The sequence below is a fragment of the Lynx canadensis genome, chromosome B1 (genome assembly GCF_007474595.2).
Source record: "Lynx canadensis isolate LIC74 chromosome B1, mLynCan4.pri.v2, whole genome shotgun sequence".
NCBI lineage: Eukaryota > Metazoa > Chordata > Mammalia > Carnivora > Felidae > Lynx > Lynx canadensis.
Window position 1 is genome coordinate 125,115,067 of NC_044306.2, and position 288,358 is coordinate 125,403,424.

Consider the following 288,358-nt stretch of genomic DNA (forward strand, 5'->3'; position numbering starts at 1 on the left):
ATTATATTCACTACTATAAATTGGTATTAAGAATTTTTTTCCTATATTTTCTCAAAGATGAGGAAATTGATACCAGTATGTCAACTTTGCTATATCCTATGAGGTTGATTTATATGAGAAAATTCAATAAAATATGCCAACATAACTGGTTGGATGAGTCTCAGTTCCTGTAGTCAAGATTATGGCCACGACTCATATTGTTTCAATATGGAATTAATGATTTGAGTGTTTTTACTCACTGGCACCTTAGGTACCAGGATCTGACATAAATCAAAGCCAGTTTAAGAAGAGGGATTTACTAGTGGTAACGAGGAAAGTTTCCCAGTTAATTCAATTCAGTGCAACATTTCTTTCCTGTTATTCTGACAGCAATAATGCCTTGGGCTGTTATGTGACAAATAAATCCAGTGACTCAATATTGATGAGATGGGACTGATAGAGCCATTATTTTTCTCCAATACATTGCTAGGAGCAAGCATCTCAGATCCTCTGGATGATTTTCTAAATACCCATGGGACTCTTGGAACTTTCACTACAAGGTGGTGACACCAAGATGCCCCTAATGGCAATCATCTGAGGAAAGAGAAGGCAAGCCTTAAGAGGGATTTCACACTGCTTTCCTGGGAGAATAGGGAGAGGAGCAAATCTGTGTGCTACTGAGTTGGGAAACAAAGTTAAGACACAAAGTAATGCTAATGATACACTTAAGTTTAAAGACCCAATCTGCACCTTTTCAGTTAAATTCTGAAAATGGAGTAAAAGGAAAGAAGTCCCCAAAGGTGAAGTGAAGAGGACAAAAGTGCTCCAGCTTCATAAAAAGAAGTCTACAGAAACTTGAGTTGTGCATTTAGAAAAAAAAAGAAAAAAAACAAAAATGACACACACTTGATACAACTTTGTCAAACCTTAGAGCATTTTAAATTTGTTTTTTTAAATTTTTATTTGTTTTACAACATCATGTAATTGCACTTGAAATTTTACTTAAACATTTAGGAAAGATGTAGAGTATACCAAGCACTAGGATAAGGAAGGAGATGTAAATATCCTTTCCTTCATTAATTTACTGAACAGAAATTTATTAAACACTTACTATGTTTCAGACTCTGGAGATTCAGAAGTAAGCAAAGCAGATGGGGTTCCTAGTTTCACCAAACTTACATTTTCATGAGAAAAACAGAAAATAAACAGATTTAATAAAATCATAAATATTATGGCAAATGATGAGAGAAACCAAGATACATGACAGAGTCTGTGTGCTCGTTTTCTGGGCCAGCCTGGAAGGGATGGGGAAGATTGATCTGGAGAGAGACTGTTGCATCATATACTTTGATTTGGGAGATTAAATTCCCGAAGCCAGAATCAGTAGTAGTAGCTGCCAGGAAGGAAGGAAAGTGGGTAAATATCTTAGACTTGCTAGTAATGAAGACACTTGAAATACTACGTGCTTAGAAAGCTGTTTGATGAAGCATTGGAAAGCCTGAGCGGTTTCACACTGTAAAGCTGTATTGTTTGATAGGCACAACCAGGAGAGCTCTGTCTGGGGAACTGAGGGGCGCTGGGGCACCAACATGTGGGTGCTATCAGAGAGATGTCTAGGAAACTAGAGTACCAAGATAGATCATTTGATAGTATTGGCATTAAGCAAAACTTCTGTTTGAATTATTCGCACATCACTTCCACCCCATACTATGTTCAAATAAATGCTCTTTACGGGCATGGATTTGAATGAAAGAAGGGAAAAATTCAGTGGTAAGATATCAAGCAATGGCAAATATCTAATTTTCCTTTGTAAAAACCACTTTCCTAATATACGGTTTTATTTTTCCTGTGTTTGACATTTGAAATTAAAGAAAAACTTAAAACTTGTGGATAAGGAGAAAATAAAGGTAGTTGGCAGAAGTTTCATGAAACAAACTGCATAAGGCCAGTTTTTCTTACTTTTATTTAATCTTTTGCCAGAACAAATTGAGTGGAAGTAGAAATGATTGTGCTCTGTATATGTTGTGACATACATGTAAGACTTGGCTTTCTCCTCTACTGTTAGTATGGAATGGGTTCCCTGTCCTTGACTTCCCCCTTTCTTGCAAAATCTTATTTTAGCTTTTCCTTGAACTAAGACACCCCCGCTTTGGTTTTACCTACCTATGTTTTTTTTTCCATACCACTTAATACTCTAGAATCATTTATTCTATGTTTATAGTCTGTCTGCCTTAAATGGGGCTGCGAGATTCATGAAGGTAAGACCTGTATCTGACCAACATCATGCTTCATTAAGCTAGCAGAGGGCCTTTCATACCCTTTGGTTATTCAGTGTCTGACCAAAATGTTACAGGCAAGTGATCTTTTTTCTCTTTCTTTTTTTTTATTTTTTAATTGCTCAAATTTACTAACTGACCAAAGTCATACTATAAGCACTTCCTATAATTATGCTTTTTTTTTTGGAAACAGTATCGTCAGTAAAAGGAAACAAAAGCCACACTTTTGCAAACAAAAGTTGCAAAGCACAGGAGACTTAGTATTTAAGACAATGAATTATGCAATATTTCAATACGTCACTAAATCTTAATCCAAAGACTGCACAGCAGATAACTTTCTTTTGCTACATACTGACGAGTTGGTCTTTTTTTTGCTTGTTGGTCTTTTTTTTTCTTTGAGTTTTATTTTCCTTGGGGTATAGGAAAAAGAAATGTTTCTATTTTCCTTTTTTCTTAATTCTCAACAAATCCCGTGATTCAGAAGAAGGAAACTTGCCTGCACCCAATTTTTATTATCCCTTAGATGAAGCATGGCAGAATCTTCACTAGCACATCTCTCACCTGTCGTTTTGTTCATCATGAAAAGGCACACAGGCCTATTCAGAAAGGGCAGACCATAGAAGGAAATATGTCATTTTATCTCTGAAGGTTGAAAAGAGTGTACATTAACTTTCTTTATAGTATTTCCATCTCCTTTTTAAGTATAAAAAATATATAGAAATAAGCCTTCTGAGGCATCACATAATGAGCTATCTTCTCTTATGCTCTCTGGGAGACAAGGAGTGGGAAACTGTGAGATTTAAGAAACCCAAAATGTTTAGATTCCTAGAGGTCCAGACAGTAAGAACATATTCCATGAGAAACATTTCCCAAACTCATTCTTGAAAGATGCTCTTCAGAAAAGAAAAGGAAAAAAAAAATCATGGACAAGGTTTTTGGAAAACACTACATAATATATCTGCTGTTTAGATTCATGATACCAAAGGCAGAGATTAAATACACTGTGAAGTGCTACAGGAAACAAACGTGTTTAATTTTTATGACAGAATAACTTATGGAGGTTTTATCTAATTTTTACTCTTGCAGTGTCCTCTTCTCCTCTTTCAGGGAAGTTGCCAGATGCATTCTGATTTCTTGTTTCTTGTTCGAAAGCAGAAGATTCTCTTCTCTTTCTCTCTTTGTGAAAGCCTAAAGTTATTAAAGAAAGGTTGATTGTGTCCTAAAGAAGAAAAGAGAGTTTCAAACAGAGATGTAAGTGAGAAAATTTCCCAGGCTGGGAAACATTCCTGAAATCCACAGGCTCTGGGAAAAACAGGGATGCCTTCTTACTCCATGACATCCCCTTTAACCCATTAAAAACTGATAGTCAGACTACATGGTTGGACCCTAAATCCCAGGGCCTTAAATTAGAAAAGTAAAAAGTCATGTGGCCCAAGCTTGGCATAAAAGTCTTGGAGTTGTAGCCTAACACAGGAGATCACATGATCTAGGACAATGAGGATGTGGGTAGTTACTGCGCTGGATAGAGCATAAGCAATAATCCCCCACTTTTAGCTGGAACCTTTTAAACTGCCTGTATTCTTGGGCAACCTGGGATTACAGGTGAGCAATCAAGACTATGGTAATGGCTAATGTCGGTTTTCCCGCCAAACTGGCAGATGGGTAGCTCAGTAATTGAGTTCAACATGTTTTTTAAAACAGGTACATATAATATTTGTACACTTTGTTTATAAAATATGATTCAAACCAACGGAATGGGAAAAGATATTTGCAAATGACATATCGGACAAAGGGCTAGTATCTAAAATCTATAAAGAGCTCACCAAACTCCACACCCGAAAAACAAATAACCCAGTGAAGAAATGGGCAGAAAACATGAATAGACACTTCTCTAAAGAAGACATCCAGATGGCCAACAGGCACATGAAAAGATGTTCAGCGTCGCTCCTTATCAGGGAAATACAAATCAAAACCACACTCAGGTATCACCTCACGCCAGTCAGAGTGGCCAAAATGAACAAATCAGGAGACTATAGATGCTGGAGAGGATGTGGAGAAACGGGAACCCTCTTGCACTGTTGGTGGGAATGCAAATTGGTGCAGCCGCTCTGGAAAGCAGTGTGGAGGTTCCTCAGAAAATTAAAAATAGACCTACCCTATGACCCAGCAATAGCACTGCTAGGAATTTACCCAAGGGATACAGGAGTACTGATGCATAGGGGCACTTGTACCCCAATGTTCATAGCAGCACTCTCAACAATAGCCAAATTATGGAAAGAGCCTAAATGTCCATCAACGGATGAATGGATAAAGAAATTGTGGTTTATATACACAATGGAATACTACGTGGCAATGAGAAAAAATGAAATATGGCCTTTTGTAGCAACGTGGATGGAACTGGAGAGTGTGATGCTAAGTGAAATAAGCCATACAGAGAAAGACAGATACCATATGGTTTCACTCTTATGTGGATCCTGAGAAACTTATCAGGAACCCATGGGGGAGGGGAAGGAAAAAAAAAAAAAGAGGTTAGAGTGGGAGAGAGCCAAAGCATAAGAGACTGTTAAAAACTGAGAACAAACTGAGGGTTGATGGGGGGTGGGAGGGAGGGGAGGGTGGGTGATGGGTATTGAGGAGGGCACCTTTTGGGATGAGCACTGGGTGTTGTATGGAAACCAATTTGTCAATAAATTTCATATATAAAAAAAAATAAACATTCCAAAATAAAAAAAAATAAAATAAAATATGATTCACATCACTGCATTATTTTATCTGAATCCTCTTCTTAAATAACAACGTAATCACTGAACACATTTAAAGGATTCAAATATAGTAAATGAGAAAAAAAGCTGTGCAACTACTATTTCATGAAACATATTTGGTGGTTGAAACTCTGAGGCACCCCTTTAAAAGAATTTCTTATGTTAGAAATCCATGTCGCCATAGTCAAACAGTCCTCTTTACTACAGTTCAAAGGGCAGATGTACATATTCCAATCAGATAACCTAAGGAGAGACCCAGCAGAGTGTCGCAACTATGGCCCCACTTATTTTGCTAATAACTCTAGTGTCTGAGAAAACTGTTGTCCCTACTGACAACCTGATTATGAGCATCTTCATGGGCTCAGCAAAGGAGGTGCTTTCCTTTGATGTGCCCTTAAGGCAGAGAAATTTTAGTAGGGAGCTTAGGGGTAAGTCTTAAATATGTCCCTATTTATAGTGAGCCAAACAAACTCTGGAGCTAGACTACTGGATTCAAATATTAGCTTTACTGCTTAATTGGTATGATCATGTTATTTCAGTTTTTTTTTTCATCTATAAAATGGAAATAATAATAATAACTACCTCATAGGACTATTATGAGGATTAACATACTTATGTGAAATGCTTAGAAAAGTAACCAGCACATGTTAATCACTGTGTGCATTTTAGTTATCATGTGTGTCTAATTAGCAAGTAAAAATTAAATTACATAATTTCAAAGCATTATGTCTTCTTTCTATGCTTCTCTTTTTGTTTCAGACTGCTCTAGGGTAAAATGAAAATGCCTGATGATCTCCTCTATTATAATCATATAAACCAATTCTAAATTTACATGTTTTTATAATCAATATATTCAGTACTCTAGATAAAAGCCATACTCTAGATAAAAGCAGAAAATCAAAAGAAATATTCATTTATAAATGCAGATGCATAGATGGGTCTTTCTTTGAGTAACATTTAAAATTAAATTAGTTGATATTAAATCAAAGTCTGGAAATCTTCTGAAATACAGTGCAAGACTCCATCAGTGGAAATCACATTTTGAGGAAGGAATGAGAGACCCTGAAAGCTACTTAACACTTTACAGTACAGGACATCATCACAAACACATGTGGTCCAAGTGCCGCATTATGTGTGATATGTGGGGAAAGCTCCCAGCTTACTGGTCTTCATATGTGAGTTTGTATATGTGAATTGATTCATGTCCATTATGCTGTGCGGTGAAAGAATGAATGTTCTAGACTGAGCTTACATTTGTTCTTTGTTGACTGTATCCATTCGTTAGCTTTTTGAATTTTCTTTTAAAAGTTTTTTTTTCTAAATCTGAACATATACTACATGTCAGAAAAATAGGGCAAACTATTCTTTTTATTATTTGTTCCTTCATTATGTATTATTCTTTCATAACCTAGTGATGAAGTTAGAAACCACATATATGTGGTCTGCATAAATACAGATGACCCACATTTTCATTCCCCTTGGTACTCCGATCTTTATTTTCCTTGGTCCTTATTATTTATGTCTTTCAGCTTTTAGTTCTGACAGCACTCAATGCAATTCAGAGAAAGGCAGTATTCTTTTTTTTTTTTTTTTTTAATGGCGGCTTACCATTTTAGCCATTTTTAAATGCACAGTTCTGTGACATCCAGTATATCACATTGTGAAAACATCACTACTATCTCTAGACCTTTCTCGTCTTCCCTAACTGAAACTCTGTATCCATTAAACACTAACTCTACACCTCCCTCCACCAACTCCCTCATGCCTTGGCAACCACCATTCTACTTTCTGTCTCTATGTATTTGACTACTCTATGTACCTTATATAAGTGGAATCATATAATATCTGTCCTTTGGGGATTGATTTATTTCACTTTGCATAATGTCTTTAAGGTTCATCCATTTTATAGTATGTGTCAGAATTTCCTTCATTTTGAAGGCTGACTAATATTTCACTATATGTGTATATATATGTACATATATACACACACACTACATTTGTTCATCCTTTCAATGGACACTCAGGTTGTTCCCACTTTCTGGATGTTGAGATTAATTCTAGTACAAACGAAGGTGTTCAGTATCTATTTGAGTTTGTATTTGCAATTGTTTTGAGTATGGAACCATAAATAGAATTGCTGGATTATATAGTAATTCTGTTTAAATTCCTGTGGAGCTGCCATATTTTTATCCACAATGTCTGCACCATTTTACATCCTGCCAGCAATGCACAAAGGTCCCAGATTTCCCCATCCTCACCAACAAGTGTTACCTTCCGCTGCTGCTGCTGCTGCTGCTGCTGCTGCTGCTATTGTTGTTATATTATAATGGTCATCCTAATGGGTGTGAAGTGGTATCTCATTGAGGTTAAAAACAATATTCTTTTTTTAATTTAAGTTCATTTATTTATTTTGAGAGAGAAAGAGTGAGAGATAGAGAAAGCAGGGGAGGGGGAGAGAGAGAGAGGGAGAGAGAGAGAGAATCCTAAGCAGGCTTTGTGCTGTGAGCACAGAGCCTGACACTGGACTCGAACTCACAGTGAGATTATGACCTGAGCAGAAACCAAGAGTTGGATGCGTAACTGACTGAGCCACCCACGTGCCCCGAAAACAATATTCTTCATGGTTAAGAATGTAGACTCTGGAATTAGACTGCCTAATTGGAACTCCAGCCCTTATTTGTACCTCTTTTGTTCCTCATTTTTTCATGTATCGTATGAGGAGAGTATCTTCTTCCTAGCATTATTGTATGAACAGATATCTTAGCACCCACAAATTACTCAGAATAAACCTTGCCAAGCGGCCAATGTAGCTGTTTCTGCTAGGATTGTGCCCACCTCACCCCTGACTTGCCGGTGGGTAATGTGCTCACCTGTCCCTAAAGCTCCACTGCTTCTCTCAAACAGAAGAAACTGCCACCGGGAAACCCTCATGGCCCTGCTCTGAGAGCCCTGCCTGTGTTCTATGGCGTGTTACCTATTTCTGAGCATGCTTAGTCCTACTATAAAAAATTGAGCTCCTCTTTTGGGATGTGAATGTCTGTTTAGTTTTTATGCCCTTCCTACCCCTGTATGAACTGACAGAAGAAAAAAAAAAAAACTGAAGAAAAAGAAGATTATGTGATAGACAGCAAGACATATCTAACATTCTTCCTACTATACATATTGCCTTTCATTTGCCTTCAAGATGATTAAAAAAAATCCCATAATTTATACAGTTACACCTCAGAGATATTGTGGGTTTGGTTGCAAACCACCACAATAAAGCAAATGTTGCAATCAAGCAAGTCAAATGACTTGTTTTTTGATTCCCAGTACATGCAAAAGTTATGTTTGCAGTGTACTGTAGTCTAGTAAGTGTGCAAGAGCATTACGTCTGAAAAAGCAATGTATAGACCTTAGTTAAAAAATACTGCTAAAAAAACGCTAACCGTCATCTGAGCTGTCAGCGAGTCCTAATATTTTTGCTGGTGGAAGATCTTGTCTCAATGTTGATGGCTGCTGACTGATCAGATGTTTACTTAAGGTTGGAATGGCTGAGGCAATTTCTTAAAAGAAGACAGCGCTGATATTTGTCTTAGCAATTGCTTCTTCCTTTCATGAATGGTTTCTCTGTAGCATGCGACAATGCTGGATAGCATTTTACCCCCAGTAGAACTTTTTTTAAAAATTGGAGTCAATCCTCTGAAACCCTGCTGCTGCTCTATCAGCTAACTTTGTGTAATATTTTAAGTCGTTTGTTGTCATTTCCACAGTCTTCACAACATCTTCACCAGGAGTAGGTACTATCTCAAGAAACCACTTTCTTTGCTCATCCCCTTGTCCATTAGAGTTTCATTATGAGTTGCAGCAATTCAGTCACATCTTCAGGGGCCACTTCTGATTCTGGTTCTCTTGTCATTTCCACCACATCTGTAGTTATGCCTCCACTGAAGTCTTGAAATTCTAATCTGTAAAAAGCATAATACCTCTGAAGTGCAATAAAGCAAAGATCAATAAAATGAGGTATGCCTGTATATTTAAATTGTGAATATAGAGGATAACAGAGTTATGGGAATTTCATAGTTGCAGCATACATGAGAACTTTTTAATAAATGCATATCAAAAGAGAGAGGGTTCTACTTCATCGTTTGCTATTAATAATTTGCTAGACTTATTTGTAATGCACAACTAAGGTATAATGTTCCTAATTTTGAATAAATTCAAAGTAAAGCATTTGCACCGTATTTTGTTTTAGATTCTTCTGTAAATAATGGCAACATTTTAAACACTAGATAGTTTTTTTTTTCTTACGTGAATGTAGGAAGTTCAGAGTTGGAATGGCTACTCTGTGATCATCATGGGCCCACGCTCACCCTGCTTTAGAAATCCTTCATCTCAAACATGTGGCTTTTATCTTATTGTCTAATATGATTTATTTGCTTCTGTCAAGATGTCTGCATTCCATTCAGCAGAAAAGAAGATAGGGTAATAGGAGGTTATAACCTATCTCTTGAAGGACATTTCCTGAGATTGTGCACACTATTTCCATTTCTGTCACGTTGCTTAGAACTTACTTATATGACAGCATCTGTCTATACAGGAGGTCTTCTGTCTAGCCCCAAACTGGGGCTCTTCTTGTGGTAGGAGAAGAAGAAGAAGAAGAGGAAGAAGAGAAAAGAGAAGAAGGAGAAGGAAGAAGAGAAGGTGGAGGAGGATAAAGAGGAGGAGGAAAAGAAGGACAAGGGGACAGAGAAGAGAGAGGACAAGGGGAGGTGGAGAAGGTAGGAGGTAGAATAGACTGTGAGAGAGTCAGCTGTCTCTGTACGTAGTGAATAGATAGAGCCAAGACTAAGATCATTTTGGTACCTATATCATCAGTATTTTTAGACTTAACAAAATTATTTAATTGGATGTTGAAATTTATAAGTAATGTATTATTCCAAATCAGCAGTCCCCAAAGGTCTATACATGGATTCATATTGGACAAGTCAAAATGAGAAAAATAAGAACAACACGGTAAGATTTTTAAATTCAGAATTATGCCTTTACTTGGTTTTTAAATGTCTTACCTAGAGTGCCATTGTAGGGAGAGAGGAACATATTTATTGTTGTTTTTTAAAAAGTTAAATACCTTACATTGGATAGTATACTACATTTTAGGATTGTCTTTTTTCACTGAGTGTAATTCCCTGGAGATTCATCCAAAGTGTTGTGTATTTCAATGATTCACTTGTTTTTATTGCTAAGTAGTATTCCATGGCATGGATATGACATAGTTTGTTTACCCTTTTGCTTATTGAAGAGCACCGGGTCATTTCTAGCTTATGAATATCACAAATACAACTGCTATGAACATTTGTGTACAGGTTTTTGCGTGAACATTAATTTTACTTTCCACCCCCGCCCCAGGAAGAAATGCTCAAGAGCCAAGTTGCTTCCTCGTATAATACTTTCATGTCTAGTTTTATAAGAAACAGCCAATCTATTTCCAAGAGTAGCTATGCCATTTGACATTATCACCAGCAGTGTGTAAGTGATACAGTTTCTTTACAATCTTCCTGGAATTTGGTGTCAGCCATTCTTGATGAGTATGGAGAAAAAACTTTTTTGAACAAACAGCTAGCTGATCATATGGGCATTTGGAAGAAAGGAAGTGAGTTCTGAGAAGGTTTTCTGTCTTTGTTTTTCCCCTTTTTTTTTCAAGTGTAAATACATTTGAGCTTATTATTGGGAAATATTCCTTATTCTCAGGATCACATGAGGTAACTAGTTTCATAGAGATGATATGCAAATTGTTGTAGAAAGTTAAGCTGAAAGTGGAATTTTTGAATTCTAAGGACCAAATCTTGTATTTAATCACTTTTAACTCACTCACTCCTAAGTATTTACTGAAAGGATCTTTCTACTTAAATATCATATACAATATCAAGTAACAGATTTAGTGGTATTTATTGCCATAAAAAGGACAGATCTTGCAGTTGGGAGAAATCCTGGCCCAATAAATAAGCAAGCTGCAAATCCAAGTAAAAACTAAGATAGTAAGTAAGAAATCCTCAAGTCTTTTGAATAATTATTTCCAATGACTGTGAAACATGAAGGAAAAGTCAAATAGCCAAAAAGGATCATTAGTTAGGGATGTTCAGTATGCCAAATTTCAATAAATACTACAAGATCTAGATAGGTTCCTGAACTGATATGATAGAATCAGTGTTTTAAGGCAAAACAAGCATTTTTAGCATGACTCTACTTTAATTGCTTATTTTTAAAAAATGAAAACAATGTAGAAATTATCTCAACAAAAGAATTGAGAATATACCTTCAAATATTACCTTCAAATTTTAGGAACATTTTCTAGATTAAATGACTGTACTTAGTAGTCATGTATTTAACACAGTTACCCCTCTGCTCCAGGAAGATTTATTCTGAGGTATGGGCAATATTAAGATTATTTCCTGAATTTTTTTTTTAAAAATTAAGTACTGAGGGGCGCCTGGGTGGCTCATTCAGTTGAGTGTCCAACTTCCACTCAGATCATAATCTCGCAGTCCCTGAGTTTGAGCCCCGCATCAGGCTCTGTGCTGACAGCTCCGAGCCTGGAGCCTGCTTTGATTCTGTGTCTCCCTCTCTCTCTGCCCCACCACTCGCACTCTGTCTCTGTCCCTCTCTCTCAAAAATAAATAAACATTAAAAAATTCAAAAAAAAAAATAAGTACCGATGCAAAGAATATTGGTATGATGAGGCTGTCAGAACTGGTAAATAACAACATAGTTTTACTGCACCTGTTAGCAGTATTCAGTGTTGGTCCTATCCGTCTTCTAAGGTCTAGTTTCAGAGACGTGTTCTTGGATTTTCTCCTATGTCTCTGGTCACATCTGAATCTTCTTCAGAATTTCTTCTATTCTACCTTGCATGGTAGAATGAATCAAAACTCTCAGGTACTTTTCCCTTCCCTTTGTACACATTTTCCTAGGTTGTCATTCGTTCCTATGGAATAAGCCGGGTTTCTCAACTTTCTATCACCTAGACCTCTCCTCTAAACCATAGATTTACATAGGAAAATGTTAATTGGTATTTATACAGGGACATTTCCCATACATCTCAAACTGAATATGTCAAAATATGAATTACTGATTTTACTTCCCAAGTCCATCCCAATCCCCTCAGTTCTTCCCACTTAATTAAATAACAACTACGCATCTGGTTACTCAAGGAAGAAATCTTGGTATTTATCTCTCTTTCTCTTACTACCTTACCCTAGCTGGGCCTCATCAGTTTTTATCACACGAACGTATATGAGGCAGTCCACTTGTCTCCATCTCTAGCATCAGCACCCAAGCCCAAGCCACAACTTGCATCACCTACAGAACTGAAACAGGTTTCCATTGGTGTCTTCACGTCCATACTTGTCAATCCCAATCTACGTTTTTAAGTTGAAGTATAATTGATATGTAACATTATATTAGTTTCAGGTATATAATGATCCTGTATTTGTATCCAATTTATTTTTTATTTTTTATTTAATTTTTTTTAATGTTCATTTATTTCTGAGACAGAGAGAGACAGAGCATGAGTGGGGAGGGGCAGAGAGAGCGGGGGGAGGGGTGTGGGGGGGGTGGGGCAGGGGACACAGAATCGGAAGTAGGCTCCAGGCTCCAAGCTGTCAGCACAGAGCCCGACACGGGGCTTGAACTCACAGACCACAAGATGATGACCTGAGCCAAAGCCCGAGGCTCAACCGACTGAGCCACCCAGGCACCCCCCAATTTATTTTTAATGAAGCAGCTAGGCAAATCTTAAAACCTAAATCAGGTTTTGTCAACATTCTGATTAAAACAAATATAATCTGACTTTTTTTTAACCATGGCATATACTTGATCTGGTTTCCCTTTACCTTTCTAACATCTAATTCTACTTACCCCCACACCACACCAGCCTCCTTTCAGTTCCTTAAACATTCTGAGTTCATTCCTACCCAAGTATCCTTGTGCACACAGATACTTATTTTGCAACATTCTTTCTTTTGCTCCCTACATGTATTGTGGGATGGATATATATATATATATATATATATATATATACATATATATATATACATATATATATATGTATATATATATATATAAATCCATATATATATATATTTTTTGCTTCAGTTTAAATTCTACTTCCTCAGAAAGGCCTTTCCTACCCGCACTATTAAATTGATACTCATTTAACTCACAGTTTTCCCTATAAGGGAAGTTGTTTTAATAGCACTTGTACTTATTTCCAAGTTTCTCATTTTCTTTGTTCTGTTTTGCTCCCTCACTAGACTATTAGTTCCACAAGGGAACACATGTTGTCTCATTTCCCATTGTATCGTCAACACCTACCTCATTTTTTGGAATATAAATAATAAAAATTTGTAAAACTTAAGCAACTATTAGAAATAAGCAACACTGGAAGGGCTAGGTATCCAGGAATTTGAAAGATCCATTTGGTTGTTGAAGTAAGTCTAAGAGGACTGAACTGTAAATGATAAGAAGAAATACAGGCAAGAGGACTCATGGAAGTCAGAAAGCTAGAGTTAAGCAGTGACCCAGAAAGATGTTCTAGTGGAATTAGAAGGATATGGCATTATATAGGAACAACAGACCTGGGAAATAAAGGATAGAAATAATACTGCATTATATGTAGTTCTAGAAAGTTCCAGACAAGGTGCTGTGTTCTGGAAATGAGATCCAAATTCACATTATGAAAACATTATGCAGAATTATTATTATTATTGTTGTTGTTGTTATTATTATTATTATTATTATTAGTGCTGAGTTGTAAGGAACCAGAAGATAACCCTGGCATTAGAACTATGACAAGCAGGGAGAGTGGCCTAATGTGAGTCATTGGATATTTTATTTAGAGATTCCCAAATTCTATTTGGCTCTGAAGAGGAATTTTCCTAGTACTTGAAAGATGACATCTGAGCACTAAATATGCAGGCATGGTTTTAATGAAGTTGAGCCAGCATAGCCTATTTAACACACAGGCTTTGGGATCAAATTGACTGAGTTGTGATTTAAAGTCAGATGTTTAGAATCTAGTAGGGCTTGGAAAGCGGTTTATGAGACTTCTTATACTCATTTTATTAATCATAAAGTTCAGATAAAATATTAGCTTCTTAGGATTGTTGTGGAGAATAAATTCTTAGCATATATCAAAGGCTTACCATGATACATACCATATTGTAATCATTCAGTAAATGCTGGCTACTATATTTCATGTTTTAGGTACTGGCAGAGATGAATAAGAATAAGGTGATTAGCAGGGATCTATCCTTACCCTTTTGCTGCTATCTGCTATCTCCACATTCTCCCACAGCAGGTTCATTGGCTTTGCATAGCAGGTGCATCATGGCAACATGTATGTATGAGAAAGAAGACGTATTCTTGTCTATTCTAAAGAGGTGCTCCTTAGTCTTTCTGAAGATATTTACATGGAACGTTCAGTGTTTCACTCTAGGAAATTAAATAGTGTTCTGTGACAAAACTAATAATGATCGAAAAATCATGCAATGCATGGAATACTGTATATTACACTAAATTGCAGTAAAGAAGATTAATTGTTGATCATTTACTATTTCTTCATTAAAAAAGAGTAAATGAGCTTTTAACAAAGGTTTTGTGAATTGTTTAAAGTCTTAATAAAAGTCAATCTCGGGGCGCCTGGGTGGCTCAGTCGGTTAGGCGGCCGACTTCGGCTCAGGTCATGATCTCACGGTCCGTGAGTTCGAGCCCCGCGTCGGGCTCTGTGCTGACAGCTCAGAGCCTGGAGCCTGTTACAGATTCTGTGTCTCCCTCTCTCTGACTCTCCCCCGTTCATGCTCTGTCTCTCTCTGTCTCAAAAATAAACAAACGTTAAAAAAAAATTAAAAAAAAAGTCAATCGCGAAGGTAGAAATGAAACCAAGGATGAGTGAATCTCAGTACGGATGGAATTATTAAGCACACAGCTATTGTTCTTTGGCATTCCACACTAGTCAGCATTTAGATTTTATGGTTTATATTCATGCAAAAAGAAAAGAAACATTTGTTTAGCTCTCAAGCTGCATACAATAGAACAGAACACAAGTAGGTAAATTCAGAAACAAATTATCAGATAGCATCAGATGCAGGTGATACAGATTTGGGGAGTTCTTTAATCACAAATAAAATTTTGGAGGAGATGAAAACTTTCGAGGCATGAAGGTCATTTCCGAACATTCATGAGCAAGCATAAATACCACTTACAATGCTGCCAGTGGAAATGGTACTGGCTTGTCAGCAATAGAGCAAATAAAATTGCCATAAGATCAGGAAAAAGAATCAAAGAAATTTTCATGCACACAGGCAGATAATAAAGATGTTTTTCTCCCTGGGCATGAATCCCAGAGTGCCATCATCATTGAACATCCATCTTGATTACTACTCATCAAATAGAGCGAAAAAAGAGAAGGGAGGGAAGAAAAAAAAGAAGGGAGAGTGGGAGGGAGGGAAGAGAGATGGAAAAGGAAGGAAGAGATGCATGTTCTTAGATGCAGTTGAGAGGAAAGACTAGAATGTTTTAGCAGTGGTCACTAATTTACCTTCTCCTCCACCTCTGTACTGTATCTCTCTCCACTAACAAAAGTACTCATGTGATTCATTGATTGTGTCAAACTACATCAGCCTAAAAAATACCATTAAATTCTAAGTTTTGATATTTGGTCATTTTCAAAAGGGAAGAAAATTGAATAATTTTAGATCATATCCATTGATGTATTTGAGAAGCCTAAATTTTATAATGTGGAAAACAATTATGTTTATCATAACTGTATCATATTACAGTAAATATCCAGAATTTTGGATTGTGAGAGAAAAGATGGAAATTAAGTTTTGATATATTTTTGTATAGAAATATTGGAAGAAGGTATGCACTTATGGTGGGTATAAAGTGTTCCTGAATGTAAAATTATGTATTTTTGAAATGTTGTAGAATATCTCTGCTAAGATGATAACCCACTAAAGGTTTAGGAGATCAGACAGTACAATTTTAGTGCTCCAGGAAATGAAGGCAGAAATCCATGTGAAAATTTGTTAGTGCCCTATTCTACTACATAGTAAATCATTAGTACTACATTTGGAAAACTAGAATACATTGATTTTGCTTCCATTATATGGCATTTTTTGCATCAATTATTTATGGATTCATTATACAGGTACACAGATAAAAGTTTGTATCTGTATGTGGCATTATTTACAGAAAGATGGAAGGATAGCATATCAATGGTAGTTTTCTATGTTGGTAAAAATAAGCACAAAAGGTCCTACATAAAATAAATGAAAATGAAGAGGTGATTTTACATAGAATAAGTAGAATTTTTGCCTGAAAAATGAGTGTGACAGAGTGGAAGCTCTGGTGGATCGGATGGGAGACCAGAGTGACTTCAGTTTGAATTTTGGAAGGCTCAATTATCCTCTTTGAACCTCAGTTTCTCAAATTGTAAATAGGGTTAATAACACTTACCTTTCCAAGTTTTTTTTTTTTTTTAATTTTTTTTTCCAACGTTTATTTATTTTTGGGACAGAGAGAGACAGAGCATGAACGGGGGAGGGGCAGAGAGAGAGGGAGACACAGAATCGGAAACAGGCTCCAGGCTCCGAGCCATCAGCCCAGAGCCTGACGCGGGGCTCGAACTCACGGACCGCGAGATCGTGACCTGGCTGAAGTCGGACGCTTAACCGACTGCGCCACCCAGGCGCCCCTACCTTTCCAAGTTTTTATGAGGATTACAAACAATGTGTATAAAACACCTATACTGGATATAGGAAAGTATATCGTTTCCTGCTCTGTGCATTGTAGATTTCCTAACATTCCTGATCCCTGCCCAGTGCGAGAAGAATCATCTATTGATTATTGTGACAAAAATTCTTATTCCCCAAAACATTCAAAAAACATTTTTCTAAAAGAAGATAATATTCTATTTAGAATCAATGCTCTGGTTGACACATCAGTCTCCTTCTGTATTCGCTAACTTCTTCCATTTTAGATCAAGTAGTAATCAAGATCGTTTGGATTCTGAGATATAGCTCTAAAAGGAATGGAATAAGCCCAAAGGGGAAGGCAAACCAATAAGCAAGCAAAGGTGTGCATTTGTTCAGTCACAGCATCGAGAGGTCAATCACAAAGGATTCTGGTTTAGTTGAGAAATCTTTTATATTCATACATGCCCTTTTTACTCAAATAGTTATTGTATTCAGTAACATGGGGATTAAGAACTTTCAGAGAAAGTTATGAGGGCACTGTTGTCAGTGACTGGACCCGGGCTTCCATGCCGAAACATTGCACTTTATTGCATTCAAAGCCCCTGCCCTAGCATTGGTGTGTTTCCTGACATTTCAGTAATTTCCAGAAAGGTAAACTCAAAGCATTTTGATTTAGTTAAAAATCTTCATCTGAAATGAGTTTAATTTCAGTTGAAACAACAGATAAGACATTGAGAGATGCCATGTGGATAAGACTAGACAAACTCTGAGTGTGAAGTATTGAGGGATAGCTCTTGGCAATAATATTTATATAGAGAAAAACTATACACTGTTGTCTAAGTGCCCACAAAATAAATATTTTTTTCTCTGTCTTATTGAAACCTTTTGGGTACATGAAATATATCCTCAAAGATTCACTAAATAAATAGGGATTTTGAAGTTGCTTTATATTTTCTTGGAAGAAAACTAAACTCTGGCTATCTTAAAAGAATACAAGAATATTAACCACATTTTATGGATATCTACATCAATCATTATAGCCTGATGTATCAAGTAAAGGTAAATATCAAGAAAGTTGTGTGTGTGTGTGTGTGTGCATGTGTGTTTATGTGTGTGTGTGTGTGTGTGTGTGTGTGTGTGTGTGTGTGTGTGAAAACAGCTTGGGAAGGAATGCCTTACAACACAGAAACTGAAACACATTCAAATGTGCAGAAATTCTAGGCTCCAGTCATCATTATCTTTTTTTACAGTTGAAAAGTTAAGAAGGAGGTTAACAGTGCCTATTTGTTTTAGATTCTGTAAGTGATGATGAAATATAGCAGAGGTATCAGCACATAGCAAACATGACTATAAATCTTTTAAGCTCAGTGGTTCATTGTTTCAGGGCACTCCACAGCAAGAGTCACTTTTAGGATTTAAAAAGTTAGAAATCCTATATAATTTAAACAGTGTTTTGAACAGTTTATTGCAAGAATCATTTTTGAGTCTTAGAAACAAGAGGGGACTATTTTAATCCTTGAAATTTTTCAAAAGGAAGAAAAATAGGGTGGCTCAGTCAGTTAAGCGTTGGACTCCAGCTCAGGTCATGACCCCACGGTTTGTGGGTTCGAGACCCACATAGAGTTCTGTGCTGACAGCTTGGAGCCTAGAGCCTGCTTTGAATTCTGTGTCTCCCTCTCTCTCTGCTCTCCCCTGGTCATGCTTCCTCTCTCTGTCTCTCGTTCTCTCTCTCAAAAATAAATAAAACACTAAAAAATAAAAAATAAATAAAATTTGTAGCTGGGATATTTTCTATCTATTATATAAATGAGGAGGCTATATTCCCTGACCTCCCACTCTCTCCAATTATAAGCAATAGATCGTTTCCCTGAAGTTAAAACTTCATCTAATCCTAGAGCCACTGTGTATAACAATTGTTAGAAGTCACATCTACAACAGCATGGTTAGGTCTAGAATTAGCCTGTCTGGACTTACCAGATATTTTGCATGAATGGAGTTGATCATCTGTGTAGCATACAAACAGCAACTTATTTTGTGAATCTGAAATATTATCTCAATTCTTATAAATAGCCTTCTATAACAGTGGAATAATGGTCCTCCAAGATGTCAACTTCCTAATCCCTAGAACCTGTGAATGTCTTGTGTTATATGACAAAAAAGGAATTAAGTTGACAGATGGAATTAAGGTTGCTGATCAGCTACCTTAAAATAAGGAGTTTATTTTGGATTATTCAGACTGGCTTAATGTAATCACATGTGCTTTTAAAGGGAAGAGGAAAGCAGACGAGTCAGAATGAGATGCTATCTTGATAAAGACTTGGCCTGCCACTGCTGGCTTTGAAGATCTAACTATTTGGATGTCATCTCCTTCTTAGAAATATGGGCAATATAATCAGATCAGATCCAAATCTGAGATGCAAAGGAAGCCAGGGAGAGAGCCAGGAATGGAGCTCAATCATTTGAGATATGGCATGAGCTTAAAGATCCACATTATCTGTGTGCATCCAACATTCATGCTACACAAGATAATTTAGTTGACTGGGACAGATTGTCACCCACCAGTTGGATGAAGTTCTCATATTCAGTTGTAACTGTATCTTCTTCAGACACTTCATTTTGATGTAATTAATCGTGGCATGGTAGCATAAATGGATTCCACTTTACACACATGGCTCAAACAACAGCCACATTATTCATATATAACGTTTTGGAACAGGGTGTATGCTTTTCTCTTATACCTCGAGGTGTGTTGCTGGAAAGTGTCTTCATGGATAAATAGAAGTGGGGAGAAGGAATTTTGGTAATGTAGATCCAATCTTTCCTACTACTGTTGGTTTGAGAGCAGTCAACTGATGAGGACATGCTATGTGGCTATATGAAGTTCCCATACTCCTGAAAATTAGTACTGCTACCCATCTGGTATGTCTTTGAGGCATTCAGACAAAATGTTCTGGGTCTCTGCCCTGTGCTAGGTCCACTCCTTTAGCCCTGTGGTTCCTGATCTTTTGGATCCATCATCTTTTTCCTTCCTCCTCTCAGATTAGCCCTTTATTAAAATGTAATTAGGGCACCAGGGTGGCTCAGTCAGTTAAGCATCAGACTTCGGCTCAGGTCATGATCTCACGGTTCATGAGTTCAAGCCCTGCGTCAGGCTCTGTGCTGACAGCTCAGAGCCTGGAGCCTGCTTCAGATTCTGTGTCTCCCTCTCTCTCTGACCCTCCCCCACTCACACTCTGTCTCTGTCTGTCTCTCTCTCAAGAATAAATACACATTAAAAATCTGTTAAAAATAAAATAAAACAGTCTAGTTACCTGATAGCTATTTGATAACAACATTTTGTGAATTGGCCTAGGTTACGGTAAAAGAGGAATATGAATAAAATTAAGGCATACCATAACATTTGTATGTTTGTGGGAGAGCAGTGTTTTATATTTCAAGTATAGTAACAGCTACTTGTTATCAACCCAAACAGTAAAACATTAAAAAAACTTTAAAAACTGGCACAATACATTAATAATATACTTTAAGTTTTCCAGCAGAAAGATCATGCTAAATATTTACATAGTGCCAGGATTCACTTTTATGATACAGCTTGATACAATTGTCTTTTCTATACAATTTACAGAGACATTGAAGCTAGCATCCAATCTTTTCTTTATTCTGAGATATGTCATATTAAAATGGAAGACCATTCTCTGTTTCTGAGCAAACAAGTAATGTGTCAGAATCATTATCTTTAAGCCTAATAAAATTTTATCTAGAACTAAATTTTCCTTCTTAATATATAAATAGTATTATGTCACTATCAATCAAATTTAACCTAATAAAAATTAGTTAAATGCCAAAATTAACAAGCAGAAAATATAACAACCTTTAAAAAATGTATTTGGAAAGGTTTACTTTCATTTTTATATTGAAGTGAGTGGTTAAATAAATGTGTTGCTATTTAAGCAAACCTACTCCCCTGTAAAGTGTCAATGTTATTCTAAAGTAAAAAAGACAGGAAAGTCATGTATTTGCCTGGCTTTATCCATGGCTACTGGGAGATTCTATCTATAATTAAATTAGATTAAATTAAACTGAACAAATATTGGATGAGTACTTATTTAGAAAACATTGTAGACACAGAAGGCAACATAAATATGACAAACCTGATCATGTAGTAATAAAACAGCATCCATCCTTACTGACTTGGTTCTTTAAAAAAATATACAAAGGCCCCTAAGGTGCAAATGCTCAAGAAAGTTGTGTTCGTGGACATTTCCTGAACCAACCTTTGCACCAATTTGTATATGCCGAAGCTCTCTATGCTTTATGTCCTTATTCAGTTGGTCAACCTCATCCTTCCTTTTTTATCTCCTTGGATTTTAGCAAGTGTTCTTCATGCAGACTCCACATCTCCATAGACCTAATGACAGGTTTTCCCCTTGGCACTACCTAGAACTTTCCATAGCTGGTTGTTGCTCTTGGCACTTTTTGTGACTCAGCAGCACAGGCCCCCTTGAGAGACATATTTTTAGAACTATCAGTTAGACATGGATTTCAGGATGCCTGCTTTTTGGTTTTATAACTAAACAATAATAATAAAAAGAAACCTTTTCTTATCTCTTATTTTTTTATAATCTTTTCATTTTACATATGACTATAATAAAGATCTTTAATTTTAAAATAATTTATTGTATAGTCTAATTGTCAACGGAAAACACAAAAAGACCATCAATGAACTTAATTTTAGCCAATAGTTTAATATGTCATCTCTCTCCATCTCCTCCATTCAATCTCTTTAGAACTGAAAAATTAAGCAGTAAGTAGCAGAAGACAAAAACTTAATGAATGAAACAGATAAACAAAAAATGAAATTAATCTACCCATGAAATTGTCCTTCCCCTGATAGTTGAAATGACCATTTGGATTTTGATTTTCAGATATAATCTACTGTGCAGAGATTCTGAAATTTAAAAATGGATGCTTTCCCTCTTATTGAGGTCATTCAATTAACTGAAAATGGCAAAAGTACTGTATAAATCCTCTGAGGCCCTTTCTTTCATTCTTTATTTCTCTTGTGTTTAAATGCATTTCTTAAAGGAACAGAAAACTAGTGCATGTTATTTATACATCTACTCCAGAGCAGTTAAAAGGTACTGAAATTCTGAATCTTTTTTTTTTTTTTTAACCTAGGTAGCAGCCTAGGTCAATTTTCCTAAAAGAGCTTCGGAGAAGTTCTAGTTGATAAATTACTGAAAGTTTTGTCCTTGCATCTTTTCATTATAGGTTAATGAGGAGAGATGTTGCTCTTTTCAGAGCCACAGCTTTTATATTTGCAAATGATGTTTTTACACGTTAATGTAAACAAATAATTCTCATGCAGTTTTGTTTTAACTCATCTTTTTGCCCTTAATTTCTTCCAATGCCATTGTTAATTCTTTGAGAATTATTTTTTCTCTTGTATAAGGGATCGAAATGATGGATAGAAAATGTTTTTCTCTAATTTTATCAGGAATTATATTTTAGGAGAAAAGATATAGATTTTAATGAGAAATAAAATTGTGGTATCCTAATATTTAAAGCTCCATACTCCCACCAAAAGACCATTCAAAAGTCACATTTCAATTGGAATTATTTTGGTGAGAGATTTAAATAATCAATACAAATGGATAGCTTAAAATATCTGAAGTATGAATGTGCTGTATGAGTGCCAAATAAAAGCAAGCAAATGGAATCCATTTATAAACATTTATGGAATACTGTTTATGTGATAGGCACTGAGGTAGTCACTGAGATGTCATCATGAACAAGACAAAGATGATCATGTTCATATAAAGATCACAATCTGGGATGGAGCCATATGCAAAACTTATAATACTAGCTGCTTAATATGACAGACTCTTGGTCTTCTGATTTCTCAATACACTGTGATTCACAAAATATTGACATAAAAACATAGACATATCCAACATTTCCAGAGTATTTCCAATTATACTCTGAAAGACCAACCACAATAACAAAATGTAAAAAATAGTAACAAAAAATAGTAAAAAAAATAGCAACTTCTTGTAGAAGTAAGAGAAGTTGATAAAAATGCCCAAAGGACAGAGAAAAATCAGATAAGAAGTCTATGAGCTAGAGATTTAAGAGCAAAAATAGATGAAAATGACAAAAACTTAGCAAGTAGGGAACCAAATAAGAGTGTCTTAGTGAGTTAAATCTTGATCTTGATATAACAAAATAACTTGGTGGGTACTCTTCCATGGTAATGATTTCAAATCCTAATAAAAATAATAAATCAGGGGAAGGTGACCTGTTTTGTTTATCTGTAGCTCCATGGAAATGCTTTCAAGCAGGTCATGGATCAATTCTGATGAAGGGGAAAAAGGACAGTCTGAGTGCTTGTTCATAATGAAGAAACAAATCAGCCACTACGAATGAGAAATACCTATGGACAATAACTCATGAAGCAAGTGGTTAGGCTAGAGCATTTTAATAGGACTTCTTACAAGAGGGAAAATTTAATTCCAGACATATATACAATTTGTGTCTGTGTTACTAAAACATCCTACATAATATCTTTAAAGCAACAAATGAGATGTATAGGTTCAGAAGGAACAAGATTTGTTTTGGACAAAATATGTAGAATTGGAGATAGTAATCTTCTGTCCAGTAATACATTTCACATTTGTCTTGATTATAAACAAGAAATAGTATCTAAATCATACTGAATAATTATACAGATTATAATACATATTATATTATATACATGTATGTGGGACAACAAAACACTTGCATGATAGAAGCAAGGCCAACACTAATCATCACTTTATTCCACATTTTTATAATGCCCCTTTGATTACATTTAATTTCAGTATGAGTAATTGACCCCAATTTACATTGTTTAAACAATTTAAATTTTGAGAAAGGCATATAATTATGCAATGTATACATATATAATAAGAGAACTACTTTGAGAAGAAAGGAAACAATGACATTTTTCTTCCTCTGATCTGGTGGTTTTCTACTAAACTATTGTTGAGATCATTGTGATCTGTTAAACTGAAGTGTTAATTCAAAACATTTCATTAATGTCAGTAAATGCTTGCTAACTTGGGTTCTTCTTCTTATCTTTATTTATAATTTAGGGTAACTTAAAAATTACTCTCATTTGACAATTCTCCATTTACTAAAAGTTATAGGTGACAAGGTAATATTGAAATCTTATAATAAAAGAAAAACTGATTCATTCATTCCCTTCAAGCAAATATTTACTGACAGCCTATTACATATCAGGCAGTATGTCAAAAAAAAAAAAAAAAAAAGAAAAAGAAAAGAAAAGAAAACAAAAAAAAAAACAAAAGCAGATAAAATCCATGCCCGCTAAGGGCTTATCTGTTAGTATGCCAGGGGCATATAGTGAATATCTTATGTATGGTGATAAATAATTACTTAGAATGAAGCAGGAAAAGAAGAGAGAATGTGTGGAGAAGTGTTACTATGTTACTGTGTTAGGGAGGTCAGGAAGACCTCATTAGAAAGTCAGAGACCAGACAGTCAGAGACCTGTTGTAAATAAGGAGGTAAATCATGAGATTATGCAAAGGCCCTGAAGTGAACACAAACTTGGCTGTTGGAGGAATGTCCAGGAGGCCAGTGTGAACAAAGGTGAATGCAGTAGAAGGTCAAGTCAAGAGGTAATAGAGGCCCAATGGCATAAGCCAGGGAAGGTCTTCAGCTTTGTTTCTGAATGTGAGGCTAGGACTTTGGGGTGTTTTGAGTGAAGATTGATGTGTTTGTCCTTTATTTTTTAAGCTACAAACAAACCTTTATAATGGCTTAAAACATTTTTGGAAATGCTTCACTCTGAATTTTAAGTGAACTATACTGAAGAATAAAATATATACAGAAATGTCTATGAATCATAAATTTCCAACTTAGTTTTTGCAAAATCCATTTAATCATGTCACCATTACCAAACTAAGAGATGAAACATTTTGGTAATGCAGAATAACCTCTTATCCACCTCTCAGTTACTTTCTTCCTCCATAGAGGTTACCAGTGTCTTGATTTCTTTCATTATAGATTAATCACCCCTATATTTGATTTTGATAGTAAATGAAACCATGTAGTGTATACTTTTTCATATCTGGCAATTTGGTCAGCAATATGTTTATAAGATTTATCCATGCTTCCTTTTTTTTTTTTGTATGTAATGGTCATCTGTTTTGTCTAATTACTCCAAAAGCCATACATAGTAAAAAACATCACAATCTATTTATCCTTTCTGCTGATGGTGAATATTTGGGTTGTTTCTCATTTGTGCTGTTAAGATTCACTCTGTTATTTTTTTTTCTTCTACATCTTCTTTTTTAAAATCTTTTTATTGAAATTCCAGTTAGTTAACATACAGTGTAATATTAGTTTTAGGTATAGAATTTAGTAATTCATTATTTACATATAACACCAATGCTCATCTCAACAAGTGTTCTCCTTAATTCTCATCACCCATTTAACCCATCCCCTTCCCACCTCCCTTCCAGCAACCCTCAGTTTGTTCTCTATAGTTAAGAGTCTATTTTACGGTTTGCCTCTTTTTCCCCTATATTCATCTGTTTATTAAATTCCACATATGAGTGTAGTCATTTGGTATTTGTTCTTCTCTAACTTATTTTGCTTAGCATAATACTCTGTAGCTCCATTCACATCATTGCAAATGGCAAGATTTCATTCCTTTTTATAGCTGGGTAATAATCCATTGAATATATATCACATTTTCTTTATCCATTCATTGGTCAATGGACATTTGGGCTCTTTCCATAATTTAGCTATTGTTGATAATGCTACTATAAACATCAAGGTGCAAGTGTCCCTTTGAATCAGTATTTTTGTATTCTCTGGGTAAATACTTAGTAGTGCAATGACTGGATTATAGGGACTCACTCTGTTATGAATACTATCATACATGTCCTTTGTAAACATATTTACATTTCAGGAGTGAAAGAGTTAGATCATAATATATGCTTTATACTTTAGTAGATAATACCAAAAGTGTTCTAGAGTGGTTGTGCCAATTTACACTCCTATCAACTGTGTGAAGGTGTAGTTTTTTGCACAACTTTGCCGACAGTTGGTTTTGTCATTATATTAGTTTTCCAGGCCTATCATAGCAAAATACAACAGACTGCGTGGCTTATACAATAGAATTAATTTTCTCAAAGGATTGGAGTCTGGAAGTCTGAGATCATGGTGTTTAAAGTTTTGGTTTCTTCTCCTTGGTTTATACATGGCCATCTTCTCCTGAGTCTTCACATGGTCTCTCTGTCTGTGTGTGTCTATGTCCTAATCTCCTCTTCTTATAAAGACACCAGTCACACTGGATTAGGGCTCACCCTAATCACCTCATTTTAACTTAAATACCTACCTTTTTAAATATCCTATCTCCAAATAGTCATATTCTGAGGTACTGGGGATTAAGACTTCAACATACGAATTTTGGAGAACATAATTCAGCTCACAATACTAGTTTCAAGTTTTAGCCATCTTGTTGAAAGTTATTCCACTGTGGTTCCAATTTATATTTACCTGATAACCAATGAAACTGAGTACTTTTGTACCTGGCTAGCAATCCTTTAGATAACCTTGTGTGTGTGTGTGTGTGTGTGTGTGTGTGTGTGTGTGAACTGTAGAATTCATTACTTTGCCTATTCTTCTATGGTTTTTTTTTTCTCATTGATTTTAGGTGTTCTTTATATGTTCTGGATGTGAATCCTTCATCAAATATAACTTGTAAATATTTTCATCAACTCTGTGGCTTACTTATTCCTCTCTGAATAGAATATTTTGACAAATGGAAATTCTTAATTTTAATGTGGTCCAAATGATCAATCTTCTCCTTTAAGGTTAATATTTATTTTGTCATGTGCAAAGAAATCTCTGACTACTTCCAAAGTCATGAAAATATTAGTCTTTTTTCCATAAGAAGCATAACTGCTTTACATTTCACATTTGGGTCCATAATCCAATTGTGCCTGATTTTAGTTTATACTTGTAGATATGGGGTCCAGTCACATTTTTTACATATTATATGTAATTTTTTGGTACCATTATTAAGAAGACCATCCTTTCTTCACTATATTACAGTAATTATTTGACAAATTCAGTTGTTGTATATGTGTGGGTCTTTTTCTGCAGTCTTTTCTGTTCCAATGGTCAATTCTTCTATCCCTGAGCCAATGCCATTCTATCTTAAATTTTACAATTTTACTTTAAAATTCTTTGAATAAATTTGCCTTGTATTCATTTTATCTAGAAATGTGAAGACAACTTTCACACATTCACCCATTATTTGATGTTACGAGTTCAACAATGTATCATAAAACTAGCAACGTATTTTGCAAGTTACTGGTGAATTTGAAAATATTCTTATATATGTTATCTAGAACTTTATAGTTTTGAGGTTACTTATAACTATGCATATTGAGTTTATCATTACACTGTTCCCACAAGGTAATTAGGTATTATTTGTTCCATTTCATAATCAAGAAAACCAAAGCTAATTGCCTCACCTAATGTGAGATGAATCATTACTTAAAATTAGAATTCGGAGTCCTTGTCTTCTCATTTTGTTGTTTAGCCAGTGAGGCAGGATGCCATTTTAAGCCTTTAGTCTTCCTTAACAAAAGTGAAACCTGTGTTCCTGGGATCAAATGTTGTTTACAGATCCCACTAACTCTTAATTTATAGTTAACAAAAATCTGAATTTCTTTACTAACTGGCATGTGCTTGGATGAGTCATACCTCATGATATAACTTATTCAGTTATATCAGTAATTTAAGTTAACTGAGTCAAATAACAACATGTCACAGGATCTGAATGTAGATTTCAGATTCTGCCTTTACTGTCTCTTTTCAATGATCAAATCACTCTAATGACCTTTACCATCCAAATTGACATCTATAGCTTCTAGATTATTTATCTTACTCCCAGGATTTAGTCCAATGGTTCCATTTGCATTTTATCCACATCTCAGAAGTAGTCATATTCCCTGTTTTGATCCCTCTGGATGTAAAATATGTCACTCTCTAACTCTGCCATATGCCATCATCTGCCTTATTTCAAGTTGTTTCTTCTCAATACTAATCACATAATTCTTGCATTTATTGGTTTTTGTGCATTTATCATTGTTAATTAAATAACAACTTAGACATTCTAACCAGTGCATATATTTATTGGATCTTATAAGCAGAGAAATAATTTGGTCCAAGATACCACATTCGCTGGTAACTTTTTGCCTAACAGACCTACAATCAAATATATTTGGAAGATTTGTATATAAGGTGTGGAATTTGTATACACATACACACACGCACACACACATATATAATAATTTCCATATTCTTGAGACTCTTGTTGATTATGTCATCTGTTATTCAACTATTTTATTTTTTCAATATATTTTCATTTTGCACTTAATTTTCTTTTTTCTCAGCCCTAACATTATTTTCCTTTTTTCTGGATTTTTAAAAAAAAATTGATCAAAATGAGGGAAAGACTTAAATCTTGCAATATCATTTTGATATAGCCACCATCATTTATTACCTTTTATTTGTTAATTGATTTTATGCTTCTTCATTATCTGCATCTCCAAACTTATTTTTGCTATAAAAACAGTCACTCACAACACTTTTAAGAAATAACAAAGACTCTGGGAAATTCTATTAATAAGAATTCAAAATTTTTTTCATAGTAAAAGTATGATGTGTAGTTCATCCTTGTTTACCTTAGCCTTTAAATTCTTAGATTCAAAATTCTGTTCAAATTTGTGTTTAATGGTGTTGAATAGTTTATAACTGTTGATTCCAAGAGATACCTGTAAAAGGTCACCAATCTAGTTGTAATAATTTTTTTTTAAATATTCTATGTACAACATCTGGCAAAGCATAATGGTTAGTAGGGTGAATAAATACTATTATTATGTTTCCACTGAGTTGAAAAAATATATATATTTTGACTTTATATAATTATTTAATAATTATATTTTGATAATATAAATTAACATGATATGGAATATGGTATTTCTATAAAGGAGAACACAAGACTGATTTGATGATATGTTTTTCAGCAGTTGGAATCATACCAACCACATGCAAATACACACATACACACATCATACAGACTACCCATTTAAAGATTTTCAATTCATTTGTTTATAAATAAATAAGAAATTATTTTTAAAATGTAATAATGTATATCCACCATGAGCTATATAAACCTCTCTTTTCCTTGGGGCACCGGGGTGGCTCAGTTGGTTAAGCATCCAGCTTCGGCACAGGTCATGATCTCATGGTCTGTGAGTTCAAGCCCCGCGTTGGATTCTGTGCTGACAGCTCAGAGCCTGGAGCCTGTTTCAGATTCTGTGTCTCCCTCTCTCTGACCCTCCCCTGTTCATGCTCTGTCTCTCCCTGTCTCAAAGATAAATAAAATGTTTAAAAAAATTAAAAAAAAACTCTCTTTTTCCATGTGGAATCAGGCTTTTTCATGGTATTTCAGTCCGAAACTGTGACCTTTCAATAGTTATTGCTGATTAGAAAAATCTCATTGCTACCTTTAAGACTCAGTCAAGTCATTCTAAATGTTCTACCTCATATTATATTTAAGCCTCATACCTCACCACACATGATTGTACTGCCACATTTTCTCTTTCCTTTTTTCAGAAAATATCATTAGCATATACCTTAGAAAGGGATAAAGAGACACATTTCATACCTACTAAACTGCCCAAGAGGGGGTTGCTGTCCTGTCCCCAATTAGCTGTTAACTGCTTGTCAAACAGGTTGGGTTTCTAGAAAGTAGAATTAGGTGAGTTTACCTACAGATGTTTATCCAGAAACAAGTGGAGCAGAGGAAATAATACTGATGTGCACCACTAATTGTTTCATCTCAAGCTTTATGAGCAATTCCTGTGGAGTGACCCTTCCTTCTCTTCATGAATACTCCACTGTTTTTACTCTTTCTCTTGTATGTTCTTCTCTAATATTATCTGTGAGTATAGACAGGAATATTGGCTCTGCGGAAATGACAACCTTCAGTAAGCCCATGCAAGGATGTGTCTGGATCTCTCTGAACTTAAAATATAATGTATTAAGAAAGATTTTCTCTCAAATAACAAATATAGTTTTGTTACACATTTTAATTTCCGTGGATTACTCAGCATGTTGACTATATATTATTACTGCTAATTTAGCAAAGCCATCTTTCTATGATGATGTTTTTATTCATTATTGACTTTAGTTATATCATATGAAAGTCTACAAACTGTTTCACTCTCAGCACTTCTGATATCAATTGTGTGGGCTTTTTCCGCATCAACAACCAATAGTCCAACTGTCCAGACACCAACTGGGTGTCATATAATTCAATTTAATTCTGTAGTAACTACCTGGAGTTAGCACAGAGTCTACAGATTAAGAGCTCAGTCCCACAAAACTGCCCTCCACTTCAGATGTCAGTTGCAAGTCCCAGGTTGTCTTCTGTCTACTAACCAACCAGTTATAAATTGGAGGTTCCCACAACCCACTCTTCAATTTGATAATTTGCTATAATTATTTATGAAACTCAGGGAAACATTTTACTTATGTTTACTGGTTTATTATAAAAAATATTATAAAGGATACAAGTGAACAGCCAGATGAAGACTATATAAGGTGAGGTCCAGAAGGGTCCCAAGTACAAGAGTTTATGACCCTATCTGCAATGTTGCATCTCTCTGTCGTGTGGTGTGGTTGCATTCACCAACGCAGAAGCTTTCCAAACTGCGTAGTTTAGGAGTTTTATGGAGATTTCCTTATTTAGTCATGGTTGATTAAATTGTTGGCCATTGGTGATTAACTCAATCTCCAGCCTCTCTCCTCTTCCTGGAGGAGGTGAGGGGTTGGCAGCTAAAAGTTCCAATCCTCTAATTGAATTTTAGTTTTTCTGGAAACCAGCCCTACCAGGAAGCTGACTATGGACCCCAGGCACAGTCATTTAATTAGCATACAAAAGACTCTTTTACCACTTTCACTCTGGAGATACTAAGGGTTTTTAGAAGCTCTTAATGTGGAAACCCAGGACTAAGACCAACAAGTGTTATGAAGCATGACAGAAACAGGGAACTACTGCTTTTAATAAAAATAAAAAATTTCATTTAAAATTCACCCACAATTGACACAGATGAGAAAAAAAAAAAGAAAAAAAAAACAAGGACATTAAAACAGCTATCATAAGTATCTTCCAAATGTCCAAAAAGCTAGATGAAATATTAGATAAATAAACTAAATAGAGACATGAAAGAAAGAAATCCAAAACTGATCACTTAGAAATAAAAACTACAATGTCTAAGATGAATAGTACACTTAATGAGATTAATAGCAAATTAGATGTGTAGAAGAAAAGATTAGCAAACTTGTAGCAATAGAAACCAGCCCAAAGTTAAACACTCAGGGGAGAAAAAAGATTATCAAAATGAATAGAGCATCAGTACTTCAAATAGCCAGATATTCATGCATGTAGTGTCTTGAAGGAAAGAGGGGGAGACAGAAAAAAATTTGTAGAAAAATTCCAAAATTTTACAAATGTGGGGAAAATAGTAAATGTACAGACACAAAAAGCTCACAGAACCCAAGCACAAGAAACATGAAGAAAACTACATCAACTCACACTGTCATAGAATTGCTTAAACTCAGTGAAAAGGTGAATGTCTTTAAGCAGTGAGAGGGAAAAAAAGAGGTAATAAATATGAGGAAAAAATATAAGGATGTTGGCAGCTTGTCCTATACCGAGGGAAAACAAAATGTTAGATTTCTCATCAAAAACAATTCAAGCCATAGGTAACACAGTAACATTTTAAATTACTGAAGGAATTGATGAGGGAGCACAAGACAAGTTGAGGGCCAAGTACAAGCTAGCATACACACACACACACACACACACACACACACACAACCTCCCCCAAGGTGGGATATATGTGATATTCCTCAGGAACTCCAGGCTGCCCAAGAACAAAGGTAAGGAAAGGAAACAAATAGTTAACTGATAGAGATCGCAGGTATACAAGACCTGAGTCTCCATCAGTTTACAAATATCTTAGTAAATTACAAGAAAAAGGCAATCTTATCAATAGCATATTCTCCAGAAACCTGTAGATTCAGTTTCCTGGAGGCCCAACATCACCCTTCCATAGTGGTATGGAGAACAAAGGCAAGCAGGAAATGGCAGGTAAAATTAAATTTCCTTATAACCTGCAGCCCATTGACAAATACTTGAAGCTGGCAGAATAGAACATTTCTCCACAAACTCCCTACTGTCTTAGTGTTAATGCTTTGCTAGAGGTAAAAACAACCTTATCTTGACAATACCTAGACCTGTGAATCTTCTTTCGCATATGCAAATCTCTTTGAAAACTTCCCCTTGCCTTTACCACCCCCAACTCCATAGTATATACCCAGTGACTCTTCACAACCCCAGTGCATGTCTTTCTGCCCTCAGGTCTTGTCCCCATGCTTTGATAAAATTACCTTTTAGCACCAAAGAAGTCTTCAAGAATTATTGGCTGTGAGCCCTGAGCCCCCCAACCAGTCCAAAACCTCATCAGGAATGAAAAACTCAATAGACATTTTTACCAAGAAAACATAGTTTTAAAAAAAAGATTAAAATTTTGCATACACAAAATCTTAAAAAATTCACCACTTATGGGGCACCTAGGTGGCGCAGTCGGTTAAGCATCCGACTTCAGCCAGGTCACGATCTCGCGGTCCATGAGTTCGAGCCCCAAGTCAGGCTCTGGGCTGATGGCTCAGAGCCTGAAGCCTGTTTCCGATTCTGTGTCTCCCTCTCTCTCTGCCCCTCCCCCGTTCATGCTCTGTCTCTCTCTGTCCCAAAAATAAATAAACGTTGAAAAAAAAATTAAATAAAAAAATTAAAAAAAAAATTCACCACTTGTGGATTATAAATTTTAAAATAAGTTATTCAAGTAGAAGAAAAATATTACCAGATGAAAATTTATACTCAAAAGAAGGTCATTGGAATTGTTAACTATATGAATATATATATAAATATTTTATATTATTTAAATATCCTTAAAAGATATTTGGGTATTTAAAAACGAAAGTAATAACAATATACTTATATGTGGTTTTTAATTTTACATATATACATACGTATTATGTGTGTTTGTGTAGAACTGTATGGCATCAATATCACAATGATTAGGAGAGAAATTAAACTATACTATTGTATATTTCTTATAATATGTGGGAAAGAGTACAATTTGTAGTTACTTCAGTATATTTAAAGGTTGACTGTGATAAGTTGTACATGTATACTATAAATTCTTAAGCTATCACTAAAATAATGAAACATGGAATTATATCTAGTAACTCAACAAAAAAATTAGAATTAGAACATATTAGAACATAATTTCTAACAAAATTTCAATTCAACATAATTAGAAAATTAGAACATATTTCAAAATTTGTGAGATGCAAATAAATTTGTAGGGAAATGTATAGCATTAAATGCCTGTATTACAACAAAAGAAAATTACAAATTAATAACTTCATTTTCTACCTTAGGTTTTTTGTGAAAGAACATTAAACTGAAAGTAGGTAGGAAAAGGAAGTAATAAAGATTAGAATGGAAATCAATGAAGAATAAACCAAAAATAGGAAAGGAAATAAATAATGAAACTAAAAGTTGATTCTTTGTGAAGATTAAGGTAATTTATAAATGAGTAAAAAATATTAAGGAAAAAGAGAAAGGAAAACTGAGAGAGAAGATGCAAATTTTCATATTAGGAATACGAATGATGACATCACTACAGATTTTCTAGATAAGAGTAATATAAGAATATTATTAACAACTTTATAACAACAATTTAGAGGAATGATTAAATCCTTAAGGAACACAAACTTTCAAAGTTTATTAAAGAAAAAATGCATTACGTAAATATCCCCATATCTTTGCAACGAATTTAATTATTTGTTTAAAAATACTTTCCCAAAAAATCTCCAGACCAAAATGGTTTTACTGAGAAATTCTAACAAATATTTAAGTAAGAAAAATAGGTAACATTTCTCTCAAAATTGAAAAGGATAAATTGTATTTCATGATATTCTATATATAGTTTGTTTCGATTTTTTATTTAAATTCCAGTTAGTGAACATATAGTGTAATATTAGTTTCAGGAGTAGAATTTAGTGATTCATCAGTTACACACAACACCCAGTGCTCATCACAAGTGCCCTCCTTAATCCCCATCACCCATTTAACCCATCCCCCTGCCCCCCTGCCCCCTCCCCTCCAACAGCCTCCAGTTTGTTCTCTGTATTTAAGAGTCTGTTTAATGGTTTGCCTCTCTTTTTTCCCCTTTATGTTCATCTATTTGTTTCTTAAATTCCATCTATGAGTGAAATCATATGGCATTTGTGTGACCAACTTATTTCACTTAGCCTAATACACTCTTACTCCATTTACATCATTGTAAATGGCAGGATTTCATTCTTTATATGGCTGAATAATATTCCATTGTGTGTGTGTGTGTATACCAAAACTTCTTTACCTATTCATCAGTTGATGGACATTTGGACTCTTTCCATAATTTGACCATTGTTTATAATGCTGCTATAAATATTGGGGTGCATGTGTCCCTTCAAATCAGTATTTAAGCCCTACATTACTCTGAAGCAAAATTCAGATAAAAAACATAAAAAGTGTGGATGGTAATTTCTAATGAACATGAGCCCAGAAATTCTTAACAAATTCTTAATACATCAAATCTGACAATATGTAAAAAGGGTAGGGGCTTCTGGGAAGCTCAGTTGGTTGAGCGTCTGACTCAGTTGTCAGCCCAGGTCATGATCTTACAGTTCAGGAAATCAAGCCCCATGTCGGGCTCTGCACCAACTGTGTGGAGCCATCTTGGGATTCTCTCTCTCCCCCTTTTCTCTACCCTTCCCCCAATTGTGCACACACAGACTCTCTCTCTCTCTCAAAAATAAATAAATAACCATTAAAAAAGGATAACATGATCATGTAGGGTTTATTCAATCAGTGCAAGTTTGGTTTAATGTTTCAAAATCATTCATTGTAATTTATCTTATTAACAGATTAAAAGCAGAAAAAAAGGTCATGTGATCATTTCAGCAGATACAGAAAAATCACTAGACACAATATGATGGACATGTCTGATAAAAACTCTTAGCAAATCAGAAATAGAAAGGAACTTTCATTACCTGATCAAGGTCAACTGCAAAAGAGCTATAGCTAACTTACTTAATGGTGAGATATTGAATGCATTCCTCTTATGATCAAAAAAAATGAGGCAAGAATGCCATTTTCACCACTTCAATTAAACTTTTGTTTTTTTCTCCACCCTTTCCTCACCCTTGGAAATTCTAGCTAGTGAAGTAAGTTAAGAAAATAAAATAAAGGAATCTAGACTAGAAATGAACAAGTTAAATGGTCTTTATTTGCAGACAACATAAATGTCTACATAGAAAATATAGTAGAATATACAAAAAAGCAGCTAGAACCAATAAGTGAGTTTAGCAAGATTGTAGGGCATAGATCAATATAAAATTTAAGTTTATTTCTATATACCAGCAATAAAGAAATTGAAAATAATAAATACCATATATAATAACATAATAATACATATTATTTTTTGGATGAACAAATAATATGTGAATGTTCTAAATTCTTAAAACTGATAGCATTGCTAAGAGAGCTTAAAAAGTAAATAAACAAAAAGATCAATCATTTTCTTGGATCAGAAGACTAAAAAGTTTTAATTTTTTTAAATGTTTATTTTTGAGAGAGAGAGAGAGAGACAGAGTGTGAGCGGGGGAGGTGCAGAGAGAGAGGGAGACACAGAATCTGAAGCAGGTTCCATGCTCCGAGCTGTCAGCACAGAGCCTGACGCAAGGCTTGAACTCACGGACCGTGAGATCATCACCTGAGCTGAACTTGGACGCTCAACCGACTGAGCCACTCAGGAGCCCCTAAAAAGTTTTAAATGTCAGTTTTCCCCAGGTGGATCCATGGAGTCAACATAATACCAGTCACAATTCCAGAAGGGTTTTTTGTTAAAGAAGTTTATCCCAGATAATTCCAGTAAACATATGGAAATACAACAAAGTTGTAGAACTTGTACTACCTGACTTCAAGGCATTAAAGTGACATTAAATAAGACATAACAATATTGGCATTAAATAGATAAATATATCAATTAAACATAATAGAAAGTCAAGAAATTGAGGCACAAATACATAATCAACTGATTTTACCCCATGTTACAATGTAATTCAGTACAGAAAAGACAGACTTTTCCAAAAATGTTGCTGGAACAATTGGATACCCATATGAGTAAACAAACAAACCTCCCCTTGAGCCATACTTTGTACCATATACAAAAGTTAGCTCAAATTGATTTATAGGCCTAAAGGTACTTTAAAACTATCATAAAACTTCCAGAAGAGAAAAAAACTATAAAAATAAAATTTGTTGCCTTGGGCTAGTTCAAAATTTTTTGAAAATGACACCAAAAGCACAATCCATTTAAGAAAAAACTTTTCATGACTGTGTGTGTGTGTGTGTGTGTGTGTGTGTGCATGTGCGTGCGTGCGTGTGTGTGTGTGTCTGAGTGTGTGTGTGTGTGTGTAAATTGTTTAAATATTTTTCCGTTTATTCACTGGGTTATTTCATTTTATTATTGCTTTCTTTCTCCTCCTTCACTCTGTAATCTCTGTTTCTGTTCTAATTGGATGACAGAAGTGGTGAGTGGAGAGGAATCAGGTGTTTCTGACTTGAGTGGGTGTCTTCATAAACTCTAGAGCTGGAATATGGTTAACTTTGACTTTACTGCTTACTTTCTTATTTCTTCCGGAGTATTCTTGAGGCAATCCCACTGGCAAGAACTTTTTACCTCTTGGCCATGTTTTCTATTCCTCAGACTCACAAGATCAACCTCAGCGGCTGGCTCACTTGTTCATCTTCACCCCACTTTAGGATGCTGGATTCCCTTCAGATTCTTTGATGCTCCATTTGTAAAGAAGTTTAAGTAGTCCTAGATTCACTTGCTCTTTTGCATGGGGCAACAATCGTGCCTAGGATACACACATACATCATTTGACCCAAGAGAATTAGGGAGTTCAGGCTGGTCTTAACACAATCACCTCTTGCCTATTGCTTTAAGACACACTGTGGCTTCCCCCCCCCCCCTTCCTTTTCTCATGCTTGGATCTGTTCTCACTTTTCTTGGCCTCTTATCTGCAAAGGAATGCATTCAAAGTCTCTGAGTGGCTCTCTCAAAGCCCCGACACTAAGTTTAAGGTAAAGGAAATACTGACAACTCTCTTCCCTCAGGAAATGTACAGCATGGCAACAAATCTCCAAATAAATACCCTCACAAGTTCAACTTTTTTTTTTTTCTGCACACCATCACAATTGTTTCATATTTCAAAATGCATAATGGAGTTTAGGAGTCATGAAATTGACTCTCAAACATTCCTTTTTTAAATACTGTCTATAGGGATGTGGATTTTGATTTTCTTTTTTGTCTTTTTTTGGGGGTATCTTGTTATTTTTCAAAACTTTAATTTTTATGATTCCCTTTTATATAAAATTAATTTTGTAATGTTTATTTATTTTTGAGAGAAAGAGACAGAACATGAGTGGGAGAGGGGCAGAGAGAGAGGGAGTGACAAAATTGGAAGCAGGCTCCAGGCTCTGAGCTGTCAGCACAGAGCTTGACGCGGGGCTCAAACTGACGAGTGGTGAGATCATGACCTGAGCTGAAGTAAGATGATAAACTGACTGAGCCAGCCAGGTGCCCCATCTTTTATATAAAATTTAGATTCTGAAACTGATTCCTCATGTTAAAAATAGCTGTTCTAAAAAGGTACAGTATTTCAAAGGTTACAGTGCAGTGTCACAGCACTTTGACGGTATGAATCTCTATTATTAATTTTTGCTCAACGACCAGATGGGTGAGTTGGATTGCATACTTAGCTCAAATTATCTTTTTATAATATGAGGTGATGTCATGAGATGATATTCAAAATCCCTTCCAGCTCTAATATTTTTTTTACTTCTACAAAAATAGTAATATTATTTTTATCATAAGGGTAAGTGCTATGATGAGAAAAAAGAAAGGTTAAAAAGAATAATGCTACTGAAAAATATAAAGGTAGTGAAAATTTTACACCACTTACTCTTACAACTACTAACAAGATTAAGTTATAGTGAGAACAAAATATATATATATATATATATATATATATATATATATAGCTAATATATGTATCTTAGTTAATGCCTGATTATATCTCTTATTTTAACCATTTGTGAATTTATATTTCTTGGTAATTTCTTCATATCTTTTGTAAGAGTGTCAATACATTCAAAAGTCTCCCCAGCCCAGTTAATTCTAGGCATTCCCAAGGTATGTTTTAGATGTGAACAGAAATTATCTATCATTCAGCTTTATCTATCTTCAATGCATTGGCAACCTCCAGTAATAGCTGCTCCTTCCTTAAGTGCCCATATTTGAGACCATTCTAGTGGCTTCTGTCCCTCCTACTATGCTATTTGTTGTCAGGCATTACTGTCATTTCCTCCCCCTGGGTATCACCATTGCTACTTTCAACATCCAGTGTTGTTTGTACTTTCTAAAGGCCTTAGTTTGATAAAGTCAACTTGTGAACCTCATAGAAGCTGGCAGTTTTCCTCTCTCTGCTTGAGTGTTGTTTTTATCCTCAGGGGTACCAAAAGCTTCAGTGCTTATACTGCAGTATCTTACAAAAGCGTTTGTGAAATAGGTTTCTTTTGGATTTTATTTGTAGCTGTGGTCACTTTCATTCACCACAAACACATTCCATTTCTCCAATCCTTTGTTAAGAATCATAGGAATGGGTGAAATGAGAATGAACAGAAATTAATCATCATGAATAATTTGTGCTTGGATTCCAAGTTAATTGTGAGGGAAGAGAAACAAGAGCAGGCATAAGCACATAAAGAACAAGAATTCATGAGTGTATATATGTGTGCATATACTGCTATGTTTGAAATATGTTGTCGAATCATAGTGCACTATGCTTAAGGGATATGTTATCCAAAAACTAAATGAAGAGAGAGTTGTTTTAGAGCAATGTGGTCTGTATTCATCAGAGGCAGATGACTGGGAGATATAGTTTATTTAATCCATTAATTATTTAATACAATTTTTTGACAATCTACTGGATGAAAGGTAAAAAGATCGCATCAGAGTTATATATGATACAAAGTTTTATATACAGCAATATAGAGCTGTAAAAGAAATTGTACTACCTTTATTTATATCAGGAGAAACTGAAAAATATTGGCATTGTCGATGTTTGGGTTTTAAAATACACTAGCTCTACTAGCTTGGACTGGTGCCTTAAGATTTTGAAGGAATCACCCATCCCCCATTAAGAAGTGCATCTGAAGATAAATTTGAGTTACAAACATGATGCTAAACTCTCCTTGTCCCCTATCTTTGATGATTAAACTTTTATTACTAGATCAAACGTGTTTGTTTCACTGTCTTCTCTGGGTGTGAGTACACTCTTGAGAGGCTTCTAAGTTACTCTTGCAAACAGACTTTGACTCAGCCTGACCGAAATTTGACAAATTTTCCAAGGTATGCACAAATACTAGTATTGGACATAGTTGACCTACAAATTGGGTTGTACCCATCCACTGACTTGTACCTAGATAAATTAATTCAATCTTTTTGTGCCTCTTCTCTTTCACTTATAAAACAAAGGGAGGTGTTATGATATATATTTTAATTTTTTTAATATTTATTTTTGACAGAGACAGACAGACAGACAGCATGGTGGAGGAGGGACAGAGAGAGAGAGAGAGAGACACAGAATCTGAAGCATGGTCCAGGCTTGGATTACAGAGCCCAACGCGGGGCTCAAACTCTGGATGAGATCATGACCTGAGCTGAAGTCAGATGCTTACCCAACTGAGCCACCCAGGTGCCCCTATATTTTAATTTTTTTGAGAGAGAACGAGCGATCAGGGGAGAGTGGTAGAGGCAGAGGTGAAGAATCTCAAGCAGGCTCCATGCCCAGCATGGAGTCTGACATGGGGCTCGATCCCATGACCCTGGGATCATGACCTGAGCGGAAATCGAGTCGGGCACTCAACCAACAGAGCCAGCCAGGTGCCCCTATATTTTGAAACTTTAACCCACTTCATATTACAAAAAGTGTTAACTATGTTAAAATAAATCTACATGCCAATTTAGATTGAGAAATAGAAATATTGAGAATTGGCTTTATAAATAGAAGTAAAATATTAAAATGAAATATTTTAAAGGGATAAATAATCAATTCATTTTTTCAAAGCTTATTTATTTTGAGACAGAGAGAGAGAGAGAGAGAGACCAAGAGGAGGGAGAGAGAGAAGAAGGGAAAGAATCCCAAGCAGGTTCCATGCTCAGCTTTGAGCCCCAAGTGGGGCTCATACTATGACTGTGAGATCGCAACCTGAGGCAATATCAAGAGTCGGTCACTCAACTTACTGAGCCACCCAGGAGCCCCCAAGATTCATTTTTGTTATAAGCTTTTATGATCTTAGTTAAATTGAGAGGCACAGTCTTTTATAGAGTTTGCGATATCAAAAATGTTTGAGTCCTGCTTCTACTTAGAAAGCCACAAGAGAAGGATGTTGCTCCCACACCAAAACCAAAAGCCATATAAATTACACAATTATAACATTTTGAACTGTTTGGACATTTTGTAAGGCTGAGATTGTAAGGCAGCCATGTTAACTTAATTCAAAGGATAACAAGTACTTTGAGGAGATACAGAACATATTGGATGTTGCACTATTGGCAGATGGTGGGAAGAAAAAGTGGTAGACATGAACACAGATACAAAGTAAACTGTGCATGCAGGCATGCAGGTGATAATTGACTGATGCTAGAGGACAAGACTAAATTATACTCATGTACTGGAATCTTCTCTCATGCCAAGCAAAAGTCCTCTTCTCCTTGGGGGGAAAAGAAGAAAAATTTTTACTCTGTGGTCCCAGAACAACATTGAGGGAAAGAAAAAAGGAAAAACCCTCTGGAACTAATGAAAAAGCTATGAACTCCCCCATGTTTCTTACCCAAAGCTCCATAGAAGATCCTCCTTTTCCCATCCTTCTCACATTGATACAAGAGATAGGGCAAGAAACCTGATAATGTTGAGGATAATTTGTTGATTCCAAGCAAAGATTGTTTGCTTCTGGGGTAGGGACAGGTTACATGCTCATATTCAGGACTCTTTACCAGTACAAGGAAGAATGTACTTTTATAAATATAAGTAAAATATTACTTTTTTTTACTTCTAAAAGGGCAGAGAGTTAGAATCTCAGGTAAACAGGGTCTGATTGAAACTGACTAGAATGGGATAACCAAGAAAACTCCTATCCCACTGAGGGCTCTGGGCCCACTAAAAAGCAGTGGCCATTAACTTCTGGAAGAGGAGAGTGATCAGGCATGTGGTGTAGTTTTATTATACTCCCGAAAGCTGAGAGTGGAGCAGGGACACTGAGAAAACCCCCAGCATTATAGACCACACATTAAATTGCACAATGAACACAGATCCTCCCCATATGGAGTCATCCGAAGTCTGTGGTGCACTGAGATAACTCCTATGCTAATAGCCAGACAGAAGGAGAGATATATCTTTTGCTAGACATAAATTATATTTATCTAAGTTCTAATATTCTTCTATATACAGATGTTGTCATTTAATCAAAAACTAGAGCTTAGACAAAAAATAAGAAAAAATAATTATTAAGCAATGAATCAATCAATAAAACTAGACCAGAGATCAGTGGTCCATAAATTGGAACCATGCAACTGAGGATTTGAAATCATTATAGTTATTTATCTGTATTAACAGATACAGAGGAAAAGAGTAAAACATGAATTAAAAGAGTAAGAATTTCATGAGAAAAATGGAAAGGACTTAAAAAACAAGTTACATAATAATGCTTGAAATTAAAACAAACTAATCCGAAAAGAAAACAGAAAAAGAAGTACTTATCAGAGTTTGTGTAATCCAGATTCTCTGGAGAGAAAACACCAAGATAGTATTAATCACCTACAAATGTATCAATGGGAAGCCCTGTGAGAGAAGATGGAGTGAGTCAGGGGATGCTAGCAGAACCATCAGACCACAGCTGGAATGTGATCCTAAATGAAGGAGAAAGGAAAGGAAAGGAAGGAAAGTTAGGTGGAAGCTTCTTCCACGTATGGGATATAAATAAACTTTCCAAGGGTGCAAAGGTAACATATAAGTAAGAAAGTTCAGAACATTTCTGATTGTTGTAGCCAAGAACTGTAAGCAACGTAGGTGTCCTTTGCTATGAAAAATGATAAATTAAATGTGGTATATGCATATAATGGAAGACAGCGCATGTCTCTCTCTTTCACATACATACATTTCAAAGAGCACTCTATATAGTTTCAAGGATACATTTACATCTAAATAAGAAAATTGGCAATGGAAAGGACTGTAGAGTCATGCATTCAATATACTAAAAATAGGAATGGAAGGCGAGAGGAATGGGACTGGAGAAAAAGAGGATAAAGAAAAAATAAAATATGATTAAAGTAAATTAGAGGACGATTTGGATGTAATGATGCTGATATTATGCCATTAACTTAAATCTGTGTATGTGAGTTTCTAAAATTAGAAAGAGAAAGAGAGAAAAAGAGAGAGAGAAAGAAAGAGAGAAAGAAAAAAACATTGAGTTGAGAGGGAGAAAGAGAGAGAGAGAAAATCTGACATATGCTCTTTACTCATCCATTAATATTATCCAGTACTCAGTTATTTTATCTATTATGTAGAATTTAGTCCAATATTCTTGACAGCATTCTTAATACTGTTTTTTTCAACTTCACATAGACAAAAATGAGAAAAAAAAGAAAATACATGAAAAAATACTAGAGAAAACAAAAATAAATACCATAAAAAGACATTGAACCCATTTCAATTTATTTCTGAATTCACACTTAGTAATTAAATCTGATTAGGGGATAATTTATTCTAGTCCTGTGAAATAACTTGTATAATTAATAATTAAGAAAAATGACCACATGTATTCTACAATTACCATTCAATACACTATAGGCTAAAAATTTACATGTTTCATCTCATTTATTTTTCACATTTCTAGGGGTAGGGTTTAATCATTATTCCCATTGAATAGATAGAATGAGACTTAGGTCATATAATTTTTCCAAGGGCATACAGCTTGAAAGGTAAAATGCTTCTTGTTGTCATGTTCTGAGGTATTAAAGATGTGGGGGACACTTGTTAATGTAAATGCTTATCAGTTAGGATTCTAGGTGACTATATATAATAGTTTACTAAGGCTGCCATAACAAAATACTACAGAGTTGGTGATCCACACAACAAAAATTTATTTTCTCCAGTTCTGGAAACTAGAAGTCTGAGATCAAGGGATGAGAAGGTTCAGTTTCTTCTGAGGCCTCTCTCCTTGTCTTGCAGATGGCCACCTTCTTTGTATGTCCTCATATGATTATCTTCCAGGCTGTGTTGTCTGTGTACTAATCTTTTCTTCTTGTAAGGACGTGAGTCCTGTTGGATTAGGACCTACCTATATAAATTCATTTTAACTTAATCTCCTTAAAGGTCTTCCCTACCTCCAAATATAATCATAAGGACTTTAGAATTTATCGGAAACCCAATTTCAGCCCATAACACCAAATATTGACGGGCAGCTAGAGGATAGCTGGATAAAATGTCATTAAATTAGTTTTAACCACCAAAGTATACCAACTTTTTAAACTTTTATTAATCAAAGTTATTATTACTCAAAAGAATTATTTTATTTAACTGCATATTTGATCTTATAATGCTGAAAAATGAAAAAAAAATGTTTCCTAAATTCAAACATTGAGTTCATCTTTAAAAAAAATCATTATTTTACACTGAAAAGGGGCCATAATTAAATTTAATGTTAATAGAATGCACAGATAAAAAAGTACACAGTATTCCTTTTATTCTGGAAAGAGTCTCAGATCTCTAGCTTTATATCTAGACTTTTAAAAAATATATATATCCACTTAAAGTGTTTTAATCCACTTGACTCTCAAACAACCCACAATCAATCTGTAGTGGTTTTTACTTTATGTGTTTATATATCTGTATTTCTTGACTGACTAATGAAAATCCTGTATTTTTTTTCTGGTTTGCACTTGAACTTTTATTTATTTCCAATTAGACTGTGTTAAGTAAAAAAATACATATTTTATGTAGTAATTCTCAGCACTGAGTGGGTATTACTTATCCTAAGAACTAATGGATTATAATTAAGAAGTATAAATTAAAAAGTAACATTTCTAGGATTTATTATGTGCTAGTATTTAATAAATATGTTTCATTAATGGAGAAATTAAGTATTTTGTTAATGATTACATAACTGTCAGAATTCCAATGATTACTTCATTACAAGTCACATAATATATACACAACAATCACATCTTTTCTTACTATTTTGTAACACTTTTAATTTTATATCTTGATTACTTTTTTATTGTATTTATGTAATGAAACTGTAGGGGAGGAAAAATTTTTCTTCCTCACTGCTAGGTTCTATGGGTCTATGAAATAAACTGACAACAGGCCAAGTAACAGAAGAAAAGATGTACAGGGGACATCATAGGAAAACAAAAGTGAAATCTGCAAAAGAGATTTGGGGTCTTGTCTATCATCTGAATAGGGGAAAAGGAAGAGGGGATTAGGGAACTAAGGGGAATGTGAATGATCTTTTAGGGAAGATGAGTGAGCCCTTAGCAGAAAAATGGGAGCTATGATAGTTTGTGACAAAGTTTGTCTGAGTGTGGTGTGGACTTATAGTCTCCTGTCTTGTGATAGGAGTCAACCTTTCCTCGTTGATGAAACTCCCCAGAACCACACTGCTGACATTTGAATTTGTTTTGGAGAATCTGTCTTTAGACAGATACCAGGAGTTCATAGAAAGCCTGTACCTGAATTTGCTGTTTTCCTGTCTGCAAGCTAAAAATAATATACCAATGCAATGTATTTAGGGTGGCATTTTCTAAACTCCTTTAAGACAAATAGCATTGTCTTTTTCTTATCTAGCATATATATAGAATGGAATGTTCTCATAATTCAAAGTCATTTTTGAAGAGGTTTGAATTTTTATAGGTATACACACAAATGCACTTAATAGTATTCCCAAATAATATGCTGCTGATATAAAGGAACTGTAATGTAGGAGTTTTAAAAATATTTTTTAAGTTTGTAAAAACTTAATTGCTTATTTCAAATCAATGCCAAAATAACATAAAAAGCAAAATATTGCAAAAAGAATTACACAGGTTCACCAATCAATAAAATTCTGTTGTTTGCTTTTTGATTCTATGTGCATATTATTAGTATTTTTGGAAACATTTGAGAATAAGTTGCATATATTATGCCCCTTTATAACATTTGATTTTCATATATTTTTCTATCATCTTTGAAATTGATACAATTTTAATATATATGAATAATGTAGTGCTATTATCATAAGAGTCACTGATCTATTTATTATTTACTCAAAATGTATTTGGTGAGTACCCAATATGTGGTTACAGTCATGAACAAATTAATTAAAATCCCTGTCCTTGTGGGTTTTACAGAGAAGAATATGTACAATGAAAGGAAGATGAGGGTTAGGGTAATGATGCACAAAGCAAGAACATTTAATACACTTTCATGTATCTCAGAAATCTGGAGAAAAGTACATTTAAGCAAGGGCTGAAGAATTATTAGGAGAAGTGGGAAGAGAGTATCTTCATATGGAGAGAACTGTGTGCAGAGCCTAAGAATATTCACCTGCCCAGGCCCTGATATGATTCCATTAAATAGATATAATAAAATATGGTAATTACTTTATAATATTTCTTTATATACATATAGAAATCATGGACAAACTTTGTCGCTGGTGATCTCAAGCAACAGAAGCAAGAATACCTATGCTCTTTTGTTTGTGAATGTCAGAGTAGAGACAGATGGACTTTTCTGAAAAGTAGTACAGCTCTCCTCTTGTTTTGATTTAAACACATAAGGGAAGACCTTTAGACAGCAGGCATTTCCAGGAGAGTTTGGAAGAATGACTATTGCAGTGAGTCAGTTTATGAGATTTTTCCAGAAAAGGAGATACTCCTGTGACACATATGAGTTAATGTTCCCCATGAGCACTCTGACCTGGAGAAGAGAGATGAGTGCCTATCCTCAGGGCAAGAAGCGATGCCCCCATTCACTGAGCCACCTTTATGGAAGGCAGCCAAGGAGAGAAGACATCAGTCAGATGGACTGACCAGAGGCTCTGCGCTTACACAACCAGGCACAACCAGAGATGCCTCAGGATAACCTCAGGCCAATCTTTTTATGGTATGACTTGAGATTGTGGAATCATGTAAAATGGCATGGCTACTGCAAGCTATATGTCTTAGCATTCTGTGAGAGGGCTGGAGACAGATATATGATAGTCTTACTCTGAGTCTTTCCTGGACAAAAGTAAGCTCTGTATTTTGTGCTGCAGGCCCCTCTTTGTAAGATGGGACCATCAAGAAACCTTTGGAAGGATTTTGAATGCTTGCATTGAAATGTAAGATGTGTGAAATTCAGGCATATTTGTGAAAATTCTAACACTCATAAATAAACAAATAAATAAATAAATAAATAAATAAATAAATAGTATCATAAAGCAAATCTCTGAGGAGGATTAGAGCTAGAAGAGCTCTATAATTACTATTATATAAAAATACATATGTACTTATTTTTCTGTTATGGTCCTTAATGCAGTGTTGTAATTATTGCCTGTTTTCCTATCTCTTCAATTTACAATGTTAATTTAAAACGTTTATTTTTGAGAGAGAGGGAGGATGAGTGGGGGAGGTACAGAGAGAGAGGGGGACAGAGGATCTGAAGTGGGCTCCACCTGACAGCAGAGAGCCCAGTGCAGGGCTCAAATTCATGAATAATAAGATCATGACCTGAGCCAAAGTCGGATGTTCAACTGACTGAGCCACCCAGGCAGCACCCCCCCCACCACATCTCCTCAGTTTAAAGGTGGGCACTGCCCAGGATAGCAAAGGAGCACTCACTAATGTGAGAATGAATAAATCCATTCAATTTTCCCAAAGTCATGTTTTGATTGGCATTGATTGAATTGAAATGTTGGAATTACCATACATACTAATCATAACAAGATTAGCATCTGGATAGGAGATATTAGATTTTATAACATCTGCCAGTACTTAAAATAAGACATTTGTATTTTAGCCATTAACATTTCAGTAAACTAAATTTGTAACTGAAAATAATAGTTTAAGGATCCATTCCCTCTCAATTCTACCTGCATTTTAGAGTTAGAGGAACATTTTGAGAAACCTTTCAGGAAGGGGATACAATGAATTTAGATTTAGCTTCTAGAAACAGCTTATTGAGAGTTAAATGAGCTTCCAACTGAAAAACAACTGGAAGTTTCCTGCCTCTCCTGGTCTGTCCCACAATGTTAAAGCTTCTCAATTGATGGATCATATTTCAGTTAACCATACACAGTTCTCCAGTCAGTTAGCTAATCAGATTTTGCTTCCCAAGTGTAATGAGAATAAAGAAAGAGCAGTTATGTCTTACCAGACTGGGTCATTCAATACCCTGCCCATGCTGGAACTTGAAGAAGAGATGAAATGTTCAGCAAATTCCAACTCATTATCTCTGCAAGCCAAGGTCTAAAGGGCAAGATTATTAGCAGCGACTTCCAAAACAACTTAATGTATGTCTTATGGAAATGGTCAAAAAGATCTTTTTAGTGAAGGGGAAGTGACATCATTTACTTTCAGGGACTCAGTTGCAAAAAGGCCAGAATGATAATGTAGGGCAAATGATTGTTTTAGCCTGCTGATTTTCAGGAAGTTGATTAGCATTGCTAGGAATTCTTTGTATTAAATTATTATTTTATTATGTATAAGATGATTAAGTTTTTTAAGTTAGTTTTCTTGTAGGAATGTTTTAAACTTAAAACCTTTCCTCATTTTATTCTGCTCAAGCAAGCGTCACAAAGGTAACTTGGGGGAAGAATTCTGCAAATCTGTCTAGAAAATATGAATTACTGGGCAGATGCTGGGAAGTAAGAGAATTTACTATTTTCATTTTAAAGCTTCTTATCTTCCAAGAAAGCTCCACAGATTAATGAGCACTACATTAGGGTAGTAAGTTGAGTCATATGCAAAGGTGTTAGGCCTTCATGCAAAAGAAATCTGATGTTCAACCATCTCTCTCTATGTGTTTGTGTGAGCAAAATACAGAGATGGTGTCAGTCAAAATTATCTGCTTGACTTTTTTGGCAAGGCCATTTTAGTAAGTATAGTTTAATATATATGGATGTAAGTAAATAACAGACTAAATGAAGTGACTTGTAAGAACATCATCCAAAATACTATTTTCATTAACGTTCTTTAACAGGTGCTGGTTGGATGTAACATTCATAATGGTGCACAAGCATCTGTCTGAGTCCATCCCTCCCCAAGCTTGTCTGAATTTAAAAGTAATCAATAATGAACTGATTTCTTTCATCTCTATGGGCACTGACAATGAAAAATGAACAAACAAGTTGAAGTGAATACAAATATTAGATGCCCAAATATTGCTTTTCATCATGGTACAAGGGCCAGGCATTGTGCTCATCTGGGTATATTCCTACAATATTTTAAAACCCATCACAGTTTCTTTCAAAATGGCAAATAGGTCAAGGAGCTCAACCACGAGTAACTCAAAAAAGATCTAGCTTTCCATACAAAAGAAAGGGACCTTCATAAGATAAAAGGAGTCAAAGCTACTAAGTTTATTGTTCATTTTTTTTCTTTTTTTTTCCCCTGGTAGCTTATGAAGAGACATGTATCTGTCTACTGTAGGGCTTTTGAGAATGAAACAAAATGTAGGCAAGTTAATGTTTTAAAATAATATCAACATATAATAGTGCATTCTTTGTTTCTTTTTTTTTTCAACGTTTATTTATTTTTGGGACATAGAGAGACAGAGCATGAACGGGGGAGGGGCAGAGAGAGAGGGAGACACAGAATCAGAAACAGGATCCAGGCTCTGAGCCATCAGCCCAGAGCCCGACACGGGGCTCGAACTCCTGGACCGCGAGATCGTGACCTGGCTGAAGTCGGACGCTTAACCGACTGCGCCACCCAGGTGCCCCGCATTCTTTGTTTCATTCTGACTTCTAAGACTACTTGTTTATTCACAAACCTTCACTGGCTCTTCATGACCAGCAAATTCGGTACAAAATCCTCAGACTTGGCATTTGAAGTCTCTGCAGTGTGAATCCCCCCAGCCCCGCCCCTGCTCCATGAGTATCTTACACAGCTCATTTTCAATCTAGCCAACACAAAGTACCTGAGCCATTCTTCAAAACTCCTGCTTGCCCTCATTTCTGTTCCTCTGTTCACATCACATGATGATAAATTTACTCTTACAGTATTCAATTTTTCCCTCTTGAGTAAACCTTACTTACCCACTTCTCTCAAGTTCCTTAAGCATCTAGAATTTTTTCTTTATTTTGCTTTGAGCAATATCTGGATGTATCAGGAGCTCGGCCAATAATTGTTAATTGAATGAATTGCTCATTTATTTATTTTTGTAGCCCTTTTTGTCACTCCTAACTTTGTACATAGTAAGTAGACATTCAATAAATACCCACTGAACTGTGTTTTTCTTTTTCCTTCCTTCCTTCCTTCCTTCCTTCCTTCCTTCCTTCCTTCCTTCCTTCCTTCCTTCCTTCTTTTCCTTTTCTTTCCTTTTCTTTTCTCTTTTCTTTTCTTTTCTTTTCTTTTCTTTTCTTTTCTTTCTTTTTTCCTTCTTTCTTGCTAAGGTTTAGTTTTCAAATGTAATAGTTGTATCTTCTTTGGAGTCAAGAATATTTTGGAAGCAGTTCTATCAAGGAGGGGCATTAGGATTTGGACTGTTCTCATGACAGAAGGGCTCTCCACAAGCCTTTTGTTTTAGGATAGACCCATTCTGTAAGAGTGATCCCTTGTTTAAGGATTGGTAGAAAATAGCCTTCACCACAGCCTGCTTCTTTCCTTTTTTTTTTTTTTCATTCTGGTTAAATGAAAGTTATATTCTTTTGAGATGTATATTCTTCCACTTTATGAGTTTTCCACTTGTGCTCTGTGAATTTTTATGGTTTTCAGAGATACTTGGAGTTACACAAATACTTTAATCAAATATAGATATATAGAATATTTTTAAAACTTCAAGTAAAGTCATAAAGTATTTAAAATTTTTTTAAGTCTTTATTTAAATTCCAGTTAGTAAGGCGCCTGGCTAGCTCAGTCGGTAGAGCATGAGACTCCTAAATTCCAGTTAGTTAATATACAGTGTAATATAAGTTTCAGGTGTACAATATAGTGATTCAAAATTTCCATACAACACCCAGTGCTCATCACAACAACTGCACTCCTTAAATTGTAGCACATTTTCACATGGAGACAACACATCAATAAATCCATGCTTTCCCTTTAACTAAATCTCATACTGTTCTTCTATCATAATTACTGATGTGTTTAGAAAGTTTACAAAAAGCATTATGGGTAAGGCTGTGAGTAAGAATGCACTTCTTTTATTTTGTTATCTTGAAAAAATGCAAGTTGTATAGTTTTGCACAAGTTCACAAATATACAGTGCTTCAAGATGTATGTGTGTTGGCAATTAATATCAATGCAAGCTTATATACAGTTCAGGGCATATTCTCCTCATTAATTCAGCCAATAAATATATCAAATAGTATTTCTTAAGTGTCTACTTCTTGTTGGTAGAACTCTAGGCCCTGGGGATATAGAAGTAAACAAAATGGACAGTCTCCGTTCTAAAGGAAATTGAATGTTAATGGAAGTCAAGATGGAAAATAAACAAATAGGAACTGCATATATAATATGCTAGGTCATGATAAGAGTGGACAAAAAAAATAAGGATGGTAAATGGTCTAGAGGAGCCTCTCTGATAAGATGATATTTGAGCAGAAATCTGAGAGGAGGACAGAAGTCCTTAGGGTTTCTTAGTGTTCTGGGAAGTGCAAGTGTGAAAGCCCTAAAAGAGAGGCCTGCTAAACAAGGAATAGTGAACAGACCTGGGTGATCAGAGCCAAGTGAGCAAGTAAAAAATCAAAAGGAAATAAGCTCAGAGAGTTCAGTAGGGAAACCAGTATGGAATTGGAGAATATTCTGGAAACCAGAATGGAATTGAAGTTTTAAGAACTGTGAAAATGAAGCAACAGCTATTTTTCTGTGGGAAACCATAATATTCTCAGTATGAAGCCCCTAAATAGGAGTGGGTTCCAAGGCTAATAGAGGGTTAGAAGATCCACTAATAACCTAAAATCGAACTGTGGCTTTCCTCAAAAGAATCAAGATTTTCAAGACACCTGGGTGGCTCAGTCTGCTGAGCTTCTGACTTCGGTTCAGGTCACAATCTCATGGTTCATGATTTTGAGTTCCACCTGGGGGGTCCCTGCTATCAGCCTGTCAGCACAGAGCCCACTTTGGATCCTCTGTCTCCCTCTCTCTGCTCCTCCCCTGCTTGTGCTCTCTCAAAAACAAACAAATAAACAAACAGAAAAGAATCAAGATTTTCACTGATTTACTTTATAAGACTATTTGTTTCAAACCAAAAGTGAATGCATATGTATCAAATATCACTTTTATCTCCTTTTTGTATTTCAGTGCCCAATATTTGGTAAAATATAATTCTGAGCTTAAAATGGTGTAAAATATACCTACAATCACTGATGGAATCATTTTGAACTTGGATACCTTAAATGGGAATGTTGTAACTGTTCACATAATAATAATTTACAAGAAGACAGAAATTAACTTCATGTACCATAAAAGTAAATCATTTGAGCCACTTATTTTACTTCACTTGATAGTACTTTTATTTTCCTCCTTAGGATAATATAGGCAATTATTATAATGAAAGAGAATACAACTAAAAAGATATGGTAGAATACAGTGAACTGCTCTGATTTACAAGTGAGATTGATTATTACTGGTTTCCATAATGCAATACGATATGGTAAGGTCAATTTAATTAAATATCTCATGATTCTATAAGCCTTAATATTTGTCTACAAGGCTGATAGCATTGATAGAATTTGTATTCAATATTTGATTTCTATGTACAAAATAGGGATTTTCAGTTTTTGAAAAATATTGACAAGATTTTCAACAAAGTGGATCCATTAACAAAGAAAACCTCATGTTATAATTATCTGTCCTTGAAAATATATTCATTTATGTCTGAGTCTAAATATCATAATATACAAGGGAAACAAACACATGAAAGTGATTTGATACATAAATGGTATGGTTAATTTATGTAGATTATTTAGAATAATAACAATAATGCAATATTAATACAATAACCTACTTAGTTCTTTGAGTAATAATTTAAACTATATTGTAATAGAGTATAAGGATAATAATTTAAGACTAGCTTTTAAAATGAGTGTAATATTCAAAACTATAAAGAAATAAGGTCACTGCTTTGTATCAAATAATAAGCTACATGAGAGAATGTATTTGGAGAGTTAAACACTTCTCTCATTAAATGATAGAACACATAGAAAATCTGTGATGGTATAGAAGAACTGAACAACATAATCAAATTGATCTAATTGGCTCTCTACTCAAGAATAATAGAATACACATTTCCTCAAGTGTATATGAAACATTCAACTAGACCATATTCTGAGCCATTAAACAAACCATAATGAGCTGAAAATATATAATTATACAAAATTCACAATACAATAAAATTTAAAATTAGGGCACCTGAGTGTATCAGTCCGTTAATCATTTGGTTAATCATCCTACTTTTGATTTTGGCTCACGTCACGATGTCACAGTTTGTGGGATTGGGCCCTGCATCAGGCTCTGTACTGACAGCACAGAACCTGTTTGGATTCTATCTCTTCTCTCTGCCCCTCTCCGACGTGCACATGAACTCTTCCTCTTTCCCTTTCTCAAAATAAATAAAATCAACAACAGAAACATATCTAAAAACCCAATCATGAAAAGTAAATAAAACATTTATAAATAACTCAATGGTCAAATGGGAAGTTTTGAGGAAAATTACCAAATATTTTGAACTGACTGAAATAAAAATACAAAATTTCAAAATGTATGAGATGTAACTAAAACTGTGATGGAAGGACATTTAAAGTATTAGATACTTATACTAGAAAAGAAGAAGAAAAGATTGTTCTCAAATCAATATCATAAATATCCTCCTTAATAAACAAGTAAAATATGAGAAATTAAACTCAAAACAAGAGAAAGGTATTATATAAGAAAGAAGGATAGAATTCATAAAATTGAAAACAAAAGTAATAGAGAATATCAACTAAAAATTATGGAAATTATTGAAAATAATTTATAAAGCTGTAACTACATTGGCCAAGAAAAAAGAGAGTGTACATATATCAACTTTAGAAATGAAGTTGTATTCAACACTGTGTAGTATAGATACCAAAACCATAAGAAAGAAACCCTACAAATAATTCTTTGTCCATCAATTTGACAACCTGGATGAAATGTGTCAATTTCTTAAAAGAACAAACTCCCAAATCTTACTCAAAAGGAAACAATATTATTAGACCTATGTCCATTGAAGAGATTTAATATGTAATAAAAAATCCTTCAATAAAAAACAAGCCTTAGATGTGTTCACAGTGAATTCAATCACACATTTATGAAAGAAATAAACCAAATTCTGCAAATCCCTTTCAGAAAATAGAAAAGATGAAAACAATACCCATTCATGTTATGACTCCTAAGTTACCCTAATGCTGCTAGAAGTAGAGAAAGACATTACAAGGAAAAAAAAAAAAACACTACAGACCAGTGTACCCCATGACTATAGACATAAAAATTCTCAATAAAATATTAACATGTTGAAATTGGTAAAATATAAAAGCAATAATGTTTCACAAACAAGTTAGGTTTACCTCAAGAATACAAGCCTGATCCAAACTCACAAACAAATCAATACAATTCACCATATTAACAAACTAAAAATAAAAGCCATATTATCTTAAAATATGCAGAAAAATTATATGACAGGTTCAACATCCATTTGTAATAAAAAGACTCAGCAATCTCAGAACACATTTTCTTAACAGACACATGACATCTTTAAAACAAACAAAAAATAAAAACCGCTAGAGCTAATTTGCTTGACAATGTAAATCTGAATTTTCTGCCTATAAGTTCAAAAACAAAGCATGTTATATCTTCATCACCACTGTCATTCAAATAGTTCTGGAAATCACAACCAGTGCAATATGGTAAGAAGAAATAAATCTTGAACATTTATGCTATACCTTGAAATCAGAGTGTGTGAGTCTTTTATGTTTGTTCTTTTTTACTTAATTGTTTTAGCTATTCTGGGTCATTAGTTTTCCATATAAATTTAACAATCAGCTTATCAATTTTTACTAAACATCCCACTACATTTTCATTGGGATTGTATAAAATCTATAAATCATTTTAGGGAGAATTGTTATCTTATCACTATTGAGTCTTCCTGTCTATGAACAATATGATATATCACTCAATTTTGCGGGTCTCCTTTAATTTCTTTCTACAGTGTTTTTGGTTTTTTTTATACATATGTTGCTAAATTTATATCTATATATTTAATATGTTGATATTATTTTAAGCATTTTGATTTAATTTTGAATTCCAGTTATTGATTGTTAATATATAAATATACACAATTGATTTTTTTTCTTTTGTCTTTGAACAGTATGACCTTGCTTAATTCATGAATTAGTTCTTGTAGATTTCTTAGGATACTCATGAAGTTTTAATATAAAGTGAAACATTTCTTTTCAAAATGTATGCATTTTATTTTATTTTATTATTCTTAATGCATTGGTTATATCTTCTAGCACAATCTTGATAGACATGATATAAGCAGGTATCTTGACTTGTTCCCAATCTTAGGGGGAAGAATTCAGCCTTTCACCATGAAGTATAATCATAGCTTCAGGTTTTTGATAGATGCTTCACTGATGTTCTTTTATATTTCTGAATTGCTAAGAGTTTTTATCATGCACTTTGTCAAATGGTGTTTCTGAAAATGGCCTTGTTTCTTTTTTTCCCAATTATTTTGTTAATATGGTGACTTTATTCACAAGATAAACCACAGACAGTGCAAACTATCTTATCCTATTTATACATTTCTAGGTTTCTTTGCCAAAAATGTAAAAAGATTTTTCAAGTAAGAGATATTTGTCTATAATTTTTCTGTGAAAGTTTTGCCTACTTTTGATATTAAGGTAATTATGACCCCTTTTTCTTTTAATTTCTGGATGTGTTCATATAGATTTCATGCTATTTCTTTCTTAGATATTTAGTAATATTTGCCAATGAAAGCCTCTGGGTCTGGAGTTTCCTTTAGTGAGAAATTTTTTAATTACCAATCAAAATACCCTGAAAGATCTAGGGTTATGGAAATTTTCTAGTTTTCAAGTCTATTTAAATTATTTGTGTGTTTCTAGAATACATTTATTTCACCTAAAATGTTATTTTTATTGGCAAAAAGTTGTTTATAGCATTTCCTTATTAACCTGTAGCCTCTAGATTATGTTTCTTCTTTCATTCCTAATATTAGTAATATATCTTCATCCTGTTCTCTCTTTATTAGTAGAGCTAGAAGTTCATCAACTTTATTGATTTTTTTTTGCAAATTACCAGCCTTTGGTTTCATTGCTTTTCCTATCCTATTTGTCTGTCATCAATGCCATTGAATGCTGTTTGTATGTTTATTATTTTATTCCTTCCATTTACTTTGGGTTTAATTTGTTTCTTTTGTCTAGCTTCCTAAGGTCAAAGCTTAGATCAGGAGTTCACAAACTATGGACTGCAGGCCAAATTCAGCTTACCATCTATTTCTGTAGAGCCTGAAAGCTGGGTAAATTTTACACTTTTTAATATTTTAATAAATAAAAATGATATTTTATTCATGTGAGTATTTTATGGAATTCAATTGACAATTTCTATAAGTAATGGTTTTTTTTTTTTTTCGTTTTTTTAAGACTAGAGCCATGCTCATTTATTTATGCATTGTCTATGGTTGCTTTCACACTGCAGTGGCAGACCTGGTAGGAACAACAGTAGACTATAAAGCCTAAATTATTTCCCATATCGTTGTTTATAGAAAAATTTGTGAACTCTTGATTTAGATAATTGATTTTAATTTTTTGTAGTTTTTTCTGATATAAACAGTTTAACCCATAATTTCCCTTTGAACAGATTTTTAATGCTGATTTTCATTTTTATTTAATTCAGATTACGTTCTGATTTGCCTCTTGATTTCTGCTGGACCCATGGGGTATTTAAAATGCTTTATTTAACTCACAAATGTTTGGATATTTTCATATCTTTCTGTTATTGATTTCTAATTCATTTTTGCTATTGTCAGAGAACATAGTCTATGACTTCAATTCTTTTAAGTTTGATGAAACTTATTTTATGACACATGATATGGTCTATTTTGTTAAATATTCCACCTATACTTGAAAATTATGTGATGTTAGGTTACAGTATTCCATAAATGCCAGTTAGGTCCATTTGGTTGATACTGTTAAAATTTTTTCTGTTTCTTATAAATTATATGGTTGTTGCTATTGTTTAATAAGTTACTGAGAAGGGCATGGGAAACTCCAGTCATCGGTCTGAATTTGTCTATTTCTCTTCTCATTAGTACTAGTTTTTGCCTTATGTATTTTGCAGTTCTGTAATTGTGTATGCAGGTATGAAGGACTGTTAATGCTTCTTAGTTAATTCACTTCTTTGTCATTATGAAATGCCCCTCTTTGTCTCTAGTAATATTGTTTCTTTTGTAATATTTTTTCTCCTGTTTTTACTATAGCCTTTCTGGCTTTTTTACATTCAATGTTTGCAGAGTTTATATTTTTTTATTCTCTTATTTATGTTATATCTCTTACTGTGTTTTTTAAAGTGTCGTTTTTATAGTCACTCTTATGTTTCTTTTATCTCTGCCTTTTTACTGAGCATGTTTAGATCATTTACATTTAATGTAAACATCACTGTTTTCAGGCTACCATCTTGTAATTTGTTTTATATTTGTTGCATCTGTTTATTATTTTTTTGTTTTTCTGCTTTTATAAATATATTTTAATGTCAACATTATTTATTAATTAGCTATAACTCTTCTGGTTTTAATGGTTGCTTTAATGTTTAAAATCCACATATTCACCTTATTGCAATCTACCTTGGAATAATATACTCTTCACGTATCATGTACAAGATACATTCTTAAAAAAGAATGCTTAAAAAAGAATTCCTCTTCATACTTTATAGTATTATTTTTAAACAATTAATTTCTGCATGCATCATAAACCTTACAATGCATTATTTTTATTTTTAGTTTAAATTATAATTATCTTTTTAAAAATTAAAAATTAGAAGTAATATTTTATGTTTATTCACATATTTATAGTTTCTGGTACTTTTTATTCTCCGGGGAAGATCAGATTCATGTGGTATAGTTTTTATTCCTGAAGAATTTCTTTTAATATTCTTTTAGTTCTGATCAACTTCTAATGAATTCTCTACCTTCCCTTTTTCTGTAAATGTTTCTATTCCACTGTTATTTTTTAAAGAATATTGCTGGATATAGCATTCTAAATTGACAAAGTTTTCTTCTTTTATTATTTGAAAATAGTTACCATTGTCTTTTGGCTTTTATTATTCATTATGAGAAGACTCAATTGCTCTTTTTTTTTTTCTCTGTATATAATGTGTCTTGTTTTTCACAGTGCTGGTTTTTGGAAATGTAGTTATATATTCCTCGATGCAGTATATGTGTTTCCAGTTTGTAGTTCTTTGAGCTTCTATAATTGGTAGGTTTATAGTTGTTTTTTCCTTAATCAAATTTGCATCTTATTAACCATTACTTCTTAAACTATCTTTATTTTATTTTATGCTAAGACTATAATTATATCATTTCACCCTGTTTCAATTTATTCCACAGGTCTAGAGGTTCACAATCATTTTTTTTTCTTACCTTTTTTCTCTTTTCTTCATTTTGGATAGGTTGTATTGCTCTTCTTCCAAGATCATTAATCCTTCCTCTTTTTTTTTTTTCTACAATGTCTAATCTACTTTTGGTCTCATTCGATAAAAATTTAATTTTAAATAATCAAGTTTTTACATTTAAGTTTTTTCTTTGGGTCTTTTAAAAATGTTTGATTTTTATCCTATTATGTTCCTATTTTATGTTAAATATATATTTATAGTTACAATATATTTTTTAGAATTTTTGTTTTGTAATTCCATAATTTATAAATTTTGGGGTCTATTTTTGTTAAGTGAATTTTATTCTAACTATGTGTTGCCATTTCTGGCTGTTTGACTTGTGTAGAATTTTGATTAGATACTGAGCATTGTAATTTTTGCTTTCCTTTAAAAAGTGTGATTCTTTTGGTAGGTTTTTTTTTTTTTGGCCTAAAATTATTATTATTTTTTGTATTAATTTTATCCCTGCTTGTTTTTAAGCTTTGCTAGGGCAGGAATACTCAACCTCAATTTATAGAACACTCAACCACACTCCTTAGGCATTATCTCTCTTGGATCTCCATGGAATGCTATGTGTTATTACTAAAGAGTCTACAGTGGGGAGTTGGAACTTAAGCATCTACTTATCCTCTTTAAGCCCCTGGAATTGTTATGCATGTACATCCTTTGTCATCCTTTGCCCTGCTTTTTAGCATTTTTATCCAGTCATGCACAGCCTAGTACTCAGTAAAGACTCAAGAATACCTAAACAGATTTCCAATACTTTTTCAACATAGCTTCCCCCTCTTCAGAACTCTGGCCTACCCTTCTAGCTGACACAGTTCTGAAAAATCTGATTGCTGTGTCCTCGATTTAATCATGTAAAGATGCGAAGGCCATTTCCATCTTTCCTCTTATATTAATGGTCTAGAAACTGTCTCCAGGCAATGAAATGAGGAATTGTATGTCCCACACTGTTGTCCAATGTATAGGAATAGTATCATGTATTTTGTGCAGTTTCTAGTTGTTTCTGATGGGAAGTTCTGTCTTTGTTTTTCCTTTATGGATAGAAACAGAAATTTGTTATGTAAAATTGATACAAGAATCAATCTTAAATTTTATTTTTTTTATTTTATTTATTTTTTTTAAATTTTTTTTTAACGTTTTATTTATTTTTGAGACAGAGAGAGACAGAGCATGAACGGGGGAGGGACAGAGAGAGAGGGAGACACAGAATTGGAAGCAGGCTCCAGGCTCCGAGCCATCAGCCCAGAGCCCGACGCAGGGCTCGAACTCGCGGACCGCGAGATGGTGACCTGAGCTGAAGTTGGACGCTCAACCGACTGAGCCACCCAGGCGCCCCTCAATCTTAAATTTTAAATTAAAGGCCTGTATTAGTGGGAAGGTCTATATGATCTTAGTTCAGCAATGAAGATGAGGCTTGAGATAACAGAAAAACATGGGCCATATGGTGTCATACAACTGTATTTGCATGTTAGTTGTGTTACAATAGGTAAGTTACTTAACCTTTTCACTTTCAATTTCTTAAACTATAAAATGTTGTTATAAAACCTACCTCATGCTATTGTTAGGATTTAGTGAAGTTTTGTGTACATTTTAGCTTGTCATTACCTTTAGATCTAATGCATGAAATCAAATCAAATAAAATGTGATCCAAAAATATTTGTTTACATTTGTTTTTGTCACAATTTGAAGAATTTAATTATTTAAATGTAAAAAAAAAACAATTATCAAATATAAATGAAAAGAAAATAGTTTGATGTTTGCCATAAGTCTAATTTTATTTATCATGTCCTCTACAAGATTCAATAGTAAATCAAGCACAAATCCCCAAGCAGATGACTTGTAAACTACAAAGCAGAATGCTTTTAGTTCCATTAGTTACATGTGTATCTAAGCTTAATTTTTACATTACACATTGTCTAAGTAGAAAGCTATTTTTAATACAGTATGTTGTAATTTGCCTTCAGAAGAGATTGTCTCATTTTTACAATTACAGTATTTTTTGTTTGCTTCATTTTTCTGTTACAGACTCTATAGACCTTAAACCATGAGTAATGACAAAGGTGGTCACTAAAAACCTGTAATAGAAAAAATAGAGTGCAATTTTTTTTTAACGTTTATTTATTTTTGAGACAGAGAGAGACAGAGCATGAACAGGGGAGGGGCAGAGAGAGAGGGAGACACAGAATCTGAAACAGGCTCCAGGCTCTGAGCTGTCAGCACAGAGCCCGACGCGGGGCTCGAACTCATGGACTGTGAGATCATGACCTGAGCCGAAGTCAGACACTCAACCGACCAAGCCACCCAGGCGCCCCAAGAGTGCAATCTTAAAATCCCCTTCAATTTGGTTGCAAATGTTGCCACCTTTACTACCCTCTCCTTTCCCCCCATCTTGAAGTGAAGAGTTGGAGGAAATGACAGTGTCAGAGATCATAGTAAGATATTTGTCACAAAAGAAAATCAGAGAACCTTTGGGAGCTAAGGATAAACTCATTATTTAAGAAAACCTTTCACTGTCTGCTCTGTGCCAGAAATGTAATAGGTTCTAGGGATACACTAGTGGGAAAAAAAAAAAAAAAAAGAAACTTTGTCAGTATGAAGATTAAAGCTAACACTTACATAGTGTTTGCTTTGTGCCAAGTACTTTGAAAAATATAAACCCATTAAAACCGCAGAAGAACTATATGAGGTAGGCAACCTTATTACTCCCACAGACACTGAGGCACAGAAAGGTTATTAATTTTTCCCAAATTCCACAGTTAGTAACAGGCAGAACTGTGACTAAAACTTAATGTGTTAGACCCTAAAGATCATATTCTTACATGTGCTAGTGGATAGAGAAAGAGAGAAGTGATATTAAATATAAAGGAATAAAATGTATAGTACATTAGATAGTTGTTCATGTTATGGAGTACAATAGAGCAAGGAAAGAACATAAGGGAAATATGTATGGGAGACTGTTGTTTTAAAGAGAATTATCAAGAAAGGCTTCACTCAGAAAGTGGCATTTAAGTACAGGTGTTGGGGGGTGCCTGGGGGTGCAGTCGGTTAAGCCTCCGACTTCAGCTCAGGTCACGATCTCGTGGTCCGTGAGTTCGAGCCCCGCGTCGGGCTCTGGGCTGATGGCTCAGAGCCTGGAGCCTGTTTCCGATTCTGTGTCTCCCTCTCTCTCTGCCCCTCCCCTGTTCATGCTCTGTCTCTCTCTGTCTCAAAAATAAATAAACGTTAAAAAAAATTAAAAAAAAAATAAGTACAGGTGTTGAATATATATATATATATATTAGAATACATATATGAGAATATATATATGAGTACATATATATGTATATATGTGTGTATATATGTATATACATATATATATATGTATAACCACTTTGGTTAAATTGATGAAAAAGGCTAGAGGTTACAAGTCAGTGCAAAGATTAGTATAGGACATTTTTCAATTTGCAAATATAACATGCTTAGGTGTGCCTGGATGGCTCAGTCAGTTAAGCATCTGACACTTGATACTGGCTCAGGTCATGATCTCACAGTTTGTGAGATCGGTCAGGCCTTGCACTGTGCTGTTGGCAAAGAGCCTGCTTGGGATTCTCTCTCTCCGTCTCTCCCCAGCCCTTCCCCACTTATTCTCATTCTCACTTCCTCTCTCTCTCAAAATAAAAAAATAAACTTAAGAAAAATAGCATGTTTAAATATAACTACTTCTGTCAATCAACATTAATTCAAAGTAAAAAAAAATGTCTAAAATATTCAGATACAAACTCATAATGAAAAATACTAGTGACTTCAAAAGGGAGCTAATGGCTTATTTTCTTAAGTTTCTGGATGATTACTAATGCATTGTATTGTGATCAACGCTGGTCATAAAATTGAATGTGATTGATCACTCTAAAGTATACACTAATGATGATTAATTGTACTGATTAAACACAACTGCTAAATCCTGCAGCTATTCAGGTTGTTGTTGATGGGAAAAAAGTCTACTTCACATATAATAATAAACTGATGCAACTTATTTTACCTAAACATAATATTTTTTTCTGGGTTTGAATTGCATTAAGTACACTTGCATAGTTCCCTAACTAATAATGTCTGATATTTAATATTGTCTTTTTATAAATATGTCTTAATAAAGACCAAAAACCTCATGATTCAGTTTATAGTAAATAATGTGCTTTGTAAGAAAAGAGTTCTATTAACAGGAATTAGATGGACGAATTAAAAACAAATGAATTAAAAAAGCCAAGTATCATTATAATTTCTACAATAATAGTCTTCTAAAGTAGAAATATTGAAATTTCCTTGAAACTTGAATTATAAATGCTTTTTAACAAATTCAAGAATAAAAATATAAAGTGAGAAATTGATAGCTAATACAAATGGCTTAGACTTTTTATAGAAGCAGGTAAATGGGTGCCATTCAGAATACACAAAAACGAAAAACAAAAAAACCACTGTACCACATCACATTGTTCATCAGTGGATGCTGGTGAAAGTGTGTCACTCCTGATTGGATTTGCCTGACAGATCCAAGGAAGAGGAGAGCATGGACAAGAGTACCTCTCAAAAGGTTGCAAAGCCCTAAGGACTGGGACAAGTGCCAGGAAGAAATGAAAACCTGAGCTGAGTGGAAAAAAAAAAAAAAAGGCTTCTCTACAAAGAATATGCTAAATCTGCCAAATCAACAGAATAAAATAGAGACATCTGCCAGATTCTGTTAACCAGGGAATTAGATTGATGAATTAAAAAAAATGAAATAAAAGCCAAGTATCATTAGAATTTTTATAATAATAGGCTTTTAAAGTAAAAATATTAGACAAAGAGATCTCATCATTCAGTCGGAAGATACTCTTGAACATGTATATGTTGTGTTTGATGCGGCCAAAACTTTTATCATGATGGCAGTTTTCTCAATATGACAATCACTCCTTTGATTACAGGCAGCTGCCAACCTAAAAACTTTTTATTAAAAAAATTATCTTGTAACACAATTGCAAAATAAATCTTCTCATTGATACAATGCATGTTTATGCTAATGAGTTTCTGAAGTGAAATATCAACTAGCAGTTAACAGGAATGAATATGAATTACACTTCAAATCAAATCAAATGAAAACAAATAAAAAACCTTACCACCAGATAAATATTATCCAATTCTAGAGCAGCAAGGTACAGGATTTCTGAACAAGTCACCATTAGAATAGGTTGACAGATCAAAATAGAAACAAATGGAGCAGAAGAAAGATACTAGTGTTCAAAATGTTTAATTCATACTAAGGTCAGCAATGTAGATCAAGAAGAAAAGAATGGATTGATCATCAATATTGTTTAAAAAGTTGACTGCTGGTGTTAGTTTTACTTTGCAAATTTCTGTAAAAATCACCATAAATTGGAGCGCCTGGGTGGCTTAGTCGGTTAAGTGTCCAACTTCGCTCAGGTCATCATCTCACTGCTGGGCTGGTGAGTTCGAGTCCCGCGTTGGGCTCTGTGCTGACAGCTAAGAGCCTGGAGCCTGCTTCAGATTCTGTGTCTCCCTCTCTCTATGCTCCTCCCCTACTCCCCACTTATGCTCTGTTTGTCTCTCAAAAATAAATGAACATTAAAAAAATTTTTTAAATCACCACAAATTTAGCAGCTTAAAATAATCATGTTTACTCTCTAGGTTTCCATGGGACAAGGTTACACTGCCACGCAGGTGTTGGCCAAGACTGTGTTCTCATCAGAGGCTTGATTGAAGGAAGATTCATCTCTGAATTCTCTCAGACTGTTGTCAGCCTAGTCTTCTTACAGTTTGAGAACTGAGTCCCCACTTTTTTGGTGGTCTTTGACCAGGAACTACACAGTTGCTTGCTTTTCCTTGATGCAGTGCTCTCTCCATAGATCCCTCACAAGATGGAAGCTTATGGTGCCTGGAAGTGGGAGAAGTCTTCCTGGCAAGCTCGCATACAAATGTATGCTTGCATATTTCTACAGAGAAGCACATGCTTGCATGAAAATGTAGATGCATATACATGCATGTATGTATGTATATATTTATGACACAGAGATAGATATATAGATACAGATACAAATATAAACAGATATATGGATAGATAGGTACATAGATAGATATAAATGTAATCTTGAGAGTGCCCATGTTTTATTAGTTACAAACAAATCACAGATCCAGTCTATAACCAAGGCTCAGGGATTCTACAGAGTATAAAAATAGGAGATATCCTAGGTTATGTCTGTCACAACTACTTTGAAAAGCATCAGCCCAGAATAACCTGGGCCAGTACACAACTTTTGTCTTGGTAGGCTTAAAACTTCCAGTGAAAAAGTAAACAAATAAAACACACACAAAAAAACCCATAAAATTAGAAGAACATATCCATTTTAAATGAAAAAAATAGATTTTACCTCTCTATAGGATAACATTTTGTTAAGTATAACATTAGTGTCTGCTTCAGAATAAACTTTTTCACTGGGATTCATACATTTTTGTCAGTTCTGGCAAGTGACAATGTGACATTTCTAGGTCTCTGCATGAGAGAAAAGCAATCCTTGGAAAGTTGTTTTGCAAAAACTTCTCTTCCATCTCCCTTTAACTAACATAGCCTGTATGACAGTTGCAAATGTCATTAAATTTAAGAATCAGTGGCAAAATCATCTGTAAATGATGATTTACAGAGACCATCATTACTTTATGATCTCTGAAAAAAGGAAAATCAGATAAACTGTTAAGGTACATTATTCTCAATTTGTCAAAAATTCTACTTACTAATAGAACTCTTTTAGACTTAGTTTAACTACATGTAGTTAAAAAGAAAGCATTAAAAAGAAAGCATAGGTAAAAATATTGTTTAAGATGGCCCTGGTATTTATTTATTTTCAGAGTCCACCTCTTTTATATCACCTGGCAACTTAAAGTTAATGGTAACTTCTTGACCAAACACTATAGTAAACTATAGTGTATCAAGATAAATGGAAATGCAGCTTATATTAAAAGAATATTTCATTCTTGTCTCAAAGCCAATGATACCCACATCAAATCAGTTAATTAGTTTCATCTTGGGAAAATAAGAATCTCTGTGTTTAAGTGTTTCTGTTAAGTGAGGTTATATTGCTTTCCTAAAGGTGCCATAACAAGTTATCATAAACCTGATGGATTGAAGCAAAGAAAATTTATTCTTTCACAGTTCTAGAAGCTACACATCTGAAATGAAAATATAGGCAGGGATGGCACCTTTTGAAGGATCTAAGGAATAATCTTACCTTGCCTCCTAGCTTCTGGTGGCTGCAGGCAATTCTTGACGTTTCTTGGCTTATAGATGTATCACTCCTTCTCTGCCTCTGTCTTCACATGGCCTTCCTCTTTGTATCTCTGTGTGTCTCAAACATCCCTTCTGTAAGGACACCAGTCATTGAATTCAAGGCCCACTCTAAATCCGGAAGATCTCATCTCAGAATCCTTAATTATGTAAACATATACCATATTTCCAAATAAGGTCACATTCACAGGTACCAAGTGTTAAGACATAGACATACCTCTTTGAGGGATATTATCCAACCCATTATAAGAGCCAATAATACCCATATTGAATGGTTGTTATGTATAAATAAAAGCAAAATATAAATATAAAGAGCTATAAAATATTTTTGTATTTTTAAATCATGTCTTTATGGTATTAGTTTTAACTTTTATTATTTGATTATATAGTCTTATTTCTAATACAAAATTTATATTTTATCACAAAATTTCATGGATGCAAATAAGGAATTGGAAGACCTGGGGATACATGCTAATATTTTGAATGCACAAACAGGAAAATAGCACTTAGTTATGTATTTGAGAATTAGAAACAAAACATCAGGTTTCTTAGGGATATGAATGACAGATAACATTATCTTTTGAATTTGACCACTCTTCCATTTCAATGAAAACATGTAAAAAGTTGATGGATTGTATTGGTTCCTGACAAAGAAGAACATTTAAAACTAATCTCCTTCCTCAGTTGATATTTACATTTCTTTTCCTCAAAATGAGCCATATTACTGCCTAATGTTTTATAGTAAGTGGAGATACATATTAATTTTTTGGTGGGTTCAAAACGTGATTTCAACATCTTGGCTATTAGTTTTCTAGGTATTTTAGCTAAATACTCCAAGATTGACTATTAGTTTCACTTCTTTAAGGACAACTGATGTCACATATATTCTTAATTTTTAATTCTTACCATCAGAGAAAAGCACACAGTGGAACCGGTAGCAGCATTTAAAAAATTGCTGAGGGAAATTCCGCTTAAGTAGAAACCAATAATAAATTTATTAGTTCCTATAAATATGTTTTTTCAGATCCACACTTCTGTTTAGGAAGGTCTGTGTTTGTTTGCATAAACAGCTTCAAATATGTATTTGTGCACATACACAACTTTCGATGTTGAGAATATACATCTCAATTCATTGCAAAGTTTGTTGGTACTACCAAGCTGCTTGTTCAGGAAGTGCTGCATTAAAGTGACCACCATTAATATTTTCATATAAAAATGTGATATTAATATTGAACCAGGATATTTATGATTACATATATAAAGTGGACTTCTTTGTAAATATCTTACTGTCTTCTTGACAAGTCACTATACTAAGCCAAGTTATGAATTGTAACAATTAGACACTTTATATTGAATTCTTTGGTGGATTTAGGGATTAAAGCAAAGATTATGCTATTTAGCATTAGTCCAGTTGGTTTTAGAAACACAAAGTTATTCTTCACTATAGAAACCATTTCATTTTGGTATCATTTGAACTATTTTGTGTATTCAGAGATTTTTTTATAATAAAATATTGTTATTTTTGAAATATTTATTAAGTGCTGACTATATTCCATGCACCAAATAGGAGGCAGCCTTTTAAGAAGGCTCACCTCCCAGTGTTCACACTGTTGTGTAATCCCCTCCACTTGAGTGTGGGTTGGGTCTAGTGACCCATGTCTGATAAATAGAATAGGGCAAAATGACTGGCTTGTCATTTCTGAGGTTAGGTTACCAAAGGATTGTGACTCCTGTCTTGTTCATCCTCTCCTGCCCTCTCACACTCTTGCTTAGATGAAGCTGCTTCCAAGTGTAAGCTGCCTTATGGAGAGACTCACATGTAAAAAAAAAAAAGAAAAAAAGAAAAAAAGAAAAAGAAAGAAACAGATGGATGCCTCTGGCAATCAACTGGCAAGGAACTGAAGTCCTTTGTCCATCAACTTGTGAGGAACTGGTTCCTGCCAAAAACAGGTGAGTGAGCCTAGGAGAGGATGCTTCCTCCCTAGAGCCTTGAGATAACTATAGCCTCAGCAGATACCTTGGTTGCCTCATTAGAAGAGAACCTGAGCAGGAGTACCAGCTAAACTGACACATAAGAACTGTGAGAAAATAAACATGTATTGTTTTCAGCTGCTAAGTTTTTGATAGTTTTGTTATGGCAATAGATATTTAGCACACTACTTGTGAATACAATAGGTATTTAGCACACTAGTTGTGAATACTAGTGAGAAAATCAAAAGTAGTGTATGTAAGGAATACAGGAAGCAGGTAAAGTCCAATATCTCCACTAAAGTTGGGGCCATTGAGAGTATTTTGATATAGGGGTGTGTGTTCATGTGTGTGCACACTCATGTGTTTTTACACTTGATGTCAAATATATGACTATTTTCTTGAAACATACAATATTTGCCTCATAACTTGATAGGCATAAAGAATGATAACATTCTGAGTAAGCTCTTGTTAACTAAGAGATTATAACACATAATAAAATTTCTATAGTCTGTCTGACCTGAAGTAGTTAGTTCTTAATTTCAAATACACTCCAGTATTATGTCTTCTCTCCTTGCAATGTATTCTTTCAATTTTCAAAAGTGGATTGCAGATGTGACAATTACAGAAACTACAAATGAAGCAAAAGAAAGATTGTAGCTGGGTAAGCAATTTAAGAAACAACCTGCTGTGTAACTTATTTGGACTCTGACATTGACTTGAATAAAAGCAATTATTTGGGGAAAATATTTGATGTAAATTATTTCTCATGCCTCGTCCTATTTTTGCAAATAGAGATAGCATTTATGGTTCCACATTCATCAAGCATACACCGGTTTTAGAAACATGAATCAGTATCAATCAAGTGTTACATTTGTTATAGAAATTGACAGTTTAAAACATGCAGTTGTAATGAATTTAAAAGATGGGGAAAGTAGAAGTCAGAGTGATCAGCTTCCTTGAGAATGTTTTAGAATAACTCCAGGCAGAAAAACCACCTTCAGTTTGTGCATTACTGAGAGGTGAAGCTTGGGGGAAGCTATATGTTTAGATTTTTTTTAGCCGAGGCTGATAAATACTTTCTTCCTTTACAATAATATAACTTGGAATACATTCACATCCATACATATTTTGTTGTTATTTTGTATGGGAAAACATATCTTACAACAATGACACTTCATTTTTCTAGATCAAATATGACCTCTTGTGGGAAATTGCCTCCAGCAGGCAGAGTTAGACATTTCTTTGTTTATATTTATAACATGTATTATATTTTCTTTGTTTTGTTTCTTCTCCAAAAGAGAAAATAGAGGACTGGAAATACTTCATTCTGTATCAAAATACACACAATAATCTCAAGACAAAGAGAGTTAATTATATTTTTCTGGAACAAATATTTCATTTCACTTACTTTATTTTTGGTAGTGTATTAGTAGAAACACATTAAAGATTTGCTCTAGTAATAGAGCAATTATCTTCTTTTCAAGGAAGAAATGCTACAAAAATACAAGAAAATGTTTTCTTTATTTTTTACGTATTTCGTGTAGTGGGGGATTTGAGGAGGTGTATGTACTATAAAATGTATACTCTTTCTTGTTCTGATGTAGGATCTGTATCTAGTTAAAGGAAAGGGACATGGTATACTTATCGGAATGTTTGACTCCATGTTTTATTGACTATTGTGTTGAGAATCCTCTCTCTTCCAAATAAAAGCAAACAAACTTTTCATGACAGAAAAAAGTTAGTTTACTTGAAAAGTTCACATATTCTTACCTTTTCTTTAATAACGTGACATATCGCTTTAATTAAATTATTGAAAACCCATAGGGATTTTTAAAAATGGACTTCCATATGCTTTAAGAGTTATTGAATTCATTTTCTATTTCTAGTTACTTATATTTTTCTTGTGAGCACTAGGTACTAAGTGGAAGGAAAACGAGAACAGAGAAAAAAACTATGTGGATCTCCCACGTATTTGGGGGTCAATCTATTTGACCTCCATGGGACCTCCCATGTATTTGGGGGCCAATCTATTTGAATATCTTAATGCATGATGTTTCCTTCACTAAAGCAATGCAGAGAGTATAAGACCTATGAGGTATTACCTTATTATTTCTTTAGAAAATTTAGTTTATTCAAGTTGTTGCCCAGCAAGTTGAGCCACAAATATGCTCAATAGGAAACTGAATCTTAAATTGCTGTCTCAAGTAGTATACCAAAGATCCTTTCAAAAGTCAAATCTTTTTTAATTAAAAAAATTTTTTAAGTTTATTTTTTATTTTGAGAGAGAGAGCAAGTGAGGTAGGGGCAGAGAGCGAAAAGGAGAGAGAGAATCCCAGCAGGCTCCACAACTTCAGCACAGAGTCCCATGTGGGGCTTGAAACCATGAACCATGAGATCCTGACCGGAGCCAAAATCCAGAGTTGGCCACCCAACCAACTGAGCCGCCCAGGCGTCCCCAAATCATTTTTAAAAGATGAATATTAGAACACCATCTGTGATTTTTTATTGATAATATATATTATCTGTAAAGATAATTCTAAATGAAGTCCTGTAAATATTTTTAAATAATTTTAACATTTTAATTTTATCGACTTCCAAGTTGACTCTATTGAAATGAATATTTAATTTATAAATTGCAGTGTATTTCTTAAAAATAATTTACTTATTACATATACAATCCTACCACTTTCAGTGTTGTGGACTCATACTGCTTACATCGGACATGATCTTCATTTTGGTGTAATTTCTGGGATCCCTTGAGACTATGTTCTTTTAATTTGTATTTGAATGTCACTGTGATTGAAGTAATTCTCACTGCCCTTAACTAAATTTATGCTTCCAGACGGAATAGTTTTTGTTAATAGATAAAATGAATTAGTAGAAATGTCATCAAAATAAAAATTAGTTTTTATCATAAAAATTGCCCAAAAAGCTGTGAAATTACATTAAGAAATAACCTTTACTTCACCAACTGATTAGATTAACTGCATAAGAATCTATATATTTAAACTTTCTGGGAAATTTACCAGGCCAAACATATTTGCATAATCAACATTTAAATAATTTTAATAATTGATATTAGCTGATAGAACTGATAAAAATATGATGACCCTTGCTATGCAGATATTTTCTGTATGTAAAGAAAAGACATAATTGGTATTGATTAACATTGTTTATATGGATTGACTGTAATTATGCTATCTATCCCAAGCTAATACCTGTGATTGATACAAATTGAAACAGGTAACAATCAATATTACATTGAGAGTATAAGTATATATTCAAAACAAGAAAAACAACAACGCAACAACATGACTGCTGATGGAATTTAACGTTCCTAGTAACTTCTCATTTATTCCTATTGAACTCTATCCCTTTAAATAATAAATTGCTCTTTCTTGCTATTGCTGTCAAAAACTTTTATTGGGGGATGGAAATTTTGTTTTACTTTATAAAATTCAATAAAAGAGGGGCTAAATAGATTATTTAGGATTTACGTGATTTCAATAACTGCTTCTCAAATGTTAATATATATAAAAATCACATGAGAGGGGCGCCTGGGTGGCGCAGTCGGTTAAGCATCCGACTTCAGCCAGGTCACGATCTCGCGGTCCGTGAGTTCGAGCCCCGCGTCGGGCTCTGGGCTGATGGCTCAGAGCCTGGAGCCTGTTTCAGATTCTGTGTCTCCCTCTCTCTCTGCCCCTCCCCCGTTCATGCTCTGTCTCTCTCTGTCCCAAAAATAAATAAACGTTGAAAAAAAAAATTAAAAAAAAAAAAAAATCACATGAGAAACTCATCAAAAAATACAATTCTGTTTCAGTACTTTTGGATGGGATCTGTATTTCAGCACTTTTAACAAACTCATTATTGTAAGTATTGCTGCTTGAAAAGCAAATTTTTAAAGAACATACTCTACCTCCTCTTTTGGGATTTACTAGTGTAGATATGTATATATTGCACTATGGCTGGTAAGTTTAGATAATCATAATGAAACTATATATTCTTCAAAAGCAGTAGCAAAATACTTATTTATAGTTCTTATTTTCTCACATAGAAACATTTATTTTTTTTAATTCCATTTACTAATGAGAATTCTTCCCTGTGAATCTGAAGATGGAAAAGGAACCTTTCAAACACTTTCTCACATTATAGTACTATCACCTTAATCCATTATTTGCATGCTTTCCTTATTTGTCTTCGTAGCCTTAGCCTAGTTCTTCTAAAAGAACCTGTTAGAACCTAGTTTTCACTTTTGTTTCCCTTAGATTTGGAAAAAGGACGTATGTGTATTTGGATATGGAATAACTCAGTGGTGATTGCAGATCATCATGCTGGATATTACATTTTACATTTGGGAAACAGAGGAATGTGTTCACTATCCAAGAAAAACATAATGAGATTTCTTTGTTCCATCCCAAGTTGCCTGTCCATCTCCACCCTAAGACTTCCATGGTAGTAATGAGCTCTGTGCCAAGGGGCAGCTGTAAAGTTTCCTTCAAAGGGCTACAATAGGGAATGTGTAGAAGGTGTCACCTCAAGAACCAACTGCTTTTCCCCACTACCTTAACCTGACTATGAATAAATCAATCAAAAACAAATAAAATTGTTACAGGAATGGTATAGGTATAGGTAAATGGTATAGGTATAGGTCTTTACTGTGGAGTCTGACTTGAATTTAACATTGTAATTTAGCATTGTAATCTCCTTGTGGACAACATCTAGCTATTTCAGGAACTAAGAAACTTTGGGCAATATATATGTCTGAAGAGTGGGAGCGTTTTCCAACTTGAATAAGCCTAGATCTTGAAAATATATTTGAAGAAAGCAGCTCCATAGAATTCTATTTGAGAAGTTCTCGCTAAAGAACCTAAAACTTTAATTTGTGAATATGAATCCCAATTGGGCATTGCCATTGACTTAAATATCTAAAGACCTATGCTATGATTATGAAGTTCAGATGCTCATCGGAAGATCGAATTTGAATATAGAGGCTTACCAATCTAATGCTGGCAATATTTCCTAATGCTTGTATAGCCAATTCCAAATACAGCATGCTTGAAAATCATTTAAAATCTAATACTGTCACTTAGGCTGAATTTTGTTGTCTATAAACTGGAATCTGAACACAAGCAATAAGACCACATGGCAATATTCAGTTATAAGGAGTTTACACAGATGATACAGAAAGATTTATTATTTTCAGATAATGAAATAAAAGCATAAATTAAATTAAATCTTAAAGAAGACCCAGAAACCCATATATTCTATCCCAGTTTGCAGATACTGTTATAGACTGGGGCTCAGTCTATAGTCATTTTTAGGTTGTAGGAAATACAGAAAGAGGTGGAAGACTAGAATTAGCCCGTGGATGGAATTTACTGACCCTTGGTGCAGACAGTGCATTAGGGAATCAATATTTGAATGATTGATGATCAATATATGCTGAATATAGTGCTGGATTTCAAAGGTTAGATGGGTTTTGGAAATGGAGAGGCTTTGAGGGAGGTGTTTTGAATAGTAGGAATACATATATCTGGACATACAGGGAAAAGGAGTTAGACAAAAAAAAAAAAAAGAGGGAGAGAGAAAGAGATTTGTGTATGGCCAAGGACACTGTCATGATTTGAATGTTATCTAGAAGCCTTTTAGTTTGTTTTGATCAAGGATAAGTCCCTGTTGAGAACACTGCAGGGGGAGATCACTCTGATGGTGATGCTCAATGAGACAGTTTTAGTAAAGCCTGGAAACCTTGTTAGAAGACTAGTTCAATTATCCAAGCAGGAGAAATTGTCTAGAAGAGCAGTAATAAAAATATAGAGAAATAAAAAATATAGAGGAAGAGATAGTAGCAGTGTTACCAGTATGAAAATAATATTTGGAGTCTGAACTAATGATATATCTTAAATTAAGGAGTGAGCAAAGAAATTCAAACACATTTCCAAGGTTTTGAATTTGTGTAACAAGAAAAAATATAGTACAGTTGATACTGACCGTGAAATCTGGAAAGATGAGCCATTTGAAAGATTGTGGTTTTAGTGGGACTTACTTTAGTTAATGAGCCTGGCTTTATTTTTTTTCTTTCTAATGTTTTTTATTTATTTTTTGAGAGAGAGAGAGAGAGAACTAGTGGGGGAGGGGAAGAGAGAGAGGGAGACACAGAATCTGAGGCAGGCTCCAGGTTCTGAGCTGTCAGCACAGAGCCCGACCCGGGGCTTGAACCCGTGAACCGAGAGATCATGACCTGAGCCGAAGTCAGTTGCTTAACCAACTGAGCCACCCAGGGGCCCCACGAGCCTAAGACTTCCAAGTGAAAATGCCCACCTGCCGCTTAAATATAACAAATCCAATATTTATCAAGTGGGAAAAGCAAAAAGAAAAACTTTTGAGAGAGACTGGAGAAGTTCATGAGGCCTGGAAAAATACTAAAACATGGTGGTGTCTCCAAGATTGGGGAGGAGTTTGTAAGAGTCAGAGGAGGTCCGTTGTGTCAAATTTATATTTTACAAAGCTTTGTTTTTGGCCTCAGGCTTACAATTCCATTTTGAAGGTGCAAATAGCCATATTCTCACCCTTTGGGAATGTTCAATTTCTATTCAAACATAAGCACTTGCTGTGTGAGTGACTGCATCTGGCTGTTTGCTAGTGTGAGGCAAAGTTGCAACAGAAGGTTAACAAAAGATTTTTCTGGTAGGTGTATTTTCCTGTTAGAAGAAATAGCCACTTCATAAGCTGAGAATTATAATCTCAAGAAGGATTTTGCTTCAGGCTCATCTCTTCTCCCATGGGCTGTGGAGATGTGTGCATGAGCCAATTTGCACCCCTTCACAACACTTTCATTCATCTAAAATTACAATACTATCCTTATGTGAATTATATACACCCAGAGGAATTAAGCTCATCATTACTATTATGACAGAAAAGCTCTCTTCAGAAGTTGCTATGTTGGAACTTTTCCCAAATGATTCATTCAGATTTTCATGCCCTGCCTCCAAGCATATAGTTCCCCATTTCCATTTTTAAGATACTTAACTGGTATTGAAGCTGGTATTTTAAAAATATTGATTTAAGAGTATTTTGGTAAGACTCACATATGTTATAGGAAACAGACTATACTATATTTTGGCTAACAAATTTTCTGTGTTCAAAAATTATGCAGGTGAAGGCAGGAGTTTAGAATTATACAGTTAGCCCCAATGAGAATATGTTAAGGGCTTTTATTTCCTGATTAATGCAAGCTAAATGTCTGCTGAACACCTCTTCTAATCAGAATTCATCTATCTTTCACATATTTCATCTTAAACACAGATCACTGAAACACCTACATTTAATCATCCAGAACAATTCAGGACGCAGGATCTGTGTTAATGCATTTGGGAGTTATTTGTACACAGAGTAGACATCCCTTTCAGATCGTTTAAATTGCTTTGTGTTTAAAGAAATAGGCATGAAAATTTCAGAGATTTTTTTATTAAAATGATAGTTACATTTCTATAAGATAAACTAAGTAAAACAGATAATAAACTGCTTTCATTTGACAGTTTATTATCTCAATTATCTTTATCACCTGGGAACAAATTATTCCTGTAGCTGTGTTTAGAAATAGTAGTGAACAAGGGAGGTCTGTATCCTATGCTTCCCCACCCAGAGGAAGGGGTGAATATAAAAATATAATAGATTTTAAAGCATGATAAAGCATGATATGTACTTGAAATGAAACACACATACACATATACATATATATATGTGTGTGTGTGTAATATATATATGTATGTATATGTGTGCACAAATACATGTTAATGCTTATTTTTTCCTAAAACACTGAAACAGTAACATTTTTATTCTATAAATTAAAACCAAGGGAATATTGCATGCTCCATTTTGTGAAACTACCCACCATTAGTTTGTAATCTTATACCACATCCTCATTGTATCCAAATGATAACTGTGAGAAATGCTAGCTTTAGAAAAGAAAGTTTCTGAGGAGGTAGTATGTTCATAAGAAATCACATTATTAATAATATACTTAGCTATAAATGTCATTACCTTACATATTATATTATTTTCTCAATACACAGGCAAAATAGAAATTATTTACATTTTACATTCAAGGCCAGAGCAGAAAGTTTTGCTTTGTAATACGCATCTCACTAGAGGAAAGGTAATTAAAAGGGATGTGTCCTGACCCCTGCAAATGAGGAACCCAACTTTAGTTCACAGTCTAAGCAGAAAGAATTTTCTCTGCTACCTGGCATCTCTGTATCTGAGCAGGAATGTTCAAAGCAAGAAAATACTGGTCACTATGCAGACAGCTCAGACATGCCCATTTGGCTCTGAGAAACAATGTGGAAGCATTGTCTGTCCCTGGATGAAAAAGAAAAAATTTGAGAATTCATTGGTAAGGTGTCTGGACTATAGCTAAGGTACTCCATGATATTGCTAGGCATTCATTTTGTTTGGGCAAGTGGCCTTCGGGGACCTTAAAAGGACACTAGCCCTTCATGCAAATGCATACCTTCAACAGCAGCCACCCAAGTCACAAGAAAATATAAGTTCCTAATATGACTTCCCCAAATCCCTTGTGATAAATTGTCTCCCCTGCCTCCCAGGGCCTTTAACCTGGTAAATTTCTTAGTTTAAAACCTCTGGAGAGTTTACCAAAACCCCATACTTTTTGGTTTGAGTTGACCAATTTCAATCTAGTGTTTCCCAGAAAACCTCAAAGTACTCGACTCACAGATCCTAAAAACCACAGGTGCCCCCGGTCCTACCTTTTCTTTGCTTGCATCCCACCTTGATCTCCCCCTTCAGCCCCTCAATGTATGCTATACATCAACTCCAGGCCCAGTGAGTAATATATTTCTCTATCTCAATTCCTTTGTGGTCTTTTGTTGAACCTGTCTCACTATGCAACACAGCAGGAGTTTACTTAATAAATGCCAATTTAACAAAATCACATGATAAGGACTGTGAACAGTAGATACCCTTTAGTGTATTTGGCTAGTTGAGCATCATGTCAATTGCTTTAGTAAGAAGAAACCTGATAAAGAATATCACTAATGCTTTATATTATTGTTCATTGCACATAAGTATAAACATCAGTAACTACGTTGTTTTCATGATCAAATGTAGGTTCTGATATTTTTGAAAAATCCCCTTTTTTTTTTTTTTTACAGTCTTGAGTTAAGTAAATCTGGTTACATAATATTGTATTTAGATTGCTGGACTGAATAGATCAAAATTTGTTATCACATTCAAGAATGTCATTCATTTTTGGTGGGAATTCAAATCATTATAAAAAGCATCATACTATTAGTATATAAATAAAAAAAGATTCTGGAGAGAATGGACACTAAAAATAAATAAGTAACAGCAATTATTTTCACTGAGTGAGGTTAAAATAACTTACTATTTTATTTGTATGCTTTTGTATAGTTTTCAACTGTTTTATTATGAACAGAAGTAAGATACTTAAGAACTCAATTGTGTCTTACACTGCCAAAATTTGATTACTAATTCTTCCTTTTACTAACTCTTGTGCTCAAGTTAATTTTTTTAGTTTAAGATTTCTCATTTGAAATGGATTGCTTGTTGCAAAGCTAAGATTTAATTACACTTAGGCATGGAGAATTGATAATATTAGTATTAATTTATTATCAAAGAAAATAGAGGGATTTCTTTTTAATTTTAAAGTATTGGAGGGACACGTGGGTGGCTCAGTTGGTTTAGTGTCTAATTCTTGTTTTGTGCTCAGGTCATGATCTCACAGCTTTGTGCATGCATTTGAGCCCCACATCAGGCTCTGTGCTGGCAATACAGAGTTTGCTTGGTATTCTCTCTGCCCCCCCGCCCCTCTCTGCATCTCCTCTGCTCACTCTGTCCCTATGTCAAATAAATAAATAAACTTAAAAAAAGTGTTGGAAATCCTGATAACTAAGAAATACATCACAAAATCTTTATTTTTTCCCTTTCTTTCTCTCCTTTTTAAGCTTAAGGTGTACAACACGTTAATTTGATACACTTATATATTGTAAAATGATTACCACCATAGCATTAGCTAAACCTCTATCACATCACATAATTACCATTTATTTTCTTATCTATCCATTAGATACTCAGAAATTACTCATCTTTAAGTGTCAGTTTGTACACTTTGACCAATATTTCCTGATTTCCTTCACTCCCAGACCTTGGTAGCCATCATTCTTCTATTTCTTTGAGTCTGACTTTAGTATGTTTTTAACCAGACTTATTTCATCAGATGATTTCAAGATTTATTATTAACTACAGTAATCAAAACAGTGTAGTACTGGCTCAAACAGACAAATCAATAATTGGAGTCGAGCAGAGAATCCAGAAGTAGGCTGATACATATTTGGACAACTAATTTTGAAAGGCTGAAAGGCTTTTAGAGTTAACATCTTGGGATTGACTTTAAAATTAAGATGCAGCTTCTTCAATATGAACGGAAGCTACTTTTCCTAAATTTATTTTAACCAAATATATACATATTTAAACTCCTCTCTGACAATGAACACCTGTGTTTGACTATTACATGCAATGTATATGATGTAAGCTATAAATCATGTGCTATTAACTCCAACACTTTATTAAAAAAAACTACATAGAAAAAATAGGAAATAAAAGTATAGCTAACTCTCAGAAGTTAGAAGCAGTGACCACCCATGTAGTAAAAAATCTGTTTATAATGTATGAATCCCCAAAACCTTAACTACTGATAGCCTATGTTGACTGGAAGCCTTACCAATAACATAACATAACTTCTTGTGATTAACACATGTGATTAATCATATATGTGATGAACACATAATTTATATATGTATTATATATTGTATTTTTCTAATAAAGTAAGCTTCAGAAAATGCTATTAAAGAATCCTAAGAGAAAATACATGTACAGTGCTGTACTATATATATCAAAAAATATCTGCATGTAAATAGAGCCATACAGTTCAAACACATGTTATTTAAGGGCCAAGGGTATGGTGAAATGGAGAGAGGATTACTTTGCCAAATATGTGACCATAAAGAAGTTATTTAATCTTCCTGAGCCTACAGTTGTCTGTAAAGTTGAGATATGAAAGGCTACCCATAAAGAATTCTGATTTAGGTGAAATCAGAATACACAGTATCAAACTAACATGATCACAGATAATTATTAACTCTAGAATATATATACACACAGATATACACATGCATGCTTGTGTTATTTTAAGGCAAGGGAGAGAGACAAAAGCAGGAAGAATTGATGGGGATTTGACACAAAAGCGTATAGAAGCTAGTTCAGAGTATCTCTTGCTGAGGTCTACATTGATACTAGCTTTTTACATACAATGCCTACAACTCAAGAAGAAACCTATGATCTTTATCAGTTTCATCAAAGGTTATAGTTTAGGACTACCAGAGAAGCTGAAAAATTAAACATGGGAGAATACCAGAACTGATAGAGAATCTCAGGATATCCAGAAAAGTTTCTTCAAATCTTTGGCTACAGAATTGTGCAAGTGTTGGGGAGATCTCAAGGAGCAAGTGGAAAGGAATCAATAGAATGCTGAAAACCTCAAGCAGAAGTTTCAGCAGCTGTTAAATGGGAGACATTGTACTGAGATCTATCAAGGTGTGGGCACTAGTAAATACCTAGGGCTTTTCGCTGAAAGCCCTTAAATTAGGCACAAACAGTAGATCTGTGAACTAAGGGATTCACTCTAGGAATAAGGGAACATTGAAAATAACCTACCTTAATGAAGCACAAAAAATAATTTTCCATTTTCACAAGATATTAAACCAGCAACTTAATTGAGTGGTAAACAAAAATTAATATTTCTCTGAAGAAAATAACAGAAGCCAGAATCTCTGCAATGTATTATACATAATTATAGTAATTCTTGTCCATGTGAAGAAACAGGAAAATCTATTCCATGATGTTGGAATTAGTGTAAGTGGAATTTAAAGCTACTATCAGAGAATTAGAGAAGTACTTCTCAACTGGGGCAACTCCTGACTCCCAAGGTGGATATTTGGCAATATGTTGTGGTATTTTTGATTGTCACAACTGGCGGGGCTGCTGTTGGCATCTAATAACTAGAGGCCAAGGATGTTTCTATACATCCAACAATGTACAAGATGTCCTTCCCAGAAAAATCATGATCTGGTTCAAAGTGGTAATACTGTGTTGGGTGGGGGAATTGGCTAAATGAGTCATGGGCATTGAGGAGGGAACTTGTTGCGATGAGCACTGGGTGTTATCTGTAAGTGATGAATCACTAAATTCTACTCCTGAAACCATTATTACACTATATGTAAACGGACTTGGATTTAAATAAGTTTTTTTTAAAGATGGTAAAAAAAAGTCATAAAAATAGCTAGAAGCTTCTTATTAATTTTCCATCAGTAAATAAATTATAATGATTCAGTGAAAAGAAAACAATATAGCAATACTGCTCAGAAACTCTGACTTAGAAGAATATAATGTCATACTAAACGAATGTCTGGAGATTCTCAATAGAGAATTAATCTTTGTAATTAAGGAAATGAAATTTAAAACCACACTAAGATACTATTTCACAACCACTAGAATGGCTATAATTTTAAAAAGGCAGAAAATTGCAAGTGTTGCTAAGGCTCTGAAGAACTATAACTTTCATGTATTAGGGATTAGAATATAAAATGGCATAGTAACTTTGGAAAACAGTTTGTTATTGTCATAAAAAAGTAAAACGTAAACTCAGTGCATTACACAGAAATATAATTCCTATGAATATACACATAGTAAGTGAAACTTATGTACAAAGACTTTTACATTTAGTTCCAGAACAACATTATGCATAAGAAGAAAAATTTGAAACAGTCCAAATGTTCATCACTGGTGAATGAAAAAAATATGAATAAGGAACAAAATGTTATATGTTGCAATATGAGTAATTTCATAAACATTATCTTTAGTGAATAATCAGATGCAAAGGACTACATATTGTATGTTGCCATTCATAAGAAATGTACATAAAAGGGAAGTCTTTAAGGATAGGAAGCAGATTTCTTGCTGCCTGGATTTGGAGGTAAAAAGTCGGGTAAATTGAAATCAGATCAATGGAGATAATCTAGTCTGAAGAACAAATTAAAAAATTCAACAAACACTGAGGGTACTTATGGAACTATGTTAAGCAGTCTGACCTATATGTAAATGGAATCCTAGATGGAGAAAGATGGGAACAAAAATATTTCTGAAGGTATATTATGTGGAAATCCTCCAATTTTATAAAAGAAATGTATTTACAAATTGAAAAAAATTCGAGCAATCCCAAATAGAATAATTGCAAGGAAAACCACATCTAGTCACATTATAGTCAAAATACAGGAAACAAAAGTTACAAAGAAAACTAAAAAGTAGCAGAGAAAAAAATACACAAAAGGCAAATAGCAATATATGACTACTAATAATCTTATATGAATAAATGGACAAAATAATGAAATAACATCTCTGAAGTTCTAAAAGAAAATATCAACACAGAATTATATAGTAAAGATATTCTTCTAAAATGAAGACAAACACATTTTCAAGTAGATGAAATATGAGGAAATGTATCACCACCAAACTGCTCTAAAGGAAATATTAAAGGAAGTTATTCAGGATGAAGGCATGATACCAGACAGAAACTTGTATCTAAACAAAGAGGAATAGAACACTGGAAATGATATATTTGGGATTAAATATAAAACATTGTTTTCTTAATCTTATCAAAAGATAAACCATAAACTAATAGCTATGTTTTGTGGAATTGATAACATATGTGGTTGTAAATGTATGAAAAGATTAGCAAAAAATCAGGAGGGTGAGAATAGTCCTAGACCGTATATGAAATGGTAGGTATTATGTTAATTCAATTAGACAGTGTTAAGTATACATATTATAATCACTAAACACTATAAAAGTAACATAAAAATAAGTACCCTAAAATGAAAAAAAGCGGATGCAATAAAATAAAAAAACTGGTGAGTTAATAAAAAAAGCATCAAGAAAAAAGAAAGAAAGAAAGAATAGGTCTAAGAAAAACAAATAAATATGTGACAGATTAAATCCAACTGCATAAATAATTACATAAATTTTAAGTGGACTAAACACTTTGATTTAAAGGCAGTGACTACCAGACTGGGATTAAAAAAAAGAACAAAGTACTCTTTTTTTTTAAATTTTTTAACGTTTATTTATTTTTGAGAAACAGAGAGACAGAATGAGCAGGGGAGGAACAGAGAGAGAGGGAGACACAGAATCTGAAACAGGCTCCAGGCTCTGAGCTATCAGCACAGAGCCTGATGCACGTCTCAAAACCATGAACTGAGATCATGACCTGAGCAAAGTCAGTTGCTCAACTGACTAAGCCACCTAGGCGCCCCCCAAAGTACTCTTTATTAGAGGCAAATATTAAAAATAAAGGTACAGCCAGGTTGAAAGTAGAACATTATCCATAATGTTCTAGAGTGTTCTAGAATGTTCTAGCTGTTCTAGAGCTAATGTGGCTCTATTAATATCAGACAGGTTGTATTTGTCTGTATTTTCAGGAATATTTTCTGAAGAAAAGAGAAATTTCATAATAATAATGATGTATATTGATCAATTATAAACGCTTGCTTACAAACAATTTAAAAATTCATAAAGCAAAAAATGACAAGGAGTTATTTTGGCAGATCTCGCTCAGTAATTTATAAGAGTAACAGACACAATCTGTAAGGACTTAGAAATTTAAATAACAATATAAACCACTTTACCCAACTGATATTTATAGAAGATCACAGTCAATAACTGTGGCCTACACACTGTTTTGTTTTTTTTTCTAATTTTATCCTTTATTTAGTATTGAAAGACAGAACATGAGCAGGGGAGAGGGGCAGAGAGAGGGGGAGACACAGAATCCGAAGCAGGATCCAGGCTCTGAGCTGTCAGCACAGAGCCCCACACGGGACTCGAACTCACAAAACCGCGAGATCATGACCTGAGCCGAAGTCAGATGCTTAACCGACTGAGCCACCCAGGCATCCCTACACATTTTTTTTTCAAGTACATGTGTGTAACATGCAGCAAATATGGCACCTTGAGACAAGTTTCTGTAAATTTCAAGTGTCAAAATAATACAGAATGTATTCTCAGATGAAAACAGAGTTGGAATAGAAAATAATAGCCATATATATAACATATATATAATAACCATATTAAGTATGTAATCACAATCATCGACACGTAGTGATTTTGGAGAAAAATGACTGATAAAGTTTATATGAGAATGAAAATGACTGAAAATAGTCAAAACAACTTAAAAAGGGAACAAATGATGGTTGATTTCTACCACTGGCTTTAAAAAGTACTTCAAAGGACAAAAATTGATAAGGATATATAAATAGGTTAATAGAACTGAACATAAAGTCTAGACATAAGCTCACATAACTGTGGAAAATTGATTTTTAACAAAGGTGGCAAAGCAATTCAAAGAGAAATCAAAGTCCTTTCAAATAATGGTGAAGGAACAGTTGAATGTTGAAAATGAGAAAAATGAAACTTCTTCCATACATAAAAAATAATCAAAGATATGTCATAGTCCTAAATATAAAAGTAACACTGAAAAGATTATAGAAGAAACCAAATGAATGTATCAGTACAACCCTGGGATAGGCAAAATTTTCTTAGGATGCAAAAGCACTGACAATATATTTAAAAATGTAATGAATTGTTTCATTAAAATAGAAAACTTTTCTCATTAATAGGTACTATTAAATAAATAAAAAAGCAAGACACCAACCAGAAAAAAAATAGTTTGTAAAATCTTCTGGCAAAGAACTTCTATCCTGATTATATAATCAGCTCCTTAAGACACCAACTACTCAATTAAAAGACTTGAACAAATACTTCACAAAAGAAAATAAGCATGTGAAAGGAGCTCATCATGGTTCATTAAGGAAAGTCAGATTAAAACAAGAGATGGGAATGAAAAAGAATGAAATCTTGCCACTTGCAACAATGTGGATGGAACTGGAGGGTATTATGCTAAGCAAAATTCATCAGAGAAAGATATATGATTTCACTCCTATGTGGAATTTGAAAAGCTTAACAGATGAACATAGGAGAAAAGAAGGAAAAATCAGATAAAAACAGAGGGAGATAAGCCATAAGAGACTCTTAAATAAGGAAAACAAACTGAGGATTGCTGGGGGTGGCCACTTAATGAGTGATGGACATTAAGGAGGGCACTTTTTAGGATGAGCACTGGGTGTCATATGTAAAAGATGAATCACTAGGTTCTACTCCTGAAGCCAAGACTACACTGTATGTTAACTAACCTGAGAATAAAGCAAACATACAGACAAACAAACAAATGACTAAGAGATATCACTGCACTCTTGCTATAACTAAATTTTAAAAATGATTAAAAAACTAAGCATTTTGACGATGTGGAGCAACTGGCAATTCTTATGCTATATGCATTGTTAGTGGAAGTATAAAATGGAAAACCATTTGATATTCTCTTATATATGTAAATATGCACCTGCCCTATAACCTGTCACTTCCACTTCTTGATATATAATGACAATAAGTGAATGTATACATGTCCCCAACCAAAAATATATGTAGAAGTTTTTACAATCTTTATTTATAATAGCTCCAAACTGGAGTAGGAAGAATTGCCTATCCACAGGACAATGAATACACAAATTTTGATATGTTTATGCAGTGGTATAAACTAAGCAAGAAAAAGAGATTACTAATACACGCAACAATATAGATTATTGTTACAGCTATTATATTATATGAAAATATCAAGAAAAATGCAATATATGCCCTATACTTTCATTTATACAAAAATTCTAGAAGAGTCAAAAATAATCTATTGTGATAAGGATCAAAACAGTGCCTGCCTCTGTGGGAAGAGATTAACTCAACAATGAGAACATTTTCTGGGATGTAGAAACATTCTATTGAGTGTTGTATACACAGGTGTATAGATTTTTTCAAACCCATCAAGTGGATGCTGCAGATATCTTCACTTAATGACTATACATTAAGCCTGAATAAAATGTATTTAAAAATTCTGACTTGATGCATTGGATATGTTTACTTCTCAATGTTCCTGGAACAGAATCATAATTTGTCCATATGGCTCAAATAGTGTAGTCTCTTGAGAACTAATCCATGATAATCATATTTTTAAAAGATTTAGCTGTAACCAGAGTCATAAGATATTAATTTGTAATGAACAGTAGAACTGTGATATTCATGGTGACTAGAGAGGACATCCATTCTCTGTAGGAAAATCTTGTTCGAGAAGCCAACTTTTAAACAGGAGTTAGTTTGATGGGTACAGAATCAGTACAAGGATAATTAGTTTTATAATTGCAGTGGTTGGTGTCATCAAACTGGGTTAGCCTGAGGCAGCTGTCTCCTTTTTGGGCCATGTGGACCTTTTCCCAGACTAGATAGATGTTAAGTCACATGGTCATAGTCCAGCCTTTTGAATACACTTTCTCTGACTCCCTTTAAACATCCTTTCTGTTAACACAGTCTTTCTGTAAAGAATGGTGAAATCAATGACAATTAAGCTTTAAGTTAAGTCACCTTCTCATTTTGCTCTACTGAGACTTCCACTAGGTCATCTTACCTAAACATTGGTATTTCTATATATAGTTACTGATTTAGATATATTACTTACAGAGAAATCTTTATGTTTATATTTTATTGGAAAATAAATTCTTAGCGTGTTTCTTATTAGAAAGCTCTTTATGTTTATGATGACTGGATATGAAGTATCATTGATTGTACAACAAAATTATATTGCAATGGTTTGTGCATACCACATCATAATATTTAAAGGCTATTTTTATACCAAAAAATAGAGTTCTACAAAAACTTATTCTGAACTTCATCCTATCCCTGATCCCCTCCCTGGTCTTCACTCTATCCCTGATTCATTCCTAAGATTTTCTCCATTTTAACCCCATCTATGATTCTGAACTCTCATATTTTGTTTGACTAATTATTTAGTTTCATTTCATCCTAAACACATCTAGATGTAGTGATAGGGTAATATTCACATGTAGGCTGAGAACATATGTATCTTATTTTACTTGGCAATAAAAATTCAGAAAGCTTAGTTTTCTTAATTTACTTCATCAAGGTCGGAATGGTCATAACGATCACATTAAAAAGTTAGGTGAACTGAATTTTGGCATTAAAATTTCCAGTGGAAATAAGTGTTACAAGAGTTTTTTCTAACTGTTGTAAACCCATTTTTTTTTCCTCATAGAGTTCTTGGGGAGAAGATAAAGTGAATAATTTTTATACAGTCTCATATTTTGTAGGTGAAGGTGATCTGATTGAAAAATCTTTTCTGTTCTTGATTACCAATGTAGACTCAATGTGTATACTCTTCTTTCCTTACTCTTTCATTCATATCCTGCCTGAAGCTGTGATTTGAGTAAATGGATTAACTGTCCTAAGTCACATATTTTTAATATGGAACTGGTATTACAGACAAAATTTTGGTGATTCCTAACAATCAATTTCTTTTTGGTAACAGTAACATCTATAAATATACAAGAGTCTTGCTGCTAGCTTATCTTCATCAGTATTTTATGGAATGATTAAATTAATGTTCATTTGTTCTTGGTTTCTATTTTCCTTGTATTTTAGGTATTAAGTGTTTATATTATATTTAAGCTTGAGAAAGTAGTATTTGACTGTTAATTTAAAGTAATGAACTTGTCCCTGGAGTTAGAATCATTGTTTTCTTTACAGAGGAGACAAAAGATAGGTCAATTCTGTCACAGTAAAGGATTGCTTATGTGAGATCTGTTGTGTCTGAATTCTTGAGAGAACATGACAGCTAATTTATAACAAATTACAGCCATAGACAAGCCATGGAACAAGCCAGTGTCCAAATCCTGGTTACTGAGAAGATCCAGTCTGGAAGACATTCTCAAGTGAGATGGGCAATTTCTGGTCATGATTCAGGCAAATGTCAGTAAAAGTACTGAAGAAGGAGCAAAGCATAGTAGTGATTTGTCTTAAAAAAAATGGGTAGAGAACTCTCACAGAATAACAAGAAGCTGGTACTCAGAAATCTGGCTATGAATTTGTATGAAAGCTTATAGGAGTTAAAGCAAGGACAGTTTGTTGATCCAGATGGTGGATGGGATACAGATTCTAGGGACAGATCCCGATCAGTCAGGATCTTTTCATTACTCATTAAGAAACTAGCCAGGCTACTGGCACAGAGACTTGACCTGGGATGTGAATGAAAGTATCAGACTAGAAAGATAAGGGAGGTCATTCTTTGTGATTTGGCATGCAGTTCCAGAGTTCCTGTTGAGCACAGGGGTGTATTTCCTCATTCAGTCTAAGAAGGAGAGGCATATTGTAGCTGCTTAGTAAATATACTTTGAATAAAAGTTAGTGAGCTACTAAAAGGCCATCAGAAGAAAGTCTCTAGCAATATCAGGTTTTCTAGGGATGGATGGGATATGAGAGCATATACAAGGCAGAACTGACTGAAGTGTTTAGTCAATATAGCATACTTTATTTGATTCAATAGCAAATGAATGCAAATATTATGTTATTCCATTTTTACCAATGCAAGTAGAAAATGGAGAAGATAGGTGCTCAAGTGAACATGAGTACACATGCATATAAATAGTTTAATTCTAATTAATGGGCTTGTTTTATTTATTCCATGATTAATTGGAAGAATATTCTGAAAATCCATAATTGTATTATGCTTTCACCAAAAATATTAACTTGTTCTCAAGTTGTGACGAAAATAGTTGTTATAGGTTTTTGAGTCAGTGGTAAAGTAAATTAAAAACTTTAAGACACCTTCAAAATTAAGCCAGATTTTATGATTAAAAATCTATATAATTCTCCATATTCACGGTTGAATATGATCACCAAATAATGATGCACTATTTTAATAATTGTTTCTAATTTACCAAACTTTTATTTCTAAAACCAATGAAAAATAAATTACTTGATTATATAATTATTCAGTCAATTCATCTTCAACTAAGGGGCAAATATAGTCATACAAAAGATAACTTGAAATTATACAGAATATTTGTGTATTTCCATTTAAAAATTAATAGTTTAATATGGCTACATTTGTATACCCAATTAAGACCACTCTATGAAAATAATGTATGACTTTTATATGTTCAGATTACAGTCTCAAGTAGTTTTATAATAATTTGTCTAAATAAGTCTTTAGAAACAAAGCCCAAACATATTAAGAACATTAAAAAGTCCATATATGTGAATAATACATTTGTGCTTTTAATGTCAAGTCTTATGTTTAACATGTTTTATTGAACTGATAAAAAACATGTTCATAAATTCAACCAAAAATTATACATAATACCTCCCACACCATCGCTGTTCTTATTGAATAATACATGTGTGGTTATAGCATGGTTCATGTGAAGAAGATATATATTAGATTTTTGCTTTTGACTATGGCAGATCCCGTTATATCATACCAGCTCTCCTGCTGACAAAAGCTAAGCAAGTGATTAAAACACCATTTTAAAAATCCATTTAAAAATAGCAATAAACTATCAAGTTATCCAAAAATATCTTAGAGAAATCAAAGCTTAGAGAGACAAGAAGCAAAAAGAAAGAAGCTTGGTATTGGAAATTGGTCTTACTTCACAGTTATTTGCCTAATTACAAGTTGCAACCAGATCTGAAACTTCAACCAGCACTACTTCTGATTCCATCATGATGATATGTCCTTAGTCTTAACAGCAGAAGAAAGACTGGAAGCTGAGAAAAGCATTTAGCAGACTTATGGGGATATTGGAAAGGTGGTGAGCTATGGGATACACCCTGGGATTTCAGTTGGGATCCCTGAAGAAATGTGCTCAAAGACAATCGCTGAATAGAAAGTAGAATTACTTTCTTTAAGACCAAAACCTAGCCTCAAAACATAGGATTAAAGTAATCCTCCCTTAATCTCTTAGGAGCAAATGAACAGAGAAATAACATATTTAGACCCACAAATAACCTCTACATTTTTTCACATGCAATGTCTGGCATTAAAAAAAAAAAGAACCAACACCACAAACACCTAGTAATGTAATTGCTGAGACATATGGTAGTTCTATTTTTAACTTTTTGAGGAATCATCAAACTCTTTTCTAGAGAGGCTGTACCAGTTTGCATTCCCACCAATAGTGCAAGAGGATATTTACTCAAAGAATAAAAAAAACAGTAATTCAAAGTGATACATGAACCCCAATGTTAATAGCAGCATTATCCATAATAGCCAAATTATAGAAACATCTCAATGACTTATGGATGGATAAAGAAAATGTATATATATATATATATATATATATATATATATACACACACACACACACACACACACACACACACACACACACAATGGAATATTACTCAGAATGAAATCTTGCCATTTGCAATGACATGGATAAAGCTGGAGAGTATTATGATAAGCGAAATAAGTCAGTGAAAGACAAATACCATATGATTTCACTCATATGTGGAATTTAAGAAATGAAACAAATGACCAAAGGGAAAAAAGAGAGAGAAGTTATCCAAGAAACAGATTCTTACCTATAAAGAACAAACCGGTGGTTACCAGAGGGGAGGTGGGTGGGGGAATGGGTAAAATAGGTGAAGGGGATTAAGGAGTGCACTTGCTGTGACGAGTTCTGGGTGTTGTAGGGAAGTGTTGAATCACCGTACTGTGTATCTGAAACTAATATTACACTGTATATTAACTAACTGGAATTTAAATACAAAGTTAAAAACAAAGCAACCAACCAACCCCAAGAATACCAGGATACAAGAAAAACTGACTGAAAATTAATTGAAAAATCAGAAAATAGGAACTACAGAAAAAAATATTAGAGATATCAAACATGGGTTTTAAAATAACTGTAATTAATATACGTGTATATAAAAAATATATCAAAACATAGAGAATTTCAGCAGGAATTCAGAATTCATAGAAAATAGTTCAAAAGTAACTCTAGCACTAGAAAACCATACTTTATTTGGGTACCTAGGTGGCTCATTTGGTCAAGCATATGACTCTTGATCTCAACGCACATCATGATCTCACAATTTGTTAGCTTGAGCCCCAAGTCGGGCTCTGCACTGACAGCACGGATCCTGGTTGGGATTCTCTCTCTCTTTCTACCCCTCTCTGTTCACGCTCTCTCTGTCTCTCTCAAAATAAATAAATAAACCTAAAATAAGAAAAACATACTATCTAGAATTAAGAGCTTGGTAAATTGGTTTGAGTGTACTATAAACAGCCCAAATAAGGACTTAAGATCTGAAAGATAGATCAATGAAAAAAAGCAGACTGAAGCACAGAGAGATCAACATTTTGAAAATACAGAAAAAGATAAAGACACATATGGGGGGTAAAAAAAATGTAATTACTATAACAAAGGGAAGAAAGAAAGACAATGGGACAAGAAAATATTTGCAGAAAAATACTGAATTTCCAAAAATGATGCAAGATATCAAACAACAGATAGTACTACAAACTTGAAGCTGGTGTTATAATGACTTTGTTTGGTTTTTGGCAGTTATTTACCAAACAAAAACATATGAATTCTTCAAACTAAACAATTTCACTCGTAAGTACAAAAACAAGGGATATATCTATACTTGCGTACCAGAAAATATGTTCAAAAAATTTCCCTAGCAACATTCTGTGAAATGATCCCAATTTGGTAACATAATTTTTCACAAGAATATGATGAATAGACAAACTGTGTAGTATTTATATAATAGATATAGAAATTAAAAAGGAAAAAAAGGCACCTGCAACACTAGGTATTTTTATATCAAAATCATAATTTTGAAGTCCAATATAAAAGGACACATGCTGTAAGAGTCCACTTGAAATAATGTTTAGTAACAACCTAATTTCCAGGAAAGTGGTTACCTCAAAAAAAGAAGGGTTGCTATATGGGGCGGGCCTGAGGGGAGCTTCTGAAATGTGGTTAGTGTCCTATTTTTTGTCTTCTGTTTGGTTCTTGGGTGTGTCAACTTCATGAAAATTAATAAACCTGTAAACTCACTATTAGTTCACACTTTTTAATGTAAATTGTATTTTAATAAACATATTTAAAAATAATAATAAATATAATGTTTGAAAAAAGATTATGTAATATGATGGATTTACCAAAAACAAACATTGTGAGACAATTCTGGCACATTTTCAAATATGTGGGGCTAGTGTAGAATGTTTTTACTGAAAAAAATGGGAAAATCCCTACTTTTATTTCAAGGAAATCATTTGCTATTAGCCAAAAGTTCTCTTTTAAAGTTTTAAAGTCTCTTTCTGTTGGAATTTGTGTCATATATATGTGCGCATATATATATATATATGACATATACAATATAATAACATAATATATAAATGCTAATTGTTTAATTGCATATCTATCTATCTATACATTTGCAAAAGTTTGGTCATAGACTGATCACTCAGAAGAAAAAAAGGTGCCTTTTCTCAATTCATCAGATAAACTATACTGAAAAGTTCTTGTCACATCTTGCCAATGTATGTAATTTGTGTCCCTGCCCTTTTGCACAATTTCACTGAGTGTCATTCACCTTATTTTGTACATGAAAGTTGCCTTCAGGAAGTGGTGATGATGTTAAATCAAAAGTATTTATGTGACTGTATAAATTGTAAGTTGCCATGTAAAGACCAAGCCTACTGCGGGTTTTATGGCTGTTGGTGGACTCTGTCCAGTAATCCTATGGCAATGAAATCTAATTGTCAGTGTAAATCAGTGATAGAATCTTCCACTACAGTGAACGCAGAGTTTGCATGCATTTAATATATATTATCTAAATAATAATAGTTTCAACTCTTTTGAGTTATTCACTGAAAATAAGTTTATAATATGTAAAGTGTAATTGTGATCAGAGAGGATTATTTGCAAGTGTGACATGTATCTTATTTTTTTATGCTCATATACATATATTTATATCTCGATGTATTTCTTTCTCTCTGCTTTTTACAGCATCAGTATATGGGCACAGTTTGAAATTTAGATTTCAAATATGTATTCAACATCATGAGGCAGAGGAGATAATTTCTTCAAGTAACAGTCATTTATTTGAGATGGAACTTGTTTAGGATATAAGTATCTTTATTTGGCCTTCTTCCAGGTGAACAGCAAAGAGATATATGATGGCTAGTGATTATTCAGAGCTATAGCATGCTAGAATGATCAGCTAAAGTACACAAATTATCTGATCTATAATTCTTCTTTCTTTTTTTTTACCTTTCAACATCAGCTCCCTTTGCTATTTAGGGTAAGCAGAGAAGGTTTGGTTTTAAGTCTTTTGATTTGTGCACTTGGAAGTTATCTCAGCACTGTGAGCTCTTTTTCTACTGTATCTAGTTTTGCTATGGGCCATTGCCCATTTTACAACCGGCATGCTGTCCCCTAAAGTGAACTTTCCCAAGAGTCTCTAAAAAGAGAATCTAAGGAATTAGAGCCCTTCATCAAAAGGTTTCCACATGAGCACACATTCAATTTTTCAACTGTTCTGATAAGGTACAGCCTTTCTTTTCACAAGTCTAAACTGTGTTACGCTCTTACAATAATTGCTACAACATTTATGGAAATGCAAATCATACTCTATTTCTTTAGCAGTACATTTTTTCCCAAATTTGAGACATTTGGTATTAAGCCAGTCCCTGAGCTTTTAGAAAAATAACCAATGATACCCTAAATTCCCAAGTCCCATGTGTAGGGGAAGAAGAGTGCTCTTTTGGCCATTGGGCTTCTATATGTCAGGGTCTCTTTTACCAGATTCCTGCTTAACGCTTCACGGGAAGCCATTTGCAATTCAGAAACTAGTATAGGCAGTGAATCATACAGTAGCTCTGTCCCCCACATTGTTTCCTTTGTTGTACTCATTGGCATTGTCTAATAGAAGGGGAAAAAAGATTCTTTGCAAAAATGAGTTTTGGGTGACATGAGTTTTTCAAAACATTCATTCAAAAGCCAAGGATCATAATTAAAAGATAGCAAAGCCTAATTTTCAGTTCAGCACATTCACAGTAGGAAAGAAAATTAACATATTTCTGGCTATAATATAGCTTTGGGAATGTAAGCAAGTTAAAGCAATATTCCCTTTCTCAAAATGTGTTTAAATAACACTGTTCATTGACCAACGTCCAATAGAGGTAATGTGTGTGTGCATGTGTGCGCATGCATGCACACGTTTCAAAAGATGCAATAATTAAAATAGGTAAGTCTGCAGTTCATGTTAGCAGGAATCTTGCTCTATAACAGAAATGAAGAGATAGCATGTTTCTAGTGTGATTTCAGCAGCCTACAAGTGGCATTGGGCTAGCCCAGGGAGGTGGCAGGGAATCAGCATTAACTATTTTCTCATCATTCTGGCATGATATTTCAAAGGAAAGGATGGGTCTAATAGAGCTTTCCAACCCCCAAGTGTGCATAAGAGAACATCATATTTTTACATATGCTGAATAACGTTTATGGAATGAATAATAAATGGGAACGTATCTTCGTCCCATTTTATATTGTTTACTGCTTGCAAAAGAAATGATATTCAACATTTAAGATATAAAATTCTCCCCTAGAAACATTTCTTCAAACTGTATCAAAATAATGAAAATAAAATCACATTTGTATAAGTGGAACACAAAATGATAGTTGAGAATGTGATGAGATTAATGTATGCAAGTATCATTTAAATAATACAGTTATATAGTGTAAGTTACAAAATGGGTTGGAGAGAAGAAAATGGTAGCTCGGAAAGAAAACATGTGCTCTCTAATCAAACATTCAGAAACATGCAATTCTCTATCTTCTCTGTAAGTTAACTTTACTGAATCTTGTTTCATTCGACAAAGATTTTCTAGTTATACAACTGACATTTTTTTTTGTTATTTTCTGTTTGTGTAGATTGGTAATTTGTTTGCATGTAACCTCTAGCTGAGTCTATCATTATCAGAAATTCCTTCATTACTCAGAAAGTTTTTGGTCTTTTTGTAAAATATTTTACATTTTAAACAGAAAACCATGAAGCTTGCAAATACAATATGTTGACATATGTTTGCAATACATATATTGCAAATACAATGTGTGTGTGTGTGTGTGTGTGTGTGCATGTGTGCGTATGATATATACAAGTGATAAAAGTCATCTGCAAGTTAAGTGATCAAAGTGTTTTCATTTCCCACTTCTCCACCTCTCAAAAACATTTCACAGAGATTTCTTTGGACATGAATTTAACATAACACTTTTCTTTCAATTCACTATCAAAGGTCAGCTTGTAATTTCTAAGGAAAAAGGAGGACTTTGTAGCCTGCAATTCCTGATTATATGCATTATTGGAATGTATAGGAGAGCATCTTCTGAGATCCCTATTAGCTGAAAAAAGAGAAAAATTTTAAGCCATCTGAGACTGAATCAATATTTCATTAAAGGTTATTAATATGAGAATTATTTTATAATTTTAAACTGGTTAGTTTTCTTTGAGTAAAATTAACTGAAATAAAGGAAACACACCAGACATCATGTCCCTCAAAGTCACCATTTCAGAGTTTCCCTGAATTTATTCCAATGTAGGAAGTTGCTTAAATGATATACTCATTTGTTCAAATCAACATATTTACTTTGAGCTCATCAGTGGAGTTTATAAATCCATGAGAGGTTTGTACCTAGACCTATGAATATGTCACTTTAGCATTTAATTTTTGTCCTTTTATGGTAAGAAATTATAAAAGAGCAATTTTCTTAACACGTATAAAAGATAAAAAGCCAATTACAGAATATGAAGTATAATTGAATGCATAATTTATTCAGAATTAAAAAGGTATGTGGTTTAAAAGCAAAATGTGATGATGAATTATGTTTCTACAGTTATGTTACACACACACTCATACATACACCCCATGCCTTGAGTTCCAGCCAAAAAAAATGTGAAGGCTATGTAAAGGAAAGTAACAGCACACTAAAACATTGACATGGTAAGAAATGGAAGTGAAACCATTTGCATTTTACTTAATACTAGGTATGAAATGTAATTTTAAACTAATTGAAATCTGCCTTTCTTCCAAACACATATATGATTGGTGAGGGAGAGACTGGGTCTATGTTAGACTTGCTTTAAAAAAAAAAATTCCTCTTGTACTCACAGATGTCCCTTTTCTCCTTTTATCCAAAGTCAGTTGCAAGCGAGAAACACTGACTACAGGACTCAGCTGATTTATACATTGTCCCCATAGTTTGGTCCAGACTAAAATATATCATTTTGATTGCTTTCCGGTGAAATAGGCTCATGGAAAAAAAACTATCCCTGAGAAATTATTAGGACAAAAATTTGGAGCAGATTGAGTTAAGTGCCACATTAGAAAGCTATAATACTTAAAAAGATCTAAATTTTCCAAGGGTCTAAAATATAATTTTAATTATATCTACATTGCACTCCAAAACTAACACAGGTTAGTTTGCACTCCAAAACTAACACAGGTTCTTTGTCATTTCTTGCCCACCACCCCTCCTCTCCCAACAATGGGATTTAGCTCAGATCTGCATCTAGGACTAAGTCACTCAAAGCAATGAGCTCAACTTTTAACTTCAATTTACTGTTGGTCTATCCTTGAGAAATGGAGGCTGTAGGGAGACTGAAGGGAGATTGCTGACCTGCAGCATAGCAGCTTCTTATCTTCCCAACAGTGATTTCATTACATTGGAATTACATGGGCCATACAAAACACTTGTAGGTAGAAACATCTAACTCTGAGAGATGTCATGTGTTTACATTAGATTCTACCTATGCAGTGCCTTAGGGCTATTTGATTCCCCATGCAAGGCTCTACAAAAATTTTGCTTTTGGGTTAATGTTACTAGTAACTAAAATTTGTTAACCACTTACTATGAATCAGGGGCTTATCTAAGTTTTGATATCACTGATTATTTAATTCTCACAAATACAGTATGTAGTCTTATTTTTACCACTTTTCAAAGCTGAATGTCAGGCAAAGACAAGGTAGGTAAGCAAAGGGATTGAATAGCCCATTATGGATCCATGCTATACTTATCTACTAATCAGTAGAAGACTGTTGATTTGAGTTCAAATAATCAAGCACCAAAGTCCATGGCATCAACTACACTACTGTTTATCAAATGTGACTGCTCAGGTATGTGATGTCACTGGAGACAGCACTAGTTCTGAAACATTCTAAAAAGTTTTATTTTGAGCTAATACAGTACTATAGCACTGGAGTTGTCTGACACCTCACTTTGAATAAGATCCTCTTTAGGGTCTCTTCACTTTGTTTTTACCTGTAAGATGGATTTTTTCTAATTTGGTAAGATACTTTGACTAATTGCCTAATTGTTACTAATCTTTCCTGCTTGATTTCTAGACAGACTGGTTAAATCTGTCATTTTGTTTTAAGAAGTGGAAAGATGCTGGTATGAATTTTATCTTAGCATAATTTAAGCTTTTATAGACTCTGCTGTTATATATCTCTAATAGCATATTTTCTTTTTTTGTTTGTTTATTTATTTTTGAGAGACAGAGAGACAGAGCACAAGTGGGGAAGGAGCGGAGAGAGAGGGAGACACAGAATCCCAAGCAGGCTCCAGGCTCTGAGCTGTCAGCACAGAGCCTGACTCGGTACTCAAACTCCCCAACCAAACCATGAGATCATTACCTGAGCCAAAGTTGGAGCTTAACTGACTGAGTCACCCAGGCGCCCCTATAATAGCATATTTTGTAGTGGGCTGAGATGTGTATCATTCATACAGTTTTATTAATACTGTTGTACCATCTCATTTAAATCTTACAAGGTCTCTGTAAAATAAGTTTTATCAATATTACACAGATGGAAAAAATGCATACCAGAAAGTTAAGAAAGTTCATCCAAGGTCACACATAGCCACTAACAAGAACATAGTTAATATATGAGCACAAGTAATGGAATAACCCAAGCAGAAATGTCAAGGATGAGCTTTCAAGACAGAAGGATCAGGAAAGCAAAAATGAGACAATGTTGTGCCACATCTAGGAACAACAATAATGTAAAGTGATATTTAATGAGCAAATGAAAAAGTAAGAGATGAAAAATTCAGAGATAATATAAACGTCATCTTGTAGCCTACTGGAGTGTCATGTATTTTTTTTTTCACATTTGAGCAACATGGGATGCCATTGACAGTTTAAAAGTAGAAGAGTTACATGATCAGCCTTGAGTTATAAAAAGATAATTCTTGTTCTTGTGATAAAACATTGCTGATATATCAAGTGTGGAGAGTTAAAGAAACAGGAGTTAGATGAATCCCAACATTTTTTTTAAATTTCAGCAATGATAAAATGGATTTTCCATTTATTGAGTTTAGGAAACTTCAGGGGGAGCCTACCTGGGGAAAGATCAGATATGTTTTGAGTGTGTTAAGTTTGGGATGTTTAAAGTATAAAGTTGGATATGACTATGGAGTACAGGTAGATATGCTGGATGAAAATCTCAATTTCAGAGTCATAGGCATATAGATGGTATTTCAAACTATGAGACTGAATGAGATCTCTAAGGGGATCCATTTAGAGAGGAAAGATTGGAAGATTAAGCGGTAGGATGTTTAAAATGATTAGAAATCAGTGGAATGTGGATAAACCAACAAAATCAGAATAAGTCAGAATTGGTCAGTGATGTGGGGTGAAGATCATGAGAGAATGGTACACTGGAGTCCAGGAAACAAATATTCAAAATGAAGGGTCTGAGAATCCATGACAGATGCCACTAATAGATCAACCAAGAATAGAATTGGGGATTGATCATTGGATTTTAGCAACAGGGAGCAACTTAAAAGCATAGGGACATTTTGGTGAAGTGGTGGAAATAATTCCTGATTAGCAGTGAAAACAAGAAGAGACAAATTAGAGATAAATATAGACCTTTGAATCTTAACCAAGGATTGTTCTGGGTTTTTATACCCTACTATATCATTATGACTGGCTTTTTCATTTTATGGGTAAAATTTTGAATTATGTTGTATATATAGTGCATTGAAATAAAATGGATAGAGGTTTTCTAAATATTTTTCTGAGTACTCTAAATATAGAGGTTTTCTAAATACTTTATTTGGGTGTTAGCAAGTACAATGATTGTGCTTGTGATATTCCAAGTTTATGTCCTAGAAATCACTGTCATTATAAATGAGATGCTATGTCAATTTTTTCTAATATTGGGACTCAGTTCAGAGATAAATTAATTGAACTGAAATTTTATATCCTGGGACTAAAAGGAATGAGTTGTTTTCTGTTAAACTTTTATTTAATTTTCTTTTGTTCAGATACTCCTCCATCAAAAAAAATCTTATTGCTCATATTCTTTAAATTATATCTGAAATATTTTCTACACATTCACTTATTACATAGCCAGTAAAGTAAAATAGCCTGTGTTTAGATACTTCATAGACAGTTTCGAGGAACCTCTGAGTTATTTTAAAAATGCTAGTCACACATGTCAGAGTATCCAAAAGCATGAAAATCAGCTTTATTTAAGAAAAATAAAGGATAAATATTTCCAATCTGAAGATTCTTTTATATGAAAAAAAATAACTGTGCTTTATTTCCTATTTATAGATAAATCACATGTGGATAAATTGTGGATCACATTTATCTTTGAAACTTAAAGATGTAAGAAAAAATCAAAGTGACATTTGAATACACTTTGAAGTTCTTTCACAATCCAACACTTAACAACTTTTATCTTTTGCATCAATTGCTTCCGAATTATATTTCTCTATAAATAGCATTTTTGTTTAAAACCATTTCCCTTTCTTCTTACTTTATTTCCTCCTCTATTGTATTTTTCTCTGCTACTTTTGCTCTTCACAAGGACCAAATATTTTCTGTCAAAGGTAACAAAACACCATTCTCATAAATCCCTGGCCTTTTAAAAGAGTGATAATAAACTTTGATCACTGTATTTGTATAATTAAGGTGCAGGCCTTTGCTTTAAAGGAGTCCATCTCTTGCTTTGAATCTGGGAGGGCATGATGTATTTACGGAGATGAGCACTCTGTTGGAAAGTCCCTGGTCTCCTTTGGTGTCACATATATCTATGTCCCCAGACTGCTCATCCAATGTTCCAATGACAGTGATTAGCGGGACCCCCTACGAACTGCAGATGGAATGAGGCAGAGCGATAAGGCACGCTGCCTTTCACATCAGCAGAGAGAAAGGCCTTCTTCACAGGAAACCCAAGAGGAAGCCGTTTAAACAAGCGTGCAGAAAATATTGGGGTAATTACCAAGCACCAGGAGGGGGTCTCAGCATTGAGAATGGATTCAAAAATTCATTCAGCAGATTAATTGATGTTTTCCCTGCAGCTTGTCTTTGGAAATAATTCCCATGAAAATTCACAACTGAGAGTGGGAAAGTACATTATAAAAAGATATTTTCATTACAGCATACATATTTACTAATGTTTGAACCACATTTATTTCTGCCAGAAAAATTCTGGTGCTTTGATCACTAAGCTTTGCAGTTTTGCTCTCTAAAATAAGACTCTTATGTCTACAAAGGCCAGAAAGCCTTGATGTGTGCAGATATAAGAAGCTTCTTAAAGTACTCTGTTGGAAATATCTAGGCAAGTTTTTGTGACTTAAGTTCTTTTCTGACATAAAGCTTGAATGCCACTCTGATGTCCAGTTCATCTAGAAGAAAATCTGTTATGTGTGTATTTGAGCAGGAAGTACCCTATGGGAGGAGGACTGGCATCCCCAGTCCTACAGGTTACTGTAGTGGAACAGCAGTGTTAGGACAGATTTGTTCCTGGGGAAAAGCAAATCAACCTTTGCCTCTTTCTTTCCTACCAGCTGGCAAATAAAGAACTTTGACAATAAAAATACAGATAGCCACTTATCAAAGGTACCGCTTTGAAAAGGATGTCAAGAAGTAAAAATATTTGTGTGTCTGGTGTGCACATTGTATATGGCACAGTGTTTATGGAACACTGGGGCATAAGGAGGGCACATCCTTCTTTTGGAAATATTGATCTATCATTTTGAAAAATGGGAAGAAAAAACTGTTAAAATTATGTTGCTACATTATATTCATTTGCACCCCTGGGAAAATCTGTTTACTATGTCCAGCTTAATTGTAAATTGACTTGGAATACATTAATCAGAGTATCCCCACTGCAGATGTCTGCTCATGCACATAACGATTCTAGGACCATTTAAGAATTTGAGAGTATGGATATCCATTCCTCTGAAATGGGATGACTCACCTTTCCCATGAAGAATGCATGTGCCATTCCCTTCACCTTGAATGCACTTTCTGTCTTTGAGTACCTGGCATGCAACCAGAACTGTTATTATGATTTCCATGGGCCCCTTCCTCTATAGAAAAATGCTAAAATTTATGATCCACAATTACATTGGTATAAAGACAAATATGTTGATATTACATATTAAAACATTTTCAAGTGCCTGGGTGCCTCTGTCGGTTAAGTGACCAACTCTTGATTTCCACTCAGGTTATGATCTCGTGGATTGTGAGACTGAGCCTCACATCAGGCTCTGGGATGATAGCAAGGAGCCTGCTTGGGGTTCCCTCTCTCCCTCTCTCTCTGTCTCTCTTTCTCTGTTTCTCTAAGTAAATAAACACACATTAAAAAACATTTTCTTATACATAGAAATTTATTTTTTCTTCTTATTTGAAAGAAAACTTTTCTTGGCCCCAAAGATATGGTGGATCTCTGGCACTATAGCCATTATGCCTAATAAATTAGTAGGTCTTACATGTATGAAGGCAAAATGTTGACAGTTATGTGTACGTTTTCTATGGCAGATCCTGCTGAAGGCCACATAACAACACTTCCTTTCTCTTGCTGGCTAACAGATACTGTATTCTGTCTAGATTTTAGGCAGTGAAAGACTCAAGGAATAGACTATTCCCTAATACAAAGAAATAGGTCATGACTGGCCCAATGCCAGTCAATGCTTTTTGTCAATGCTTTTGTCAATGAGGGATTTTAGGTGTGGGCCATCTTTTGACTACAAAGGGAGACATGGTTGAGCAAGCAGACCGATGGAAGGAACATAAGTACAAGTAACATTGTTGAACCACCAGGGATTCTTTTTAAATTATGTGATAAATGTTCTGATGTTTATGCCATGTTTAGTTTAATATTCTGTTACTGCCAGCTTAACTAAATACACTTTCTTTGCAGTTTCTAGGAGATGTAGGCATGTTTCTTTTTTAACCTTATGTATACACTGCACATCCTGTCATCATAGTATTCACCTTAATGTCTAATTGATGTTTGGACATAATAATGTCCCCACTAAATGGTAAACTCCACAAGTTCCTGGGATATCTTGCTCAATAATATCTAAATATTTGTTCAGTTAGTGAAGTTGAAGTTATTGATCTATATATTTTTCGAATATAGTTTCCTTCCCTTAATTATAAGTTAGAATGGTATTGTTTTGATACCTTTCTCATTTTTAAATTGCTAGCAAGTTCTGGGTTGTAATTTGCCTGAGCCCCCAGACTTTAACTTTGTTAATCCCTTCTTCATCCACTCTTCATATATTAAAAAAAAAAATAACATGTATTCATTTTTGAGAGACAGAGACAGAGTGTGAGTGGGGGAGGGGCAGAGAGAGAGGGAGACACAGAATCTGAAGGCGGTTCCAGGCTCTGAGCTGTCACTACAGAGCCGGACATGGGGCTGGAACTCATGGACTGTGAGATCATGACCTGGGCTGCAGTCAGCTTAACCCACTAAGCCACCCAGGTGCCCACTGTTCATATATTTAGGCCTCTGTTTGCTATACCCTTTTGTAACTGAAAACTGGTATCTTTATTAACAAAGATGTAAAGAATTATATTTGGAAAGTATGTATTCTCTTTACCATAGGTTTTATCCTTTACTATATAATCAACACCTAAAGCATGGCTAAATGACTGGCAGATATTAGACAATTTGAAAATAGATTGTGGTTGATTGAATTATAAACTTCTTATTATCATCTATCCCTAGCAATAGTTCTATTGAATCTTTGCTACCCCAGTTTCAAAATGACCAAATCTTCATACCTTTTCTTTTTTCCATAGCTTCAAGCTTCACACTTTTGACAAGCTCTTAGTAGAACACTACTCTGAAATTTTAAAGCTATATATCCATATTTCCCTCTTATGCATTTTTTAAAAATAACTTTTGGTCTGGAAATTTGGGGCAAGATTGGCTATGGCTATTGAGGAGAATCAGGTGGTTTGGAAAAAGAGCTATATTTCTTGCCATTGTAGAAAAGGCTAAATGCAGTTAAGATACAGGTTGGCATGTTACATAATAAGGTAAAGGCCTCACATTGTTCTCACTTCATTTTGTACATTTCCCTGAGGAAAACATTGCATAGTTCACACAAAACGTTAGAGTCAAAACTAATCTATAGGGTGTGTGCCAAATACTCTGAATTAATAAAGCTTTCTAGCAGTAAAATGCTATTGGATTTGTATCAGACTGGCTCAACTAGGTGTATTCTCCAGGATGGGTTCTCCTGCTTTATTTATATTTGTGCTTCCCATCTAGTTTCTAAAAATGTCCTATTTCCCAGCTTCTGTTGACTGGGAACTGAAACCCGTATTCTCCCCCATGTCCCCGTTGCCTGACATGACTTTTCTTAGTGATAGTCTCTGAGAATGCTCTTTGTATAACTGGCTCATCCAAACAGGCAACTCACATTTAGGTGGCCTGACCCAGAAAATCATCTTTTATCTCGTTTACTGTCAAAATGCCATAGTATCAAATAGAAAAATTTGGTCTGCTAGCCTTAAGGAGATTAGCTATATTAAAAGTTGTGGCTTTGGGGCGCCTGGGTGGCGCAGTCGGTTAAGCGTCCGACTTCAGCCAGGTCACGATCTCACGTTCCGTGAGTTCGAGCCCCGCGTCAGGCTCTGGGCTGATGGCTCAGAGCCTGGAGCCTGTTTCCGATTCTGTGTCTCCCTCTCTCTCTGCCCCTCGCCCGTTCATGCTCTGTCTCTCTCTGTCCCAAAAATAAATAAAAACGTTGAAAAAAAAATTAAAAAAAAAATAAAAAAAAAAAAGTTGTGGCTTTTATGGGAACAAGTCTGGTAGCACACTGAATATCTGGTCAACCCCCTGTAGTAAGGTCAATAGTTGCACGTTTTACATATAATAGAATCCCTGGAGAGTCTGAAGACAAATTAGAGAGTTGGGGTGGGTGGGGTGGATCAAGTTAATCCTTGTAATGTGGTTGGGTTGGGATTTTAACTTAAGTCTATAGCTAAGTCTATTTGTACAACTAATCACTGAAAAAAAAATTAATTACAGCCAACATTTGTGCAGTACTGAGTGAGGAATCCCTGATAATTTACAATTCTTAAATAGTGTGCGATATATGATTTTGCTTAATAATCTAATCGTTGACTATCCAAAGTGGACAATCACGACTTGCTTTTAAACAACAGTGACATTTTAGCCATAAAGGTGATTCCAAAGTTCAATTATCCTTTTGTTTCACATTTACATTTAAAAAATTATCTCGAAAAATAAGATTTAATGGAGTTCAATAGCATTCTGACTCATCCAATTCCCTTTTTCTTTTTCCTGTCAGAATATCAATACCTAAGGAAACACTAACAGAAATGAATATTGGCAGGTACTAATTTGTTTAATGCATGAAGTAAACACAGGCACGCACAATGGAACAAAGCAACCAGAACAAAGGCATAAATACAGTGGATAAAATTTCTAAAGACTACTGTAATGTTTCTTAAGTGTGAATTACTAGAAATAAAATATCTTTGGAGAATCTTTAGCCAAAGAAGTAAAATGTCTGAAAATATTCAAAAGAGTTTGAAGAGATGAAAGTAAAAAATGCCCGTATAAGAAAAAAATCAGAAAATATGGTAGATTTGATACATTTGTATTAAAATGCAAAAATAAGTAAAAAAAACACTTTTAGATTTATAGATTAAATAATTCCTAAAATTCTACAAGAGTGTTTGTCAATAATTAAAAATAATACAGTATCAACAAAACAGCAGGTCTCAAAATAGCTCCAAAATGAAAGGGAGTAAACGGAGGCTGAAGCTAACTGACTATTTGGCAGGTCAATCTTTAGGCAAATGCTTCTGGAAAATGTGGGTTTACATCCTAGTTTTTTGAAAATTGCTTAGTCAAATATGAGTTGGACTTTCTGAATATTTTAAGAGTAAATGCCTACAGAATACCTGTTTTTCATAGACTCTGCTTCTCCATAGGGAAGGGTTTAGGGTATCTGAGTGGGGAAAGCAAACCTGGCAAGGAGAGTTGGCAGCCATTTTAGGGTCTGTTACCTTCAGGGATTATCTTTCCTCTGACCATGATTCAAATTTCTCTGCAATTTGTCTTAAGTCCTAAATTTTCCCAATGAAGGTACATAAAATCCCCTTTTTTCTTTTTATTTGTTTTAATATTCCAAAGATAAGAATTTATAAGCAGCCAGTTTGGTTTTCACAGACTTCTTTCTCATCTCTCCCTTAGTAGAATTTCAAGTTATAAGAATTTAATTATGTAGTGCTTCTATTATAACTGTATATCCATTTTATCTTTGAGAATATTCCTACTATAGAGGCTATATATATTATTTTTAGTTTTTCATATGATTTAATATGATGTAGGCCAATGGATATTTTTCTAGAAGGGAAAGTTTAAAGTTCCAATTAATTCAGCAGTTCTTTATGTTCAGATTTAGAATTAGAAGAACCATTCTCTTTATCTTTTTCATAGAGAATCAAGTATTTGTAAGTCTAGTCAAGAATTTATCAGTGTTCTGAGTAATGACTATAAATCTCCACATAACATCTCAGATCAAAAAAAGGGGAACAAGGGAAAGGACAATAAAATAGCCTTCAGTTTTAAATTTAAAAATCAGCACATTATGGGAAATAGCATGCTTGTTTAAAGTGTGAGGAGACATTACAGAAACAAAGGTACACCATGCTCTGATTTAAGATCTGATTCTATCTCTCCCTCTGTCTCTTTCTCTCTTTCTATAAATAAATAAATAAATAAATAAATAAATAAATAAATACACATTAAAAACATTTTATTATACCAAAAAATTTATTTTTTTCTTCTTATTTGAAGGAAATCTGAAAACTTTTCTTGGCCCCACAGATATGGTGGGTCTCTGGCACTATACCCATTACGCCTAATAGATTAGTAGGTCTTGCATGTATGAAGGCAAAATGTTGACAGTTATGTGTAAGTTTTCTATGGCAGATCCTGCTGAAGGCCACATAACAACACTACCTCCATCCTGAGGAGAGGCATATTTCAGGCAGTTTCATTGCCTGAAATTTCAATATTTAATACCATTAAATATTAAGTCTCTAATTCTTCCTTTCTCAACAGACAACAAACCTATTGATGATAATGTGATTTTACATTAACATAGGAAAAATGAAGTGGCTGGTGAATATAGTCATTGGCTTATATCTCCAAAGTTCTCATTTACACTAGCCAATTGGATGTTTTCTTTCCTAATTCTTTCTTTTTATTAACTTAAGTAAGCATGGAGAAATGGATATGATCTTGGTGAGCTGACAATGGCAGTTTCTACATCCACAAAACTGAAGCACAAAGTCTGAAATAAAATAAATGAAAGCAATGCCATACCATTAGATTTCTTGGGATCAACACATCTGGTCTTTATGAAAATCTCTCTCCATCATTGTGCATCATGGGCTTCTTCTATTTGTAATTTGTACAGGTCATTGGTATTTATTTAACATTAAAGGTATGGGTCAAAATCACTTTTTGTCAGTGCATGAATTTCTGATTTTAGGAAAGCATATCTATTGTTATATTAATGGACCTTAGTACTTTCCATCTGTTTTGCTCTTTGTCATTCTGAAGTCTTCCTGCCAGGTTTCCGGCTTTTTATGGCTCTGTGGACCTCTCAGGTACATAGTGCTTTCAACTACCCTTTCTAAAAATCACAAAACATATTCAATTAAGCCTTTGTGATATCTATGTATTGCAAGTAATTAAGAAGGTCAATTTATTCATTGCCTGTTTCAGTTTATTTGGTCATGAATCTTAAATATATCTCAGTCTATTTATTATCAGGTTATGATTTCAACTCTTACCATAAGTCTGACCTGGACTATTTTAGTTTCACATCAAATTTATTGGGGAAACACTATTTTATCTTTGTTACATTACTATGCATAGGTGGCAATTTCATTCTCCAAGCAGAAGCGGTTATGAGATAATATTTCTAGGCATGCTGGGGTGCCTGGGTGGCTCAGCTGGTTAAGCATCTGACTCTATTTTGGCTCAGGTCATGATCTCACAGTTCGTGGGATCAAGACCCACACAGTCAATTCAGAGCCTGCTTGAAATTCTTCTCTCTGCCCATCTCCTGCTCATGTTCTCTCTCTCTCTCTCTCTCTCTCTCTCTCTCTCTCTCTCTCTCTCAAAATAAATAAATAAAAACACTTGGAAAAAAAAGAAAAACATATTTCTAGGAATCCTGTGTGTTTTCCATGCTTATTTCACCTTAAGAGAGAAAAACATGACATTCACTGACCATCCTACTGTGGAATTAATGCATTAAAGGAAAGTACTCATTCAGAGGCCAACTTCTTCATGTCTTCCCTCTCTCTCTCTCTCTCTCTCTTATTTTGTCTCCTTAGTTCTCCCACTTTCAACAGTTGCTCTACCTGCAGTTTAATAGTTAAGTACATAAAGCTCACAGGGTAGACTTGTAGACATGCATTTTATTTATTTATTTATTTATTTGTTTGTTTGTTTATTTATTTATTTATAACTTATTGTCAAGTTAGCTAACATATAGCGTAGTATTGGTTTCAGAAGTAGATTGCCGTGATTCATCACTTACATACAATACCCAGTGCTCATCGTCACAAGTACCATCCTCAATGCCCATCACTCACCTCCCACACCCCTTCAACCCCCCACCCCCATCAACCCTCAGTTTTTTTCTCTGTATTTAAGAGTGTCCTATATTTTGCCACGTGTGTGTGTGTGTGTGTGTGTGTGTGTGTGTGTACACACAAACATACCACGCTTCTTTATCCATTCATCAGTTTATGGACATTCAGGCTCTCTCCATAGTTTGGCTATTGTTGATAGTACTACTATAAATATCGGGGTTCATGTGCCACTATGAATCATTACTCCTGTGTCCCTTGGATAAATTCCCAGTAGTGCTATTTTGAGGTCATAGGATAATTCTACTTCTAATTTTTTGCAGAACCTCTACATTGTTTTCCAGAGTGGCTGCACCAGTTTGCATTCCCACCAACAGTGTAAGAGGGTTCTCCTTTCTCCATATCCTCACCAACATCTGTTGTTTCCTGACAACAGGAATTCCTGGTTAATTTTAGCCATTCTGACAGGTGTGAGGCAGTATCTCATTGTAGTTTTGATTTGTATTTCCTTGATGATCAGTGATGTTGGGCATCTTTGCATATGTCTGGTAGCCATCTGGATGTCTTCTTTGGAAAAGTGTCTATTTGTATCTTCTGCCCATTTCTTCACTGGATTATTTGTTTTTCAGGTGTTGAGTTTCATAAGTTCTTTATAAATTTTGGACACTAACCCTTTATCTGATGTGTCATTTGCAAATATCTTCTCCCATTCCATCAGTTGCTTTTTAGTTTTGTTGATTGCTTCCTTTGCTGTGAAGAAGCTTTTTATCTTGATGAGGTCCCAATAGTTCATTTTTGCTTTTATTTCCTTTGCCTTCAGAGACATAGAAATTCATTTTACACCTTAGCCCAAGCTGCTTTTTAAATTCAGGTTTAACAGCAATAAAAATGATATATAATTCATATTTTCACTTCATTACTGTATCTACTTCTCAATTGGTTTAAAACATGAAAGAAGTGTGAGTAAGTAGTTATTCTCAAAGCCTCCAACATTTCAAAAAAAACATCTTAATTGTAATATATTGGCATCACAATTTTTATACTAAAATGTATACTTATAAAATGTGTACATGATGAAAAATTAACTTTATTACAGCAAACATCTTACTAACTTACAAAAATCTCAACCTGCAAATTTATTAATTAGACTGTATTTTAAGAAAAAGAACTAACAGATATATATCTTATAAAACTCCCTACCTCATTTCTGTTGCCGGAAATGTAGCTTCCTCAAAGCTAAAGACAGAAATATATCTTTTTTTTTTTTTTTGGCAAGAATCCATTCTAATACCAAATAGTGCTTACAGATGTGGATTTCTTGACATTTGTGGCTATAGGCATATTGTAGCCTCAATTTTGACTTAATTTATTGTCACCTGACAGTTGCCACCACACCCTTAGAAAAGGAGTGGTTAAATCCTAATGTGAAATGTTGGAGATAGTGGAAAGATCGCAAATTTTGGTTCTTTTCTAGTCCTATAGACTCAAAACATATTACTCTCTATAAATCATATTAGATTGCACATCTCTCAAACTTATGTGATTTTTCAGTTTCCTCATTTGAAAAGTGACGATATGATAACAGTAATAAAAATAAAATAATAACAAGAAAAATAAAATTACTGTGAAGATTACATTAGACTATCCATCTGCTTGTGTCTGCATGTATGTATATATCTGCCTATTTATCTATCAATCACCTAAAACAATGCATGGATGCCTAGTAGACACACTCAATAAATAATAATAGACTTTATTCATTTTTTAAATACAGTAATTGCTATTCCTTTGAGATAATAGCTGGTTAAAAATAATTCAAATTCCATATGGCTGTCCAGAAAAACACAACAAAAATCAAAAGCCAGTATTCAACAGGAATAGCCCCTTTGACATTAAGTAATAAATATAGGTTATTGATCTATTTTAGGAATGGACCAGTAGTTCCCCTATTTCTTAGAGCAAATTATTGCACTGTCCATTATTTATTATAGAGAAATCTTGGAAAACTTATGTTTACCTTTTGTAATGTAAGATGGAATTTAAAAAGCTACTAATACTTATGCCTACTGATCTCCAAGAATCTGTGGGTTTAAATAAAAGAGATTGGCATCCTTGATTGGTAGTTAAAATGTGTTCAGTTTCAGAATGTTATGAGAAACATGTTCAAAACCATGTTGAGCTGATAAATATGATAGGACCAAAAGTCAGGAGGACACAATAGACCAGCCAAAGGCAAGTAGTAAAAAAGGTGGAAGGAAAACCCAAGTTAGTTGTTTAAGTGAAGAATATATGTGAATGAAATTTGTAAACTAATTCCAAATATGTAGACCATCCCAAGGATAATAAAATATACTACTGAACATAACATTTAATTTTATACAAATTATTAAAGAGCTACATTTTATTCTCATAATACTTATGAGAAATTATTTCTTTTTATACTCATGATAACTATAAGTACTTATTATGCTGTTATTTATCAAAACCATGTCATGAGAGCATGTTCTAAGTGGCAATTCAAAAGTGAGAGTAGACATATTTTGCTGAGTTCAGACAGATGTATTGTCAGAAGTAGGCATGGCCACCAGCAGTGTATTAGGGATGGACAAAAGAAGATGGGGTGCTTGGGTGGCTTAGGTGGTTAAGCGTCAGACTTCAGCTCAGGTCATCATCTCATGGTTCCTGAGTTCGAGCCCTGCATCAGGCTGTGTGCTGATAGCTTGGAGCCTGGAGCCTGCTTCGGATTCTGTGTCTCCCTCTCTCTCTCTGCCCCTCCCCCACTTGAGCTCTGTCTCTCTGCCTCTCTCTCTTTCAAAAATAAATGTTAAAAAAAGAGAAAAAAAGAAAACATATTCACCAGAGAAATAAAAGTCATAGAAAGTCAATATAGCAAAGGCAGCAAGTGCATGAAAATTACCTACCAGTTGCCTGTAACCAAGACAGTACATTTCTCCTGTGGCAGGTCTGAACCTATACAAGGCAATTGATTTGGTTAACTCTCAAGAGTTTGAGAACCACAAGGGCATAGCATCCAAGAGCTATTATAAAAAATTGTTTGAATCACATTGTCTTTAGGATTTTATCAATGTTCTGGGTGCCAGACAAGGACCTTAGATTGTCTATAGTATTTAAGTGGCTACCTGGGCAGTTGCGTTCTCTCCTCCAGACACAAGCGCCTCCAGGTAATGAAATTAAAATTAGAATTTTCTTCTGGATTGGTTCCATTTTCATTCTGAACCATAAACTGATTCTGTTATGCCATTAAACAGTGCCTTTTCCTATGAGTAGTAGTCCCACGAACACTTCCCTTGATATGCACCTAAGAAAAGTATAAAGAAACTAATATTGTTCACTATGTAAGTAATGTATATAACTTTATAAAGTCCACCTTATTTATAACTTAGGTCTATAAGTCAAGAGATAGGATATGGAAAAATGAGAGAGAACCAAAATCCATGAATGTGCAGAAAAATTTTATTAAATTACTATCCAGAAAATAAAACATTTTGCTATTTCTTCATTTTTTGTATGTTACCAGAACAATCTTGTGATATAACTCATTATATGATGACCCTAAAGTCATTTAGAATAAAAGCCTCTGATCATTAGAAAGAATACATACAGCCTGTTGAAATAGATGTATCTCTGAAGTCCATTTCTTTTAGCATACCAGAATTTTTGACTGTGCAAACAGACACTCAGACTTCCTTATGTAAGCATGTTAGTTTTTAAAACTGAGTATTATTATGATTTAATTTTTTGATATCAATGGGAAAAACATCTCTGCATATTAGACTGTGATGTATTCAATTTATCTGTTTCTGAGACATCTTGTAAGAATTCGAAAGTGACTTTCATGGAGCTTAGATGTCCTTTACTGAGGGATTCATTTTCTGTCTTTAGATGCAAACACAAATGTATTTTATTTAAGTTCTAAAATGATTTTGGATGTGGCCAGAAAAAAATTAGACTTCAGTTTGATACTCCTTATATGCTTTAAAATGTATTAAACTGTAAAACCTCCAGTGCGGTTTGATAACAATTGACATGAATATTTATGTCCATTTACAAGGATTCACTGACAAAGTCCAGGAAAAGTTAATGCAATAACATGCATAACATGCATCTAAGATATAGTTTGGCTAAAATTGCATAATATTTTTATTTTCTTTCTTTCCTTCCTTCCTTCCTTCCTTCCTTCCTTCCTTCCTTCCTTTCTCTCTCTCTCTTGCTTTCTTTTATTTTTTTATACTTGCTTTTAGATGCAATTTGGGCTAAAACATCTAGGTACTACTTTTGATCTGACCTAACAAATTTCTAAAATAGGCTCTGTATGATACCCTCAAAAGGGTCAAATCAGATTTCTAATAATCTGTCACAGACAGATTTGATTAAAAGGTTTAAATTCACTTTTGAGGAGATCTTTAGAAAATAATAAGCCTTAATCACATGAGTTTTACACTCTTAAACTTTTACAATAAATAGTAGTAATTGCTCTGTATTGCCTGCAACATAAAATTATGTTTCTGTCATCAACTAATGGCTTTAGTGAACTCTGTTAAATTCAACCATAACAGAGCAAGTATTTAATGTTTTATCTGTAATTTAAACTAATCTTTTTTCCTTTAATATTTCTCTAAACAGAGAAGCATGGAGAAGGTCCTATAATACTTCAATGAATGTATGTCTATCTGCCTATTTATAACTTCTAAATGTGCCAGCCAATACTAACAAGTATGTGCAGAAAAATTAAAAAAAAAAAAACCTGTTTGTCATATACTCAAATTCTGATCTGAAGCAGGTGTCACTTCTCTATTTCTTGTTAGTTCATTTTCCAGGATTTCTTTTGAGGATCCATCATAGAATTCTAAGTGTTGTGTCCACTGGGATTTACACCACTTGTTCAATCTATTTATACCGAGTTAATTAAGTGATAATCCCAAAGTATCAGAGGACATAGGAAGTAATAAATGCCTGCTTCTCTCACAGACATGCCAAGACCACATGGTGAGGAGTCACAGGATGAAAGACTGTTTTATTACCTAATGTCATATTCTTCCGTATAAGGAATATTGCTATTAAACAATCTGTTCTCTTATTTTTAGAGGTTTTATGTCTTTCATTTGATAAATATTCTTTTGACAACTGATGTGTGCTTCTGAAAGAGATTCAAACCAAACACACGCATCCCTAAAATTTTACAATTTAAGTAAGGCATTGGTCCCTATAAACAAACTTGGTCAATTCCATTGCCAAAATAAATGAAAATATAGCTTAATTTTCTAGTTGTTAAATGATTTCCATGAATAGACAGAGAAAAACCTCCAAGATATTATTACCTTTAACACCACATTGATCCCACATGTACATGCAAACACACACACACACACACACACACACACACACACACACACAGAAACAGAAATTATCTATTTGCTAGTTTAAGATACCTGCTTGCCTGTTTATTTATTTATTTTTATTTTTTTTATATATTTTTTTTATATATATGAAATTTATTGACAAATTGGTTTCCATACAACACCCAGTGCTCATCCCAAAAGGTGCCCTCCTCAATACCCATCACCCACCCTCCCCTCCCTCCCACCCCCCATCAACCCTCAGTTTGTTCTCAGTTTTTAACAGTCTCTTATGCTTTGGCTCTCTCCCACTCTAACCTCTTTTTTTTTTTTTTTCCTTCCCCTCCCCCATGGGTTCCTGTTAAGTTTCTCAGGATCCACATAAGAGTGAAACCATATGGTATCTGTCTTTCTCTGTATGGCTTATTTCACTTAGCATTACACTCTCCAGTTCCATCCACGTTGCTACAAAAGGCCATATTTCATTTTTTCTCATTGCCACGTAGTATTCCATTGTGTATATATACCACAATTTCTTTATCCATTCATCAGTTGATGGACATTTAGGCTCTTTCCATAATTTGGCTATTGTTGAGAGTGCTGCTATGAACATTGGGGTACAAGTGCCCCTATGCATCAGTACTCCTGTATCCCTTGGATAAATTCCTAGCAGTGCTATTGCTGGGTCATAGGGTAGGTCTATTTTTAATTTTCCGAGGAACCTCCACACTGCTTTCCAGAGCAGCTGCACCAATTTGCATTCCCACCAACAGTGCAAGAGGGTTCCCGTTTCTCCACATCCTCTCCAGCATCTATAGTCTCCTGATTTGTTCATTTTGGCCACTCTGACTGGCGTGAGGTGATACCTGAGTGTGGTTTTGATTTTTATTTCCCTGATAAGGAGCGACGCTGAACATCTTTTCATGTGCCTGTTGGCCATCCGGATGTCTTCTTTAGAGAAGTGTCTATTCATGTTTTCTGCCCATTTCTTCACTGGGTTATTTGTTTTTCGGGTGTGGAGTTTGGTGAGCTCTTTATAGATTTTAGATACTAGCCCTTTGTCCGATATGTCATTTGCAAATATCTTTTCCCATTCCGTTGGTTGCCTTTTAGTTTTGTTGGTTGTTTCCTTTGCTGTGCAGAAGCTTTTTATCTTCATAAGGTCCCAGTAATTCACTTTTGCTTTTAATTCCCTTGCCTTTGGGAATGTGTCGAGTAAGAGATTGCTACGGCTGAGGTCAGAGAGGTCTTTTCCTGCTTTCTCCTCTAAGGTTCTGATGGTTTCCTGTCTCACATTTAGGTCTTTTATCCATTTTGAGTTTATTTTTGTAAATGGTGTGAGAAAGTGGTCTAGTTTCAACCTTCTGCATGTTGCTGTCCAGTTCTCCCAGCACCATTTGTTAAAGAGGCTGTCTTTTTTCCATTGGATGTTCTTTCCTGCTTTGTCAAAGATGAGTTGGCCATACGTTTGTGGGTCTAGTTCTGGGGTTTCTATTCTATTCCATTGGTCTGTGTGTCTGTTTTTGTGCCAATACCATGCTGTCTTGATGATGACAGCTTTGTAGTAGAGGCTAAAGTCTGGGATTGTGATGCCTCCTGCTTTGGTCTTCTTCTTCAAAATTGCTTTGGCTATTCGGGGCCTTTTGTGGTTCCATATGAATTTTAGGATTGCTTGTTCTAATTTCGAGAAGAATGCTGGTGCAATTTTGATTGGGATTGCATTGAATGTGTAGATAGCTTTGGGTAGTATTGACATTTTGACAATATTTATTTTTCCAGTCCATGAGCAGGGAATGTCTTTCCATTTCTTTAAATCTTCTTCAATTACCTTCATAAGCTTTCTATAGTTTTCAGCATACAGATCCTTTACATCTTTGGTTAGATTTATTCCTAGGTATTTTATGCTTCTTGGTGCAATTGTGAATGGGATCAGTTTCTTTATTTGTCTTTCTGTGGCTTCATTGTTAGTGTATAAGAATGCAACTGATTTCTGTACATTGATTTTGTATCCTGCAACTTTGCTGAATTCATGTATCAGTTCTAGCAGACTTTTGGTGGAGTCTATCGGATTTTCCATGTATAATATCATGTCATCTGCAAAAAGCGAAAGCTTGACTTCATCTTTGCCAATTTTGATGCCTTTGATTTCCTTTTGTTGTCTGATTGCTGATGCTAGAACTTCCAGCACTATGTTAAACAACAGCGGTGAGAGTGGGCATCCCTGTCGTGTTCCTGATCTCAGGGAAAAAGCTCTCAGTTTTTCCCCGTTGAGGATGATGTTAGCTGTGGGCTTTTCATAAATGGCTTTTATGATCTTTAGGTATGTTCCTTCTATCCCGACTTTCTCAAGGGTTTTTATTAAGAAAGGGTGCTGGATTTTGTCAAAGGCCTTTTCTGCATCGATTGACAGGATCATATGGTTCTTCTCTTTTTTTTTGTTAATGTGATGTATCACGTTGATTGATTTGCGAATGTTGAACCAGCCCTGCATCCCAGGAATGAATCCCACTTGATCATGGTGAATAATTCTTTTTATATGCTGTTGAATTCGATTTGCTAGTATCTTATTGAGAATTTTTACATCCATATTCATCAGGGATATTGGCCTGTAGTTCTCTTTTTTTACTGGGTCTCTGTCTGGTTTAGGAATCAAAGTAATACTGGCTTCATAGAAGGAGTCTGGAAGTTTTCCTTCCCTTTCTATTTCTTGGAATAGCTTGAGAAGGATAGGTATTATCTCTGCTTTAAACGTCTGGTAGAACTCCCCTGGGAAGCCATCTGGTCCTGGACTCTTATTTGTTGGGAGATTTTTGATAACTGATTCAATTTCTTCACTGGTTATGGGTCTGTTCAAGCTTTCTCTTTCCTCCTGATTGAGTTTTGGAAGAGTGTGGGTGTTCAAGAATTTGTCCATTTCTTCCAGGTTGTCCAATTTGTTGGCATATAATTTTTCATAGTATTCCCTGATAATTGTTTGTATCTCTGAGGGATTGGTTGTAATAATTCCATTTTCATTCATGATTGTATCTATTTGGGTCATCTCCCTTTTCTTTTTGAGAAGCCTGGCTAGAGGTTTGTCAATTTTGTTTATTTTTTCAAAAAACCAATTCTTGGTTTCGTTGATCTGCTCTACAGTTTTTTTAGATTCTATATTGTTTATTTCTGCTCTGATCTTTATTATTTCTCTTCTTCTGCTAGGTTTAGGCTGCCTTTGCTGTTCTGCTTCTATTTCCTTTAGGTGTGCTGTTAGATTTTGTATTTGGGATTTTTCTTGTTTCTTGAGATAGGCCTGGATTGCAATGTATTTTCCTCTCAGGACTGCCTTCGCTGCGTCCCAAAGCGTTTGGATTGTTGTATTTTCATTTTCGTTTGTTTCCATATATTTTTTGATTTCTTCTCTAATTGCCTGGTTGACCCACTCATTCGTTAGTAGGGTGTTCTTTAACCTCCATGCTTTTGGAGGCTTTCCAGACTTTTTCCTGTGGTTGATTTCAAGCTTCATAGCATTGTGGTCTGAAAGTATGCATGGTATAATTTCAATTCTTGTAAACTTATGAAGGGCTGTTTTGTGACCCAGTATATGATCTATCTTGGAGAATGTTCCATGTGCACTCGAGAAGAAAGTATATTCTGTTGCTTTGGGATGCAGAGTTCTAAATATATCTGTCAAGTCCATCTGATCCAATGTCTCATTCAGGGCCCTTGTTTCTTTATTGACCGTGTGTCTAGATGATCTATCCATTTCTGTAAGTGGGGTGTTAAAGTCCCCTGCAATTACCACATTCTTATCAATAAGGTTGCTTCTGTTTATGAGTAATTGTTTTATATATTTGGGGGCTCCGGTATTCGGCGCATAGACATTTATAATTGTTAGCTCTTCCTGATGGATAGACCCTGTAACTATTATATAATGTCCTTCTTCATCTCTTGTTACAGCCTTTAATTTAAAGTCTAGTTTGTCCGATATAAGTATGGCTACTCCAGCTTTCTTTTGGCTTCCAGTAGCATGATAAATAGTTCTCCATCCCCTCACTCTGAATCTAAAGGTGTCCTCAGGTCTAAAATGAGTCTCTTGTAGACAGCATATAGATGGGTCTTGTTTTTTTATCCATTCTGATACCCTATGTCTTTTGGTTGGCGCATTTAATCCATTTACATTCAGTGTTATTATAGAAAGATACGGGTTTAGAGTCATTGTGATGTCTGTATGTTTTATGCTTGTAGTGATGTCTCTGGTACTTTGTCTCACAGGGTCCCCCTTAGGATCTCTTGTAGGGCTGGTTTAGTGGTGACAAATTCCTTCAGTTTTTGTTTGTTTGGGAAGACCTTTATCTCTCCTTCTATTCTAAATGACAGACTTGCTGGATAAAGGATTCTCGGCTGCATATTTTTTCTGTCTAGCACACTGAAAATCTCGTGCCAGTTCTTTCTGGCCTGCCAAGTTTCAGTAGAGAGATGGGTCACGAGTCTTATAGGTCTCCCTTTATATGTGAGGGCACGTTTACCCCTTGCTGCTTTCAGAATTTTCTCTTTATCCTTGTATTTTGCCAGTTTCACTATGATATGTCGTGCAGAAGATCGATTCAAGTTACGTCTGAAGGGAGTTCTCTGTGCCTCTTGGATTTCAATGCCTTTTTCCTTCCCCATTTCAGGGAAGTTCTCAGCTATGATTTCTTCAAGTACCCCTTCAGCACCTTTCCCTCTCTCTTCCTCCTCTGGGATACCAATTATGCGTATATTATTTCTTTTTAGTGTATCACTTAGTTCTCTAATTTTCCCCTCATACTCCTGGATTTTTTTATCTCTCTTTTTCTCAGCTTCCTCTTTTTCCATAACTTTATCTTCTAGTTCACCTATTCTCTCCTCTGCCTCTTCCATCCGAGCCGTGGTGGTTTGCATTTTGTTTTGCATTTCCTTTAAAGCGTTTTTCAGCTCCTCGTGACTGTTCCTTAGTCCCTTGATCTCTGTAGCAAGAGATTCTCTGCTGTCCTGTATGCTGTTTTCCAGCCCAGCGATTAATTTTATGACTATTATTCTAAATTCACTTTCTGTTATATTATTTAAATCCTTTTTGATCAGCTCATTAGCTGTTGTTATTTCCTGGAGATTCTTCTGAGGGGAATTCTTCCGCTTCGTCATTTTGGATAGTCCCTGGTGTGGTGAGGACCTGCAGGGCACTTCCCCTGTGCTGTGGTGTATAACTGGAGTTGGTGGGCGGGGCCGCAGTCAGTCCTGATGTCTGCCCCCAGCCCACCGCTGGGGCCACAGTCAGACTGGTGTGTGCCTTCTCTTCCCCTCTCCTAGGGGCGGGATTCCCTGTGGGGTGGCGTGGCCCGTCTGGGCTACTTGCACACTGCCAGGCTTGTGGTGCTGGGGATCTGGGGTATTAGCTGGGGTGGGTAGGCAAGGTGCACGGCGGCAGGGGGGGGCAGGCTTAGCTCGCTTCTCCTTAGGTGATCCACTTCAGGAGGGGCCCTGTGGCAGCCGGAGGGAGTCAGATCCGCTGCCGGAGGTTTGGCTTCGCAGAAGCACAGAGTTGGGTGTTTGCGCGGAGCGAGCAATTTCCCTGGCCGGAACCGGTTCCCTTTGGGATTTTGGCTGGGAGATGGGCGGGGGAGATGGCGCTGGCGAGCGCCTTTGTTCCCCGCCAAACTGAGCTCTGTCGTCCGGGGGCTCCGCAGCTCACCCTCCCTTTGTCCTCCAGCCTTCCCGCTTTCCGAGCAGAGCTGTTAACTTATGACCTCCCAAACGCTAAGTCGCGCTTGCTGTCGGAACAGAGTCCGTCAGGCCCCTCCGCTTTTGCAAGCCGGACTCGGGGGCTCTGCTTGGCTGGCGAGCCGCCCCTCCGCCCCGGCTCCCTCCCGCCAGTCCGTGGAGCGCGCACCGCCTCGCCGCCCTTCCTACCCTCTTCCGTGGGCCTCTCGTCTGCACTTGGGTCCGGTGACTCCGTTCTGCTAATCCTCTGGCGGTTTTCTGGGTTATTTAAGCAGGTGTAGGTGGAATCTAAGTGATCAGCAGGACGCGCGGTGAGCCCAGCGTCCTCCTATGCTGCCATCTTCCTGTCTCCCTCTCCCTGCTTGCCTGTTTAAATGTTTATTAATTTTATCTTTTTGTTGAATAACCAAGAAGTAAATTTCATTGTTGTATTAGCACTAAAGGTAATTGTGAGAGATAAGAATATCTGAATGTATTTATGCCTTAGAAATCCCATGAGTGCTTTTCAGCTATAAACTAGATATAAAACTATTTCCAACAATTTTTTTTTGTAATGTAAAAGATCAGCCAACCTAGAAAGCTCACTATTACCTTGAGAGTCTTCTAGTCTCCTGATGAAATAATGAATTAGGATAAAGTCCATTAAAAGGTAACCACAAAGTAATCCTTTTTTAAAGATGAAGAACTCTCTTTGCACCAATGTAAAATGTTGATAATAAAAAAACAAAAGAGCTTAAATGAAACCTACAAGTTTATAAGTGTGCGAAATTGGGAAACTTGGGAATGATTTAAGTTCTGGTTCTGTTATGACCAATTAGCTTCAAAAATAAACATTTAACTACTTCGGGCATAATTTTTTTGCTTTATTAAATGTGCATGGGGCAGGATTGAGTTAGATTAGCTCTTAGATCTTTTTGTTCTAAAATTACATTGTCTGAAGTTTGGAATTCTGAAAAAAAATCAATATCAGGGTTATGATTACCTGAGAAAAATATGCCTTAAGAGATGGCTATTAAAATAAAGCTCTGATTATGTATGCAAAAAGAAAACTAGAAATCACCCAATGAAACCATGAATATTAGGTTATTTGGTTCTAGATGACTAACTGGTTGTGTCCATTTTGATTCATATAAACTGACCAGAAGCCTCTGGAGCAACATTATGTAATGAGAATTTTAGGAATGGAATGTAAGCACAATGTGTTAATATCATGTCCCTGTTATTATTGTTAGTCTTAGGTGGTAAACTTCAGTAAAACAAAGCCATTTTTACCACAAATAATAAAATACTACACTAAAATATTACCAAATAAATGCTTCTGTTAATTATAAAATAATGCTTAAATATGTTTTCTTGAATTAGGCAATTTGCTGATTTCATTACAGGCTTTAATCTCACGTCAATAGTGTTTGGAAGATGAGTAATTGATATAGAAATGTATTGAGTATAAATGCACACTGTTAAAAGAGAAACAACAAACCCCAAATGGAGTCATTTGCCCATGCAATAGCAAACCAAGACTTAATTATAGTTTCAACCTATCCCAGGAAGGTGACTTTTTAACAGTCAACCTGAAATGTCCTGATCAACACCAGTGAGGTAATCTGTTAGGAAAAAACCCTGCTGTTCTCCTCCTCATAAAAGAAACTGTCCTGGCCTGAAGCAATCCTTTCTTCTTTTTTTGTTAATAACCTCACCCCCCCCCCACCTTCTTATAAAAACCTTCCATTTTGTATAGCTCCTTGGAAAGTCTCTACTTGCTAGATGGGATGCTGTCCAATTCATGAATTGTGTAATAAAGCCAATTAGATCTTCAAATTTAAACTCAGTTAAATTTTGTTTTTTAACAACACTAATTTCATTGTTAAAGTGTCTTTGGGTTTCTCCTCATCAGAATGCAAACTCCATGAAAGGATAGTTTCTGTTTTTATTTTTTTTCTATATTGGTCTTGCTGTATTGCATGTATACTAAGTATGTTCTACATTGCCTGCTACAGAGCAGATTCCTACTTAATATTTAATGGATAAAGTATTCTCCTTAAGAATATTGCAGATTGTTAAAAAAAAAGAATATTGCTGTTTGTTTTTCTATACTTAAACTTTTTAGAGTATGCAGTTAGAGGAAATGAAATGACTAGAAGACATTTTTTCAGAAAAAAAAATAAAAATTAAATTGATTCCATGATTCAAAGATATCATAGCATATTGTATGATTGGATATTGTATAAAATATATGTATCCAAAGATTATGAAGACAATTTTTGTTGTCATTTTAATTAATATTACTTATTTGCTCAATAGTTATAATGATAGAAATAATGAATTCCATTATACTATTATTATACAATGCTTTCATGTACCATAAATAGTTTGATTTTATTTTTACCACATCTCTCTGAACCAGGCTGGATGTGTGCCTACACTTCAGCATGAAAAAATATGAGTGATGCTGTTAATGTCTAGTAAGTAAAGAGACAGCTGGAATTGGGGTCTTCTGAATTCAATTTTGGCATTATTTACATATTAAATAAACTACATGACCATAGAATTGCATTGCATTAATGAAATCTCTCCTCCCTGTCTCCAGACTAAACTAATAGCTCCAGCATGGGGTTGTATGACATTTTCTGAATGATGACGTAACAGATATATTGGGCTGAAAACAATGGATGAATTTCTGGCTTCTGAATCTCAAAACAGATTTTGGAAACCTATGGCCAAAAGTGTACCATGACAAGAAATAATTAGTGTTCCAAGAGCTATGTCTTGAAAAGACTAACTGATCTAGAAAAAAAGGTGATCAGGAGAAAAGCAGAATTGAGAACTGGTGCCTATATTAATTGTCATATATTATTCTCTGTATAACTATAAAAAATAGATTATAAAACATTTTTTAGAATAAGACCACATTTGCATTTTCAATAATAAATGAATAGGCTTCCATTATCCACTCCAGGATGTAGAGAAGAAGAAGGAGAACACTTTTTCTTCTTACAATAAGAGATCTGCAGGTTAAAATTTGTGTCATTATTCCAAATTTACATGTAAGGAAATGACAGTTTAGATAGTGTGAGGCTTGTTCAAGGTAGTCCAAATGTCACATAGAAAATCATTTAATAAATATTTATTTTAACATTCTACTTCTGATTCAGAAATAATAATAATGAATTAGTAATGGTAAATATATGAACTTTGTAGTTCCTATAAGCTCTCAAATTCAAGAATGCCCAATCTTAACTTTGTACACTGTGGTTCACACATCTAAAAATAATCCATTTATGTTTGAATTTTCTTTTTTATTCTTGCTCTTTTTTGAGAGGGGTGGGGCAGAGATCGTGAGCTAGGGAAGAGCAGAAGGAGAGGGAGAGAGAGAATCCCAAGCAGGCTCTGCACAGTGCAGAACCCAACACCAGGCTTGGTCTCACCACCTTGAGATCATGACCTGAGTTGAAATCAAGAGTCGGTCACTTAACCAACTGAGTCACCCAGGCGCCCCTCTTTTTGAATTATCAATTAATTTGCTAAGATTAAAACACACTGTAAGTAAGCATCATGATTTCTTGCAACAAATAAAGAAAATGGTAAATAGAAATATACTAGTGACTTAAATCCAGAATCAACAAGCATTGTAGATTTCTCTGTCCATATGTTTATTTGCCTAAGAATTTTCTATTTATATAAGCACGGTTCTTTTTACTCCTGCAAGTTTCCCTTTCCCTTGCACTATTGAAAACAACAGTATTCACATGATAACTTAATAAAAGAAAAGCATCGACAGCTCTTCTAAAGTTATTTTCTACTAATTACAACACCTGGATCATTCTGTAGTTGATATTTTTTTCCTGCTCTTTATTTTGTCTATGGGGTGACCTTTCCTATTTCTTCACATTTAATATTTTCTTTTTCTTTAATTTTATGCTGGACATAGTGGATTGTATTGTGGGTATTTGGGTTATGTTTCCCTCTTTAAAGGGCGTTGCATTTGTTTTGTCAGGCATTTAAATTACTTGCCTATACTTCAGTTCTGTTAAGTTGGATCTTAGTTTGTGTTAGGGAGATTGTATTTCTGTTTTGTACTTAGTATTAGGGTTTGCCACTTAACCCCCTGGTGTGGTCTTTACTTCTAAGTCAGGGCATTATCTATCCAGTGAATGTTCACTGTGCTTGGGGCAGTAGGGAGAGTGTGATTGTTCCATTCTGACTGGTCTGGGATTCAAATGTCTATCTGAAATGAACTACTGAGCCCTCATCTAAGGACTCATGATGATTCCCAATAGAGCCTTATGAGCTCCCCTCTGACAGCTCTCTCTTGTCAGATACCCAAGGCTATACATGTTCGCTGCTCTAGAAGCCCAGAAATCAGATATCTTCCTCCTCAACTCAGCCATATTACCTATCATTTGCCTTCCTATTTTGCAGCACAGAAATGTCTCCAGGCAGAAAGTTGGGGTCACCATGGCACAATCATCTGGCTCAACTTGTGCATTATCCTTCTTTCTACAATCACAGTCCTCCTTTGCATCTTGTCCCATACCTGGAATCTTATGTCTCATACATTTTACCCTGTCTTATAGTAGTGTTCAGGAAAAGATCAAGTCTGGTATCACTTATTATATCATGACTGGAAACAGGGGGTCCCATCACAGTAACATGTAACAAACACAAATTAGGTTGTATCTTTTTCTTGATTAAATATTTCATTGAGTGTCTGTTGTACTTAGATTAAATCCGTAGTGTACCAATGGCTATTAGGCTCTGCATAGTTTACCTTCTTCCTCCTTTATAATATCATCCAGTGAAAATCTTCTTGCTTACTTTACTCCAGAAGCACTGATTTCTTTCAGGCCTTGAACACACTCATCTGCTCGCTGTTTCAACACCTTCATAAGGGTTGTTCCATCTGCTTTAGATGATTTTCCCTGACTCTTTGTCTACTAAATATACCTTCAATTTTTAATTAAAATGCCATTTCCCTTTAGGAGCCTTTCCTGACCACCTATATAAGTATATTTCTTTCTCTCATAAGGAATTTCTATTCCTTTGTAATCCTCACTGCTATGTTGTCCAAAAATTTACCTGGGTGTTTATCAGTAGGTAATATCCACTTAGAGTATTAGTCAGGGTTCTTTGGAGAAAGAGGACCAATAACGTGTGTGTGTGTGTGTGTGTGTGTGTGTGTGTCTGTCCATGTGAGGGTATGTGTGTTATAAGGAGTGTTATAAGGAAGTGGATTACATGATTAGGGAAGATAAAAAGTCCCAAGATTGGTAGTCACCATACTGGAAGCCTGGGAGAGTTAAGCCAGAATGCCTTAAAACTAGGAGAGCCTATGATGTAAGTTACAGTCCAAGTCCAAATGCAGAAGTATGATGTCCAAGCTCAACGACAGTCAGTTAGAGGGAGCAAGTTTTCCCTTACTCCTTTTTTGTTGTATTCATGCCTTAAGTGGATTGGATGAGATCCACTCATAGTAAGAGCAATCTGATTTACTCAATTTATTGATTCAAATGTTAATATCACCCAGAAACACCTTCAAAGCACACCCAGAATAATATTTAATCAAATATCTGGTTGCCATGTATCCAATCAAGTTGATGCACAAAATTAACCATCTCACTCAGTAAATCTTTATCAGATAAATGAGAGAAGTTGTAAAGAATGCAGGGAGTTAGTGGCATAAAAAGGAGGGAAGAGAATTCTGTACAAATGAAATTACATGCAACTGCATGGACACATGTTGAAGAGCTTGATGTGCTAAGGAAATGTAGGAAGCCAAGGGGCTTGGACTGAAGGAATCGCATGGAGAGTATTATATGATTAATTCTAAGAAGCTAAAAAGGGACCAGATTATGTAGGACACCATACAATCTTGTTATGCAAAATATGGTTCTCAAACCATCAGTACTGGCATCCCTTAGGATCTTATTAAAATGTATACCCAGAAGTCGGACCCTAAATCCACTTAATCAGAATATTCGTTTTAATAAGATCCCAATATGAGACATATCTCAGACATGTAATTTTGATGGACATTATATATTGGTGAGGATAACTCAAGGGCATCTCCCAGATTATCTGCCTTGATCAAAAGAGTTAGTAAAGGGACTTTGTACTTAGAGAGCACTAGAGAAAAGACAAATTTGGCAGATGTATATGAGAGAGTATGTATATTCTTTGTGTAAATACCAATTTCTAGAGAGAGAGAAAGAGAGAGAGAGAGAAAGAGAGAAGAGAGAGAGAGAATGTGTGTATGTTTGAAAACAACCTCGGGTTTCCAGGTTTGCCTCTCTATGTGTCTGAATTGGCTGGGAGATATTTGAGTAGTGATGTCAGGTATGTAGGATACAAAGGCCTAGAACTCGGGAAAGTTATCTCTGTTGCATTAATAGAGAAATAAACAAGGAGCATGTAAATAAGAAGAATATCAAATAGTTTAAGTAAACATTAATGAGAATCTAAAACTATGACTTAGAGGTAAGAATTTTATTCATGTTTTTCTATTCTTTTTAGTTTTTATTTTAATTCCAGTTAGTTAACATAAAGTGTTCTATTAGTTGCAGGTATAAAATATAGTAATTTAACACTTCCATACATCACCCGCTGCTCATCAGAAATATACTGCTTAATCCCCATCACCTATTTTACCAATCCCTGAACCCACTTCACCTGCGGTAAACATCAGTTTTTTCTCTAATGTTAAAGGTCGGTTTCTTAGGTAACTTCTCTCTCTCTTTTATACATTTGCTCATTTGTTTTGTTTCTTAAATTCCACATATGAAATGAAATCATAGTTTTTGTCTTACTTTGATATATTTTGCTTAAAATAATACTCTCTGGTACTACCTGTATTGTTTCAAATGACAAAATTTTTTGTGGCTGAGTAATATTCCATCCTATACATATATACCACATCTTCATTATACATTTAAGAATCAATGGACACTTGTGCAGTTTCCATAAAAGTTTGGCTATTATTAGTTAATGTTGGTATAAACACTGGGGTGCATGTATCCCAGTGTTACATTTGAATTAATATTTTTAATCATTTAAATTTTATTAAAATAAAATAATTTAATTATTTTTAATTATTTAAATATTAATTAATTTGAATTAGTATTTATATATTCTTTGTGTAAATACCAATTTCTAGAAAGGGCTCTAAACAGCAAATACCAGGGACAAACTCTCACTGTAGCACAGCCCTAACCCTAACCTAAACTTTTACCATACCTTAACCCTAACCCTAACACTAATGCTAATGCTAAGTCTGATCCTCCAGAGATGTCTCTGAACTGCAGGCACACACCCTAACCCTAACCCTAACCCTAATGGCTAACTACTAACCCCTAACCATGGACCTAACCCTAATCTCAACATAAGTCTGGGGTTTTATTATCTGGAGAGATCTCTGAACTGTGAAATATGAGGCACATACCCTAGCCCTAATCCTAACCCTCACCCTATATCTGAAAATGTGGTTTCCTGAACACATGATAAGAAAGGCTGATAAGTGCCTAGTTATCCTGGAGAATATCTCAAACATTTAAGAATTCATAGTATTTCGGAAAATGAGTGTGAAGGTAGAGATAGAAGAACCAATTGAATAGCTATTTAAATAGTGTTTAAAGCCCCAAATCCCTTCCTTGACTCAGCTCAGTAAATGGCTGCCAAGTATATCCTCGTTCCAGCAGAAGTCTGGGGTTTTAAAGAAATGAAATTGTTAAAATAAAAATTTAAGAGACTGAACTATAGAAAACATAAAACTAATTCTATATAGGGAGAAGGGCAGAGAGAGTGATCAAAGATGACTTTAAAATTTCCACCGCATAAGGATGTGCTAACAGAGATAAGAAATGTAGGAAGACATTTAAGTTAGGTGTATACATAATTTACTCTGGAAATAGTGAGTTTGAAGCAATAATAAGATATTCACGTGAAGGGGTAAAGAGGTATATATGTATATACACACAAATATACAAATATACGTGTGTGTATTTAAAAGTGGACCTCAGAATACTAAACCTGGAATTAAATATTTGGAAGCAATGTGCATAAAGAAAACAGTTGACTTATTGATCTAGAGCTTTACTTTTTATGGCTTGGTTAAATTGCATATGTACTCAATGGAATGGGTTCACTAAAGGGAAGGCCCCACCTCATAGAGCTGACTGGTTATTGCTCACATGTCACCTGGCCCCGGGAGCACATTGAAAAAACAAACAAAAGTACAGTCTGACATCCATATAAAGGAGTAAGATAAGATATCAATCTGAGTGGTTGAAGATTCTTGTGTGTGTGTGTGTGTGTGTGTGTGTGTGTGTGTGTGTGTGTGCTGTGTGTGTTCCTAATGGAAAAAATCTCTACAATTTTGAAGGAGCAAGGAATGATCTGATACAGTGATTTTGACTCAAATTGCCTGAGAAAGAGGAAGAAACATCAATGTGGCATGACCCTACATCTGGTAATGGCCTGGATGAACATTAAGATCGGGATTAGCACCGGGGTAAAGAAAGGATGGTAGTTATTCAGACAACCTCTCCATAGCCAGTTAAAATACTGAAACAAATTCTCATTGGTTGGAAATGTGTTTCTTCTCTGAGTCCTCAAAGGATGGTCCAGGCCACACAAACTTATATGCAGCTACCTCTGCCCCATAGTCCAACTTCCCTAAGATCAAGCAATCCAAAAACTGGTTAAAGCTTGGATCACTACAGGTTATCTACATCCTGACTCTGAGTTACTTGTGTCCATTCTGATTGGTAAGTGCTCATAGAAAATGGGCCAATTGGCCCTTGCCCTACAGTCACCTAGTTCAGGGAGCCCAGGGAAGAGATGATAAGCTGACAAGGCATCAAATATGAATAATGCCAATTAATGAAATTGGGAGGTACTGATTAAACTACAGAACACCCAACCCTTTCAGCTATCAACACTATTAAATATATTAATAATATGATACCCAACATTAGGTCATGCCCTAAATATGTGTTAGCTCATTTGAGTGCTACAATTACTCCATTATAGTGAGAACTATAATTTTATAAATGATAAGTTGAGGTATATTGAGATTAAAAGACTTAAATGCCATGTTTTTTACTTGAACCCCAATAGCCAGCAACAAAGCTCCCCACTTATAATTGTACCAGTATTTCTATTCTCATCTGGAGGGTGGTTCAACTCATATGTATATACTTTCAAATAAGTGAGTTGTGTGAATAGAATGAATATATTAAATATTAGGTATAATCATAAGAAACAGAAAAAAGGTAGATTTGATTATTGCTAATTCACAAAAAAAATGAGGCATGATCCATTATCATGAAAAATTATCATTGATGATGGGCGTGAAGGAGACTAGTTTGGAAAAAGCTACAGTTAATCCATAATATGTGAAGAAGAAACAATGAAGAGACTCATTTTAAATTGTTATAGGCTTTTCATATGAAGACAGGAGGTCATCTGAAAAGGGAATAAATGGCTCCAAGGGGAATTGGAAAATTTCAGAAGTGGTACTGAAGTGAATGGTGTGGAAAATTTTCAAATCCTTCATTGTGTGCCAGCCACCTGCCTTTATGAAGGGATTCTGAAAAAGCAAACAGGAGAGGAGTGCTTCCTCTTCTTATGGACTCTAAGTTGGGAATTTGTTATGGGGAGTATTTTGTGCACAATTCTTAGTTTCAAGAATAAAGAATTTCCAAATATATGAGATAGAACAAAAGCTTACAAATAAACCATAACGATACCCAGTTAAAGCAAATATTTAATCTGATATTTTCCCCTCCAAAAGCTTGTTAAAGCCAAATCGCTGATGCTGTTTATGCCTTCAGTACCAGAGTGGAGTATTCTGTTATTTTCTCAACAAATAGCACCTTATACATTAAACTACTTATCCATTCTCACAGCCCAAATGTACCTCTATGAATACATCATAAGGTTTCCTATGTTCATTTTAAGGAAGAAAATGTTGTAGGCTGGATTAAGTAGGATATGAATGAGCAAGCAGAATAAACCAGTAAAATTTAATTAAGCAATTTAGCACTCCATAAAAGCAGCAACACATAAAAGTGGAGTGTAAACGACAGAGGGGCGGTGCACTACAATTCCAATGTTCTAAGAACCTAGAAAGGGGCTCAGAGTGCAGAAAATAGCCATGCCTCTTCTACAGGTGGTACATTTAAGCACAAATCGTAATTGAAGCAGCCTTTACAAATGGACATTCTGTCCACTTTATTCTTTACTTTTGCCTTGTGGACGTGGAGGAAAAGAACAGGCATAGAAGGTACTTCATAAACAACAAATTGATTGTAAGACATATACTCTCAACATTTGCTGTAACCAGACAGGAAAACAATGTATTCATTCATAGTCCAATTTTCAAAACCTCATCTCTGCTGTTTACAACTGTTAACTAATTCCACTGAAAAAAATTAGGAGTTCAGATGTGAAAAATACAAGGCATCTCTGCCTTAAAAGGGCTTAAAGGATAAACAGCATTCTTTGCTTCATTTCAGGAGTCTGACTTGTATTTTCCTATTTCAGGATTATTGTGATACTATATCTCTTTTAAATCAAACCTGATTATGGGGCGCCTGGGTGGCTCAGTTGGTTAAGCATCCCACTTCAGCTCAGGTCATGATCTCGCGGTCGGTGAGTTGAGCCCCAAGTGAGGCTCTGTGCTGACAGCTTGCTCAGAGCCTGAAGCCTCTTCCGAATTCTGTCTCCCTTTCTCTCTGCCCCTTCCCTGCTAGCACTCTGTCTCTGTCTCTCTCAAAAATAAATAAACATTAAAAAAAGAAAAAAACCTGATAAGGCCTGTAACCTGGCCACCTTATTTCCTGTTAGTTCTTAAAGTGTGCCCAGGAATTTCATTCTACTGAAGTTATTTTAAATATTAAACAATTTAAGGGCTCCTGGGTGGCTCAGTCAGTTAAGTGTCTGACTCTTGATTTCTGCTCAGGTCATGATCTCACTGTTTGTGAGTTTGAGCCCCACATTGGGCTCTGTGGCAACAGCTCTCTCTCTAGCTCTCTCTCTTTCTCTTTCTCAAAATAGATTTAAAAAAATTAAAAAAAATTAAATCAAACTTGAATCCTTTAATATTTAACCAGGTACTGGGGCACCTGGGTGGCTCAGACGGTTGGGCAGCTGACTATAGCACAGGTCATGATCTTGCAGTCTGTGAGTTTGAGCCCCGTGTCTGGCTCCGTCCTGAGCACTCAGAGCCTGGAGCCTGCTTCCAATTCTGTGTGTCTCTCTCTCTTCCCCTTCCCTGCTTGCTCTCAGTCTCTCTCTCTCTCTCTCTCTCCCTCTCTTTCTCAAAAATAATAAACAATAAAAAAAATTAAAAAAAAATTAACCAGGTACTTTAATTATCTTAGGCTCTTCTAAATTACAAAATAGTATCTTTTATATACAGTCTTAAGTTACTTGTTTTTATTCCCTCTTATTTTTAATTAAAATGTATATATTATATAATTATATAACATATTATTTTTTATTATTATTTTAATATTAGTTTAATTCGTTTCTTTTATCACAGATTTTAAAATTGCTTTAAACATACTTGGAATAAGCCAAGAAATAAGGAATCATGTAGGTAAAGATTGTGGTATTTTAAAATATAGCAATTAACGTCATATTTGGTTTTATTTCCCCACAGAGTGTGGTAGGGTTTTGAAGTGAAGACCATATGCTGTTGTTCCTTCATCTATCTTATAGGTCTCAAATGATCATAAGCACACAGTAAATATTATTCACCTTATTATATGGATCAAGTTTCCCATCTCTCTTTATTAAACATTATGAATTTTAGTCTAATTTATCTTTTTAATCAATTTTACTTTCTTTTAAATATGGTTTGTTTATATTTTATTTTTAAATAATTTTACACATTCAGAAAAGTTGAAAGAATAGTACAAAGAACTCACAAATCCCCACATTTTCACGCATTTAGATTCCCCAACAGTTAGTATTTTACCATGCTTGCTCCATCACCCTACCCCTCTTACTTGGGAGCTTGTTATACGCACAATCCTCAGCATCCCTGTTTGCTTATCGGTAAAACAAGGACACTCTACCTCTTTTTTTTTTTTTTTTTATAGACACAGAGAGAGAGAGAGCAGGGGAGAGAGGCAGAAGACAGAAGACACAGAGAGAGAGAGAGAGAGAGAGAGAGAGAGAGAGAGAGAGAGAGAGAGAGAATCTTAAGCAGGTTCCACACTCAGCGAGAATTCCTACTTGGGGCTTGATCTCACGACACTGGGATCATGACATAAGCCAAAATCAAGAGTTAGACACTCAACCAACTGAGCCACCCAGGCACCCCAACACCATACCTCTTAACCACAAACAACCACAATGCAATTATTCAAACTAGAAAATTATACACTACCATCCAGTTTATTCCCTGGTGTTAAATTGTGCCAACTATGCCAATGAGTGTATTTTTCCTCTTTGATTCAGTATCCTGACTAGGACAGGTTTTCCTGTTTGTTTAGTTCTCTTCAAACTGCTATAGCTCATCAATCTTTCTTCGTGTTTCATGACTTTGACAGCTGTAGAGAATATTCCTTTCATATTTCATATTTCATAGTTCTTTTGCTAAGTGCTTTATGGGAATATACTCTTTAAAAAATCCTGTCATGTTTTCAAATGCAATACCTATTTCTCATCAAATCTCTACCCACCAGCTCTAGCACCATTCATGACTTCTGCCAAAATTAAACACCAAAATAAGAGTTGCTAAATGGTGATTTTTCTACTTCAGTCATTCCTTCTACATTCATTGTTTGACATTTTACTCTAAGCAGGACTTTTTCCTCTCTCTTACTTATTTGTATACTCTTTTATTTGTTTTAGAGTAGAGTCCTATTTTATTTGAGTGCTAACTTCTTGTTTTCAATTTTTATTTTAAAGCTATAATTGTCCTCATTTTCGCCAGTGAAAACTGTGTTAAGGCTGGGTGCTGTGCCTTTGTGTTTTTCCTCATCATTCTTTGAGTACTTCTTTACTTTCCGGGCCAATAAGATGTTCCACGCTCTTCTTATTCTTTTCCTATTCCAGACTTAATACAGACATTTTTCCAAGGAGTCCTAGTTTTTGTTGCTGTTGAGGATGATATCTATATACCAAGATTTGGTGTCTAGTGTGCTCATTCTCCTATAGTGTTACTGCTGCTATGACTTAGTAGACTAAGGAAATGCATGTGTGTATGTATGTGTGTGTGTGCATGTGCATATGCGTGATACACAGAAACATACATATATTTATATTTTTATCAATTTTATATCTTTTTATTTTATAAAAAGCAGCTACACATTATATTTCCAGTTTAATGACTTTGGTTCTTTCTTTCCTTCTCTCTTCCTACATTTTCAAAACCTTTTCTAATAAAGAGAAACTTGGACCCATTATCCTCAATATATTTACTATTTGTTCATTCCTCCTGCATGTACTGATCTCCCAACATGCTATCTGCCTGCTCATCCACTTCCATGGTCACCTCCATAGCTGTCCTGCCTCCTTGCCCCTGAAGAAAAGGTGGGAAGGAAGAAGGCAAGCTCTGCTATTGTTTTCAAGGAAAACTCAAGCAGGCTGCTCCTCTGTGTATTATGTTGGTCACTTCTTATTTTTCTATGCTCAGAATTTTTTTGTTGATTCATTTGGGAGATACTCGAGTGCCTATCCTGTGTTAAGTATTATTCTATGCCCAGAGATTTAGCAGTTTTATACACACACACACACACACACACACACCCCTATAATCTGATTATATGAAACATGCATTCTAGAAAACAATAATATATGTCTTTAATTTTTTTCTTAATTATGAATTGACTTACCTGGGAAAAATTAAAGCCTTTCAATTATGCAAATAACACTAAAGTTTCCTTTGGCAGTTATGGTTGAATCTTGTCTCATACCTTAGTTGTGTCCTTTCTCAGGGGTAACTACTTTTATGAGTTTGATGTGTAGTATTTCAGATATTTTGTAATATAGTTACAGACACACACATCCACATCACCAATGTATAATGCTATAAATGCAGTTTTCTATGTGTATTTTTCTTTATGTAGAGACATCATATTCCATGTATAATTCTGAGACATGTAGTCTTTATGTTATCATTGTTTACATATTTTTAAATGGAGATTCCTCATTTTTAAAACCACTGTACAATATTTCTATTGAAAATGCTAAAATATATTTATATGTTTACTTGCCATATATAAATATTTTCTGTGAATGACTGTCTTAAATTTTGTCCACTTTCCTAATCTCCCACTTTTATCTTTGTTTTATTGGGTTGTACTAATTCTTTACATATTCTGGAGACAAACCATTTGACTTTTTAGGATTTAATATTTCATGGTGCCGTTAACCAAGTAGATAATAAATTTAATAATGGAATATATCAATATTTTTCTGTTATGAAATCCTTTATGTATGCTGTCAATATGTTCCTAGACTTAAAAATATTTAGACATTTAATTCATTTGAAATTTATTTTTATAAGTGGTATGATGTTAAAATCTTATTATATATTTTCCAAAGAATCATTTAAAAAACAAATTATAAATTACAAAATAATGCATCCTTTCTTTATTAAGTTGAAATATTATTTTTATCATTTACTAAATGTTTTATTGTGTATGTTTATATGTAAGCCACTTTATCAATTTTCTAACATATTTTAATTATCTATTCTTTGTTTTCAACCGCATGACACTATTGTATTTACTCTAGTTTTATAAGATGCTATAATAGGTCAAAGATCAAGTCTACTATCTTTCTTTGTTTAATCACAACTCTTTTGGTTATTTTTACAAATTGTGATTCCATTTGAATTTTAAAAGCCCATGTCAAATTATATAAAAATATTGTTAGTTTTTTTGAAAACCACTGAATATAGGTGAACTTGAGTGGAACTTCCAGCTTTATATTACTGATTCTTATTATGTATGAACGCTGTTTAATTCGTCATTTACTTATTGTATTTTATGGTTTTCAATCATGTTTTCTGGTTATCAGCTTTTACTTTTCATAAAAGTGTTTATACTTCCTATTAGTTTTATTTTTAAGTATTTAAATATAGTTAGCATAATAATGATATTTTTCTATGAGATTTTCTATTTGTTAAATAATACTTTAAAGGGAAACTGATTTTTGTAAGATCTTATATCCAACACTTATTGGACTCTCCTATTTGTTCTTTTTTTATTTTATTATGAGGATGTGTAAGAAGATTAGATTTTCTGTAATAGTGAATTTTATGTATCATTTGCAAATATTTTCATCCCTCATTTCTCTATCTTGTCTTATGGTATTGGCTAAACCATCCACTATAATGTAAAAGAAAAGTGGTGATAGTTGGCATTCCTTGATTTTGAAGTTTAATGGAGCCGCTTTTTGGCTTCACTATTAAGTGTCATATTTACTAATATCTTTCTGACTCAGGGAAGTTTTCCATGATTCCTAATTGGCTCTTGGCATCAATTAATCTAATCATGTAGATTTCCTGCTTTGTACTGCTTATGTAATGAGTTTTACTGATGGATTTTCTAATACTGCATCATTCTTGCATTGTAGGAATAATGCCTTTGTTGTCAGACTACTTTTTCCTTTGCTATTATATGACTGGAAAGGAAGTATTATCACCTGTTACTTTTGTTCTTTTGTTGTGATTATGTGTACAACTGATTAGCAAAACCTTTGATAATTGTCTTTTTAACTGGTTCTCTTTTTCACACATTTTTGTTGTTGTTCACTTATTTGTTTTTGTTGTTGTTTGTTTTCCTAAATTTCTTTTCTGGTAGATTTGTATAAACAATCCATGTTTGTTTTTTTTTCTTTTTTTCCCTTCAAAGTCAGTTTTCAGCTTTCAGCTATAAGCTATAGCTACATGTGATCTGTCTGTTGCTTCCAAGATATTCACATTAAGTGATATGAATTTCTAAAACAAGGTTACACAATATGTATTGGTGGAAAAATTAACATTTTGATCATTTGTTGATTGATGCTTGAGACTGCCTTTGATTTCATTGTTCTTTACCCAAAGAACAAGTTAATCTTTTCACAAGATGGTTTAGAACTGACATTGTCTAACTACAGTTAAAACTACAATAGTCATGATTCTTCCTATTGTAAGAGACTGAATCTCAACTCATAGTAGCTGAAGTAATGAAGTTAATGTACTGACATAAATTACTGGATAAAACAGGATGACTCTACCCCAGTTATGGGTTGAATCAGGGGTATAAGTCAATATTGTCGGAATTTTTTTCTCTATTTCTGCTCACATCTATTTGGTTTTACATTCAGGAAAGCTCTATTCACATAGTTGCAAAAAGCTTCCCCAAGAGTTACATGCTCATATCCTGTAAATTTAAGAACTTTAATAGGTTAAAACAATTATTTCCCAACAGTGCCTGGGGTCTCTCAAGTCCTGGTTTAGGTTACATGTCCTAGCCAAAAATAATTATTGAGGCTGGAGGATGAGATTGTCTCATTGTCCAGATGTGATATGTATGTTCATTCCTTTTACTGGAAGCAGAGAGAAGGGGAAGATGTTTGTCAGTCTTATGTGAAGTACATGAATAATTTCCCATAGGAAAATGCTCCCTTTTCAGAAGAGGGGAAAATTTAAAAAAAGACAAGACTGATAATACAAATACTTAGCTAACATTGCATGGTTATAACTCGGGTATTGATCTTTGCGATTTATACTCATTAAATCCTCTTAAGAACTCTATAATGAGCATATTATTTTTTTATTTTGCAATAATATCATGCTTTTTACATTTATATTTTACAGGTATAGAAAATTTAACAAAGATAGCACATAGAATTCCCGTATACGTCACATCTAGTTTAACATCTTACATTTTTATGGAAATTTGCAGAAACTAAGAAACTGCCATGAACACATTACTATTATCTAGACTCTGGCATACGTTAAAGTTCGTTCTTGATGATGTATGGTTTATGGTGTCTGGTTTGTGAGGCACGTGATCTATGGATTTTAAAACATGCATAAAGTCATGTATCTTACACCCAGTATTATGTAAAACAATCCCTTCATTCTTCTGTGGTCAACTGTTCTTTCCTCTCCCAGCCTCTGGCAATCATTAACCTGTTTTCTACCCTTATATTCTGCCTTTTCCAGAATATCAAATGAATGGAATCATGCAATATGTAGATTTTTGTGTGCCTTATTTCAGTTAGTGAAATGTATTTAATAGCCATGCATGTAGTTGCATGAGTTAATCATTCATTTTTTTTATCCTGAAATAATATTCCACTGTATGGCTTTTCCACAATTTATCAATTCTCCTATTGAAGGACATCTAGATTGCTTCTAGTTTTGGCTGTTATGGATAAAGCTACACTCAACATTCTCATACAGATTTTCTGTGAATATAAGTTTTCAAATCTCTTGGATAAATACCTAACAGTGTCATTGCTGGATTATATAATAAGCCTTTGTTTGATTTTATAAAAATCTGTCACTCTTTTCTAAAGTTGCTCTACCATTTCATAATCCCATCACCAATGAAAGAGAGTTCTTGTTGCTCCTTATCCTCACCAGCATTTGTTATTGTCAGTTTTTTTTGTTTGTTTGTTTTCCATTTGAGCCATTCAAATAGATGAGTAGTGTTGCAACACTTGAGGCACATGGTTGCCACATGGTTTTATTTTGTATTTCCCAATGACAAAAGATTTTGAACATCTTTTCATGCATTTACTTGCAATTTGTATATTTTCTTACCATCTGCATGTCTACCCCTTGAGGTAGGTATTAATTTTATTATTGTTAACTCCATTTTACAAATGAGAAATCTGAGAATCAAAGCAATTAATTACTTGTTCTACGGTCCTGTCGCCGGTAACAATAGATTTTCATTACTCTACTTTTAAGCAACATATTGTGAAAATGAGTAAAGGAAACCTTATTTAAAATTCTTTTTTTTTAACGTTTATTTATTTTTGAGACAGAGAGAGACAGAGCATGAACGGGGGAGGGTCAGAGAGAGGGAGACACAGAATCTGAAACAGGCTCCAGGCTCTGAGCCGTCAGCACAGAGCCCCACGCGGGGCTCGAACTCACGGACTGCGAGATCATGACCTGAGCCGAAGTCGGCCGCTCAACCGACTGAGCCACCCAGGCGCCCCAGGAAACCTTATTTAAAATGGCTTCAGAAAGCCCTGAAGGGGGCCTTCTCACACACATACCACTGGTTGCAGCCTGTATAATTGGCAGGAAGAAGGAAGTTAAGAATTATTTTGACAAGGGAAGGCATGTTCACATAGAAATTTTATCTCCTGTTTTGAAGAAAAAGAAGGAAGGTCCCTCTGTGCCCCAGCAGCAAGGCACTAACCATCACTACTACCAGCCACTGAGAAACTACTGCAGTCTCAAACTGTTATTCTCTAATGAACTTATGTTCAAAACAACCCTCCCCAATTTCCTCCTAAATCCTTATAGAAGCTGCCCTTCTCTCTGTCTCTTCATAAATGTCTGTGGTTTGCCATTGTTCCCATGTTCCAAATCTGCAATCCCTCTACTATTCCTGAATAATCTTCTTTTGCTACTAAAATAACTGGTTATTTTATTTTTAAGGTTCTCACTATTTACAGAAGATAACAACCCAACTACAGAAATACCATCAAACTCTATGGTACATAGCACTATATTATACCCATTACATGTCTGACCTCCAAATCTTAACTGAAAGAGACATCACCCAAATTCTTAGATCAGAAAATCACTCCACAAACTGAAAAATAAATCAGATGTAAAAACCTGTGGAACTAAATCTAAATAGTGAAGAACTCTTAGCAACAACCTCAAAGGACTGAGTTAACATAGGTAGCTACTGCTTCTCAAGAAGTTTATGCAACAGGCATTTTCAGTTAAGTTCTGTCCTCTCAGAGACTTTTGAGAAAACTATTAAAATAATGATCTTCATTATTAGCTAAATGTTGTGCTTAAGTAGGATCTTATTTGCTTTTAGGTATTTCCTACCTTGATATTTGCAATCTCAATACTTTGCTTTCTTTTGTTTGTCTGACTCTTTATAATGTGAGATATGGTTGAGGTACAATGTCGTATTATGCCAGCAGTTACCCCAAAATGATGAGATGTGATGATACTCCTACTTTTTAAATTTCTTTGTGTGAAATGAGGGAGACCTACACAACCATAGATATACAAATTTTATTTGCAACGTTACATAATTTAACCGAGGACTCAGATTGGATTGACTATCTTCCATTTGCTTTAGTGCCTTCATGTTATTAAAGTTATGCTCTTGTATGCCTTTTTCTGTTGATTAGATTAAAAGTTCACTGGGGAAGCCTGGCTGGCTCAGTCAGTTAAGCGTCCGACTTCAGCTCAGGTCATGGCCTTTGTGGGTTCAAGCCCCACATTGGGCTCTGTGCTGACAGCTCAGAGCCTGGAACCTGCTTTGGATTCTGTCTCCCTCTTTCTCTGCCCCTCCCCTGGTGACACTCTGTCTCTTTCTCTCTCTCTCTCTCTCTCAAAATTAAATAAATATTAAAAATTTTAGATTAAAAGTTGGTTATGCTGATTAAATAAAAAGTTTAAAAAAGCAAGTTCAGATTTTATTGTAGATTCACGCTATCTTTTGCACTGCAATTTTTAAACTAAAATACAAGATATTTCCTTAGTATGCTATAAACTATGATCACTGTATTTATTTACAAAGGTAGAATTATACAAAACTCAATGCTATGGATCTAATATTCTTGCAGGAAAAACAGTATTTGACTATTCTGTGTAGTCATATGCTTAAAGATTTATTATTTAATCATAAATCTTAAAACTTCTTATTAAATTTTGTTTAAACCTAAAGTTAACTGGTACATGATGTACTTAACTGGATGTTTAAATACATATATTTCATATGTAATAAAGAACCACATAAATATTTTATAAGATTCAAAAATTTTTTGAGCAAATACTTACCAATCTAAATTACACCTTGATTTTTTTTATTAAATTAAATGTATATATTTTGGTCTGTTTACTAAGGCAGAGATATAATTAATAAATATTATTTAATGAAGAAGATTGTGAATACAGTGAGCTTCTACTAGAATTATCTTCATTTTATGAAAAAGCGTTCAACTAACCATTTTATAGGAAGACCATGCCATGCATGCCAATTCAAATGTAGACAAAATAATTATATTATTATTTAATATATTTCCTCTCTCACAGTTATGCTACATTGTTAGTGTTGGATTATTTGTTTTGACCAATAGGCTCTTAGAATGAGTAAGTGCAAATGAGGGTCTCTGATATGCATTATCTTAAAAATTATACTAGATATTTCAATAAGCTTACATCAACTTTCTATAAAATTTCTAACTTCATTTTAATCAGCACATAACAACGTGTATTTTAGAATAATGGCTGTCAAGTGCTTTTTAAATATACACATATATACATATGTATATGATCCATAGTGGATCATAATCTATTACATCAAATACTGAAACAACATGAACAAATTGATCTCCAAAAACATTCATATGCAAACCTCTATTCATTTTTATGATATATAACATACTATAAAATGTGGTCAATGATTTGTTATTTTGGTCAATTGTGTTTACTCTTTAAGGGTTTGTGAAGAGAATTAACTGCCTTATTGCTGTGTTAGATTAGTTTTTCTTTTTGTCTATGATTTTTCTTGAAAATATGTGTCTTGTTCTCATATAATAACCAATGACAAATAAAAAGTTAATAGATATTGGTGAATATCATTTTTTTTCAAACTCTAAATTAGTAACCAGGAGATAACAGATTGCTTGTTCTGTGAAATGTGGTTTAAAAGATTGGCGTGAATGCTGTTTGTTTTTATAGAATTCAAGTGGAGGATACAAAATAACTCCAGATTTGGAAGAAGGATAATGTTAAGTAAGTGGTAATGAGATCCAGCCAAACCACAGTTAAATGTCAATTCGATTTGTATGCCAGTAAAAGTAAACAAATATTTAGATCTTGATATATTCTTGCACCTTATCAAAAGTCAGAGATAATTGTTTCCTTCTCTCCACTGAGCAAGATGAACAACTTTATTTGGAAAAAAAAATAAAAAATAATGTTTATTTATTTTAGAGAGAAAGAGAGAGAGAGAGACAGAGTGTGAGCAGGGGAGGGGCAAAGAGAGGGAGACACAGACTCTGAAGCAGCTCCAAGCTGTGAGCTGTCAGTACAGAACCTTAAGCTGTCAGTACAGAGCCTGGAGCAGGCCTCGAACTCATGGAGTTCGAGATCATAACCTGAGCAAAAGTCAGACACTTAACCGACTGAGCCACCCAGGCACCCTGACAACTTTAACATATATGTGACACTAAAGAGTTTTTTTTTTCTTTTTAAATAGAAGACTCAGAAAATTAATCTGAGGTATAAAAATGGGGGAGGAACCACAGAATACTTAAAGAACAGGTGATGCAGTGTCTTAATGCCGTGGGGGCATAAAAGATGATGGTATATGATTAACACATAGTTTCACCAACAAAAGGGTGTCATTTGCACAGAGGTTTTATGGGACTGCATGTGTATACATAGCGAGAACAGATGGTCCTGGGAGGTAGACAGGTAGGACAAGCTTTTAGCTTGTTCACATTGAGTATCACATTCAAGTGCAAATTTGAATAAGGTTCATACAAATTATATACCTGCATCAATCCATTATTTACTAGTCAATTTACCTGGTCAAGCCATGAAATCTTCAACCTTATTATTCAGATAACATTTACCACAAAAATCAAGTATGATAATTAAATAGAACAATAAATATAAAATACCTTGAACACTGGGCACCACTTAGTGGGTATTTGGTAATTTTGCATCTCTTTTTTCCCTACTCTTCCCTGATTTTATTTTCCTTCGTGTGAGGCTGGTGGTCAAAATGTCAACATATTATTAGACACCTGGGTGGCTCAGTTGGTTAAGCGTCTGGCTCTTGGTTTTGGCTCAAGAGGCCCATGTTGGACTCTGTAATGACAGCATGAAGCCTGCTTGGGACTCTCTTTCTCCCTCTCTCTCTGCTTTTCCCGTGCTCTCTCTCTCTTTCTTAAAATAAATACATGAAATTTAAAACAGTCAAAATGTTAGAATAAGATTTTGTGATTTTATTTAAATATTTTAAGATTTTATTTAAATAATCATTACCATAGATTCCATTACTATGGGAGAATGTTATTATACAGTGGAAAACCAGGCCAGAGAGATTAAATGATTTTAGAGATGACAGCTCCATTATGTCAAAACTAGATTAAAGTCCAATACTTATCATTTTATTCTTTACAATTTGCCTTCAGATTTGTTAGGTTAAATTACACATACAGTAGCTAATGTACTAAACACTAACATGAAAATGTGCTCAATATCAATATAATTTATCACCAGGTTCCTTTAAAGTAGAATCACATTTTATTTATATGGGAGCCAGGAATAGAAAAGACTCTACCATATTTCAAAGTTATTTTTCTCAATTAATTTGATATATTTTAGTTGTCAAAGTCTATCAAGATCCATTAAAATTAAATCTAAAAATCAAAATATCTGATAGGCAAATAAGATTTCATATTGATGTTATGATAGCATAATAATGATCATAGTAGATGGAATTAGCCTTCCCATTAAAAAAAATGTTTATTTATTTATTTTGAGAGAGAGATGGTGTAGGAAGGGTCAGAGAGAGAGGGAAAGAGAGAATCCCAAGCAGGCTCATGCTCAGTGCAAAGCCTGATACAGGGCTAAATCCCATGACCTTGAGATCATGAGCTAAAATCAAGAGTTGGACATTTAACTGACTGAGCCACCCAGGCACCCCTAGCCTTCCCATTTTTTTCAACGTTTATTTATTTTTGGGACAGAGAGAGACAGAGCATGAACGGGGGAGGGGCAGAGAGAGAGGGAGACACAGAATCGGAAACAGGCTCCAGGCTCCGAGCCATCAGCCCAGAGCCCGACGCGGGGCTCGAACTCACGGACCGCGAGATCGTGACCTGGCTGAAGTCGGACGCTTAACCGACTGCGCCACCCAGGCGCCCCTAGCCTTCCCATTTTTATTGTGAAATTTTTATTTTTGTCCAAAATCTGTCAAAAAAAATCCATAAAGTTAAGTGATCATTTTTGTTTGCCCATTTTCTAACATGGCATTTTATCAGTAAGATATTTTTGAAGCAAAACACATTCGAAAGAGGAAAGGAATGGGCAGAGGAGAAGGAAGGAAAAGAGAAACAAGGAAAGAAAAGTAGATACATAGGGGTGCCTGGGTGGCTCAGTCGGTTGAGCATCCAACTTTGGTTCGGGTCACGATCTCATGGTTTGTGAGTTCGAGCCCCGCGTCGGGCTTGTGAGGACAGCTCGGGGCCTGGAGCCTGCTTTGGATTCCGTGTGTCCTTCTCTCTTTGCTCCTTCCCTTCTCACATGCTGTCTCTCTCTCAAAAATAAATAAAGATTTTAAAAAGTTAAAATAAAAAAGAAAGTAGATGCATAAACCTCATTCTGAAAGATAGTGAAGTATAGTAGCTAAAGTATATTTTAGTATAGAATAGTCACTAAATACTGCAGAACAAATAGGGTGACAAACTTATAAATACTCAAAATAGAGCTAATTTTTTTTTTCTTTTATACACGGGACAGAACAATGAAAGCAATGTCAGTGTGGCCAGAATTAGGAGTTAAAAATGAATATATGGATAAGTGAACACAGATTTGTGTGTCAGGAAAAAAAATTAAAGAGGAATTAGAATACATGGACTAAACGAAAGGGAAAACTTGAATAGAGTCACACACCTAGTAGAGACGATATGGTTGGCTTGGACATGTGACGTACTTTCTCTAGTCATTGGTCACTGCATTTGTAGATATTCTGTAGGCCATCAGAACTCACAGGGGTGGACTTTCCTACAGTGTGTCTCAGCCCCTCTCAGTCATTGGTGTTAACAGGAGTGATGGTGCTTTGTGAGCTCTGTGGGTTCAATGAAAATTTAATGTGTGGGTGAATTAACAGAGAAGCAAATGCAAAAAATGCATATCATCTTATGGGATATAATTTTCTTATCAGATGTAACCAAATAATCCCCATATTGGATAATAATAATTGATTTTATACAGTTCCGTTACATATAATTATATAAAAGAACATTTATTTATAGCAATATAAAGATTATTCCTTAATATAAGTGAGTATTCAACAAAAAGTATATGTTAGAAATATAGAAGGTACATATCAGTATAGAATTCCTACAAATATTATAAATACCTAAAAATATTCCCCAGATGCATATTTTGTCAATTTACCTATAGTGCTTTTTTTCTTTCAATGCTTTTAATTCTGATATGTCTGAATGACAGAAACTAAATTATAATTTGGGAGGCATATAGTTAGAAGGAGAACAAAGCATGTAATTTTTAATTATGTTAAAAGTTTTAATCAGTGTTTAAAATCTTGTTCTAAGAATCTTGAAAGTTGGAGGAACACTCTTCAGAATACTTAGGTCTCATTGATCGTGATTTTGTTATAAGAATAACAAACTTTTTAATGGAAATTTAGGAAGATTAACACTTAGTTTATTGGTGTGAGTTCTTCTGGAATAGTTGAAGAAAAGCCCAAGATAAAAGATAAGTGGTACAAGAACATTTGACTTCTTTCCCAACTCTTATATAATAGCCTCCCGGTAGAATGTATTACTGGCGGGTCTCCTCCAAAGAAAACAAGAAATGAGAAAAATATCACATGAATAAGCCACTTATGTAGCAACTGATAGCATCTTTGGTTTTGTTGAGTTTTTCTTTATAGCTAAACAAATTAGGAATATTTAGCAGGTGTGTTTATGTTTATATGTGTGTGTGTAAATGTGTGAATGCATGCATGTAGTCTCTTCCTAGGAGAATAACAATCCTTGAAAAATTGTGACATTGCGTCAGAAATTAGGAATATCAAGTATCAATATCATAGAAAATAAAACTTAATTTCTAAATGTGCTTGTAAAGTGATTACTCAAGTTTACCCTGTAAATCAAACTCTTCCACCAACATTAAATATTTCCCATTTCTTATACAAAAAAAGAATATATAAAGCTATGATTTATAGCATACAAATAAAAATTTTATTGTAAATTTATTTGGGTGGAACCCCTAAATTTCCAGGCAGAAATTTAAATAACCTGTTGAAAATATCCCTAATATCAGGCTCTGGGCTGATGGCTCGGAGCCTGGAGCCTGTTTCCGATTCTGTGTCTCCCTCTCTCTCTGACCCTCCCCCGTTCATGCTCTGTCTCTCTCTGTCCCAAAAATAAATAAACGTCGAAAAAAAAAAATTTAAAAAAATAAAAAAAAAGAAAATATCCCTAATAAACTCTATGAAGAGAGTATTGCTATACATTAGCTTTGTCTTCAAACACATGAGCACTGTGTAAATTATTTTCCAAAAAATAAAAGTGTTTATATCTGACTAAAGATATTTTAGGAACTTAATTCTGCCTTTTTTTTTTTCTTCCTGATAGTAGCATCTTGATGGAATCCTTTAGTTCTAAATTACAAGTAAAAATAGATTTTTCTAATATATTTTAAGTGCATATTTTCTGTTGAATGTTGAGTTGATAAGCCTTCTAGAAAAGACCTATAGGGATCATCAAACCCTACTGTATCATTTTACAAATGAAAGAACTTACTCCTAGAAAAATGAAATGACCATTTTCACTGATGCATAGAATATGGATGATTCAATTCTAGAATTCTGGGCTAAACTTCCTTTCAAAAAAAAGGTCTTCCTGTCTCTCTAGTCAGATAGATTTATATCAGAAAGGTGTTAAGTGAATGAAAGACCACATTTTGGCATTAATATACTTGCTTTTGTTTGGTTGATGTGATGTCTAATATTGTCAGGGTAATGACTAAAGTAAATAAAGGCAAGACAAGTCACCACGTGGATGGTTGATTTGACTCAATAATAGGGATAGTGTTATAAGCATTCAAGAGTTTGGATATATTTTAAAAGTATCATGCTATATGACCAAAGAAGGAATAAGTGAATACAGGTAAATCAGCCTCCTAATGAAGAGGTTCTAAATTCAGTACCATTGTATCTGCCAGTCCTGAAAAGAAAATCAGAGGCAACCAAGGAAGATATTGAAGTTAGACGTATAGCAAAAGAAAATGGGTGGTTTCAGAATTTTTGGACTTGGCATCTAGAAACTAAATTTATCTTAAATTATAATTCTTTACTTCTTTGGTATTCAGCAACAACAAAAGCCACCTGACAATCATTTGGATCCCTCCTGCTGTTTAAAATGTCCAAGGGAAAGAAACATGACATTGTATCCTATTGTTTCATTTCAGTGAGTTTACTTTCAAGTCCTAAAAATAGGAGACAACATGACAAGAATTACCAATAGCTTTTAATATTATTTGTCTATTTGCCACTTGCTTTTTCCACCTTCACAAAATTTCTCTTTGTCATTTTTTAAACTGATTGCTGATTGTTTCCATGAATATAACTCTGCTAAGAAAAACTATGTCAAACAAGAAACTTCCTACCTATCATTAACATAAATAATAGGGTGAATAAAGCAAAACAACCCATTACCAAGTGTTTTTTTAAGATAACTTTAAAAAATTATGTATAGCTAATATTAGATAACCCACAGCAAAGCTTCAGTGTTCCTTCGTATATCATTCCTTTATGATAAATGTAATTTCCCTATTATTGTTATTATATACATTAAAAAATAAACAGTGGGTTGAATTAATGATAGAAAGCAACAGCTTAGAAGCACATAGGATAATAAAAGTCATTTGATTTTAAAAAGTGGAAATCACTCAAACTAAATGATCTATACACATATAGATTTGGCTATGAGTAACAGCATGGACTAATACTTTAACAAATTAGAACACAACCACAAACTAAATCTAAAAGAGAAAAAACTTCAAATCTACAGAATATGCATTCAAATTCAGTGTAGCCAATAAACATAAGTGGTTAATAAAATTAAACCTCTGAAGTGTGTGTGTGTGTGTGTGTGTGTGTGTGTGTGTGTGTGTTTATTTACTTGTGTGTGTTTAACCACCTTTAGGACACACACACAAAACAACAGTATCCAAGGAAATGCATTTTAGCAACTATGAATCAATAGGGTGCTCTTATTAGACAAAGGATGATGTGTGAAACACTGCTCAGAGTGCTCGCATTGCAAGAAGAGAAGGCACTTTGCTCTAGAATTCTATGATAAACAAATCCCTTTGAAGAGTAATGCTTGAAGCTGCAAAGTAATATTTTAAAGTCAGCATAGTGAAAAACACTGAAATGTCAAAATTTGACTTAAACTGTAACTGTCTTTGATAGAAACTGGTAAAATAAATTAGTGGCTATATATAGATAGAGAAACAAATATTTGCTAATAAAACCTCGATTGAAATAATTTTATATGCTATTACAATTACACTTTATTTTTTAATGTTTATTTTATTTTATTTTTGAGAGAGAGAGAGAGACAGAACACAAGCAAAGGAGTGGCAGAGAGAGAGGGAGACAGAATCCAAAGCAGGCTCCAGTCTCTGAGCTGTCATTGCAGAGCCCGATGTGGCTTGAACCCACAAACTGAGCCAAAGTCAGATGTCTCACTGACTGAGCCACCTAGCACCCCTACAATTACACTGAATTACACTGCAAATCAATTTGTTAACAACACTGGATACACTCAGTAGATTTGCAGCCCTTCCCATGAGTTAAAGAATATTTTATTAGAATATAATTGTGGAACTTACTGTAACTTATTTTATAATAAGACGGCTAGACCTTCTTTTCTAGCATTCTGAATTTCAGGAAATATTAGCTCATAGGATTTCACTGGGATTCTTGAATGTGGCTTATTGTATAGATGTATGTAGGACAGTATGATGCAGTATAGTGATTTACACGTGTGTTTGGCAGAAGATTAAATTTGCTAGCTATGTCTTACTACAGAACATAGTCCGTAGTCAAAGAAGTTAGGAAAATCTAGAATTGATCACTTCAAATGATTTTCTTCACTGCAGGACCTCAAAAAGCATTTAAAAATACTGACTTGATTAAAAATATGCAAAATTAGGATATGCTCTAAAACGTTTTCAAGCTTATTTGACCAGTGATACTTTTTTGGTGACATCTTATAAGATCAGAATTCAAAGGAGTCTCTTAGGAAAACATGTTCCCTTTAGAAAAAGAAAATCCCATGCTAGCAGCAGATAACACTATGTTGGTTTCAGTATCTGGCACTAAACTACCTTGGGGAATTAATTTAGTCAATGACCTCTTTTTGGTCTTTTAAAATGTCAAACTACCTTCATATATTACATTTTGAAGATAAAAAGAGAAGATTTTATATGAATAGGCTTCAGGAAGAATATGCCAAAATAAATATGCATTGCTTTTTAAAATATAATGAAGTAACATGTTCTTTGTTCTATGTTTTTTTGGCACCTCAACATTATAGACTTTAGCTACACACTGCAATCACTCTGGGAACTTAAAAAACAATCAATGGCCAGACCCTTCCTAAATCAATTAAATAAAGATCTTTGGGTTGAGGCCACACATTGATATTTTTAAAAGCTCTTATAATGATTCTAATGTCCACTGAATGTTGGGAAGCACTGCTCTGGACTATATCTGAAAGGAAAGAAATCAACCTCCTGAGCCCAACCAGAAGAATTGTCCTAAAGGAGGTATTTTATCAGATACTGAGGCATGTCCTTTCGCTACTTTATATTTTCCCTTCTATTTGCTTGTATTTGCTTCAAGTTCATATCCTGTGCTAGTTACTGGGGTTCACTTGGCAAAGATTCCTTGTGATCTAGAATAGAATTTGGGAGACAAGATGAAGCACAGAGGTAGAAGATGGCAAGTTGCATTGTGATGGTATCGTATCAGGTTGGTTTTAGGAGTAGGGGGAAGAGGCAGAAACAGAGAAATGTGTCTCAGTCCTAAAGAGAGTTATGGAAGAACATTTCATAATCATCCCAGGAGTGCTTCAGAGTATCCAAGCCTGGCCAGTCCCTTCTCCTCACCCCATATACTTCCTGATTGCAACTAGAGCAACTGCCCTGGAAATTGTTTCTCTTGTCTTTGCTTTGAGAAGCACTAGCCTGAAAACTTCGGTTCAAATGCAGGATCTCAGATGAACATTATACATATTGGTTAAAGGGCAGTTAATTGTAAAAATGCAAACACTATGAGGAAGGGTAATACCACAGTTTACTTGTTTATTTATTTTTACCTTAGTATAAAGAGATTTGGAAAAGAATGAAGATTTTAGAAATTTTGAAGGGTAGAGAAGGAATGAAGATGAATACTGAGTAGACATGGAATGTGAAGAAGAATTGGAATATATTTGAGAAGTCTGAGGTATTGAAGGTAATTTTTACCTAGTTGATAACTTATCATCTACCTGAGTGTTATAAGAAATGCCAGTGCTGGACTGACATAGCCATAAAGCCATAGAAAGAATAAAAGGCACATAAGAGAGTTTAGGGTCCGAAAAGATATAGCCTCTACTAATTTCACATGTCCTTTATCATTATTAAGACCCCAGGTCTGATTATGTGTGAGATCATATGTTCTTACTGGGAAGAATATTTCCAATAGAATTTTTACAATAGCTGAATTTTATTGGAAATAGTGTAAAGGGATCATATTAACAGCATGGTTTCCCCCCTTTTCCAAACTAAACAAACAGCCGCTCTTAAGCAAGTTTACACCCTTCCAAGTTCCTAGGAGTCTGGCCTGGTTCAGTGTGAATTAAACGAATTTGTTCTTTAAGAAGCTTTTTTTTTTGTTTGTTTTTTTCAAATGATTTTATTGTTCAAATTACCTTATCTGGAACCCTTGCTCTTTCAGCAGACCTTCGTACTGTAGCAGCCATGAATCAATAGTTCATATTGAATTTAGAGAAATACTGACTAACCCTATTGCCATAAGACAGGATTTGCTCCTAACTAGCAATTAAATTGCCATGTAGACTAAAATCCATATTTCAAAATCATCACCCTAATGCTAGCTTATTTCTTCCTAGACTTTCAAAATGTACTTACTGTTCAAATATACTGTTATTAAATATACAAATCACAAAATTAAATGCAGGCTTCCTCATCTCGAGCTTCAACTTGTCAAGCCATGGCAGCCTGGAAAGATATCTTATTGCACTGAGAGAGAGGAGATATGTTCTGGGTAAGAAATAAAATAGAGATTTACAGACACCACTAGGTTCTATGACTAACGCCTTGGTTTGCCTAAAACAGAAATTTTGTGGTATAAGATATGGATGAAAGTATATAGGAGGAAGTACCTGAAAACTGTGGACTGAGGTGGATGAAATATCAGAGAATCAGAAATAGCAGCACCTATGGGGCCTGGGTGGCTCAGCTGGTTAAGTGTCTGATTTTGGCTCAGGTCATGATCTCGCAGTCTGTGAGTTTGAGTCCCACAATAGGCTCTGTGCTGACAGCTCAGAGCCTGGAGCCTGCTTCCGATTCCGTGCCTCCCTCTCTATGTGCCCCTTCCCTGCTTGGTCTCTGTCTCTCTATCTCTCTCAAAAAAAAAAATAATAAACATTAAAAAAAATTAAAAAAAAGAAAAGAAATAGCAGCAGGTAGCAGACCTGTTGAAATCTTGACTCATGATACCCACTCTCTAAAACTAATGACTGATTTTTCTATATATCTTCAATACTTTTCCAAACCTTCCCAAAGTGTTATTGAGCTGCCAAATAAAGTACATCTGCAGTCCCTTATAAACATTGATATATGTTGATTAGGTTAACACTAATATTGAGGCTGGTGTTCAAGAAGTAAAATATCTCAAAGGGGTGTTTTGTTTGGATTTGAGACAGTGTGAGGGATCATGCTGTTGCAGGATTTTTTTTTTTACCTGGATGCCAGGGTTTGTTGTCTCGCTGCTTCCAAGAAAGAAGAGGTAGTCACAAAACAAAATGAGCAGTAGGCAAAAGTTTATTAGAGTATAAGATAAGATCGGAAAGTAAGAATAGTATGAAAGCTCTCTTTACAGAGATGGGGCATTCAAAAGTGAATGCTCATGACAATAGGCAAGGGTCCTTGTTTTATAAGGTTCTGGTGGACCCGCCCTCCCTTCCCCCTTGTTCCTTCTCAGGTCCTACCCTTATTGTCTTGATCACTAGGTGCTGGGTTGTCCATTCCTGATTGGCTCGGTTTCATTGGATGAGGAGTGGTCTATATCATTCCTTTTGGGTCATACGTTTTATGGTCTACTTTTTAGTTTTAGTTAGGTCTTTTGTCAAATTCCTCAGGGGAACCTGAGAGGGAGTAGGTGGTGTCTGTTACATTCTTAACTTGAACCTTAGGCCCAAGGGAGTTTGCTGTGGTCAGACGCTCCCAGCATTGTTGCAAAACATGTGTTTTCCCCAAACCAGGGACCCCAGGTCCTAATGTTTCCCTCTCTGCCTATTTTATCCTATCTTTCCCTATCATAATGCCACCTGCTTAAGTGTTTTGATGGTTGGATGGTTGGGCTGGAGTCTGTCTGATGAAGTTGTTTCCGCATGGAAAAGGCAACCTCAAAATTGTAAGACTTTTGAAATACTGACTACTTGAATGCTTCAGAACTCAACACTTAAAGATTTCACTTTCTCTCTGAAAGGATTGGCAAATGAAGCAATCATTATTATTTGTACCCAAAAGAGTACACTAAATATGTAACTATTTCCAGTTTCCCTCTAACGATGAATAGGGATATCTAGAATTTATTGACTATTGTTCAAAAGTAAGTGAATGAAAATTCCTGAAGCTCAAAAGTAAACACATGAAGATAAAGAGATAATCAGCATAGATATCCTAAGCAAATAATCAAAGATTTAAGAAAAGGCATTCACTGGCATGACACACTTTTCTGGAACAATGAAATTTCTGGCTTAGGCATTTGTGAAATACACTGTAGGAAACAAGTGGATCCTACTGCTTCCTGGTCTTCATTGTTTCTAGTGAAAAGTCATTTATTAATTGTATGTTGTTCTTCTTATATGGTGTTTTCTTTAGTTTTTGAAGAACTTTCTTTGGTCTTTGTCTATCAGCAATTTGACTTTGATATATTCAAAAATTTATCTATAGATCTATTGATGTATAGATACCTAGATATCAATAGTCTATGATACATGTTTTATCCTACATGGAATTTGTTGAGCTTCTTGGCTCTGTAAATTAATATTGCATCTAATGTGGGAAAGTTTGACCCTTATTTCGTCAAATATTTTTCTAACTCCTTTGTCTCTTTTCTATCTATCTGACAGTCACATTACATCTGTGTTGGTATGCTTGATATTTTCTATCAGGTGTATGAGCATCTATTCATTTTTTTTAAATCTTTTTTTGTTTGTTTGTATCTCCCTATTGTTAAGATTGAATAATATCCATTGACCAATCTTCAAGTTTATTGATTTACTTTTCTGTCATCTCAAATATCCTATTGGGTCCATCTAGTAAATTTTCCATTTCATTTACTAAAGGTTTCAATTCTGGAGTTTCCATTTGGTTCTTTTTTCATGTATTTCTATGTATTTACTCAGATTCCCTATTTGTTGACTCGCTGTCATCATACTTTAATTCTTTAAGCATTGTTTCCTTTAATTCATTGAACATAGTTAAAAGAGCTGCTTTCAATTTTTTTTTCTGCTATAACCAACATCTGGATTCTCTCATCCATAGTGACTTTTTTCTGAGTATGAGTCACATTTTTTCTGTTTGTTTATATGTCTTATGAATTTTTGTTGAAAGTAGTTATTTTAGATAGTGTATTGTAGCAAGTCTGCACTCTGACGTTTCTCCTCTAGACATTTTTATTGCTGATATTAATTTTTTTATTACTTAAAAAATTGTCCCAAATAATGTCAAAAGGAAGAAGAATAAACTTCTTTCTAAAATAAATGTGGGATAATTTGAGCATCAAAATAAATATATAAATCAATACATATTACAACACAATAAAATAAATAAATTGATATTTATGGAAGATACTTAAGAAGAGGGGTGGGCACTGTTCTTTAACAGAGGACTTACAATAATACGAAATAAATTATAGAATTAAAATACTGATATTTTGCAACTACCAACTTAATAAATTGATTTAGAAAAAGATTGTGAATGGGTGACAAGACCATTGCTAAATTAAAACAACAATCAGATATTACACACTTGTTAGAATGGCTAAAATTAAAAAAAAATGACAGTATCAATTACCAGAACAGATGTGAAACAACATGAAATCTCTCTCATCTATTGCTTGTGGGAATACAAAATGATATAACTACTTTGAAAGACATTTTGGCAGCATCTTATAAAACTAAACATAGTCTTACCATACAATAAACCAATTGCACATGTATTTATTCAACTGATTTGAAAACTTATGTAGACCCAAAATTCTACATTCAATTTTTACAGCCGTTATCACCAAAAAAGGGAAGCAGCCAAGATGTCTTTCAAAAGATGAATGTATAATAAAAGCCTGTTATACCTCTATACAATGGAAAACAATTCAGTGACGAAGAGGAATGAATATATACAATTATTGAATCACTGTGTTGTACACCTGACAATAATAATGTCATATGTCAATTATATTTCAATAAAAAAGAGGAATGAATACAACGTGAATGAATCTTAAATGCACATTGCTAAATGAAAGAAGCCTGTTTGAAAAGGTTATATGTTATAATATTGCATTTATATGACATTTAAGAAAAGGCAAGGATATAAAGATAGAAAACACATCAGTGGTTGCAAGGGATTTGGGAGGACTGAATAGTGAAGCACAGAGGGTTTTATTTTAGGAATGTGAAACTATTCATAGTGTGATACTATAGGGGTTTATACATGACAGCAAGCATTTGTCACTTGTAGAACCGTACAGCCAAAAAGTGAAACTTAATGTGTAAATTAACTTAAGTGAAACTTAAGTGTAAATTAGGAGGTATGTGGGAGAGATCCCAGGATGAAATGAAAATTGTGGTGAAATAATATAATTGTATTACAAATGAGTGACATCACCAAAGGAGGTGGAGGGAAACCATCACGTTCCAAGTGACTCGGGAAACAAGTGGAGACCATAAGATTAAGAACAAAAGAAACTACACGAAAGCACTGTGCTTGAGGTGGTAAATTTGTGCCTCACAAGTTTATGAGTTAGCATATCTGAAATAACCAACATGCATACTGAGACTGAATAAATACACAAATGAATTATAGATGTTGGGAACCAGGTTTCTCACTGATGGGGTAAAGGTTACAAATAAACAAAGAGACAAGGCTAGAATAACTGGCTTAAGTTAGAAACATCAATATGAACTAACGTCTGGATTAATGATAATACAAATGGATAGATCCAGAAATAATTATAAATATGGGTTTATGCTTATGTGAGGTAACAGATAATTATATATTAATAAAGTATTATAGTAATCTCTGTGTATACAGAGGTATATAATACAATATTTCCAAGCTCTTTACTCTGAAAAATCCTGGAAGCATTGATACTTCAGTAGTAATGAACACAACCAGAACTCAGATCCTGGTTTTCAATAGAAAGAGCGAGAGTTCCTTGGAGAAATAGATGATCATAAATCTGGGACAGGAGATAGATAAGATGATCCTGGAGCCTCTGTAGTACCAGAAATTAAGGAAGTGCTTAAAATAAAACGATGAAATATGTCAAAGAAACACAATGAAACTACTCTTTGTGACAAAGCTGGGATAATTTGAACGATAAAATAAATAATGTAGAACTGGACTGTAACCTAAGTAAAAATAAAAACCTATGAGTCATACTTATGTAAATAAATAATTGGGTAAATACATAAAGTAGGAAGAATAGGTAAACCTCCATACAGAAGAAATCAAAGTAATTTATGAAGAAACAACTCTCTTCAGAAAATGGAACATAATGCCCCACCTGCTCATAAGGATTTCCTATCAAAAAATAGATAATGAAAAGAAAGAAAAAGAGTAACTTTACAGTGGAGAAACCTGACAAACTTTACCCTAGCCACATGATTAGGTTAATATTCACCGTGAATGCTCATGTGGGTAGCATGTACCCTTAATATGATATGATACAAGTAGAACCTTATCTCAGTGATTTTCCTTCCCCAAACCTAAATTCCTGTCTAATTATGGGAAAAAGATCAGCTGAATTGAAATTGAGAGACATTCTGTAAAATACCTGATTAGTCTTCCTCAAAACTGTCAAGGTCATCAAAAAAACAAGGAAAGTCTAGAGAAGTCTAAGAAGACATGATGAATAAGTGCAATGTGATATCCTGGATGGGATCCTGGATCAGAAAAATAACACTGAATAAAAATTAAATAATCCAACTAAAGTATGGAGTTTTGTAATAACACATTAATATTTGCTCATTAGTTATGATAAATGTCATTATATGTCATTAACAACAGGACAGTCTGGGTGTGATAAACAAAAGACCTTTGTACTACCTATGAATCTTTTCTGTAAATCTAAAACTATTTTAGAATAAAAAAGTATTAAAAAGAAAATATTGGAGAAAGTTTAGTGGGAAAAATAATGTTCACACAGTTCAAATTACCACCTTACAAACTGTTTCTTATTACAAAAGGGGAAAGGTACCTTTATTTGTTTGTTTGCTTATTATTTTTTATCTGAGTATAGTTGACACACAATGTTACATTTGTTTCAGGTGTACAAGTTAGTGATTTGGTAAGTTATACATTATGTTCATCACAAGTGTAGCTACCATCTGTCCCATTGTATAGCTATGACAATATCATTGACTATGTTCCTTCTGCTGTGCTTTTTTTTTAGTGATGTATTCATTTCACAACTGAAAGCCTGTATCTCCCACTCTCCTTCACTCATTTCAACCAACCTCCCATCCCTGTCCCCTCTGGCAGCCATCAGTTTGTTCTCTGTATTTATAGGTCTGATTCTGCTTTGTGTTTGTTTATTCATTTGTTTGTTTGCTTGTTTGTGTTTTTTTATTTCATTTATGAATGGAATCATACAGAACTTGTCCTTCTCAGTATGACTTACTTCACTTCCCTTTATGATAGAGAAATCTAGACGACACTTTAACCAAGCGATCAAATTTTTCATTGCCAAAAAATGAACAACTATATACCACATGCCTTATGCTGCACAAAGAATACAACAGATCACTGCTTCAGACAAAAATGTTTAACTTGATCTAATAATGAGGAGAGCATACAAATCCACATCAAGTAATGTTTTGCAAAATAACTAAAATTTCTTGGATAGCTTAAAGCATTATTCTTAGCTACAGGGCTTCAAGTTAAAGTATTCAGTTTTTTACCTAGCACAGTGTGTTACCTTGAGGTTATTGGAAAGCGCTTCTTAGAGTAAGTGGCATTAGGGATGCAAATTTAAGGATATCTTGGATAAGATCACATGGACTGAATGGGAGAGCAGCATATGTGTTATGGTCAATTATTGTGTTGCTCCACAGGAAGAATGAAAAAAATAAAAACTTTTCCTAGAAATTTGGATCAAATAAGTCAGAGATGAGCAGGTGTACTGTCAGTGATATAAAGATTTAGTGTTTAAAGTCTACCTAATGCTGGAGCTTTGTATTAATTCTAAATATGACTGTGATCAGAAGCTTTCTTCTACTTCATGATTCCAGATATAAGAAATATTCAACTATTTTTCTTTTCTCTTATCAGTCAGTATACCCACAGAAAAAGTAATCATGTAAACAATTTTAGAGCATAAGATTTTTTTAATGGAAGAGATTATTCATCTTTTTAAAGTTAAAAATGTGGCATGATCACTTTTTAACTATAGGAAATGGCTTTGAATCCATTTAACAGAGAGATCAGTTATGAAATTCTGCTTGACAAAAAAGTTAAAGTGCTACTCTGTAACATTATTTTGTCTGTTTTTGACTGGGAAACATTTTCAATATCTGATCATTAATTTTGGTATCATTGGTTACATTTTTAGAAAGTCTGTCAAGAAACAAAGGTATAATAAAATTCTGTAAAGAGACAAAGACACCTTCTCACCACTGTGCTTTTTCTTGTTTGGCAATATTGTTGGATTTCAGTAAGTCTGTTAGAAAACCCATACATATTTCATCCATGCTGTATATAATCCAATCCTGGAAGGTAACAGAAGTTGTATTCTTACCATCAAGTGCTTCAAGTGTATTGCTATGCTAGAAGACAGGTTTTTTTCTTCCTCCAACTCTGTGATCTATTTCCTAGCTCCTTAGCACTGTAAATTTCTGGCAGAGCCTTCCTAGAATGGGTTGACTGTGTTATTTGACTTTGCTCTAAGCTTTGCAGGCCCCCTGTGGCTGGTTATAAGAAGCAGTTGGGAAAGGAGAAAAATGCAGTTTGCCAGCTAGTACTGAGGACAGAAATAACACAGATGCCTTGAGACTCATATTCAATTAACCTCCCCTGCCTCCCAGCATTTTCATGACAAAACTGCTAACTTCCACAAAAGTTATAGTCAATTCAACAAATATTTACAGAGTGCCTACTGTGTGGGTCACTCTGCTAGAGTAAGGCAGGTACTAGAAAAGGTAAAGGGGTGACTGATGAAGAAAAGGGGAAAGAGTCTTAAAGGCTGAGTTTTGAAGTGAAATAAAATGAGTTCAAATATTTTAAAGTTTCCCTCATTGACTGTGGACTTAAGCAAATTAACTTCTGTCAAGAATTAACTTCTGTCAGGTTTTGTTGTTTTTTTGTTTTGTTTTGTTGCTTTGTTTTTTTTTTTTTTTGTTTTTTTTGCTTTTTTTTTTTTTTTTTTTTTTTTTTTGTTTGGTTTTTTTTGGATAGGTAAGGCTAGAGACTTTCAAAAATAAATTAAATACACACAAAAATTAAAATTTGAATAAACCATTAACACATTGAATTTAAGTAAATTTGAGTGAACAAATGTAATATTTTAAATGATGTGCCCACTATCTTTTAAGTAACTGAGAATAAAAGTTGGATAGAGCCACTTCTGGGAAGCAAATCAGAGGTTAGAAAGACAGATAAAACTTCCTGAGAGGAGGCAAGTCAGATAGGCTGAGCTAGGTAAGGATCAAAAGCCTCGGTTGTCAGGAATTGAATTATGGGTTCATAGGTTAGCTGCAAGAGTGCCATGGTGGTGTGCCAGAACAGATTATAGCAGCCTTCCATGGAACTACAGTCTCAGTGGTGTAGTCAAAAATTTAGTAGAAATTTTTAAGAGAATACAGGATGTAGCAAGTGTTAAAATGAGGTACAGGCTACTCAGAGAGGGAAACCTTAATAATTTATTCCAGTTAAGCGGGTGGGCTAATCAGGAAGGCTTCTTAGGAGAAATAGCATTGACTTGTGTCTTAGAGAAATTGTGGTAGTAGCACAGGCAAACAATGGGAAAAGACTTCATTATGGCAACTGTATGAGCGCACAGGAAGTATTACAGAAACAGAAAAGTATGAAATAATTACGAATACACTGCAAGGTTGTGGTATGTGAATGTAATTGTAGATGAATTTATATGCAGAGAGGACAGGAAAAGCTATACAGGTAAACTAGGAAGAACGTTTATATGAGGAAAAACAATGAGGCCTGAGGATTGAGCCCCATAGAATGCCAATATTTGTTGTTTGGGAAGAGGAAATAGATCTAGTAATAGGCAATGAAACGAAGGCGTCTGTGTGAAGTTCCCATCACAAAAAAAATTGTTTGTAAATGTGCATGAGGATAGACATTAACTAGACTTACTGTGGTATCATTTTATAGTATATACATATTAAAATATTAAATATTTAAATTAAATGTTAATATTAAATATTAATATTAATTTAATAATGTTGTATGTCAATTATACCTCAATTTAAAGAAAAGGGAAGACATCTAAGGGATAGGAAATAAGTCAGGAGGGTAGGAAACTAGAATGCCAAGAAAAAAGTAATTTAAGAACGGGAACTAATCATCTGTAACAAATGCTTCTAAGGCTTGAGTCAGGCAGATAGATAACTGACAGTGGATTTAGCAAGATGGATGTCTTTGGTGATTAGGAAAGATTGGTTTAATGGGTTGGTGGGCAGGGGGAAACCTTCCTAGCTTCTAGAGAAAATGAGGAATTAAAGACATGGACTATTGACAACTTTGTAAAGAAATTTTGTTATCAAGTTGTGCTATATCCTTTTAGCCTAAAGGATAGCAGAGAAACGTGGCTGTGAATACAGAGGAGAGACAAAGTATAGTACATGTTTGTTGAGGGTGGTAATCATTGTCTTTGACTAGACTGAGATGAATGCACTAGAAATGGTAGAGATTCAAGTCAGAAACCAACTTATCAGTGATGCAAGAGAGATATGATGCTGAGTTTAACTTGAATAGGACCACTGGAGAAACAGGCAAATGAAAATACTAGTGAGACAATGTTGAGATAGAATATTTAGGGGTTGGTACTTGGCTTGAGAGAGAAAGAAAGTGGCAAATGTGATGCTGTGGTATTTAGCTTGTGGGACTTAATGGTTGCTGCTGTTCAGACAGAAAACACAGAAAGTAGGCAGTGATGGGTACCAGTTGGAGTAGATGCCTGATTCAGAATGATCCCACAATCTCAGAATTCAGCTTTACTCTGCCTATGTGGGCCTAAATGTCCAGGTGTCTTTCAACTGACCTAAAGTGAGCTGATACAAGAATTCCCCATGATTTTGCAAACTGGAGCTAAGGAAGAAGATCCAGTCAAAGCTTCAGAACTAGAAGTTTCAAGCATGAGATTCAGACAATGTTGATAACCATCTTCCTTATCCTGTGTAGGGTGTGGGTTTTGATTGGACTTAATAAAGCCATTATCTAAAAAGAAGCAGGGCTCAAATACAGAGAACAAAATGAGGGTTGATGGGAGGGGGGGGGGGGGGTGGGGAAAATGTGTGATGGGCATTGGGGAGGGCACTTGTTGGGATGAGCACTGGGTGTTGTATGTAAATGATGAATCATGGGAATCTACCCCCAAAACCAAGAGCACACTGTACACACTGTATGGTAGCCCATTTTACAATAATTATAATAAAATTAATTAGTTAATTAATTAGTTAAAAATAAAAAATTATAATGTTCTCCTAGGAAAAGTAAATAAATAAAATAAAAGAAGCAGGGAAGACAAGTATATGGACTCCAGGACTATGGCTAGTCCAGTCACACCCCCGGATCTCTCTAATAAATCCTTATTTAGCCTAAGTTAATTAAAGTAGACTTTGTGTTATCTAAAGAGGCCTAGTCGATTGAGTAGTAAATATAATCAGCTAAATTTTTTCAATATATTAAATGTGAGATGTCAAAAACATAAACAGAGCTTGAAAATTTAGACAGGGAATTCAATGACCTAGATCAGAGCTGCAGTTTCATAGTTTGGAATATAGAGGACATAGTCAAATAGACAACAGATTGCTCAGTTTGTGTGTACAGGCATGGCAGAAATATTTTAAATGTGTGTATAAAATAAAATTGTGGAATATATACATACGAAGTACAGCAAACTAAACCCGCAGAAGATAATGTCAAGAAAAGTACCAGAGACATAAAGGATAAGAATGTAGTTTCATAAAATGTAATGGGGGTAAGAATTTTAGGGAAGCATACATAGTCAAGTGTGTCATATTTCGTATATTAACTATTATGATCATTGTCCCAAAACCATAAAGTTTGATATTTGAGAGGATAATGGAGTACTTTGAGAAACCAATTTTAGTTTAACTAATAGAAGAAACAGATGGGAACATTACTGGGTTAAGTTCGTATGACCATTGGCAAAGAGGAGACAGTAAGGGAGAAGTAATTTTAAGTGACAGGAAGAAGAAAAGTAGTAACTAGCGGGAAGATTCAGAATGGAAGAGAAGGATCTTAAATAGTAAAGATGCTTGAGCATATCTGTTGAGGAAGAAAGAAGAACAGAGGAGAGGGAAAAGTAGGAAGCAAGCAATTGATGGTGGAGCAAGGTTGGAATGCCACATACATGGAGGAGTTCATGCGAGAAGGAAGGTAGGTCATGACTTTGTTCAAGTTAGGATGATGGGAGTAATGAAAAGCAGAGATATTTGCAGGTGACAAAGTGGGGAATTTGTCTGTTTTGAAGACCATAACTAGAAAAGGGATCATCTAGAAACATGAAAGTAATGACACGGAAATAGGATCAGCCAAAGTAGCAAATAGGAAAAAAAAAAAAAAGTAGCAAATAGGGCAAGGAATTATCCAGAAATGAAGAGGGGATGCTACTTATTTCATTCCATAGAAGTCTATCCTTGGTTTCCAACTGGTTTTAAGCATGTCAACCACCCAGGGATTGTGCCAGAAAGAGATAGGATTAGAGATAGCAAATACTGGGATTTGCTTCGGGATCTATATCCTAAAGAAGATGACTCTGGATCATATACCAAAAGAAAACTTTGATTTCCCACATGAGAATGAGCCTTTCTAGAACGTTATCTTGGTATATGAACAAGAACAAAGGACTATTAATTAGCTGATGAAGTCTTTCCATGAGAGATGATTGATTTTAGAAAAAATGGATAGCCTTCTATAGGACAGCCAACTTGTGTGCTGCCCCCACTCTTGTGAAAAGGAGTTCCCATAAAAGAACCACCATCCTCTTTTACAACGGAGACTTGTGATACCAGGTACTTACTTCAGAGGATCATAAATGAATATGCACATATATAAAAATACCATCCATTTACAAGTTATGGATCACCTTCAAGTTTACTGCTGGTTCTGTATTTGAACCCTGCATCAACAAAAAAAAAAACACATTTACTTTGTTGCCTATGACTCTGATACAGGAAGACATTGTAATTGCTCCACATTCCTGAGTAATCATTTTCTGATGGGTTTATTGCCACCTCTGCCTTATCAGGGCATGGCACTGTTACGGACCCTGGTGATAAAGTACTCTTAGAGAGGGAGAAGACAGTGCCACTTTAACAAGTGCAATAAAGCACTTTTTTATATTGGGAGAGTTCAGTGCATTTTCCATTCATCATACACCCTCAGTGATTTTACACAGATTTTACACTGTGATTAGCTCATTAGTGGGTTAATTGGATACATTAACTGGCAGAATTACAGCTTGACTATGAACCAGAGGCTGCAGCATTATAATGACAGACAAACCACAGACATGCATGGCCAGCCTGAAGGAAGTTCTTCTCTTTGATTAACTTTCATTAGGTTTAATTCTTTCCCCCTCCCACTCCTATAATTGACTCCACATGAATATTTACTATGGATATAATAGATGACATGAATACATATTTCCAATACTTTCCTTTTATCATAACTTTCTGGAAAAATAGTAAGAAAAAGAGCAGTTTAGGAAAGTGATGAAAATAGTCTACAGGGAAATCAAGAAATGATTGTCATCTAGAAATTCAATAAATTTCTTTCTTCAAAAGCTTGTTTTTCTTTACTGAATCCTAATATAAATAGTGTGATTTAATTGTTCCCTTATGGACTGCACATCATATCACATGGAAATCATAGAAATAGTGATTCTTGGACTGTGCCCTAGAACTATTAAAGAAGTACTTCTAAAAAGTAGGGCCAGGAATCTTATAATTAACACATTCCCCAGCTGATTCTTACACAGGGAGTTTGGCACTGTGGTTAAATTAGCATATTAGCTTGCACTGAATATCAAGCAATGTGAAATGTTCAGTTAATTAAACAACTTTAGGGATATATTACCATCTGAAGAAAGGGCAACATTCCTTCAAGACAACTTTTCCTATAAATCAGATTCTCCACCAGACTCAGGCTCTAAGTTTGTTGACCTCTCTCTGAGTTTCTTCTCCCATATTTCCTTTAACTTTTACTTCTGGTTGTAATGGTTTTTGTGAAAATAATTTTAGTTTCATTTCTTTCCTAGGAAATCTTACCTGCCTTAGTTGAGACTATAAGTATAGAGACAATGTATAATATATTAATGTTTCTGACTTGTTTACTTCTAGATAAGATTGTGGTTGCAGTGGAAAGAGAACTAGTTACAAATATGGACCTGGGCTCTAGTATCAGCTCTGTTAATCACTTTGTTTTAAAATATTTATTTATTTATTTACTTATTTATTTATAGAAAGTTGTCACAAGTTGGGGAGGGGCAGGGAGAGAATCCCAAGCAGGCTCCATGCTGTCAGCACAGAGCCCCACAAGGGACTCGATCCCAAGAACGTGAGACATGACCTGAGCTGAAGCCAAGAGTCTGATGCTTAACCGACTAAGCCACCCAGATGCCCTATGCTAATCACACTTTAGACACCTTTAAAATATTGCACATTTTTGGGCCTCAATTTACTTAAACTGGAAATCAGTCACATTTCCTTTAAAATATTGCAAATTTTTTGGGCCTCAATTTACTTAAACTGGAAATCAGTCACATTTCACGTACAAAGCTACATATAAAGATTAAATGAAATTTTACTTGATTCTGTGTGCATTTATGAGAAGGGTACAATTTGGAAAGGACCATCTCAAAGAGGGGGAGAAGAGTCTGGCAAATTTAGGCAGCTAATTTACAAAGCAGAGTTATAATAAAGGAAGAACATTTCATGTGAACAGCATGTGCAAACTGTGTGGAGAGAACAAGGAAGCTGGAAGAAAGGAAAAGTGTTAATAGTTGTAGCTAACTTACTCCTACCTGCTACTTTGCCTGCAGAGAGGAGCAGGCATGCATATCAATTGTCAGCTTTGAAGGAAAATGAGAAGGCAAAAGATGAAGGATTGATTTGTAATCGTAGAAAAAAGTACAGGAAAAGAATGGGCAGGAAGAAGAAAGAAAAACAAAAAGCCTTCCTCCTGAGTTCTAGGAAGGAAAAAGGCAGGAGGGCCAGGGAAAGCGAAGTATGTAACATTGTCAGGGAAGAAGAGTAAAAACTATAGGGAGATCTACTAGAAATGCAGGAAAGCAATTACCAATAAGTTGTTGCAGAGTAGGGACTTCTGAGAAATGAGTTAAGTGAACTGAACGCAAAGGATGCACTTACAGTGATTCTAAGTTCTGGAATTGGTTACTTGCTTTACATTTCAGATCATGATACACACTTACTTGCTCCAAAAAGTGTACTGAGAGATTAAATATTGCTATTGAACTTCCACTCTGAAAGGTGAAGGCCATGCTCTCAGTGGGTCTCTGTGGTCATGAAGTAAAGCTTTAAGACACACTGTGACTTGTGTTAACAAGATAATGTGATGTGTTTAGGCAGCCTATCACCCCAAAGACAGTAGATCCAATCCCACACATGTCAGGGACTCATATGTTTCAGAAATTTCAGGTGTTTTGCAGGTCATTACTTTTCCAAAAAATTACATGTACCATGTTAGGAAAGGAAAAAAATTCCTTATACTTTTCTAAACACGTCAGCTGGACTAATATCAATTAATGTAAAACAGATTGACAGGAGAAAACCAATTTTAATTACATATGACCAGGGCCCCATAAGAGTATGAGACCCAAGGACGAGCTTGGACAATTGAGGCTAAATGGTGCCATCTTGAGCTAAGGAATTGGGTAGGGGCCTGGGGCTGCAAAGGGGTGGGGGGACTGTAATTCACAGAATGATAAGAACAGATGTTTGGTAATTAGATGTTTGTCCTGCCATTCAGATTATAAAGGTCATTCAGATAAAAAAAAAAAATTCTCTCGGTAATTGCTCTCTTTCTAAGCTAAGATTCCAAATTCTTTTAGATAGTTTTAAGGGAGAGGCAAAATTTTTTCTGGAGTCTGCTGGGCCTTGCTTACCTTCAGCTCAAAATGGTCCAAATATCAAAGTGGCACATTGTGGGGAGACTTGTTCTGAACGCCTTCAACTATTTTGGAGGGCCTGCCTTCTTTCTTAGGTTATATATATTTGTCTGTTTTTTAATATATTAATGAGTTTTTGTGTAATAGTGAATAAAAATATGGCAATGCTGTCTCTTAAAACTCAAACACTAAAAGGTTTCCAAGTACACGCATTTTAAAAATATTCTCTGTACAAGAAGAATCAAATGGAATGCATGTGGCCTATTAAATAAAGCTCTTCCTGTACAACTGGGTCTCTTTCTTTTCAGACCTTATATAACATGCTGTGTATGCACCTTATGAGGTACTTATCTTATTTTACCTTCTGTCATAGTTATTTACACATGAACTTTATCTTCCTTCCTACATGATCTATTTCTGGAGGACAGAAATGATGTTTAATAAAATATACAATAGCCACACAGTTAATCATTGTAATTCTCATAAAAGATATGAAGATCTGTTGAGAAGAAAGAGTGAACCGAACAGAACACAGAATGAGATAGATATTGATTGCAGCTTCCTTCAAAGTTCACACATTGAAGTCAACAGATCTCATAGCTTGGAGCAAAAGTTATGAATATGCATTGATATTGGATTCATTATTTTTATATCTTATTAGAGTCTAAAATGACTAAAATAATGTCAATAGAATGTATATTTTGGAGGGTATTGAAATAGGGAAATATGATATTTTGTGGAGTATATTGTAGGCTATTCCTGGTCATGCTGAGAAATGAAAGTAACTTGCAGGAAAATAGACTAGATATAAATTGAACAATGTATTGAAATGAAATCACAAAGTGAAACAAAATGTATGTTTAAATATGCATAGTGTAGGAGGGAATATGGCTTTAATATTATTCTGGAAAGCAATTGAGAATAAATGAAGATTGCTAAAGAGCAGAAAAAAGTTGAAAATGTATTTAGAATATAGATAAAGTATCTTATTTTTCCAGTTACAAATTCTGAAAGCCTTATTCTTTCTTTTTCACAGTGACGCTCAGACCTTACAGCTCCTGATTTAGACATAGTAATTGAGTCAGTCATTAGGGCAGGAAGACCACTGGGCGAAGGAACCCCTCAAATAAGTTGGGGCTCAAAATCATCCTGTTGTTCTACCTGCCACAGAGCCTGGGTGGACACTCTGGACATACAAAATCACAGTTGTGTTTATCTACTACATAGATGTGACTTCTTTCAGTTCTTCAGTGCACTCATTACCCATTGACTCGGGGGTCTACACTTGAATCTCAGGTTGCTCAGCTGGAGCCCTGTCATTGTTAAAAGCAATCACTAGTTCTCTCTTTCTAAACCCAGAATCTATTCCATATTCATTTCTTGCTGTTGGCCATGGTGTATCTCCAAACAGCCTAAGTCAATGAATACCATGATGAGTACATGCCTGACTCATCTTGTCACAACTTGAGACTCTTGCTTCAATTGGACTCCATTTAAATCAGTGCTAATGTGGAATCTAAATCATCACACCCATTTAAATACTAAAATTTGGAGGAAAGTAAGTCAATGAATGACAAATTAGTTAGAACATGGAATACACTGACTTGAAATTCTGTGTGTTTATTCACAAATCACTCATTCTGTCCATTCATTTAATTGAGCAAATCTCCTACAAATTAACACAAAATAATAATAAATAAGAATGCAGAAAATAGAGTTATCACTGCTTGTTAATACTCATAAAGATATCAACATATAAATATGGTAGCAGAATTCAAGCTGGCTAGCTGCAATCTGGAATCTGAAATCTCATTTTCCAGAGCTAACTTGCCTTTTGGACAACTCCATTACCTAACATAAGGCCTAACCCATGCTAGGCACTCTGTAAATATGTGTTGCAAGGATGAGTGTGTATTGCCAAGCCAGAAGGTTTTAGCAAAGAGAAATTATAAACAGAAATCAAGTGAAAACACAACAGATCCATATAATAAATGAACAGTTGCAGCTGAATCAGAATCCAAAATGCAGTAGTATTAGTTCCAAAGCACAATATGCTGACAATGGAATATTTTGCCTGGTTATAGTAGTCAGGTCTCTCCAGAGAAACAGAGCCAATAGCATATAAAAAGGAGATTTATTATGAAGAATTGGCTCATGTGATTACAGAGGCTGAGAAATCCCATGATCTGCTGTCTGCAAACTAAAGACCCAGGAGAGCCAGTGGTGTAATTCAGTTCCAGTCCTGAGACTCGACAACCAGCAAAAGATGCAAATCTCACTCCCAGTGCAGGAGAAGATGGGATGAGATGTCCCAGCTCAAGCAATGAGTCAGGGTGGGATTGAAGCATGAATTCCTTCTTCCTTGACTTTCTGTTCTATTTAGCCCCTCAACAAACTGGATGATGCTAACCCATGGTGAGGAAAACTATCTATTTCACTCAGTCCTCTGATTCAAATGCATATCTCATATGGAAACACCCATATGAGCACACCTAGAAATAAGGATTAATCAGATATCTAGACATTTCCTGAGCCAGTCAAGTTGATATATAAAATTAACTCTCCTACATGGTTTAGTATTTATTTAGAATATAGTAATTGAGTAGTTCAGTTATAGTCTAGTCTAGTTACAGCGCAGTATATAGTTTAAGTATAGTGCACTGTGAAGTTTAGTTAGAGTATAGTTAGTAGGAGTAGTGTGTGTGTGTGTGTGTGTGTGTGTGTGTGTGTGTGTGTGTGTCTGTTTTCAGTACATGCTACATATCTTTGAACTCAGGACCACAAACAGATTGCATGTTCCTCACCAACTCTGATTTATTGGGAGTGTCTGCCTGGTGGATTACATTGTAAAAGATAACAATCCGGAGTTTGGACTCAATAGAAAAGTTTCAAACTCAAGTTTCATTGTCTGTTATGGTCTAGAGCTTGCCAGGAGAGCAGTAGTATGTGTGCTGTGTATTCTGATTTCTACACTTCACTGAAACTGCATGTTAGCTATCTTTAGTAAAATATTAGATCTACGATTTATAATAAATCCCTACCCTTAAGCTGCTGTGAGTTGTAAATGTAGCTTGAAACATAAAGGATGTTTAATGCCAGAAACTTTATGATATTGCATATGCAGAAGGCTCAAGTTGTGAATACAAAGTAAATAAGAAGCAGTCACTACTCTCAAAGATTTATAATTTAGTAGGTGTTTTTGGCCACAAATAGTGCCAGCCTAAAAAATGTAGAGAGCTTAAAACAAACACTGTTAGTGGACACCTGGCGTTTAGTTGACAGTATTATCTACATATAGAAAAAATCAGTATATAAACCCTATTTTCAGTCCTCCGAGACACAGGAATTAGAAAATCCAGCACAGTTAGATAATAACTCGGGCAGTCTTGAGAACAAACAGCCATTTTATGTATTTTCCACACCAGCATTTTCTTCCAGAATTGTGAATGCCTTTTATTGCTGCTCTTTGCTGCCCCAGATCATAGTGCTATCTTGAAGGCTGCTAGTGAAATGAACAATTTTGTTTCTATTCCCAGATAACATCTGTAGGAAAACAATTCGGGCAGATATGTTCAGTTATGCAAGCAAATACTATTTTCCTTTTATCTGCAAAAAGTCATTTGAGGCATGATTATGCAGCACCTGCTAAAATGTTATTGGGTGTTTCTTTCCCTGTTAGGAAGATGTGGTTCTGATGACCCTAATTGTATTGGGAAGAAAAAGGGTAGTGATTAGGTGGTCATTGTCTCTCATTGGAAGGCAGATTTCTGGTTGAGATTTTTTATTTTCAGTACAGCTTATTTATGTAAATGAGAAAAATGCCACATTCACACAAATCCTTGAAATAAAATGGTACATACTCAGCCTTTCAATCTGAATTGCATCTTTCACACAATAGATTTTTCTCTACAAAATTCCCAATCTATCTTTCCAACTATTCCACTGTTGTTCTATTTTAATTAAACACTTTTGCAATGAAATTATCATATTTTGCTATGTTAATTAAATTTATCTTTTATTCTATTGACTCATTGTGAAAAATCTTTTTTTCATTAAAAATATAACTGAGTCATGAATATTTTAGCTTTGCATGTTATCTCTTTAACTACCTATATGTGTATTTTAACCATTTCATACCCTGTGAATTATTACATTCTATCATTTGCTTTGGTTGAGACTGCTGACCCCACATTCACAGCCCTCTATGGTCTAATTTTACGTCCAATTCCTGTTTCCTTTGAATTCTTGTCTAGACAGGTCAACCTCACTTTGTTCACACAAACTTACCTTAGTGCCTTCTATTCCATCTGGAATCCTCTCTGGGTTGAATATTTTGTGCTTGGTCCTAGAGTTTCACTTTCTACCCTTCTTTACGCGATCCTGTGCAAGAGTGTTTGACTGGGCTAGATTCCTTATCCCCATACCTTACAGTTACATTTGTCCAGTAGAAAATTCCAGTGGGAAATCAGACTGGTGGGTATGAAGGCAGAACTGCCATTGTATTTAAATCCTTAGCCTCTTCTGTTAGACTATGTTCATCAATGTCTGGTTCCTCTACTGTGGGCCAAGCTCCACTTGGGCAGCACCTCCTGTACCTGCAAGCCTTGCCATGTTTGACCCTAAGAAAAGCAGAAGTCACCAGTTGCTAGCCCATAAAATGCTTCACCTTCTTTTTTGGTGTCCCTTAAATGTGTCCATACAACTCTAAAATGACCATGATTAACTTTTTTAACCACCTTTTATAAACATGCCATATATTTTTCTTGCTGGAACTTTGCTAGATGTAACATCAACCCAACCTTAACCAACATCAGCAAAGACTGACTGGAGAACAAATGAAAAAGTAGAGGGGCACCAGGGTGGCTCAGTCGCTTGAGCATCTGACTTAGTTCAGGTCATGATCTCACGGTCCATGAGTTTGACCCCTGCATCTGGCTCTGTGCTGACAGCTCAGAGCCTGGAGCCTACTTCTACTCTGTGTCTCCCTCTCTCTCTCTCTCTCCCCACCCCCCCCCCCCCCCCACTCGCACTCTGCCTCTCTTTCTCTTATAAGTAAATAAACATTAAAAAATTTTAATGAAAAAGTAGGAAGTCTCACTAATGAAATAGAACATATAAAGAAGGTACAAATGAAAATTTTAGAACTGAAAAATATAATAACCATTAGGAAAATTGGATAAAGAATACACAGGATCTCTCTATATTATTTCTTACAACAGCATGTGAATTTATAATTATTTCAAAATACAAAGTTTACTTTAAAATGTCTACTTTAGGGGCATCTGGGTGGCTCAGTCAGTTCAGCATCAGACTTCAGCTCAGGCCATGATCTCACAGTTGGTGGGTTCAAGCCCTATGGGGCTCACTACTGTCAGAACAGAGTCCTCTTCAGATCTTCTGTCCCCTTGTCTCTCTGCCTCTTCCCCACTTGTGCTCTCTCTCTCTCAAAAATAAATAAATCTTAATAAAATAAAATAAAATAAAATAAAATAAACGTCTAATTTAGAAGAATTAAAACAATTTTACTTTGAAAGTACTAGTATTCAGGATGAAAATTGTCCCCAAATATTATTTCTTTTTTTTTCTTTTTCTTTTGACCCATTTAAACCACTTTATTGAGGTTTAATTAATATCAATTTGATGAGTTTGGACATTTGCATATATCCATAAAACTAGCACCACAATCAAGTAATAAACGTATCTGTTACCTCACAATGTTCCTTCATGCTTCTTTGCTGGTGTGTGTGTGTGTGTGTGTGTGTGTTTTGTACAATGCTTTTAAGCACTAAATCACAGTATTGCCAATATTTTCAGAAATCCTTATTAATTCTCTGCTTTTTATATCTGTAATTTAACTCTTGATAGCTTTACAGTCTATTCTATTTGTAAGTGAACTAACTCATACAAAAATAAATGACTGTTTTTATCTCTAATTATCAAGTGATTAGCTGCAATGTTTATGTGTTAGGAGCACTGATGGATGGCCATGGACCAGACCAGATTGGATCCGCATTGGATTTTGCATTTTATTATAAATGTGAGTGGGATTAAGATTGAGAATAAGGTAAAGTTTGGGTGAGAATTAGTTTATTATCTTTGTCCATGCTTTCCTTTGCCAAATTATGTTTTCAAGTTATGTAATTTATTCTGCAGAAAATTTACTCATGATTTGAACCTACCTAAATTACTTAAATAGTTTTACTCCACCTCCAGATTATATAAACATTCTCAGATGTTCTTCTAATATGTTAGTAGTTGTCTTAAATTTACATTTATATATTTAATGAATCTAAACTTAATTTTGTTATATATTATAAAGCGGAAGTTTATATTTATTTATTTTTTCTAAATAGAACATTAGGCACCCTGGCACCATTTCTGGAACATATTCGTGTTTTTGTTTTTGTTTTTGTTTTTAACTTTCTTGTTTCTTAATGAGATTTGATCTTTTTAAGGAAAGAGAAGTAGGCTTTATTTAGGGTTTTATATTAATTTATTTTTCACTTTAACTTAATCTAAGCTTTAGCATGATGTGTTTCAACTCAATTTTTAGTTTATTTTGTTCTTTTCTATTTGCATGAACTAAATATGGCACATTTGTTTTATTTCTGTAAAAGTATTTAAGTAAATACAACACACTATTTATGGAAAGTTTGATAGGCTATACTGTCCCTTACAAATCTGTTTTTAATTTACAGATGATTTCCATTTTAAATTTCTGTTTATTACATGTCAAGCAATGTTTTTGTTGACTTCTAGATTTATGACATTAAAACCTAAAAACATGGGTTCTAAAATCACTGTTTTTAACATTTTAACACTGAGGCTGTTTTTGTACCCTGAAAACAAGATTTATTTTTATAAAGGATGCATAGATAAAAGAGAAGAATGTATTTTTCTGTTTGTTGAATCAGATATCCTTTTACCTTTGGGTTTATATATGGATTTTCAAATTAGTTTCTCCCTACTCATGGAGTGACAGTGCTTGTAAGGGTAGGGGAGCAACTACAGGAAGAGAGAGACTGGCTGCTTTGTGAGGTGATGTGCTGTCCCTGCTGGTCATTGCAGTCCAACAGCTATTCTGTGATTCAGACTCTATAATACAATTTTAGCTGCCTTCCCTTCCATGTGAATTGATGTTTTCTTCTATTGCTGTTAGCCAACATGTTATTCAAATTCAAAGCAATATTATATTGTTCTCTTTTTGATTTCAGATTAAACCTTATTAACAAACCTGAAGCCTACTCATTTGGTTATCAGTTCCCTTAAGGTATACCCAGCAGCCTGCAAGCTTTTAAAAGGGGAAGGGAGCACAATTAGTTTACCAAGAGCTGATATCTTAAAGGCATGATGTTAAAAATATCTATAAATCAAAACTCATAAAACACATTAACATTTTTAAGCAGAAATGTTCCAGAGGCCAGTTAGAAGAGGATGAATATGGGCTTTCTTTCCAAATGTCTCATATTGTTTCTTTTAAAATACTTTCCTTTTTGATTTTTTGGCAGGGGACAGCCATGCCATTATATGTCTGTTTTATGAAAGCCATTTAAAACAACTAATGTGAGAAAAATCAATCTGAATTCACAATCCATTTGAAGTACCATTACAGTAAAATGTCTGTCTTCATATAACATAGGTGCCCATGTTTAAGATGCTCGAAGAAATGTACTACATCCATAAAGGATAAAGTTGATGTAAAATTATTGATTTTACAAAATATAAGGAGTAGGAAGTGCATTATTGAGTGGATATAATTTGTAAAACTTACCTCGGTGAAAATTCAAGAATAATGGTACATTTCTGGGATACTATTTTATATAATTTTATTCATACAAATAAGGAATTGTTACTAAGCAGCAGTTCTCCCAGTGTAAAGCACACAAAGACATTATACACATAAATCCACATATAATTGAATATACACACGTTTGTACTTGCACACACAAGACTTACCTGAACATACATTCAAGTAGGCACATACACACACACATGCACACACACACGTGTGTGCAATACTGGGTATCTCTAACTTTTAGGGACCTATTACCATGTCTTTTTGAACTGAAATTAGAGATGCTTTAAAAAATCCCAGGTCACCAGAGACTTATCATAAATAAACCCCTTAGGAATAAGGGCTCAGAATCAGCCTTTATAATAACCCCCAGTGTTCAGCACAAGGTTTTCCTGAATCATTATACCTTCCCTCTGCTATAAGGAAAAGCAACCCTTCATGAAATAATAATACCATTTAAAATATCACCAATTTTATTCTGTTTTTCCTACCATTTAGTAAAATTAAAAAAAAAAAAAACTTGATTAGCTCAAGTCTGGACACTTTTAATGACTACCTACAGATCTTTGCTCAAATCCCAGTTTTTCTGAACCTAATTTTTCTCACCTGCAAAATGGGAATAATAAACTTCCTTCTCTTTCAAATAAGCCTGGCAAATGAAATTCGCTAAAACTTATGAATAAAATTTTTAACTAAAGCAGTATATAACAACATTGCCTTTTGAAAAATCATTTTATATATTTTGACAATTTTCTTATTTACCACTAATCATTAAAAAGTTGTAAATTTATGTTCTGACACTGGTTCAGAAAGCCAGAAAAATATATCAATTGATACACTAATACACACACACACATATGTATGTATATATACATATTTGTATATACATATGTACATACATGTATATATATGTGTGTGTGTGTGTGTATATATATATATATATATATATATATATTTGTTTCCTAAAGGAAACTTTCCTAAAATGCTTTCTACCATAAAAAAGGAGCGCACTTTTATGGGAGGTACACTGGACTGGGAGCTAGAGTATAGAAGTCCAAATCCTACACTGGCCAATACTTAGTCATAGAGTTTGGACCAATCATCCACAGGACAACTTAGAGCTAAATTTCTATCTATATCAAGAGTTGCATTTATATCTATATTTTAGATGAAACTTTAGATTAAGTATTGGACAAATGAAATATCTCCTTTATTAAACTGCTATTATTAATCTATGACTGCTATGATCTGAGTGTGTCTCTCAAAAATTCATATGTTGAAATCCTATTAAGCTGATAATATTAGGAAATGAACCCTTTCAAAAATGATTAGGTCATGAGGAAGGAGCCCTCATGATCAGCTGTAGTATTTATTTAAGGGACCCAGAAAGCTAGTCATTCCTTTCACCATGTGAAGTGGCAGCCAGAAAGCATAGTCTGTGAATTGGGAAGTGGGTATTTACCAGATGCTAAATCTATGGCCACTAAGTCTATATATATCTATCTATATCATCTATATCTATATCTATATCTATATCTATATCATCTATATATATATATATCTATATCATCTATATCTATATTTATATATAGAGATATAAATGTTTATTTATTTTTGAGAGAAAGAGAAACAGAATGTGAGTGATGCTCACAGAGAGTGGGAGGCACAGAATCTGAAGCAGGCTCCAAGCCTGATATGGGGCTCAGACTCATGAACCACAAGATGATGACCTGAGCCAAAGTTGGATGCTTAACTGACTGAGTCACACAGGCACCCCTATACTATTTTGTTATAGAAGTCTAAATTGACTAAGAAACCACAATTTCCATCATTCCATTTTAAGAAAAACTGCTATTTTTTTCTTTATTTCAATTAATTCTGGTTCTAAAAAATTATGGATTTGTTTCTATTTTCATTTTGCCAGTGATTGCCCTTATCATCTGATGATTCCAAAAATTATGTTGCTGCTGACCTCCGTTAATAATAAGTGTGGTAGATTGCATTATCATTTTTAGCTTCTCCTATCTTGAGTTGGAATTCATTTGCCTATCCCTTGAATCTGAGCAAGCCTTATGACATCCTTTAAGCAATGGAATGCAATGTAAGTGAAAATAAGCAACTTTCTGGATACATGTCATGAAGTCTTCCTTGATACCACATGAATAACTCCAGACCAACCTGATGGAAAATGAGAGAACATGGCAAAATGTTAGCCCTATTCTGGAGGAACATCCTCCAAAATAGATCACATATTGGGTCACAAGTTAGCCCTCAAAAATACAAAAAAACTGAGATCATATCATGCTTCCTTTCAGACCATAATGACAGTCAACCACAAGAAAAAAAAATTAGAAGACCACAAATAGAGGTTAAAGAACATCATACTAAATGAATGGGTTATCCAGGAAATTGAAAAATAAATAAAAAAATACATGGAAGCAAATGAAAATAAAAACACAACAGTCTAGAACCATTACGATGCAACAAATGTGGTTATAAGAGGGAAGTATATAGCAATACAGGCCTACTCAAGAAACAACAGAAGTCTCAAATACACAACCTAACCTTCCACATGAAGGAGCTAGAAAATGAACAGCAAAAAAGCCTAAAGCCAGTAGAAGGGAAATAAAGATTAGAGCAGAAATAAATGATATAGAAACAAACAAACAACAATAATAATAAAAAAAAAACAGTAAAAGAAATCAAAGAAACTAAGAACTCGTTTTTTGAAAGAATTAATAAAATTGATAAACCTCTAACCGGACTTACCAAAAAGAAAAAAGACCCAAATAAATAAAATCACAAATAAAAGAGGAGAGATCACAACCAACACCCCAGAACTACAAACAGTTATAAGAATATGTCATGAAAAGTTATATGCCAACAAATTGGGCCATCTGAAATAAATGGATAAATTCCTAGAAACATACAAACTCCCAAAACTGAAGCAGGAACAAATAGAAAATTTGAGCAAACCCATAGACAGCAAAGAAATTGAATCAGTAATCAAACCTCCCAACAAAGTCCGGGGCCAGATGGCTTCACAGGGGAATTCTACCAGACATTTAAAGAAGAGTTAATACCTATTATTCTTAAACTGTTCCAAAAATATAAATGGAAAGAAAACCTCCAAACTCATTATATGAGACCAGCATTACCTTGATTCCAAAACCAGACAAAGACCCAACTAAAAAGGAGAGTTATAGGCCAATATCCCTGATGAACATGGATGCATTAATTCTCAACAAGATACTAGCAAATTAAATCCAACAGTTCATTAAAATAATTATTCACCACGTTCAAGTGGGATTTATTCCTGGGCTATAGGTGTAGTTCAATATTCACAAATCAATCAATGTTAATACACTATATTAATAAAAGAAAAGATAAGAATCTTATGTCCTCTCAATAGATGCAGAAAAAGCATTTGATAAAATACAGCATCCATTCTTGATAAAAACCCTCAACAAAGTACGGATAGAGGGAACATGCCTCAACATTATAAAGGCCATATACAAAATACCCAAAGCTAATATCCTCCTCAATGGAGAAAAACTGAATGATTTTCCTCTATAGTCAGGAACAATACAGAGATGTCCATTTTTACCATATTTATTTCACATAGTACTAAAAGTCCTAGCCTCAGCAATCAGATGACAAAAAGAAATAAAAGGCATCCAAATCAACAAGAAAGAAGTCAAACTTTCACTATTCGCGGATGACATGATACTCTATGTAAAAAACTCAAAAAGTTACTCCACCAAAAAGTTGCTAGAACTGGTGTATGAATTCAGCAAAGCCACATGATATAAAATCAATATATATATATCTGTTGAATTTACAATAGTGAAGAAGCAGAAAGTGAAATTAATGAATCACTCCCATTTACAATTGTGCCAAAAATCGTAAGATACATATGAATAAACTTAACCAGAGAGGTAGAAGATCTGGACTCTGAAAACTATAGAACAGTTATGTAAGAAATTTAAAAGGACGCAAAAAGATGGAAAAACATTCCATGTTCATGGGTTGGAAGAACAAATATTGTTAAAATGTCTATACTACCCAAAGCAATCTACACATTTAATGCAATCCCTATCAAAAGCAGGAAAAAAATGTCCAATGGAAAAGAGACTCTTAAACAAATGATGTTAGGAAGATTCAACAGCGACATGCAGAAGAATGAAGCTGGGCCACTTTTTTACAGCATACACAATAATAAACTCAAGATGGATTAAAGACCTGTATATTAGACAGGAAACCATTGAAATCCTAGAGAACACAGGCAGAAACTTCTTTGACCTCAGCTGGTGAAAATTCTTACTAGACACATCACCAGAGGCAAGGGAAGCAAAAGCAAAAATGAACTATTTTGACTTCATCAAGATAAAAAAAAAAAAAAACAAAAAAAACAAAAAAAACAACTTCTGCACAGTGAAAGAAACAATCAATTAAACCAAAGGCAGAATATGGAATGCGAGAAGATATTCTCAAATGACATATCTGATAAAGTGTTGGTATCCAAAATGTATAAAGAATTTATCAAACTCAACACCCCTAAAACAAATAATCCAGTTAAGAAATGGGCAGGAGACATGAATAGACATTTTTCCAAATAAGACATCCAGATACCTAACAGACACATGAAAAGATGCTCAAAACCACTCATCATCAGGGAAATACAAATCAAAACCAGGATGAGATAATACCTCACACCTGTCAAAATGGCTAAGATTAATAACAACACAGGAAAAAACTCATGTTGGCAAAGATGAGGAGAAAGGGAAACCCTCTTACACTGTTGTTTGGGAATGCAAACCCATTCAGCCACTCTGGAAACCAGTATGAAAGTTCCTCAAAAAGGTAAAAATATAGACATCCTATGATTCAGCAATTGCACTAGTAGGTATTCACCTAAAGGATACAAAAATGCTGACTCGAAAGGGCACATCTACCCCAATGTTTATAGTAGCATTATCAACAATAGACAAATTATGAAAAAAACCCAAATGTCCACTGACAGATGAATGGACAAAGAAGAGTGGTATATGTATAAAATGGAATACTACTCAGTCCTGAAAAAGAATGAAATCTTGCCATTTGCAATGGAATGGACAGAGCTAGAGTGTACTATGCTAAGCGAAACATGTGAACCATATGATTTCACTCATGTGTAATTTAATAAATAAAACATGAACATAGGGGTAAAAAAAAAGAATGAGAGGTAAACCATAAAACAGACTCTTAAGTATAGAGAAAAAACTGAGGGTTGATGGAAGGGAAGTGGCGGGGGATGTACTAAATGGGTTATGGTTATTAAGGAAGGCACTTGAGTATTGAGCGCTGGTTGTTATATGTAAGTGATGAATCACTAAATTCTTCTCCCCAAACCAATATTACAATGTATGTTAACTAACTGGAATTTAAATAAAAATTTGAAAAAAAATTAAAAATTAAAAAAATTAAAATTAAGAATGAACAAAAATGAACAAAGAAAACTCAACTGTACATATTGACAAGTGACAAGCTAATTCTAAAATTTATATTGAAAGGAATAGGTACTAGAAGAGGCAAAACAATTCTGAGAAAGAAAAACTAAGTTGAAGGACTCATAATAATCTATTTCAAGACTTACTGTGAAGTCACAGTAACCACAACAGTGTGGCAGTGGCAAAATAAAACAAATATAGATAGATTAGTGGGACAAAATTGAGAAATACAAATATAGTTAATTGATTGTTTACAAAGGTAAAAAGGAAATTTAATGTAGAAATGGCCATTTGGGGAAATGACTGATTCTAGGCTAGCACAAATATAAAATGAGGGGCATCTCATAAAAAATTAAAGTCCTCAAAAAAAAAAAAAAGAAAGAAAAAGAAAAAGAAATAGAATCAGGTCATGTCAAAGAGATGGCAGAGCCAACCTGAAAGAGCCCCCAAAGTTGGAGCAATCGAGAAACAAAATAAATTAATCAGTTTTGGTTATATATAGCCAATTATAACCAACTTGGTTATAACCAAGTATAACATAAATATATATGACTCTGTTCTGTTAGAAATAATTGATTCCATCAGAGAGAAATTTTAGATAAAAGATAGCTATACGTATTGTGCAGAATCCCAGATAATTTGTGTCAATACTTGACTTTTAGGAGGTGGAGTTTATTACTCTCCTGCCTTGATGATGGGCTGTACTTGGTAACATGATTCACAGACTGGAATATGGAAAGAAGGAGAAAAGTAACTTTATAGTGAAGAACCCAGTAAAGACTACCTTAACCTTGGTAGTTCACATCAGGTGAACTTACCAGAAATAAAATAACAAATTAATAACATGTAGCCCTGATATCATTTGCTGAGAAGGGCAATAACCCCTGTGGTATTCTTTCCCAAAAATCATGTCCCTAATGTAACCATCTGAAAAACATTAAAAAAAAAGTCAAGAGACATTCTACAGAACCATCAGGGTCGGGGCGCCTGGGTGGCGCAGTCGGTTAAGCGTCCGACTTCAGCCAGGTCACGATCTCACTGTCGGTGAGTTCGAGCCCCGCGTCAGGCTCTGGGCTGATGGCTCAGAGCCTGGAGCCTGTTTCCGATTCTGTGTCTGCCTCTCTCTCTGCCCCTTCCCCGTTCATGCTCTGTCTCTCTCTGTCCCAAAAATAAATAAACGTTGAAAAAAAATAAAGAAAAAAAAAAGAAAATGTCCCAGTTCAGAGGATCCTAGGAGATATGATGATTAAATGTAAGGTGGTTTTCTGGATAGGATCCTGGAGCAGAAAAATGACATTAACGGAACATGAATAGTAATGTGCAAATGTTGTTTTGTTAGACACTAAAAATGAACCATGGTGATGAAAAATGTTAACAATAGGAGAAACTTAGTGAATGGTATATTGCAACTCTCATTATTATCATTATCACTCTTCTATAAATCTGAAGTTATTTTAAAATAAAAATTTTATTTAAAAAAAAAGCTAACTGATATAACTTAACTCTCAGTAGTTGCTTTCCACCCTGCCAGACACTGGTCTAAGCTTTGTATGTATCAGGTCATGTCATCTTTATAAAGCTATGAAGTGGGTACATTTCATAGATACACTGAGGCCCAGGGAAGGTACATAACCTGCCTACTGTTCCAATGCTAATAAGCATGCCACCAGATTCAATTATTATTACTAACAGCAAAATAAATTGTTACCAACTAAAGTTTTAGTTAAGCTAAAGAAAAATAGTTTCCCTAAAGATCATTTCTAATTTTTTAATGCTAAAATATTTAAGCATGTTGTAGAAATGAGAAAAGATCTGAAAAAGTTACCAAAGCACCAACCCCCAATTCTGCTAGCTTTGGGTCTATTGATTTTTTTTTTTTTTTTGGTATGCAGAAGATAACTGAAAACACAATTTTACCTAAAATTCCATCCATTCCTTTTCCATTTTCCATATTAATTAAGCATTTTCCATAGTCTAACTTCAGTGAAACAATTTACATTGGTTACTTTAACTTTCAATGCTTCAGTAATTAACTTTCTATTCTTTTGGAAATATAAGGTGGACATACATCATAGAATTCCCATTAATAAATGTTGTACCTCCTCTGGCCAGCCACTGGATTAGACATAGGTCATAAACGGATGACCTGCTCTGTACTTGATGAATGAATAAACAAATTGTGTGAATAAACAACCATTCCATGGATACTGCTAAGCCCTGAAATGGAATAAACTAGCGACACACACATCATCTTGGATGAATCTCAAGGAGATTACACTGAATTTAAAAAAAAAAAGAAAAAGAAAAAGAAAAAATGCTGATCCCGAAAGGTTATATAGTATGTGATTTACTTACATAAAATGGTGGAAATGACAATATTTTAGAAATGGAGAACAGTTCGTGGTTGCCAGAGATTAGAGTTTAGGGTGCTCTGTGTGGATGTGATTATAAAAAAAGTATCAGAAGGTATCCTTGTGTTGATGCAGCTGTTCTGTGTCTTGACTGTGGCGGTAAATACATAAACCTAAGCATTGAAAAATGGCATAGAACTAAACACACATGCACACACAAACAACAACACATGCATGCAGAGTATAAGTAATACTTGGGAAATCTGAATAGGGTTGGTAGATTGTATGCATGTCAATGTCCTGGCTATGATGCTGTACTATAGTTGTTCAAGATGTCACTTTTGGGGAAATTGAGTTAGAGAAAGGAAGAGGGAAATGCCACGCTTCTCCTTTGCAGGCCTGGAAGGAAAAGAGCTCCCCAACAGATCAATAGGATTTTGGGATAGGATATCATTTAAATAACTGAAATTAAGGATTTCTCTTGTACCAGAAAGGAGCCAAATGGGCCCTTTTTGAAAAGGGCCATGCTTGAAAGAAGAGGAAGGAATGAGATTACAAAGTGTGTTTGATAAGAAAAGGGGAGAATATAATAGAGTTGCTTTCTGATTCTTCCCTGTAAAGCTCAGCTCATTCAATACACTTGTCAGGAATGTATCAAATTCATGTGTCTATAAGTGTGAGTAAATATAAAAGTCTGAATGGAGCTCAAGTGAAAAGTCAGAGGAAGAGATAAAGATTTTGCTGTCTTCTGCATATGGATACTAGTTAAAGCCATGAGAAATGTGGAGAATTGTAGAAAGGTCAGGAAACCAAAGACAGGACTCTGAAAACTCCAGCATTTAAATAAGAGCTGGAGGAAGATCTCACAAGACATGTGCAAAATAATAGTTATATATGTAAACGAAAATTTAGAGAAAGTGGTAAATATATGACAAAGTAAAACTGTCAGTTAAAAAAGAAAAGAATAAGAAAAAAAATAAATCAACTGAGTGGCTTTGAATTTTTATAGAAACCCAACAGTATGTGTGAAATGTGGAGTAAGTTTTGTTTTTTGTTTTTGTTTTTGTTTTTGTTTTTGTTTTCCCAAAAGCTCAGGGAGCAGCAAAGGAAGGATAGGTCAGTTGCTGGGGGTTGGAGGTGAGAGGTAAAGCAAAACTTTTAATTCACGTGTTTGTAAGGTGCAGGTTAAGCGCTATTTGAAATGGAGATGCTTAGAATTTAGGAGCAAGTTGTAGCTGCAGAACATGATTCAAAAGAAGGGATAATGGGCACAGGAGAACAATATTCTTTATTGTTGAAGAAGCGGGTTGTTTAAACAGCATTTCACAATAGTTTTTTAACAACAGCAATTGAATGACTTAACTATTGAAGGATAATATTTAGACAGTAAGTAGTTCTAGAAATCTTTTAGCTGACCACCAAAAGTAGAAAAATTTAAATAATAATTTCATTGTTTTATCAAGAGGTTTAGTGCTACAAAATATTAGTTTACAATTCCTTGTTAAGCCATACACAGGGAATTTCAAATTAACACCTACTTTTCCTGACAGTGGAATCCATTTAACCCATTGGTCTTTCATTTATTATTTCCATTATGACAATAGGTACAATAGAAGAATCATACCACCTTTGAATTCAGATCCATCTTTTTTATATGGATTTTAGCATTTATATATCCTAGTGATGACTGAAGTAAGAGTTAAGGCTGCTTATCAGACAGTTGAAGACTGTAAGGAAATTACATAGAAATATCCGATGTTATGAATCAGCTTTTATTTAGTCAATCATTTACTTACTAGTTCTTTAAGCAAACACATATTGTGCCATGTGATGTTAGTTATGGTGACATTCCAAGGGAGAAGACATGTATACTCCTACCTTCATGGAAATTTAAGGACCATGAGGAGGATACAGGCAATTAAGGAAATAATCATCAAATGAGATGCTTGCTGAGATGAGGTAACGTTGTGTAGGTGCACAGACAAAGGATTGGTTGAGAACGTGAAAGGGACATTAGAGAGGGGAGGTTAGAGAGGGCAGAAGTCCAAGGGGGATTATACCCACATTTGAGATTAATAATATGGGGATTTAGTCATGAGGGGTGGGTGCTTCAGGAAGGCATGTAAAGCAGAAAAGGCCCAGAAATCAGATGGAATAATTTAGAGGTAAATAAATAAAGGGTCAGTTATAATAATGTTTAAAAAAAGGTCTCTGTTATAGTCATAGCGATGAGAATAAAGAGAAGTAGATATATATGAGAAATATTTTTGAGGTTCAATCAGAGGATTTGAGACTGAAATAATTATTTGAAAACTCTGGTGAATGGAGGGGGTCTATCAGACATGCAGCTTGAGTCAAGAAAAGTGGTTGATTTTATTCAGGAAAAATAAGAAAAATTTAATTTACCCTTCTTGACCTCCTTCTAGGATTGGATGGATCAGTCCATGATACTGTAGTACTATTGGGGCACTACCTCCCCTGAATAAGGAAAAGCAAGGATGGAATAGGCCTCAAATATTTGGCTGGGTCTGAGGAACAGAGTCCTCCACTGTTATGATGAATTTAACACACTGCTTAGTGCAAAGTACAGTGGGAAAATTAGGAAAAGGTAGAGATCATCTGGAAGATAGAGATGACACCATATTATAATCGCCTCTCTTTGAGATGAGAAAATAGAGTAGGGAGTGCCTGAGTGGCTCAGGTGGTTAAGCGTCCTACTCTTGATCTTAGCTCAGGTCTTGATCTCAGGGTCATGAGTTCAAGCCCCACATTGGGCTCCATGCTGGACATGGATTCTACTTAAAAAAAGAAGAAGAAGAAAGTAAAGTAGATAGTCCATTAGAGTGGCATGCTGAGGTCACTTGCAACCCAACCCAGCGTCCCCTATTCACACAGTGTGTCTGTCCACACAGAGGCATTGACTCTTTCATGTGGAAGCATTCTCACAAATTCCAAGCACTGATAGGACAGCACTGTTTATAATTCCCTTCCTTACTCAGGTAGCACATTGCTGATCTGACTGGAGAGTGCTGGAGAAAGAAAGAAAAATAACATTTTTTAAAAACCATGCACACACACACACACACACACACACACACACACACAATATTACTTAAGAGTTAAAGTAGGTTGAGTAATGACCGAGTTTAGGATATGGCCATAGAGATGGATGGGTGTCTCAGGTGGAACAAATATGATAGGAATTTCAGGTCAAGGAACTGGGAATGCCGTGTGTTATGTGGAGTTTTTATGTGGGCATTTAAACACCCAGGATGAGAGTAAGAACTTGAGTAAAGAATAATACAAGAAAAGCTTGCTAATGAAGTTATTAGTGAGAAAGAAGAAAATAATAAGAACCATCCATGAAAATATGAGGAAGCATAGCTGTTTGCATAGCCAACTGGAATAAGCCTCCAAAAATGCTGGACTGGTTTTTACATAAGAAATTAGCAATAATGGTTTGACGAACCAAGAATATACCAATCTCAGTTGATACTTGTATAGTAGTACCAATACAGTTGAAGAGAATACTTGCCTCTTGAATGTTCTGCAGGGAAATCTATATCCACAGGACCACAAATTTAGAGGAAAGGATGAGACTGTAGTGGAGTTTAATTAGGGAGTGGAAGTTTCAGGGTTCACAGTGGAAATATTTGGGAGCAAGAATAGGAAGAAAGAAAACATTACAAGAGTATATTGGTAGAACATGACAAAACTCAAGGAAGAAGTGGGCATCTTGGACCCTGGTCAAGAGTTTCAAGGATGTGAAGGATTGCAAACTTAGTATATACTAAGGTACATTTATTAAGATGTATTTGCAAAGAAAATGTTATATAGAGTTGGTTGTAAAATAAATGTGGGAATGTTGAAGATGTTAAACCCTATGTGCTATATCATCTGTTAAAGAACAGATTCCCAAAGTGTTTGGAATTATATATACTTTTAATATGTTTATGAAGGAACTAAACTTATGGAGAAACAAGATTATAATACTATGAAACAGACTTTTTTAAAGTTTATTTTATTTATTTATTTTTTTGAGAGGGACAGAGAGAAAGAGAGAGAGAGAGAGAGAGAGAGAGAGAGAGAGCAAGTATACATGAGCAGGGAAGGGACAGAGAGAGATGGAGAGAAAATCCAAAGCAGGCTCCCCACTGTCAGTGCAGAACCCATATGGACCTGGGTCTCACAAACTGTGAGAACATGACCTGAGCCCAATTCAAGAGTCAGGTGCTGAACTGGCTAAGCCACCCAGGCACCCCTGAAACACACTTTTCTATGTGGAAATCTTTTCAGTATTTTATAGTTATTTATCACTACGATCCATAATAGATAAAAGATTTTTTTAACTACTTTCAGAGGTTATAGTTTTGGCTAAGTGAAGAGGACATTTTAATTTCATTACCATTAAAATGTTACCTATGTAATTCATTTTCTCTAGGGCAACTGTAAAAATGTGAACCTTTAATTAATGTAAGGACTTACTGTATGATTATCAATTTTGTACTCTGTCAAACAAATCATTTTACATATTTTAATCTATTCATTTTCTGACTTTCTGGAAATAATTTTAATGAGCATTTTAAAATGTAGCAGTGGTATGCTTGGGTGGCTCAGTCGGTTAAGCACCTGACACCTGATTTTAGTTCAAGTCATGATGTTACATTTCATGAGATCAAGCCCCTCCTGGTGCTCTGTGCTAACAGCACAGAGCGTGCTTGAGATTTTCTCTCTACACTTCCCTCTGCCCTTTCCCTTCTCATGCTCTCTCTCTCTCTCTCTGTTCAAAATAAATAAATAAACACTAAAAAATCATAAAATGTGGCAGTTCCAAGCATATTTATTTTTCAATGTAGAATGTAATTCTTTATAAAGTTGGCTTTAATATATTTTAATTTTTCCTCTTAAAATAAGGAATTTGCCAGTGTAAATTGAAAGGACTGAATGCTCACCACAGGTAAACAATTCACAGTTCTTTGCAATTCAGTTTTTCCTTATCACCATGGTAACAGCCAAGTGGGTTGACTGTTTTGGGTAACATCATTGATGGCAGGCCCTTTTCTATACAGTCTAGTAAATGATTGTCAGAATGTGCTTTATGCGTTGCCTTATGTGCTAGCTTAAGCCAGGAGCTATGATTTTTACAGAACCAGGGTCCATTTATAGATACATGTTTTGGGGATAAGGTGGTTAATTTTGTCAACTCAGTTTTCCTAAATCTCAGAAACTTCAGATTTCTAGGTAAATTAGTTTTGTGTATCCAGGGACAGGTGGAAAAATTGAACTGTGCTCTAACATGATAGGACTGATAATGGAGATTTTGAGTAGATTTCTTTAAATTTTATTCCACCAAACTCTCTGCCAGCATCCTACCTAAATTATATTGAATGGAGGTAGATGTTTTAACTACTCTTAGGTAAACGTTGGGGATTAAAGTAATTATCAACATATTTTTTTCTATCATAGATGTTAGATACAGAAGATATAGCTATCTTTGCAATGACTTTAATGCCTCATCATTTCAAAGGGACAAATGAAGCTGGATGGATGTGCCTTCTCTGACACATACTGTCAAATTTAGTTCAGTATTTTATTACCACTGAATATTCTGTGATTTATAACTCAATTCAGTTAATAAACATTTTATTTTACTTGTAGGTAGCCATATTGAATTCAAATATTTATTTATTTTATGTATTTAGAAATATGCATAGTTTTATTTATAAAAGCTGCTTATACAGGAATCCTGATAAATTCTATTTAGACCTAATTCTTTCTACTAAGAGCAAGAAAGGTAATTATTACAACTAATAAAAAGGAAATTAAAAAAAAACGTATAAAGATAGGTCTTAAAAAAGCAGGAAGTATGTAACTCCAGGATTTGTAACAATTAAAAAAATATTCACATTCTCTTTAGAGAACTATTTTATTTTAATTATGACTAAAGACCTTCCATTCCTGAATACCTCTGGTCTAATTAAAGTCCTGAGAAAAGAATCAGGCTATTCTGACATGTGTATCCTTTATACAGGAGCACACATTCTATGGTTGGTAGCTTTACCAGAATCACATTAAACAGGAGAAGGTATATCAAGAAAATTGAGCCTGGACTAATAATTAACACATACAAAATTTATTTTTATTATTTGTGTGACACCCACAGATATCTTACACCCACACACATACACACAACTTTTTCCATATACTGTATATTCATTTCCAAAAATGTCTTTGTCTTCAAAACAGACCTGCTTATAATTGCAAACAAACTCACTGACTTGTCAAGGAGAAACAATCCTAGAAAATGTCTAGGTAAAGCCTGCAGAGGCCAATGTCATGAGGCTTCTTTTCTCCAAATCCAGGATCATTAGGGATTGTTATGGATTTATGGAGGATTCAGTAGTAAAACAAAAAATATTGCCCCAAATCATGTGTAGTGGAAACGAAGGGGAAAGGCAACTTCTTGTCTAATCCTCCAGTCTAAAGCCTTTTGAGAACCTACTTTTCTAGTCCATTAGTCACAACCCATGAATTACTGTAGATTCTGACCCCAGGCCATCACTTCTTTTAAGCAAAGTGGAAAATAAAACAGAGTGATTGAAGTTTTTGCCTAATCAAAGAATTTTCCTTTTGTCCTTAGGGAATTCCTATTAATGAGGAGGTTATTTTCCAGTTGCCCTCTCATTGCTCTTGTGTGCATATATTCACAGCCATGTGTAAATTGGGTAAGAAGCTTCCCATTCCTTAGTGAACTGATCTGAGGCACTACCCTGATTTCAGTTATAGGTGGTGAGGAAGTGGGATGTATGCAAGGCGCTAGAGAAATAGTAACTCGCTAATGCAACTTGTGTGTTCCTTCGGAGGCTGCCCAGCCTCCCTTTTAAGTGCCAAGTTTGCCTGATATCACAGAGTGGCTACACATTCCCAACATTACAGCCAGGTGAATGAGAGAAGGCTGGGTGCACGTGACCACCCTGGGTTCACCTGCTGGACTGAAGACAAGTGCACTGTCACCTTCAAGACTCTGACAAACCGGAATCTGTTCCTCGAACTATCTGCATATCCTCATGGATGACCCTCTAATTGTCATGACTCTACTTTATCAATTCTAGGTTTCCTTGATTTGAATTTATGTTACCTTTGAAATTATGTTATCTTGCAAGTAATAATATGAGGGAGTATGGTATGAGAAGGGTTATTTTGTTTTCTGTAGGGAAAATACATTATCTTCAGTCAGATAAGGTACAAAAGAGATAATTCTCAAAGGATTTGAGAAATTGGGATTCTTTAATGTTCTTAGCTCCTAAACAGTGTAATCAGCCTTAAAGTCTCTTCCTAGCAGCCAATGGACAGTAAAGTCCAGTGACTTCCACAATCAGTCTCTCTATATAATTTTTAACAGCAGATACAAACAGCAGGCTGTTTTCTCATTGTTATCACATAAAAGTCCTGAGAGATAAAAAATTCAAATTTTAGCTTTTATTTTTTCAACTTAACTATTCAATGATTTTAAAATAATCTTCATTTCTTTGTTAAAAAGCATTTCCCATCACTTCTGTATTGACCTATCATACCACTTGCTCAGTCTCCCAAAACTTTACCAAAAGGTTTTTATGAGGCCAGATGGAAATAAATTGCTTAAAGCAATCAGCACTGAGAGGCTCAGTCTAGTTCCATCTCATCCAGACTATTAGCAGAGACTTCCATTGCATTTGTCTAATCTGAGTCTCATAGCTGACACCGAGTACCCTATGTTTCATGAGTATCTTTTTTCGTACAGATTCTCTCTGGTTCAGCTTTTGTATTATTTAGTTTCTTCCACTGTCATCAACAAACTCCAACTTCAACTAAACTAAATGGTAAAAGGGGGGAAAGGAAAGTGAAAGATTTATTTTAAGAGTCATGTAACTCAGAAAGTAAAAACCACCACTATTTAATAAGTGCTCAAGATGCCAGAAATCAGAGTAGCTCAAGCATCCCCGTGGCAGGCACTTTGGGGGCATCTCCTTAAGACAGTTCAGGAAAACTTCTGTTCCAACCACTTCATCCCTAATGTGTATCTGGGAAAGAGATTCTGAATTGGGCCATAGCCTCATCTAGGAGGTGGAGGGCTGACCCTGGTTTAGCAGGCTCATCATAATCATTAGGTGTAGAAGGCCAATTTCAAGGGATGTTTATGGGGGAAGATAATCAATTGCTTATTTTAGAAAGTTTTACTTATTTTTCTTCTTTGGTGATTTTATTTTACCAGGCTATATTTCTCAATATGTAATTTTCAAAAATAATTATGGTCCCCCAACAACAACAAAAAATGCTTATGCAACAGAAAAAAATTTGGGGGAATAGAAAATAATAATTTTCCTCACTGTGGGCTAATTGTTATGATAGCATAAGTACTGATTCAGAATCATAGGGTGTCAGGGATTGCTATTTAAATAATGTTTCTTATTTAAAGCATCTCATCCAATCCTAATATTTACGTGGGTTAGCTGTAACTATTATTCCATTATGTAACTTGTCTGAAGTTACATAGCTAGGCATAGATTTAAACCCAATTTTGTCTGAATCAAGAGTCAATAACCAATAACCAAGCTGTATAGTGTCATTACATAAAGCCAATGACATGAAATTCTTGAATCAAAGAAGTTTTAAATGACCAAGGAGTCCAAATGCTACACTAACAGATGCCATTCCTAACCTAGAAATTTGGGGTTTTCAAGGTTGCTCTTAATAATGCTCATCATTTATGCAACATTTAAATTAAAAACTCCTTGTGACTAGAATTATTCTAATCTTTTGAAATCTTAATTATGTTACCTGAAGTCTCTTGTCTTTTGCCACAATTACATGCCACTTTAATTTTTCTTTAAATTTATTTATTTATTTTGAGAGAGAGAGAAAGAGAGCAAGGAGGGAAGGGGCAGAGAGAAGGAGAGAGAATCTCAAGCAGGCTCCACATTGTCAGCACAGATCCCCATGCAGGGCTCAAACTCATGAACCATGAGATCATGACCTGATATGAAACCAAGAGTTGGACGGTTAACTGACTGAGCCACCCAGCCACCCTACATGCCACTTAAACAGGAGTACATGTGATGAGAAGGTATGGACATCTACAGGTCCCCCAGGTACTTTAAGCCCAGTATATCCCCCAAAGAATTAATTACCTTCCTATTCAAAGGTATCTATCCAGGTGAGTTTTCTAACCTTTTCTAGTGAAGCTTAACTCTATTCATCCATACTTCCATGCCAAAAATCTTGTAATTATTAACTCTTTTCTCTTGAGCTCTTCTCAAATCAGACACCAAATTCACTGAAATATATCAGAAATATATCCCAGATTTAATAATTTCTTTTGATCCATGCTTTTTACCATTTTTGGTTCTTTCCCTTCATGTCTTTCAAGTACAACAACCTGGTAAATGCTCTTGTCAATACCATTTTTTATCTATCTATCTATCTATCTATCTAATCTAATATCTATCTAATCTACCTATCTATCATCTATCTATCTGAACTTCTATCAATCATCTATCTATCATCTTCTCGCTGTAGTTAACAGATTCGTCTTTATAAAAATATCTAATCACATTTTAACTAAAAGATTTCTGTTGGCCCACCATTGCTTTCATTATAAATTCAAACACTGCCATATGGTATAGAAGGCATCCAACTGGAACACAGTTTGGCCCTAATTTACTTCTTTCATCTTACACCAAATATAGCCATCCCTATCCTCTTCAAAAACTTTTATTTCAGCAACACTTAAATTCTCAAATATTGAAGATGGCAACTCATACTTATGTTTTGGTTCCATTACCTTACGCAAAGGCATTTCTTCTGCTAGTGATATATTTTCCTTCATTCTCTTCCTCCACATTCTTGTTAATTATTCAAAACACATCTTGACCATCTCAAAGTGCTTACTCTAAGAGTTTGTATACACCCTAAATCCGTTGTAATTGTGGAATAAATAATTCAGAAAATTAATGTGAATTTATTATAATTATTATCATAGTTATTATGATATTAGAGTGTAATTTTTTACATGGCTATTGTACTGAGCAGATTCTGAGTTTTTCAAAAGATAAGGACATACCCAATGCACCTTGTGTATGTCCAGTGCCTATCCTTGAACATGGCTTAAATTTGGTGTTTAGTTAGTTTTTAATTTAATAGATCAATAATTGAATTTCTTAAAACCAAAACATGACACTTATCTGCCACAAAAGATTCTGGGTTGTGATGATTACTGTTAAAGCCTTTAAAATGTATAACAATATATCTTCCTCTCAGAAGACCTTAGGAGTTACCTAATCATTGTCTAGGTTTATTTTATGTGTAGTAAGGAAATCTAAATCTTTGTCACTCAATGTAAAGATGACCTCAGTTCACTCTCAGAAAGTTAACAGTGGCAAGTACTGTTTTAAAACAGCATGCTTGTTTTGGAATCTTGTCTTACTCATTAAGATAAAGGTGTTGCATTAACAATTTTTGTAAAGAATATCTTCAGCTAGTCAAGTATACTTTGATGTATCCTTAAACATTCATCTTGCCAGAATGAAAAGAAACTTCTAATCAAAAGGGCTCTCGCTAAAGCTTGGCCTAGTGGGAGGTAGAATGTGTACTGAGTGAAGAAAAAGCAGGTTTCTCAGTTAACTTGTACTCTGAGACCTACACAGATAAGCTAGAAATGAAAACCTTCAAATATAATTTCAAAATGTTCCATTTCTTTTTGAAAAAAAATGTTTTACACATAAAAAGCTTAAAGAAACATTGACTTGATAACTCAGAAACCTAGTGGAGACAAATGGGTAATAATTTTTCATCTCTTTAATGTTGCTTGAATATAAAAATTGTAAGGGACAAATGAAAGTGAAGTGAAACATGGGTGGGTCCTTGAGAAGGTTTTGTTTCTACTCTTTGTGTGACCTCAGCATTGTAGATACTCAAGGTAGGATATGTTTTAGTACTGAAGATTAGTAGTTCTCTCTGGGACACCAGTATTATGTGAGGCATCTCTGTGGTAGTGACTCCACACATTGATTCATTCAGTAAAGATTGCCAGATATAGTCTAGATTCTGGGGTGCTATGGTACAAACAAAGTCTTTGCCCTCAAGGATCTTTCCTTCTCCTAGGGGAGAAATACACAACAACAGAAACCATGGATTATAATATAATAACAGGCAAATAGATGGACAATACATATTTTAGAGCGGTCAGGGAAAGGCTGTAAAACCAGGTGTCATTTAAGCCAGTCAATAATGCATGTACTAAGAAGGAAGGCCTTGTGCAGATCACGAAAAAGGGAGAGGGAAAAGCTTCTGAAAATAACCTGGAGTGAAAAAAAGCTTTGTATATTCCAGTAGCAGCAAGAAGGAAGTGAGAGAAAAGCCTCAGGTAGTAGGAGGGGCCCCTGGGTAGCTCAGTGGGTTAATAATCCGACTTTAGTTCAGGCCATGATCTTGTGGTCCATGAGTTCAAGCCCTGCAATGGGCTCTGTGCTTATAGCTCAGAGCCTAGAGCTGCTTTGGATTCTGTGTCTCCCTCTCACTGACCCTTCCCTGCTCACGCTCTGTCTCACTCTCTCAAAAATGAATAAACATTAAAACAAACACAAACAAACCCTCAGATATTAGGGAATGGGAGCAGGAAGTTGGGTGGAGACAATATCCTTTAAAACCTAGGTTACTGTGGAGTGTTTGCATTTATTTTACTTTGATATTAAGCCAGTGGACAGTGTGAGTAGGAAAGCAATATGAGATTTGTGTTCTTAAAATATGACTATAGTCATATTTTGTGGAATTGTGGGACCAAGGATGGAAGTAGAGACTAATTAGCAGACTCGCACTGTCCTCAGGAGAGAGGTAGCTGAGAGAATCCATTTAGCGCTGAATATCGTCAGAATTGGGATATATTTTGAAGGTAGAGCTGATAGGACAAGTTGATGGGATGGATATTGTATTACTGTCCTAAGGCTGCTGTAACAAAGTACAAAACACTGGGTCGCTCAAATAATAGAAATTTATTTTCTCATAGTTATGAAGGTTAGAAATCTGAGATCGAGGTGTTGGCAAATCTGGTTCCTTCTAAGGTCTGTATGATAAAGTTCTATTCCTGGCCTTTCTTTTGGCTTATAGATGGCAGTTTTCTCCTTGCGCCTTCTTATCGTCTTCTTTCTGGACCTATCTGCATCTATGTTTCCTATTCTTTCAAAGGTATTATTTATACTAGATTAAGGCCCACTGTAATTACCTTCATTTTATTTTAATTACCTTGATAAAGATCTTATCAGCAAATATGGTCATATTCCAAGTTACTATGGGTTAGGACTTCAATATATAAATTTCTTTAGAGGGGGAGACACAATTCAGCCCATAATAGATATAGAGTTATTTTTGAAAAAAACATTGCCTGGCATAATTACCAGTTATTGACCTGAGCAACTGTATGATTGAAATTGACATTACTGAAGAGTAAGTAATAACATGTTTGGTCAAGGCTAACGGTGCTCATAGGACGGGAAACAAGATTCCTATTATTGTACATCTGTGTTGGAAATGTTCATTAGATAGTTGGGTATATCAGTCTGACACTCAGAAAAAAAGATTGGTGTGGAGACACATATTTGAAAGTATCAGATACGTATTTTCATTTCATCAGCACAGAGATGATATTTAAAGCCAATGGATGGGATGTGAACCCCTAGAAAGTGAGTGTGGAGACAGAAGAGTTCTAAGGATTTAGTCAAAGGACACTTCAAAAGTCTAAATCTCAGGGGCGCCTGGGTGGCACAGTCGGTTAAGCGTCCGACTTCAGCCAGGTCACGATCTCGCGGTCCGGGAGTTCGAGCCCCGCGTCAGGCTCTGGGCTGATGGCTCAGAGCCTGGAGCCTGTTTCTGATTCTGTGTCTCCCTCTCTCTCTCTGCCCCTCCCCCGTTCATGCTCTGTCTCTCTCTGTCCCAAAAATAAATAAACGTTGAAAAAAAAATTAAAAAAAAAAAAGTCTAAATCTCAGGGGAAATAATAATCAAAAAAAGATATTGAAAAGGAGCAATCATTGGCTTAAAAGGAAAACCAATATATGTCTCCCTATGAGTCAAGGTAAGAGAGGAGTTCAAAGGGAAGATGGTCAATGGTGTCCCGTGCTGGTGTAGGAGAAAGATGAGAACCAACTGAGAATTCTCCATTCGGTGTGGCAAGATGATGGTTCAATAACCATGGAATAATTTTTTCAGAGGAGTTTTGGGGAGCAAAGATGACTAGCATGGGTTGAGGACAGAATAGAAGATGAGGACAAGAAAGCAGCAAATAGTACATATTGTGGCATTTGCTATAAAGATGGGTAGATCAAGGGAGCTGCAGCTAAGCAATGTGGGATCAAGGAAAGGTTGTGGTCTTTTCATTGCTTTGGTTTGGCTTTAAGTTGAAAAATATTGCAAGACGTGTCTGTGAACTAAAGGAAGACAATCCAGTAGTGTGGGAAAATTTTATGATACAGATGAGAGAGAATAATTCCAATAGCAAAATCCTTGAGACACAAATGGAATGGAATTTATTACACAATATATTGTGATAGGAGGAAAGGAAGATTTTATGGAAACACATATGAGTAGGTTATTAGGTTGCTTGGTGGGAAAATGAGGTAATTCTAATATGATGACTGCTGTTATTTTGGTTGTTCTTTTATAATGAAATGGCAGAGTCTTTTCATGATATACTTTCTAAAATATTTGCTTTAAAGCTTTATAATGTATGGCAAAAGGCATTCCCATTGAAGATGTTATATTGTGCTTATAAAGATACTAGTCGGTTTTACTCTCTGTTTTTAAACTTATAAGAAGATTTTTGCAGAGTAGTATAAAGACTAAAGATTCCAATAAGAGGTTGTAAAGTAAAACTGAAAAGGATATTTTTAGCAGAATGTTTTATTTTAATCCCCAAAGAGTGTTAAAACCTTTGAACTATTTAAAGCATTTTGATATGCATTGAATAAAAAAAGAAAAACTAAGAAATTAAAAATAGGAGGCTAAAATAATTTCTATTTTAATCATTATATTTCCTTTATGTTCTTTTTCTCCCCTTATTTACCCATTATTCTATTTACATAGCTTTCTTTGTTCTGTCAATCACCTTTGAATTTATAGATTACTCATGTAGAGGTAATTCCAAAGATAAATTACTAAGGATTTCTCATGACTGTTTAGTCTGATTTACTGTCAGGTGTCCAGATTTTTTTCTCCCAGCCTTTAAATCAACTTTGAAAGGTGAAAATATAATTATCTATTCTGAACTGGGAAATGGAAAGGCAAGATAGGAGACTTTTCTTAGCTTCTCCTGTGAGAGATGCTTTGTCTCTCTTAAGTAGTTCTGGATATGGCATTATTAACCTAGGACAAAAGGTGACTCAGACAGAGGAAGAGCCATATGGTAGAGGTCAGAGTAGAAGTTACTATTGCAAGAAACAAATGGATATTGACTGGATGGGGGCATGGAGAATTCTGGGGTGCTGGTAATATTCTATTTCTTGTCCATGACACCATGTCAGGTTCATGCTCCCATGTCATCCAATAGACTCCTCAAAGTCAGATCAGCCTGCACCCTTTCTCTTTCTCTGCTCTCTGCCCTCCATCACCTGTACTCAAGTAGTTCTGCCTTGTAGACACTGTGTCTCATGTTTGGGCTGGTATTTATTGTAGTCTCTTCTCAAAATTTAGAGATGATCTGGAAAGGAAAAACAGAAGGCAATTTAAGAGACAGGTATCGATGGTTTAAAAACTCCCTATGGTATTAATGCATTTCCCATGAAATAAATGCATCTTTAAGACATTACCCTTTGAGTGAGATTTCTCCCAGATTTTTCATCACTCCTTCAGGCAAACAGCTCCATGATGGGTACCTAAGGTGGAAAGAGTTGTGGCTTACATGGGATTCTCTTTAACTCTATAATATTTTTTTGTCTTTTGTTCTTATTATTTGATAAGGTCACAAGATTGTCTTTTGTCCTTCATGCAAAGATGATATTCCTCAATGTCCTATAATTTCTATCAAGTAAAGATTACAAATATGAATTCTGAGAAACTCTATATAATTTAGACATGTTTTCTAACTACCAATTTTCATTATCTTTCCTTCCGTCAGTAGCAGTTTATAGAATGCTAAATTATAGAAATAAACCTTGAGAGATATGGCTTTATCTAAGGCAATAGAAAGGTTAGAGGTATAAAATAGAAATCACTACATTTACTGTGATGGCAGGTTTATAAGATATGGAAAGCATATCATCTTATTTGAGGATAATCATGTTTTATCAATTCAATCAAATTAGTTTGGAACATATTGCCTGGTGGAAAAGAAAAGAGCCATTATTTTCTAATTTTTAAAAATACTTGCTGCCTTTCAGAAACTTATGGTGATATTGCAAAGTACACATGACAAATTTCCAACTGAAAACGTTATAAAAAATTTATCTTGTGGGGTAATGCTAAGTTTTACCTGAAGGCTTATCTTCCATAGTGGCAATGACGATGACATTGCACCACTTTAAATGCATCTACATTGAGATGATAAAACATGGCAAAATATTGGTTCCATAGAGAATTGCAGTAATTGCTCTGACCCTAAAGGGTAAAACATTAGGAACACCAGGAGAGCCATCGTGCAGTGATAGTGCCTCCAAGCAGAAGCTACCCTTTTCATTAAAATGCTACAATTTCCTTCTATGCCCTTTACTGTAATCATTGATGGCAATGGTTTAATCTCACTTTTATAGTTCTAAATAATGTAAATCATCACACAGCACACTTAACATGGAGACTGTGAAGTACAATTAGTCACTGATTTATTGCTTCAGTGAATGTGCAAGTGAGGAGAATAACCTTGTGATATTTATAATAGGAATGATATCATAGAATTTCTGGGACTGGGAACTAAAAAGAAACAAAAGTCTAAACTCTACCTGGAGGCTTCTTATTTTATTCCATATGATTTATTTTTCCATGGTCTGTTTGAGGACAACCTAGAGACTGGATTTGTGTGCACTTCTTGACAGAAAATTACCAAATGTTTTCAAATTTGGTACCCAAAGGAACACATAGTATTAGCAGATTGATTGTTTTATTTATTGATGTGCATTTTTCTCACAAGACTATTTTTGCCTGCATAGCATATGTGCTTCATGCTTTTAAAGAATACAATTTATCAATCTAATCTATCAAGCTATCATTTTATGCAATTTAACTATTTCATATTATTTTAACACAGGATATGGATCTAGAGATCAAAGGGGATATATTTACCCTAAATTTTTCTTCAGTCCCAACTGGTTTTGATATCCTCTATTTTTCTTCTCGGAGCTGAATCCTTTGCATCCCATGTACATATTTACACGCATGTTTGTTTACTCATTATCTGTCTAGAAAGTAGATCTCCCTAGATTTAAAAAATATATATTTATTTATTTTTCAGAGAGCACAAACAGGGGAGGGGCACAGCCGGCTGTGCACTGATAGGCTGACAGCAGCAAGCCCAATGTGGGGTTTGAACTCACTAACCTTGAGATCATGCCCTGAATGGAAGTCAGATGCTCAACCTACTGAGCCATCCAGGTGCCCCAAGCTCCCCAGATTTTAAGCAGAAGAAATTGAAGCAACTGTAACATAATGCTCTGGAAACCCAACATTAAGTTACCCTTGCTGCTTATCTAACTCAGACTTATTTATCTGTGTTTTAAAAACTCATCTTTGTTTTCTTAGTGACTAAGTTTTTGACTCATTAATTAGGATCCCAGTTATTCCAGGACTCTAATTCTATTTTCTTCTCGTGAGGTTCTGACCCAGACAAACCTACCTCCACAAATCTCCCCTTCATCCTCTAGGCTCCCAAAAGAGCATTGCTTATCAAAATATAATTCTGGAAAAAACTAATTACTCAGACTGATTCAGTACAAACAGATGGTTCTATGGTGAGATAAATTTGGTAAAATCTACATTCTGTATGTATGGTTTTCCACTTACAGGAAAGTGAATATGAAAGGAGTTTTGGTTAAATTATAGCATTGTCACTACCATCTCCTGCAAAATTCATTTTTCGTAAGCAACGTCTATCAACAACTTTAACTGGGAGCTTAATCATGTAGAAAGCACCTCTCTGAATACCAAAGAGCACTGTGGAGAGACTTCAGATACTTCCTAGGCACTGTGTAATGCCTCATTTCCCCAAATGCCCTTATGACAAATGTTTAATATTATGTCTGTAGTTATAAAAATATAAATTAATATGGATAGCATAACAGTAAGACTCCTTAACATTTTAAGACTTATATTGTTTGAAACAATTTATATTTATTCATCCCAAACTCCCCAGCCTGGGAGTGATTTATTGATTCATATGATTATTAAATATAACCTGATTATCATGATCAGTGGGTTAAGGAATTGGACCAGGTTTGAACACCAGGTACTAGTTATAATGAACTTATCTTGTTCATAGTTTCCTTTTTCATAAAATGAAAACTATTTCAGATTATTGAGGGTTAAATGGATGAATGTATGTGTATACCTTTCCACTCTGGCACCCAACACATCCTCTATGAGTTCATTCCATTTCCTCCCACATTTGAAGACTTTCCTATTGTTGATTTGTTGATTACTGGTCTGATCTTAAAAATACCATTTGCTTCTGATTCTTTATTGCGATTCCTGACTTGCCTATTCCAAAAACGTCTTCCAAGTTGAAGTTCTCTGACACAAAATTATGGATTGAATTGTATTACTGTCTATGGCCTATTGCTTCGATACCAGGTTTTACCTGCATGGCTAGACTTCCTCTTCACACCTGCTACCCTGTCCTGTGTATGATCCACCCTGGGGAACAGATTGCACAATCTGGCCCTTCCAGCCTGTTCTTTCTGGTCATAGTTCACATGTCATCCCTTTATATGCTCCAGAATCAGACAGAAAATATTTATACAACACTTTATATCTTTGAGAAAATGACTCTTTAAGTATTCAGTAATTTTGGATTTGCTATATGCTACATGGGAAAGAAAGAAACAAATGCAAACTGTTTACCATTTTATAAATTCTCCAAAGAAGTTGCATATATAGAAAGCTTAAAACTTCCCAATACTGTTGGTGAGTTTTTGAAAAACTTCTTAATATTTTTCTAAGTGGTAGAGATGGCAAAACTATTTGTGGAAATACATCTCCTAATAGTGTAAGCCTTGTTTTCCAAGGGAATTTAATTAGCAGATCATGTTAGTCTAATTAAAAAGAAGCATAACTATACAAACAATAAATATTCCCATTTGAAAATAATTCCTACTCTAGTTAGTTGGGCTTCCTGGGGGAAAAATAAAAACAATCAACCAAAAAAACAATTAAACATATAGATAAGAACAGTTTTGCCAATTATTAAAAATAACTCAGAGTGTGTAAATTTGTTGTTAATATGTAAGCTTTTTTAAAGACTTTTTTTTCTCTAGGGAATTTTCATTTCAGGCTTTTAGGTACCTAGGTTAAAATCTATGGTACTCACATTTTCCTGCATAGGGACCAGGAGTTTACTCAGATCAGGTCTGCTGAAAATATTGGCAATATTTTAATAGTGTTAAAATATTTCCCTGCCAGGGATATGAAATATTTCCCTGTCAATCATTCCTCTTCCCCTGAAGGCTCCCTAAGGGAGACCAGCACATGGCTGAATGGGAATCAAAGTATATACTTTTTGATTATTTGGGTCAACCCAAATCAACAGCAATATAGGTTCATTGGCATAAACTAACTTGGATTGTATGACTTCAACTTGAACTCTAGAGCAGTCTTGCACTGTTTCCTTGATTCTAAATCTTGCAAGTCAAGCCAGTCAGAAAGGAAAGAGAAAAATATGGCCTGTCCTCAGAGCAGGCACTGACTAACCTAACATGGATAAAAAAGAAGAGAAGACACCCTGTCTAGTTGTGTTCCACATGATGCAGTATGGATGAAACCTGGGAGAAAGGGGGAGCCTAAATTTCTGCCTGTAGGGCACAGCTATGGTGTCTACTGGGAAAATGTGGCACGTGAGGCAGTCCTGGATTCTGACCATGTAAAAGGACAAGCAGACGCAGATTGGGGAAGGAGAATGGATGCATTTCCTCCCAATAGCTACGGTGCTGGAGAAGAGAGGGGACTCTAGTTGCTTTACTTAGCCTTCCTTCTAGTTCCCCTAACACCTTCCAGAGAACACTGAAGAGAAGCCACGTGGGTTTGGCAGCCCAGCCATTGCAAAAGTAAGCTTCATGCTATGAACTTAACCCCAAAGGGTCCACAGACAGATATGAAGTGTGGGGTTTCTCAAGAGAGAAATAGTTCCAGGTTAAAGCCACTTAAAACACATTAGCACTTTAGTCTTATATTACAATCACTTTGGTGCAGTTTTGTCAATGTAACACTTTCTACCATATATTGTATCATCCTATAAAGTAATTCTGGTAGTGGAGTATGTTGTTACATTTGTGTGTGTGTGTGTGTATTTCTCTATACAAAGTAGAAATCACCTGGGCTCCTGGGTGGCTCAGCTGGTTAAGCATCCAACTCTTGATTTCTGCTCAGGTCATGATCTCACAGTTCAAGGAATTGAGTCCTGCCTTGGACTCTGAGCTATTGGCATGGATCCTGCTTGGGATTCTCTTGCTTTCTTTTTGTCCCTCTGCTGCCCGTGCACATGCACACAATGAGAGTTCTCTCTCTCAAAATAAATAAATAAACTTAAAAAAAAAACCATAAAGTAGAAATTACCTCCTGTGTCACTAGCATTAATCTATTTAAGGATTCCAGTAATATCCTATGCAGTCTGAGGTTGAAATATTACTGACCCTCACCTAGGAAAATCACTAATTTTATGTTAATACAGTATAAGCCTTACCTAATTTATACATAGTACAGTCACAATTGCAAGCTATTCTTGAATTTCAGTTTTGCTCCTAATCAAACCTTTTAATATTTTTTCTCTAAAACTTATTTTGTTTAAAACAATGAAGAATAGAGTTGCCTGGGTAGCTCAGTTAGTTAAGTGCCTGACTTCAGCTTAGGTCATGATCTCATAGTTCGTGGGTTCCAGCCCCATGTCAGGCTCTGCGCTGATAGCTCAGAGCCTGGAGCCTGCTTTGGATCCTATGTCTCCCTCTCTCTCTGCCCCTCCCCTGCTTGTGCTCTGTCTCTCTCTCTCTCAAAAATGAATAAACATTAAAAAATTAAAATAATGAAGAATATCATATATATAGAAAGTAACAATTATAAAACAATAGGCACACATGTAGCCACCATCAAGATTAAATAAATGTTAACATACTTCTAAAAATCTACTTTTAAACAAAAGCAAAATGATGCAGATGTAACTGAGCTCCCTTGCCTTTTCTCTCTCTCTCTCCGAGAGAGAGAGAGAGAGAGAGAGAGAGAGAGAGAGAGAGAAAGCAGGGGAGGGCTGCAGGATGGGGCAGGACAGAGAAAGATAATTTTTTTTTAATTTTTATTTATTTTTGGGAGAATGAGAGAGAGAGAGCAAGAGGGGAAGGGACAGCGAGAGAGAGAAAGAGAGAGAGCGAGAGAGGGAGAGAGAGAGAGAGACACAGAATCCGAAGCAGGTTCCAGGCTCCAAGCTGTCAGCACAGAGCCCAATGCTGGGCTTGAACCCACAAACTGTGGGATCATGACCTGAGCCGAAGTCAGACGCTTAACCGACTGAGCCACCCAGGCGCACCAAAAGAGAGAGAGAATCTTAATCAGGCTCCACACCCAGTCCTGATGCAGGGCTCCGTCTCACCACCAGGAATTCATGACCTGAGCAGAAATCAGGAGAGTCTGACGTTGAATCCACTGAGTCACCCAGGCACCCCCTTGCCACTTCTCTTATCTTTTCCTTTCCCAGAGGTAAGAAGGGCTCTGAGGTTGACATATTCCATTTGGATTTATATATTAGAACTCATATTATATATTTATATGTCATAATATTAATATTTGTAAGAAATGTATATTGTGAAACATTATATGGTTTCCTACTATATGTATTCTTACTCATTTGATCTTATGATTATAAAGTCTTCATAGTGTTATATGTATCCTTCATGTATTTGCACCACTTAGTGATTTTACTTATATGAGTAAATCATTTTATCCTTGTTTTTTTTTTTACTGTACCAAGGGAGAGTTAAATTATTTTCATAGCTTCCTTTTTAAAAAGAGACTAATATAATTAGCATCCTTTTTGTCTCCTGTTCACAGAAAGATACACAAAAGTTTATTTTCTGGGTCAAAGGATATGTGCATAATCAACTTTCCTTGATATTATCAAATTAATTTCAAAATTGTAGCAATCTAACTTTCATCAGAAAAGATATAAAAGGCCTCATTTCTTTATACTATCACCAAATAATACCAAGTGTTACCAGACATTGATTTTGGTCTGTATGATGGATATTAAGTGGTATATAAATTTTCTAACTTACATTTCTCCCATTTTGGGTAAAAATAAGTTTGTTCATATTCTTTGCTATTTTTTAATGCTTCATCTTGTCTTTCTTACTGATTTATTTATTTAGGAGTTATTTATCTGATTTATTTGTCCTATGTGTACCTGCCTAAGAAATATTTCCCTACCGGATGTAAGAAAGGTATTTTCTTAGGGCACCCAGGTGGTTCAGTCAATTAAGCATCTCACAAATTGTGGGATCAAGCTCCACATCAGGCTCTGTGCTGACAGTGCGGAGCTTGCTTGGGATTCTCTCTCTCTCTCTTTCTTTTTCTCTCTCTGCGTCTCTTCTGCTCACTCTCTACCCCTCTCTCTCTCAAAATAAATAAATAAATAAACATTTTTTAAAAAAAGATATTTTCTCTCTTTTTTGTTTTTCTTTTCTTGATTGGAAAAATAATTTAATCACATATATTTATTTTTATTTATTTATTTATTTTTAAAAATTGTTAATGTTTATTTTTGAGTGAGAGACAAAGCACGAATGGGGGAGGAGCAGAGAGAGAGGAAGACACAGAATCCGAAGCAGGCTCCAGGCTCTGAGCTGTCAGCACAGAGCCCTAACATGGGCCTCAAACCCATTAACTGTGTGATCATGACCTGAGCCGAAGGATTGGATGCTTAACTGAGCCACCCAGGCACCCCTGAGCTTCTCACCTTTTATTCACCATATTTAGTAATTTCTCTGTCATGATTTTGAACTCTTTATATTGGTGTTTTTCAAGTCTTTTCTTTAATTTTTTTCTGCAGTTTGTTTGTTTTCTTAATAATTTAACTAGTTTTGGGGTTGCCTGGGTGGCTCAGTTCATTAAGCCTCCAGGTCCTGATTTCAGCTCAGGTCTTGATCTCACGGTTTGTGTGTTCAAGCCCTGCATTGGGCTCTGCACGGACAACACAGAGCCCACTAAGGATTCTCTCTCTTCCTCTCTCTGCCTTTACCCCACTTGTGCATGTGTTCTCTCTTTCTCTCAAAATAAATAAACTTAAAAAATAATTTAACTAGTTTATTGTGCATATTTTATTTCAATGATTAAATATTCTTTGCTTCTAAGAGTTTTGATGATTTGTAAAACATACCTGACATATTTTTCATATTTTCTTATCTTATAGTAATATCAATTCATTGTTATAAGTCTTTAACTTTTTTAGAATATTTCTTTTGTATTCTTTAACATATTATCTTATTATGCAAATGTTTGAAGATTACTCACCCTTCCGTCACTCTTAGTTTCTCTCATTAACTCCCATTTGTGACGCTCTTTTACAGTGGGCTTTATCAGTAGTTATCCTGGGAACTAAGCAATTTGTGTTTTATTTTACCAAGCACTTGAGGGCTGTCAGTAGTGCAGGATGAATTTTTATGGTCTTCCCTAGTTCAGATGTTTTAGAACTACTGATCACTTCAAACAAAATTTTTAAGGTACAGCATATGATTATGAATTTTAAGACTTTCTTTTTTTCCATTGTGATCCTATGAAAGACATACATGTTTCATTTTTCACCCATTTATGCTATTGGGCAGATGATGTTTTCTCAGTTTATACATTTAGCAGTTTAATAGTTCTTTAAATTTCTCCTTATTATGTTCAGGCCTGCTGGTTTCAACTCCCTGCTTTTCATAAGGCCTTACCTCCTGACCCCACATGACTAAGCCAATGGGCTAAAGTGGCAACCACTTCTATCTCTTCACTCCACCCACCTTGCTTTTGTTTTCAATTCCTTCTGAATTTTCTGCACCTACTAATTTATTTATCTTTTTCATTCTAATCTCAGGTTTAAATGTGTAAATGTGCTGTCTATAGTTTTCATAAATGTTAGTGTTTAGAATGTTTACAATTTACCTAGTCAGTTACATTTTTGGAATGGGAAGTCAAATGACTTGTTACTTTGCTACCCGTATGGAAGTATATTAGCATGCCAAAGGAACACTTATTCTGGTAAATTAAAAGTTAAAAATTAAAAACTGTTATTTTGGCAATTTGTGCAATGTAATAGTGATATATCATTGGCTCTTTATGGTAGGCAGGAGCTGTCAGGCAAACTTGATGATGGACAAAAAATATATATCAATAGCAGCATACAATATTAGAAATTGCTTATAAGTACAAAGAATATCTCTATGTAGAATTCTCTTACCAATATTATTTAAAAGATGAGATCATAAAACATTTACTTCGCCTTTATTTTGAACAACAAAAAGAGAAAATAATTTTTTTTAAACATACTGCCTTAGTAACTTTGGTCAAAATACCTAATTTCCCTAAGCCTAAGTAGTCTCAACTTTAAGAATGAGAATTATAAAGGGATTCCTGAGTGGCTCAGTGGGTTGAGCATCCAACTTCGGCTCAGGTCATGATCCCATGGTTTGTGGGTTCAAGCCCTGTGTTGGGCTCTGTGCTGATAGCTCAGAGCCTGGAACCTGCTTTAGATTCTGTTTCTCCATCTCTCTCTCTGCCCCTACCCCACTTGCACTCTGTCTCTGTCTCTCAAAAATAAATAAACATTAATAAATTAAAAAAAATGAGAATTGTATATACTTCATAGATATATTGTGATAATTACATAAAATATTAACCAAACACAGAACAACCTCTAACACATAGTAAATACTAAAGAAATGCTTGCTATTTGTAGTTGTTGCTATTATTATCTGTTTTGGTTCTATACATCTGCATAAGAAACAATCCTATATACATATGTGACGGTAAATTCTATGTTAGGTTGTTGATTGGATTGTAGAGTGCCCAGATATTTGTCTAAACATTATTTCTGTATGTGTGTGTGAGGGTGTTTCTGGATGAAATGAACATTTGAATTGGCAGATTTAGTAAAGCAATTTGCCCTCCTTAATGTGAGTGGGCATCATTAAATACGCTGAGGGCCTGCATAGAACAAAAACTTGGAGGAAGAAAGATTTCATCCTTTCCTGACTGGTTGAGGTAAGACATTGATTTTTTCCTGCCCTCCATGTTCCTGGCCATAAGATCTGAACTGGAATCTACACCATTGGCTTCCCTGATTTTCAAGCCTTTGGATTCCAACTGAATTACACAACTGGCTTACAACCTCCATAACTGCATGGCCCAGTTCCTTAATAAATTTTATCCTATAGTTATATGCTATTAGTGTGGTTTCTCTGAAGAACCCTAACAAAACTTAGTACTGAAAACAAGCACCATTTATTATACTCATGGATTCTCAAAGTAAATAATTTGTATAGGACATTGCAAATATGATTTGTGTCTGCTTCCCTGCATCTGAGTCCTCACTTGGGAAGCCTAAACATCTGGGATTGACTCAAAAGGCTAGAGTCTAGAATTATCAAAGGGTTTCTTCAGTCATGTGGCTGGCATCTGGGATGGGATGACTTTAAGTCTGGGATAGCTGGGTTTGTCAATGGATGCACCTGCATCTGGCCTTTTGATATGGTTCAAAGCATAGTACCTCAGTTCTTTTAAGAGAGTGTTCCTAGAGAGAGCTTCTGGAGAGCAGGACTTCCAAGATACCAAGGAGGAAGCTCCAAGAGTTCCTCTGACCTAGCCTTGAGAATCACATAGTATTATTTCTGTTGTACTCTATGGTCACCATCCCTCTGAGATTCATGGGGAAAAGACATGGATCCCACTTTTCAATGAAAGAAGTATCAAAGAAGGGCCACACCTATGTTTTAAAAGGTTTTAGTTAAAAAAAAAACGTGTTTAATATACCTATTTGTATAATATGTAACACATTTAACCAAGAAAAGGTCTTTTTCATGTACCATTTATTAAGGGTAGTTACAAGTATACCTTTTTTGCGTATCTGACATTTGGATTTATGTATCACTTGGATTCTATAAGTTTGGATAGATTTTCTTAGAACTTCTTATACAATTATGTTGTTTTCTTGTTAAATTTGAAAATTTGTCAAGATTTTCAACAATATCAATGATTAATGATCAATTATGAAGATTAACCATGTTGAGGCAAAGTCTTGATAGAGAAAATATCACATGTGTTGTGCAATATACTACACTTCTAAACTATTAACTTAAACATAAATATAATGGTGTCACCAGGCAAAAGTTGTAGAGTTGCTTTCGTGAATTTAATACAATCCAGGATCTTGCCCTTGTTCTTTTAAACCAAGAAATTATTGTTTCAGTGTTCCAGAACATGGCTTACTTAGAAACTGTCATTATTAGATAAATAAATAGATAGATCGATAGTAATGATAGTAATAAGTAAAATTGAATGTGTAAATCTTATTGGCAATTTATTCAATCTTCTACAAAATGGACAAAGAAAATATATCAGCATGTCCAGTACATTATCTTTTTGAAGAATTTATAAGAGAAGTCAAATGTTTTTTAGACAATGACTTTGTAAGCATGGAATTTGAACTAGGGGAAATTAGATGATACTAATATCTAGTGATGTCAGACTGTATCTGGGTATAGCTATCCTACCATAAACTTCTGTCTCTCACAAGGACAGAGTAAGTCTGGACCCCCCATTCATGGAAACTGCCAGAGAATCACTGGCAATGATGGCCTCCCCAATTTGGTGTTGACCATTACCATTTCTTATGGCAAATATTCTGTCTTTGATAGTTTGTTGAAACCAATTCAACCATGGTCAGCCACCACTCTCTTTTGATAAGTAAGAATCTTTCTCTTTCCAGTCTCAATTATTATGTGTTGATCTAATAGTTTAACTCTTCAACTTACAGAAAAGTTACAGTGTTTTCAGGAAGATCTTGCTATTCTCTCATAGTACCTCAATTTGTCCAAGTGTACCAAACCAGTTTGAACAGAAATTTATAGCGTTTATCAATTTATTATAATTCAAATTTTAATATATAAATTATTTGGTATCTCTATTTTAAAAGCACTCTTTTTCAGTTATATTAATTTTTTTTTAATTTTGATGTATTAAAAAACAAAATTTTTATTTCTTCCAGAGTACAATCTCTAAACCTGTAATTGCTACTGTAATTGCTTAATAGACCCCATCAGTTAACTTCAGCTACAGTGGACAATAAGCATAAAATGTATTTTTGTCAGAAGACACTTTTTTTTTCTTTTTTCTGCTCTCCACTTTAAACATCTCTTTTATTAGGGAAATATCCATAGCTCATGATAACTTCCTGGGACATATTGTCAAAGTTCATCTTGATTATATTTTTCTATTTTACTTATTATTGCAATCTTTGTAGATATCTATCTATCTATCTATCTATCTATCTATATCTATCTATCTCTATATGTAAATAGAGAACTGCAATATATGTAAATATAGAGATAGATAGATATATTACATTTATTGAGCTCTTACATTGAGCCAGGCATCATCCAAGTGTAAAATAAAGAGAAAATTGGCAAGACATATACTAACAAAAAATGTGATGATATAATACACATTTAAAAATATTATTTAATGGATCTAACAAATATTACTCAAGCACTCATTATTTTTGCTGGTCAGTGGGCTGGATGCTTGTGTTATGCAAGAAGTTTTCTAGTTTATTTAAATAGCATAAAATTTTCTGCAGTTTAGTTATGATGCATTTTTTATGTTGCACTAGATATGGTTTCTTTGAAAATGAGCAAAGTCATATTGCTCATTTTCATAATATTTTTAATTGCTTCCTCACAACTTAATAGTTCTATGCCATTTTAAGTGGAACATTACATCATTTCAGTCTCTATGAAGTACTTAAAGTTATTCAACGTAGAGATTTGCAAACTGCTCTTGAGGACCGCAGATTCAAGATCAACTTTGGAGAAGGAGGACTAAGAAGAAAAACGATAGAGGAAGTGTTGACTGTGACCATCTTTGCCTCAAGCAGAGCACCTCTGCCTTACGTGTTGTGCATGTAAGATTTCCTTTTTATACTTCAATTATAGAGAGATTTCCAATGTAGTAGTGGTAAAATTAGTAGCAGTCGCAGTAACAAATACTCCTGCTGTGATAAGCTGGAAAATGCCCCTGACACCAAAGATCACAGATCCTAATCCCTGGAACTTGTCAATGTTATGTTATTTGGAAAAAGGTTCTTTGCAGATATGATTAAGGATCTTGAGATGGGGAGATTATCCTGGAGTATTCGAGTCAACCCTACGTGTATCACTTGGTTCTTTCAAAGAGAGAAGCAGAGGGAGGTTTGACTCAAAGAGAAGGTGACATGAAGAGAGAACAGAAAGAAGTTTGAACCTGCTGGTCTTGAAGCATGGAGTGATACAGCCCAAGTCCAGGCACACCATCAGCCACCAGGAGCTGGAAGAGACAAAGAATGGATTCTGCCATGGAGCTTCCAAAGGGAGCATAGTCTTGCCAACACCTTGATTTTGGCCCAGTGTTAATGCTTTAGGGATTCTGGCTTCCAGAATTGTAGAATTTTAGGAGAATAAATTTCTGTTCTTTCAAACTACCAAGTTTTTGATTATTTGTTACCTTCCTCAGGAAACTAATATAGCACCAGTGAAAACCACTAGTCTAGTCCAGCCCCACTCAATCTTCAGTTTAGAAAATTCAAGTCTACAGGAATTAAAGTTACACAGTCAACTAATTAGTATTAAAACTGCAGGGTGGTCTAAGTCATAAGTCTTTGGAGCTGTAGTCCAGTCTTCACTTATGCTCATTGCATTGTAAGAATTTCTTTCTTTTCTTTTTTTTTTTTTTTTTGCATTGTAAGAATTATTAGCTATGCTATTAATGTGAGTAAAGCTGTACTGAAAAGATAAAAGGGGTCCTTTCTACAAAACAATTACAATTTTGGCTATTTCTGTTTAAAAGGAAATTATTCTGTCTCTCACTTTTTAAAAAATCTTTAACTTTTCTTCCCCCAAGATTCAAATATGTACCGAAATAAATATTTAAATTAAGTAGGCACTGGTGACTCAAGTGTAAGGAAGTTAAGTTGTAGGGTGATGGGCAGTTTGCTTTCAAATAACAGTGTGGTTTACTGTAGAACTGAGCTGTGGGGGTTGCTACTGGAAACCCTAATGCTACCCCGAGAGGACAACTAACCCAGGTCTGATGGGACTCAGAATTGTGTTTGTGTGTGTGTGTGTGTGTGTGTGTGTGTAAGGAAAGGGTGCATGCATAAAAGAAAGAGAGAGTATGTAAATTACAGCATGATGACTACAGTTAGTAACACCCTATTGCATATTTGAAAGTTGTTAAGAGAGTATACCTTAAAAGTCCTCATCACACACACAGAAAGAAAGAAAGAAAGAAAGAAAGAAAGAAAGAAAGAAAGAAATGCTCTAACCACGTATGGTGATGGATGTTAACTGGGCTTACTGTGGTAATCATTTTGCAATATTATACAAATATTAAATCATTATTTTGCGCACCTGAAACTCACATAATGTTATATGCCAATTATGTCTCAAGAAGATAAACAGAGACAGAGAGAGAGAGAGAGAGATTCCTAACCAATTCCAGAAGTTCAGGGAAGGTTCTTAGAGTAACGGTTACTAAGCTGACACTGGAAAGATGAAGGAGAGCAATGGGACAATGAGGAGAGCAGCCTGTTCATGGAACTTATCTTTAAGCAACAAGAGGGTGAACTGAATAGCAGGCTATCAACACTGAAACAGAGTGGGGCTGCTTGTATAGACAGAACAGAAGACAGCAGGGATTTCTTTTTGGTAAGCCAATTAAGCCAGTCACGGGCTTTTCAAAAGATATTTGTTGCCGATTTGGGTTGCAGGCCGATAGTAGCCTGAGCAAAGAAATAGGGTCCTTTTAGATATAAGCATCAAGAAGTTATGAAGTGAAGAACACCAAGTGTAACTCAGCTTTTCAATAGATGACAACCAAGAATGAAAAACAAAAACAAAAACAAAAACATTCTTTAGAGGTGAGAAATTATCGTGTTTACATGGCTCTTTTTAAAAACACAGTCCTATACACAAATGGAAATCATATTTGCAGCATCTTCTAATATCACTTCTTTCGCAAAGTTGCTGAATTTATAGAACACCCTGTGTCTGTACTCTATAGAATACACTATTGTGTATTGTGTATTGTGTATTGTGTACTGTATTGAAAAGGGGAGTAATCCAACTTTTACTGGTCCACCTGAAACCGGGTCTTGAACAAAAACTGCAGTACATCTCTTGTCCATCCCACTAACACTCATTTCATTTCATTGAACCAAAGCATTTCGGTAAATATCTGTCACTTTTGTATGTATTTCTGGTGATGCTGTATTTTTAGTGAAAATAAAGCTAAAAGGGAATGGTGAATTATTGAAGAAGTTAAGTGAGATGACTAAGGCAGGGCACATACCATTGCTTTAGAGGTCAAAAATAAGTATCGGGTTTCATAATCTTTAAATATTTTTTGGAGCAGACACTTCTGTATGAGTCCACTCCACTGCTTTTTGTTCTCATTTTCAAAGGGATATGTCTTCTTATTCATTCCTTATTAACGTATCATTTTGCAGGATGCCGCCATTGCATGCCTCCACAAAGCATGCATTGCAAAGCTTTAAATTTCAAGCTTTTAAAATTTTACCACAACATGTTATGAGATAAATTTCTTTTCAATTTTTTTAAAATTTGAGATTTTTGCAAAAAAGTAAAATCTGCCTCTTAGGTAAATTTCTGACCATCTGCATACAGTCATAACTGAAGCTCAGTTATGGGATGCGGTGGCCTCATGAGGGAATATATTATGATTGAAGTTTAAGGTATAGCAGCCTTCAGGGATTCCTAAAATGAATGGCCCAAGAGAAGAGAGGAAATGTAAAGTGTCTGAGGAGGAGTAGGTAGAGATGGAAGGAAAACAGGGCGGTATCACGTCATCTGTGCAAAGCGAAGACTGTTCCAAAAGAAAGGAGCATCCAGGGGCGCCTGGGTGGCTGAGTCGGTTGAGCATCCGACTTTGGCTCAAGTCATGATCTCCTAGTCCGTGAGTTCGAGCCCCACATCGGGCTTTGTGCTGACAGCTCAGAGCCTGGAGCCTGCTTCAGATTCTGTGTCTCCTCCTCTCTCTGCCCCTTCCCCGCTCATTCTCTCTCTCTCTCTCTCTCTCTCAAAAATAAATAAACATTCAAAAAAATTTTTAAAAATTAAGAAAAAAACAAAAAAAAAAAAAAGAAAGGAACATCCAACAGTATGGACTACTGATGGGGAATCAAGCAAGTGAGGTGTGGAAAGTATTACCAGTTTTCAAACATGACCATGGAGATGAGAGACCAAGAGCTAGAGGATCAAAGAAAATATTCTGAAGATTTTAAAGCCTCTTTAAGGCAGAAGAATGATGAATATTAACATGGAACACTGTCAAAGAATGCACATAAGCAATATAGTAGAGAATGTGTACAAAATCTCTCACCAATATTTTACAAAATTTTCCAAGCAATTTGTTTGTAAGTAAAAGGAGAGACAGAGGACCATAATTGAAAGAGATAGTGGGTTCCAAGAAAGAGAAACTTTTTTAAACATGCTTTAAGGATGATAGAAAGACTCAAGGGGAGGAAGCTTGCAAAACAAGAGTAAAGAAGTATAAGAGCCTTGAGAAAGAATGAGAGGTGATTCCATAGCACCCAAAGAAATTAACCTATGGTACTGTGAGCTGTTCCTCTCTTACAACAGTAGGGAGGGAGAAAAAGAAAGAAAAGGATGCTTGGTACATTTTTGGTGGTATTGAAGGGAGACTGTGTGATAAGTTTTCTTCTATTTTTTTTTATTCTTTTTTAAAAGTTTTATTTATTTTTGAGGGAGGGAGGGAGAGAGAAATAGAGAGAATGGGGGAGGGGCAGAGAGAGAGAGAGAGAGAGAGAGAATCCCAAATAGGCTCCATGTTGTCAGTGTAGAGCCTGACACAAAGATCATGACCTGAGTCAAAATTAGGAGTCGGAAACTTAACTGACTGAGCCACCCAAGCACCCCTGTCCTTTTTAAATAAGAAACAAAGCCATTTGTAGAGCCTAATGGAAATTGTTGATTATTGGTTAATGGTTGAACCAATCTGCTTATTTTGTAATTAAACCCAACAATCCTTAGCTGCTTGGGAGTGGGCCTGCTTACATTTAAGTATTTGATTCCACTCAGAGCTGTCCTTTCTGACCAAGAAAGTGTTAAGAAAAATATGAAGAGTTCAGGTAATGTGGGACAATTGCCAGAGTATTCTTGAAATGGTGCTCTTAGGAATCTAATCCACATGTGGTTAGAATTGAAAAAAAAAAAAAGATTTGTCTCCTGAGAATTATGCTGAAATAATGGAGTCAGTGTCTGAAAATCTCCATAAAGGTGAGTGAAGCTACAGGGGCAGTATTGCAGAAATAAGCTGGAAGGAAGGAGGTTCTAATCAGAGACAGTGATTCTTGGTGAAATTTATAGATTCAGCAATTTGGGTGATGACAGTGTTCAAGATGAGGTTGTGAGTGTGCATTGTGGAGATATGAATGCTGAGAAAGGAATTAGTAGTAGTAATAATAATAATAATAGCTTATATTTACTGAAGGTTTATTTTGACCCACATGATATTTTGTCTACTCTTTTTTTCTGCCAACAATCCTAAAATGAGTTGTTGTATTATTCCTATTTCACAGATGAGAAGGTTAAGGTACTATGGGTTTAGTAACTTGTTTTGGGATTGGAGCTGTCTGCTTCAGAAAACAGGCAGGCAGCCTACCCAGTCCACATTTTGCTCCTAAACTATATCACTTCTTTAACATGTTTGGTATAAGAGGAGTCTTACGTGGATGTTAACATGATCCAAGATGTTAGTGTTTGTGGTAGAAAATAAGACTTTAGTCAAAGGGCTAAACACCTCTGTGAATCGGGGAAGTGGCCCAAATTCAGGTGACAATAAGCATGGGAGGAAGAGGTCCACTGAACTACATGGAATGAACTGCAATTAGTTTTTTAACAAAAGGAATAATATGAAAAGTCAGGGAGAGAGTCTATAGATGTGAGAAGGATACATTCTCAATGCTTGACCTTATGATGATAAGAATACAAATATATACATAGCAAATATTTGAGATAGTTCCAGGAAAGAAAAGAACGTTTTCAAGGAAGATCTTCATCTCAGTTAAAGTGAAAAGGTCAAACAAACAAAACTGAGGTTGAAGATACAGGGGATGTGTTTGTTAGGACGAGAGATCCGGAAAACTTTATGGATGAGTTTGAGAGGGAAGTGAAGAAAATGGCTTGGGTAAAATGCAGAAAGCATAATGCATCAAGAGAGAGGATAGTGTGCAAGAAGATTAAAGCCTAAGGTTGGTTATACTTTATGCCTTGACCTGTGAAAACAGTTTCCAACAATCCCTTTGAAGACAGTGGATATTGGGTTTAAAAGCAAAAAGACTTGGCTTGCATTGATGGGGTGATGACAGTCTCAGAAATTGCAAACCTCAGACTGTCTATTGGTAGAAATGGCCTGGAGTACATTGCTTATAAAAATTATAGGATTTTACCCTAACTCAGCAGGAAGGAGCAGTGTGCCTGGATAGATAGCTCCACCATGAACATGAAAAGAACTGTGGATAACCCTGTAGGTGTGCTTGCTAACCCAGATTCATTATTTATCTAGCAATCACACTTTCCCTAGAAGTAGCCATTGTTGTGATAAAATATTTGACAAAGAATCTACTTATCACATACTTTCCTAAAGAAATGTCTCTTTATAAAATATTTCTTCAAGATTTTGGGTTTAAAATAATGTACAACAAGTTGGGTCAGACCAGGGGATAAGTAGGCACAGTCAAAATGTTAGGTGAAGTAGGAAGCCTGGGTAGCTCAGTCAGTAAAGCATCTGACTCTTGATTTTAGCTCAGGTCATGATCTCACAGGGTTCGAGAGATCAAGTCCTGTGTCATGCTCTATGCTGACAGCATGGAGCTGGCTTGGGATTCTATCTCTCCCTCTCTTTCTGCACCCCCCCCCCCCCGCCTAAATAAATGAATAAATAAATAAAAGGTTAGGTGAAGAATATTAGAATAAAAGACTATTGACTGAGATGATAAGAGGCTTAATGGAACCAATCAGAGACATTAAGCACCCAAAGACTTGTAACAGCAGAAATATTAATGCTCCTAGGCTTGAAGGGTCAAGGAAAAGAAGTGTTACAAGAACCCAGAGAAGGAGACTTCGTGAATCTAGCTGTTGAAAGAGAAAGACCGACAGAATGGCTGATGAGATAGATACCCAACAGGAAGAAAACTAAAAAAAAAGTGAGCACTCTGGTCTTTCTCTACCAAGATCTTCCCACCTCCTGCTAGTGCCCTTTTTTAGAAGCTAGGAAACATGAGACCCTAGAAATGTCAGCCTCCTGGAGTATCATAAAGCAGAGAATGGTCTGGAAGGGTTGCTATAGAATGCTCCCCAAGAAGATGTTGTCATGGCTACCACGTATGGTCCTTCCTGATGTGCACTGCACACCCCTAGTAGGGACCATTCCCATAGATGGCAGTATTGAGCACTATTTATGCAGCTATTCATTTAGTGTTGCCGCCAAGGCTGTGCTTTATCAAGTTTTGAATGTATAACCAGATTGTGGCTTTTTTTTTTTTTCATAGCAGTTAAATTCAAATTAAAGAGGTAGAGGGAGGAAACATAATTTCCTTCTACCCTTCTGAGTTATTAGCTGAGATCCTTGTAATAAAAGAAATTACCAAGAGAAAAACAAACAGAAATTTACTAACATGTATACTTCATGTATACTTGGGAGATAACCAGGGAAAAATGAGTAACCCCTTGAGGTGGGTTAGAAGTTAGACTTAAATACCATCTTAATATGGAATGGGGAGGGGAGATGTAGGCCTCTTAATGAGAAAATCCTTAAGTGATTTTCAGGAAAGATGAATGGGCCCTTAGAAGAATAGAGAAGAGATATGATAATTTGTGACAAAGTTTGTCTGGGTATGGTGTCAACTTCTAATTTCCTGTTCTGTGATGATTCCATCTTTCCTGGCTGATAAAACTCCCAGGAAGGAGATCTATGACAATTGAGTTTCTTTTGGAGTATTTGTCTTTGAACAGAGAAGGAAAGTGCAGAGAAAGACTGTCCCTGTATCTGCTGTTTTTCAAGTGCCCAAAGTTCAAAATAATATAACCAAAGCAGCATATTTTGGGACAGCATATCCTGAACTTCTATAATCATATTTGGGGTGGCATATTCTCGTCAGAGCATTCCAGGCTGTCACAATATGGAGTAACAATATCTGTCATAGATTGAGATTTAATGGGCAATTCAGGTCCGTTCATTGAGATGCAGCTGTTGTACAGGATAGTTTTACACAGGTGCCTATTTCTTTCCTGATGTTTGTTTATGTATTAGTAACACATGATTTCTCATATCCCCCAAATGGAGCTCTTATCACATAAACAAATATTTTATCTTCTAGTAATGATATGTGAAATAGACTCAAAAAATTCTCAATGCAGTTCTAGCCTTGAGAAGTTTCAAGAAAGACGTTAGAGAGCGCTGAATGACAGATGATGTTTGTAAAGTGCATTAATATCTTCATCACTGCAGCTGTACTAGTCTCCTGCAAATGAATTCCAGGCATTTCTAATAGAATCATGATTATAAATAATGTGACACATTTTCCTTTAGTAACTCGATCAGAATAAGTTTGGGAGAAACAGGAAACTAATGAAGAAATAAAGTGGTGTCAACTACTGATTCAAATTCAGAAACATAATTTGAATGTATATAAATTGAATAAACTTTAAGAATGATTCTAATGTTTATAAGCACTCATAATGCAGTAGACCTTTGAACAGCACAGATTTGAACTGCGTGGGTCCACTTATATGAAGATTTTTTTTTAACATTTATTTATTTTTGAGACAGAGAGAGAGCATGAACAGGGGAGGGTCAGAGAAAGAGGGAGACACAGAATCTGAAACAGGCTCCAGGCTCTGAGCTGTCAGCACAGAGCCCAACGCGGGGCTCGGACTCAGGGACCGTGAGATCATGACCTGAGCCGAAGTCGGACGCTTAACCGACTGAGCCACCCAGGCGCCCCGAAGATTTTTTTTTTAATAAATACAGTACAGCACTGTAAATGTATTTTCTCTTCCTTAGGTTTTTCTTAATAACAGTTTCTTTTTTCTAGCTTACTTTGTTTTGGGAATACAGTATATAACACATATAATATACCAAATATGTGCTAATTGATTATGTTATTGTAAAACTGATCAAGGACGCTTGTATCTAGTCGTCCCTGTCTTGTTCAACCATATCGTGTTGCTTAAAAAATAGGACTGCTAAGAGCAGATTACATTTTACCACATATTCACCCTAATATCCCTAGAAAGAAACCTTGTTAGAGGATGGAGCAAGTTTCATTATCCAAGTTTATGGCAAAAAGAACCCTGACTGGGATTTTAGAGAAGCGTCAGGGTCAGAAAGGAAAAGCTAATATGCATAGTGTGGGGCATCGTCGCTAAAGCTTTTTGTTCACTCAACTACACTGCACATTATGTAAATATGTGCTAAAGCACTTAAACACTGTTTGAACTACATAATGCAATATTTTAAAACTTTACCTAATAAGAAAATTGCAGAATGTGATTTTTTATTAATTGTCATATTACAGAATATGATTTGACATAGTGTCTTCAAATAAAGGATATCTGTGACATGAATGCATAGAAACTGTAAAGATAGAGAAGTGAGGGGAAATTTTAATGTATTCATATTTCCTGTCTATTTCTTTAGCTAGAATTTCAATTCAAAGACAGATTTTTGCTCAAACTTCTGAAATAATGCAATTGTGTTATACTGTCATTCCAAATTCTACCACATGTCACTTATGTCTTAAAGTTCAATTAAAGTGACAAGTATGACACACATCAATAGTTTTGGAGTAAAAATGAAAAGTGAGGGAACTTCTAAATGAGATTTAATTATGATATTATGGTAGAAATTATTCTAGAAAGGAGGGAAATGCAATTGAAAGCAGGATTTCATATTTTGGAATTTTAGTTAACCAACAAAAGCTGTAGCAGAGTTTGATTAAGTCTGCATGTTGTTCTTGACCTCATTAATGGAGTCAGCTGATGGATTTCTAGATCAATTTATATGCAAATATAACAGAAATAGGAATGTAGTTTCATAACTAATGTGCCCACTTGCACTGACTATTTTTTCTTTCTTCTCGTTTTCCTTTATGCAATAAGTGATGTTTATTGGTGCACTCATAACAGCATTTTGATAACTGATGTTATCAGTTATATGTTAAAGAAAAGGAAGATGTAATTCTAGACATTTGTTTCATATGAGTGTGTGATATTTAAATACAGCCTCAGACTTTCTGAAGACTTTTACGGCTATGATTTTTCTTCACTCCTAAATTATTCTAATGCATTCTAATATACTGGGAAGTGACTACTTAATAAGTGCAGAACACAGCACAGTTAAAGCCCATCCACTTTCTGAAGTAAGGGGGGCATCCAGCTACAACAAGCAAAATGGGCCAAATAAAGTCATTTATTGCTGGTATTAAAAAGTTTATAATTATATGTTGTAAGAGTTATATCCATTTTTAGGATGATAGATGCAATATCAATCTGATTTCTCAATAAACATTATCTTTATGGTTCACACATGCTTGATTATAAGTATTTATTCAATTAAAGTCAGTGAAAGAATACTCCTTTTGAAGTATCTACTTATGTATTTTTACTAGGCATTATTAGAAGTGTTTGGAGAAAGTTGTGTGTGTGTGTGTGTGTATACACACACACACATGTATATATATGCATGTATATGTATATATGTATGTATATATATGTATATATATATGTATATATATGTATGTATACACACACAATATATATATACTACATTGGTGAGGTATGTAAACCTAAAAGGCAGAAACTTAAGAGGCTTAAAGGAAGAAATTTCTGTAACTCTTATGACTGTGTATGTCAAAGTATGTGAAAGTGAATATGAGAGTTAACCATAATTGAAGACCTCTTCTAGGACACAAAAGAGTGAATCACTGACTAGCATGGATGTATTAATGAAATGAACAAGCCTTTATAAAAAGGCCTTTGTATTTCATGTTCCATTTCAGTCAGATGGACCCAGAATATGTGATTTTTCCTCTTTCTCTTATGATCCTACTAAAAATGATAACAACAATGAATACTGTGAGGGTGAACGTGAACAGAGATGCTGCCACCACATCCTTGAAGTGATAAATCCTCCCTTGTCATGGCAGACGTCAGTAGATAATATTCACAGTTAATGAGTTAATTTATAATTCCATAAGCGTATGACTTAGAGAGAGTTGTTCAATAAGTGACTGGATAACTGTTGGAAAAAAAAAAAAGTTGTGGTTGTGGGGCCGGGAGCAGTGAGGCAAAGGAACTGTTGTTGCTTTCCCTTAAATGTCCTGGCAACCACTGGATTTATAAGCCGTTGGGGTCCATGTGTGTGTTATTTTGAGAAAACATAACTCTACTAAGGGGAAAAATAACACTTTTAATATCAATTGAGTAAATAGTAAACACTCTGTTTACTTTAAGATTAGGATTATTAATGAGCCATTTAAAATTCCGTCTGCTGCTATATAATTTTAGTCAATACTGTCCTCTCTCATAGGTTTCAGTTATTTTAAAAACTTCATGGGGCACCTGGGTGGCTCAATTGGTTTAAAGCAGACTTTGTCTCAGGTATGTTCTCAGAATTTGTGAGTTCAAACCCCACATTTGGCTCTGTGCTTACAGTTCAGAGCGTGGAGCCTGCTTAGGATTCTGTGTCTCCTTCTCTCTCTGCCCCTACTGTACTTAGGCTCTCTCTCTCTCTCTCTCTCTCTCTCTCTCTCATTCTCTCGCTCTCTTTCAAAAATAAACATTAAAAATAATTTTAACAAAATTTTGTAAAACTTGAAAAATTAAATGTGATATGGTATTTTCATTTAAATTACACATTAAGGGTTGACTTATAATGCTAATAAACCCTGTGATTCAGATGTGCCCTCATCATTTGCAAATGTGGTATGTTTTTTTTATTTGTTTTACATTTATTTATTTTTGAGAGAGAGAGAGAGACAGAACACAAGTAGGGGAGGGGCAGGGAGAGAAGGAGACACAGAATAGGAAGCAGACTTCAGGGTCTGAGCTGTCAGCACAGAGCCCGATGCGGGGCTCGAACTCACAAACTGTGAGATCATGACCTGAGCCGAAGTCGGATGCTCAACCGACTGAGCCACCCAGGCGCCCCATGTGGTATGCTTTTATAGACTATAGAATATAATGCTCTTTTATATGCCACAGAATATGATATATATCATAGAATATAATATATACTCTATATTATATAATTTATTATAAAATAAAGTATGTAATATGCTTTTATATGCAATATATGTAGTGTTACTGCTTTTCAGCACTGGTTATAGTTTAAATTAGCATGAAGATGTATAAATCTGCTATATTTTGGCATCACTATTCAGAATCAGATCATCAAAAATCTTTACAAAAACCTTTTGAAAAATAAGGAAACATGTTGCCCATTGTTCTTCAAGTGTACTGAAGAATTAAGGTTCTCATTTCAATCCACTTTCTATTAAACTATCAGTTTCTGTAGATTCATAGAAAACCTCCAGCAGGCAGGAGATTGAAAAGTAATGCTTTAGGGGCGCTTGAGTGACTCAGTCAGTTAAGCATCTAACTCGATTTGGGCACAGGTCTTCATCTCACAATTCATGAGATCAAGGCCTGCGTAGGGCTCTGTGCTGACGTCTTGGAGCCTGCTTGAGATTCTCTCTCTGCACCACCCCCCCCTCACTTGCACTCTCTATCCCAAAATAAATAAATAAACTTCAAAAAAATAAAAAGAAAAGTAATGCCTACTATTCGAAGAGCTCAAGGCCCACAAAACACTTTTATGACAAGATGTCTTTGTTAAATGCTCTGATTTTTTTATTAACAGCTTCATTGAGATACAATTTAAGTGTATACTTCAAACATTTTAGTACATTAACAGAGTTGTGCAAATGTTACTAAAATCTATTTTTAAGCATTTTGAGTGCTCCCAAACACCTTGTACCCATTTACAGTCACTCCTTATTCCCATGCTTTCTGTCTCTGTAGGTTTTATGGTCAATACTTTATAAATAATTTGTGATTAGATACTATGTTTTCAGTTAACTGAAAGTTAAAGTTTTAGTTAAAATTAAATAATTCTTTTTTAATGTTTATTTATTTTTGAGAGATAGAGAAAGAGGGGGAGGGAGGGAGGGGCAGAAAGAGGGTCAGAATCTGAAGCAGCCTCCAGGCTCTGAGCTGTCAGCACAGAGCCTGATACGGGGCTTGAACTCACAACCCATGAGATCATGACCTGAGCCAAAATTGGATGCTTAACCGACTGAGCCACCCAGGCACCTCAAAATTAAATAATTCTTAATGCTTAATTTGGAATTTTTCAAAATGCCAAATTAATTCAAAATTAATTAGTAATTTTTCAAAAGGCAGACTCTCAAAGGTCACAAATAAATTGTTTGACATTGGGCTATTATTGTTTTGTTTTGTTGTGTTTTGTTTCTTGCCCATTTCCATTTAATACGTACTCGATCAGAACTGGTTGATGACCAGTTAATCGTTATTATAATTGTATAAATTAACCAGGTAAAATGCCTAAATTAATAGCATAGTCTGGGGGGAAAAACTGGGTTCCCTATTAAAACTTTCCTCACCATAGAAACTCAGAATCAGGATTTGATCTGTACCTGTTTGCAATTGGCTAAAAGAGTTGTTCTGAGTACGAATTATGCAATTTGCATGTGTACATTGGGCTACATTTATATATATAAGTTTTCCCTGAACTGAAGAGTTAGATTTATCATACCTAAACTTTTATTAAGCAGTGATGTGACTTTTCCAGTATAGTGCTAGCAATTTCTGCAAAATATTAGCTAAAACCATTACTTTATAATTTATTCAAATCCCACGTGCATAGTTAGGATTAAGAACAAAACGCTATCATTTTGTAGATGAACATGAAATAATATAGAAATATTTCTTTTGAAAATTATGCATTGGTTAGATGATGGATTTGGCAGAACGAGTCCATTAGCCTGGTATCTTTCACCCCACAGCATGAGTAAGAGGAAAGGTTTGTCATTCTCAAAGCTGAAATCTTGTCAGCCTTGCTGCAGATTTATGAGGCAATGTTCTAATCCCTCATGATTATCTGTCCTGTTGTTCTCCATTACTGTTTCCTCAAGGAGGTTGTTTTTTTGTGTTCTTCTCATGTCATGCTCAGCTGAAGTATAATTGACTGGAAGACCACCTACACTTATGGTGCATTCACACACAAATGAATGGATGCTAGAAAAGTTGTACATCCATTAAGTGTAGCATTAGTTTTGATGTTATTCATTTATCTATCAAATATACTTAGACATATGAGTTCTCTGAAGGCTTGTTTACCGAGAAATGGCACTTTGCTCTTAGATAGGGGAAATGAAAGATATTGCTGCTGTCAATGAATTTAAAGGCTTTTATGCAAAAATCTGAAAAATGAGAATGCATGTCATTCTTCCATTGTGTATTTTCTGGGGCTTTAAAGGGAAGTCTTTCAGCCGGCTATTTTTATATTATGATCAGAGTGAAAACACACACACACACGCACACATGCTTATTTTATCTTTAAAGAGAAACATTCAGAAATTCAAGTCATAGGTGACTTAGTTCTAGTTTCATGTAGTCGTTTTCAATAAAATAAGTAGATGCTAAAATTGTCAGTTTTCATTTATGAACAAAAATGGGCTATATTTGATGTTGTGTGGCATAAGAGGGAAGCTAGGAAGGTAAGTCAATGGTCAGGAGCATGATCAATCATTTTGTGAAGGACAAAGGCAGGATGTTATATAAAAATTCAGTGGGAACATTAACACTGGTCCAAGGAATCTTGAAAGCTCTTTGAAGAAGTGGTAGATTGGCCTACCTCTGAAAGTTGAGGAAGAGAAGCAAAAAGAAGAATGTTTGATTTTAGAAATAACAGGTGTGAATAATTTGAGATAGAAAAGAACAAAGCACCTTTGAAGAAAGAGTCCAGTACCACTAGAGCATAAAGAACTAGAAAATGTGGGCTGGGCTGGGTGGTGTGGGGCCTTGCAGGCTTCGTTAGTAGTGCAAGACTTTATTCTAAGGAAAAAGTTAACCACTGAAGAATTTTAAATTGAACAGTGACAAAATTGTGAATTCTTTAAAAGGACCATTTTGACTGTCTTTGGGAGAAAAAAATGGATAAGGGAGATGAGCTCATGACTATTGCAATAGTCCAGACTAAGGAGAGCTGGTTGGCACTGGTTAGTTGGGAGAACAAAGAGGAATGGGGGGGGGGGGGAACACATCTGGAAGATATTCAGGGGAGGGGTATAGAAACCACAGGTATTATGTTAATGTTTTCATATGCAGTATCTCATTGAAATCCCAAATTATTGTAAGATAGTCATCATCATATCATTTTTGGGTCTACAAAAATGAAAGCTTAAAGAAAACTGAAAAATTGAAACTCAGAGTATCAGCGATGTGAAAGAGTTTAGACTAAACCTTATCTGTATAATGTAAAAATCAAGCAAGTAAGAGTCAACTTTTAAAATATAACCTTTAGGGGAGCCTGAGTGGCTTTGTCAGTTAAGTGTCTGTCTGACTCTTGGTTTTGGCCAGGTCATGATCTCACAGTTTCATGGGTTCGAGCCCCACGTCAGGCTCTGCACTGATGGTGGGGAGCCTGCTTGGAATTCTCTGTCTCCCTCTCTCTCTGTCCCTCCTCCACTCATGCTGTCTCTGTCTCTCTAAAAAATAAATAAACTTAAAAAATAAAATATAACCTTTAAATTACATTCATTTTAATAAACTATCTTTAACTTTTTTGTCACTAGAAATCTACTAATTCTTAGTAGTGACACCATTTTGAACTCATGTTGCCTAATTTAAATAACAATGAGTGACTTCGCTGTTTTCTAATTTCTTTTCAAAGTATTACTGACATCTTGAAATTTATGACACAAATATTTCTCTACTTCATCGATATCTAGTCTATGATCATACTGTTTTCTTAACATTTATAATCTTTTTATTTTAAATTGCCAATCTAGAATACCTATTTAAACACTGTTCAGATATTTTGACATGCATTATTTTAAAAGGTGCTCCTTCTTACCTCTCACACAAATAGAGCTATAATTTTATCTCAAGTTAGTTTATTTCTGCCTTGCTGAAATGAATTCAAATGAACTTTAAGCTTAAAAACATATGGACATTAAAGCTATTTCTTAAAAAGATTAATTATCAATATATTCACATCCCCCATTTTTTCTCTCTTCATCAGTGAGTTATGAATCAGAAGCAGCTATTGGGTTGCAATACAGTACTTTCTCAATTGACTAACCGTCCAGTAATACAACTTGAAGAAAATTACTGAAAGTTTCCAAGCGGTTGTCCAAAGTCTTTATGCAACAGACTGAATACATATGATGGTCAGACCATTTATATCAATAAAACCCTGACCCCAACCTCTGCAACAATTGGCCCAGGAATTGGTCAAGAAATCCCCAAAGGCAAGGGAATTAAAAGCAAAAGTGAATTACTGGGACCTTATGAAGATAAAAAGCTTCTGCACAGCAAAGGAAACAACCAACAAAACTAAAAGGCAACCAACGGAATGGGAAAAGATATTTGCAAATGACATATCAGACAAAGGGCTAGTATCTAAAATCTATAAAGAGCTCACCAAACTCCACACCCGAAAAACAAATAACCCAGTGAAGAAATGGGCAGAAAACATGAATAGACACTTCTCTAAAGAAGACATCCAGATGGCCAACAGGCACATGAAAAGATGTTCAGCGTCGCTCCTTATCAGGGAAATACAAATCAAAACCACACTCAGGTATCACCTCACGCCAGTCAGAGTGGCCAAAATGAACAAATCAGGAGACTATAGATGCTGGAGAGGATGTGGAGAAACGGGAACCCTCTTGCACTGTTGGTGGGAATGCAAATTGGTGCAGCCGCTCTGGAAAGCAGTGTGGAGGTTCCTCGGAAAATTAAAAATAGACCTACCCTATGACCCAGCAATAGCACTGCTAGGAATTTATCCAAGGGATACAGGAGTACTGATGCATAGGGGCACTTGTACCCCAATGTTCATAGCAGCACTCTCAACAATAGCCAAATTATGGAAAGAGCCTAAATGTCCATCAACTGATGAATGGATAAAGAAATTGTGGTATATATACACAATGGAATACTACGTGGCAATGAGAAAAAATGAAATATGGCCTTTTGTAGCAACGTGGATGGAACTGGAGAGTGTAATGCTAAGTGAAATAAGCCATACAGAGAAAGACAGATACCATATGGTTTCACTCTTATGTGGATCCTGAGAAACTTAACAGGAACCCATGGGGGAGGGGAAGGAAAAAAAAAAAAAGAGGTTAGAGTGGGAGAGAGCCAAAGCATAAGAGACTGTTAAAAACTGAGAACAAACTGAGGGTTGATGGGGGGTGAGAGGGAGGGGAGGGTGGGTGATGGGTATTGAGGAGGGCACCTTTTGGGATGAGCACTGGGTGTTGTATGGAAACCAATTTGTCAATAAATTTCATATATATTTAAAAAAAAAAAGAAATGCTATTAGCTTCCCTATTTTTTTATACTCACTTCCAACTTAGAACCAACTAGAGAAAGTTAAATGTTTCCCAAACCAATGTCATAAGATGCCCAGCTTCTAGTTAGTGAATCTCCAGCTTCCTTATGCCAATGGGCTCCAATTGGAGCATACCTGAATCCTTCCTTGTTTCTTACAAGGCTTTCCCAGTTCACTATTTGCCTTTAAGTTTCTGCCAAATGCAGTTGATAGTGGCTGACTCCCTTTATATAGCAAGTCCTAAATAAGGAGCCACTGTTTGTGCTCAGTTGATTTGTCTTCTCTTTCCACAAGTGTTAGTTCAGAAGTTGTGAGGCATGTGGAAGGAAGAGGCAGGATTAGGGGGCTTGTTCCTCACGGCCCAGGACCAGCAAGGCAGTTGAATTTTTCACTATCCGGCAGGACTAGCTTGCAGAGCTTCAAGCTGTACCTGCCAGAAACAAAGGAGTCTTTCTTAGAGAAGAGAGAGGGAAAGAGAGAGGCTCTTACTGAGGTGTACAAAAGAGGGAATGGCTTATTCTGAATATAGCTTTGTCAAAAATCAGCACAACTATTAAACATGTGATGTTTGGTGACCACCTTCCCTTATTAGCATCCCATGTTTTCTAAAGATGTTGATTCCTGCTTAAGTGTTCATCCTTCTATATATTTTGAATAGAAGTGGGTTTTTTAAAATTATATATCAGTTTTCAAATATTTTCTCTCAGTCTGTGGCTTGTATTTCATTCTCGTAAGAGTGTCTTTCATGGAGAAAATTTTTTAAACATTTTCATAAAGTCAAATTTAACATTTTTTTTTTCTTTTCATGGTCTTTGTGTACCATTACTTTCTCTTCTCTTTGTGTACTCCAGCTACATTTGTGTTATCCCATTTGCTATTGCCCCAAAGCTCACTGTGCTTTAACACTTCGTTCCCGTCCTCTTCCACTCTGTGCTTTATTTGGAATCATTTCTGTTACTAGTTCTTGAGATTTACTGTTTTTTCTTCTTTGGCTAAAACCTGAAGCAATCTCTCCATACAACTCCATATACCTCTCTAGTCTTTAGTCCCGCAAATCTTAGCCACCTTAGCTTCCACAAACCCTTCACTTTATCTCCTCCAAGAATCCAGATTACCAGACTGTCCTTCCCTGCACTGTGACTTCACTCTGTAATCTGAAGTATTCTAGCATTCTCCTTTTCTCACACGTTACTTTCTTGGGTTATCTCTAGCCCAGTGGCTGACAATTTGTTTCATGTATTTTGTCCAGTTTTCTTTTTTTTTTTTTATTTTTTAAATTTTTTTTTCAACGTTTATTTATTTTTTGGGACAGAGAGAGACAGAGCATGAACGGGGGAGGGGCAGAGAGAGAGGGAGACACAGAATCGGAAACATGCTCCAGGCTCTGAGCCATCAGCCCAGAGCCCGACGCGGGGCTGGAACTCACGGACCGCGAGATCGTGACCTGGCTGAAGTCGGACGCTTAACTGACTGTGCCACCCAGGCGCCCTTTGTCCAGTTTTCTAATTGCTTAAGGGAAGAGAATAAAATCATATTCCTAATACTGCATAGCTGGAAGTGGATTCCTAGTAACTTTTTTTAATGTTTTTTTTTTAATGTTTATTTATTTTTGAAGGAGAGAGACAGACAGAGCACAAGCAGTGACAGGAGTGGGGCAGAGAGAGAGAGAGAGAGAATCTGAAGCAGACTCCAGGCTCTGAGCTGTCAGCACAGAGCCTGACACAGGGCTCAAACTCATAGACTGTGAGATCATGACCTGAGCTGAAGTTGGACACTTAACCGACTGAGCCATTCAGGTGCTCCCTAGTAACTTTTTTAATGTGTTGAGATATTCTTCCATTCTATCCCTTTTGTCACAAACTGATCACAAGTTTTCTTTGACTGTTAAATTATGTGATGGTTTTCAGAGAGATATAGGTAAAAATTACTAATTTATTATTTATATATTTATTTTTATAAATACCAGTCATTTATTTTTATATTTTATTTTCATAGGTTAAAGTCATTTTTGTTTTAGTAGTAGTTTAACTATTTTTGTTTTATTAATAGATTTTAACTATATATATTTCTTTTTATCAGTTAATTTAAAAAATTATTTAGTAATATTTAAAAGCTTTTCATTTATTTGTTTCATTGCATTGTCATAAACTTAACTGGTTGTTACTAATGTTTTGTTATGTAACTACTAATATTTTTGACACATTTAATAATTTGGAAAAATGTAAACATGCTATTTTGTGGACTTAATTTACAGCTCTATCCTTTTGTTTTTCTGATTACTAATATATGTGTGAAAATATAATTATTGCTTAAATCTCTAATTATATCTAAAGTGTTGGGTGGCAGCAAATTTCCAGTACTAATAAGTCTGTGTGACAGAAGGACTGGTCAGAATCAAAATAAGAATTATTCTTAGATTCAGTTTGACACACAGACTCAGTATGAGATGTAATTATTATCACATGTAAGTTGGAACATAGAAATAATAAAGTGAAGAGAATAGTTTACGCATATTTATCTGTAATTATTTTGAATTTCCACAATGTAGAATATTGAACATTTGAGAAAAGTTATCTGAAACATTAGAACTCTTTTCAGATGAGACGTAATTCTCTATATTCTCCTATTATGACAATTATCTACTCTTTGTATTGTTCCTAGGTAGCACAGGTAAGGAACAAACAATTATGATGAATAGAAAGAATAAATCATAATTTTAATGACCTACTTCATCATTATTTATATTTTAGCAGTTTATATGTAAATCTTAATGAATGCTTTTGGTGTCATAGAAAAATATGTACAATTTATTTCAAAAAAAATTTAAGCAAGCACAGAATATAACATTATCTAATGTGCTGCTATTGGGAATTTATGACAGGCGAAATAGGCATTTGAACTGAATATTTTATTATATTCAGTGATTATGATGTTTAGTTTTATGTGTCAATCTGTTTAGGCTATAGTTCCAGTTATTTAACCAACACTAACCTAGATGTTGATGTGAACCACACAATTTTTTAGATGTAATCAATGTCTACAATCAATTGACTTTAAGAAAAAAAAACACACATCATAATGTGGGTAGAGCTCAGTAAATCACTTAAAGGTTATAAGAGCAAAAACTAAGGCTTCCTGGAAGGAAAAGAAATTCTAATGCAAAATTTCTCAAGACAAGCATCGACTTTTCACTGAATTTCCAGCCTGCCAGCCTACTACAGCTTTCTGACTTGTCAGCATCCAAAATCATATGAACCAATTCCTTTAAATAAATGCATCTCTCTTTCTGTCTCTCTCTTCCTTTCTCTCCCTCCTGCCCTTCCTGCTCCTCTCCTCTTCTTTCCTCCCTTTCCCCCTTCCTCCCTTTCTATTGGTTTTGTTTCTCTGTAGAACTCTAGCTAATACAGTGATGATTAATAGAATAAGAATCAGGGGTGCCTGAGTGGCTTAGTGGTTAAAGTGACAGACTCTTGATTATGGCTCAGGTCATGGTCTCACAGTCATGATGTCACCATGGTGAGATCAAGCCCAGCATGGTTCCATGCTGGGCACGGAGCTTGCTGCAGATTCTCTCCTTTCCTCTCCCTCTTGACTCTCCCCCATGCATAGTCTTTTGCATGTTCCCTCTCTCTAAAAAAAATTTAAAAGAAGAAGAAGAAGAAGAAGAAGAAGAAGAAGAAGAAGAAGAATCATCAAAAAGAACTAATGGATGAAAATTATTCTGTCTGTTTGCAAAAAGAATATAGATTATTTGTCAGACTTCCACAATAACGTAGGCATAGACATTTTTAAAAAATACAAAGGATTTATGAAAGTCCTATATAATTATTCGTACATATAAATTCATATCTTTGAATGATTTAGAGACTTTTCCACAACAAGATAGGAGGTGAAGATATTTGTTATTAACAGTGTAAAAGTAAATATAGTTCACCTATGCCATCCTAATGTAGAAATAGGAAGAGAGAACTGAGACACAAGAGAAATAAATGATCAAGCTTATGTGTCCAGACTTCCAATACTAGAACAAATTTTAGCATTAATATGAGATGAGCCATTAGGAAGAAGGAAAGGCCCAAGTCCCTACACCATCCTCAGTTTGTAACTATCAGAGAAGGTTTTTTAGGCACGGTGAGCTCACGTGAAAACAAGATGGTGGAGAAGCAATGGTTGTTAAACTAATGAGTGTGAAGGCCACAGGTTAATCAGCTGTTAGCTGCTTCTGCATGGCCAAGCTGCAGTCCCCAAACTGTCCATGTTTGGGCTATGAGAAAAACAAGTCTTGCACTCATGAGCCTCCCTTGTCTCCTTAAGGACCCAGAAGTTCTTACTCTTCCCTCAAGGATGCAGAAGGTAGCTTAATAAAAGGAGCAGTTTTGCTATTGGGGCCAAGGGGGCAAAGTAACTCCATAATAATAAAGTTATGACATGGGTAAGCTAGGCCAAGAGAAAGATGGTAGAAGCTGCAGCTATTAAGGAGCTCTGTAATACCAGTAAGAAAAAATATAGAAGGCAAGTCTCCATAAAGACTAGAAGAGTTACACAAAACTTTTACACAGAACCAAAAAGTCAACTACTCACAACCATCCTGTCATGCTAGCTTCCCTTTCCCCATATATATAAATTACACATCCAGGAAGACATTAGCATTTGTTTGGATATTAGCATTTGTTTGAAAGAGACTGGAAGATATTTTAAATGGAAAGAGGACATATACTAAAATGTTAAGATAAAATCTATACGCCACTTGCATTCCCAGTGGAGATCATGAAAAACATGAGACATGCTTAGAAAACAAACTTCATTTTTTTCACATAGCTGAAAACTAGTGTATTAAATTTAAAGTCCATTTTGGGGCGCCTGGGTGGCTCAGTCGGTTAAACGTCCGACTTCAACTCAGGTCTCGATCTCGCGGTCTGTAAGTTCGAGCCCCGCATCGGGCTCTGGGCTGATGGCTCGAGCCTGGAGCCTGCTTCCGATTCTGTGTCTCCCTCTCTCTCTGCCCCTCCCCCGTTCATGCTCTGTCTCTCTCTGTCTCAAAAATAAATAAACGTTAAAAAAAATTTAAAAAAAATTAAATTTAAAGTCCATTTAAACTCCATTTAAATTTATAGTGAAATGATTCACTAGACCATTATTAAAGAATTAATTCTCTATTTGACATATTTTAATTGTTCTATAAAGAAAAAAGATAATAGTTTAGTTGCACATTAAGAATCCTTTAGAAATTAAGTATGTCAACACATACTTAACTTTCTTAGTCTACCTTCTAGAATAAAAAATGTAAGGGGTCTTGATAAATTTACTCTTGTGATGACCTCTTGAAAAATGTATATATTTTTCTATTTAGTAAAGCATCCCCCAACTTTAATGTGATAAGAATTTTCATGAACTCATGAGAAATTCAAATACCATAAACCAGCTTAATAAGGATAATTCTGAGCTATTTATAGTTAATCCTTCAATTGCAAGGATAAATAATCTGCTGTTTACTCGGAAGATGATTTTAACTGTTTTAGAAGACAATGTTTGAATTTCTCATCCTATGTGCTATATGAAAGTTTATTTAAAAAAACATTAAACTTCAGACCCTCAAAATCCTATGCATGATGTTCCCAGTCATGATTGTAATAGTAAAAGATTTTATCATTTTGACTTCTCTGTGAAGAGCCAGTGCTTAAAATAACCCATTTCTTGAGTAGCCAACAGAGTATTTCAAACTCAAATATAAGCAAACAACATATTGAATAACTATTAAGCAAGTGAGAAAGAAACTAAATATTATCACCAACTTCCAAGTTTTAGAAGAAAATTTAAAATTTATCTTTTTAATGTTCGTTCATTTGTTTGTTTCTAAATAAGCAGGGGAGAGGCAGAAAGAGAGACAGACAGAATCTGAAACAGCCCCCAGGCTCTGAGCTGTCAGCACAGAGCCTGAAATGGGGCTCGAACTCACAGACTGTGAGATCATGACCAGAGCTAACGTTGGATGCTTGACTGACTAAGCCACCCAGACGTCCCTAAAAGAAAATTTAAATAGCATACCAATACACAAAGCATAAAATTGTATTCTCTTTCTGTGAATATATATACACACATTATAAACTCTGATTTATAGCATTTAGTTATGTAATAGTTTATTAAGAATGACAAGGATCTGTTAAGGAATTAAGCAATTTGAACTTTTTAGTACAAGGTGAGAGTTACTACTTCATAGCAGTTCACAAATCAGTATCTTTCTGGTTTTGATTTGTTTTTATCTTTTTTTAATGTTTATTTTGCTTTGAGAGAGAGAGAAACAGAGACAGAGTGTGAGTGGGGGAGAGGCAGAGAGAGAAAGAGACACAATCATATAGTGTCGTCTTGGCTTCAGGAGTAGAACTCAGTGATTCATCTCTTACATATGACACCCAGTGCTCATTCCCAAAAGTGACCTCCTTAATGCCCGTCACCCATTTAACCCATCCCCTAGCCCACATGTCTTACAGCAACCCTCAGTTTGTTCTCTGTATTTAACAATCTCTTAGGGTTTGCCTCCCTCTCTGTTTTTGTATTATTTTCCTTCCGTTCCCCTATGTTCACATGTTGTGTTTCTCAAATTCACATATGAGTAAAATCATATGATATCTGTCTTTTCTGACTGACTTATTTCCCTTAATACAATACCCTCTAGCTCCATCCATATTGTTGCAAATGGCAAGATTTCATTCTTTTTCATCTCCGAGTAGTATTCCATTGTATATATATACCACATCTTCTTTATTCGTCAGTGAATAGACATTTGGTCTCTTTCCATAATTTTGCTATTGTTGATAGTGCTGCTATAAAATTTAGGGTGCAATATTATGGTAGTTTCCAATTTTATACTAAAATACTTACCTTACTGCTTATCATGGAGATGGTCATTTAAAAGTGTTTAGGAAGTTTTAATTTTTTACTGGTATTTGATTTGCGATTTGAAGTATAGATCCTTGAAACCTATAATGGTTAAGTGGATTTGTTCAGTTTTTTTATAATCTGCCTTGAAATTTTTAATAAACAAACTAGCCATTGAAACTCTGATAAAAGGTGCTGAACTCGGGGCGCGTGGGTGGCTCAGTCCGTTGAGAGTCCGACTTCGCTCAGGTCATGATCTCACAGCTTCTGAGCCGGAGCCCCCTGTCGCGCTCTGTGCTGACAGCTCAGCGCCTGGAGCCTGCTTCGGATTCTGTGTCTCCCTCTCTCTCTGCCCTTAATCCACTCTCATTCTGTCTCTGTCTCTCTCAAAAAATAAGTAAATGTTAAAAAAAAAAAGTCTTAAAAAAATGTGCTGAACTCAACACATGTAGAGGATGGAAAACAGAAATAAAATGGTGAACACAAGGCACTGTTGATTAAAAGTAAAGTTGTTATTAGATTAACATAAATTATTAAATTAACGTAAAATTAGTTGTTATTAATTGAGAACATTCTATCAACGTTTATTTATTTTTGGGACAGAGAGAGACAGAGCATGAACGGGGGAGGGGCAGAGAGAGAGGGAGACACAGAATCGGAAACAGGCTCCAGGCTCTGAGCCATCAGCCCAGAGCCTGACGCGGGGCTCGAACTCACGGACCGCGAGATCGTGACCTGGCTGAAGTCGGACGCTTAACTGACTGCGCCACCCAGGCGCCCCAGTTGAGAACATTCTAGAAGATTAGAGTCAACAAAGGCATGATTTCTGGAGATGGCAAATAGGTCAGAAAAAAACAGAACTGTACCACCAGATCTATCCAAGTCCCTTTTAAAGAAAGTTGAGACCAGCTTCAAATTCAAACTAAAAATATCTGAAGAAATGGAAGATGACTTTAAGATAGCCTTGTAGATATTTAAAGAACTGCAGTTTACATACTTGAGCCAATCACAACGTTTCACTTTATCCACATATAGAATTGTTGGGAATAATCTGCCCAAGACAATTATGTAGGTTTAAAGGTTTAAACAACTAAACTAAAGGAATGTTTAAGACTGAAGTATGTACTTTGATATTAATATGTGAGAGTCAAAACAAAAAAAAGAAATCAGCTCATCCCAGATGTAACTTTCACTACATTAATCCAATTCCCGAATAATGCTCTCCTAAAGCAATTGAGAGGGTCCCTAGTGTACATGCTTGTTCACTGACTAGATTTCATTTAGGGATGCCTACCTGTTAATGAATTCTTCAACTTACTTAGAGTGACTTGCCAGTTGTTTCCTTCAAGGAAGGGATCATTTTGTAAATATACTTTAATAACCATGGAGGCAATTTATACCACACACTTAATTAACCTAGTCTTTCATTCATAAATATGAACTAAGAACCATCAGAAATTTGACAGCAACTATGAGCATGAAATAGATGGACCAAAATGAGTACACAGACGAAATGACCCTGCAAGAAACAGATTATAATTCAGGCACTAAAAGAGGACATTAAAAATTCAAATTAGTATCCCTTGAGGAATTGCAAGAAGACATTTTATGTCTAAGAAAATAACCAGTTGTTGTGAAAGAGCAATCAGAGAATAAAGAGATCCTAGAAATTTTTTAAAAATGTTAAAAATTATGTAAAAGATTAAACAAACAGACTAAATAATAGACTATATGAGATAGATGATTAAGCAGGTAGTCTGAATATTAAACGTGAAGAAATATTTCAAGGGTGCCTGGTGGCTAAGTCAGCTAAGATCCTTACTCTTGGTTTCATGACCTGCTCAGATCATGATCTCATGGTTCCTGGGTTTGAACCCTGCACTGGGATCCTCTCTCTCCTTCTCTCTGCCCCTCCCCTGCTTATTCTCTCTCTCTCTCTCTCTCTCTCTCTCTCTCTCTCTTTCTCTTTCTCTCAAAATAAATAAGTAAACATGAAGAAATCTTTTAAAAGGCAGAGAAAAAGGTAAACAATAGTAAATATAATGTAAAAATTTAAAAGACATGGAGGCAAGAGGATAGATCCATGCAGTTGAAATTAAGGAAGCATAGAGAAAGAGAGTGGAGGCAAGATATAACCAATGATAGATTAGAGGAAAATAAGTTGAAAACAATTGTATGTTATTCTTTAGATTTAAAAGGCAAAAATCCTGCTGAGAAGATAGTGTTTCTAGTGAAATTTCAAGAAATAAAAATACAAGTTATTTTTTTAAATAAATTTTCTTTTAACATTTATTTATTTTTGAGAGAGAGAGAGAAACAGAGTGCAAGCAGGGGAGGGCAGAGAGAGAGAGAGAGACAGAATCTGAAGCAGGCTCCAGGCTCTGAGCTGTAAGCACGGAGTCCGACGAGGGGCTCAAACTCAAGAACCACGAGATCATGACTTGAGCTGAGGTCGATGCTTAATCCACCGAGCCACGCCGGTGCCCCAGAATATAGGCTATATTTAAAGAAAAGGCAATCAGATTAAATTTAAACTTTTCATTAGTAATACCATATGCTATGATATTGCATTATATTCTTTAATGTTTGTAAAGAAATTTAACATATGCATAGAATGATCTACTTAAACAATGTAAGAGAAAAATATATAATTTAGGCCTTAAATTTACCATTCATTTTATATACATATATATATATTTATATATATATATATTTATATATACACACATACACACACACATATATATAATATATATGAGTGTGTGCACATGTGTGAATATATATATATATATATATACATACACATACACACATGTATGAAAGATATTCCTATATAAAGGTGTAAAATGTAAAATATTTTTTTTTAGTGATAGTACATATAACCAACTAGAAGAGCTAAAAGTATCCAGGGGCCATTAACATTTCAGGTATTTTACATATAGCAGCAGAAGTACACTGAAATGGGGTCACAGTTTTTTCTCTGTGACCTACCCACAGTACTTGGTTTATACTACTTGTTTCTATGGTGAATAATTATATGAGTCGATGAGTGTGACAGTACCTGATTTATCATGGGTAGTTCTAAATATATGATCTCTTGATATCCCAGCTCCAGATGCTCAGTTTGCTTACAAGCATGCCAGGAGCTCTTTGTTCATAAATCGAGCACATAGTTCTCTAGCAGAGATGGCATGGCCTTGCTTCAGAACCCTAAGGATCCATGTGACAACTCTATCTCCAGAGCTTTCAACAAACCAAGGCATTCCCTTTTGCTACCTTAGATGGGATCTGTCGGGTCCTGTGGCCCAAGTAATAGGACTGCTTGTCCCCAAGCCTGGACCTGCTGCCACGTCTTTTCTTGCTCTGGAACCCACTCAAAGCTAGAAGCTTTTTGTGTAAAGTTGATGCTAGCAATATCCCCACATGGAGAATGTGCCAAAGAAGACTACCAAACATTATGCTTCTTTCTTAGTGGCAAAAGTTATAGATCTGTTTAATACGATATCATTAATATAGTGAACCAATGTGATGCTTTGCAGAATTTCTAGATGGTTCAGGTCCCTTTGGACTATTTGTAGTAGAGCACAACAATCAGAGAATTTTGAAAACAGCTTAGTGTGTCAAATTCAGTGGTACATTCAGGAACCATAGAAATTTCTACTGGATAGGCTTGTGGACCTAGTGGACATATTACGAAGTAGATGTTGGTTATACACACACACACACACACACACACACACACACACACACTCTATAGGTTCTCAATAATGTGTTTGTATATACGTTTCTGTATATGTATATGCATATGTATGTATACAGATACTAGCATTCTCAGTTCCTTATCTGTGTGTTCTACCCCCAACTCTTATCTTTAAAGAAGTCAGGCCTAGGCTTTAAATAATACTGCCCCCCCAACATATTACTTATTGCTTTGGTAAATGGACTCTTCTCGGGCCCTCTCAAGACATATAGTTAGCTTTTGAGTTTTCTAATTTTTTCCAGGTTTTTTGAAATATAACTGACATGTAACATTGTGTTAGTTTAAAATGTACAATGTGATGATTTGACACACACACATATATATATATATATATATATATATATATAGTGAAATTATTACGACATTAAGGTCAGTTAACACATCCTTCATCTTATCTAATCACCACTTTGTTGTTGTTATGGTTGGAACATTAAAGCTCTACTCTCATTGCAGCTTTCAAGTATACAATACAGTATTGTTAACTAGAGTCATCACGTTGTACATTAGGTTCCTGGAACTTACTCATTATATAGCTGAAAATTATACCCCTTGACCAACATTTTCCCATTTCTCTCACCCTTTGTACCCTGTCAAACACCATTCTGCTCTCTGTTTCTATGAGTTTGATGTTTTTAGATTCCACATATAAGTGATACCATACAGCATGTGTCTTTCTCTGTAATATATAACATCATGAGAATGCAGATATATCTTCAATATCCTGTTTTCATTCCTTTGGATAAATACCCAGAAGTGGAAATGTTGTATCATATGGTAGTTCTATTTTTCATCTTTTGTGGAATCTTTATACTGTTGTTTATAGTAGCTGCACCAATTTACATCCCCACCAACTCTGCATGAGGGTCCCATTTTCCTCACAGCCTCAACCAAAATTTATTATCTCTTGTCTTTTTGATGATGGTCATTCTAACAGGTATAACATTTATCTCATTGTGGTCCGCATAGCTCTCATGAATGGTGATTTCTGTGGTCATACATTGTCATATGTATATTGGTATCGATATAACACCTAGGCAGTTCCGGCATCTCCTCTTTATTTAATGAACGCTAACATATTTTTCAAGCATTCAGATCATCCCTTGTGAGAGTATCAAATCCTTTGTCACCAGAGAGTGCCCCCATATAGACAAACTCTTATTATATTCTGCCTACCTGCTGGTACCCTCAGGACCCTCCAGGCCTACTTTCCTGCTAGCACCTATTAGCACAGCCTGCAGCTCCTTTGTCGTATAAAACCTCTTCATCCTGATTAGGTCTACTAATTTCTGGTTGAGTTATACTGATATTTTACCCTAATTAAGAATCTGTTGCAAGTATTTCACTTATATGTGAAATCTAAAAAAGTTGAACTCACAGAAACGGAGAGTAGAAGAGTGGTTGCCAGAGTCTGAGGGGTGGAGAAAATAGGGAGATATTAGTCAAAAGGTACAGTCTTCAAGTTCTAAGATGAGTAAGTTCTGAGGATCTAATATACAGTATGGTGACTGTAGTTAAGAATACTGTATTATATATTTATAACTTTCTAAGAGAATAGATCTTAAACATTCTCACAGCACAAAAAATGATAATTTTGTGAAGTAATGGATGTGCTAACTAAACCTACTGCAGTAATCATTTTGCAGTATATATGTCTATCGAATCATAACATTGCACATCTTAAACTTACACAAGGTTATATGTCAATTATATCTCAATAAAACTGGTAAAAATAGTCTATTGGACAGAAGACAATTCGGGGCACATCCTGAAGAGGGCAAACATTGTCTTTTACATTCTTGCCTTATAAGAAGTTATTACATGGTTGGAAACAAGCAGTCAGGAAAGGGGGTCTATCTGCCAAGAAGATGGTGTTGGTCCTGAGAATTCAGACCTCAAGATTTAAGATTCTCAAATACACCAACATAGATACTCATTTCCAAATCTCTGGGTTTATTATTTCCACATCAGGCCCAAGCCTTGCACAGAGACTGAGAATTCAGCTGAGGCTGAGAATTCAGGCTCTTCTTGATTTCTTCCATTCTTGCAATTAAGTCCTGAGTTTGAACTTCAGTGATCTGCCTTAGGATTTCGGGAGGTGAGAGTCTTTCGGAATGCTGTCAAGAAAGCCTTGTAACTCTACCTTTGCTTTTTTTTTTTAATATGAAACTTATTTTCAGATTGGTTTCCATACAACACCCAGTGCTCATCCCAACAGGTACCCTCCTCAATGCCCATCACCCACTTCCCCCTCACTCCCACCCCCCATCAACCCTCAGTTTATTCTCACTTTTTAAGAGTTTCTTATGGTTTGGCTCCCTCCCTCTCTAAGTTTTCTGTTTCCTTCCCCTCCCCCATTGTCTTCTGTTAAGTTTCTCAGGATCCACATAAGAGTGAAAACATATGGTATCTGTGTTTCCTGTATGACTTATTTCACTTAGCATAACACTCTCCAGTTCCATCCATGTTGCTACAAAAGGCCATATTTCATTCTTTCTCATTGCCAAGTAGTATTCCATTGTGTATATAAACCACAGTTTCTCTATCCATTCATCAGTTGATGGACGTTTAGGCTCTTTCCATAATTTGGCTATTGTTGAAAGTGCTGCTATAAACATTGGGGTACAAGTGCCCCTATGCATCAGCAATTCCTAGCAGTGCTATTGTTGGGTCATAGGGTAGATCTATTTTTTAATTTTTTGAGGAACCTACACACTGTTTTCCAGAGTGGCTGCCCCAGTTTGCATTCCCACCAGCAGTGCAAGGGGGTTCCCATTTCTCCACATCCTCTTTAGCATCTATAGTCTCCTGATTTGTTCATTTTAGCCACTCTGACTGGCATGAGGTAATATCTCAGTGTGGTTTTAATTTGTATTTCCCTAATAAGGAGTGACGTTGAGCATCTTTTCATGTGTTTTATCTTCATGAGATCCCAATAGTTCATTTTTGCTTTTAACTCCTTTGCCTTTAGAGATGTGTCAAATAAGAAATTGCTGCGGCTGAGGTCAGAGAGGTTTTTTTTCCATCTTTCTCCTCTAGGGTTTTGATGGTTTCCTGTCTCACATTCAGATCCTTATCCATTTTGAGTTTATTTTTGTGAATGATGTAAGAAAGTGGTCTAGTTTCATTCTTCTGCATGTTGCTGTCCAGTTCTCCCAGCACCATTTGTTAAAGAGACTGTCTTCTTTCCACTGGATATTCTTTTCTGCTTTGTCAAAGATTAGTTGGCCATACTTTTGTGGGTCCAATTCTATAGTCTCTATTCTATTCTACTGGTCTGTGGATGTCCACTCTCACCGCTGTTGTTTAACATAGTGTTGGAAGTTCTAGCATCAGCAATCAGACAACAAAAGGAAATCAAAGGCATCCAAATTGGCAAAGATGAAATCAAGAGTTCACTTTTTACAAATGACATGATAATATAAATGGAAAACCCGATAGTCTCACCAAAAGTCTGCTAGAACTGATACATGAATTCAGCAAAGTCACAGGATACAAAATTAATGTACAGAAATCAGTTGCATTCTTAAACACTAATAATGAAGCAACAGAAAGACAAATAAAGAAACTGATCCCATTCACAATTGCACCAAGAATCATAAAATACCTAGGAATAAACCTAACCAAAGATGTAAAAGATCTGTATGCTGAAAACTATAGAAATCTTATGAAGGAAATTGAACAAGATACAAAGAAATGGAAAAACATTCCATGCTCATGGATTGGAAGAATAAATATTGTTAATATTTCAATACTACCCAAAGCAATCTACACATTAAATGCAATCCCAATCAAAATTGTACCAGCATTCTTCTTGAAGCTAGAACAAGCAATCCTAAAATTTGTATGGAACCACAAAAGACCCTGAATAGCCAAAGTAATATTGAAGAAGAAGACCAAAGTGGGAGGCATCACAGTCCCAGACTTTAGCCTCTACTACAAAGCTGTAATCATCAAGACAGCATGGCTACCTTTGCTTTAAAGTATTGATTAATAGATGTGAGTCTGTCACTTTTTCTCTTTAGCATATCAATGGTGCTTAGCAAGAAGTATGAAATTCTTAAGTTCCCATATTTTCTTTTTTCATGACACCTGGAGACATTGCATCAACTAGTGTATTTACTTCCACCTATTTGCATTCCCAGTTCACTATACCTATAGTGTTACAGGACCCATCAATTCTTAACCTGCCGTAGTGATGAGACATACAAGGTCATATGACCAGTAACTGAGCCAACTCTAGATGTCATTCTTAGGACCTGCTTTCTAGGACCATTCCTGAGACTAGAACCAAGCCCACTCTTAGTAGGATTTCTTGGAAGTGACTGAACTGGGGATTCTTATACTGTTATTTATTGGGGAGTAGACTTAGGATGAGGGGAGGGCGAGGGATCTTGGACAGTACAGGAGAAAGAACTAAGGAGTAATGAAAACTTAACTGGAATCTAGCTTTATTCTGAAGCACCAAATAGACTACAATGTTATTTACACCTGTGACAATGGGTCTGGCATTCAGTCTTTGGTCAAGGTCTACTAGGCAGGAAGGAAGATTCATAGACTCCTATGTGAGGGGAACAAGGATAGTTCTTCAGAGAAAGATGTTGTTCTGAGTTTTTACTTGCTAACACATCCAGTATCTGGGGGTTTGAAGACACTGGCCTGCAAAGTGTGTGCAAAGAAAATTTGGACAGAACACCAGAAGTGTCTACCACATGCCTTCTTAATGCTTATTTCTTAAATTATCATACCATGGAAAGAACATGAGACAAGCAGATGAGCCTGTGTCCTGTCTAGCATTTATTTAATTCAGTATATATAGCAGATACAGGTTCTACTATTTACACTGCACAATTGTATTTCCCTGTACAGTTTTATGTGAACTAATGTGCACAGCCTGAATCTCAAAAAACGACCAGTGTGTGAACATATTTCTAATCATTGCCATATTTGTCATCTATGAGGATTTTATTTCAGGGAAAACATCACTGTTTTGGCAGTCATACATTAAAATCCTGGTTATTTCCAATGAGTGTATTTTATTACCATCATTCAAGTAGTGCATAATATAAATATTTTAAATTATATTGTAGTTTAACACTTGCAGATCATCTGAATCTTTTTGCTAAGTTATAGGGAACCCAACAAAACATTTTTATAAAGTTCTATAATAGGGCACTGTGAAGGTAGGAAAATCAATTCTAGGACTGTTAAAAGTCAGTATTTGGTAACCTAACATAAGTATTTTGTAGCAGGTCTAATTAAATTCTTTTTTTTTTACACCTCCTATTTTGTTTGCTCATTTTTCATAATACAAAGATATAGGTTGCCCTTCCTTTTACCTCAAGGACACTTCTAGAATAGTACCTGAGTAATACTCATGATTAGAAGCTACACTCTTCAGTCACTTTCCACATTAGTCAGTAGATAAATCCTATTTCCATGTGTTCTATCATTTTATCATTTCTTCTTTTCCATCCTTTACGGAAGTCCTCACTTGCCTTAGTGTATATAAAAATGAATCTTCCCTCAATTCACAGGCTTGGATATTTGCTCTCCTCTATGTCAGTATTGGAAATGGTCCAGTAATTGGGCCAAGTCCTCTAGAGCACATAAAATATCAAATAGCCAATATTTTATTTCCCCCTCCTAAATGAACATCACCAGGCAAATTTCCTGTTCCCTGAGGAACATCTGAATGACATATTGCAAACTGTGCAGCCTTTCCACAGACCAGAAACTAAAACATTTACAGATTAGAAAGTAAATAAGCATATAGCATATGCTAATTCTTTCCTTATGAATAGTTATTTGTGTTTTCACTATTTAATGAAGTTATGGGCTGTGGCCTTTCTGTGAAACTACAGCAATTAGGAATCAATTACACTTTATATTGAAACAGTGGTTACTCTGCTGCTGTGGGATAATTGGGAAATAACTATATTGTCATTTTTATGTACTTTGGCTACATTGAATCACAGCATTTCAGTGGTGAGGCACTGGCAAATTACGCATACATTTGTTCATATTAGGTCATGGATTGTGAAGACAGTGTGAAAAAACTGCTCACTGGGAATGAACTCCAAAGATAATGTGTAAGTTCAAGTAGCTATGCAAAGATAGTGAGAGCTCCTCAATTAATTTTCATTCCCAATGCAATTAGTGCCACTTAATAGAATGTGGTGCAATATTAGAAAATGGATCTAAACGCCTTGCTGCTTTTCTTGTGTGTGTGTGTGTGTGTGCACGTGTATGTGTTTGTTTGACTACTAAAAGGAACTAAAAATTTCAGAGACAGTTTTTTTTTAAGAATTAAAAAAAATTTCTTTAAAAATACAAATGTTTTAAGAATAAAATATCAAAATAAGTAAATGGAAATACTAGTAAGTTGGCATCTGGTATACTGAAGAGTTTTCAACTGGATTTTTTTTCAGACAGAGAAAGAAAGTATGAGCAGGGTAGAGGGGCAGAGAGAGAGAGGGAGAGAATCTTGAGCAGGCTCCACGCTCAGTTCAGAGCCAGACACAGGGCTCAATTCCACGATCCTGGGATCATAACCTGAGCCAAAATCAAGAGTCAGACATTCAATCCCCTGAGCCACTTAGGTGCCCCTCAGCTGGAACTTTTTAAGGAGGAATGATTCTCTGCTTATTATGTGACTGGGAAACAAACCTTGTGATACTGGAGAAATATGCTGTTTTGCTCTTTTTTTTTTTTTCTGGCATTGACATCACTAACCTGGGCTCACAGGGAAAACTAGTGGTGACAGATCTTGAGCCAAGGAAGTAGTTGAAGATTCTAATGCGAATGTCACCAGAATTTCCACATTGAAGGTAAATATGTTGTTTACTTTTTAAAATCAAAGCCAAAAGAACTCTCAAAGGCTTTGCTTAAGCAACATCTGTGTTAATAGAACCTACACTTACTATCCCTAGTTTAGATAACCTGTCTGAACTTTTGGTTGGTGCTGAATTTGGCATTCAGATTATTATTTTTGTCTTCTTCTTTTCCTTACATTGTTTTTAATTTTGCAAATATTATCAACTATTTGAAAAATTTAAGACACAAAACCAAAAATCAAAGGAAAAAGAGAGAGAGAGAGAAACCAAGAAACAGACCTTAACTATAGAGAACAAACTGACGGTTACCAGAGCGGAGGGCAATTGGGGGATGGAGGAAATAGGAGATGGGTATTAAAGAGTACACTTATCATGATGAGATAAAATGAAATGAAATGAAATGAAATAAAATGATAAAAAATTGGAGATTTGATACTCATAGCAAAAATAAATGGATTGAAAATGTAGCAGCAAAATTTATTTATTTGTAGTATAGGTATAAGAAAGCTTAGCTAAATGATGTTTTCATCTGCTGAGAGGTAACCCTATCTTGCATTGATGATAATTATCCTGGTTTACAGCATCCTCAAACTGAAAGACAAGGAAAGTCTTCCCTGGCTTTTCAATCATACTTTTACATGGCCACAGTTGAAAAATATAAGCCTTTCCAAATACCTGGATCTCACTTGTTTTATGAAAGCATTGTTCAGATAAAAATGGATCCCATTCTATGCCTTGAAATGTAGTATGTACATTTCTTCAATGGGTGGGAGTAATTATGTGTAATAACAAGAGTTATAGCCCTTAAAATAAATTGAAAGCATTGATCCAGAGCTGCATTAAACTAATACCAACCCTATTACCTTCATTCAAACCAGCTCACCAAATGAGGTGGGACAAATACCCTATAACCATCAAACTGTTCTAAAAGCCTGGTACACTTGATCACTGATTACACAATTACTTAAAAGGAGAAATCTGAGAACAAAAGTAATTAAGTACAGGATATTTGTTTTTTAATTATAAGCAAACTAAATTAAGTCAAACACAGAGTTACTACTGTGAACAAAAGAATAAAAGAAATTGTCTCAAATGTGCCTCTCTAAAGCATTACTGAATAGTCAACTGACTTACATTATTTAAAAAAAGAAAATTAAAACAATGGGTACAAATGTATTTTTCTACTTTTGGAGGAGCAATTAGGCTCTTTCTTTCCTTTGTGTAATCATGAAATTAAATTTAACTAGTGGTGGAGGAACTAAAATTATTTTAGATGTCTTCTGTTAGTAAAATTTTAACAAAGAGTAAATATTTTTTCATCTATTGGTTCTATATTTTTTTCTTATGATCCAGGTATCAGTAAAAACAGTCACCTTGAATGCATAGAATAACAGCAGTCTTAGATGTATCCTCTGAAAAGGAAGAAAATAGAATATAGTAATAGTTTATGATGATGCAACCTTAAAAGGGCCTAGATTTATTGTTTTTAATTGTTTCTTAAAGTTAAGTTTAGACTACAGGTAATTTTTCCCCCCACTGAATTACTTTTTTTTTCCTATCTGATTAAAATAAGTTACAGTTTCTATTGAAGACATGCTCAGAAGCAACGGAAAGATGAAATGGAAACATATCCATCCATTGCTGTTTGAGTACTTTTAACATGAAAATGGCAGTTCCATAAGGTTTAATCCAAAGTATTGACCAGTATGTGTTTTCTGATGACAGTACAACATAGCAATGTCACATGTAAGAGAAGGTTACTGATACAAATGGTCTGTGACTCAGCCAGAACTCTGAAGTATTCTCATCAATATCTTACTCCCATCCTTTTGTGCAACCACCCATGATTATCTTCATATCTTTAAATCAATCCTTCTCCATACTTGGTGATTTATTTTAGGTAATTTTGCAATGGTAAATGGTGTATCAGGCTTTAAACAAATATCTAAATAATGCTTGAATGGAAGAGAAGGATAGAAAATGGTTGTCACTAGGATGTATATGCCATAGTGTTTTTGATTTTGAAATATATAGATATATTAATTTTTACTATTTTGTGTATACATATATCTGTGTATATGTGTGTGTATAAAACCTATGTATATAGCTATGTATATAGCTATATATTAACTCAGTTTTTTATATTGACTTGGTTTACACTTTCTTTCCACATTTTCACAAATGCTACTTTTATCCTAATGCTATTTCTTTTCCCCCCACAGAATAATTCTGTTATTCCAAGCACATACTTTTCCTCTTTTATAAAGACTTCAAGTATCTAGATTAAATGTATACTCTTCTCTGTAAATTCATAGCCTGTGAAAATAATAACTAAGTTTCAGGGGAGTTATCTGAGGTCCAAAGAACTTAAGTAGGTTTATCTAGTGTATTAATTATATATTGCTGCATAACAAATCACTTGGTTTGAAAACCACATATTTGTTTTATCACAACTTATGTGTGTCAAAAATTCAAGAAGATTCATTAACATGACTCTTCGCAAGGCTGCCATTAGGGCATTGCCCAGGGTTGGAGTCTGAGAGAAAGCACCACTGGGAAGGATTTGTTTCCAAATTCACATAAGTGGTTGCTGGCATGGGTCAGTTCCTTTTAGACTATTGGACTCAGTACCTCCTATCTGGGTTTGGGACCTCCCCTACATGGCAACTTGCTTCATTAAAGCCAACAAGAGAGAGAGTCTTCTAGCATAATGGAAATTAGAATCTTATATTATCATGGAAGTGACATCCCATTACCAATGACTCTTTTGGTTAGAAGCAACTCTCCAGCCCACACTCAACAGGAAGTGAATATTGGGTTAGAATATTTGGAGTGATTTTAGAGCCTCTCTTCTGTACCTATATTCCCAACTCTACTTTCAGTTCTTTTCTTTTTTTTCTGTAAAAAACATTAATTCTTATCTCATTTCCATTTGTCTTCATTTTGCATCAAAATCTCTATAAAATCAAAATCTCTATAAATTCAATAACACCAGAGTTACATTATATATGAAGATGAAAGTCCTAGATTTAAATATTTCAGAGTGATTAACATGCAAGAGTTAGCTTGGACCTAAAATTTATCTCACTAGAAATCTATCTAAACTTTTCAAGAAAACTGTAATTGTGACCTGAAGCCCATAGTTTTTGTGCTTATTTGTACTGCTGACATTTATTTTTCATCAGATGTAGCTGATAGCAATAATTTCTTATTTAAAGCTATTTACAAACTATCTAAAAACATACCCTTTTATTTATGTACACATAGTCCTCTGACTTCTACTTCAGAATAATAATTCTAGTTTGTTAGAGGAAATGGATGAAAAACATATTTTTCCCTTTTGCAAAGCAAACTTTATGTATATAAAATAAAATGCTTCATGTGGTTAAAAAATAGAGTTAAGTAACTATACATTGAGCTTTTGAAGAAATCAAAAGGGCTATATTTATTATTATTTTATCCCTAGTTATCCTAAATTCTTTCTTTATAAACTTTTTCAATAATAGATCTGATAATTTATTCTTATGTTTGTATGCCATTCATACTTTCCAATATATTTGTGTCTATAATCTATATTTAAATTGAGATATTCACCTATCTTCATATTAATTTGTGTTTAATATAAAAATATAAAGTATATACTTTTACCACATTTCAGATATCACTTTTAGGTTATATTTCATTAAAATTTTAAGGTATTTTCCCATAAAAGACTTCTCTTAATTTTTATTTTGTAAAAGTTATTACTATTTTTTTCTTCATAATGTCCCTGGCCTCAAGCACAGAAAGTCCTTACACCACACACTATTATGTAATATTGATCTATATTTTATTCTAGAAATAGTGTTGTTTTATAAATCTTTACTTTGTTCAAAATTTATTATAGTGTAAGATGTAAGATCAAGGTCTAAATTATTCTTCCAAATGACTACCAATTTTTAACACCATAATTTTAATGATCTCTGGCCCCATTACTGCCTTGACAAATTATTATATGAAAACCTTTCTATTTATTTCCATTGATCTGTTTCTGCATCAGTTCTATAATGTCTTAATTTTCATAGTTTTACAATTTTTATAATTTGGTAAAGTAAGCTGAACACTCTTCCCTTATTTTGCAAAAATTTCCTCATATACTCATCTTTTTTTGGAGGGGACTCTAAGTGAAGTTTTTATATTTTTCTTTATGTTGACATGTCTTATTATGCCTACTCTATTATCTTGTCTTTGTTATATGACATAAATTTTTAAATAACATTTTAATGTGTATCTATATGTGTTTAAATGTGCACTTATAAGTGTGAAGAGTTCTTTGCTTTATATCAAGAAGAAAATGATTTTGTGTGTAGATTTTATCAAGTTCACACTATTCCAATAACTTTTCAGATGTGTGGGAAAAGGATCTCTGCCTTAAATAGTGTGTGAAATGAGCAAACACCCAGAACCTAACATGGGACAGATGAACTTGACAGCAGTTTATTAGTGCCATAAACTCACAACCTGGAAAGGAAGACATTGCATACCATGCAAGACCACACAGAGGTTGCATTCTGGAGCCCAGTGAACAAATAGGGACTGTGAAAGGCAGCTTTTGCAATCATGAGAGGATGAGGTGCCCCTTGTCTGGCAAAGAAGTGAAAAACATTAGACTGAGGATTGGTGGAATGCAGTTGGCCCAGCTGATAAGGACTAGCCAGGTGGGAAATCTTTCCCACTGAGTGAGGGATATTATCTGGTGAGAGCACAGGAACTCACAGTTAGCGGTCTTGTGAGGCCCAAAGATGTCAAGAGAACATATGACAATTTAGGCCCTATGTTACAATTAACCCTTTGATGCCTTCTTGCCAAATATCTACTTTAATGATGATTAATATTTTTAGTTAGTAGAAGAAAAAGTGCTCTTCTAGGAAACCAAGGAGATACTTTATCAGGATAGTCACATGGTGAGGTGTTATCAAAACCCTGGACTTTAGAAATGTCAAAGGCAAATGGGGTACCTGTATAACATTGGAGTGGGGGTACATGTCCTCAGGGAGCATGAATTTAGACTCAGCAGGGCATCCAGTTTCCATTGTAACCGAAATAGATTTTGAGGAGGTCATTTGGCCTCTTAATTAAACTAGCTGCTTGGACTTAGAGGTGGAAGTTCCATTGAATGCCCTCTTTAAAAGCCTTCCATCATGCACTGTAAGAAGTGTAATGAGTGCCTTGTTTACTATTAGTAATGCCAAGAACTCCAAAGGAGATTAGGAGCATCCCAGTAAGGCCTTATATTGTGGGCTTAGTATAAATTACCTTGAATTGTATTTTGAATATCTGTGAAGCAAGAGATTCCCAGATTCCTAAAGGGGAAACTTTAGAGGAGGAATTATTGCTGCCAATGGCTGCACTAGACAGCTAGACCATTGGCAGTGGCCCAAGAGTTAGCAACAGATGTGCAGATGGACCAATCTTTGACCAGGGTATCCAGAGCTACAATGATTGCCTGATATTTGCCCAATCATGCTGATTCTTGGGTCTCTTCCTTCATTAAGGACATCTTGGTTAAGGGAAAGAAAATAGCAACATTCCACTGAGCTCTGTCACATATAATGGTGGCAATCCCACCTGTAAAGTCTATGAACCCTCTTTGCTGTTCACTCAGTTAATCCTACAGGCTCCCCAGGTAACCAAGGGGTCTGAAAGATGAGCAACCTCCTCGAGTACTGTGGCATTTGAGGAGGAACTAAAGACAGGGGAAGCTACCCATCCTGCTGGTAGAGTATGCCAGAGGGTCCACGTTTCATTCTATCCTGTAGCAAGGTGGTTTTAGCAGCTGTGCAGAGCTTGTTGGGAGCTGATTCCTAAGGCATGATGACAGTTTGCTATGGAGTCAGTCTCAGGATCTGTGAAAGCCTCTAATACCAGGACAATCCAGTACGTGGCCAGTAATTGCTGTTCTAATTTTGTATAGTGCAGGGCTGAGAAAAGCAGTTTCTGATACCAGAAGCCTGTGGTTTGGGTTTGTCAAGTGATAACAAGAGTCCTGTTGATTTCGAATTGAGCATATTGTAGGACCTTTAGTTGGAGGAATTCCCATTTAGGCTGAGCCAATTTATAAGTAACAGCATTACTAAGATTAAATAAAATTTGTAAATGAAAAATATGATATCTTTTGAACCCAGAGGGGACTAAAATATGTCATATGGAAGGAGGGTGTGATCAATGTAATATCATACACATGCTCCTGGAGAAAAGATGGATGCAGTGAAGATATTGCCTGCAAACGTTGTGTGTAGTGACAGGCTTCTGATGTACCCCATCATGGGAAGCCTGTTAAAGGTGTATTGTGTTCTTTTGAAGGGGAAGGTTCACTGTGGCTAAGAAACTGTTGAAATGGAGAATTATAGCCAATTCTCTAATAACAAAATATTTCCTGGTTGCTGATTATTCAATCAGTCAATGTTTTCAATAATATTGGCTCTGGATTATGGGGGTTTTAATGAATGGGTGGCACAACATTTAGGTTGCAGTAATCCACTATGAACTATTATTTATTCTCGTTAAATTTAAGAACAGGCTAAATTGAGCTGTTCAATGTAGAAGAAGTGAGATTACTTATTAGGTCTTATTTAAGAAGTTTCAATTCTTACAAACCTTGTTTTAATTTATACTGAGCCATATTATTTAACTTGGGGGTGTTAATGGGACCCCATTTTGGCAAAACAATATGTAAATGGGCAATATTTAATTTTATTACAATTTATTGTTCATTACATAAGGGCACTCAGGCCCATTATGGGATATTTTAGCACAATTGGGTGCTATCTCTATGGGAAATTCAGATAATACAATAGTTAATGTGAGACAAACTTATTTTATATTTACCAGTTCCTCTAAGATTATAGGGGGTCATGTTTAAATTTAATGGGATCTCCAGATATAACTGTGTTTTTGAGCCTGGCTATTGATTAGTCCATGAAGCCTTGCCAATTTGTATATTTCATTTAGTAGTTGTTAAAAGTTAATTCAGAACCTATGCTGCAGAGATACAAAAGTTGATCATTACCCTTTTATCTTTTTGCTGTATTAATTATTTTAGCAAATTTTGGATTTTCCAATTATTTTAACAAATTTTGTGGACCTCTTTTAATTATTTTTTATTTTGTATCCAGACTTTGATTTTTTTCACCCCACTTCTACCCCCAAAATAAACATACAACCTTTTTGTCACTTGGACATTGGACATATTTCTTGTGTGTGTGTGTGTGTGTGTGTGTGTGTGTGTATTTTTTTTAACCTTTTTCATACATATAATGTCAGTGCAGAGCCTGATGCAGGGCTTGAATTTACATATCATGAGATCATGACCTGAGCCAAAATCAAGAATTGGATGCTTAACCAACTGAGCCACCCAGGTGCCCCTCACACTTACTTTTAAATACATTTTTGTCCTGCATAAAGTCTTAGGAAATGTATATTGTTTCTCAGTACATGGTATTGTTCGAACTTAGTTTTTATAAATTTGGACCTATACTCTGCATAGTTTGTGATTTGAAGTTTCCCTATTTTGTTGATGGATTTTATTCTCTCTTTTTTTTTTTTTACTTTATTTATTGAATAAGTGATTTTTAAGGAAGGGAGATGAGGTCAATAATATATTAAAAATATAAATATCCACTATATATGATATAAGATATATATCATATATAGTATAATATAATATATGGTATGTTTTAATAGTCTATTAAATAATATCTATGAATGGATGAATGTCCTCTGACTTCTAAATGCAATCAATTTCATAATATTATCACCAATCAATCCAAGAAATATTTTCTAAGCACCTGCTATATTTAATACATTCTGTTGTTTGGTAGATGATACAAATCAGTAAGAATAAATGCCTGATTTCAAACATTTGAGAAGCTATTTTAGACTTTATTAAGATACACTGCTTATCACTCTGGTAATCCAAAATGCAAATAAAAATATAAAGTGACCTAATATGTCAGAAATACAAATATTTCTTAAAATATGAAGCTGTAATTTTTTAAGGTATGTGGACAACTAGAATAAAATTAAACTGTATTTTAATGTCTTGATATACACAAGTTTCTCATGGGCTTCTCACAAATAACATGTTTTTTCCTGTTAACTTTCAAAGATAGTCTAGAGTGATTTTACATACTTATGATGTCAAAATATTATTGAACTAAATGATTTTTATTTTCCTTTTAGGTTTTGATATTGATTCCTATGTCTAACAATTTTTTTTAATTTTTACAAACTTCTAGAGGAAACTACATATGCTTGATCTTCCTCATGAAATAATAAATTAGTTTTTGGCTTGCCCTAAAGGGATTAAAAATTTATATCTATGGAATTTTATTCATAAATGAAAGGGGACAGAATTTACAATCCAGAGAATAGTATCTTTAATTTACAGATGAATTCAAGAACCAGAGATACTGATTTGCTCTGAACCACAGAGTAATTAAATGCCTGTGTAAGGATCTGAACCTAGGCTAACATCCAAACTATGTTTTATTTTCGTTCACAAAAAAAAAATCTATCTCCATATAAAGATATGAAAACTCTCTTATCATAAGCATATCAGTTAAGATTAAATTATTTGCTTCCTTTAGAACAAACACTATTAATTGGTCCCACTTTGCAGATATTTATATAACGTATTCATTCATTCAACCAATATTTATAGAATGATTACTATGTGCCAGGCACTGTTTTATGCAGTGAGGAGAGAATAGGAAAAAAACTAAATCTCTGCTATCAAGGAGTTTATGTTACAGTGAGCAAGGCAAGTTTTATGTTAAACAAACAAATACATAATGATACAGTTATATAAAAGTAGAAAGGAAATACAATTAAGGTGATGATATCAGGACTAGTCAGGTTGGGACCTTTTGCGCTAACTAGGGCACCTAGGGCATGTGTAACTGTCAGGCTACAATTCTGAAGATAAAATTTATGTCATCAATGATGCACAATCTACAAATGGACTCAAAAAAATGCATACTAGCAAGGGAAAACAATATTTCTGGGAGAATATTTTGGTACTGTTTGGTAGAACTTGTATAAAAGATAAGCTTCCCAAGTTAGGTGTGTTATTTCTTGCAACTGTAGATAGTGTGACTGCAAAGTAAGGTTGTGCAAGGATGTTGATTTCAAGTCATGGGAAAAGGATTACTCAGAATTTGGAATCACTCAGACATACAAATCTTCTATTCTATCCTCATATGTTGTTATGGGTATTAATTAACATTACTCCTATAATAACAAATCAAAGAAAGCACAGACATTCTAGAATATAGTATACAAGACTCATTCCATCTAAGTACTACATTTATGTTTCCTTTGAAGGCACAGCAGATCCATCATCATAAATTTATATACACTTTATATAACATTGAGCTTTTTATGGGTACTTTATTGGCTTTAACACTTATGAAATAGTAGCCATTTTAATGCCATATATTCAAACATATTGATTTTTCTCAGCCCAGTACCATTGCTACAACAGCATTTCATTTAAAAATTGTAGGCTAGAGTAGCTGTCTACTGACAGTTTCTATTGATCATGCATAGAAATTTGAATTCATGGTATAGCAGAAAACTGTATATTTCAGAGTTTTTGTATTAGTTTCCATTTTTAACTGCTAACTGTGTTTTGCCTATCATTGAGAATTATTTTTAAAGCAGCATTCATAGAAAAAATAACATAGGAAAAAATTTTTTTGCATAGGAATTCAAATCCTTTCTTCAATGAAAATCGGCATAAGGACTAAATGAGAAACATCAATGGGCATATACTTCATCAAGTAAGACAAATATATGCATCATATTTGAACTAGCCATATATACCTGCCAACCTATCTATCTACCTCTATGGTATATGTATAGCCAATAGGAAGCAACAAAACTATAAAAGGGCAAGGCCAAAAGTTCACGTGTAAAGAAAAACAAAAACATGTAATGTTACTAATATCAAGAAATAGAAATAAAAACAATAAAACAGTGTAAAAACATGTCTATTGAATAAGAAAAATATCTAAATGACAGTGTTATTGAAGCTTCAAAAATTATGACTTTATTAAAAATAGTTTCTTAATCTTATTACACAAAATATTTAAGGCCATGTATTAAAATACATAATATAGCAAAAATCAAATACATTGTTTTGAGCATAGGCAAAAGGGAAAGCAATGGAAATATTTGCACACACAATTGCATCCTGCAGTTTTTGTATATGAGCTACAGATGGCCAAAAAATTCATTCAAGTTTCCTAGTGGCGAAAACAAAAGTAAAAATAAGTTTATATTAAAATATTCATAATGTCCTAATGCAAAAGCAAGCTATTGATCAGCATAACTTTTCTTTAAACTGGACTGAAGGGAAGATATATTATCTAGATTTCTCATAAAGAGTAAACTGGAGTCCTAGAGTATATCCTAAACTACATCCCTATAATAATTATAATTCTGGTTCTCATAAGGCTGTTTGTTATAGCATGCATCAATACAAACTGATAGCATGAGGCCTGCCCTAAATCACTGAATTCTAAAACCAGCAAAATAAAAGATGCTCAACTGCCAGTTTTATATTGATCCCAGGAATAATATTTGTTGCAAATATATATATATATATACTATAGTATATATATATACTACAGGCATATGCTCTGTATGTAATGTTTTTAAAAGCTTAGGGGCAATTCACTTAGAACTGACAAAGGGTTGCAATCTTCTTATTTCTGCCAAGATAATCTTACTAATATGCCAACACATCCAACTCTTTCCTCTGGATGTTCAACTAGCTATATTCCAAAAGATGAGCCTTAATCACATGAAGGCACCCTACAAGAAATCCATCTGGTATAAAAGAAAATCTCCACTGGCCAGTGTGAGGAGCTTGGCACCAAGGAGAACTAAAATAATTAAAATGATTACTAGGTTCAACAGATTGTCACAGATTCAGCGTTTTACCCATTCAAGTAGGAGTATCTTGGGATATTTGTACCAAGATATCAGTGATGGGAAGAAGCTCATAGGTGAATTGACCAGATAACATCTTGGACACTCAACTGAATAAGATGGGATAAGAATATTAAAGAAGTCTTCTGGGTTTGTGCTTTCAGAGAAAAGCGAGGGGAGTGTTCTGTAAGGATCCATAGTAAGCATATGAATGAGAATTATGTAAAGATGTGTGAATCCTACTAAGGGAAAAAATGTTGTCAATCATTTAGAACTGACAAGGCAGTAATATTCCAAATATTGATGGCCAGAAAAATTATCTGAAAGTCTTAATAATAATGTAGGTTTTCATATTCTGACTCCAGAAACTCAATTTTAGGAGACCTAGAATGAACTGGGAATCTCCACTTTACTCAACAAACATCTGAGATGACCTTGAGTCAGGTAGCTCTATGTGGCCTCCTTGAGTAATGTTCTTTCTACAGGAGAAAACCATGTAGTTTAAGGGAGAAAAAAACAGTTTTGAAAAATCCTGTTATGACCTAAGTTCTAAAAGATGATCTAGTCTGTTTATTGGTAGGTTTCCCAGGAAGTATTTTCTCCCTGCATGACAAGACAAATGAATGAATAGATGTCTGAAAATGTACTAGAAACTTAACATTTATTTAAAAATACTGAAATAGTTATATTCACAAAGATAGTATTAGAGTATACATATACATATACATATATACAATGGTTAAAATTAACAAGTTAACTGTCTAAAATTTCAGAATATTTATGAAAATTATGTTTCATTATATCAATCAAATTGAATAAATGATATAATCAACATGGCAATTACAATAACATAGATTATATGTAATAATATATAAATATATAGTGTTAACTGAAACAACAGAAATCAAAATTAAATGTTCATAAGGATTACAGCTATATAAATTATGCATATGTATAATAATATTAACAAGGAAACTTTGGAAGAATTAAAATGTGTTTGGAATGGGCAAAAATCATTTTTCTTTGTATAGTTTCATTAAGTGTAATGATATACTTCAAAAATGTTCATGTTAGTATTAAAATTATCTTAGTTTTACTGAAATTATAACTTGTATGCCTTCTGAAAAAATAGTATAGATTAGTACTTTGGTTAAGCATATTTTTATATATATATATAATATAAATTAAATATAATCTATATATAAAATATACATATGTAATTAAATATAGAATTGTATATATAAAAAACTTGGGTAAAATATTGTTGTTACTTCTTCAAAGGGTTTTTATTTTGATGTTTGATATGAGAAGACCATGAGAAATATATATATATGTGTATATGTGTATATATATATTTTTTTCCAAATTCTGGCTGTCTATATTACTAATTTGAAGAAAGAGCATCTGTGAAACTTTAATTACTAACTTCTATTTTTGTGGAAATACTTTAATTATGTTTTGAAAAAAAATAAGTGCTAAACCCCAAACCATTAATATCTTCTGCGGAAAGGCAAGGACCATTGACTGCCAATAAATTTTAGATGTTAAAAAGGGATATTCTGCTCTATGGCATTCATTTCAAAGTCACAATTTTGTGTCACAATTCTTGCTTTTTGGGTAGATTAGGAAGGAAGGTCCAAGAACTTAAGATCCACAGGCTGACATCATATCATATCCCAAACCCGAGATACTCTAGAGAGCTATTTGACAATCTTGCAACAGAAAGTAGATTCTCAGTATAAAAACCAAGTATTCATACTTTTAGTGTCTTTTCCAAGATCCCTCCCATTAGCTTTCACCAAAGACTTAAAGTTATTTTCTAACCAGTCTTCCCTTTTCTATGTATTATTTGTACTGTTGCTAAAATTTTTCTTCTCTATGGTCCAGAGGTGACATAGAAAGTGAGATGATTTTATTCCTGTTGTGTTCTCATCTGTATTTAATGTGAAAAAAAAAGGCTTTTATATTTTAAACTTGCATTACTAAAATGATTTATCTAATACTGACTGAAGAAATACAATCCCTAGAGAATGCTGTTATTTCTAGTCTCTTAAATATATTCTGGTAAAAGCCAATAGAATATTTCTTAAGTATAGTCTTGGGTATTGTATTCTAACATCACGTAAACAGTAAGATTTTAATGTACCCAAATTTTATTTTTATGGTGAAAAACACCTACCTTTTTTTTAACTGTTATAACATGCTCAGCAACATTTAGCAATATGATAAGCGCATGATTTTAAGAACTCTTTTTTATGTTGTATTAACACTTATATCATCTTCAAATTGCATAAGAAAAATAATACTGATTTATACATGTATAACTTAAAACAATTTGTTATAAAGTCATAAAACTAAGCTTGTTGACCTGTTAATAAATTTCTATAGGCATGTGACTGTCCTTTATCAAATGACATATGCACTGTCAAAGAATATTTGAGACTTCTTTGGCTCATGTTTTTTTTAAGTTGTCTGTCCCTAGAATAATGAGGATTTAAAATTCTTTTATTTTCCTTGTCTCATTTCTAGAATAAGTTATAATAATATTCTGAAATAATTTTTTTGAAATATTTTTTAAAAATTACTATAATGCATTGCTTTCCCTGGTGAGCAATTCTAGGCACAAGCAAAACTTGCTTCTAATAACTTCTAAGAAAATAGAATTTGTTTTGAGTTTACCTTAAATGCTTTTATCTACATAAGCAAAAAAAAAATATTGACTTCTGTTTCTAGATTTATGTAGAGTTTCAATAAACAGCATTTAGGGGGCTCTTGTCTCCACCAAAAGTTTTTGCAAATCTAAATAGGCCATTATAAAATATCTCCATCCGATTATTTTTTGCAGTCCCAAGAAGGTATCTCATTTTTGTTACTGATGTATTTTCCATTAAATCATATATGCAAAAACTCTCTGTTCTCTGGATCTGGCTGATGTAAAACTCTACTTCTAGTAGAACAATCTGGTTAGTAGAAATAAAATCAAGCCAATTGATTGTCCATTGCCTTTATCCAAGGATATTAGAGCCACCCTACCACTCATTCTAGAGACAATGTGTTCATTCATTCTTTAATTTATTTAAATATATTCAATAAGCTCTTAATATATGTAAGGATCTACACTAGACACTGGGCATGCAAAGATGAGTGTGTCTGGACTCCCATCCTGAAGCAGCAGTCTGAAGGAAGAAGAGAAGAAGACCGTATGAAAGATAATGCAATATGAAAAAAGCAACAACAAAAATACAAAAATATGCAGAAGGTAAGCACAGAGGTCTACAGACACATCTAGGAAGAGAGTTAAACCATTTCTAGAGGTTAGGAAAAGCTACAGGAAAAGCTGAATTTGGATAGAAACTAACCACATAAACAAGTGGAGAGTGTGTAGAAGGAGTATATAGTAGTAACAATTATTAACATTTATTTCACATTTACTAACTCATAACTCACTATTTTGAGACTTTTTTTTAACGTTTATTTATTTTTGAGACAGAGAGAGACACAGCATGAATGGGGGAGGGGCAGAGAGAGAGAGAAACACAGAATCGGAAGCAGGCTCCAGGCTCTGAGCCATCAGCCCAGAGCCCGACCCGGGGCTCGAACTCGCGGACCGCGAGATCGTGACCTGAGCTGAAGTCAGACGCTTAACCGACTGAGCCACCCAGGCGCCCCATATTTTGAGACTTAAATAAGTTAATGGGTGTAATCTTTGAACAAGTATGACTGGCATGTAGTGAATGTTCCAAAAATGTCAGATATCACCATCTTACATCAATCACTATAGAAAATATTAATTTCTCATTTATCCTTCATACTTAATATGATTTTATTGATATAATTATATAATTTAATAAAATGTAATAATCACTACATCCCTTTTACTGATTGGAACAGAAAATTTCAATAGCATTGATTTTTTGTGGAAGGAAAAATAGGTAGTAAGAGGTGCAGCCCTTTCCTCAGCCAATGTCTGCCTGAACAAACTTCCTGAAAGGAGCTTTCTGGCTATGTAGGAAATAAACTGAGACTAGAGAGTAGTAAACTCAAAGATTCACAAGCTTTTTTCCACAGGTTGGGGATAGAGCTGAATGAGGGAAACCTGAGAGGTATACAGAGGTCATGGCTTTAGCTTTAAGGGTAATGAGAACCTTTCAGTTTTAATTTGTGTTTCAATATAATTACTCTCTGGTTCTCATGGGGAGAATACATTAGAGAGGAATTGGAAGGGATGCTGACCAACTAAACAAATAAACCCACCATTCGTTTGGTGGCAAACTGATGACATTAAACTCCTTTCCTGGTAGAGAGCACTGACTATTTATAGTTATGCCAAACCAATAATGCTGGCTGGGCTACTGCAGTGCTAGTGCCCATAATGTAACACCAACACCACTGCCTGACCGATACTCATGTCATAAGTGACAGCTACTGTGAATCTCCAACACCCTGATGCTACTTCTTATTGCTGTAAAGGCATTGTAGAAGTACCTTCATGGTACTTCCTGAATATTCAATGTCTTTGAGATGCACGGTGTTTTCTTGATCTCCAGAGAATGGAAGTTTCACTGAAGATTCTTCGTAAATGGAGGAAATGTTGTTAATAATTTTTGTTACAGTCATTTCATAGGTACATAAGCAACATGACTTTCCGTTTTATTGTTTTACAAACTTTTAGCAACTTACATTTTAGGGTTTTACATTATAAATTTTTTTTAAGTTTATTTATTTTTGAGACAGAGAGAGACAGAGCATAAACGGGGGAGGGTCAGAGAGAGAGGGAGACACAGAATCGGAAGCAGGCTCCAGGCTCTGAGCCATCAGCCCAGAGCCCGACGCGGGGCTTGAACTCACAGACCGCGAGATCGTGACCTGAGCCGAAGTCCGGCGCTCAACCGACTGAGCCACCCAGGCGCCCCAAGGGTTTTACATTACAAACCCATTTTTTTCTATATCCAATGCAATGTTGAACTTTAAACAATAATTTATTTCATAGATTAATTTATTTCAATTTATCATCCCTTTTTCCATCCATTTATTACCCCTTATCTCCAGAATCCATTGCCACTGCAGTTTCATAAGTTCAATAAAATATCTGTGAATATACATTTTTTACAAATAATACATGTATCTGTATATACTTGAAGACATTTTCTGATGTTTGGACATAGAATTATTTCAGCTCCCAGCATCTTATTCTGTTCCAAGTGATACTGACTAATTACCCTTCTCCCTGATACCATTCAAAAAAAAACATCTCTTATTTTATTCCTGTGTCTGGAAAAGACAAAGTATACCACATTAGTGCCCATGTGGTCAGAATTGCCAATCATGTTTTAGGTCTAATCAGAACTACCAAATCATAAAGTGAAAGGGCTCAGTGGAAACCCATTGTGCAATGGAAATGGTACATACAGAATTAGAAGCAGACAACTCCAAAGACCACAACAAGCTGCGTGAAGAGGTAGAACAGATCCTTATATTATCAATTCATGTTGTACTGACTTCTGTCAGCTCACACCTAAGGCTCATGGAGAACTTCTTCTGACTAGCTGATAGAGGATGAAAATAAATTCAGCTTGATTCAAGGATAGATCAGGTCAAGAGGTGGCTAGATAAAAATGTTCTACTGCCGCACTAGATCCTCCTATGGGAGTCCCCTGAAAAGAGAACAGGGAGAGTAAATTCTCTCAATGAACAGGGTTTTGAGCAGTGTGACTGATTATCCAATTGTGTCGTGAAAGTTATGGCCTGAGATAAAATTATGCCTGGATTCATAGGTAGGGGAATGGCTTAACTAATGGGTGAATTTCTGGAACAAGTTATATTGGGAGATCTTTGAGGAGGAAATTTAGGAGAGAAGCTTGTGGTTGAATCTATGGAAGTGGACACAAGATCATGTAAGTCCCACCAGAGAGCATCCAAAGCTGAAGGCCCTGTAAATAACTAAGTAGACAGGATGGTGTGGCCAATAAATTTAGGCTAATTTCTATTCTTGACCATCAAAGTCTTTGGACAATGGAGTCATATACAAAGATGTGATGACACAGGTGGGTCTACTCATTAGAACAGAAACATGGCACCCTCTCATTGAGGTTGATCTTGCTACTTCCGCTGCTGAATGTTCAATCCACTTGCAACAGAGACAAATGCCATACCTGCAATATACTATTAGTTTTAAAAATGGACAAACATTGGATTCTATGCCTTGTGAAGCGTGAACATTCAGCTGGTGACTTAGATTCCCTTTACGAACCAGTGTCACCACACCCCACTTACACAAATGTTGAGTTGCTAAGGCTTAGAACTGTCCCATCCCACAGAGAATAACCCTGACTGAAAAAGACCACTTGTACCACTCACCCCATGGGATGCAGTTTATGTTCAATAACTGACTGATGTTCAAGATCTAAAGGTCTTCTTGAGAGTGTACTGAAGCTAAATTTTCACTGAGACTACATACTTGCTTACCTGCTTTCCTTGCTCTCTGCTGTTTCTTCCTTCTCATTCTCCTGAGAGCACTCCCCCCGACATATTGCATGAGCCTGTTTAAAACTCTTTATCTGGGGAACCTAACCTAAAATCATAGATAAATGTTATTTATATATTAGCATTTTCTTGAGGTATTCACACACTACTGCTATGTGGGAAAAATGACACAACTGCTTCCAGGGCAAAATTGTTTATATCCCTATTTTTTTTTTAGCTCAGACATTTTGTTTCTAAGGAAGTATCCTGCAGAAATAATCATACAAAATATGAAAGAAATATATGGATAAATGATTATTGTTTTTAAATGACAAAAATGCTGAATGTGTGTCAGTATGGGAATGGGCTAAATAAATCATAATATATCCATACATTCAATGCACCAGGATTAAGTAGACTCATTTGCTGTCACATAGAAATATGTGCAACACATGATAGGAGTAAATCAAAGAGTTTAAGTGCATGTACTTTCATGTCAGCAGAACTGAGTTATTTTGCAGGCACTGCCTTTTATTTACCATGTGATGGTGAAAAAGTACTTAACCTACATAAACCTGCATCTCATTTTCCTTAAATCTGAAGTTGTTTTTAATAATATATCTTATGCAAGGCACTTAGCACATAATTAATGGTCAATATAAATTAGCTGTTCTTTTATTATTATTATATTTTAGATGAAAATGTTAACTAGCAGAGCACTGACTCCTTGAGTGTATTTAGAGCATGGTATAGCACTCTATAATGTAGTTCAGATAATATAGAAGTTAAAACATGGGCTATAGGCAGGTTCCCCGGCTAATACCTTGTGACATCACTAACCATTGTGTAACCTTGAGAAATTTCTTAACCTCTGTGAACTCCAATGTCCTCATTAGCAAAATGGATTGCAAGAATAGTTCTTTCTTTTGGGGATTATTACTCTAATAGACTTAAATGAGATAAACATCATAATAGCTAATTATGACTGAATAGTAGGCATCTTTCTAAATGTTTTACATGTATTTTTTATCATAGCAAATATAGCCCTAGGGTAGACATTGTTTTTACCCAGTTTTATAAATGAGAAAACAAAAGCACAAAATAGTTAAATAATTTGTCAAGAGTCATACAGCTAGTACAAGGTGAATCAGGATTTGAATTCATTCTGTCTATTAAATTATGCAGCCTGGAACCATAACTACTTTGGTATAATGTGATTCCAAAGATATGCTAAGGGTTCAATGAATGGTTGATAGCATATTTGTATAAAATATATGTATGTATACATACACGTACACACACATATATACACATACATATGCATACACATGTGAGTGTGTATGTGTTTGATTATTCATGGAAAAATGTTTGGAAGGAATTTAAGCAACTGTTATTATTACATGTGGGAATGTGTTTCAGGGAGACTGGAGGAGGATATTCACTTTTTAATCAAAATATTTATATTCTTTGAAAATGTTACAATAAACCTACATTCCTTTAAAGGAAGAGTAAAAATATAGTTTTAAATTATCTTAGTTAAATCCTAAAAATAGATTCTCAAGTAAGGTAAGTTAAAATTAGTACACTTAGTAATAAAGAACCAATTGCAATTAAAAGTTCAGAAATGATGGCTAAGAAAAGTAGAAAAACAAACCATCTCCTAATCATAGTTCACTAGAGATGGAATGCATTTATTATGTTGGAACCAACTTTAGGGGACAGAGAGTCAACAGTGTTCCTTAACTACCCAGCTCATTGCCCACCTGAAGGCCTATAGATTTTTCCCTGGCTCAACCTGGGGCACATTCCTTCAAAGCCTCAACTGAACAATAAGAGTAATGGTGATGGGCAGGTCCTCCTGTGCTTCCTTCTTTCAACTTTCAAAGGTGTGCAGAACATGAGATAAAAAGTTCTACATGGAAATAAAAAAGTGTCATTAATTTATTCATCAGTTATTAAAAGAACTGGGAATATCTCTTTTTATATTCCAAGCCAGACTATTATCAAATTATTGGTCCTAATCAACACATTTTTAAAAGACTGTAGGTAATGTACATTGAGTTTAGGAGAGGGATTATAAAACCTACTAAAGGAGAACACAGTGAGAAAGTTGGGAAGTAATTTAGATATAAATTATAAATATATATATATAAATTATAAATAAATATATAAATAAATATATAAACAAATTTTTCATATAATCTATACAAAAAATAAATTAGGCATTTCTGGCATGGGGTATTGGTTTTGGGTAGCTTGTTGATGGCTGTAGTTAACGACACAAAGAACCAAGTTGCCTTCATAGTAGGCACATTTCTAATAGCTTTAGCCTATACTGTTTTGGCTATTCATTGAATACATGTAGTGCAAAGTGATTCAAAATGAGTTTCACTAGGGGTTCCCAGTGGCTCAGTCAGCTGAGGGCCTGATTCTTGGTTTCAGCTGAGATCATGATCCCAGGGTTGTGGGATCGAGCCCCACGTTCCTGCACTGGGTTTGCATGCAAAGCCTGCCTGGCATCCTCTCTCTCTCTCTCTCTCTCTCTCTCTCTCCCTCCCTCTGCCTCTCTCTCCACCTTGCATGCACTCGTTCTGTCTCTAAAATTAAAAATTAAAAAAAATTAAAAGCTGCTTTTCATTAGCAGAAAGGAAGAGAGCCTATAGAAATAGAAAAACACATGTTATAAAATTCCATGATAGATTACCCTCAGATATCCATTATTTTATTGAAGCATTAAAATAGTTCAAGGATTGTGTGGCTCTTCCAGAGACTATATCTTTAATATGGGTGCTCTTTGGTTAGAGTTACTCTTCTGATGTCATAGAACTGACTTGTTCTGACAGGAGTCCTTATGTTTTAAAGAGTAAAATATAGGGGGAAAAACACAGACACAGAAATGAAACTAGCCAGGGCATACATCCTATCTTTACACCAGCCTAATTATATGCCTTGGGACATATAATTATTTCTCTGATTCCCTGATTTTCATCTGGCAAAAGTAACCTTGAAGGGTTGTAGTAAAAGTTACTATAACAATATAAATGACCGTGTGACATGTAATAGGTGATTATAAATTGTAGTATTATTATCACTTTTCTATCCCTCCACAGAGTATATACTCCAGTTGATTTGTAAAAATCACAATTTCCCAGTTCCCAGAATACTGAAAAAGCTGGATCACAAGTAAGCAATCACATTGTACAGAAAATGGAATCATTAATTAGCCAAAAGAGGAGCTAGAAGGCAAAGAGGAGAGTTATACCGAGACTACAAAAGAGAGTTTATTATTTCTGACTCTTGGATGACATTTTCTCTTTGGACATGAAAAGTAATGAGAATGTACAGGGAAATGGAGCTACCATTTTTGTGCATGTGAGTTTTATTTTCAATGTGAATCAGGTGCAGCTGAGGCAAGGCCTGGCAGAATCAACCCCCGTGGTGGGCAGTTCAGCGTGTTCTGGTAAGCCAAGTAACTATCCGTTCAATTGAAAAGAAAACTGGGTATGTTGATGGAGTCAGCTTCAGACCAAGCCAAGAGCTAAGTGTAGGGAGAGGCAACCCGCTCAGGGAAAGAGTACACAAAGGCTGCTGACACAAGGAAACACTTAACGGGTAGAATGCACCTTAACTCATTGAGCACCAAGAGTGTTTCAGTCTGGAAATGAAATTGCTTCTGTTCCCACTGACATCTGAGGCTTCATGTTTTAAGGAGGCCTTTTGGTAACATGGATGCAAGTTGATTTTCTTTCAAAATGTACTTTGTCACTTTCAGTTCTGTATTTTATTTGAAGAGAACTAAGAACTTTCCTGCCATGTACTAGTGTTATAATATTAGGAAATCATGTTATCTAATGTTTATTCTGCCCTTTAACAGGCCAGACTCTTCATTAGGCCCTTGGAATAGAAAAGTGATTCTGGCAATGGTGCTCCTTTCAGAGAGTCTAGTGGGGGAAATACATGTCTGAACACATAATTTCAATAATGCGAGAGAAGTGGCAATACTCACATGCGTAAAATGGCACACTTCCCTAAGAGGTTTAGCAAAGGCCTCGTGAAGATGGTTAACAACTGAGCTCAGACTTTAAGGATAAATGGACCTTTTCCAGATGGAAAAAGCCAAATGGACATTATAGAGAGTGTCATAAGGATGTTGACTCTTTAGCTCATTTAACATATGTCAGGAACTGAGGAAAATGTCATATATGCATTAACACATTTGAGCCTCCAACAACTGCCCTACGTAAGTTTGTTGTTACTTCTTGATACATAAGTGGCTACGGGGATCACAAATAATGAGAGTATGACACTGTCACAACCATTTCACTAGAATATCTTTGCATAAATGTGTTATCATATCACTGTAGAAAAGTACAAAAACCAAAAACCAGAGCATTCATTAATCAGTGAGCACCTCCGTGATGGCCAGGCACTGAACTGGGGTGAACTGTAGAAAGAAAAATTGAAGCTACTCTATTAACAAAACAATAAAGCTGAAGAAGCAAGTATTGAGGGAAAAAGTAACTACTGGTAATTCCTTGCTGACAGTAGATTAGGGATGAGAGATGGAGTAGACATAAATGATTGATGGTTTTTGCTTGAAAAATGAAGTAAATGTGATGACATATTATCAAATAGGTAAAACCTTAGGAACAACAACTTAAGGGGGGGAAATAGGGAATTCATTTTGGAGTCTTGGGGCTCCCCTATGAAAATTAGTCATATTATCTGCTTAACTACCTCTCAGTTTGATTAAGGACATCAAATTATACAGTGATGCTTTTAACTCTGTAACCCTATGCAAATTTTAAAATGGCTATTTTATTCCAAATGAATAAAAAACCACAAAGATATAAACTCCTATGGAAACTCTCAAGTGGCCTTTTGGGAGGTAAATGGCTACTCCAGCAATTTGACACAGAGCAGATACTTAATATTTGTGGAGTAAAATAATAAATTAATGAATACATGAAAGCACAGATTCATGCTGAGATTATGTATCTAGAAAATCTTCTTGTAGAGTGCAGACAAGAGAAAATGGACATGAATTCATGCAAAAGAAAGCTGAAATTGATAAATCATTAACATCATAATTGCAGAGTATTGCCCCTGGAGATGTTCCATAAAGGGAGACACTCTTTGCTAAAGAGGTTGCTCCTTTCTAACCTGGATAGTTTATAGCAAGTTCTACACAGAGTTCAGAAGAAAAAAGAATGGAGGGAGCATAGTTGATCCTGAAGAACCAGCCCGGAAGATTCTACTAAGCTCATATATACTCTCTTACCTTTTGTGGATGGAAGCATCTACTTATGCTTAGACATGTGTGGTCCGTCCTTGTGTTTTTATCATTAACCCTCTAATCTAATTTAATCTTGTTTCAATATGCTACTTTTAAAACCCCAGCTAAGATTCTCTGCTCGTTTGTGTAGAGATTTCTGATAATCTTATTCCTTGGCCAACTGTTTACTTGAATTCAAACTCATCAGGAACTTTCCTTGCAGTTATATTTTTATTTTTACTCTGATGACCCCCCTACTTCAAGTGTCATTTCCCCTCATTCTCTTTTAATGCATGGCATCCATTACTGTTCTTTGCACTTGGAACCAGCAATTATTCTCTGCATAAAGTTATTCCTTTTGCATTCTCTCATTGCTTACATTTTTCAATGTTTATTTATTTTTGAGAGATAGAGTGTGAGCAAAGGAGGGGCAGAGAGAGAGGGAGACACAGAGTCCGAAGCAGGCTCCAGGCTCTGAGCTGACAGCACAGAGCCTGACACTAGGCACCAACTCACAAATCATGAAATCATGGCCTGAGCCAAGATCGGACCCAGGCGCCCCACTAATTGTTTACATTTTTATCTATTATTTATTTTTCTATTATATAATAATTTTTATTTTATTGCACCAATTTTACTATCTATATCGCTTTGTCAACATAATTTTATTATATTGCCTCAATAATAGCTTCATATACTCGTTTTAAGTGTATATTTTAATATTAAAATTTAAGAGTAAACTTGTATAATTAAATTAAATTTTAAAACTTAGAATTAAGTACTTGACCTGTGACAGCCGTAGTTAAATTGTATCCATATAATAAAGCCTAAAAATATATTACAATATGAAAAATATCAACAAACAGAGTGTCTAGTTGGTACTGCTGGTCAAGCTAAGAATTGGTCATATAAGAGTTAATAAGGCAAGGATGATAAGACAGACAAATAAATATAATATTAGAGTATCATATAATCAGAGTCAGAAAACTGTGAAATATAAACATATATGTATATATATGCACACAGGTACATACACACATGTAATATGCATATATATCTGAATAAATAAAATGATTTCATATCGTCACTTTATTATTATCAGAGTATGAAGCTGACTTCAATATAATTACATGTTTCTAAAATACAGGTATCCACTGCATTGGTGATAGATTATTTTTAAAATTAGCACTGTATTTTTTTAATGTTTACTTAATTGGGGGGGGGAGGCAAAGAGAGAGGGAGACAAAGGATTCAAAGAGAGCTCTGCACTGCAGCAGAGAGCCTATAGCAGGTCTCAAACTCATGAATTATGAAATCATGACCTGAGCCAAAGTCAGACGCTTAACCCACTGAGCCACCCAGGTGCCCCATGTACTCCATTTTTTAAAATTCCTGAATTGATTTTAAGTATTTGTTATTAATTCAATAATATTTCACATTCATAACACATAAAAAAGCTATGTTTTTATTTATTTATTTTTATTTTTTAGGCTATGCTTTTATGATTGACAAGTAAGGTAGAAAGACCTCTTTCAAAGTGGTTGTTCTATTTGAAAACACACATTATTAATGTTATTAGAAAGGATGGAACGGGAGGGTATTATCCTAAGTGAAATTAGTCAGTCAGAGAAAGACAAATATCATATGACCTCACTCATATGAGGACTTTAAGAGACAAAACAAACATAAGGGAAGGGAAACAAAAATAATATAAAAACAGGGAGGGGGACAAAGCATAAGAAACTCATAAATATGGAGAACAAACTGAGGTTTACTGGAGGGGTTGTGGGACGTGGGGGTGGGCTACATGGGTAAGGGGCACTAACGAATCTACTCCTGAAATGATTGTTTCACTATCTGCTAGCTAATTTGGATGTAAATTTTAAAAAATAAAAAAGAAAATTAAAAAAAAAGAAAAAAACAGAAAGGATCTAAAATCCATGTCCATTTGCATGAAACATACTTTAAAATATAACCTTATATTTAAGAATGTTCATACATAACAGCCTTTGAATTCTGATAAATGATAATTAATAACCACGTTAAAATGGCTTTCAAATAATTTTTATTACAATCTAAGAAGTGTAGCAAGATAATAACATGAAAGATCTGATTATGAATTAAATATTTTTCAAGAAGTATCATCTGGAGGACAAAAACTCTGTCTAGTGTTTTCCTTGCAATTTCCCACAGGGTCTGGTAAGGAACGGTAGGTGCTCACCAAATATTGATGGTTTGATGGGCTTTTGAAGTTGATATCCTCTAATGTCCTTTCCTTCTCTGATATTATCTTATTCCATAATATAGCTAAATATTAACTTTCCTCCATAGAGAAATATAAAACACATAATGCTTTCTAAGTAAAAATGATCTATTGAGTGACTGAGTGATGTGATTTACACATTACTCATGCTAGTGTTAAAAACAAAAAACTCAGATAATGTTCTCATTAGAAAGAATTATTCCAAGATTAACAGAGAATGAGTTGAGACAGTCTGTGCTCTTTTATTTAAAAAAAATAACTATAATTGAAATGGGACAAGTGAAATTGTTTTGTTGGCATTATTTCTTTTAAGTTCTTTTGTTTTTCTTAGTAGGACACATATTACATGTATCTTAATTTATAGAGTTGAAAATAGCAGAGTTGAAAAACTTCACATTGATCATGAATACTGATTTATTAAACCTGAGCTATCTAGGGTTGCTTAATGTTGCATAGTTGTGATGCCAGCCATGTTCAGAAAAAAATGTCTTGGGATGTTTTTCATTATATGTTAGATTTTTCTAAACATTATTGGTCACTTAATTCCTAAAATAGTGAGTGAATAAAACATCCAATCTTAACCAGTTTTTGAAGTTGTTGTTTACAATAGAAGACCTATATACCTTTAGAAGTGAACACATATCAAAGACACTGTGTATAAGTCATTTTCAAATAAATGACCAATAGGAACTCTTAAGATTTTTAAATCAAAGAATCATGTTAACTTTTGTGTAGTATGAATATTGTTTGGATGGGTAGAAAAAAAAGTGGATGAGACATATAGGAAGGATGAAAAGCCCTAGTAAAATCTCAGAAGCAGGCAAAAGCTGGATTCAGTAAAAGTGATAATGTCACTTAGTCTGACACCAAGGTGTGAATAGGGAAGAAGATCAGGCTGTCAATGGATGAAAAGGGTCTGACTCAGCGATGGAAAATGGACTCTAACCAGCCAGAGGCTGAATAAAGGTATCTCCTGCTTATCAAAACCCTCGGAGACAGAATCACTTTGTTCAATTTCTCCCAAACTAGGAAAAAAAAGGACAGAAGATATATCTCTAGGTGTTCATAGAAATAAATTATGTCCATAATCTGTCATGCAAAGCATTGAAATTCTACTCCATATCATAAGGATAAATTTATACAAACTTTCTGAAGTACCATACATCCCCATAAGCTTTGTAAACATTGTCAGGTAGAAAAGTCGTTTTGTTTTTACTATGCATATATTTTTTGCCTGATTTTATTGAGGTGTCTTAAATGCAGGTGGATATAATGAGATCATTGGATGGTGGAAACTAAAAGTAAAAGCCTGACTCTGCCAGATCTGTTTTATGAGTTCACAATTTCTATTCTGTAGGTTTAAACATAGTAATGGCAGATAGTGGGAGCGGAAGAAAGAAAAAAGAAAAAAGTGTGTTGCCAGGGAAAACCATAGACTTGAAAGTCAAATAGACCTAAGTTGTAATAAGTCTACCTTTCTTGCTATGTGACTTTTGAACTCTATTTAAGCTCTTTGACTTTGAGATTTCTTATCTATATAACAAGGACAATTATTTCTATCTCAAACTATTGATGTGTCTAGTTTCATGCTTGGCACGGAGGCAGTACTCAAAAAATGTTAGCTCTCATCCCGTGAATGTCATTATTTTATTCATGGTGAATTTTCTGTTAGACATAAAAAAGACCATGTCAGCAAATTTTTTTTTAATTTTTTTAACATTTATTTATTTTTGAGAGACAGAGACAGAGAGCAAGATGTGGAGGGGCAGAGAGGGAAGGAGACACAGAATTTGAAGCAGGCTCCAGGCTCTGAGCTGTCAGGAGATGGAAATGGGGCTCAAACCCACGAACTGTGAGATCATGACCAGAGCTGAAGTTGGACGTTTAACCAACTGAGCCACGCAGGCACCCCATCAATGTCAGCAAATTTTCTTCAAGTTCATTATAAGGTTATATTGTGGCTTTTTGAAAACTTTTTTTAATTAACAACATAATTAATTCTATACATTTTTCTGCTGGGTTGTGATTACTGCAGTGTTAAAATTCAGTTTATGATATGCTTCAAAATTTAAAAAAAGAGAATCACTTTGCTTTTATATTAGCAAAAAAGAGTTTGTTGTTGAAGATTAAATGCTTACAGAAGTTTGGAAGGGGCTGAAAACAGTCTGTAGCTTAATCTTCCAGGAACTATTACCAAAAATATGCTCCAGAACTGGTCTGTCAAGAAAGTCACTGTTCTTCCTATAATTGGTAAGAAATCTCCATTTAGCATCAGGGAGTCACTGCTATGGCTCCACACTAGCTCTGCTGTTACCTTTGTGTGCAAAGGGATGCCTCAGACAGGCCCTGTGCTTTCTCCCTCAAAGTTTAATCCGAAAGCAAGTTTTGCTCCAGTCTATCTGATTTGTGGTATCTGAATCACTTTTAAAATTCTAGGTTCAAGGAAGATTAGAAAAGTAAGTTTTAAGCATTTGAGCTCCTTCCATATAGGAATTTTTATAGAAGACAGTTAGAATGAATCATTATTAAATTAACATTGTGTATCTACTACAATGCAAAAATTGCTAATCAGTAACCTGCTTCCATCTTCAAATTTTTTAAATAACAATAGTTGGTAACAAAAGGCACCTTCCTAATAAGTATAAACATCCTTTGGGCAAATGAAAGAGTATCCAGATTTTGTTGAAAAGGCACATTCTGCATGTTTGTTTCTCCTCTAATTCAATTAAAACCCCATCATGATAGCAATTGCATTTAACTAGGAGATAGATGTAAAATTAAAATATCCTATTTAAGATAGTTGTGCAAAGGGAGAGAGAAACAAAAAGAAATTTGATTCATAAAAAGGCATATAAGAAGGATTTATGGGTAGCTACTTTAGTCTACATTTACACAAGGTAATAATAAGGTTTTCAAGTTGTTTTTTTCTCCTACCCATTCTGTATTTCCTTTGTTCACAGTCACTACATCTACTCTTCGGGATTCTTTATCTGTCGCGTGGCCCAAATCTTTACTCCTAAAGGATCTAAGTCTTGACGTTCCTACATATGTGTGGCTGCTCCAGTCTTCCATTAACTGATACCACCAGATACGGCAGTGCATCAAACATTCCTCCTGACCCCTACTGTGTTAAAAGTAACCAATTCGCCCTTGATAATCAGAAACAATCATTTCATATAACATAGTATTATTCCCCTTTTCGGGGTTGTTGATCACCAGCATAAAGCCCTAAAATAACCAGGTGGCATTCTCAACGACAAGTTCAGTGACTATTGTTTTATTTGGTGAAAGCATTCACCTAAAAGTTCTGAACAAACAGAACTCTGTGATGCAAGGTAAAGTAGATAATACATTGTGAGTTAGTCCTTAGGTACAATATAAGAAATGCTACTTCTAATCTACCTGGTGATTCCAGTTCCATGTGTTTGACCATAAGAGGACTAGCCCAGCCTCATATATTGGTCACTGATAACTAGAACACTCTCTCTCCTCTTGGATGCCATACTTTCAAAGGGCTGCTTCAAACTAGCACAATAGCAATCTTTAAGAGCCCATTAACCAGTTACCTCCAGGCGAGAGAGTAAGGTTGATTATTTCTAAGAGTATAAAGCAATTGCCTCACTACTCTGGCTGAAAAATAAGCACATTCATTAAGAAGCAGGATATTCTGCTGTTGAGTAAGGCATTTTGTAAGTCTATAATGGCATTGTTAGAAGAAGCATGATAGGCAGAGAAGAACAGACCAGAATAGGTGTTTCTTCAAATAAGAAAACCTTTCATATTTGACATGCCCCATATTACCTAACTGCTCCCTTAGAGATATTGCTATGTGGAGGCCTCAGTGTTGTTCTCTGCTGCTGGCCTTCGGCTATGCAAGTGGTATATCCAGCTAAGCCCTAGTAAGAAGAAAACTGTCCACATACACTCCTTCATAATCTTTATCCCTATCAGCATGATCACTTTTTGCCCTAGATCCCTTAAGCAAGTATGGATACCTAGGAAAAGAGGCCAAGTGTTATAAAAAATGCTGTCTTATTTACTGAGCGTTTCTTCTACCAAGAGAAGCACATAACACACAAATATCTTCTTGTACTGGGTCTATTTCGAGAAGTTCATGAACATACCTTTTTCCCAAACCTTTTTGTAACCTAACTACTTTTACATTTTCTTTTTCCAGTTCCCTGACCACCTGGCCAAACTACTGCCCATTATTTTTGAATAACTGTTAAGCCATACTTGCAGCCAGCTCTTTTTCCACACAGTGTGATATATGTATAATTTGAAATTTGCTAAACGCAGAATCTTCCTCCCTCTCCTTTCCAGACAGTAGACAATAGCAGTATTACAGGAGCACTTATAACTATTTTCTAGCATATAATAAAAGACCATGTGTAAACAAGTTTCTTTTTCCCCCTCTTCTCCATTAAGTTCTCCATTGGGAACTCTGTGTATGGGCATCACAAATGCGGGCTAAGGAAGGGTACCAGTGGAGTAGAGGTAGATGCAATGGGTCCAGAGACTTCTAGAATGTCAATTTTGCCTTCCCTTAATATTCTAAAATATGTCTAGCTATAAATAATATATTTTTATGTTAAATGTAGTATAAAACTTGTAAGTATATAGATTGCAGTTATAAGTATATAAAAAATTAAAGTAAGCATGTAGGGGGCTGCCCCTTATTAATCTTTGGGATTCGGTAAACAATTAGACAGCAATTCTGATTACTATTACTGTTACCTATTATGAAAATCATGATGCCCTTTTTTCTGTCAATTAAATGTTTCTACTTGGCCTCTGAATTTTGAGATCCCATGATACTCGTTAAAATCAGAACACATATCAATACAACCTTCATTATCATACTACAAAGAACAGCAAACAATATGCTATGTCTTTCCTTACCAATGGATTTTTCAATGACTTGGTGAAAAGACTCTCCTTTGGGCTTCCTTAGGAGTCATAGTGGATATATAAATGAATCACCCATGATTAAGGAACTCCAACATTGTTAACTCCTTGAGGCATTAGGATTCCTTCTATGCTATGCATGGGAATTTTGGCCTTTTGACAATTTAGCATAAACCATATTTAGGTTCATATTTAAGAAACCAGCCAACAAAACAGATTCTCAAATGCCTCAGTTAGAAATAGTACTTAGATTCTCTTGGAAGTGCAGCCTTATAAATACATTTATCCATGACTAAAATTGTATTCTTACCACATTCATATAGTATATTTGTGATTGATTCTCACACATATTCCTCATTCCCATGTTAATGTATGTTAGCAAAAACTTTAGTGGACTAGTATGAGTAAACTATCCTCACATCATCCTAAGATCTCTTTCTACAGATGTACATACTGTTGGAAGTAATGGTAAGGCTAGAGAATACATGTCTCCTTGAGGTAACCACTGCAGCTGACACTATCCCAAAGTCTTAATGCAACTCAAAATTAGCCTCATCAGGGTAGAAAAAGTTACTCTGTGGGAAAGGTAAATTCACTGGGCACTCCAGGATTTCAGAGTTAACTAAATCCACACAAATGCTCTCATTGTGATTTTTGAGGTGTTATTTTCCAACAAATGTATTAGTTTTCTTATCAGAAGTATGTCAAGACTGTAAATATTTACCAAATATTTCTAGTTTTTGCTTCTCTAGACATGTCCTAAGATTGCCCTTACTGACCCCCTTCAGGTTGGGTAGAACTATGTTATTATTTATACCCAGTCAATTGTGAGTTGACTTCTGTATATAACTTCCAGGACAGAGCATTTAATTTCTGGTATGAGACATTCCACACTTTTCATTTACAACCAACATAGCCATTGTGTTCAAGAAGGTAGTTACATCAAGAATCTGAGCCCCTTAGAGATTATGAAGAGAACCTCCCACTCTCCAGCAATGGATATGGAATTTAAACTATCTGTATTTTGAGTTACCTAGATTTAGGGGGTGTTTGTTAACACAGCTTAACCCATCCTGATTAATACATTGATTATCATGGATATTAGGCTATGCCTTCACTGCGTAAGAGATTATAATTCTTTTAAGGCACTTATAAAAATTCCCCGAAGGTGGGACAATGTCTTCAGCAGGACTTTGGAACTCAGGCTTGTCTTTTTCCTATCCTATATTCTTTTTTTTTTTTTAATCGTTTATTTTTATTTTTTTTGGGACAGAGAGAGACAGAGCATGAACGGGGGAGGGGCAGAGAGAGAGGGAGACACAGAATCGGAAACAGGCTCCAGGCTCTGAGCCATCAGCCCAGAGCCCGACGCGGGGCTCGAACTCACGGACCGCGAGATCGTGACCTGGCTGAAGTCGGACGCTTAACCGACTGCGCCACCCAGGCGCCCCTCTATCCTATATTCTTTAGCACAGCTAAAGTAGTTCATTCACCCCCAAATTCATGAATTGTTCATTTTTATTGTAAGGGTATATTGTAGCAGCTAATAATCTCACCAAATACTTTCCTTCAATAAGCACTTTCTCCCCGGAGACTACAAGATAATCATTTAATTTATTGCCTTGGTATAGAATATGATAAAATGACAGTGTTCTGTAACTCTGATGTTAAGAAGGATCCTCATTGTCTTAAAATACAACCAGGTCATATACTCAATACTCATATACTCAATACCAGGGACCCATTTCCTTGAGGCTTATTATCAGGCACAAATTGTTATATTAATTATGGCTTAGTAGCAAAGGTGTAGTTAACATATGCAGAAAATAATGCATTATATTGAATGTAATTTCTTACTGAATTATTGGGAAGCAATAGGAATAGATTCTAGGTTGAGACCTCAAATATAACTTCCAAGTCAACAATAATTGGGCTTCAAAAGGGCTGCTTTTCTTTTTTCTTTTTCTTTTATTAATTTAATTTTATTTTATTACAGTAAAATATATACAGAACATGTTTTAAGGTTCAGCCATGTTGTAGCATGTATCAGAGCTTCATTCCTTTTTATGACTGAATAATATTCCGTTGTGTGGATACCAAATTTTGGGGGGGGCGTTGTTTTTAACTTGTTTAATTGAAAAATAATCAACATACAATGTTGTATTGGTTTCAGGTGTACAGTGATTTGATATTTATGTACCGTGCAAAATGATCAGCACAGTAAGTCTAGTTGCCATCTGTCATGATACAGATTTGTTCCAAAATTATTGAATATATACCCTATGTTGTACATTACATCCCAAAGAGACTGATTTTCCTGCCACATCAAGAAACTTTCTGTTGAATCGGGAATTCACTTCTACAGCTGCTTGCTTCATAACCATAATACTTATGCTATACTACACACACACACACACACACACTCACACACACACACACGCATATGCACACACACATACACATAACACAAATGGATGTCTTGTGCCTCTTTTCTCTTCCCACTTAACCCAGTTTTGAATTCAAGTCTTCTTCAAGTATGTCTGATTTGAAGAACCTAAATCATAACAAGGGATCTTGCATTCTTTTTTGTTGTTGTTTTAGTTATTCAGCATCTGCCTTATAAGAAAGCATGTTAGAAAACGGTTGGAATGGACACCGAACTGCCTGAGCCAGTGCATCTGCCAGTTTACTTACTTGGTAGTAATTTGTGGAGTGAAAGCCTAATTGTGAAAAGCTTTAGAATTAGCACTTCAATTTTGAAGTGGTCCCTCAAGCATTTACTCTATAGAACTGTTGTCAAACTTTAGTTCATTTCACAACTTTAAGTATATAATTTGTGCCAAGTTCTGGAGATACAAAGAATAGTTACTCCAGTATCTTATCCTTAAGGGACTAATAGTCTATAATGTAGCATAGACTAATCAATAGCTGCAGTAATTCACGTATTAACAGTGTACCAAGAGGTGAATAACATGCTATGGGATTAATTTAGCCTTGGATGGATATAGAATGGATTATTTGGGTAGTCCAGCATGGGTAAATTTAGATCATACCTTAAAATATTTTTCTGGTCTTAAAAGAGAAAGGAAATATGTTATGTGATGAGACAAGAACATGAGAAAAGCATGGAAATATAAGCCTCTATATGAAAGTATATGATCCCTGACCACAGTATGTGTATAATACATATTTACTGAAATAAATGAGAAAAAAAAAACCCAGGATGCAGAGGTCATAATAAAAGTGAACAGAAAATAGGCCAGAACAGTAAGGATTTTTAGGTTGTTAAGGGCTTTTAAAGCCTGTCTTGACCAATGAGTTGTGAGTGGAAATCAAGAGGTATCACTTTCAGGCCAGGGTATTTGATTGCTGGTACAAAATCACACACTGTTTTCTCCCTTGCTAAATTACCAAAGTCCAGAAGGAGTCTGTTTCAATCATAGGGAATGTAAGAAAACAGAGCTCTTTTATACAAAGAAATCTGTAGTCATAGCTTTATAATGGTAACCCTGGAAGTACTGAGGAGGATAGATTTTACTGCAGACAGCTGGAGTCAGACAGATCAGATAAAATACTATCTAAGAGTCTACATCCACTGAATTTGAGCAGAAGCAGTAGTGGAGATGAAAAAGCTCATCTAAGAGACATTAAAGGGAGAGAAATGAAAGGACTTACTTGAAGCAAATATATAGATGAAGAGGGAAAGGGAGAAGTCAGCAATAAGTTGAAGATTTCCATCTTGGCTCTCTGAGCGAATTGTAATGTCTTAGTTGGAACACAGACATTTAATGCTCACCGTCTATGTGTGTTCCCATACTGTACATGCCTTCTGTTACCACAAGAGTAGGATCACATTTTCAAGCAACTAATGAAAAATAAAGTGGTTTAGTAAATAATGTTTATTTCTGTGGAAGAACTTCTCATCAATCAGCTATGAACAGAAATGATGTGTGTTCCTTCTGGGTAAAATAATTTAAGTGGCATGCAACTGTCTGGCTCTTCCCTACACTTGATGTCAATGGAGATCTTGAGATGGCTGAATCACTTAGAAACTAGATCTACAAGTCACTTGATAGATAGAAGCAACCCTAGAATGGCATCCAGTCCTTATCACATGTTGAGTTAAGTGAGATATTAATGGTTTCATGTGTAAATTGACTAAATTGCTTTTATGACAGCTCAGTAAGTCTACCATGACTAAAACAGGATGAATAGAGGAAAAACAGAACACGTAAAGAGGTTAATGACGATATAGTTTGAATATTGAATATTTGTCATATGCCAGTCACTGTTTTAAGCATATTCATTATATGTAACAACCCACTTGCTTCTCAAACAGCCCTCCCTATAAGGAAGACCTGTTTTATTCTAATGTTAGAGATGTGGAAATTGAGGCACAGGAAAGTTAGGTAATTTGATTTCATATAGCTAGTATGCTGTGAGCTTGACGTTCTGGATCATATTTTACACGTGCTGAATTTGAGATAAGAATATCCAGTGTGCATACAGAAATATGTTTTTCATGCTTAAGCAATTTAATTTTGTGATTCATTAACATAGAGCTTATATCTGAATCCAAAGACAAGAAACATGTATTTGGAAGCATATTAACACAGAGAGAAGACCAAAGTAGTGAGAATATGAGGGGATTTGTTTTGAGACCTGAAATAATAAGAAAACACACAAATACAGCAGTGTCAAGACTAGATTTCCTTTTCCTGGCCCTAAGGTTTTAGATCTTGGTGATTTCATCATGCTGCCTACTCATACTTCCAAAGTGTGGGTGCATTGGGTGGTGGAACAGGAGAGCACTGCATAGAGTTGGACTCAAAAGGCCTTTCATCGGTCTGCAGAGCTCTTCACCATGAGGGCAGCAAGATAGAATATCTGTGTCTGCCCTCAGTCTGGGTGGATTGAAAGAAAAGGGAAACAAGTTGTCTGATTACTTCCTCACTGTAAACCCTTGCTCACCAGTACTTGGGGGCAGCAATTGCAACCTGTCACCTTAAAATTTCAAGCAAATAATGAAAAATCAAGTGGCTTAGTAAATAAAGCTTCTTTTTGTGGAAGAACTTCTTGAGATTGCCTAACTTTGATAACGTTTCCTTCTCTACTTTTTCTCTACCATTATTTCTGAAAGCTGAACTCTTAATATTGCTTATCAAAATAATCTTTACCCTGCCCTTTTTATCATTAACTCTCAGGCCCAGTCATTTTTCTGACCTCTGGGGCCTTACATTTGAAATGTTTGATATTAACTACTACATACGTAATGTAGTATATATAACTACTATACACATGGTATAGTAGTACTCCCAAATATCTATTTATATTTATGTGTCTAATATGTGTTTCTGGTTCTTTGTAAAAGCTCTCATACCTTGATGTCTACAACACATCTGTAATTAGTTGTTCAACCAATATACAAAAGAAGATTAAGTTCATTTATGGTTAATATTTTTTTTAATTTCTAAAATATTTATTCACTTTTTTTAATGTTTATTTATTTTTGAGGAGAGAGAGTGGGGGAGGGGCAGAGAAAGAGGGGGACAAAGATCCCAACTGGGCTCTGTGCTGACAGCAGAGAGACTGATGTGGGGCTCAAACTCACTAACCATGAGATCATGACCTACGCTGAAGTACAATGCTTAACCCACTGAGCCACCTGGGCGCCCCAATGTTTATTCATTTTTTGAGAGGGGGAATGAGAGAGAGAGAGAGAGAGAGAGAGAGAGAGTGAGTTGGGGAAGGGTGGAGAGGGAGACACAGAATCAGAAGCAGGTTCCAGGCTCTGAGTTGAGCTGTCAGCACAGAGCATAATGCAGGACTCAAACCCACAAACCGTGAGATCATGACTTGAGCCAAAGTCAGACACTTAGCTGACTGAACCACCCAGGTGCTCGATATGGTTAACATTTCTTAATGCCCAATGAGATATCTATATGGTAAAATATGCCAATATCAAAGAGATAATATGTTTCTAAAAAGAAAAGCTCAGGAGTCACACACAGGGTTCTTTGGTTTAATCCTGCCTCTGTTATTTATTTGTACATGAGGACTTGGATCTTCTAAGCTTTAAATTCTTAGCCTCAGCTTTCTCATTTGTAAATTGGGGATAACTGAGCCCATTTCACCTGTTGTATGTATGAAATCAAATAATTCACAGAAAATCCCTGTATACCTAGTATATAGCAGGCTCTCTACAGAAATTCATTCCCTTCTCACTAGTTTGTGTTTTCAGTAAGATTTTCACTACCAGGAAGCCAGGTGGTGGCTATCTTCTTTGAAATCATCCTCTTTGAAGACTTGTTTGATTCCAACGTTTTGATAGTTTAGATTTTAAGACAATTTAGGATATGTACTAAGATGAATACTTTTAACTCAATAGTAGTATGTATACATTCCTTTAATTGGATGGAATTATGAATAAATTATTTTATAGTAATTTAATATCTGTTTTTAGTCTCTGTATTTTTTAAATTTATTTATTTTGAGAGAGAGAGAGCACAAGTGGGGTAGGGGCAGAGAGAGAGGGGAGGGAGCAAGCTCTACGCTGTCAGCATGGAGCCCAACACAGGGTTCAAACTCACAAACTGTGAGATCATCACCTGAGTCAAAATCAAGTTGGATGCTTACCCAACTGAGCCACCCAGGCACCGCTGAACATCTGTACTTTTGACATTGCAGAAAATTTTTCATTGACAATCATGAATAGTTCCACCTGCAATTTTTCCACTCACCTCCTTCAAAAATTCAGCTCAAAATATTATTTCATGAAATTCTCTTTGTTAGTAAAAACTGAATTCCCTTTTCTGACATAAATTAATTATCCATTCTCTATATGTTAGAAAACTCACAACCCTAGTTTGTACAATCTATGTTCAAATCTTGAAGTAGTCTCCCTATTACATAAACTGTTTGTGTGTGTGTGTGTGTAGATAAAAACTTCTTTTTTTAAGTTTATTTATTTATTTTGTGTGAGAGAGAGAGAGAAAGTGAGAGGTCAGGAGAGGGGGAGAGAGAGGGAGAAAGAGGATCCCAAGCAAGCTCCATGCTGCCAGCACAAAGCCCAACTCGGGGACTGAACTCATGAACCATGAGCCAAAACCAAGAGTCAGAGTTAGACGCTTAACTGACTAAGCCACCAGGAGCCCCTAGGTAAAAACTTTGAAACAAATTTGGGGAAAGTCTTTTAGGAGTGTGATTTGAGTTACAATAGATATTTCTAAATGTGTTTTTATGTGCAATGATTTTCATCAAGTAATGCAATGTATGAAAATATCTTGCAGTTATTTTACTTGAGAATTTTCAATCAGCTTTCGGTTTTCTGATTCTGACTTTTTCTGATAAGCAAACATCTATGGAAGAACATCAGCAATTTTGTACATGGAAATTGAATAGAGATAAATTATGTTTACTTCAGTGAGGAGTATCCTGATATTCAATTGCTTTTCTATATTTTATTGTAAACCAATAATGGGCCAAAAAATGTTCATAGCAAAGGAGGTTATGATTAATTTGTCTGGTAAGTGGACTAAGGGTTCTCCTTTCAACCTTCATCTACACAAGATAAAAGAGAAATATAGTTGTTGCTTTTTCTTTTCCTTTTGGTTTCTCATTTTAATTTCAAAATGCTAATAAATAAAGTTTATTCCCCAGCATACTATTAGAATGACAGTTGGTATTGTCAATACTGCAGGAAACTATATTTCAGTGCAGTAAAAGTGGGTTAAAATATTTGTTTAAAAATATTTTTAAGAAAAATTATAACCTAGTTTCAATTTTGTTAACTTTATAAAATACTTCCTATTTTTTAATCTTACCATGACCATAATTTGAAAGAGAACGTAATGTTTTATATCTTTGGTTTAGGCCTAAATGAAAACTATATGCAATTATCCCACCCAGAAACAGAGGAGACTCATCTGAAAATCATATCGTGTGGAAGCAGGATATCAGCCAGGAATATGCATTCATTCATTTACTTCCTCATTTAGGGTTTACTGTTAAGTGCTGGATAAAAAGTTGAGAAACACAGACTTCACCACCCCTCCCCCCCACAGGGACTACAGCCAATCAGGGAACACAGAGTTCAAGCATTTCTGCCCAGGCCACATATACAACCTTTACTCGTAAGAGCTCTTAGCCTTTTAGTCAGATCTCTCAAGAGAGCTTAGTAGGCTCGGTGATCAAGCACTGCGGCTCACAGCTGATTAAAATAAGTAAATCAGACCTGAGTGAACCTGCTGAATGGCAAAGACATTGAAAAGAGATGAAACCAATTTGGCTGTGAAAATGGGTAGAAAAGTTTTCCCCACCTTGTGTTCCATTTTTTTTCCAACCACAAGACAGCCCACTTTCTGATTCAATTCTCATTCATTCATTTAACATTTACTATCTATTATGTGACATATGCCGTACATGGCTTTAGACTTCTACAAAACAGAAGTAAAATATGGCCCCTAACTAAAACAAATAGTATTGTGCATAATGTCTGTGTGTCCGTGTTTCTGTGTGTTTCTTTGACAGGGAGATGGGGATGGGTAGATTAGCTTTCAAGGGTCAGCATCAATCAGAGAAGACACGGTGTCAAGGGAGAACTTTTAACTAAAATAAAACTTACTTAAAATAAATGGTAAGCTTCAAATTGCTGCAGAAAAGGTAATGAAACTATTACAAAGATGACATGATGGCAATGGTATCCTTGAAAGGGCAGAATGAGAACATAATCAGAGCAAAGATGCAAGGCCCCCATCTCCCTGTGAGATCTGAAAGAAGGAAATGGCTAAGGATCTGGGAACAGGAAAATAAGTGAGGCAGCATGAAATGTTTGCCTTACTGTTCAGCAAATACTACATTTTCTTCCTCAGTGTAGGCAGTCTATTTACGTATACCTTACTGGTTTGAGGTATGATTTTTAGCTTCTGCTCCTCTAGCCTGAGCTGCAAAATAAAATAGTTGGAGCAGAGTCCTCCAACCAACCTGAACAGCTGTGGGAATAGTTTTGAGAATATGTGAGAATTCTCATTGAGAATAGTTATTGTTTCATGCCACTAAATTTTGGGATGTTTTGTTACATACAATAGCTGAGTAATAAATTAATTGATATTTAGTACAGGGATGCTGCATTATCAAGCACTTAGCATGGTTCACATTGGCTTTGAGACTGAATAATAGCTAACAGGAGAACTCTTATTGAAGGCCAGATAATGAGCCATGATACGTTTTGGCAAAATATTTGATAAAACTTTTGCCTGTGGTAACTTGGAAGATAGAACAAATATCTAATGTAACTGTAGTATTGGGCAAGAAAGTTTTGAATAATGTGAGATAAATGCTACTAGTTGCATTTGATAAAATACTACAGGGGGGAAAGTGAGTCCAGAAAAGAGCTGGGCAGTTTGAAATCAGAACCTGGAGGGCATATAGAAAAACCAGAAAGGCCTAGCCATCACAACATAGTTCAGGAAAAAGACAAAATTCCTGAGCACTAGGTAAGGATGTAACACTCTTTGTTAATGTCTAAGTAAATTAAAGTAGTTTCTAGTTCTTTCCTTGAGCTGGACAAAGTGTCACTGGAAAGTACAAAGAGGTGGTCCTATAGAAGTCTTATAAGCAAAAATAACTATAATAACTATAATTATGTCCAAAGAAAGAGTAGCATGCCTAAACAAATAAAAACCAACAATCCTAGGGGTACCTGGGTGGCTCAGTTGGTTAAGCGTCTTGGGCCCAGGTCACGATCTCAGTTCCTGAGTTTGAGCCCTGCTTCAGGATCTCTGCTGTCAGCAGAGTTTTGGATCCTGTCTTCCTCTCTCTGCCCCTCCCCTGCTCACAATTTCTCTCTCATAAATAAATAAGCATTAAAGCAACAACAACAACAATCCAAAAACTTGTGGTTCTGCCTTTTGGCAGTTGGAGTTCACTAGTGTCAAATACATCAGAAATCCACAGACAACTGTATTAATGAAATCACTACCGGTTTGGAACAAATGGGACAATATATTGCAATGTAAAAATACCTGAGAGCCACCAACTTTCTATAGACAAGAAGCAATCTGAAAAACCTGCTCAGCCACCAAGGAATAGTGCTTCAAAAGTAGCTAAGGACTATTATAGATAAAGAAAGACTTCCCAGAGGGTAGTACCATGCATGAGTGGAAGAAATCAATGGAGAATTAGTAGCCACTTCCACGGTGCAAATCTGGAGTTGAATCAAGGAACATCTTCTACCCCCAGGGTAGAGGCATCTGTCAACATTTGCCTAGGAGGAATTTAGAATTCCTGTGGACAATTAACTATTTCTGCCTTTTATCCTTCTCCTTGTGGAATGAAAATATTTATTATGGCTAGCCTTGTTTGTTTCACCATTTTAAGTTGGTGTGGAGAGTAAATGCTCGTTTCTTTGGTTCCTAAGTCTTCAGATCAAGAAGATCTGCACCTGGACTGGATGCAGATGTTAAGATTCTTGTCTTAAAGTCTGCTGCCACTATAACAGATAAGTCTATCAGTGGCCTTAGAAAAGGACTACGTGGAGAAGAAAAAAGAACAGGAAAAGGAGTACATACATGTGTTTTGCATGCAAGAGGACATATGGGGTATTGGTGAAGAAGAAGGTAGACTTTGCTTGTTGGATGGATGATTGTTTGACAAATATTCATGACCCTTTACTTCCCACTGTAGGTGCAGTATATTTCTAAGCTCATTGATTTTGGATTTGGCCATGAGACCTGCTTTGGTCAATTGAAATGGCAATGAAAATAGTGCAAAATCCAAGTATAGACCTTAAGACACATTATATGTTTCTGTGGGTTCATCTTGGAGCTTCTGATCTCTCTGATAAGAAAACCATAGCACAGAGGTATTCCCTGAATCTCCATCCTTGACTCCTAAATAAGACATATGGGACAGAGTAGTCCCTGCTGACATATACATAAGCAGACTAAAGCAAAGCCATTCCAGTTAATCCTTAGAGCCAAATCATCTGACTTATAGATCTATAAGCATGAGAATGAATACTTATTGCTGTTGCCACTGTATTTTGTGACTGTTTTGTTATGCAGTATTAGGTAACTAATACAAGCAGGAAACTTTATTCTGAGAGATGTAAGAGACAAGGATATCTGCTGAGAGTAGTAGAAAAAATAGTGTGATAAGAACAAGACTTGAATTATTTTAAAAGTGGCTTTGAGAAATGGCAGAGAAATAAGAAGCCATAAGAAAAAAGAATCTAAGGCAATAGTGTAAAAAACATTTTTTCTTTCCCTTTGCCCACAATGGAGGGAGTCTGATACTTGCTGGTCAATTCACAAAATGAATTCTTACTTAATCCCAGTGCTCTCTTGCCCTTTCAGAGACATGGTGCTATTTTGTATTTCTTTACCCTTATTGATCTTCAAGTTCTCCTTCTCACAAGCTTACTTAAATGTCCTCTTCAAAGATTTATAAAACTGCAAATACATGTATAAACAACAAGAACACATGAAAATATTATCACCTTTGGGCAATCATAGATTACTAAATTTTATAACATGAACATATTTTCAAAGAAGCAGAAAAGACCCTTGAGATTTTGAACAAAGATAACTGCTATTTTTTGCAAAAGGTCCTTTTTAAAACACCACTGTTAATGATAGGTATGTCACGCTCTAGCAAAGAGATGCATTGGTATTTATCAAGCCTCTCACATATTTTCTTGTTTTCTCAATTTCCAATTTACTTCTCACAATAAATCTACTCTGTTAGTGTTAATGTCCTTATCTTAAATTACAACCTGTCAAAGGGATGGACAATATTTAATTCAGAAGTAATATTCATCAATGTCTCTTATGTGTCTACCTCCTCATTCCTAAGTAATACTTGGTGTTTTGCATGCCTTCCAATAAATAACCTTTATAGAAGTTGAATTTTCCTAAATTCTTTCAAACTATCAAAGTGTCCATTTCCAGATTCCATTCATCTAGAAGTCTCTGTAGCATTAAACATTTGTGGCTTTTATTTCCTCACTCAAATATTCTTCACTGGCTTCCATGACTTTATATTGTTCAAGACTTTCTGTTTATCAGTTCTTCATAATTTCTTCCATTTACATGTACTCCTCATGTCCTCCTTTCATAATTTAAGCAGATCCTATGGGTTTTTATTTTCTTTCCGATATGCTTCTCTCTCCACATTCTTTACCATGGCAATCCACACTCTCACATGGTTTCGATGCTCAACACCATATTTCTGGTTTTGCCTTCCTTTCTGAACTTCAGCTCAAGTTTCGTCATGGTCTCAACTATAGCTGTTGCTTCTTTGTAATTTTATGAATTAGTATTTAGTGTATTGTTTTCTCCATATTGTACATCCTTTAAAACACTATATAAGTTTATTATGGTTAAATATGTAGTCTTCATTTTCTAATCCTCTCTGAACCCATTGCAGTATTTGGATGTGAATAATCAGTAAACATATTTCACACACTAGTGTAGAATAAATTTTTTAAAAGCCCCAGTGAGGGCCATTTAGGGCCTGTAATGCCGTTTAAGATCCCTTGAGATAATGATCTTAATTCAACAAGCAAACTAGTGCTTATAATGGTGTCTCTGATGAACCAAGAAAATTTAAATATGATGAAGTGTACTCAGTCAATAAAGAATATATGGAAAATAAATACCTGAATTATTCATAGAAGCTAAGTTTTGATCTTAAAGAAAATAATCATGATCTGAACATTTATTTTAGAAATTTTTTAAGATGGATTAATATAATGTTGCTATACCAAAAGTACAATTCAACATGTAGCTTCCAATGTATTCTACATGCAGAATTCTCAACATTTTATCATCATAGAAGATTTTTCCTAAGTATGGACCAATTTCACAGTTTTTTCTCTAGATAGACTGTAGAAGTCTATTCCCAAAAATATCTGTCAACTACTCTGAAGGAAAGAAAAGCATCAAGGATGCATTGTTTTCTAACAAAAACATCTTCCATACCATTTATTTATCTTGACTCATTCTCCAGAGTAAAATTAATATATTGAAGCAACACATCTTTTAGAGTTCTAATTTCATTTTTAATAGTTTTTAAAGATGTAAAAATACTTAGATGGCTTAAATTTTTAATAAAAACAGTTATGATTTTGAAAATAAACCTACATATTACAGGAGTTAATTATATCCTACAAGAATATGAAGCAACTCCACAATATTCTCCAAGGGAAGAGAGAAGATCATTTTCAGCCATTTTTTTTTTTATTACCACAAGGTCAAAACAAGGTAAAACACAGTACAGGGTATTTAGACTTACCCTGATAGGAAATCATTTCCCCACTTCAGTTGTACTGAATAAATGTCAGTAACTCACAATGTTAATTTCTTAACATTACAGAGAATAAAACAAGTATTTTTATAAATTTCAAAGTGCATTTGTTCTAATGCTTTCTAATAAATATTCATATAATTACCAAAATTATATATTCTCAGTTTGTTTAATGTACCAAAGAGTCTTCATTTAAAAAAAAAAATTAACATTTACTCATTTTTGAGAGACAGAGAGAGACAGAGCACGAGCTGGGGAGGGGCAGAGAGAGGGAAACAGAATCCGCAACAGGCTTCAGGCTCTGAGCTGTCATCACAGAGCCCAATGTGGGGCTTAAAACCCACCAACTAGAAGATCATGACCTAAGCCAAAGTCAGATGCTTAGTCAACTGAGCCACCCAGGCACCCCAAGAGTCTTCACTTTTAAAGACACATGATCATAACTGGTTCATAAGACTTTCACCTTTGTGATGTACATGGGCCAGGGCAGTGTTGTTTGTCTAACTTGTCCCAACACATCACACAATTGCCCAATTGCCTATTTTTAATTTTTATGCTTGATATGTTCTGGTTAACTTTTCCTTTCATTAAAGATCTGAAATTAGGAAAGCACTACCTTTAATTTAAAAAAAATGCATATATAGTAAAGGACTTTTTATCCCAAATTTGTTTTTTTAATTTTATTTCTCTGTAGTGATAGATTGAAAAATGATGATATGAACTATATAAGATGAAAATGGATTCTTTTTAGTTTTTGATTCATATGCCTCTTTAAAAAATAGTAAATGAGTTCTCATTCCTTACAGAAAAGTTTTTGGTTTTCTAGGCCTTTCCTGAGGGGCTGAAATGAAAATATATCATTATTTAGGAAAGCAGTGTATGGAGCCCCCAGAAGTAATTATTTAAATCTGCCAGTTGTAACATAAAGTTCTCCTTTAAATCATCTTTAAAAGATTATTGGGGGGTTATAAAAACAGTTATATGGGACAGAAAAGGTTTTAAATGTGAGTCTCAAGGATCAAATATAACAAAGCTCATTCCAAAATATCTCCCTCTTTACAAATGCATTAACATCGTTGGCCAAATAATAACCCTTTGTTCAATGACAACATGTGGAAGTTCTCCCTCTAGGTCATTATAAGAGAGGTCATTCTTGTCCTCCTAAGTGATTTTAAACATTATGATATCTATTCCCATTCTAATCAATATATTGTATTGATATCCTATATGTTAGGAGACTGAATTTTAATAGTCATTGCCTAACTTCAGCTATTTCTTACATCATGCTTAAACCTCCATATCACATTTAAATGAATAATATCTACTTCCTAGTTTGATTCTATATTTTATTTACCTTGTTATAGTCAACTTCCATTTTCTTTGTAGACCATGAGGCCTAGCATGCTATTTCTCATTTCTCAAATTTTGGTAACCATCAACTTCTAAAACTAAAAGTTTCGTAAAAATTGCTTAGGCTGAATTTATTTCCATTGTTCAGATACATGAGCAGGAGTGACAGACAATTCCTGGAACCTAGTCTAAGGAAGGCAATCTGTTTATGAGGTGTTGATATGGCAAGGGTTACCTTGGACATTCAACTTCTTTGTTTTCACTATCCCATCTTATTCTTGCCCTTTACTACATAGCATCCAGCTCACCCTATGTTGCAAGGTTTTATACTGTATTTGTGACCCTTTCCCATTACCCATGGCCACATGTAAGTGTTGCTGCCCGCCCACTAGCTATCTTCTTGTAACATGATTATTGATGTTTATAACCTTTGAACATGTCAACAGTTTAACCCAAAACATAAATCCAATAATGGTAATAGTTTACAGATATTATGATTTAGTATCATGAACACTTTCTGTGAATAGCAAATATAACAACAGCAGAATGCTTGTGAGTTTATACATGTCCTTGGTGAGAAATGAACATTTCTTTCTATCATGATCCATTCCTAAAGAAAGATGTTAACTGCAGAAGTTAATAGTTTTTGTTGGTTGTTTGGGAGTTTATTGTTGTTATTTTTAAGTAGTTAATGCCAGTCTTTGGGATTCCATTGTCACTCTGATTCTTACTACATCCAAGATGCCAGAAAAGTCACTTAACCGTATTGCTTCAGTTTTCTAACCTATAAAGTAGTAATAACAAACAATCTACTTATAAGACATTGAAGGATTAAATAGGACAATACATAGGAATTTCTCAGGACACTAATTGCTCAGCACAACTTCATTAATAGATAGTGGCTATTATTATATAATAGAGTGATGCACATAAGATATTTAATGGTGAAAATTAATGTCTTAGTGATATAGCCAGTATAATTTGCTTTTTAGTACATCTTAAATAATAAGTAGGAAAGTTAACTAGATTGAAATATGATATGGTTGAGACTAATTTTTAAAAATATTTTTCTTAATAAAAAACTAAAATATTCTACTTATCAATGTAGAAAGTTAGAATATGCACTATAATAATCAATAAAGAATGTTAGAAAATAACATTTAAAAAAAATAGTGCTGTAGGTTATTGGAACCAAGGTACTATTCCACGTATTACTGCTCACTGGACATGTTAGTTTGAATAAGGAACTCTCCTTGCATTTGACTAAAATCTGAGCAAACTGACCTTCCCTCAGATAACAACAGTAAACTTTGCACAAAATACAACTATCCAGAGGCCCTGGAAAATGAAAAAGCAAGGAAATTCTGGAGGGACTTTGAAACTTGTAAGAATGGATCAACATAGGTGAGTTGCTCATTTAAGGATAGTTTCAACAGTTTTTTGCCATTATATTAATAAGAGTGATATTTTATTCTCATGTGGTCGCCTTGCGATGCCCTTCCCCACCCTCCACCCCCAGAGACTCTGCCATTGAAGCTGCTTTGTAACAGATTTATGTGTAAAACAGCAAAACGTAAAGGAACCCAGCTGAGACACCATGCTGGGCTCCTTGGTTCTGAAGTTCTGTGCACACGTTGGTGGTTCTTTATAGGAGAAAGTGCTTTCTGCCACAGCCCTTACAGATGGAGAAGAACAGAAACCTGCACCTGACCTCTCTGGTCCCCTTGCTATAAGACCATATGGCTGTGCTTCATATCTTTATTTTAGCACCATTGTTGTATTGTATTCTTTCCCTTCAAGTAACTATAGATATGAAAGCACCATCATTTTGGGTTCTGTGAGAATTTTGTAACAATTGAACCCTATTTATCTGCCACTGTTATTGCACATGGTATGTTTACTGAGACGTAGATATAAATATAATTTAAGAAAAAGATTTATGATTGCAATGAATTGATCATAAAACTACACTTGCTTGATGAAAAATGCCTACTAACAATTTTATAGGAAAATCATTCTCTGTGAATTCAAAGGTAGAAAAATAATTATATAGTTTTTTGTTGTTGTTTTTTTCTTCTTTAGTATTAATTTGTGTTATTGGTCTTTGACTTGTTTGTTTGATCAATGGGAGATTAGAATGAATGATTAAAGGTGTGCAATATTTATGAAACTATGCTAGCTATGCCAGTAACACTACTTTGACTTTCCATAAAATGACTTTTTATTAATCAACATATAGAAGACTGTATTTTAGAATTGTAGCTGTCGATTTTTTTTAAATATACTGTCACTGTATTTTCATTGTGCATTAAAATATGTCAGTATTCAAATAACATGAAAAATTGATCTCTAAGATATATTTTCAAAATATTTCATTTTGATAATATAAAACCTTATAAAACATGGCATATAATTTGATATGTTCATCACTTTTATTTTCTATTCTATGGTTATGGGATAAAATTAAGTATATCATTATTGTACTTGATTAGATTGTGTGTGTGTGTGTGTGTGTGTGTGTGTGTGTGATTGTTCCTGATAATGAATGCCTTGCTGTTGCACTACAATATAAAAACCCCAACTGAGACTCCAATTTGCGTCTCCTTCTTCTGAAGACGTATACACGTGTTGGTGAGTCTTGATCTTATAGAAAATTTGTGTTTTTACAGAGGGAGAATGGTTTGAGCTCCCACCTGACCTCTCCAAAGTTCCAACCCTTTGCTATCAAGGCAGCTTTTGGGTTTTTTGTTTGTTTTTGTTTTTACTTTAATGGAGTTGCCTGGTCCTGAAATAAACTGTAGATTTGTTAGCATTGTTATGTCCGGTCTTGTAAGTTATTTTTAGCCTGTTTTACTACAACTATTAGTGCAAAACACCCATTCTTGCCTGGAAGACTTGGAAAACAGTTTGAGGGATCACTGTCTTTTGAAATTGTGGGAAGAATTCAATTCTGTGTATAAACTTTGCCTATATCCCTGCTGACCCTTGAACCACAAGTGTGGGATAGATGGCAAAGAGTAAACCTTCAGGAAATGAATTGAATTGAGATTTGAGCTTCCACACAAGGACTTCCCAGCTTGAATCCAACCAAGTTAAATGCCTGCTAACACAATAACAACCACAGAAATCAGCACTATGCAGAGGAAAATAACAAGAGTTCTTACATAGAGTCTCCATAGTGTAAGATCACAATGAACAGGACACAATACAATATTACTTTGTATTTTATTCTACAAACAAAGAATCAGAAAAATGTAACCTATTTTTGAAAAGAAAAAAATCAGTGTAGGCCTACCTCCAAATGACCCAGATGTTGGAATTAGCAAACAAGGACTTTTAAGCAACTATTTTAACAATGTTCATGAGATAAAGAAAAATGTGCTTGCAAGGAATTAAAGGATGAAAAAAAAAATAGGAAGTTTCAGCAGGAAATAGAAAGTATATAAAAAATCTTTTTAAAAGGGCCTTGCAATGTGATCAACTTTTAAACAATTTGTAAAAAGACAAATCATATGATTGAATTAATAAACAAATCCATCAGTGGATTTCTTCCTCATATTACTAAAGTAGATCCTGGTTTTTGCAGTGCACTAACTTCACTCGTATTTATTTATTTATTTTTTAAATTAATGTTTACTTATTCCTGAGAGAGAGAGAGAGAGAGAGAGAGAGAGCATGAGTGAGGGAGGGGCAGAGAGAGAAGGAGACACAGAATCTGAAGCAGGCTCCAGGCTCTGAGCTGTCAGCACAGAGTCTGACATGGGGCTCAGACTCACAAACCTGAGCAGAAGTCAGACACTTAACCAACTGAGCCACCTAGGCACCCTGACTTCACTTTTGTTTAAATCAATGGTTCCATATAAAACAGAAGCCCACTTTGAGATCTGTGAAATTTCTTGGCTACAGAGATCTATAAATCCTGATGGACTGTAAAGAGATAATAAAACAAGAGAGTGTTCCAGGTATCATTTATCATATAAACTAAACATGCATAACAGAGAATTCTTGTCAGTTAAAAAACCCAGTTGTCCTAACGTTTTTATATTACAATATGATCACCATATTGTCACAGACATTATCTTCACTAAAAGTTACAACAAAGTTAGAGAATCTTTTGAATGTACAGCATCATTTTCCTACCAGCAGTCGTGGCTATTCATTTGCAATATTTAACTGTGTTGTAGTCACATTTCTGGTTCAATCCATTTCCCAGGTCATAACAAGATTCACTTCAATCCTCATCTTTATAAGACAAACATCTTATATTTTGTAATTAAAAAATAGTAAAATGAAGTGCAAACTGTATAATTCTACTTAAGTATTTTCAGGCATATATTTGTTTTTTTGTCAGATGGGAAATTATTTTTATTTTTTAAATTTTTTAATGTTCATTTATTTTTGAAAGAGAGAGAGACAGAGCGTGAGCGGGAGAGGGACAGGGAGGGAGGG